A 212,943-nucleotide genomic window follows, 5' to 3' on the forward strand; every position below is an offset into this window, starting at 1 on the left:
CTATTTTCCCACAGTTTCCATGCACAAGGCCTCCAGCAGCCTGATGGGCTGGACTCAGTGGCCCCACCTCACCTCACCGTATGTCCAGCACTGCAGCCCATGCTGCTCCCAGGAGCATCCCCTGTGGATGCTCCCTCTGCAATGGTGCTCTCAAGCAAATTGCCATGGAAACAGAGCCAAGGCACACAAAACATGTCTGTGAGCAGGGACCGAGGTGACCCTGGCAGGGGAGGGCTTCATTCATCCCTGCTGCCTTCATCCGTAGTCCCTGAGGCTTTCAGATCCAGAAACAGCAGGCACAGGGCAAGGAAACTTCATCCCTGAGCTCTCTGGGCATGTTGCAACCTTCCCTTGAGCACTAAAGGTTAATAATTCCCTATTTCTGTAACCTGGCAGGAGTTTGCAGTGATTTTTGATAAAAATATGCATGTCCAACTGATGATGGTGGGGACCAGCTGCAGGTCAGAGCTGAGGAGTGGAAACTCATTAAACTGCAGGGTCCTGACTGCTTGTGAATCCTCAGAAAAAAATTAGTCCCTGCTAATTCACTCAAACTGTTGCACGGGCACAGACATGACTGTATTTAGAGCTGAAATCTGGTCTCAGTTTCCTTTCCCAGTGGCACTGGCTGAGGTCCCTTGTCCCTGTATCCCCACACTCTGCCCTACCCCACCTTGCTGTTGGATGCTTTAAGCGTGTGGACAGGCCAGCCTTTGCTTTGTTTACTCCAGGCTTCTGGAAAGGAGACAAGGAAAAGTGGCTACTGGATGGGGAACAGAGCCTCTAAATTGTTCTTTAACAAATCTCAAACCCAAAATAAAACCCAAAACCTCATCAGGGTCAATGGACCCATCCTACACCACAGCCTCTGCCCTGAAGAGGAGCTGCAGTGGCAGCAGAGGAAAGGCAGAGCAGGACCAGCTATATCTCTCTTTTCCTCCACTATAAGGTGCCCAGAAGAGGAGGTTTTCCTAAACATCAGTTCCTGTTCCATCAGGAATTTCTCTGCCTCTCCCTGTCCCTGCTGGGTCTCCAGCCTCCGGCCACGTTCGAGTGCAGTCATTCAGCTGGATCTCAGCACCAAAGCAGAGCCAACTTTGCCTTCTACTCACTTAGGTACAAATAATCTTTTACTATATTAATTACTTTGCACAGAAGGACGAGACATAAATTATTACCCAGTGGTTATAATTGCATGTTCCTAGCACGTGTGCCTCATTACTAATTATCCCCATTCTCCCAGGCAGATTAAAAAGCAGAAGTTTGGATTGCGGCTGCCAGGGAATAAGACTGCTGAGGGAGGAGAATGAGTACCTTCTTGCCATCAGAGGGGAGTGAAATACAGCTTTAAATACAAAACTAGCCCTTCTTCTCTCCAAATTACATTTGTTGGAGGCTGGTGCACGGAGCTTTCCTGGGGGACAGAAATGCCTGTGGCAGCCCCAAGACCTTCCTCCCATACTGTGCCTCCCATCCTGTTTCCTTCTACTGGCAGTGCAGTTTCTCTTGGGTTTATACCAATAGAACCTGTATTGAAAGCTTTTTTACTTAGTCTTGTTAGGCTTGTGGTTTTCCAGCAAGTACCCTTTGGGGCAGGGTGGGTGGTCATTGGCTCTGCAGAGCCTGCAGTAAAGAAAGAGTTAAAAATGTCATTGTCTTGGCTATGAGTGACCCATAGGATGGCCTGCCATCTACACTTGGGTCACTCTAGGAATAAAATAATAACATGCTGTGCTTCACATCCTCAGCCTGGCCAACAGCACTGGACATCACCACAGGGTTTGTGGTCACCATTGCCCTGGTCACAGCAGAAATGCCCTCGGGATGCCAAAGGTCTATTCAGTTCCAGACTGTTGTTTCTGCTTACAGAAAGTATCTGACATGTCAGACGAAGCAGAGGTGGACATGTCACAAGAGGACACATCTGCACCTGCAGTGGGCAGCATGTCCTGGGCTGAAGGACCCAGAGTAATGCTGTAGCTGCATTGGGTTGACTCTGCTACAAAATAAATCAGGATCTCATTCTTAGGGCAGTTTCTCATAGCCTCCCTCAGCTATCCTGCACACAGCCTCCTGCTGCTCTCAAAAACATTTAGTCTCTGCTAGGGGAGCTTATAACTGCACAGCCCAAAGCCTTTCCCCTACCCCCAGCTCATGGCAGAGCCCTTGGGCTCCAGCCCCTTCTTTCTAGGCTGGCTCCCTTGCAGCCCAAAGAACACCTTTTTGACAAATTTCCAGCCTCAAGGCTCTGGAGGTCCCAGACTGCTCTGTTCTGGTGATGACATCCAGAGAGCAGCAGCGCTTGGCCGTGCTCACAGCAGGGTGCGAGGACCACGCTGAGCCCCGGCTTTGGGGTGGCCAGTGTTAGGGTGCCTAAGAGTTAGGCTGAGATCAAAGATTTTCAGGGTTCCTCCGGGGTTCCATGAGCGTCACGGGGATGGAAGGGAGGGAGAAGCCTGCGGGCTCAGGGCAGTGGGCTCCCCAAAGCTGTGCTCACTGCAGTGCTCGTCTGAACATCTATCTGGGGACTCAGCACTCAGCCCAGATCCTGCTATAAAGAGTTGTGAGTGTTAATTGCAAGCACCGACAGTTCAACAGGTTCCTGCTGAAACCTCAGCTGAACCTGGGAAGGAGCAGATAAAACACAATCCTTTTGCAGCTTGTGGAAGTCCTCAGATTTTCTGGATAGGGATGAATAGGCAGAACAGGGAGCGTGTCAGTTCTGTTCTTTCTGTGGCAGGAACACAGAGTATTTGCAAGGTTATCTTTCTCTCAATGGCAAATTTCCTCTCCTAACTCCTTTATTGCTATCAGCCTTCCTTGACAGCACTTATTTTAAAGGATGTATTCTATCATTTATCTGACATATCACAGAGATACTTGGGCTTTCTATATGCAGTGCAAGAGTTCCTTGCTGAGGAACTGCTCCTATCAGGGCAGATGCTCATCCTTCCCTCCTTCCTGCAGTCCCTGCTCTTAAAACAGCCCAGAAAAATTAGCTTTTATTCTTAGCCAATCCAAGAAAACATTTCAGCCGCTCACAGGATCAGGCCTCTCATGTTAATGGCACATCCCTGATTTGCCTGAGCCTGGTTGTAGGAAGCTGCAGGATTTCTTTTCCCCCTTTTACCTGAATTTCTGCAGGTAGGAAAAACAGGGGAGCAGCCCCAGCCCCAGCTCTCTGCCCTGCATGCGAGAAACGTTGCTACAAGTGGGCTTACAAATTATTATATTTTACATTGCAGAGTATGAGACATAAGACACCTAAGGTCACAAAGACTTTTTTATGGTGCTGCTGTGATTTCACAGGCAAAGTGCTGCAGATGAAGCTGAGGAGATGAAGGGGGTTCCTCCATCCTGGGGACAGATTCCCAGGGGCAAACACTGGTTGTATCCCTTGGGATGAAGGTGTGCAGAGCCAGGAATAGGGATGTTCATCCTCCTCCTTTGGTCACAAAGGGAACAGCACTCCTGTGGCCATCAGGGTGGTCACAAATGTCATGGGTGACAACCTGCGATGCTCAGTGTTCCCCTCAGACAGGACTTTGGAGACGTTTCTGAGTCTCACCGAGCACATAATTGCTGTTTCAAATAATTATGGCTTGAATTTAAACAGCCCCTGAGCAGCCTACAAAGCATTTCATCTTTAGTGCCTTGGTGTCTCAGTGGGAGAAGCCACACTGGTCGGGGCTGGGAGGCAAATATCCCATGGGTGGGGGCCCTGCACATCTCCCAGCCCTGTGAGCTTTTGGTGCCATCGTTATCGCAGATATGAACTGGTTCTGGCCAGTTTGGGGAATTTCTGGGGTTTCTGGAGATTTCTGATATTCTTGCCGTATTTTGATTCTGGTGACCCTGTCCACCCCTCCCTCCTGTGCCACTGCCAGAGGTCGTATCCAGCATCCTGTCCCCTTTGCATCATAAACGGAAGAACATCAGAAAATGCCTAATTTGCTGCTTTGAATGTGCATTTAAAAATGGCATTATTTGTCATGGCTGACAAAATTGTCTTTCCATTTTTTTTAAAATTTACTGATATTTGAGGAGAAAACAAGATAAACAGCAAGTGTACTGATGGCAAACAGCCCCCAGGCAGTAACGGCACTGTGCTGCTTTGGCTCTATAATAATAAAAAAAAAAGACATTAGTATACCTGGATTCATTACAAGTTCAGTAAAAGCCTTTAGGATGAGGGGAAGCTTTGTCATTTAACTGGCAGAATTGCTGGAGAAGACAGTTAACTAACCTACAAATGATTTACACTAACTCAAGCTATCTTGTCAAAATGAGCCTAAATTTAATGTACCTCTCTCCTCTTGAGAGGAACATGATATACCTTTTCCACAAACTGGTAATTCAATAAAGCAACTTTTTCCATCAAAAGTGCAGATGAAGTAATTTTTGCTGGCCTTCAGGCTGTCATTGTATTACCCTGATGTACACCCCAAGCAGGTGTGGGGGCTGCTCCCTGAGCCCTTGGGCTGTCCCTGTGCAGAGACTGGTGCTGGGGAGAGCTCCCTGCCCGGGATGGCTCAGGGGCTCTGTGTGCACCAGTTTGGAATATTCCAGCTCCTTTCCCTATCTCTACCCATGCTGTGCCTCCATGTCCTTTCCTTCCTTCTGCACGTGGCTCTGGCTCTCGTGGTTGAAACAAATCCCCTGGTTCTGGTGGCCGCTTCCCCTTCCTGGCTGCCTGTGCTTGGTCCTGTACTGGTGCCATAGATGGGGAACATGTCCTGCAACCTCGGGATCAGCCCCAACACTGGGCAGGCAGGGAGCTGAGCTGGCATCCCCTGCTCCTACCCACAGTAAGCTTCCCCTCCACTCTTGTTTGCTGCTGAGTGTTGAAGGACAGCAAATAATTATTCCCCACTGCTTCAGCTTAACACGTGTCTTCATTTGATGTAATTACATGGCCATTCTGATTAATTTTTTTTAAATTGCCACGGCAGAAAGCAAGGGGACAGGGCAAAGACGGCTGCCCAAGCTGCAGCAGGAAGGTCTGGGCATTTAATAGCCCCTTTGGTAATGAGGATCTGATAAGTAAGTGACAATAAATGCCCTTTAAGCCTCATGGTGTGTAGCTGCTCTGTCAGGTTTCCCCTTGATGGGAGTGCAGTGCCCTGGGGATGAGCCAACCCCTCCTCTAGATCTGAGTCCTTTACCTGCCAGCACATGGGGCCATCCAAGAGCCTACCCACTCCATGGAAAAACCCTTTAACAGTGGTGATGATTGGGAGTGAATTCATTTTTTTTAATTTGAAAGAGGCTTTCCACTTGCAGAGCATCCCTTTAACACCAGCAAAGCACCTGAGACAGCAGGATCTCTGCACCACAGCAATGGGCTACGAGCATCCACAGTTTGGGGGTGTGCAGCTCCACACATGCCCAGGATTTTCCTGGCCTGAGATATGGCTTATTTTCTCAACCACTCTTCACAGACCTGGGAAGCAGTACAAGGGATGGCAGAGTGCAGTCAGTGGGGTCACATGCTAAAGGTATTTTAAAATCACTATTTATGAAACAAGTACATGGAAATAGCTCAAACAGCACTTGAGGGAGTGGTATGTGCCGAGCTGGGGAAAAGGGATAAAACCCACCAAAGAAAACATTTCCTGAGGGTCATTCATTGTTTAAAGCTTTGCAAAGGCCAGGGGAGTGGTTCTGCTCTCTCCCCCTGCTCCTCTGCAGTAAATGATCTATGTCTCCTTGTCCATGTTTGTATATGGGACAAACTGCCCAATGATCCTCAACTTAACCCTTGTCCTTGCAGTGTCCCCACAGAAAATGCTGCAGTTATTTTATTTGACCTCAGTTCCACTGAGTTGATCTGATTGGGTTCAGTATTTTCTTGGTTGCCCACCTCTGCCTGCCCCATGTCCCTCAGCACTGAGGGGGCTCCCCGAGAGCCCTCCTGTAGGTCTGCAGTTGTTCCCCCAGAAACAAAGTCCCAGAGTGGGTGACAGTGGCACTTCTAGGTCCCAGGCCATTGGCTCTGCTTTGACAGGACTTGTCAGCCTTTGTGTTGCTGCTGTCACCCTGCTTCCCAGGGAACAGACACATGGAACAGCTCATCTGAGCAGTGAAAAAGGCACATTTTCTTGCAGGAAAAAGATTTCTGTTTATTGACTTAGTTTCCCTGTGCCCATCTCACTGCTCATGCCCACAGTTCTCACATCCCATCCATTCAGTGCATGTTGACTGACAATTCCATCCCTTCAGTGGGGATTTATCTTTTACTCTTCTCACACATTGACACCTACCAGGCTGCCAAGGCCATCCCTGTGTTCTTCACAGCCTGGCTTTGTCCAGGTCTGTCTGTTTGAAGACACAGCAGGAGCATCACCTGAGCTGACACTGTGCTGGGGGATCTTGTCCAGATGAAATCCAGGTTCAAAAATTCATTGCTGAGAAAGAAATGTACAGAAAGTGGACCCAGGGAAAGCTGAGAAGGGCCTGTCCCTCCAGCTCCTGCCCACAGACATGCTGGCATGTGGCATGTGGTCCTGGGCACCTCCTTTCCTGGTTGTCCCCAACTCTGGTTGCTGGCCCAGCAGGTCCCAAGCTGCTCCCTCCAGGGTGGAAGGTCAGTAGGGGTCCTGTGGGATGCTGGTGGTGTGTGGTGGTCCAGAACCTCCCCTGCTTGGGCTTGCTCAGGATGGTCCTTGCAGCAAGAAAACATCTGTTCTTCGTTTCTTCCAAGGAAAAAATGATTTATTAGGCTTTGCCGAAGTGTGCTCTGGTTACATTATGGCTATTGATTCCTAAAAATACACAGGTAGGACAAAGCAACTAATCATATCTGCCCTCAGCTGACACAGGGCTGTTGTTCATGTGGAGACTGGTAATTCCAGCACAGCTACTGGTTTCCTGGCTGGCCTCACTTCATTCCCCAGCTCCGTGCGTGGGATGATGACACCCTGGGATGGGATGGAACTGGCAGTGGTGTTCCCCCAGGGTTTCTCATCACTCCACCTGACTTCCAAAAACCCCATCAGCTTATATTTCCTCGTGTACTGGGTGAAATCACGTCATGCCTGGGAGCAGGTGGCTTTGCTGTGATCTCAGGGAATTGGAAGACTTGATTTGGGAGCAAATGACCCCAGGTACATGGTGTACAATGAGGAGGGAGTGGACACCCAGTGCTGGCTGATAAGGCTCTGCTGCTTCACCCATTTATTTATTCTCCTGGTAAGATGTGAAATATTTGCATTTAATAACTGATTTTTGCAGCCTTGGGAGAGCGGTGATGAGAACTCTTGCTTTTCTGCCTCTCCATCACAGGGAGCTTTGGAGAAGGGTTCTGGAGGTGCAACCACAGCCTTCCCCCTCCAGGCTTCCACCCTCCAAAGTATTATCATAGAATCCTAGAACTGTTTGTGTTGGAAGGGACCTTAAATACCATCTCATTCCATGTCCTTTTCATGGGCAGGGACACCTTCCACTAGACCAGGTTGCTCAAAACCCCGTCCAACCTCCCCTATCCTCTATCGGACATGTCAACCTCAGTTCAGCCCTTGTGTACCTTTCTGGCATGACTCTGGTGTTAGCTGGGGATAAGGGCAGCACTGGGCCGTGCTTTTCATGAGTGATGAGGTGATGGTGCAGACAAGGAGCAGCCTCCCCTCATTCACAACCTCCCCAGTCCTTGCCAGCCTTCAGTCCCTGATTCCCTCCTTCCTCTACGCTGGGAGTCTTTTGTCCCCCCACCCCGTTCAGAATAACTCTCTGAAGCACCACCAGGTCTTTGAACCCCTTTAGCAGCTCTTTGGTTACATCTTGTGCTCCAAGAGGGTCCGTCATTATTCCAGCAGTTGCTGCAGCAGCAGCTCAGGGTGTAAAGCCAGTGGCTTTCTGAGGGCTCTATTACTCACCCCGCCCACAGAGCCCCTTATAATTCATCTATTGTGCAGGCAGGATTTCTCAGGAGTGAGTTCCATTAAGCTGCGTGTGAGGGTTAATGAATTTTTAATGTTAACAACCTTTCCTTTGTATCACATGACGGTTCATCAAGTCGTGGAGGGGAGGAGGTCCCACCTCCCGGCGGCAGCGCTCGGCTCTGCGCTGGGCACGGCTTTCAGCAATTACACATGTGAACACAATTTTCTCTGCTTTGTAGCTCTACCCTGTAATCTAGGGAAAGTGACATTTTCCATGGCACAATATGGGTTAGGCTTTCATTCTGATGATGTTGCCTTTGCCAATAGATTTTCTCCCAGTGGCATATGGCATGCACTGTTATATCTGCTCCCATTTCCAAGTGATTCTTTACCCTTTGTTGAATTTTTACAAATGCTATCAGTCTAAATAATCCAGAAGGCTGCTATGGCAACAAAATGAGAATGCAGTTTCTCTCTCTTGCTTCCCCCTCCCTTTTTTAACCCTGTAATACAAGGGGGAAGGATGCTGGCTGTGTCTTTCAGCAGTGTGGATGCCTTGGGATGGGGTTTGAGTCCTGATCAAACCTTTCCACATCTGCTGGCATTGTCCTATCTGCAGGAAAGAGCAGAGCAAAACACATAGATGACATCTTTGTACGGGCTGTGCCATGCTGGTTTGGATGTGACGTTTTTTACACTGAATATGTGTGAGGGGGTAAATGAAAAGCTGCTTATCACTGGCTGGATGAAAATCCCTTTATGCCACCCAAGCATCCTGCACTGTCCCACTGCAAGGGGCACAGGCACCACCCAGGGCCTTGAAAGAGCAGCTTCCACCTATTTGGGGAAAATATGAATTTCTGCAGACAGAAAAACTTCTCTAAGAGAGTCCACCAGGAATCTCCAAGACTGACACCCCTCTGGACATCTTTCCCTCTCCTGAACCCCTAGATGCTTTAGTTGCCTTGTTAACCCAACCATGCTCCATTCACAGCAGTGCTCTCACAGCCTTGTTGTCTGTTCTGATCATTTCTATCCTCATTTTTGTGCTACTTCCATAGGAAGCCAACTAAGCATCAAGGAGCATGGTCCTTCACCTAATCTTTCAGGACTGAAGGCATGTATGTCATGTAGAAACTTCTTCCAGTAGTTTGAATGTTAACTGTTCTGTGTCATCTGGGGATAAAAATTAGAGAATGAAATAAAGCCCTAAATCTGGCTGGAATTAGCCAACAGCTCGTGTAGGACACAAAACCCAGTGAGACACAGAGATAAGGTCTGTGAGGGGCTCTTCAAGGCTGTCTCCACTCATGACAAGCTACTTCTAGGATGTGGCCTCCTAAGATCTTGGACACACAAATTCTCTTATTTTCTGAGAGGAAGACCAGCCAGAGTTACCTCCTTACTCAGGCCAGGTTTTTAAGGAGAGTTCTACTGCTGTGTCCCAAACACAGCCTTGGAGAGTTTACCCTTACCTGTGAGGTGCTGAACCTTCTAAAACCCTGCTGTAAAATAAGAACCCAGCACACATCCCTGGCAAGGGCCAGGGAAGCAGCTGAAGCAGGGCATAAATAGATCAGACATAAATCTACTTTAATAAAGTGACTAAAATGATCTATCAAGACCTGTGTTAGTCTGCCCCTTTACTGTGTGTGCACCCTGGGAGGCAGAGGGAGGAGAAAGCACAAGGTTTAGGGGTTACAGATTTGCTACCAATGCAGTTAATAACTATTTTTAAATCCATACTTCTATTTCTTGTGAATGCAGGAAAATGAGCCAGGGATGAAGGGTTGGGGATAAGAGTTGCCTTTGCTGGGAGCTGTTTGTAGCAGCCCTGCTTCATGCCTTGTTCTGGTTTTTTTGTTAGTGAATCTCCAGAACATGCTAAACCTCATCCTCCCCCAGCAGATCTATGCTTCTTGGATGAAGGCTATCCAAGGAAAACAATAGCTGTTCCTGGTGGGAAAACTCCCCAAGGCCATTTCCCCCCATTCCATGGTTATGGCCAGGGTGGAGGGTGCAAGTTCTTATACACAAGTGTCAGAATCAGCACTGCAGAAATTCACCTACCAGAGCAACTGATTTATCAAGTGAGGCAAAAATGGGTAGCAGATCACTCATAAAGGGGACTTGGGCTGAGTCTTAGAGAAGATGCAAATAGTTTGGATAACTAGTAGGAGATAAACACATCCATGCACCAAGTGGGAGGAGGAAAGGCACTGCATGGCGACGTGCTGCTCTCACCTGACTTCATCCCTTGGAGGGATGGGCAGCACAGGTATGGCTGTTTCTGGGGTGTCCTGGAGAGGTTCCCACCCACAGCATGGCCAGGGGACTGCCATGATCTCATCCCACACCTGTGTGTCTCCATGAGTACTCCAGCAGGGATATCCTTCTCTGTCACAGCCACGTGGCCAGGACTTATCCCCACAATTTTGGGTAATATTCTTTGATGTGAATTGGAGGCTGGGATATAGGGATGCTGTGGTTGGACACTTCAGTACTGCTGACTATGGCTTGGACTGAAGTTTGTTAACAAATTGTCTCTAATTACTGGTGCTTTCAGGCACCCGCTGTCCCCTGTGCAGTGCCAGGTGTGGGCAGCAGCTGGCTGGCAGCCAGGGGCAGGGAGTGACCACCAGCTTGCCCAGAGAAGCTGTGGCTGCCTCACCCCTGCACGTGTTCAAGGCCAGGCTGGAGAGGGCTTTGAGCAACTCGTTTTAGTGGAAGGTGCCCCTGCCCATGGCAGGCAGTTGGAACTGGAGTGTCTTTAAGGTGCCTCCCAACCCAAACCATTCCATGGTTCTGTGATTCCCCAGCATGGCCCCCTCCCTGCAGATCCATCAGAGCCCTGACCCATCAGAGGAGGATGGGTTTCCAAGGGCTTTGTGATCTCCTGCTATTGGGCACTACATGTTTCAGATCTTCAAAAGACACATGCCTGCTCAGGAGAGCTCTCAGCCATAAGAAACCTGTCAGACCTTTCTGGAACAAAGGCACTAAGTTAATAAAAATTGTCTATAAAATCAGACAAAAGGCATTGCAGTTTTATTAAGATCTAAACTGTGCAGTCTGTTTTATTACTGTCCTTTATAAATTATCCACCCAAACCTCTTGGCTGGGTCGATAAAGACAACCTGTATGTAGATTTACTGCATTCCAAAGACACGGAATTTCCTGGTCTAGTGAAGTAAACAGCTCAAAAACCTTGGTCAAACCGAGGGGTGCAATGACACCACCCAGAAACCGGTTCAAGGGACATGATGCAAAATAGGGTTCAGGGGTATCCAGCACAGAGTGGCACCTCCACTATATAGAATCACAGAACAAATTGGGTTGGAAGGGATCTTAAATATTACCTCATTCCAAACGCCCTGCTACAGGCAAGGACAACTTCCACTATCCCAGGTTGCTCCGAGGCCCGTCCAACCTGGCCTTGAACACTTCCAGGGATGGGGCAGCCACAGTTTCTCTGGGCAACCTGGGCCAGGACCTCCCCATCCTCACAGGGGAGAATTTCTTCCCAATATCTAATCAAAACCTGCTCTCTGTCAGTTTGAAGCCATTGTCCTTGTCCCCCTGTCCCTGTTTACAGGGAGAAAAATGCATCAGATGACAGAGAGGGGCATGATGATAGTGCTCTGGGGGTGACATCAGAGGGACCACAGGGGACACCTGGAGGCCAATGCCACGCTGGTGACACCAGTGTGATGGAGCTGCTGGGGCCTCGTGTCCCAGTATCTCCATCCCCACCAGTGACATGGGGCTGCAACCAAGGTGGCTCTGGGGTCCAGTATCACCCAAAGCAAAGCTAATCCACTCCTTGGGCACCCAGGGCTATCCCATCCTGATGGAAACAGGCTTTTGTGCATAAGCAGACCAAGATTTCCTGCCTCAGTAATCTGGGAGTTTAAGACACTCAGTATTGACTGAATCCTTAGGATTTATTGCTTACAGGCCCAGTGTGTTCAAGGTAGTGAAGGGAATTGAGTCTTCATCCACATGTGGGAGAAAAGGTGGTGGAGATGGTGTAGGAGCTTCTGGGTCAGGCTGGCACCTGCCCTTGCACCGGCTGTGGGGCACATCTGTGGCAGTGCCTGGAGACATGGGACTGCTTCCTGCTGTGTCAGTAGCACACAGGATCAGCAAGGATGCTTCTGAAGTATCACCAGAGAGTTGTAACCTCTGGTCTATTTGTATGTATGTACCCACAGCCCCCCCAGGTATATGCCCAGGTGTACGTGGGGCCTGGGTAAGAGCAAGGCTGCCATGAGTGACTCTTGGTGAACCCAGGGCACCTCCTGGCCCACAGAGGCAGGTGCAGCAAGGGGTGACAAGGGTCCAGGGAGGTCTCATGCAGGGCAGGACAGATGCCAGAGTGGGACGTGGGATGTGTGGCCAGGCCATTGTTGGAAGCACTAAAGAAACCACTGTGAACATCTCACACGTGAAAACCCCTTCATTGTGTGTTTCTGAATGTGATGGCAAATCAATTATTCAGCACAGAACCATCAGAGTGAGAACAGCATTTATCAGTTTCACACAAATAATAGTTATATTAGCTAGGAGAAAATGATTACTATTAATAGTTTTGTGGTTGTGGCTGGCATTTGCATAGTGTGTGCAAGTGGGGTTGGTATATTGTGGGAAACCAGAGACTGTGTTGATGCTGCAAGTGGCACCTTCAGCCTGAGGGGCTCAGCTTTGCTTCTCTTCATCACCTGAGGCCACCTTTGCCCTTTCTAGTGGGCTCTGTGGCTTCCCAAAGGACTTGACAGGCTTCAGTGAGATCATTCCCATCCATATGGGATTATTCCCACCGAGAGGTGGTGGATGGCCCATCCCTGGAAGTGTTCAAGGTCAGGTTGAATGGGCTTAGATCAGCCTGGTCTAGTGGAATTTGTCCCTGCCCATGGCAGAGGGATTGGAACAAGATGATCTTTAAGGCCCCCTCCAACACAAGAATTGTATTAAGATACCGACGTCCTTCCACGAGTGTGGGCTGAGGTGCCCCTGGGAGATGCTCCTGGCCACTTCTGTCCAAGAGATCAATGACATGGCTTAAAAACAGACCACCACCTCCAGGCATTATTTAAGGCCATTAAAAAGATGTGAAGAAACCTGACATTTGACCCTGACAGCGGGTTGGTTTCTTCCTCTATTTGGGAAACAGAAATACCAGTGTCGTGTCAGATCCTGGTCTTGCATGGTTTGCTGGTGCCATAAATATTTCACAAGCTGTTGTAGTGATGCTGGAGGACATTTTGCGTATCCTGACCCCTTCTCACATGGCAACCTGCCCAGACAGCAAACAGACTATGCAGCCAGAGCTGCTCCTGTAGCCACCAGCCAAACACCACCCTGGATGAGGAGCAGCACTAAGATCTGCCGAGGCTCTAGCAGATGCCAATGCAGCACCTTCCCTTTCCTGGCCAAACCTCTCCACAGGGAAGCAGCTGCACAGGGCTGAGGCAGAGGAGGAATGATCTCCCCTGTTTCCTCCCCCCCCACCTTCAAGCAGTTTTCAGCTGGTGGCTGAAATAAATTGGGAATAAAAGAGTGACCTTGGAAATAGCAGCGTGAGCTGGGTTTATCTTTAAAGGCAGATGTCTTTTAATAAATTGGCTCTTTCTTCTCCGTTAATATATCAACCACAGTGCTGGCCAGGGAAGGGGCTGTGTGTTTTATACCTGCTTCCATAAAATCATAGAATTATAGAATCACAGAAACATAAGGAACTTCAAAGCCCATGTGGTTCCAGCCCCTTGCCATGGGCAGGGACACCTTCCACTAGAACAAGTTGCTCAAAGCCCCACCCAATCTAGACCAGTTACAGTTTGAGAGAAATCTGTCACTGAGCTGCCACAGTTTGTTAATGAAACCTCATTATCTGGGCCATTATTAATTGCCTACATCATCCTGTATCACAGCATACTGTCCTGCACCCCCCAAATAGAAACAAAGCCATGAGCAGGTGTATGTGACACCTTGGGTTATTTTGCAAAGGGTTGCTGAATGGAAAAAGCAGGTGTTTTTTGGGCAGCAGAAAGTGGGTTTCAAACTCAAGATACCTATGTGTGGAGGTATGTGTATGCATATATATATATATATATATACACATATATATGTGTGCATATATACATAAAATAGCAATTTTTCCTTCCTCAGATGAATATCAGCTTCCACTCCACTGAGTCATCGCCCTCAGCCACAGGTACTGAACAGCTCTGGCTGCTGGCTGCTGCTGCACATGGATAGGATCTTCCCAGGATGGATAGCAATTCATCATTTTTGTCATCAAAAAGCAGTTTTTCTTGGAGATTGTAGTGCAATCTAATCTCGTGCCTTTCTCCCTCCAACAAGGTGCATCTGATGGATGTAGAGGTGACAGCAGAGCTCCTGGTTGGATGGAGGTTTTGCAATCATCTCCCAGCAGGGATGTTTGGTTGGTAGGATTTGGGGTGACCTCACACTTGGTGTGAGCTGGAAGGGATGGGGGGGGGTCCTCCCTCCCCAGTGACATCCACGGGGCTGTTAGAGGGGGCTGGGGAAGAAACATGACTCTCCCAAAGGCCTCCTAAGTGTTGGTTTTATGGATGCCTACTGTGGGGCTTCAGTCCCAAAGCTCCACTACTGCAATGAAAAAAAGGCATCATTGCTCAAATCCAAAATTGCCCAAGCTGGAGAAACATGGGGTGGAGCCCTGTCTGATTTCCTCCATCCAAATTCTGCCTCCCTCTGCCAGATTTTGTGAGATACAAAAATAAAACTGTCCTACTGTGAACTTTTGCATAAAATGATTGAAAAACTGCTTGTCATGAGCAAAAGCCAGGCTGATAACACTGGTTCCCTACAAGGACAAAAGCAATTGAGCTCTCACAGCCCGATGCAAACACTGAGTCATCCTCCAGCCTCTGGAGCTGCTGGGAATCCCAGTTAACCACTTGCTTTTTCCCCCAGCAGCAGCAAGGAGGGAAATTCCTGCGTAGCACCGCTGGGTGCTCATGTAAATAGGGCTGTGAGATGCCACACCACCTCAGCCATGGCACTGCCAACAACCAGCAGGGGAGCAGGGGATGGAACAGGAGGAAGGACCGTGCTGAGCAAGTGAGAACTCTCCTCGTGTTGAGCACCAGCCTCATCTCGCACCACAACACCCAAATCATCATGTTGCAACCAGACGATCTCTCTCCAGCCTGCCTGTGCCCAGCTCTCCACACTCCTCGTCCTTCCCATGGGTTTTCCTTGCAAGGACGTGGCAGCAGAGCTCCCAGCTGGACTGAGATTTTGCAATCATTTCCCCACATCTTTTTTTTACTCACTTTAGCTTTTTTTTCCCCTTAAATACTGGTTTTTTTCTTTTTGTATCTGTTTTCTGATGCCAAATCCTACCAACATGTTCCCCTCTGTAAACAGGGCTGGAAAATACGGGTGCCATTCCCACGTGTAGCAGTGCCAGCATGAGAAAAACTGTAAACACCATCCCAGAGAGGTATCACAGGCTCAGGAGACACAGGTGTAAAACAGAAACAAATTAGGAAAATAGTGATAATTATAAATAATATTTGTTCTTTGGAACCATCATATTTCTGTCAACAAGGCTCAGAGGTTTGTAATTTTTTGTCTCTGATTTTCCCGTTTCTTAAAAAGCAGAACGGGCAGGATTTCTGTCACAGATATTCAGAGGAGGAAATTTACCAAAGAATTTTCCAAAGAGGAAAATACAAAAGGATAGATTTTCTTAAAAAAAAAAAGTCCAGCAGTAAAAAATTCCCATAAATCGAACAACTTTGTAAAAAGATTATTTTAGCAACATTTGACATCAGAAACAGTGAGTTGTTATGTTAAAGTGCATCTGTGTTGTCACGATGGCACAAGGAGTGGAGGATGGGGCTGAGGGGAGCCTGCTTGTTGGCTTGGGTATTTTTGGGGAAATAAGGACACTTTGCCCAACAGTGAGGGTGAAACATGTCTTGGTAAAATGCTAATGGGAACAAAGAGGTTTATTGAGATTATATTCTCTGTGTCTTGAGGACCTTCCCATATTTCAGCCAAATTTCTGAGCCTGTGCAAAACCCAACTAATGGACTGGAGCAGAAATAAAACCTCTGTGGATTTATGTTGGGAAAACTATGGCAATGGGCTCCTGGTCCAGCAGGACAGGACGGAGGAAGCTTTGCCAGCTCTTGTGCCAAGTGATTTCTGACCTCAGAAACGTGAGCCATGGCCACCTTCAATGCAAATTTCCGTCTTGTCCAATTGCTTTGTGATGTGTAAAGAATGTCTAAACAGTCACAGGGAAAGACAAGGCTTTGCCCTGCCCCTGGGTCAGATGGGGCTCTCCTGAGCTGGGCTGGGGCGGGCAGAGAAGCTTCCCCATCCAGGACAGATGCCCACACCACAGCCAAGCAATGATCTCTCCCTGCAGACATCTCATCTCTGGGAGCTGAATGACTTCAGGGCATTTTTAAAGTGCCATTTATTTAAATTTTGCAGTTTCATCTAATGCCCCTGCTGCAGGGCTGATGTGTTTGCAGAGTGAAAATGCAATTCTGGCTTAAAAATAGCATCCTGGTGAAGAATTTCATTTTAGGTCCATTTTTCACACATACTTATGGAAGAGGTCTCGTTTAATCCATTTCTAGGTGGAAGCAGGGTTGTATTTCTGTAAACAGTGATGTGGTACAATTAATAATACCTTGTGACTCACTGTGCCTGTGTGCAAAGGCTTCTCATCAGAGTCAAGATCTGCTTGTAGATAAGATGGAGAGTTTATAAAGCAGAACAATTAATAACCTGCTACATTATTGCCTACCCATCCTTGCTGCTGACCCACCACAGGCCCAAAGAAGTGACAATGACTAGAGAAGATGACAGAGAAGTGCAGCTCCAGCACTGCTCCAGAAAGCATTAATGTCTTTTTAAAAGTTATTTGGCTATTAGGAGTGATTGGGAGGGTTTCTACTCTCGATGCAGCAACGATGCTTGTCCTCCAGACCTGCCTTGCTGGGATGTGCAGTCACCTGTTGTGTTCCATGTGTCAGAAGTGACACTACAGATGAGTTATCCCTGATTTTAAGCTCAGTTTAGCGGGTTGTTTCGGTCAATTCCCCTCCAGTTTCTAGCAGGAAACCAAAATGGTTTTGCCTTGAGTTTTCCTTAAGTAATACCTTAATTTTGGGCTACTGATAAAAAATAGAAATGAGACTAGATTTCCAGGTAATTAGGCCCCTAATTAAGCACCTGAACATGTTTGCAGTCCCTCCAGGATGTGCAGGGGGGCTTCTAAAGCCCACATGTACAGTGGGCAGAGCTTGGGCGAAAAAGCCATGACACGGAATAACAGCAGTCTCCCATGAAGAAAAACAAACACCTATAACTTTTGTTTTCCAGCTGTATTAATTATGCAAGAACTGAGGAAGAAGCTAAGAAACATTAACCCGGTCGGGCGAGAGGAAGAATTGCAGGTTTAAGAGGAAGGTGAAGAGGTGCAGTGTCACACCCCAGAGTCCCTGAGCTGCGTCCCCTGGGGGAGGTGAGCACCTGGAGGAGCCAGCAGCGTGATGCCAACAGAGAGGTTGGCATCTCCCACTCTTAGGGCGGAGGGGGATCGTTTTCTCCTAGAGGACTGTGATTTTCTCTACTTGGTAAGCAGACATGGTAATTTCATACATCTATTGATAATATTTAGGCTTTTAAACACTACAAAACTTGTTTTCAGAGAAAACAGTCCACGAAGCTCAAAATCAATTTTCCCAGTCCTTGGAGTTCCACGTGCACAGTAACTCACCCAAGGTGAGAGCCAGGTTTAATGTCGTCAGCAGCAGTTTCCCCATCACCTATTAACAGTTGTGTGAGGCTGGGCTCACAATTTCCCCCTCATTTCCCCCTGCTCCCGCTGAGGATGTCAAAAATCTTTCCCAGGGTTGTAATTTGGAAATAATGTTTGTCAAGAGACTAAAGAGCAGTGGGATCAAATAGGTGCCATTCTCCCAGCAGGCTGTGAGAGGGCCGAGAGCAGAGGTCGGTGGGGGCTGCTGCAAAGGATTGATGAGGGATGAGGTTTGCCAGCCACTCCTGTGAGAGCTGGAGCTAAAATATTGTGGGTTGCAATTCTTTTCTCTGGGGTGGTTTGTAATACATCCATCACAGGGCACCCTGCAGCCCCTCCATACACGATGGAGAGGCTGGAGACTCTTGCCTGCTCCATCACACCTTTACCTGACCAAAATACATGTCTGAGAGTATTTTGACAACGCAGAGCTGAGCTGCCTCTGTTGTGTTGATTTCCAGGCAACTTAACCCCAGCTTATCTCAAATAGCCTAATATCGCAAGTAGAAAATTCCTGCAGGAGTAGGTTTGTGCTGCATTTCTGTTGCAAATGCTAGAAAAACAGATCAAAGAACTTTTCTCCTCAGCAGACCGAGGTGAGAGGCCAAAGGTTTTTTCCCTTATCACACCATTTTCATGGTTCAGATTTCAGTAGAAGCACTAAACTTTGGAGTTGGACTTGATGATCGTTGTGGATCCCTTCCAACACAGGGCATTCTGTGATTCTTTGAACTTTTTGCATCTCCCACCCAAGGCATGGCCAAATGCCCAACCCCGTGGCATCACACCACCCCTGGTGTGTCAGAGGCACTGGAGGATACAAACTCCACAGTCCAATGCTGATTTGCACGTGGTGCATGAAGAGCAAAACACCCAGGAAGGAGGACACCAGTTCCTGGAATGGATGGGGACCTCAGAATTTATACAGGGAGAAGAAAGGCTGTTTGAACTCAGAGGACTGGGATATCCCATAAGATGTAAATGCCCCATTTCTGGGCTAACCATCCCCAGGGCTGGTGGGGTGGCAACGAGGCTCACCTCAGAGCAACCAAATCCCAGCACTAGGTCACAGAATACTTTAATCTGGCAGAAACCTATTTGGGAAGAGAGGCTGGGTGTCTGTTTCCTTTGACAGGGTTAGACAGGAGTCACAGCTCTGCTTCTCAGTGCAGAGAAACAGCAAGTGAGAAGTGCTGGTCCTCTCTGAACAGTTTAATCTTGCCAGCTGTAGTGTAATACAAGCCATGCCATAGGCAACTTAGAGTTACCTGAGCTCTTCTGCTTTCCTTCTGACCTCTCATTTTTGATAGCTCTCCTTAGAGATCCCTCTTGTTTATGTAGTCCTATTACTAGAGGAAGCACATCCTTTGGAGGGAAAGTATGTGCCAGACATTAATACCAAAGTACTGTTCATTCCAGAAAAAAAATACATCTCTTCCATCATCACAAAGAATCCACTGCAGAGCTGCGAGCTGGGATGCACAAGGGTGGATGGGCTGGAAACCTGAATCAAAGCCTGATCTGGTTTAACAATTTCACAGGTGAGTTTCAGCTTTGTTCCCTTCAGAGCAGAGGGGAGGAGGAATTTCTTCCCAGTCAGATACTGGGAAGAGATTCTTCGCTGTGAGGGTGGGGAGGCCCTGGCACAGGTTGCCCAGAGAAGCTGTGGCTGCCCCATCCCTGGAAGTGCCCAAGGCCAGGTTGGACAGGGCTTGGAGCAACCTGGGCTAGTAGAAGTTGTCCCTGCCCATGGCAGGAGGTTGGGATAAAGTGGTCTTTAAGGTCCCTTCCAACCCAAACCAGTCTGGGATTCTATAAGTAAAGGAGAAAAAAATCTAGTTACGGGGTAAGCTGTGGGCACAGTGTGGCTCAGGGATCAAGTTAGCACATCCAAATGCCAACAAGAATTTGATCTTTATTTTTGATATATTGAAACCTGAGGCCATTACAAAGCATTTTCACCACAAGATTAGGTTCTGAATTCACCCTGGCATTCCCCTTTAAGGGGATGTTTCCAGCATATGGTAGGCTAAGAGAAACAAGTCTCGCAATGATTGATAGAAATATAGAAATATTTGGAAACATTAACTGCAGGGGCAGACAGGAATGGAACCTTGGCAGAGCATAGGTCCAGCTCAGTCATTTAAATGGCACCAGCTTATCTGGAGGTTCTAAAATAGAGTTGGATTGGTAACACTACCCTAAGCCTCCACTTTTCAATATAAAAGCAGGGGGTTCTGCTAGGATTTCTTGCATAGTTTCTGTCTGTGAGTCAAGCAAACCCTTACAGACATCTCTGGACTGGCAGTGCCTGGACTTGGCTTGGAGCTGAAGAACTCAGGCTTGGCCCTGAACCCCTCTCAGTGTCACCCTAAAGAGGTCCTTGAGGAATGAAGATCAGCCAGTGGTTTTTCTAACTTTCCATTCTGCCATTCAAGGAACGAAACTCATCCTTCAGTTTAGGAACAGGATCCTGCCTTTCCCTTGGAAGAGAGGATAATGCTGAGGCACTATAGCCTGTAACAGATTATGGACAGGGCAAAATCTCTCAAGTGACTGAGGAAGATAGTCCCTCGTTAATTCCCTTCAGGAGCCAGTTTATTGTGTGCCAACAGGCAGGAAACAAAATCCAGTCTAGAAAGATGGAGCAGTTATGAAGACTGAAGGAAGGGCAAGAGCTGAGCTCTACCCTGCTGACCTGCTGCTCTGGTCCAGTCTGGTTTGCATCTGGGAAGCAGGGAACAAGAAGCCTAAAAATTAGACCCAGTATTTATATTACCATTAATAATTTGAAAGGCAGAGGAAAAAGAGGTTCAGCTTAAACCTGGTGCACGAGGCCAGTTGCAGTTTGGTGCGTTGTCTCCTGCAGGCTGTGCCTGAGGGAGCAGCTGGGACAGACAATCCATCACCTCTGGGATCCGAGCTGGAGGAAGGCACAGGTGATGGCTGTGAGCAGCATCCCATCACTGCTTTCCAAGGATGTGAGGCTGTCCCCACACAGGGACACATCCAGGCTGCCAAGGAGGAGGGCACATGTGGGGAACACAGCACCCAAACACCAGCAGTTATTACCTGGCTTTTAGTTGCAGAAATTATCAAAACATTAAGAACAGTTTATTTAACTTAAAAAAAAAAATAAATTAGGTGTCTGATTTTATTTTAAAAAGGCTGAGGTTCTTAAGTTTTTCCCAGTAGTTCAATAGCACCAGTAGTTCAATAGGAGCTGTTTTGGGCTGGCTTTTCTTTTTTATTTATTTCAATTAATTAATGAAGATGCCTTTGAGATGAGAGCTGGGGCCACTAGGGTGGAAAGAAGATGCAGATGGGATGGAAGTTCATTTTATACACAAGGTGGACTCTAAAAGGGGCTGAGCGCAAAGATGGGGCAGGGAATATATTGATATTTTATACTAAATGTGCTACAAATTAAAATGTCACCCTTGCAGAGAAACAGACTCCTCAGCATCACCAGGTCTGTTCCAGGGAGGGCACGATGCTGGCAAGGATGTGTGTGACCTCCTGTATCACAGTCACAGGCACTAAATAATTCTGCTAATTTAGTGGCTGAAATGTTAATAAATATTCTCCTCCTGACGAAATCAATCTAACTGGCTCAAGTCCATCAGGAATTACAGTGTGCTCCATCTCTTCTCTGGGTGTTTTTCAGTCTCTGTACAGTAGCTGTAAAATCAGGTTTTATGATCTTCCCTCAATGAAATAATGAAATTAAAGCACTGTCAGATGATACACCAGGCACTACAATTCATGGGTGAAAGAAGAACGTGTTTGGGGGACAGCTCAGGATAGGAGGCAGGGTTTATTTTCTGGGTTGGGGGTTTTTTTTGCTACTGTATTTTATTTAATTCTGTAACCTTCACACTATATTCAAGATTAAATCTTGGATTATCATTTGAAGCTTAGAATGTAAAACCAGGGAAGTGTGCACTGGGTGAGTGTTTTATGTGTGTGCACAATTGCTTTGCTGAATGTTTTATGCACTTTCCAGTGCCTCTTTTTCATATATCCCAATGCTTTAAATAGCATTTTTATTAGACTGTTTAGGATTTAAGTACATATTCTCCTCTGAAGGATGCTTTCTGGAGAGCTTTGGCATTTGAAAAATTAAAGCAGTATAGCTGAGCCTGGCTTAACTCTCCAAGCTCTTTTACATTATTACATGATGTAGATATCAAATTTGAGGCTCTCTATGCCCTCTTTGGTCCTATGATCAAAGTAGCTGGAAGAATTTGGATGAATTGAAGGAGCAATAGATCAAAGATCATGGGATCTCTCAAACTGACATCACCTCACCACAGAGCAGCGTGGCTGGGGCAGGCAGAGCACAACAGAGGCAGTATAAGTGCAGTTGGCACCAAGATAACATTTCAAGCAATAAAAATAAAGTTGTTTCAGTTCTAGAGGCAGCAAATTACCTGGCTATGTCTTTGCATGTGACAGCCAGGATCCAAAACGCTATCACACAGCAGGATTTTTGGTTAGTGCCTCTACTTTTCCAAAGCACTTGTTGTTTACTCAACCATTTGTACATTATTCTCTGTTTTTAGCGAGACTTTTTCACTATTTGCTCATCACAGTGTTCATGTTTATTAATACTCTTATAAACTTGCTCTGATCAGAGAGGAGACTTACAAAAGCCATAAACACTCTGATCCCTCCTGTGGGGGCAGAGATGAGACCTGCAGACCTGCACCACGAGCTCCGTGCTCCCTGGTCCCTTTGGGCAGTGGGTGCCATGTCTGGCTCCTGATCCCCTTTTTCCCAGATTTTACCTCATTTGTGCCATGGACCTCACAATAGGCTGCCATCACTCCAGGGCTTCGTGCATCCCTTCCAGGGTTGTCATTTCTCTGGGATTCTGTATATCCCACTGGAGGCTGTCATTGTTCTGGGACTCTGCCCATCCCACCCAGGGCTGTCATCTCCCTGGGACTCTGCACATCCCACCCGGGGCTGCCGTGGCTCCAGGGCTCTGCCTGTCCCACCTGGGGCTGCCATCATTCCAAGGCTCTGCACGTTTCACAGGGGGTTGCCATCTCTCTGGGGTGCATCCCATCCAGGGTTTTCATGGATTCAGGGCTTTGCACGTCCCACCCGGGTGTGCCATCCCTCCGGGGCTCTGGGCATCCCACCCGGGGTGCTGTGGCTCTGGCTTCACGGTAAATAAACAGTTCTGTCTTGCTGACGGGCTCTTTAAATTAATGCTTAAAGCCCCTCAGCCCATAATGAGCCTCTCCCCCTCCCGCCCAGCGAGCTGCAGCCGGGGGACAAGCGCAGCGAAGAGCCCTTTTCACTCCATTAAACGCTAAACTGCTGTAATGAAGTGTGATGGCAGTGATAAATGCTGCCATTAGGTCCTGCCTTCGGGACAGAGTGTTGGCTGGGACGTGGAGGAGGGTTGAGACCCTCTCACAGTTCCCCTGCCAGAGAGAGGGACACGCAGAGCAGAGCGTCCCCTTCCCCAGTAATTGATTTGTGATGGAGCTGTGTGAGGGGTACACTCAGCATTTCTGTACAGCATTTCCATGTGCCCGCTCACTTGTCCTTGGCTTGGAGCCCAAGTGTTGTGGAGAATGTGGGTTTTCCATGACAAACACACACAGTTTGTCAGCTAAGCCCCATTAATCCTTATTTAACCTGCTAGTCATATTGTCAAATCTTGTTCCAATACTAATAACTGTTATTATTTTACTTTAAGTCGTGCCTTTCCTGTGCCATGTTTATCATGGGGAAGCTGTGTTCTGGCAGTGCTGAGGATGCTCCTTGTTTGAGGGCTCACCACTTTGCATGCCCTGGACACTGACAGGATCAGCTGGATGCCAGAGGAAGGCCGAGGCGATGGCCAAGGCCATGAACATTAGTTAAGGTCCTTATTTTCTTGCAGATTTTGGCAGGTCATGCACACCTCTGAAACAGGAATCAGATCCACAGATCCCGTTGCCTTCTTCCCAAAGCCATGAGCTGCTGACAAAAGGGCTCAGTCATATTCTTCCAGCAGCATCCTTTGATCTTCCTGCATTTGGAGAAGAAAAATTTCTTCACTGAACAGGCTGCCCAGGGAAGTGGTCGAGTCCTAGTCCCTGGGAGTGCTCAGAAGTGTGGTGATTAGGGACATGGTTTAGTGGTGGACCTGGCAGTGTCAGATTAATGATTGGACTTGATGATCTTAGAGAGTTTTTTCAATTGTAACAATTCTATGATTCTGTACCAGCAATACTTTTAAAACATGCACTGTCAAAGATACCACCCCAAGCCAAATGGAGCACTGAACCCACTCCAAATCTGTAGTGTCTTAGTGGAAACACAATGATACATTTATCCTCCCCGTGTTTATTATTTATATTCAACCATATATTTGTTCAGGGCACACCAAGTCACAGCTAGATTAGATTACAGCAAGGAAATAGGATTATTTTAAGTAGATAATATAAAACATGCCTATGGAAACTCCATGCTAATTGCATTATATTTGGTACATTGTGAGAGAATTATCTGTATGATACGAGGGGGTGGAAACATGCCAAAATGTTGTTTAAAGTGTGAGCAGGTTGTAACAACAAGTCAGTCACTGGTGGCAAATAAATTGAAAGGCAGGAGACATTGGTGCTGATCACTTCTGACTTTCATTTTGTCTCCCTGCTCCCAAGGCCTTGGCTGTGGAGAACAACCACCTGCTAGTGGTGGAATCATAGAATCATTAAATGCTTTAAGGGACCTTAAAGCTCATCTCATTCCACCCCCTGCAACGGGCAGGGACACCTCCCACTATCCCAGGTTGCTCCAAGCCCCATCCAGCCTGGCCTTGGACACTTCCAGGGATGGGGCAGCCACAGCTTCCCTGGGCAACCTGTGCCAGGGCCTCCCCATCCTCCCAGGGAAGAATTTCTTCCCAATATCTAATCTAAGTCTCTCTTTTAGTTTAAATCCATTCTCCCACAGGAACCTCCACGTGAAGGTAAAGCTCCTGTGATCATGTTTGTGATCAGACAGCCCTTTCAAATACTTGCTGCTTGGAAATGACTCAGAGATGGCTCTAAAGAGCAGAGAGACGAAGCACCAACAAACACCACTTATATTCAGTCGGTCTATTTTCATGAAACATTAAGGTTTCCATCATAATTTGTCCAATCTGGACTAAATGACAGTGACAAAATTTGTAATGATTTTTTTTCTCCTGCTGACAAGTGGCTGGGAATAACACAGGCAGCCACCAGCAGCATCATGGTGTGCTTGGAGCTGGAGCCCAGCCAAGTGTCGTCAGCAGGATCAGACATAATTTATTTGACAGGCTACTAATGAACCTAAATATGACAACAAAAATTGCTTTCTAATCTACCCAAGAATTTAGGAACTGAAAAACCTGATTAGACTCTGGGTCCGGGGGTCACACTGCCCTTAGCCTCTCAGCTCACAGTTGCTGAAGATTCAGAAGAAAATGGAAAAAAAATACTGAGTCACCAGCAATTTGGCTGAGAGAGACAAGATTCCAGCTGGGGACCTGGCAACCCACGTCCCTCATCTGTTGCTGTCTTTGCCAAGTCTCACCATGTAGCCCTGGACAACTGACCTCCATTTTCTCCTGAAGGTGGCAAGTAGCTGTTTCCTCCTTTAAAAAGTTCTGTTTGAACACAAAATCATATTATTGTTACAACAGGAGACTGTGCATTATAGTGAGAGTGGTGGGGGAGGGAAAGTCCCACCCAGGTCTTGCAGGTGACATTGTCTTGCTCAAAAAGTGCATTTTTCTCTCCCCCCTGTCATTTCTTTCACTGTTGTAATTCCCCAGTTCTTCAGAAAAGGAGCATCAAATAGTCAGCCTTGGTCTGGGTTTTGATGCCCATCTGAAGCAGGGCACACTTCACAAAGTGGCTGGAGGACGTTGGGAAAAACTGATGCCATATTTGTTACCATCAGTTATTGAGTTCAGGCAGCACAGGGGAATTTGGGATGGTGTCCCCAGACTAACCACTTCATTGCTGAATGTTATTTCCTCCCTGGATGACACACCTGCCTCCAGGGTGCCAGCACAGTTGGTGTCCCCTGTCCTGGTCTTCCCCTCCCAGCCTGAGTTTTACTCTGGCCCTGCTTGGCTTGGAGCCTGACCAAGCATCAGCATGCTGCCAACACAAGGGATGGGAGTGCCTTGACTGGGAAGTCCAATGTGCCAATTCTTAAAATGTTTTAGGAATAGGTAGCAAGCAGTGGTGGGACCTGTGCAGCTGGGAGGATCCAACACTGGGACGACCTAGCACTGGGAGATGAATGTTAGCTCTGCCCTGTGCTACTGGAGGGTTTGCACAACGAGATTTCTCATTATCCAGGCGTTAATTAAAGACCTGGGGGGAGTTTCCTCTGGGATCAGAGAAAAATGCTGCTCCTGCAGTGCCTCCTGGCAGCGCTGACACAGCCGTGGAGCCGCTGCCACACTCACTCATGCCCAGCCCCGAGTAAAGCTGAAACCCAGCACTATGGGCTTGGAAGCTCTTCTGTTATGGGTAATGGCTTCCTGCTGGGAATGTATTTGGGACCTTTTACTCTTAAAATGTCTTTTGGGGCATGATTTTTGTTCCAGCATAGCTGCAGAAATTTTATGAGACACACGAATTGAAGGGTGAGCAAAGGGCCTTCCCCGGGGTCTGAAGAAAATCGTGCAAAGAAACACAACATTCTCTGTGCAGCACAACATGCTCCCAGCCTTCTTCCTCTCTTTCATGATTTAAGTGCTCTGGAGGCTTACAGTATTTGCAGGTCAAACACAGCAGGGCAATGGGAGATCCCTTCCCAAGGTCTCTGAGAACAGGGCCCAGAAGGAGCTGCCATGGCAGATGGAGGGCAATCTAGTTTTCACAGGTCATTATTTTATTATAATAGCACGTCAACGATGGTGTAACGATCAGAAGGCAATAATTTCTGCTCATTTGATTTCTTCCTACAGGCTCACCTAGACCCAGGAGATTTTGAAGATAGTTTGTTCATCATAAAAACAGATCAGAGGGCTGATGTTGGTGAATCTCATTGGAGTGCATCTAGTAACTCTGGCATGCAGTAACGGAGATGGAGAATTTTATAGTTTTTGAAGGAGTTCAAAACATTCAAGATTTTCATCAACTTAAACACAATATTCTACAGAAAAGTGATTGTTTAGTTTTCAAAAAGACTGGAGGAACATCAGCTTTTTTCTTTAAGCCTATGGTCATTATCTTCATGCTTTAAAGCTTTGTGCTGCTCTGGGTTTATGTCCCCTGTCTCACTCCTTTCCAGTTCAGACACCGAGGTAGAGAAGCTGGATCCATATGCGGCTGCCCAGCAGAGAGAAATCCACCAATTAGATTAGATATTGGAAAGAAATTCTTCCCTGTGAGGGTGGGGAGGCCCTGGCACAGGGTGCCCAGAGAAGCTGTGGCTGCCCCAGCCCTGGAAGTGTCCAAGGCCAGGTTGGATGGGGCTTGGAGCAACCTGGGCTAGTGGAAGGTGTCCCTGCCCATTGCAGGAGGGTGGAATGAGATGAGCTTTAAGATGCCTTAAACCCAAACCAGTGATTCTATGAAATGTTCTCTGGGGCAGCCTGAAAAAGCCCAGATCATCAAAGTAGTTCAGCAAACGGTCCCCTTTTTCCTCCAAAGTGCTTGGTGTGGCAGTGATTAGCTGGAAGATTGCTGGCAGGCACAGTTAAACCTGGCTTTCAATGAAATTTTTGTAATTGCTACCCAGGCTGCTCTCGGGCCTCATGTATTAATTATTCCTCTTCCCAGGCTGTTCAGTGGGCCTGTTACAAGGAGAAAAAAGGCAAATTAAAAGCACGTTGTCCTGATTAAATCTCTGTTCTGTTCCTTCTGGCTGCAATCACCTCTGTGTGGCTGAAAGTCCTCATTTAACTGAATTCTGCAGCTGAGTCTGCCTCCTGCAGCAGGGAGGAAAAGGATGGGCTGTCAGGATTTGGGCTTGCATCCACCCTGTGACGAAGCTGCTCAAGGAGCATCTCCAGCACCCAGCAAGCCAGGATGGTCCAGCAAGAGAAAATTTGAGAGAGAGCCATTTTAACAGACCAATATTGCCTGGTGTGTTTTAGCCTGGAAATGTATTTTAAGCAAAAAAAAAAAAAAAAAGGACTTCTTTACTATTTTCTATCATTTTCCTGTTCCACTCATATGGCACTTCACCTGTCTCTGTGTAACTGAACGGAACACATGCTAGGGTGACTTGACTGAGACCTTACATGGGTTTTCTTGCATTTCCAGGCACGTTCCTCCGGGGCACAGAAGCCAGCAGGGATGCACAGGAGCTGTGTGGGGGTTGCTCCAGGGACTGTGCCAATAAAACGTTCACAGCACACGAGGTGTTGGCTGGGAGGATACGGGAAATCTGCTGCAGAGAAGAGATTTGAGAAAGGCTTGTGCCAGTTTGCAAACTTTCTTGGCAAAGTGAGGGTTTTGGATTCCACCACCTTTAAAAAGAGGTGTCTTGAGGAATGGTGAATTGGTGGTGATGGGCTCTGTGGGAGATATAAGTCACAGCTAAGCTGGTTTTGTTCTCAGATCCTGTATTGTTATTTGTGTAGTCAATTATAGAGCCATGTGCTCGACTGTATGCCTGATGCACCTCTGACCACCAGAGCAGTGTGCAGCTCACCAGCCCAGCACTCCCAGCTGCTTCTCCAGCTTCCTCTCCTCTGGCTATTTAAAAGGACACTTTTCACAGAAACATGCCCATCTTCCCACCTAAAAGTAACATTTTCTGTCAAAATTCCATGTTGAAATCCAGCTTGGGCCGTGTTATGCCCAGAGCCACCAGCAGGTTTCAAGCTCATTTTGTGGTTCATTGGATATGGGAGTAGGAACCTCCCATTTGATATAAGAATGTTGTCATAGAGGGCCATAGAAGTTTCATCTGGTTTTGGATGATAATGAAATATAAGATTTGATAATAAGGACATGCTGTGACAGCTGCTTGTAGAAGTTTTCTGGGTTGTAATGTCAATCCACATCTCTTGTCAGTGCTTTCTTCAGCAGAATTTGCTGCCATGCCCTTGCCTCCGAGGAGAAATGATGAAGGAAACAGCCCCTAGCTCAGCAAAACCTTTCTGAGCAACAGGTTTTTAGCAGAATAACTTGCTGCAAATTAACCAATTCTTCTTCTTGTATGAAACGCCTGTTTTTTTGAAGATAAAATTTCAAGTGAAATTTTCTATTAAAAACCTGCATGAAAGACTGCCCCCATATTCCCTGTCGCTATTAACAACACTGCTCTGTGAATAGTGGAACTAAGATATTAATCAAAAACCTTAATATCTATGTATCAAATATCCAGCTTCACATCTGATGTGGAAATTAATTTTTTAAAAGATTGGTTTCCAATAAGATATAATTCTTAGTAAATGAGGATAAATTCCATTATTTTACTTAAGCTGTACATGTGACATAAAACATTAAAGCAGTTTCAAAATGTTATCGATTTTCCCATAAATGTGACAATTCCAAGAAATGATACCTTCAGGATATACAGTGTATCATTACAGCTGTTCCAGGTAGCGACCCTATTAAAATATCTGTTGCCAGCGTGCATAGAAAGCATTATCAAGGCAACATTCCCCCCCAGACATTTCATGAGCCAGTGATATGCATCCGCTGAGCCAGAAAGCCTCTGGCTTTCTTCCACGGAATTCAGTGGAGTTGGATAATGAAGATCTTGCCTTACCAAGCTGCAGAAGCTGCCACCTGGATAAATGGCTGTTTGCAGGCACGCGAGCAGTGCCCTGGGCTCTGCCCACAGCTCCATTCCCGCCAAAGCATCCACCCCCCGACCTTGCCAGGCTTTTCCTGTGCCTCTCCCACCCCTTAGATAATCCCTCTCTTTCCGGTCCCCTGCCCTGGCTGTCGGTATCCTCACAGGGAATCGCCCCTGTGTGCACGGAGCCATGGCCCTGTGCCTGGCTGCCCGGCGTGCAGAGTTGGCTTCCTCCTCCCTGAGCTTTATCCACAGGGCCTGTGAGGGCTCACAGGGTGTCTGCAAACTTCTGAAAATATCAGCATTGAAGGTAAAGCAGAGGCAAGTCTGACTATTGTGAGAGAAAGAATTTGTCTTTATCAAGACCTTCTGGTTTTTAGAGAGGAGGAGAGCTCCTGACCTGTGGTACCCCTGTCCCTTCTGGACCCTATCAACTGCTGCTCTGAAAATAGGCTCTGGAATACAAACTTCAGAGTCTTCACTTGGCTGTACTAGATGAAGGGAGGAGGGCAGGGTGGGGAACGTTTCCTATGGGGACATCACTTCCTGTCACTGCTGCTTCACTGAGATACCTGCTCACTGCACCCACCAGCTGCTGGGCAGGGATAGACAAAATGACAGAGACAATTTCCAGAGCATCACCTATTTTTTTATGCAGACACCCTCAAACTCAGTTCTTCCCATGAGACCAGGGACAGATGCGACCATGTAACCATGCCTCTAATACATGACCCAAGTGCAAAGCTGTAGGAATAGGCAAGACATCATCTGCTGCTTCAGATGCTGGTCTGAAGCACTCAACCCCAGGGCATGCTGAGTTGGAAGGGACCCACAAGGATCATCAAGTCCAACCCTCAGCCCTGCACAGGCCCAGCCCCAAGAGTCACCCCCTGTGCCCCAGAGGATCATCCAAACCCTCCTGAAGCTCTGGCAGCCTTGAGGCTGTGCCCACTGCCCTGGGGAGCCTGGGCAGTGCCCAACCAGCCTCTGGGGGAAGAACCTTTGTCTCATATCCAACCTAAACCTCCCCTGACACAACTTCAGTCCCTTGGGTCCTGTCACTGGTCACCACAGAGAAGTGCTAGGCACCTACCAACACCAATCCCAGTATCACCCACTACTCTCTGAGACAAACTGGTGTACAAACCATGCAGTAAGTTTAGACTGGATATTAGGAAGGGTTTTTTTCACTGTGCAGGCAGTGAGGCCCTGGCACAGGTTGCCCAGAGAAGCTGTGGCTGCTCCAGCCCTGGAAGTGTCCAAGGCCAGGTTGGATGGGGCTTGGAGCAAGCCGGAAGGTGTCCCTGCCTGTGGCAAGGGGGTTGGAACAGGATGAGCTTTAAGGTCCCTATCAACTCAAAGCATTCTGTGATTCTATGATCTGAAATCACAAACACATTAAAAATTGCAGCATGGATGCAAACAAACCGTGTTGCAGAAACCTTCCAGTTGTCCGCTCCAGCTCTTTCCCTTTGCCTCCCTCAGGAGGAGAGAACTCTTCCAGTCCTCCTCAGGGTTTCTGTAGGTGATTAATGCAGAGCAGGAGCATCTGCAAAGCCTCAGATGAAGCAGACTGTGTTAAACAGATCGCTTTTGTAAGTGACAGTGAAAACACCACTTTTTCTGTTGTGAACACCCCCGATGGCTCTGGATGCACCCCGGCACAGCTAAAAGTGGGACCACTTTATTTGAGGGCCACTTTCACTAGAAATATTTGGGGCTTTTAGAGGACACAGCTGCACCCACGGTGTCTCATGAGTGACACCTTATATTGTGCCAGGAGATCCTTGGACATGTGACATGGAGTCATTCTCTTTTTCTTACTCCACTTGCAGTGCTTTATTGAAATTCCTTGGACTGCAGCTGGACTCATCTACAGACAGCAGGTGGCTGGGAGAGTAAAGATAAAGGATGTGCTTTACAGTCAGCTTTAAAGCAAGAGTGATAATTCTGTGTATTTCAAAGGAGTCTACCAAGAAGGTGGGCTGCTATATGTGTTTAATTAACTTGAAAAACGGGTTTTTGCTTTTCTGTTCTTATTATTTTTTAAATATCATTCTGCCTTTTCCCAGTTAAATATACGTCAAGAGCTGCAGCTATTTCGCTTGGAGCAAAAAAACCCATTTCCTGCCCTGTTTCTGTTGTTCTCTGTATTATATTGAGAACATAAGACATCACAAAAATATCGTTTTGTAACAGCATTTAGTTTCTACATTTTAACAGGCCCAAGTATATATAAATGTACATATACATGTGTGTGTATACATACACGTATATGCCACCCACACCCAATCTCTTTAGAGTGATGCTTCCTCATTCCTGTCCATGGGAGACACCAATCTCGAGGCACAGAGAGCTAGTGAGTGAGAAACAACTAACAATGTCATTAATCTCCTCCAGAGCCTACTTTTTATTACTTCAACCTGAGCACAGGAGGTAGGATTCACACCAGACTGGAAAGCATGGCAGTCCTGAGCAGGTTTCCAGCTGTTATAACCCTCACTCCCCATCTCCTGACAACCTTTCGGCTCAAGAGCACACACCCTCCCTCTCCTGTGCTCTCAGAACACCCCATGCCTCAGGTACACTGACATCACTTGCCATCCTTTGCACTTTCTTTTCTTGTAGCAAATCACGGCAATTTTCAGGCAGGGAACTGCTCTCCTCTGAAAGGGTGAGAAACTCTGATTTAGGGGAAGTTTCTGGTCTTCCTGGTGCCATTTCCACCTTGTCTTCATTGATACTATCCGTGATTAAATATGTATGAAATCAGAAATTAATCCTTCTTTCTTTTTACCAGAAAACCAACATTTTCCTTCCTTCACTTTACAGGTCCACAGCCTTGATGCTTTTAATTCTATTGAGTATTTTACATTAACTTGCATTCTGTGTACTGTACAAACAAGAGCCTAGTTGTAACAGAAGGTTCCTAAAGGTGTAAATCCTTCTTCATTGGATATTGCCAGGATGACACGAACACTTGAACACTTCCCCACTCCTGGAAGTGTTCAAGGCTGGCTTGGATGGGGCTCTGGGCAAGGTGTCCTTGCCCCTGGCAGGGTGCTGGAGCAAGATGATCTTTAAGTTCCTTTCCAGCCTGAACCATTCAATGATTCTACGAAATCCCTGCTGTTTTGCCCTTTATCTAAATTTGGGCTACAGGCACATCATGCTCCAGATTCACAGTAGGGCTGAGCAATACTTACAGGATGAGTGTATATACATATGTATATTCATGTATATATACACATGCATGTGTACAGAACCACTGAGAATTTTTTTATCACAGTGTATGTCTGAAATTTAAGACAGAGTGCAGAGATCCTGCACTTAGGAAATGCAGGTAATATCAGCACCCTGTGCTCTGCCAAGTCTTGGGGATATATCAGATCCAGTGAAATTCAGCAAGTGCCATTCAGAGACGGGATCTAAATTCAGAATTTGTCCTGCTTCTTTCTGCTCAAAGTTTACTACATGGGAAAAAGTTTTCCAGGTTGCAGTACAAATCATTGATCTGACTTCCAATACCTTCCAACACCTTCCACCTGGTGTAGTGGAAGGTGTCCCTGCCTGTGGCAGAGGGATTAGAATGAGATGATCTTTAAGGTCCCTTCCAACCCAAACCATTCTAGGATTCTCTGGCGTCATCACAATGTCTGTCACCACCTTCTCCCTGCAGTCCAGGGGTGACACTGGTGTGATAACGGTGCCTTTGCACCCCGGCTGATTCAGTGAAAACACTGACTGATGACTCCTGTATCATTAGGGATTTCCTTTCCCTCCCCTCTCCCCATTTGGGAACATCAGAAGAAATGTTTGCTGAACTAGAAGTAGCACCCTGCCTTTTCCCCCCAAAAAAACTTACCCCGAAAAAGGAGGATCTAAATTTGTGATTTAGATATAAAGAGCTGGTGCCACATGAGTGGTACCGTAACTCTCCACCCCCCAAGGCAAGGAGCCTGCCAGGGGAACGTGCCAGAACCACACACCCACCACTTGTCACTCTCCCTCTGTTCACAAAGCTCTGCAACCGAGACACCCCTTTCCCATTTCCTCTGGGGGTTACATTGACATATTTTATGTCCTTTAATAGCACCTACTGTTAAATACAAAGTGACAGAGATATATTGTAGAGTTTATAAAAAATCATGGAGGGCTTTTAGTTCAGGAGGCAGCTCTGGAGCAGGCTGTGTGTTTTACACATGCATTGGAAGTGCATATGAAGACAAACTTCTCTTTGTTGTTAACTGAACTTAGCTATTAAGAGACACTCAAAAAAGAGGAAAAGGGAATGCTTTCTGTTTCAGCAACTAGTGTAGAATCAAAGATGCAATGAACAATTGCATCACTATATGTCAAAGGTGAAGCTGATTTCAAAGGGGTGAAACTTCTCATTAAAAGCTAAAAAAATATTATAGAGATGACATTCATATAAAGTACACTCTTATGAAAAAAACTGGGCTGTGTGTATCTGCTTATCTTCTGACTTGACACTGTCACATCCAGAACCAAAATATTTACTCAGGTGGTTCTCTGTGACTTTTTTGACAATCTCTGTTCATTATGATTGCTCTGCAATGTGTTGTAAAGTTAATGAACATAAGACTCTCTTGAGAGTTTGGGGACTTTCATGTGCCACTCTGGAAGAGGAGGTGAACCTTGGAAATTCAAAGAGCGCTTGATTTGTGGGTAAGAGACAACATTTCTTTGCAGGCAGTATCCAAGTTACAGACATCTTTTCTCTCTCCTTCTCCCCCACTGCACCTCCTGAGTGGTGCAGAAACCTCTGGACTAGTCCAAGACAGCCTGTGCTGAGTAAAAGAGCTGATAAGCAGACAGCATGCATAGCAGAAACACTTCCAAAAGTAAGAGTAGGCAGGATTAGTGAGGAATAATACTGATAAATGCCTTTTGGTACTGTCCTTTTTTTCATGTCCAGTTTTACAGAGTGCTCCTCAGCACATCCAATGACAAGAGACACTGCAGTCTCTCTCCAGCATGAGGGACACTGAAGACTCACCACGCACCAGAGATGTTCTCACTTGTTTCATGGCCACAAACCAGGTGCAGAGAGTACTGTGTGTGAATCCAAATGGTGCTCCAAGAGGAGAAACAGCCTGCCACAGCTGCCCAGGGCACCAGCTCCACACACATTACTGTGTCTAACAAAGAGGACTAATTTCCCCAGGTGGTGGCAAGCAACTTACACTTGGGAAGGATGATATTTAGTGGGAGAGTGCAGCTGTCACAGCACTATTTGGATGCTAAATTGCAGCCACCAGCTTTCACTGCTGTGGTATGCTGAAATAGGAAGGGGTTACCAGAGGCCAGGTTAACCAGATCACTGCTGGCAACCCTGGTCAACCAGTCAGGGTGACCTCCAGTCTTTAAAGGGACTTGGAAAGCTGAAGCATGACTGAAAGCTGACATAATGAAGCTGAAAAGCTAGATTTTATGTGGCACTCCTTCACCTGTGCCTTCCTGGCTAAATTTGAAGTTGTTCTACAGCAGGGAAGGTGTTGGGAAAGCAAATGCTCTGGCAGAGCTCAGCAGGCCCTGCAGTGTGCCCAGGCTCATCCCAGGATAGGGACGACTTTGGCATCAGCAAACATTTCACGTGTTCACAAGATGCTGGAGACTGAAATAAACATTAAAATAAAATATTCAATTCTTCCCTGGCTGCAGGGAGCAGAACCTTGCCATGATGGAGCAGCAGCTGCTCTTCCCACAGCTCCAAAGGATCAGGTAACGTAAGCATTGCAATTAGTGAACGCAGCTAACTCATTCTTAATTCAGAGGAATCTTTCTGAGACTTAAGACTTGAAAGGGAAGCACAATGCAAGCAAACAAGAACATGTTCAATATAACTAACGATGCAGACATCTTCCTCCCACAGAAATTATATTATATGTGGGAACTTATTCCATCTTTTTCTCTAGGGTGACGTATTATACATTTTGTTTACTAAAGCAGCCTGAGACAAAATGCTTGTGTTTTCTAACATGGAGGAACCTGGCAGATTCCCTGATATTGTTCACAGTTCTTGTCTCTGGCAGCTCACCTTCCTGCTGTCCTGTGTGTTTCTAATAGTACCACAGCGAGAATAAGAAGAGTAAGAAGTGCTGGACTCTAAGAGGTCCCAATATAAACTTGCCTTAGTGGGAAGAAAATTATCACTTTCCTCATTTTATTTCATATACAGAACTAAATGAATCATATAATAGAAATTACAGGTTGAAGGAGGCAGTGATTTGCAGGAAGATTTGTTTCCACTGCTTTTGAGCAGCATGGAAAAAACGGGTCAGATCAGAGACATGAGCCCAAAAAGAACCAAGATACATTTAACTCTTTAGGATTAATTTTCTTTTAAGCTGCCTGTTGTAAGAAATGTGGTTGTGTAGAGGATGACAGATGGGGAACGATGGGCTGAGGAAAAAGCAGACGAGAAAAAAGAATAAAAGAAAAAGCTGGAATGGATCAATTCATTATCTTTAAAAACTATTTTTGGAGGATATCGTGTCTTTCCAAAAGACATGATTTCTGAAAGACTTTTGATCACAACTCCCTGGTTGTACTGGAAGTATCATCTAATGCATGCTAAGGAAATCAGGGGTGGGAGTGTGTCTGTGTGTGTGTCTCTTACACCTCTCCCCAAATTCAGCTCCCATGGCTGAATGGGCTTAGCTGCTTTCATGTAGAGAAGATGAGTGAGAAAAATTGTCCAAGTTAATCTTGACTTGAGCTGGGGGAAGTCTTGAAAAGATAGAAGACTTTTGCTTTTACCTGCTGTTCAGGGATTGATGGTGGACTGACAACACGGGATCAAGTTTTGTGTTCAGAGGCTGACCTGAAGCTGAGGGTTGCTCTGGGATTAAGACAAGAGCACCTCCCCTGAAGGTCTCCCCTGTGGCTCCCACCATTACTGGAAATGCTTCCCAGGTCCTGGTTCACTGCAGGAGGCCTAGGGCCATCAAGCACTTTTGCTATTCTAGGACAGAGAAGGTTTGATCTGCAGAAGATACAGATGGTTAAAAACTGGCTTTTCCTTCTCTTTTCCTTCTTCATCAATAATTGCCTCTAGGAAACAAAAAAACCAGCAAACTCCTCCCAGTCAGAGTAATTACTTTGTTTGCCACAGGGAAACTGCCTCAAGCTGAGGGTGTCTGAGATGTGGTGGGAGCCACGAGTGTGTTCCCTACCTTTGACAGGAATAACTATCCAAAATTTCCCTAAGATGGTCCTGGAGAGCATATTCCCACTCACCCTACAGGGACCATCCAGTTGGATGATACACTGAGTTTCTCCCTGGGTATGGGGGAAGGTATTTAAAACACTGGCATTACACTCTTACTGCTTCTCATTGTATTTTTAACTCAAATTGGTTTTATATCACAGGAGGTATGAGAGTCTGTGCTGGCAGGGAGAGCTGGTGCTGATTTGTAGGAAGAGTCTCATCTCCATGTATTCCTCATGCTCATCTTTCAGACAAGTGACTATGGAGTAAGACCCCACAGAGAACAGAGCTACAGAGAAAATGGTTACAGCAATATCTTTCTGAAAGCACTCTTCATGGATTGAAGCAAATGGAGGGAAATGGCAGAAGGAGAAGGGAGATGTGGGAGGGCACTCTCTCCAGGGCTCACAAGCAGCAGGATTTCAACTTGTTTTTATAACTTTAATTTCACTTGGGTTGACAGAACTGGTTGCACTGTACACACGAGATGTTTTGCTGTGGCAAAAGTCTCTGCTAGTTGTGTTTTTTGCCTATGTGTTTTTTGCCTGTGAGTACATGGGACACTCTCCATCCTGAGCCCAGAACCACAGCCCCACTGGGGCTGCAGGAAACAGACCTTAGCTGCTCTGTACATATAAACAAAACGTGATTTCTAAACTCATGCTGATGCAGAGAGTCATATCTGATCCATTAGAAAGGCTGAGTCAGGCAAAACATGGTGTCTTTACATGGCTTGCTTGGGTCTCATCCTGTCTGTGCACTCCCAAAGTCCTTTAAATATGGGAAGGAACTGTGAAAATAGGAAAAAGTTGATAATGTCTCTTACAGCCAGTATATATACATATATTAGAAGATTCAAGTATCTGTACTCCTCAGGAGCTCTCCTGTTGACACCCAGGGTCTCACCATCTTCTGGGTTATCAGAGCAACTCTGTCAATATTGGCCAAACCAGGCTAAACAGTCTCCTTGTTTCCATAGTGACATTTCTGCCTGCATGAGTAATGTTGGGCTCTTCCTTAAAAACACAATGCAAAGGGAAGGTGTAACAGGCAATGTAACTATTGTGCATCAAGTGGATGTCCAAGCTGGGACCAATGGAGCTGCATCCACAGGGACAGCACTGTACAAACCTGCCTTCCTGGGGCAGGGCAGCCCCACAGATTTCTGTCCCCCCTTTTCTGTTGTATAAATACTCGAGAAAGCAAACTGTGTTCAGCTTTGTTTCCCAGCTTGATAATGGTATCTGCCCAAAGGACAGACAGTGCCCTATTTTGAGAGCATCAAATAACCAAAATAACCTCAGAGTACAGTGACTAGGAGCTTTGATGTGGACCAGCACAAGAGCATTGGTGATTCTCTGGTGTCCATCCAGATGTCACTGAACGTCAGTGCTTCCCAGTCTTTCAAATGGGAAAAATCTACTTTTCAGAGAAAACCACCGTGACTCTTCTGATCTCTCTGCTCTTAATGTTAGGTCCTTGCTGCTAAATCTAAGTTTGGGTTTGCCAGTAGAAGTGGTTCAGTCTAAGTTCAGGGGTTCAGACATCACTGGTCTTCACGGTGTCCTGTACCAGCAGTGTGGTCAGTGCTGTGCTCTGCTGCTCTTCCCAGTTCCCTGAGAGCTGTAACCACACCATGGCTTTAACCTCAGGCAAGTTAGTGAAAAAATAACCACTTGTGGTTCCATGTGTTTTACCAAATTCATATTCTCTGACTGCAAAAGAGATGCCACCGTTGAAGAACAAATGGCCAGGGTCTGGTAATCAACATGATGAATTTGGCCATGTGTGCTGTGTTTGTTCAGTGGAGTACAGTTGTCAAATAATGTGCTTCCAGGCTTTGTGAAGCAAATTAATTTTGTATCCTTTAATCAGAAAACCCTTATATTTTTCAAAACAATACCGTCTTTTCCTCCCCTGAGGGCCCTGCAGAGCATAAAGCAATGCACAGAAAGGAGAGAAATAGATGGAGAAAATAAATGTAGTGACAACATGACAAATCTGTATAATCTGGGAGAAATTTCTGTCGTTTTTTATTGCCACATGAATCTGAGCCTGGAGTTCTGTTATCTGCTGTGGTAAATAAGGATGAATTAATGCCAAAAAAAAGTGTATTTATAGCATGAATATACTGCTGAGTAATACAGTGGGGTTTGCTGCTTGGGAATACAGAGACCAAGTCTTATTCCAATGGAACACTTTTGCAACCCTGCCAAGTGCATCCTGCTGACACATCCTAAATCCATGAACAACCAGGGCCATCAGATTGCCTATGTGGGAGTCAATCAAGACTCCAGGAATGGAAGATAACAAGTAGACAATCAGTTAAAAAACAATTTTATTTTTTTTTTTAGCAAATGTGAATTAGCTGTGTAACTGCTAATAGAATGCTGCGGGTTCTAGAAGACTACAGAATTTGAAAGCAAGCAGGGAAAGTTAGAGAAAGAAAACATCATTGCTGGATCTAAACCACAAAGACTACATCTCTGGACTGGGGAGTGCCAGGGCTGAAAGCTGTAGAAGTCTGGGAGCATTTCCTAGGCAGGTGTTTCTGTCTGCTTGCCACATTTTCAGTCTCTCCAGTCTGCTAATCTGATGTCCAGTAGGGTCCAGCATGGACATTGCTGACTTCAGTAGCCTCTGTCACTTGTGCTGCACACAACCAGCACGGACCTAAAACAGCGAGAAATGATGGGATTTATCACCGCTGAGAATTCAGGCCTTTCTGATTCAGGGACAAAGAGAACAAGGAGTTTGGGTTAAATTGGTAAGACCCCTGATGCAGATAAGGCAATAATATCTTTAGTATCATGCCATGGAGACCAGATGCAAGCACGATTTGAATACATGGTGCCTAAAGCAGTGATGCCTTGGAGGCCCTCTCTTATGGAGCTACTTGAGAGTGACCTTAGAGAAAGCACAGACCCAGCATCTTGCTGTGCCTTAACACAGATGAGCTCAGTTTTTAACAAGCTCACCTCCCCCCAGACCAGTTTTCCACACAAGCTGTAAGTGTCTCTATATTTATTTTCTGTGATGAAGCTTTCCTAGGGCTCAGCCAGACACAGTTTTTGGGTTTTGTAGTCCTGCTGTCTCAACAATCTCATCTGGATGAATAAGAAAACTGAACACATCTCTCATTTTCTCTCATCTTATTCTCACATATCAGAAGAGAATGAAAATGAGCTAAATAGCCTCTCTATCTATTCCAAACAAATTCCTGTTTTCTCATGGAGTGGTTGAAAGCAGATATTGTTTAGGGTAGTGTCTACCCCAAAGAACAAGCTAACAGGTAGGATAAGAGAAAGGAAAATGAATACATTTTCCAAGTACTAGTTTTGTGTATCACAAATTCATAAATCTCCCCTTGCCCCTGGGGGGACCAGACTCATCACTGGTTACATTCCTGTCCTTATCACTAGCCTTCCCAACCACCTTTATCTCATGGCTACATAAATAGAGTTCATGTCCTCAAGGGAGAGTCACAGTGGTATTTTGGCTTCCCTGTTCCCTCAGACCCGATCCTGATCCAGATTAGGGGATGCACTTCAGTAAACACCTGATTTTCAGCAAGTGCAATAACTCCAGTGGGACTCTTCCTGTGCCAAGGATCAGGCATGTACCTGAGTATCTCAGAGATTCAAGATCTGCAGTTTTTTCTTTGTGCAGAAATGAAACATGTGCAGGCAACAACAGTTCAGCATTTCCTGTACACCTGAACTGGCCATGGGCACTTTGCCAGGAATGATGGCTATCCCTGCATGCTACCTGAAAAGGAGAGATTTATCCACAGAATTTTTAAGCCTGGATTTCAAGCATTGTGTGAAGGTACAAAGTCCTTCAAGGCTGTCGAGCAGCTCTTTGTTGCCACCAAGGAACTCTCAATAAAAAGCAGCTACAATAATCCTTGTGGAAACACCAGCACTGGCTGTGAATGTTTGAAGATGCGTCTTTGGGTCTTTGCCAGTGGCAAAGTCAGAGGCTGCTGGATGAGATCCCTCTGCCCCAGGGCATTGGGTCAGGTCTGCCATCAATAAATGGGATGGGGAGAAAGTCTGGGAGCACCAGCTCATTTCCTGCTGGCAAAATCACCTCAGCATAGGAAGAGTCTCATTTTCATAACAGTGAGAGAGGGTCTCACTACTAGGGAGCAAAGATGTTAAAGCACCAAGTTATCACTCATTACAGTTACATTTATATTTAAAATTATGGATCCAAACCTATCCACGAGGTCTACAAAGAATAACAGATAAATTCAGGCTATGCTCTGCTTTCATTTTTCAGATGAATGTTTCTTTTTATACCAAGCATATGGTGCACTAGATTTCAAGTCCCATTGATAAAGACTCTAATCTCTGTCATGTCTTTATTATATTTTTCCATTTTCTGCTGAGTTGGAAAATGGCATTGCATGCCATCTGTCAGCATGATCATAGTGCAATTTGCAGAAGTTTCAGACCAGCACAGCGCTAGTGGCAGTTCCCTGTTCTCCTCCAGACTTAGGTTCTTATGGAATCAATATAGCCCCATTAAACAGTTACTTCACAAACATAAACTCATTTGTACAGCATGCTAATGACAATGATGCAAATGAATCTGTCATGTTGGTAACTACTATCTCTAACCACTCTATTCATGAATATATGGTAATTAAGCTATTGCTGCAAATGTAACTGTGTCAGCACTACTAAATTAAGGGCTGTACTGTAAATAAAAATGGGGTCATAAAAAGGAAAGAAGGCAGTAAAAGATAATGGATAGAAACACTAAGGTAAAGTAGTGGAGGCTTTGCACAAGCAAAGGGAAATAATTTTAAAGGTTTCTACTGAAGGATCTATTTTGATACCATGGCTTGAAATTGCAGATAGATGCTGATTCCTTACAAAAACATTTTTTGTCCTCAAATGCAATATTAAATCCCATGATGCTAGCAGGTTTTCAATAAAACTGAAAAGTGATCATCAACATATTACCTCTCTGCTATGACTCCATCTCTGAGCTCATTAATAACCGTGTGAAGTGTGAAAATATGACTTAATGAACTCCTTTTGTAAAAGTTTGCCACAGGAAAAATAAGAGGTTCCTATTCTCAATTAATAACTTGCAGTCTGAACTATGCAAAGTCAGGGGGTTTCTTATTTGGTCAACTCAATCCCCAGTGCAGCCAGTTTTAGAAGCCAAACAAAATTATTCCCACATGAAGAACCACATTTCCTTTAAGTAGAAGAGAAATTGGAAGTTGGTAACAGAAACAACTTTGTTATACAAATGTAAATCACGAGAAGTACCACTGAAATCAATATTTTGTTTAGGTTCAACCTGGGTATAAATGATATCAGAGTCTGGTTGCAGGTCATCAACTCCAGAGTACACCAGCAGTCTTACTGGTGGGACCTGGGCAACCTCCAGTATGAAAGACTTGAGGGTTGAAGAAAAAAAACAACAAAATCCTGAACTAAAATACATATATTTGCTGAGGGGGAGAGAGAAAAGGTGGAAATGATTCCAGATGAGGAGGTGATACTCAGATGCACAGAAGGAAGGATGGACATGAACAATTTATTGCATATTCCGCATTTGCAGATTTTTCCTGAGTCCATGATTTTCAGGGTGTGTAAAACCAAAGAGCACAAGGATCAAAACAGCAGGACACTGCACTCAAAGAAAGCCACTGCCTGTAAATTAGTCTGGGAGATGCATAGAGGATAAACAGCCCTGAAGATGGAGCTTTATCTGTACTGTGAGAGTTTTCTCCACTGTGTCAGATAGAGGACGTTTATCTTTCTCTAAGGGCTTTAATCCCTCCTGCTCCAGCACAGCAGCTGATTGCCAGCAGAGATGGGAGGATGCCTTTTTTCCAGGCTGTTTATTCCCCTTACATCCAGAATATGTTTTTCTGCCTTTTTTTTTCTCTAACTCAGCTAGAATAGAGCTCTGACATGGATGGGGGACTAAATTTGAGATCCCCAATACGCAAATCCTAACTGAATAGAGATGAGGCTATGCTGCATCCAATTGCAGCATAAATGTATATATAAGTTATATTGGGACAGGTGCAGTATAGAGCTATGTGGTTCCACAGCATTTTGAGATATTGTCTGGGAAGTTCTGACTGAACTCTCCAATCCAGGTCACTGGGCAGCCATCACCCACAGCAGATCTCCTCCTTTTTTTTCCCCTTACCTTTGCTTTGACAGTGCTGAGTGTCTGAACCAGAGCCAACCGTGGATTCTGCAATGACCCCTCTATTTCTGAAGTGCTGGGCACAAACCACCCAGTACAGAAGGGATCACCTTCCTACTTGGCATTTCAAGCAGTTTGCACTCCAAATTCCCACACCTCTCTTGCCTCTGGGGTCTCCCTTGGGCTCATCCTGAAGTTGTGGATGGGGAATACCATGCCAGGGGAAACACGCTGCAGCTGCTGCAGGTAAAGATGACAGCAAACCCTTCCTACTGCCCTCTCAGACCCGTATTTGAGAGCATTTGCTTTTGCCCAGCTGACATGGCATGAAAGCAGTGACTTTGCCAGTAAGTTTCCAGTTCTATCTACAGATTTCAGTGGTTTTATTGAAATGCAGGGTGGCTCAGAGATGCTGGGGAAAGGAAGTCTGTGAACCAAGGACCAAACATAGCAAAAATAATGTGAGGCAGTGATGGAATGTAAAATAGTTCCAGTCACGTAATGCAAAGTAAACTGTGACCAGCTTCAGGGTATTTATATACAGAATCATAGAATCACAGAATGGTTTGAGTTGGAAGGGACCTTAAAGCTCGTCTTGTTCCACCCCCTGCCATAGGGAGGGACACTTTCCACTAGACCAGGTTGCTCCAACCTCTGTCCAACCTGGTCCTGAACACTTCCAGGGATCGGGCAGTCACAGCTTTGTGGTCCAGTGCCCCACTACCCTCACAGGAAAGAATTTCTTCCTAATATCTGAAACTATCTTTCTTAAAGAATTAAAAATTGCGTACGAAGCAGAAGACCAGGTTTGAAGACAGATATCCAGGACAAGAGAGCATAAGAGCTTGAAAGGTATTCATCCTAAAGGCTAAAATTAGAGGTGAATTGTGGGAAGATGAAATTAAACCCCTTTGGTCTCATACAAACAGTCGCACATGCCTGAGTGCCCGAGTGCCCCTGACTCCACAGTCCTGTGTGCTGTAACACTGTGTGCTGTTACAGCACACTCTGCCCAGGATACTTATTGCCAGTTTGAGGCCTTTGCTTCCTTTCTGACAATTCAAACCTGTACTAAACCCATAACTGTGCCTGTGGGGGGAATTGATGGGGCATTTCTGAGAACAGACATCAGGTGCCCCAGCATGAGCTCTGCCGGCGGGTGCAGGGAAGCCGTGCTGGGACCAACAGGTCCTGAGGGCTCCGAGCACGGGCCACACGCACAGGGAGTGCTGGGAGGGCTCAGCAAACACATCACGCCCTCTGTTTGCAGGGGGAGAGAGGCGCACACACAGAAGGAGCAAATGACATCAAGTTAAGGATCGATGTGACCGCTGCTCGAGGTTATCTATCTCCTGCCGGCTCCTGCAGGTACCAGCACTTGTGAAATGATGTGGCTCAATGTCAGCCTTGCCAGAAAATACCCGTCACGATTTGGGCAGCCAAACAGCCCGAGGGTGTGTCTGTCTGCAGGCAGGAATCAAACGTGTGAATTCTGTGTTAGCAAAGCGGAAAAAGGACCACGAGCCTAACGAGTAAATGGAAACAAATTGCTCTTGGGCAACGGAGCCGAGGAAGGGGCTGGAGCACAGGTCTCATGAGGAGTGGCTGAGGGAGCTGGGGTGCTCAGCCTGGAGAAAAGGACAGTCAGGGGGAACCTCATTTCTCTCTACAACTCCCTGACAGGAGTTTGGAGCTAGGTGAGGTTGGTCTCTTCTCACAGGTAACAAGTGACATGACATGAGGAAACAGCCTCAAATTGCAACAGGGGAGGTTGGACATCAGGAAAAATTTCTTCACTGAAAGGATGTGAAGCCCTGGCACAGGCTGGCCAGGGAAGTGGTGTGATCACTATATCTGAAAGTGTTCAAAAGGTGTGTGGAGGTAGCACCTGGGGACTTGGTTTAGTGGTGAACATGGTGGTATTGGCTTAGTGGTTGGACTCTATGACCTTAATGATTCTGTGACCCTGTAGTCCATTGCAGAATGGAAGGAATATTGTGACAATAGGCATTACACTAATTTTCCTGTATAGTTTTGTGGGAGCAGCAGGTGTAAGCCCCGAGGCCTGATCTTCCCCTGAGGTGAATTGGTGCTCTGCCACTAACGTGGACCGAGCTGTCCTGGCCATGCACCAGCAGAGCAGCTGGCCTGGGGTGTTTGCTCAGTGTGTGTTCACTGAAGCAAAAAAAATAAAAAAATAAGATAGAATCCAAAATAAGGCTAATAAAGGTAATCCAGACAAAAATTAAAACTACTGAAGAGGAGGTGTAGAAATCTGCTCAAGTCTACATCACCAGCTGTAGCTCCAAACATCTTGTCAAGTTATATTTCATCAAGCTGCATCACTTCTTGCAAACCCAAGTGGAATGGCAGCCCTGCAGGGATTACCCACTGCCCAGTTAGCAAAGAAGAGGTTCTGAAGTGCAGAAAGTTGAAAAGAAAAAGATTTCCAGTTTCCTACTTTAATTTCCATGTTCTGATGACCTGAAGTCATCTAAGGCAGAGATTAAAAAAAAAAAACAAACCAAAACTATGGCATTTTCTTAAGGGACAAATTATTTTTAGCCATGGAAATTTAAAGCTCTCTCCAAGTTCCCGAACTTTCAGAACTTTTTCTCCACTAAGGAGCTTCACAGCAAAGCAGGTTCTCTTTTTTCCCAAGTTTTCAACTGATCTAATTAAAACATGCAAAATTTCCCTTTCTGCATGAAGGGAGGAATTCATATGGGGAATACAGTGAGATAAAAGGCATTTTCCAGAGGCTTTATTTCTAAGGATAATTGCTTCACTTTCCATTTTTAGGGCTCAGCAACTGTCCTGTTTCAGTTTGTGGCAAAGAAATGGGGAATAAACAGTTGTGTCCATTTTAATTGATATTGTTCTTGAGATTGCTGGCACCAGACAGCTTTTGTGAGACAAAATGGGTCATCAGTGCCCTGCTGGGCATGATTCTAACTGACACTGATATCACTGCCAGAGCTTGGTGTATGTGGAAATCCAGCCCTTGATGTTTAATTTAGTTCAGGTGGCTCCAGAGTGGCGAATTCCCAAAGGGAACTTACAGATACATAGAATTATAGAATCACTCAGGTGGCTCCAAAGGAATGACTTCCCAAATGGGATATACATACATATTCTTTTTTAATGGAGCTTGGATTAGTATGGCTTTTTGAACATGACCCTGCTTTTTAATCACGTGCATTTCTGGGATTTTGGGGGTGTTTTACACTGCTTTTTGAATGAAGCTCCCTTCTGCCCAGCACCCTGTCCCAGCCCGAGGACAGAGGCAGTGCTGCCGCAGCTCACAGGGTGGCTGTGCCACCAGCATCAGCTTTTCCTCTTATCCCCCGGGATGGCAGAACACCCTTTAACATGTGCACCGTTTGCTCTTCCACACTGTGGTCAGCCTGTAAGAGGCAGAACCCAGGGCCAGGATTTGCACTAAAATGCAGGAGAATAAACATCCTATAGAAAGTATAGGAGAGGACATTAAAAACACCACTCAGAAGGGATGGCTAGAGGAGCCCTGACCTATATTGTCACTATAAAATGACTTTCTTTCTCACTAAAACTATTTTCTGTCCACAATCTGAACCTAATCTTTTCTGCTAAAGGGACTCTTTCCTTGGGTGCAAGGCCACCCCCTGACAGTAAATTCAGCTCATCCCACTGGAACAGGGACAAATGGATGTCATTTACAAAGCCAACTGCACCCACTCAGTACATAGAGTGCAGTGCAACCCCTGCAGCAGCTCCTTACGTGTCCCAGCCTTTGGATTTCAAATCCAAACTCTAAGCACGGGTCGACTGAATCTGAGCAAGAAGAACATGGTTTTGTGTTCTTGGACTGACACAAAACACGGGTAGAAGTTCTGAATAAATTATTTGCTGTGAATTATTTACTCGCCGCTACTCAGAGAACCCCAGAGGACAAAGAGGGCATTTCAACATCTGCACGATAAAATACGGAGTTGACTCTGTGTTTGCCCCAGTGCTCTGACCCATTTAGCTGGTGTGTTCCTGCCATGGCTGCCAGTGGGCTCTGGCACTTTGAGACATGAAGCCCGTTGTCTGCACAATGTTTCTGTGCCCTATTAAAGCCATTGTTGCATTTCACCTTATAGGTGGGTGCATCTCTGGGTCAGAAGAAGTGCTTCCTGTACACAGGTTGTAGCAAGTAAACTGTTTCCTTATGAGAAGTGCGAGTGAGGTGCAGCAGGTTCAGACTGTATGTATTACTCATCTTTTAATAATATCTCAGCAAATTTTAGGGGAGTTTGGATCATTAAAAGAGCAAGACGTGGCTTTGACTTGTCTATAAGGCCAATTACAAATCTTCTTCTGCGTAAAGTCTCAGTTGCGAGCATGAAGCGGCTAAGAAAGGCTCGTTGTAGCAATAATGGTGCTTAAAAAGGAAAAAAAATTTAATGCCACAATGTTGTGCCCATGACAGAACCACAGGGGATTGGCAGGGGGCAACAGAGTAAGAAACTGAACATGCTCCCCCATGGATGCTGTCACGGGTGTGACCCCCCATGGATGCTGTCACGGGTGTGACCCTCTCTGTAATGGATCTGGCTGTGGGCACGTCACAGTGCGGAGGCTGGATTGGTGCTGCACTTGGATTTCCTCTCTCCTAGTGCAAGGAAAACACTGCGTTCAGCTTGAGGTGCTGAAAGGGATGAAGTGAACCCCAGCATAACCAGTGGTGCCTGGAGGGAGACGGCAGGAAAAGGAAGGAGAAAAAGGCCCTGCTGGCCATAGGGAAGCTATCCTGGCCAGGGAAAAGATAAAAGCTGGATTTCGGTGGATTTAAAAAAGTTAGGAGACTTGCTCGGTTGTCTCACTTGATATTTGTGTGTCAAAGTGCCTGGGAAACAAGAGGAAGATACAGACTCAGAGCCCCAGGATGCCTGGAGGGTTCTGGTCAGGAGCTGGTCCCTGGCCTGGCTGTCACTCGGTGCTGTGCCCACAGGTGCTCACGGCCCTGGACACACACTCCTCAGCCTCCCACGGGCCAGGCTGGTGTGGGACCAACCCCACACCCAGGCTGTGAGGGAACGCATGGGTGAGAGGTGTGGGGGTTTGGATGGGGGTGTGTGTGTGTGTGTGTGTGTGTGTGTTAGAATTTAAGCCCAGCCAGCAACGAAGTACCATGCAGCCACTCACCTTCACACACTCCCCCAGTGGGATGGGAAGGACGATTAGAAAGAAGGTAAAATGTGTGGGCTGAGATAAACCCAGCTTAATAATTGAAATAAAATAAAATATTGTAATAATAATCATCGTCATACAACTGTAATGAAAAGAAAGGTAACAAAACAGACACAGGAAACACAAGTGATGGATATACAATACGGTCACTCACCACTTGCTGACCCATGCCCAGCCTGTCCCCTGGCAGTGACCGATGACCCCAGCCAGCTCTCCCAGTTTCTATACTGGGTAGAACGCTCTATGGAATCAAATATCCCTTTGGCCAGTTTGAGTCAGCTGTCCATGCTCCCTCCCAGCTCCCTGCACACCTGCTTGCTGGCAGAGCATGGGACACTGAACTGCCCTTGGCTTTGGGTGAGCCCTGAGCAGCAACAACTCAACATCAGGGTGTGATCAACACAATCCTCACACTGATTCCAACACAAATCCCTACACCAGCTACTGGGGAGGGAATTAACTCCATCCCAGCCCAAACTAGGGAAGTGGGTGTGGGTGTGGATGGATGTGAGTGTGGATGTGTGTGAGTCTGTAGATGTGTGTGTGTGTGGATGTGCAGAGGGTGTGTAGGGGGGTGTGGGTGGGTGGATGTGGGTGTGTGTGTGAGGGTGTGGATGTGCAAGGGTGTGTTTCTGGGTGGGGGGGGTGGAAGTGTGAGGGTGCATGTGCATGTGTGAGTGTGTGAGACAGGAGGATACTTGTGTGCGTGTGATGGGAAGATGTATATGTGTTTGTGTATGCACATGTGTGAGGGGTGACTGCATCCATGTGAGTGTGTGACAGGAGGATGTGTGTAGGTGACTGTGTGAGGCACAGCTGTATTGGGGGATGTGTGAAGCAGGTGTATCTGTGTGTGCAGGGCGGGTGTATTGGGGGTGTGCGGTGTGAGTGTATCTGGGGGGGGCAGGTGTACCTGTGTGTGTGCGGGGCGGGTGTATCTGTGTGTGTGCAGGGCGGGTGTACCCGTGTGTGTGCAGGGCGGGTGTATCGGGAGGTCTGTGTGGCGGGTGTACCCGTGTGTGTGCAGGGCGGGTGTATCTGTGTGTGTGCAGGGCGGGTGTATCTGTGTGTGTGCAGGGCGGGTGTATTGGGGTGTGTGCAGGGTGGATGTATCAGTGTGTGTGTGGGGCGGGTGTACCCGTGTGTGTGCAGGGCGGGTGTATCAGTGTGTGTGCGGGGTGGGTGTATCGGGGTGTGTGCAGGGCGGGTGTATCGGTGTGTGTGCGGGGTGGGTGTATCGGTGTGTGTGCGGGGCGGGTGTATCGGTGTGTGTGCGGGGCGGGTGTATCAGTGTGTGTGCGGGGTGGGTGTATCGGGGTGTGCGTGCAGGGCGGGTGTATCGGGAGGTCTGTGTGGCGGGTGTATCAGTGTGTGTGCGGGGCGGGTGTATCGGTGTGTATGCGGGGCGGGTGTATTGGTGTGTGTGTGCAGGGCGGGTGTATCGGTGTGTGTGTGCGGGGCGGGTGTATCGGGGTGTGTGCGGGGCGGGTGTATCAGTGTGTGTGCGGGGCGGGTGTATCGGTGTGTGTGTGCGGGGCGGGTGTATCAGTGTGTGTGCGGGGCGGGTGTATCGGTGTGTGTGTGCGGGGCGGGTGTATCGGTGTGTGTGTGCAGAGCGGGTGTATCGGTGTGTGTGTGCAGAGCGGGTGTATCGGGGTGTGTGTGCGGGGCGGGTGTATCCGCGCGTGAGGGGCGGTGTGTGCCCGTGAGCTCCGCTCAGCTCCGCTCAGCTCCGCTCGGCCCGGCTCGGCTCGGCTGGGGCCCGGCTGCCGCCGAGGAGCGGCGGAGGCGGCGGGAGCACTGCGGGGCCCCGGCGTTTTCCCGGGAGGCGGGTCGCAGCCCTGCCCGGTGCCGCCCGCCGGGGCGCGGGGCGCGATGCGGCGGCCGCGCTGCGGGGCCCGCGGGCGGTGCGGAGCCGCGGGGCCGCGGGCAGCGGCGTAGCGGGGCCGGCGGGGCGGCGGGCGGGGCGGAATGGGGGCGGCCGCCCCCCGCGGGCGCCCGGCGGATCGCGGACGAGCGGCGCGGCCCGGCGGTGCCGCCTGACGGAGCGGCGCGGAGGTGAGCGGGGACGGGGCGGCGGGCGGGCGGCTCCGGGAGGGAGGAGGGGGCCGAAAGCCCCCCGGTCACCCTCGGAAATTGGAGCCCCGAGCCCTCGGGTACCAGGCGGGGGTGGCCGGGACCGCTCCGTGCCCGCATCCCCCGCATCCCCCGGCACCCGCCTGCCCCGGCGTGAAGCGGTGCTCCCGCTGAAGTTGGCAGCACCGGGGCCGGGCGGGATGCGGAGCCGAGCTGGATGCGGAGCCGAGCTGGATGCGGGGCTGTACGGGATGCGCGGCCGCGCTCCCCCACGGGAGTTGCCGGCAGCGCCGGGACCGGCATCCCCAGGGCCGGTGATGGATTTGGGCAGCCCCGGCCATAAATGACAGCACGTACCGGCCTCACAGCGTGGGTTAAATACCGATGTAAGTTGCTATTAATTCGGGTATCTCTTGACCTGTCATATGGGTGACCCACGAGCCTTCAGAATGGGAACGGTGACAGTGATACCAGAAGGGTGTTCTCTTCTGTGATGCTTGAAGAAAAAATGCCTCTTTTATCGACCCCTCTTTGAACTACTGAGCATCTTGCAGTTTATAGTTTAGCAAATTCCCGAGCCTGAAAAAAAAAAAAAAAAAGACAGGGATGATTTTCAAGACTCTTCATGAGTTCATTTGCTTACTATGGAGCTGTGACTTCAGTGGTCTCTTTGGTATAAAAACATTCTGCTTGTGTGATATTTTTGGTGACATTGACAACAGATTTGTAAGTCATGGTTATGAATATGGTAATGTGCAAGTCTCCCGTTAAATTTTCTGTGCCCTAGGTAGCATGGTTGAACAGTCACATATGAAGTCGTGCGTTGTCAGGCAATGTTTCTTTGAGCTCCCAGTCTGTTTGATCACTTCTTCTTAACTTTTCCACTGCATAGTAAAAAATATTTGGTCTTTCTGGTGGTCAGATGTAAACCCTAAGTTTTGTGTCTGGTGCATCTCCTTGCCAGCAAGCTTATGTAATGCGGCGACCTGTGCAGAATGCAAGAGGAAATCACAGGATCACAGAATATCCTGATTATGAAGGGATCCACGAGGATCAAAGATGGAAGGGAACATTTTTGGAAAGAGGATTATCTTTATGGTTACGGTGCCTCTGTGTGTGTTCATGTGCCCAGGTTGTTCTGTTCTGTGGTCATTCTACCTGATCCTGGGCAAGTCTCTCAGCCTTCTTTAGTGTTGGTGCCTTCTCTTTAAATACAGTATATCCTGTGTCACTGCTTCCCAGGGCTGCGTGAAGCTACTCAGAAGCCTGTGAAAGCGCTTTTCAGCCAGGGGGGTACTGTGTAAATGCAAATTAGTATATTGCTGTTTTAAAAATGCTTTTCAGAAGTTAAAACAGTATCTTTAAGCAGTTTATTCAAACTGCAGCCAAATGTCTGTTCAGTGAGCTCCAAAGCAAACTAAAGGAACTGTTTTCTTAAGTAATACTCCCTTGTAAGGAAATCTGGTGTCGTTTCTCAAGAAAAGAAAAAAAAAATCACATTTGGGTGTTATCGTATGTGTCACTTTTTATTTGGTCCATGAATATTTACTCCAAGTTTCTCTGCATGTAACTTGGCAGTAATTATTAGCTGAAGAAACACTTCAGTCCCAGACTCTTTAAGCTGTAAGTAGTGGATGAAGACATGAAAACACTTCCCCTGACCACGACATCCAACTGGCTCACTGTGAATCCACTGGTCTCTGTGGTGGGGCTCTGCTGTTCCATCTGCTTGTACTTTCATTCTGAGATGCAGCAATGATCAATACACTTTCAGTTAGGAGCAAGACTGTCTAGGCAAGAAGTATGTCTCAGATACTTCTACAGCATTCATTTCTAGCATTAAAAGTAAAGAAAAAGGTCAAGGTGCTGGCTTTTTTTAAACTGTGAAAAGAAACTAGGTGGAAAAGGACTTGAGCTTGAGACTAACCTCTGATCAGCTTTATCTTGCAAGTACATAGAACAGTAACAGAATTCCTTATTTTTATTACTGGGCTTCTGAGAGAATGATTTCTATTTTGATGTGCATTACTTTTCATTCTAGCATATTGAAATCTCATTGGTTTTGTAATATGCGTTTTTAAGGCACTGTTACTTTTTCTTAACCTCTTTCTGCTTTGGTAGAACCTCTGAATAGCTTCTACTCAGAATTGCATTTAAGGCAATACAAGGCTCAAAATTCTTTGATTAGATTGCTTTTTGCAAAGATTTATTTCTGGCAACCTTAAAAATACTTATAATGTCAATTCTGAGGTCTTTTCATGTTGTGGATTTAATAGACAAGATACTGTCAGCTGAGCTGTGAGTCTTGCTAATAATATTATTATGTTGTTTTTTGAAAGATACAATTCTTGAAAACATACCTCGGAGGAGAAAATTCACAATAGCTATGTGCAAAATTTTTTTCTACAACAGATGGAAGAGCGTTCAAGGGTAGCTAAAATTAGTTTGAAACAGAAGATTATTCCTACAAGTACAGTAGTATAATTTGTACAAAATGAGCCAAATCCTACTAATTGTTACACTGGTGTAAATATAAGTAATTTCTTTGCCTGGAGTTTCTCCATCTTTAGCCCCCCATTCTCATCTTGACAACAGCATAATATTCACTCACTGAGACTCCAGTTCCAAATCTGCTGTAATATGGTTGTGGGTAGAGAGTTGCTGAATGACTCAGATGAATGTAGCTCAGAGTAAACAAACATGTAAATCATTTCTGGCTAGAGAGGGAGAGAAAGGAAAACATGAGAAGAGCAGGGAAAAGCCAACCTCCAGTACGAGACATTTATGAAGGCACGATCAGCAAGGATCACCAAGTTCAGCAGATTGCAGCCATCAAAAACTCAGGCCTAGATTTGCCACAGTCTGTTACCTTTGGAAAGGAGAGAAACCGTATGAAGTGAGTGCCTAAAAGGCAGGTATTACACACAAGCAGAGTTTCCCAGTTGTTGGGCTGACAGCCTGGTACAAAGGTGAGCAGGCTCATGTCAACACCTGCATTTGGCACATTTCAGTGACCCACTGTGAGAGCTGGGAACCAGGTGTGCTGCCTGTCCCAGAGGGAGCGTGCTGCCAGTGATGGAGGGTAGTCTCTCCAGTGTCCAATTTGGGGAAAAAATGCAAGCTAGCTAGTGATTCCTGAATGTTTCTGAACCTGAAATCCTGGAGAACAATGTGGAGTTGGTATGAGTAATTGCAGAGACCCAGCTTGTGGTTCAGATTAAGAAGTACCAGAGAGCTGAGTGGCTTTTAAACAACTGCGGGTTTCTTTTCTAGACAAGTCTCTAGCACCAAGCCAGGGCAAGGCAAAGGCTGCTCTCATTTGTTTTTCCTGCCAAGTGAGATGGCCAGTAAGCTCAAATCACTGCTACAGAGCATCTTTCTGACCAGGTTCTCTTGAATGCCCAAGCCCAGTGCAGTTAAAAGTCGTGGGAGACTGGAGCTGTCCCTGTGTGAGGAAGGCTGCAATCACTGTAAAGCTGGGGCAGGATTTTTATTCCTGTCAGCTGTCTGAGTGATTCTGCTTCAGTGTGTTTTCAGGATAAGTTAGGTTAAGTTCCCTCTTGGGGAAGCAAGGAATGTGCTCACATCCAGGGTTGAAATGAGGAGAACTGGGGCTGGTTTCCTCCTGCTGCATGTTCCCCAGAGCTCTGCCTCCCTGCTACATAACCTGCCTCATGTTTTGGCCGCTTTTACCATCATGGTAAAGAGGATGCTCTGTTGTTGTGTGGAGTTGTTCAACATAAAATTTGTGCTCTTCCTGACATTTCCTGCCTTGGAAAGCAACAAGGGGCCCTTAGAGGGAAGGGTGGCTGTAGGTATGGCATCCTTGTGGTGTTTTCTGTGAGATGATGGCTAGGAAGGGGAGGAACTGGAATAAAAAGGAATATTTCTGTATGAGTAGCAGGTAGACTCAGGTCCTCATTTCTCCCTTTTTTACGTTCTTTAGGGCACATCAGGTTCTATATCGTATTGGTCACCGTGGCCATGAAAGGAGACTTGACTTTGGCAGCAGGATGGTTTTTGCTAATAGGAATTACGGGTGTTTCTGTTAGATCGTTAGACACCTATTATTTATTCTCAGCTCAGTTTCTGAATTCAAGCCAGGAGGCTGCTTTGTCCTTATTCCCTCTCTCTCTCTCTCTCTCCCCTCCTCACATGCATTGAACATATTCTACTGAGAACTGAAGCAATTTCCTGGCCCCTCTCACATGTCCTGCTTCCCTTTTGCATCCTTAGAGAGCAATCTGATTCACTGTTTGGGAAAGACTGGCTTAAGCACCTGAATAGTCAGATATGTTTCCTATCATGTCTGCTAATTAAATTGTAATGCTCGTTACCACGGGATCCTGTGGAAGGCAAAAGCATAAGCAGGTTGAAACAGATGAGATGAGTTCACAATTGTAGTGGTTTGGACTTTGTTTTCCCCCGGAGGATAAGAAAAGTAGTAGACCCCAAGGGGTGGAAACCCCTGGAAGTTTTGAAATTCTGTCCAATGAGCGCTCCTGCGAAAGTGTAAACATACCACAACCAAATGGAAGAGAAGAGTTGTAGTTTCAGGTTAGAAGAAGTGGCCATGTTGTGAGCCACGAGAGGAAGGGGCTCTGAGCCCCTCGGGGCCTCTACCCCCCCCCCCCAGCCCCAGCTGGGGGCTACAGAGACTTGGAACAGTGTTAAGCTGGACTATGTGTCTGTAGCTGTGAGCTGGGGGATGTTTTCCATCGTGAGTGAGCAGAGACAGAGCAGAAGCGGTGGCAGCGTCCAGAGGTTGTGGCTAAAAGCCAACTGATAAGACCTGAACCAGAGAAGCAGCAGAAACAGCATGCAGCCAAGGAAGACTCAGAGCTGCTCAAGCCGAGGTAGAGAACCGGCAGCAGAGAACAGAACTAAGTTCTACAGAGGGAAAGCTTGGGGGTAAGAACTGTAAAACTCCCCTAAAACTTCCTTGGAGATCCCTCCAAAAATGGAGGGAGATGGACTCTTACTGATTAGAAGTCCTAAATGGGTAAAGGAGCTAAGAAGCTCGGTCGTCCTGAGAGCTCAGCCAGGACGGAGTGTGGGAGGTTGGCCTTGGGGGCCCTCCCTTGCTGCAAGCTACAAAGAAGCTCGCAGCCTGAGACAGGGCACAGAGGCCCTGCAAGGAGCTTGAATCTCCTGGAGATACCAGATCGTCACGAAGACCCCCTGTGCTTCGTGATATGACGTGGTGAAACGACCTTTGTCTGGGGTTACCAAGACCACGAAAGACCCCTCGGTTGGTTGACGACGGGGCTGCGAGGGGCTTGGATTCCCCCTCGTGTGTGCTGGCAGAGATCCAGCTATCAGCTGCTGCAAGAGACAGAAGAGAGAGAGAACCTGCTGCCTTAGAAGATGCTGCTGCTTAGTGACTGCTGCTCTGAAGAAGCTGCTGCCCTGAGAGACTTGAAAGGATCTCTTCCTTCTTCCCTCCTGGACTTTTATTTGGAGGGGAGAAGAGATCTGATCCATTGTAAATACTTATGTCATAGTAGAGATAGCTAAGTTTGTATATAATGTATTGTAGTATTTATTTGTACAGTCATTGTAATATATTCCCTTTCCCCCATTCTGAGTCTGGTTGTGTTTTGTCTGGAAAAACCCATCTCACATTGGGTTGAGATGTGGGAGGGGGATGGAGCTAGGGAATTGGATTTTGGGCTATCTCAAACCATGACAACAATGAACAGAGAGTGGGTAGAAAACATGAAGGTCTGGATGTAACCTGTGGGTCCCTGCACTATGAATTGCCAGATGCAGGGAGAGTGCAGAAGGGAACACAGACCGCTGCCCATCACCAGAGATAACATCTTGGGATAGAAAGATCATGGATTTAATCCATTCCTGTGTTCTCCTAGCACTGACACATACAGCTTGCTAAAACAAAAAAATCACTTTCTTCTCAGTAAAATAAAGAGGGAAGAGCAGAGCCTATGGAAATAGTGCTTATTGGGCATTCTGGTTCCAGAATGATAACCAGGGTAGAGATTTCAGCCTGCTCTCTCACAGGTATTAATGGATTAACATTAATGCAAGAATTTCATTGTGTGAAGCCTTACTGACAAAGCCAGTGAGAGGATGAAGATATTTGGGGCTCAGGGTTCTGGCTGGGACCAGATGAAATAATTCCACTCTCACATTTGGTGTTTTGTCCCGTTCATTCTGATTTGTGCTGAATTATGAAATGGAGTTGCTGATCTCTTACTTAGCCTCGAGCTGCAGTTAATGGAAATCTCTGTATTATGTGTATTTGAGGTATTTGAAAGTTTCCAGATGGAAAGACCTCCAGGTTTATAAAATTGCCCTAATGCCTTAAAATTGTTCATAATAGTAACAAGAGGAATAAGGATTCCTAGGACATCAGTGCCTCATCACTGAGTCTTCTCTTGTGAGGTCAAGTTAGAGGCAGGGATGTGGTCAGTGGGCAGGGGCTCTGAGGTGGGTGCCCAGGGAACAGCTGGGAAGGCTATTTCAAATAGAAGCATCTGCTGCAAGAGAAGGATTTTTTAACTGTAGAGGAGAGGTTTTGTGGACAAAGGAAGTAAAACCTGATCTATGGAAGAGGGCAGGAGAGCACAGAGAATGTTTGAACAAAAAGATATGAAGTGCCTGCAGTATATTTAAGGCTATAGTGAAAATCTTTTGCCCAGATTTTTCTGTTCTGTATAATACCATCAGGGGATCTTCATCTGGGAAGCACAGACTGAGCCTCTGAAGAGTCTTAAAAGTCTTCCTAAGTTTGCTTCTTCTGCAGTATCCCATTTATTCAGCAAGAAAACACAGACTAACTTCCCTCTTGAGAGAGTCTGTGGGAGCCATACCTGGAGCTAACTGTGCCCAGTGGCTCTGCATGGGCTGGTGGAGGGAACAAGGCTGCCCAGACACAACCCTGTGCTCCACCAGCCTCTTGGTTCCTTGGCAGGGAGAGCAGCTCCTGTGGGCCCTGGCTGACACCCCATGGCCAGCTTGGTGCACAAAAGGAGAGAGGTACCACCTGTCTCACTGTTCCAGACAGACCCTCAGGCCCCTCTCTGTGCTGTGGTCATAAGGGGCACAAGCTGCACCCAGACCAGGGGGTGCTCTGTAGCTGGGAAAAGGGCTTCAGGCTTCTCAGATTCAAGGTCTAAACCAAGTGTCTGCCTTAAAATGCACATCTTTGTTTAAGCATGGAGCTCTGTGTTTTTGGAGTGTTAGGGCAAATGTTCTGACATTTGTCTGTGGGTTTCTATGCATCTTGACACCACGCCAAGCTTGGAGTGATATCTTCCCAGCTCTCCTTCTTCACCACACACAGGGATTGGTGCTGCTGTGCACACATGCACGTTACTAAGATTACACCAAGAACTGGTGATGAGGGGACGTTATGGTCCTGTGAGCACGGAATGTCTTTGCTTCCACGTTATCTCCTGCAGTTTTCCCTGCACCTTGTCTGTAACCTCATCAAACAGGCTGAGCAGCTGATGAGTGGGCGCCCTGCCTGTCAAAGACATGGGTAGGAAAATCAGCAGTCAACAAGCCATCTCATTAGCTATTGGCATGAAATGGAATCAGGGAGGGTAGACACCCCTCCCAAAAATAAACCCATTGCTGTCCACAGAAGCCACATGAACCCCTGCTTGACTGAAATAGTTTGGGAAAAGAAAGGAGTTGATGAGTGTCTTGGCTGAACGTAATAGATGCAGGATGCTGCAGTGGATGAGAGGTGTTCTAGTTCTAGCTCTTCATACAGGGGTTTCTGGACAATCTCCAGTCAAAACCAGTTCATCTGCACTGGCCATGCAGCTATGGAGTGGGTCAGGTAGCACAAATAACTAGCAAATCTTTCTGGGTTGTCTTCTGATTTTGCCAAAGATTGGAATGTACTCATGAATGGAACAAAGCAGAAAATGGAGTGGGGGTGTGCGTGGTGGTCTTCCTACAAAAATCTTACATATTCCTAACGCGTCACTCCAGTCTTCAAACGTAACAGTCACCAAGTACCCAAAGTTTGTAATTATTTGTGCAAGGAGAGCCCAAGAGCCTTATTAGTTAAATCGCTCAGCAGAGAGCTGCAGAAAGACAAGGAAGGTCTGGGATTCAAGCTGCCAACACAAGGGTGAGCCTGGCCCACAGTCTGTATGGTCTTTTTGTATGGAAGAAAGATCAGATTTATCAGTTATTAGCTCTGCCTGATCCCTGCTCAGGGACATTTCCAGTTTAAGGCTAAGTTCAATTCTCAGAATTCCCAATTCTTGCCTCGCTGAAGGGAAATGTGGCTCTAAATCAGCCTCTTCTCTTTCACCAGTCCTGGGACTGGCCATAAGTTGCATTGATGGTGAAAACTGAAGAGCTCCTCTGGACCTGTGAGGTGAGCAGATAAGCAACAGCGGGAAATGGAAGAATTCCCACTGACTTTATTGAGTTTTGGATCTGGACATGAAGAGCAACTTTTTATTTCAGATAACTGTCCTCTGAACAGTTTATTTTCGTTCTTTTTTAAGGCACACTAGCTGATGGTACCAAAATTCAGGGTGAAGTATTTGGGGTGTAATGAAGGAGTGGGGTTGCTGCCATGACCTTCCCATGTGCATTGGGATTAATCTTTGTCTCTTGCAAAAATCAACTGGAAACAAAGCTCCTTCACCTGCAGCACTGACCTGTGCAGAGCAGGCAAGTTCAGGGCTGGGTTTTGTGTTTGCTTTTTTAAGATCAGAGCCTTTTTTTCCTGCTTCTGCATACAGAGCTTCCCCTCGGTGACCAGAGGTGTGTATGTGGAGCAGGACACCTGCCTGCACCTGCGCAGCAGGCGGCTTGTGAAGGTACCTCTTCAGAAGTATCCTTCTGTCCCTCCCAGAATGGAGGCTAACTGAGCCCAGAAGTTCAGGCCCAGCCCTCAGAAAACACAGAGTTACAAATGGGTCAGTAAAAGCCGAGAAGTTTCTTTGCAGTGTGACAGGCCAAGGTGAAGGGAACTAAGGAGTTGCTCCAAAGACGTGTGATTCCTGCAGCCCTGCTACAGAGCCCCTTTCATGGCAGTTCTCTCTCAGAGTCCTTTAATCTGGTTGTTCTGCTTGGCTGAAGTCCTTTGACTGCCACACCTGGAGCAGTGAGGCTGCAGTGCTGTGAGAGGATGCTGTGCCTCATTGTTCCTACGTTTGAACCAGGATAAGAGCTCAAACAACTGCCACATCTCTGCTGCTGTCAGATTTTTCACAGAAACTACGTTGCTAGATGGATTTTTTTTTTCTGGTTTATGGACATTTCAGACCCTGATCTAGGTTCTACAAATGGCTCTGGTGCTCTTGGATGTTTGGCCAAACACATTTTTGCCAGCAACGGCTTATAGACTGGTCTCTCAATTTCTGTGATGCCTGCAGGGGAATTTGGGCAGCCTCAAGTTGTTCTTCTGCTTCATCCAGACACTGAGAGCCTGCTCTGTTCAAAAGCTTTCCAGTAGCACTGGCAAACTGAGTGCTGTTGCACACATTACAGCATGGGCTTTCCTCCCTTTTCAAGGGATGACCAGGCTTGAGTGGGTCACACAGCAGTGTGCAGACACAGAGCAGTGAGTCCTGGGCTGTAGCATGTTCCTGTGCTTAAATGTTGAGACATTATGAAGAGAAAGCAAGATTCAAAAAAAAAAAAAAATCAAATTAGGCTTTTATTTCTTGTTCATTGCTGGAAAATCTGAAGTATGTTAAATGGCATTATTACTGTGCCCATATTGCAGTTGCTGTTTAAATCAGCTTTATGGATTGAGCCTCTTAGCGTGGAGTTAGGGTAGATTAGCAGCATTTTCAGTCATTTTATGAACAAGGAAAGAGAAACACAGCAGTGTACCCATGATCATGCAAGACTGAGAAGTCAAAGCCAGGTCTTTTCTTTCCTTGATGCCGTGCCACACAGAGCTGTCACTGAGTTCAGTTTATTAGTTCAGAAGCAATCGAACAGTGTTCTGCTAATAACATGGATACAGGAGGGGTACAAACATGCTGTGTAGATTTTTTGATGGATGGATTCCCATTGTGATTATCTTTTATAGTCTCGACATACAGAATCTGCCTTTGTGAGCACTAGGTGGGGAACTGAGTAGTAAAAAACTGAGACCTCAGACACGAGAAATGAAGAATATCGGCAGTTCTTCAGTGGAAGTGTGAAATCTTTTATAGGAAAGATAAATATGATGGATAACTGATGCTGTTCAAAAGTACTGGTTTGTTTCTAAATTAACCAACACATAAGTAGACCTACTTCTATCTCTTTTAAATTTATTCTTTTATTATCTTGGTTTGGAACCAGAAACCTAATCTAATGTTTTTCATCTAACATTCCTGTTGAATCCATATGGATCAATTATCATTATCAAGAGCATTACGTTGGTGCTAAAGAGACTGTCTTGCACCTGAAAAATGAACTCTGGAAACCGCCTCCTCAGACTGTAGAATTTGTCTAGCCCAGCTGGACCAGCTCTGTGCAGCAGGGATGCTGAAGACACAGGGGGGTGTTTGAATACCAGAAAGTTTTTTAGTTGGACCATCTCCATTTTCATAGATGTTGGGAGAATGACTGCATGAGGGCTTGAATCCATGGGAACTGATTAATACTACAAAGTAATGAACTATTGCTGGTGGAAACGCAGTGATCCATTGGCATTAGACCAGCCAGTATGTGTTTGTAGCACTGCTGTCAGTGCCTTTCATGTCTGGGCTGCTGGGGAGACATTATGGGGCAGAAAACCATAGATTTCACCCATAGGAAACACTAAAACCCAGCAGCATGTGATTGTTGCAAGAAAGAATCCTGTTTCTATTTATTATAGCCCAGGAACTTTCCATGACCTGAACATCTTTACTCTCCAGGATAATGTCAATACAGTCTTTGGGGAGTCCCCTCCAATGTTTCCTGCTACCTGAAACCCTATTTCTGCATGTTGATACAGAAGGTACCAGGAGATGGTCCCGCAAACTTGTGCTTTATTTGATTCTAAAGCTCCCCCTAAAGCTGCACACATTCACGCTCAGCAAAGCACTGGTGACATATGGACAGAGACATACTCCTACACTGGCACTTGTTCTCTTCTCTTGCTTTTTTTGAGGGTGCTGAGGAGGGAAGATAAAGCCCAAAAGTGAGTGACAATGGACTAAGTCAAAACGTAGCAGGCTTTGGGGCTGAGAACTGAAGAAGTTTGCTAACAGCATGTGATAGACTACGTCGGTGGAACATAACAGCATGTCACAGACCACAGTGCTGGGATGTGAAACGGGAAGCAAAGCACAGAGATGCTTTGATGTGCTACCAAAGCTTTGCAATACCTTCCCTGCTGAGCTAGAGAAGAGTTTTAATTTGGTGAGTCTAGTCAATGGCATCGTAAGTGCAGTGAAGCAGGAAGGAATCCAGGATAACTTCTCTTTTCAGTTTTACCTGTGCAATTAGGAGTTATGTCACTAAAGTCAGCAAGACAAGTGAATCTGCATAAGCAGAATGAAATCCAGAGTGCATAACATGCATTTGAACAATTAGGCTCTGCTTTGGCTGAAGCAATGTGAAGGAAGAGCATAGTAAATTATTAGCTAACACTAGAAAAGGAAATAGAAAAGGAAGTTAAAAGAAAGGAGAGCTCTAAGTATTTTCTTCACTAAGATGACATATAAATATATACAGACTTAATTAGGGGGTTATTTGAAATCTCAAAGCCAACTATCAGCTTCTCACTTTTTCACAATATTTTGTTACAGCCTACTATAAAAAAGTCAGTTAATTAAAACAGATTTATTCATCCAATCATGCAGGTGTTACAAAGAGACACTGTTTCCGGAACCTGGGTATTTCTGTTCAATTTAATGAAAAGTAATAATATCATGTAGGAGGTACCTCTAACAGGCAACATTCATCCCTGTACCTTCGCGTTGGTTTGTTTGGTGTCTTCTCCCTGAGCAGACTGCAAACACTCCCTGAGACGTCCTGCATCTTAGGCAGGAGGAGGGAGCATTTTCCCCGTGATGTTTTCGGTTGCAACGTTGTAGTTGCTTGCATTGCTTAGTTAGACTTCGCTGCGTGCCCTCAGGATTTGCAGTCCTGTGCTAATGTAATACATAAAGTAGAGTCACCTTGACTTCGCGTTTATCAGCTTATGCAAGTGCTGACCTTTTGCTGCACCGCAACAGAAATGTCATTCCTGCTCAGCCTGGCGGTGCAAACAAACAGCCTCCTTGCCAATAACAGATATGGGAGCTGGCTGGCTCTGTGCTGGTGCCGTGGCTTTGGGAGCGTTGTTGTTGAACAAACCAGAGTGGGCAATCTTCTTTTTTCCCCCCAGGGAGGGATGCGGGGGGGTGTTTGTTTGTTTAAGTGGTTTCACCTTTTTCGGGCTTTAAGGAAGACATACTGGAGGAATGCTGAACACTTCATGCCAGCTTTCCACTCACTCTCTGTGGCATTATCTGGTGCACTGTTTGCATGTGTTTTGGGGCAGCTCAAGCTGTGGGATCGTTGGCAGGAGCGAAGCATCTCTGGAGCTATCGCTGCCCCTCCTTTTCTTTCATAGAATGTTGAAGTCCAGAAAGAAATTTGGGAAACGTATGGATAGCATTTGATTTTTTTCCACTTGAAAAGTGGAACGAGTCAATCACTGTCTAACAGTCTGGACTGTCCTGCTAAGGGTTTACAAGGAGCCTCAGTAGCTTTCCTGAAATAATACAAGGGAATTCTTGGAGGAGTCCAGCTTCTTTCACCCAGACCCCTCACTCCTGTAGTTCCCCTTGAAGGTGATGTGTGGTTTCTTGGCTAAGTCAGCAGAGGTTTGGGACTGGCAGTATGATTTGTTGAGCAGGTTTTTTGGCTTCAGAGAGCATCTCACTTATGAGTGGGACACTGTTTGCTTTACCTGACCCAGCACATTCAGAGTGAGTTTGAGTGCTGCTGTCATTAAAAGCACAACAGAAAACTCGAAACACAAATACTCAAAACACAAAATCTCAAAACACAAATAAAGGGAAACTGGGTAATAATCTTCATATTAAAAAAAAAAATCCCCCCAAAACCTATTTCAAGACCTGAAATATACCCTTAGCAAAACATTTTGATTTTGCTAAGGAAAATAAGTCATCCATGACTGAGCGAGGGTGGATTGCTCTATGTCACCTCAGGGATGAAATAAAATCCAGAGTACCAGGAGGAAAAACGAAGACTTGAGGCAGAAAAGCATCTGCAACTTGGAATCCCTCCAAAGTGCATACTGTGAATAAATGGCACTTGGAGGCTCCAGGCCTGGCCTTGAGGAGAGGCACAAGGATTGCTGTGCCATCTTCCCATTGCAGGAGCGTGTGGATAGGAGACAAGCAGGCAATGTGAGGGCAAATACAACAACAGTGGCATGGCTAGTGCAGGGTGTGATGCACAGCAGTGTGCCAGAGTCAGCTGAAAGTGGCACCTTTAAATAATTAAGGTAGAGCTTGGAGAAAAAGCAGGGCAGAGGGAAGAGCTGTAGTCACCATGATAAATATATGGTGGAGCCCATATGGCTTATAGTCCTCATCTTCATCATTCATCCTCCCCTTGGAAATCCAGAGGCAACCAGTGGGGAAAAAAACCAAATTTGTGTGTTCAAGTACCTAATTTCTAACAAACACATGCAGAGGGGACACTCACTAAACTGACATGGAATGAGTTAATTGCAGAAGACTCTCAGTATGTCTTTTAGGAGGCAGGAGAAATTTCTGAGTTCACAGGATTGAACTGAGACATTTAAGAGCTGCACTGATTCTCTCTCCAGCTGAAACAGCCTCTTGTAAGGAGAAAGGCTGCCAAAGGAGTGGATGAGTTCCTTGCCTTGGGATCTGTAGGATGAGCAGTGGCAGCAGCATCCCTTGCTCACTGTGGGGAGGAACTTGTGCTCGTGTAGATAGAGCCAAATAGGTGAATAGCTAACTTTGTCACTACCTAAAAGCAGGGCGTGGCTGATGCCCCTTCGTGGGCATGGCTGATGCCTTGTAGTTTTCCATGGAGGCTGGAGAATATGTGGCTGTTTGGCTCAGCTTCTGCAGGCTGCTGGTCTGGCACAAGAGAACAGTATTCGTGGTTGTCAGAGGTAGTAAGGTCTACTCCACTGTGTCTTGATCAGAAATCAGTACAGATGGACCTGAACTGCAGCTCTGAAAATCGCTCTGAGAGGAAGGAGCCAGACCTGGGCCAAAGGTATGTGAAGAAAGCACATAGCAAGCAATTGGCCTAGTGGATTTTAGGCAGAATTGAAAAGATATCTTTACTGGCAGCTAAAAAACAGAATGCAAAGGCTCCTGGAAGTGGGGAGGGGGACAGGAAAGTGTGTGCTGAATCTGTCCCCCCCCTGGAGAGCTGTGCTGGCAAAGGTAATTGGTGGGCAGGGGGTGGAAATCTCAGAGAAGGAGGGGCTGAAGAAGTTGAGGAAAGATAGGCTACAAGCACTGTAATGCTGAACAAAAAGGTATTTCTGGTCCATTATGGCACTTCAGAACACAAGGTGTAGGGAAGCCTCAGTATGTTGAGAAGAATTTGGCCTTAGTTCATCACAGTAAAAAATCGTTTTGTTTTGTTTCATTTTGTTTTTTCATACATACACTGGCTGTAATTAGCTACTAAGTACAAAACCATTCCTTCAGTGTAGTTACAGAAAGGGACCTGAAAAATGAAGTCTTGAGAAAACAGTGAACCTGAACACTTTTGGTGAATCCAAATTAAGTCCTGTGTGTAATTAAGCGTGTAGGGATGAAGGGTAATCCTAAAGAGTCAAAGAACTAATTTTAGATTTGTGACAGAAGCAAAATCAGACTCACTATTTTAATGAGCCACACAGTCTGTCTAGAAAAATCTCAGAATTTGAGGGAAGTCCCAATTTTCTCTTGTGATGATGCATGTAACATGTCCTCCATTGATACTGCTTTTGCTGTCATTTTTGCTGTTCTGCTATGAAAACTTGATTGTGGGTAATAAAATTTAATGGACAATGTTCAAGAATTGAACAACTAATTAGATGAACAAGGAAATGTGTAAAACTAACCACAGAGCTTGAAATTATGGAACTGTACATGGTCATTATGCCCATTGAAAGAGTAAGTGAAAAAAATTCCCAGGTCTTCATTTAATATCTGTGCCAGTTGTTTGTTATACAGCCTGGGTTTAGCCTTTTGTATCTGTTTTTTAATCAGACACTTTGTCTGCTTTTGTATATCTGGAAAGAAGAGTGCTGACAGTATTTTGAAAAAGAGAGCTGTGCAGTGAAATGTATTGAAGCTGGGAAGAAGGCAAAAGATGAATTCTAGAAACAGAATATGTTCCTGTTACAGTAACCAAGACCAGGGCCTCTTGGTGTCCTTACTTGTAGCCACCAGTGATACCCCTAAAACCAAAGGAGAGAAGCAAACAGAAGTGTAGATCTGAAAAACTGCTTCTCCCAAGCTGCACCAGAAAGGCAGTGGAAAAATCCCCAGTTTGCCATGTCCCTGGGACGTGGCTGTCAGATGGTCAAATGCTGCTGCTAAACTCCCAGTTAGAGTCCTGATTACTTTTCAACCCCAGAGAATTTCTCAGGCACCTTGAGGGTTTAACCTACACTTTATTTTGCCATGTGTGATGGAGTGTACTTTATAACAGACCCCATTCTGCTGGGAACCACCAGACCCTTCCCATAACTGGCACAAGAAGCCAAAGTCAGGGCAGAGCTGGGGACTAATCTCATTTCCCACACATTAATTGTGCTTGTTATGCCACAGAGCTAATGATGTGTGAGAAACTCAGCTGACGTGGTTGTGCTGCTTCTCTGGTCGTCCCTGACAGCTTTGTAGGTGTGCAGAAAGCTGAGCCTCAGGAAGCTGTGCAGTGGGGATCTGAGCCTGACACTCCTTCCTCCAGTCAGTGTCAAAAGTCCCCCTTCTCTGGAAACAGCTCCCCGAAGAGAGAATTACATTTTGAACACTGTGTTCACAGCAGGAGGGAGTTCAAGAGTCCAGGACTGGGGTCAGCCTGAGCAAGCAAAAGCTGGGAGTGCCACTCCAGTCTTTGCTCTATAAAGGAACCTATGCCAGGTGAAACAGTGTCCAAGTCATGTCTGGCATGTGCAGTGGTCCCTCCAGAAGTTTGCATTGCTACTCAAACTTTGTGTGTTTCCTGTGTTTCAGTGAACACCTTAAACATAGCTCACTTGTACAAATTTTATTCAGTAGTTGGGGCAAAATAGGTGAGGGTGTCTTCAAACATCACCCAAGCATGGAGGTATAAAGGATGAATAATGCAAACTGCTAACTTTCCATCTCCTTCGTGTGTAAGGACTGGAATTGCGACCAGCAGCGATTGTGCCCCAGAATTAACACCTCACTGAGATGGATGGGACTGTTCAGACCTCTCTGAGCCTTTTGTTCTTTTCTGGGGTGTCTGCTAACTCCAGTAGCTGTCTAAGCAGCAGATATCTGAATTTTCAGATTCTTCACAGTCATTGAGGATGGAAGATTTCAGATGAAAAAGCAAGAGGAAACCAAAAGGAAATGAGGATCTGAATGAACAGTGCCTGTCAGAGGAGACTAGCAGTGCATCATCACTGTACATCTGCTGCTCCAGTGCCTTGTATGAGTGAAAACATCAGTAGGGAAAACATCAGTAGGGAAGCCTTACTCTCCTCTACAGTTTTCTGCATGTAGTTCAATCAGTGGTTAAGGTGTGGAGTGGAATGAGGTTTACTGGCCCTAGATATTATTTCCAAAGTTGGTAGTGTCTCCTGCTTTGCTTCACCTAGAAAATGAGGGTGATGATACTTTCTATTTCTCAGGGATCCCTAACCAGATGTGCTAGTAGGCAGGGATTTGCAGGTGGAGGGCCCTTTGAAAATAGTGCCTGTCTGGTAATATCTGTGCTGTTTGCATTTCTATCTGTAGCCACAGTTATGACTACACTTAAATAAAATTGTCTAGTGTGTGACATATTTCCTTAGCTGATATTAAGCTCTGTGTGGCACTAATAGAAATGGTCTTGCAGGAAAGAAGCTTCAGCAGGCCTTGGCTGTAAGTAGGCCTGTACAGAAATGCACTTCTCCTCTGCCAAAAGCAGTATTAAATTGGTGGCTGCTTTATCAGATTGACTCAAAGGGATCCTCTGTCACTACATGTGAACAAGGGTGTATGATATCGAGCTGGCATGGTTTAATGGACTGACAAAACTGTCTTCATGGAGAATGCCAGTGATGCTTCTGCACTGAGTTATCTGAGTGATAACAACCTTTTAGCTTTATAAATAGCAGAGCAGGCAGTCCTTGAAGTGTGTGGGCTTTAGCCAGTGTACAAAATGCCACTGTTGCCCTGACCTGCCTGGTTCTGGAGCAGAGCACAAAGACATCCCTTGCAGTGTAGATCATGCTGTCTTTTTCCTATCCAGGAAAAGGCTTACAGGGAAGGAGGTGCAGTGGCCAGCAGAGAAGATCTGGCACCCCCAAAGCAAGCAGCCGTAGTACTGGAACAGGCCTCCAAGGGCAGTGGTCACAGCCCTGAACCTGACAGAGTCCAAGAAACATTTGGACAATGCTCTCAGGCACAGGGTGGGATTTTTGGGGTGTTCCTGTGCAGGGACAGGAGTTGGACTACGATGATCTCTGTGAGTCCCTTCCAATTCAGGATGTTCTATGATTCTAATATTGCCAAGTCCCTGTGCTCCAAGGCCCATTTCTCCTCTCTCTGCCCCATACCTCAAATCTGCAAACTTTGGCTTAAAGCTAAGAGATTTTTAAACCTAGAGAATTTGAGACACTTTCTGTCTGGTTTCTGCATCAATGAAGTTCACTCAGTGACTCACACTCTTTACTTCACACCCTAGAGGCTAGAAACTTTTTTTTTCCCCCTCAGAAGAACACATTCTCATGTAATTACTGAACTCCCAAAGCTCAGGGCTGAAAATAAACCCTAGCCAATGTGGCTAGGCTCCCAAGGAAGTGACAAGCGTGGCATGACTGTAATCTAGTCTAGTCGTGCAGACTGTGAGCAGTTACAAACAGCACAGAACCCTGGGGAAAACTGCTCTCCTGGGGTGACACCCTGCTGAGAGTGATGCTGCTTGTGGCCTTCTCCTTGGTGTGGTTTATCCTCATTCTCAATCTTAATGCCAAAAGAGTTGCTTCCAGAGTCACTTTACAGACAGTGCATTGCTGCTCTGTTGGCAGAGATCAGGGTCTTGTGAGCCATCTGTCCCGTAAGAAACAATACTGCCTCGTCAGGGAGATGGTGAGGACGATATCCTGCAAGTATATCTGTGATTTAGCAGCTCTGTGCAGACATCCAGGGAAGACAGGCACATAAAAAGCACAGCTTTTATCAGGAATGCACAGGTTGGAAGAAACACCAAGCAGCCAAGAACATTTTGCAGGTAGATGCTGTTTGGGTAAATTAAGGAATTAGTCACCTTTCTTCTTCGCAGGTTCAGTGCTCTCTCTTCCTTTTGTGTGCAATAAATCCCAATTTTGATGTATTTCTACAGTGATCTAACCTATGTTTTGTGGAGGAGCCAGGAAAACACAAACCAAGTGATGTTCAGGGAGAGCAGAAGAGCAGTTGATAAAACTGTGGGTGCATGGAAAGGAGAGGCCACAGCTACTGCCTTGTAGGGCCCACACATTGTCTCATGGCTCATTCCTTTGCCAGAATTACAACTGACAGAATCCTGAGAGATGTACAAAGGACAGGAGGGGGACAGAGGTCTGTGGCACCCCAGGAACTTTCAGCAGGTTCCAGACACCAGTTGTGAGGGCTAGCTGGAAGGGAGCAGCAACAAGGAGCCCTTACAGAGCCTTGGAGGGGAGAGGAAATGAATGTCAAGAGAGAAAAAGAAAACTGGTAGAGACAGCTGTGATATTTACCGCCTTGGGGGTGATTTTCATTAACCTGCAAGATCTTCTTCTCAACAGAGATCAGACTGAAAAGGAGAAAGCGAGGCTGTGTCAGAAGAAACCTGAGAGGGAGAGGGAGGAGGGAGAAAGGGAAGACACAATGTCCTCTCAAGAGAATCCAGTAGAGAAAAAGTAATGCCCTGTACTGGTCTGTGGGTCCAACAGTGAAGACAGACCCAGGGGCAAGGTATTTGTTAACTGTTTTCTTTTTAACCTGTTTTCTTTTTAAGGTTTGAAAAACATTAATAATTTAAGTAGTTTATTATTCATTAGCGTAATTAGGAATACATAAGTCTAAACTCACTGAAAACAGAATTAACAAATTAACAGGTGCAGGAATTTGGAAGCAAGAGGTTTGGGAAAACAGAGCTTGAAAATTTCGGCATTAAATAGAGCAGTGAAATTGTGCCAAGCCTTATTTATGGATTTGTGCATTTCCTTTGCATAGGTCTACTCCTGTAGCCAGAGGAATAGAGCTCAATTTAAACATGAACCCCCTGCAGTTATACTGTAGCTGAGCCTAAAACCCAAAGCATACAAAATAAAATTCCTCTGAAGAAAAATTGATGTCTGAGGTGTCTTGAATGAACGCTTAACTGAACAGGGAAGCAAACTGCAAAATTAAAACCCAAAGAAAATGAGAGAAAATTTTAGAATAGTATTTTGATGGAAGAATATAAATAAAGAAAAAGCAGCAACATTAAGGTGTACCATAGACAAGAGCTTGGGGAGGAAAAAAAAAGCATCCTATGCCCATCTAAGATGTTCCCCTTAGAAAGACCAAGAACTGATTTCCAAGATTATGTCCTGCAGGTTTTTCAATATGTGACAGAGTAACTCTGTGGGATATTTAAAATAAGGTTTTCCCTAGTAAGATAGGACATTTCTAGTTTTTATCATCACTTCTTGTACAACCTTTTGTGGGACAGAACTGCTGCCCTCCATCAGGGCATGGGTCCCAGGAGAGGGGGGGCACTGCTGTGAGTTTGGAAAAGGGCACCAGAAGGCTTCTGCTGTCAGTTTATGGGGCAGAAGGATGTCTGCAAACGTGAGCCCAGGGAAGAGAGACCACAGTACTGCTGTTAACCACTGTGGCTGCCTGGATGGTGAGGGGCAGGTGTGGGCAAAACTCCTGCTTGGCTCTCTTTTTACAGGAGGCAGGAGGAGGGCAGGGGAAGAGCATTTCCCATCCCTGCAAAGGGGCTCAGTGACACAGCTTCCCTGGAGCACTCTGACTCCAGACCACTCTGGCATTGAGGTGCCTCAATGGGCACCAAAGATCTGTTACACCTATTAAGCTGTATGTATATAATATATATGTGTATCTGTATTTCTGGGTGTTTCTGGCTGGTTGTCACTTGCTGTCACAAAAGGATGAAACCAGTAAGTTCTGTTTGCTGCATATTTCCAGTCCACACAACTAGAGGATGAGTGCTGTTCATCCTTTTAAAAGTCCTTTTAGATCTGTGGCTGAACAGCCACGTAAGAGCTGGGTGTTATTGGGAGCCAAAGGGCACAAAGCAAGAATGCAACGATTAAGAAATAACATGGTTGCTCCTACAAATCTCTGACCCAAATCTCTGATTTTATAGGAATGATCTGGAGGTTGAACAGACAAGTTTTATGCTGGAGATATTATTCAGGAACCTTTTTAGGGCATTAATAGAAGCAAATATCTGATTCTCTGTGTTTCTTCACTTACAAGCAATATAACAGTGTTACTCCTCTTCCAGGTCTTATGTCTGTGCAGCATTTTTTGATGTCTTTTGAATTTGCCTGCTTAACACCCTTGAGAACAACGTTTTTCCACTTTAAATGAATGTGTTTTTATTGCCTGCAACCCTTCTGCAGGCCTTCAAAAACTGTCCAGTCTGCAGTTCTAGGCTCTTTCCTGAGCTATCTTAATGAATTAAGGTTTGTTTTTGCTTCTTTATTTTATCTTCAGACTATTCTGTTTATTATCATTGTCAGAAGAAGCTCCCTCCCACATCCTTTCTATGAAGATTTCTTTTTACTGTATGGCATTTCCACCTCTCCATAAAATATCTTGCTTTACTGCACAGCCAAGGCAGTTGTTTTGTCGAGGGACCATCTCTGCAGAGATAGCAGTGAAGAATGGTAGGACCAGGGCTGACCTGTGCAAAACCATGACTGAGACAAACTGTGATTGCCCTGCCACTGCAATCTGTAATGCTTAGTCTCCATCATTTTAAAATACATGCGGCAAAACCTTTTGCTTGCAGACATGTTTCTCCTTCTCATCTCTACAACCCTCCAGGTGGCTCAGACTACAGGATTTGCTGGTGGTGTGCTGGAACTAGACAGGGTTCAACCTCGTGGGGAAACTGCATAGAGAGGGGACTGTGTCCTACATCAGCTGGAGCTGCTGCAAGAGAGACAATCCCCCCATGCCAGGTTGGAGGTGGTGAAGGAGAGGATAATCTCCCCACAAGAAGCTGTGCTGTATTCAGATCAGCTATCTGCTCTAGCTACTTCAAATATTTGGATTTTTCAGATTTTTCTTCCTCTGCCTGGAAGCCCCTAAAAAAATCTTTCCTTCTCCTGTGAAGGTTTTAGAAAGGAGAGATGTCTGAAAGCTTGTTCCCTTTCCACAGAGTGCAGGCATACAAGTGTCACTGCCAGGCACCAGCACCCCCATGGGAGCAGAGCAGCTGGTACTCTCCTTTTGGTCCCATTTATGAAAACGACTGCAAAATGCACGTGGTGTGGCACAGGTTCCTTGTCTTCCTGTCCCCAGTATTCTTCATATGCAATGAATTTGGTTTTTAATTCCTCCATATTTACCGTGGTTTGGAATTTAACTCAGGGAAACAGAATTCATGGTCTTGCACGTTTTCATCTCTGCTTCAACAGCTACAGCAGCCAGAGATTACAAGCACAGGCACGGAAGCAGTGGACACAGAGCCCGGAGATGATAATGATGCCATGCTACATTAGTGCTGCATTAGCAGATAAGACAACAGGATGGCACGCTTGACAGTATTTCTCAGTTCAGTTGACATCTCTTTTTTGTTATTAGATGGTGGAAAATGAATAGATAGCCCATCTCAAAAAAGTAGGGGACAGAGCAATGACGTCAGACAGACAAAATGAGCTTTCTGTTCTGCCTGCATTTGTAAAGATACGTACTATGAATATATTCCGGGGTTGTTTGGTTTTTTAAGCTCCTCACAATGGTACGTTTTTATTTATTGTCAGCTGCATGATGGCTGTGTGGAAAGAAGTGGGACAATTGCAAGCTGTATATACTTCACTGTAATAGTAGCTAAAAGCACATTCTGCAGCCATTCCATCACCATTTTAATAACTTCAACAGTTTTAGTAGCCGAGACTGATTTTTGTTGAAGGAATGCTGAAGTATTCCAGGGATGGGTCAATACTCCCCCCTCCTTTCGTCTCACAAATAGGAACTTTGCAATTGGCTCAACACCAGAGGTTTTTGCTGTTATCCTTCCTGTTAAGGCATACTGGAAGCTGTGTCTTGCTTTCAGGACAGATGGAATCAAATCTGAGATACCTACACTCTGCAAAGAGCCCTCTGGCAGAGCTGGAGATAGACAAGGATGTTGCATGCCCTGATCCCAAGGATGACTCTTGGCCCATGTTCTGCATGGTTGTTTGGGCTGTGTGTGAGACACAACGACAAGGAGTGGATGTCCTGTGTATTATTATGGTCAGGTGAGAATACTGAGACCAAAAGTGTTGTTTTTCCCCACTTTCACGTTTCAGATCTTGGTAGAAGCACTGAATTTAGTGCATCTCCTGTCCTAGGCAGTGTTGAAAATGAAAACGAGCGTTACCAACTAACGTGTGTCTGTGTGAAGCCACACAACATCTTAAATCACAGTCTCTCTCAATCCATCCCAAAATCCAGGTGCTTAGTGCAGAGCACTGCTTGCAGACTCAGTTCTCAGCCTCTCTCAGTCCTGGCAGGACACGGAACAGAAAGGATCTCTTGTAATTTTGGCCGTCCTAGGAATGGATCAGGTCCACACTGCTCTAGCCCTAGAGTGCATCGTCTGCTTCCAGAAGCTGCAACTGCCCATCCCAGCACTGTTCCTAGAGGAAACATCAGCTAAAGAAGATGGTCTTTCTAACCCTTACATCCAAAACAATGTGATTACTCACTGATTTCTGGGTGTTACGCAGGACAAACATCATGAGGCAGGGCTGTGGTGGCTTTCAGAGATTTAAATCTGTTTTGTGACTTACATACTTTGATCTCATAGAGGTTTGGAATGTACTCTAGGTGGAGGGATAGTCCAAACTATCCCTTTTTTGGCTTCTCAGAAGTGCCAGTGGATTGGTGCCTCTCACCCAAATGGTTTTTCCAGCCCTACATTCCCTACTTTGGGCCAGAGCCCTTCACAGTTGGCCCTGAACTGCCTTACAAGCTACATTGCATCTTAGTAATTTGAATCCATGCCCTTGTCTCATTTACAGCTTACTGCAGGTTGTCTGTGTGTCAGCATCACGATGCTGTGAGATCCTGCCTCACACGGCCTGAACTCTGCTGCCTCTGCAGTTTGGAACTAGCCTGGCATTTTTCAGGCAGGAGAAAGGCAGTGCTGCTACTCCAGTGCTTTCATAAAGCATCAGCATTTGCCTTATAGCAGCACCAAGGAGTCTGTACCAATGATCTGGAACTTTGCTCCTGAACAAATGCAGGATCCTGATGAAATGATAAAGTGTTTGAACAAGTGAAAAATTGCTGTGGATATTTCAAAGAGGCAAAACTCACTGTGCTGGGCCCTGTCCAGTACCTACCAAACACTTCTCAGAATTATGCATCACCCTCAAGGAGAAGAGAGGGAAAACACAACAACAGACACTGTGGCTAAACCAGAGACATGTCAGTCATCCTTGAAAAAAACAGTGGAAGTGGAAGTCAACTCATTTAATAGGGTATGAAGAATATGCCCCTGTTCCCACCAGGAGTGAGTGAGTGGGAGTTGTGTGGGGCTGAATTACTGGCTGGGGTTAAACAGGACAACAGAGCAGGATGCCTGAGTAGAGGGGATGAGGCTCACCAAGGCCCTGCCCTCCTGAGTTGCATTTCTGGCCTAACCTGAAATAGAGCCAAGACCAGTCAGTCCCCTGCACTAGGCTGTCCCAGCCAAAAATTACCACAGGAGAAGTGCTGGTTGTGTCTGAGTCCAGTGGCTCAGCTCCATTCTGCTTGCAGTGTGTCCTCACCCACCAGGGAACAGGCCCTCAGAGAGGTGAAAGGGGGCTCTGGCACCCCTTCCCATGCAGGACTGACCTGCAGAGCTGTGCATCCCAAAGCACCATGGCCCTGCTGGAGGAGCTGGAGGGAGGGATGCAGCCAGACACCCCTCTGTGGGGATCTGTCTGCATCCCTCCCCTCTGCCCTGGACCACTTTGCAGCTCCTGATGGCACATCCCCTCTGGAACCTGCAAGAACAAGCTGCTCTTCACACACTGGCACTCTGTTGCCAAAAAGGGCTTAATCCTGGGCCTTGACTGAAGCTGAAGTCTAGGGAGATGCAGGATGCACTGTTGCTTCAACAGTTTGGTAACAGGCAGGTCCTGCGCCTTTGGTTCTTTCTTTTGGGTACACTGATAACTCCTCTGACTGCACTGCAGGGCAGGGTGCCTGCTTTGTGTCTGTTTTTTATTACAGAGCTGCTCTCCCCGTGTCCAGCCCAGCGTGGCTGAGGAGTCTGCCTGACATTTCAGCGTCGTTAACACCCCATCAGTGCAGTGTGAAACGTGCCTGTAGGCCAGCACTGGGGAAGTGTCCATCTGGAATCTGTCCCTGATGTGGATCTAAATAACATGAGAGCCTATCCCTGGACATTTGGGAAGCTCTGCTGTGGGAAGAGGAGGCTTGTAGGAGTCCTAAGTATTTGAGGCTTCTGATGTGGTCTAGCTGTCGGTATCCCAAACTCTCTGTCCATGAATTATGCTCTGGCTGGTGGAGGAGATGTAGGGGAGGATCCCCTATTGCAAAGGGAGCTTGCTCATCTTTGACCAGAAGGAGCCTCACTGCTTTGCAAGATGAAACAAAGCTGAAGCTTAGAGCAAGGAGCATATATATATGTATATATAAGCACATATACATAAATATACACATACAGAAATATGCACACACATATATGTATCCCATGTATGGTTGGTCTAGACTCATCAATTGATTAGGCAGTGGAAGAGATGTACCCCAAAGAGCTGGCCTTTCCAAATCAGACATATATATCTTTAATTATTGTCACCCTCCTCGGGAAGTTAAGAGTTGCAGAGCTGGGACTTGAGTCAAATTGTGACATTTTGAGTTACTGGCAAAGAATTTTCTTTTGGCTTCTGTAAATTTTATGATCTGAAGTTCGAGGTTGTCTTCTTTTGCAAACACTGCTTGGATTAGAGGGTTATGTGCCACACCACAAGGCCTATATGGATTCTTACCTATGCCTGAGGTGATGAGGAGTGCAAATTTTTCTCTGCATATTTTAAGGACATATCCTCCAATGTGAATCATGAATGACTGCAGCCTTGCATTTGTACCACACATGCTATTAGTCTCTCCCATTTGCTCATCTTGGGCAGTGAAACTAGATTACTCATCCCTGATGTTATTAGCTGTTGGTTTCTCATTTTTTGTGTTGTACTACAGCCCTACAAGCTTTGGAAAGCACTTATTCCAGGGAATGATATATCTTATATAACTTATAAGCTGAATATGAACTTCCTGAGATCATCAGGCCTTTGCTAAATGGAATTTGCACAGCCATAGGCACCAGAAGGTCATTACAATTTTATGATTTTCAAATACTTCTGAGGTTGTGTGTTTATTCAGTCATGGGTCTTTTTGCATTTAAAAGCATCAGAAAAAATTTCTGCTTCTGGTGGTGTGATGCAGAGACATCATGAGAAGCAATGAGACTTAGGGTTGTAATCTGGTTCCCACCGAACCAGAAAAATCAATTTTCTGGAAGAAGAGGGTATCTTTGGAGAAGAAAAGGAATAGTAAAAGGTTACAAAGTTGGTTTTATTTCCTCATACTGGGCTTAGCCAGGCATTATTAGTAAATAAGATCTAGAGCACTTAAAAGAAGGATCCAATCACAAATTCAGTTGGTCCATTAGCTACATGTAATATTATTTACCTAAGTGGCCCTTCTGGACCATTTCATAACTCAGGTTTATAACCTTTTCTTAAAAAGATCAACAGTACTGAGCACGCAGTGTGTGAACACGATGAAAGAGGCCATTTTCACAGTTATGGGCCATGATTTCCAGACCTGGAGTCCAGATTAGAATTGCAAAATGAGGAAAATACTGTGTCTGAAATACAAAAAGGGAGAAATAGCCACAGAAAGAAGGAAGGAAGGAAGGAAGCAGTTAAGCAAGATGTGTTGCAAAGGATCAGTTCTTTTATTGAGCTGATACAACTAGAAAGTGCAGGTGGGTTTTACAGCACATAAACCCTTCTGCAGATCCGACAGAGAAGATGTAGTGACATTTAAAGCCACACAAAGAGTTTTGCCAACATGTGTCAGAGTGAATCTCCAGTGGGAGGGAACAACCAGCCACTCTGTGCAGCTTGGCAGATGGGGGGGTTTGTTGTCTGCTCCGATGTGTGATGTGAGTTGGCTGCTCGTAGAGAGTCCCATCAAGTGGGAAAGGTAACTCTTTTCTATTGATCTTGTGTTCAAGATCCATGTTTGATTAGTTCCTCAGGTTGTCAGATGCTCATACCAGCTCGGAGCAGTGAGTTCTGATAGCTGAACTCTATACCAGTACAAGTCTCTGCTGCTCTCATTACAGAGGGAACTCAGCCATCAGGAGCAATGGTACTTTTCCACCTCTGAGTCAGCAGCAGAAAAAGTCAGATGATGATAAAAGCAAATAAAATCCAGGAAGGTCCTATTTTATAATGAGCCTAGAGGTACATGGATATAAACTGGCACTGGCTCATTCCTTTACAGTTATCCCTTTTAATACAGGTCCTTCTGATTCCCGTGAGACAGTGGCGCGTGGGAGCATGTTGTGCATGTAAGGTGGAGTGGCTCAGCTGCTAACAGATCCTAAAAGAATTTGTAGTGACAACTCATGGCATTTTTAGTGGCAAAAGGCAGTGCTGTTGAGTGACCTTTGCCTGCCTGTCTTCATTAACCATCTCTCTAACTAATGGTTGCTACTCACTGCTTCTCCCCTGCTCTTCTTTTTCCTTGCCCCCTCCTCACTGCTGCTTGCCCATTGCTCAGGCTGCCCCCCCAGCCTTTGCCTGTGTCACCACATAACTCTCCAGATTCTGCAATTTTCATCATGTTCTCTCTCTAACAAGAAAATGAGAAAAGAAAGCTCATTTTTTCCCTTTCCCCCTTGGTGTTGAAGCGATCACTGGTTCAGCTGGGCATGATACATGAGTGTGATGAGCTGATCATTTGGTACTGAGTTGTGCTGGAGAGTGGGAGACTCACAGGGGTGTTGAGGACAGTGCAGTGTCTTGGAGAGTGCTGATTGCAGATGTCATACAGATGGTGGCAGGTATAAAGCCACTTCTTTATTTTCAGCCAAAGCCATTGTTTCCAACCCTTGACTTGAGTAATACCATTCCCTTGTGGTTGTAACATCTCCATTCCCCAAGTCCAGTCCAAAAGCAGGCAGCAGGAGATTCCAACAGACCTGCCTGTGGCAGCTGTGACTCTTCAGAGTGAAAGCCCTGTTGGTGTAGGGGATAGATAGGTCTGAAGTGAGTGGTGAAAGATGCAGAGAAATTTTTGCAGTGATAGAAAAACCATTTTAAGTTATTAGACAAAGTAATGTGGCCAGAAACCTTCCTTTTCCAAGCCAGACAAGCTGTTTCTGCCAGTTATGGCTGCTTTTTAGGGGCTAAAACTCTGATTTCTGTGTCAGGCAACACAGAAGTGGTGTTAGGCTGAAATGGCTTGGAGATTTAGACTTATAGTTCAGGGAGAAGGACATCCCAGCTGGAGAGTGGTGATAGAGTCCAAACTGAGTGTGAAGTCCTCTTCCTGTATCTTTTGTAGTTTATTATGTTTATATAGTTCTCTTGTTTCTCTATACCTGTTTGTGCTACAGGTATCACCACTGCATTAGCCAGTCATTGAATATTGTCTGAGGCATCTTTAATCAGGCATAGACTGGAAATACTTTCTTTGCCCCAAATATTAACTCAAGTAGCAGAAAATGCCTCTCTGTGAAGATAATTCATATGGAAAACATGCATTTTCAGGCTGTCTGCACAGATTCCAAAATTTTAACGTTTCTATTTTTGTAACCTTTTAAGAACATCATTGCTGCTTCTCTCTGGGCAGCACCTATGTATTGCCTACCCCTTCTCTTCCCTGGATTTCATCAATATTTTTGTCATTTTTTAACTGTTAAGCCAGACACATGACCAGTCTGGGACAAACAAGTGGTCTAGGGTCTACCAGCATTGTCTGCTTCACCAAGAGATGTTGCCTCCGGGAGACTGGTGGTATTGAGAAGCAAGAGCTAGAGCAGGGATCCTTGTTCATTCCATCCACAGGTTTGACTCATGCTCTAATAGACAATCCTGAAGGAGAACGACATCAGGTTTGGAAGATTCATCTGTAATTGTGCTGGATCTCTGGCTGAGGGACAGCTCAACAGCAAAAGGTTTTGCTGAAATCTTCCATGTAATCCAGGCAGGGTGTTTTGGTTTTTGGGGTTTTTTTGATACTGCATGCTCTCATTTACAAACCCAGTCAGCAGCATGTGTTTGCTAGGCTATGCAGTGTTGGCATGTGAAGAATTCAGGAAAATCATTCAGGAAAATCAATCATCAGTCTAGTTTCATTGCAGCTTCTTATGTGCTTGAAGTATTTACAAAATGCTTTCTTGGACTGGGGTTGTACTGGGAGATGAGATTCCACTGAGGAGTTAAGATATCTGAAGCTTTCTTTTCTTTCTACAAAACTGTTGGAAAGGAAAGGGATTCAGTTCTGGCATGATGTTTCATAAGGTGACATTTGTTATAACTCACTGCAAATGTTACTCAGCATCTACAAAGTGTTCAATTAAACTGAAGAGCAGTGAAAAATTCCACTTTAGTAGCTGCACTTATTACCAGAATCCCTCAGGTTTTTTGGAGCCAACATATTCCCCCTGGAGACTTCTACGCAGTGACTACTGTCCCCTGTGACCAGTCCTGCTGATTGGTGTTCCCTGCTCCCATCAGCCAGATTGTCACACTTGGACAAAATTTCCCTTCCCCTTTGGGTTTATCCTTACTTTCCCAAAGATCTCTTTGGTCATTAGTTGTTAGCAGACCTGTGCTTCATCCTTTTGTGTCCTGTTAATATCTCAGTGGGAATTAGCTGGACCCCTCATAAATAACATTTTCAAAAACAAAATTTGAAAATGACCTGTGATCCTCGATCCTTTTGAAAATCAGAGTCCTTGGTTATTGAAACTTGAGGCTTCTGAGTCACTGCGACTGTTCCTTAGTTCTAAAAGCTTTAGTGGCATAATATTTCCGTAGAAAATAAGCCAATATATTTATAGTTTCTATTCAGATTATAGTCCTTCTGCCTCAAATGCCTTTGTGTGTGCCTTGAGATTGAAACGTTGGATTCTATGATTCTGTATGTGCAGAGATGTGTGAGCAGTATGGGAGTAACTCTGGATATGTAACAAACAAACTTTTCTTGCACTTGTAGGAAACTGGGATACTGAGTGAGCACATTTTCTGAGGTGCCAAACTGGCTGTTACAGATCTCTGGCTCCCCAGGAAGTTTGCAGATGCAGCTTTGCTGTGTGCTACAGCCACCCACTGTTTTGCAGTGTCAGCTGGGCTGGAGCTCAGATCCACCCACTCCCACCGTACCAGGCCCATTACTCTGGAGCTGAAGGCAAAATGCAAATGTGTGAGCTCTGTGGAACACGGCTTCCCTACGGCAGGAGGAGATGGAAACGAGAACCCATGGCCTTGCGCTCCCAATTCCCCATCAGAACCACAGGAACCTCCCTTTTTCCCTGGATAGGGCACTAAAATGGAACAAAACTCTGGCTAATTTGCTGCAGGAAGCCATTGAGCTTTGTGCAAGGAGATAGAACAAGCAGTCCAATTAGTTATAGCTGCTGGTGTCCCCTGGTCCTGACTTGGTGTGGTTTATCAATGCCCAACAGAGGTAGACAACACTAGTTCCTTTTTTCCTTACCTGTGAATACCTGTCGAGCCCATGTTTCCTATTACTCCAGTCACCTGTTAGGCTCTTAAGGAACCATAATTCATTCAGTTTGCTGCACTTGTTCCAGGGCACAATTTACTTCTTGTTTTCCTAGACCTAAAAACAACATCACAGCCTTTGGAGAGCAAGGGTGGGGGCTTTCTACATCAGCCTGTCTTTAGGTCCTATTTATAAATGAGGAGAGTGAGAAAATATGTTTAAAAACATTCAAGCTTTAAAAATAAAACTGCGACCTAGTCAAAGAGTAAACATTAAGGAAAAATAAAGACCTATTTTAAGAGATGGAAGCAGAGAAGAAGCAGCAAAAATATTCAAAATGAATCTATTACTGTAAATAGGAGGGCGTAAATCAGCAGCTTCTATCACTGGCAGTTCAGAGATGCTGAGGACCTGCACCATCAGTGAAAAAGGAGGAATTGAAAAAAATATTGAGTGGGAAATAAAGCAAAGATGAGAAATCCACCTATTTGCACATGTGATAGGTTATCCATAAACAAGATCGTGCTTCCAACCAGATAAAAGAAATCAATGGCATAGTGTTTAAGCGAGATTAAAAAATACACTGAGCGTCTGTCATTCTACATTCCTCTCCTGAGCAGTGGTGTCACCTTTATGCTTTCAGAAAGCCCTTTAATGTGGGGTTGCTCAGGGGGTGTTATGGTCACCATGTTGAGAATAAAACATCTTAAAAAGGGATCGGAAGCTTTTACTGTGATGGACCTTTGGAAGTTTGTCCCCTCCATGTCTGTTTTGTCACTTATATGCAGTTCTTCTCCCGCACAGGTTGCCCAGTCACTATGAACAATGGCCCAGCTATACTACAAAAAGGTAAATTACTCACCATACAGAGACCGGATCCCGCTACAGATCGTGCGGGCAGAGGCAGAGCTGTCGGCGGAGGAGAAAGCCTACCTCAGTGCTGTGGAGAAGGGGGACTATGCCAGTGTGAAACATGCCCTGCAAGAGGCAGAGATCTACTACAACATCAACATCAACTGTATGGATCCTCTCGGTCGCAGTGCCCTTTTAATAGCCATAGAGAATGAAAACCTGGAGATCATGGAGCTGCTGCTGAGCCACAGCGTGTACGTGGGCGACGCGCTGCTCTACGCGATACGCAAAGAGGTGGTGGGAGCTGTGGAGCTGCTGCTGAACTACAGGAAGCCGAGCGGTGAAAAACAGGTCAGTTTAGTGTTCCTGTTCAACTTTAAGCTATTATCCTGTGTTAGGAGAGTGGTACTGCACAGAGAGGTGCAGTGCAGCACTCGTAAAGCACAGTCCTTGGTGCAGGTCCATTGCTTTAAATGCCCGGAGCAGATGTGGGCAGTCACGTTTGGATGCATATTTTCCAGTCTGAACAAACATTTTCTGTGTGACTTAAACACTCAGCGTTTTCTGTTTCACTCAGTGTTCTTTCCAGCCCTACGGTGTTTGTGGACATACTGATTTACAGGTTGATTTATAGATGAGTACTTTCTAAAGGAATTTGTGGCTTTCTGAAATTACATTACAACCCGTAAATGTGAACTATTGCCATGCTGTTGTACTGATATTAAGTGGAATTGCTTTTCATAAGTAAATTCTGAAAGCACACGTGCTTGTAAATAACTAAAAGCAAGCAAAAGTCTCCTAGGTTTCAGTCCTTTGCTGTAGTGCAGACATACCATCTTGGTCTCCCTCTCCAGGGAGCTCTAGGGAAGAAATTCTGAGGCAGAACATAACGTTACAGCAAGAGCTAAGCTGCTGTATAGCTGAGCAATGAACAACTGTGACTTGTAGGAAGGATCCTTAGCTACAAAGCCATTCCTAAGTTACATAAGGATCTTTGTGAAAACCCTGTCACTTCAAGTGTGACATATCACACTACCCCAGCTGTGTTTTCTGGTTTTCTTCTTGTCATTTGTAAATATTCCTGCCAATAATTGGAATAAGTTAAGTACATTACTGACCACTGACAATTTTTTGCATATTCATTGCTTTAGAGAGGAACATCCAAAACTTGGGTAATCCTTATATAGCGAGTCTCCTTTTGTAGGCAACACATCCCCCTGTGTGTGAAGGAAGAAAATGATTAATACCAGTCAATCATAGAGGAAAACATTTTCAGTGGATAGGCCCCTTAGTACATAGTTTTTCAACAGTCATTTTGTGTAGCCAAAGCAAACAATAAGGATCAACCCTGACAGCATTCAAGAGTCCTCAGCTTAATATTTAGAAAAGCAGCATTCTGCATGCTGTAGCAATGTGATTCTAATGTGTGATTTAAAAACTAATCTCTTCTATCAGACCGAGAAATTGAAATGATAGTACTGGGTTTTAGTCCGACAAAATATAAGTAGCAAAATATGGACCACACATGGAGAATGAGCCATTTTTAACTTAGTCTTCTAGCAATTCGAGCATCCTACAGCTCAACAGAAAGCAGAACAGAAGTTTTTTTCAGTGGCAATGAGGAACTGCCAGTAATTATTGCAGGTTAATGACAAGTTTCTCCTGAAATATCATGGAAAGCAAGCGATAGGATTCCTGTGGATTTCTGTGACATCTCTTGCATAGCAAAACTTGTGTTCACTCTAATTCATAGCCTTGCTGGGTTAACTGGGCAGAGATAAAGGTCCATGAAATAAAGTTGATTTATTGCAGCTGAAATTCAGCTCCAGTGTCTCTAGTTCAGTGATCCATTTCATGGTAGGTCTGTTTAATTTTTTGTTATCTCTGTGCCAGCGTGCAGCTCTCCTTCTGTAGCTAGGATTGTATCTGCTGCAGGGTTTACAACTTGGAGGAGAACACGTGTGGGGGAGAAGGAGATGCGGTGCCAGTTTCAGCTTTATTTACAAGGTTCGTTACAAGACCAGACTTCATTGGTATATTTTAAGCTAGTACTGGCTTGATGCAAGATTCTATGTACAAACTAGGATTAACTTCCCTGGCTGGGTTTCAGGCTCTTCTGTAGACTGCGGGAAGTGTTTGGTGGCAGGGGGCTGCAGGACTGGACTTCCGTTTCAGCAGTTTCACTGATCGTTCATGCAATGATGGTAATTAACATTTATTTCATGTATAGTGATATAACATTAGATGGAGAGAAGTGTTTAGTTAAGCGAAGTTGGGAAAAAGCTTGTCAAATCACAAAGCTAGTATAGGAACACAAGTTCCTGATGCTAATTCCACAGCAGTATCAATGTGCATTCATTAATTATCTTTGCTGGACCCTTTCTCATAAAGTCCTTTAGGAATCCCATGCCTAATTACTTTCACAAAAAGCACCTGATAAATCAGAGCAGCACAGCTTTGTTCTCATCAGCTACTTACATGTTCTAAAACATATAGAAAACACGGGGATTTTGTTGAGTAGTAACACAAATTCACACTTCGTGGAAGGGTTTCTGTCTGGCTGAGAAATTTGTAAGATGGTGTCACAGCACTTCTTATATATCAGGTTTAGTATAATCTATTCATTAAATGTACACAGGGTTCAGTTTCACCAAACAAACCTGAGTGAAAGCAGCTTCTCGGACCACATGTGACAGCTTGTTTCCCATCAGGGGCTGGTTGTCTTTGCTGTACTCCAGGCAAAGGTGCAGAAGCAGCATCTTCTAATTACTCTGTCTTAAATGTTCATTCATCTGAGTCTGGTGTCTGCAAAAACCTGTTCATTCCATTCTCCTGCTGTCTGCTTCTGAGCTGTTATTATTTGCCTCTCTCCCAAAGTCTGGTTTCTCTGACTGCCAGGCACAAAGAGCTATTTGAGTCTGTTCACATCAGCTCAGTTCATTGTTGTCTTTGCATCTCGAAAGCAGCTGAGTAGCATCATTCAGCATAATCCATTTCATGGGCATGTATCTTCTCTCACTCCCACAGCCTTATCCTCGTGCCACAGTCCTGATGGGAAAGTGTTACAGGTTGTGTTATTCCAGCCTCTTATGGGGTCACCGTGACTGTATCTAGTTTGCAAAAGATATGCCCAAAATGAGGTCGAAAACCATGGCCCTTTGACCTGCAAAGCTGCAGGTTCTCTCACCAGCCAGAGTCTCTGCAAGCTGATATGTCCTGGATGCTCCATACCTGTCTCTTGAGAGCTGCCTGAGGGGAATAGTTCTGCTTTTCCCCATGTGATGACCTTTTCAGGGAGCAGAAGTAAAAAAACCCTTTCAAATATAAGAAGTGACCTTTGTTGTGCTCCTTATGTACGAGAATCAGGGTCTCATTGGTGATGTGAGGGACAGGGAGAAAGGGATGAAGAGGCTGGATGGCAGAGGTGCCTGGATCCTGTTATTAAGAGAACTTTTATGAATCATTACTCCGCAAACCTTTGCTAGACTGCTGTTTAAGCACCATTTACTGAAAATGCCATGAGAATGGCAGGGGTAAGTCATAGCCAGTAACTATAACAACACAGCTCCCTCACTGCAGTGTGAGGGGTGTCTCAGGAGAGGAGGAGATTACTCTGTTTACATGTGGAGCATGTGAGAGCCAGGAGCATGAACCTCCTCCCTCCAAAGGCTGCTGCAGAGCACATGATAGATTAGTGTGCTGAGAAGTGATGTGGTAGAGTAGCTGTATTTCCTTTCAGGTTTAGCTCCAAGCAAGACTCATAGGCTATTTTAAGAACTTAAAATTTCTTCTCAAATCCATTCTGTCCACTCTGGACCACTTATGGCCACGGTTTTGTGTACTGCACTGAGTCTCCTGATAAAGATGAGGAGAAGACTTTACCAGTTACAGCCAGAATAATGGCTAATACATTTACTGCTGAAAGACACTGTTGGCTATGGGTGATTTTGGGGTCAATGAGAGAGTTGTCATGGTGCAAACACCTTAGTTTTGCTACCATGGGAAGCAAATGTGCTGATGTGCTTCACTCCCAGCAAAGAGTAAAGCCCAGGCTTTAAATGACCCATCCTTTTTTTCAAATTGGAACTGTTGGAACTCTTCAAACATACCACACCACACTCTGGGGTGGACTCTCACATTTTTCTTTGTGTCTGTGTGCAAGTGTGGTCCTGAGTGGCTGGAAGGTGCCTGTGAGCAGAAGTTGGGGTGCTGAGGCTGCCACAGCCCTGCCCATCCACCACAGCACAGATGGGAGCTTTCGTGGCCTTGGCAGGATGTGGTCTGGACGTGGCATAATGCTAAGACAAGTTCTCAGGGAAATAAAGGAAATTCGATTATCTCCTCAACATAGATTAAGTAACAAAAGAGCTTTTCTAGTTCTGTGATTTTTACAAGTTCACTTGTTATTCCCAAATGTTACATAATTTACTCCAATTAATCCTCCAAGCTTTTTAGACCATAGTTCACTTTGACCAGTCACTTTGTGTTGCTAATTGGTCACTTAAGTCATAGGGTAGTTTGTTTTTCCCCAAATAGATGATAGACATTGGGAAATCAAGCAAAATATTCATCAATATTAAGAGGAACAACAGAATAAACTAGTTTTCATGGAACCTAGAGGGTATGCAAGTGTTGCTCTTCCTGCAGGGATCTGTAGTATTTCCTAGGAAATAAAAGTGAGCCTAATCTGGTGCAATAGTTATTGTTTGATTTTCTGGACAGTTAAGAGGCTGACGTTGTACTGCATAGCAGCAGAGCAGTAATATATGTGTACTTGGCATGGCAATCCACACTCAGTGGTGAGTGGCATGTTATTTTTAAATAAGACAACAAATCACTGAAAGAGTGGTAGACAGAAATAGCAAAATTCAGCATGTGCAGATGCAGTACTGACTTTGGCCCAGGCTTAGTGAGTCAGGTGGCTCGTGTGTTTGGGGGTTGGAAGTTAAATACAAGTAGCCTCTGCATGGGACAGGTCCAACACATACAATGGCAAAACAAGACCTTAATGCTATTCTGTAGGTACACGTGGAAATCAGATATCTGGCTGGGGTCCTATGGGGTTGGAATTAACAGGGAACTTAAAATTACTTCTTTTTTTTTTTTATTCAGTACTACCATGCGAGCAAGGGAATGTATATATGAAGCCTGTTGAACGAATTTGCCTTTCCAGTAAAATCTTGTGTCTCTCAAACTATTTGACCTTTGAGTTTTGTTGCATTTCTTTTTCTAAAAGTCCTCTTAGATATTCTTTTTACTACACAAACATCAATAGAGTGGGTTATGTTTTCAGCCAGGCTGGATTCTGCACCTAAGCTGCACTTAAACGGCGTCTAATTTCCAGCAAAGAGCAGGAAATGCATGTCCAGAGATTCACATTCTCCTACATATTTGATTCACTTTCAATTTATCATTAGTAATAGTTGTATTTCCTGACATTTTAAAGCCGCTGAAATTAGCACAAATTTTCCCTGTGACTCCAGCTGAGGTCTTCAGGGGCATTTTCTTTACAGCTGCTTCTGTGAATTCTTTGAAGCAGCCCCAGTTCTCCACTGTTTATCACAGCTCTCAGTTTGCACAGATCTTGCCTCATTTTTTGCCTTGCTACACAGCACATCAGGCACAGGCTGTGCTGACTGCTGAGCCCTCCTTCCATTCTTTAAGGAGCTCTAATCAGTCATCTGAATTACTGCACATTCATGGTGTAGCCTTAAGCACCTTTCCAGGGTAAAGGTTTTCTTCACATCAGAGCTGACATCGACTGTTCACATAAGGAGGGTACGAGCATCTCTCTGGTATCTGTCGAACTTAGCAATTTGCTCATGGCAGATGGCTCCAAATTAATCTGGCTCACAGATTGGACTACAAATGCAATTCCTCAGTAAAAAGAATAAATAGAAAAGGGATCACAGTATTTATGGCTGTGACTCAGTTTGTTTCGATAGGCCAAAGGCCTTCTGAATCAATGAGACCTCAACAGATCCATATGTATTCCAAAAGAAGGAGCTTTACCGAAACAAACTCTGGAAGAATATGGTTGTGAAGAGGAAATTATAGAGAATAAAAGGCAAGTTTTCAGTCTTAGTTGCTAATCATCAGATACCTGCTGGTGAAAAGTTGATGCCACTTGATAGTGTTAGAGAACTTAAAATTTAACCTCAAAAATCCTCTTTCAGGTGAGCTGATGAGTGAAAATCCACCTTAATCATCATGAAGATATCATAGATCAATAGCCTAGAGACAGTCTTTTGTAAAACAGAAAACAGTGGTTTCATTAAGCCATTTTTTTCTTGCCCAAATCCAGTAACCTTCTTGATACAACGTGGTTTAGCTTAATTTTCCTATTCACACCAGATTCTTGTCCTGCAGTCAGAATCCATTGCAAAGTTTAACTCTTATCACCAACAGCCCTTGATTTCACAGACTTGCTGGTGCTTACTAGATGTGCAAACTCACTGTCAGCCCTGTGCTACCACTGATGGGACTGTTTAAGTCAAAGGAAACAGTTCAGTTCAGTTCTCAGATATCTCATGATATAAAATCTAGATTCTGCAGGCAACTGGGAAGAGAAGAGTTTTAGAAGCAGCTGGTGTTCCTCATACTCTGGCTGAAGGGAATCTGTCTCATCTTCAAGTGAAGTGCAGGCGAGACAGAACAGGTCCTGCCCTGTGGGACCTGGGGTTAGTAGCTGTGGGAAATATTATCCTATCTCCTTCAGTAAAAGGTTTGTGTTTCTTTTAGAGGTGAAGGACAGACCTGGGGACTTCCCAACTAAAATTCCTGATCCCTGCAGTACTGGCTCCTAATCTATAAACTGAGGATAGATATGGGGATATCACTCACATAGAGAATGAACAAAGTCTTGCTTATGTGCTGGTAGCAGATATTCTGGGTGCATGCACCGTCTTTTTCTGGAACCTCGCATGAAGTACAGAGTTATCCCAAAGTGAAGAGTGTAGCCCTTCTGTGACGTTAACCATCACATACCAGCAGTGTTTGTGTTCTTCCTTACTTTATGAAGATCAGCTAATTCAGGGAGTTGTTGCTGAAAACTAGGCATCTGTATCAGGGGTGTCCACAGGCAGGGCCTGTTCTGCTTGAGCTCTGGCTGTCCAGCACTGTAACACAGAGTATGACAGGCTGGTGGGTGTGACAGTACAGGTGCTGTGTCCTTTGCTATGACTCAAGACAGTAATTTCCATGTTAATAGGAGAGCTCCAAAGTGAAAAGGGAAGGCTGAACCTGGTGAGATACACTGATTGACAGCAGTTTCTCAAGAAAAGCAGCAGTTGAGAAGAAAAGGGCCACAAGTTCTCAGTATGGAAATATTTGAAAGGCACAATAAAGAATAAAGGTTGTGTCTGAAAACAGAGGACTAGCTGTTACTGCTCCAAAGCCTAATGGCTCTGTTAGCATCCAAGCTTTTCATTATTTTTATTGATGCAGTAATAATTCACAGCTATAGTTAACATGCCTTTGACATTGGCGGCTGCCTTCAAAATGAATTCCATCTAATTAAACTAAACAATAGAGAAGTCAAAGACCACTCCAGTTAATGACTGCATTTAACCAGAAATTTCTTTCTTCCTTCCCCACTGCCTTGTTCTCTAAATAGTCTTAAGTGTAGGTGAACAAGGTGTGAGGCAAAACAGAGAACTGGGGTGATACATCTCATGGACCTAAGGGGTAGCATCAAGGTTAAGGCTTGCAGGCTACAGTGGCAGCTACCAGGCATCCAGCAGTGGCAATAAGTCACTGGCTCCTTCTCCTGGGTCAGCCTAAAGTCTGTTATTAGTTCCTAGGAGTGCTGAGGGGGTCAGGCCAAGAACTGCCTTACAGCATGTTCAAACGGGTCGTGCTTGTGATTGAATATACAGCCACGTGGAGAAGCTGGGAATGTGCCATTATACAAGATGCTTCCCAGAGAATTATCTTTACTCCGGAGGAGTGATCTCAGCACTTGCCTGCATTGGGCAAACTGTACAGCGTGTTTTCAGTCAGATGCAACATGTTCATGGGATTCAGCTGGATGGATGAACTATTGTAGGGGAACTATTCGTAGGGGAAAAAAATCCTTTTTGTGTTCCTACACAAGTAAACTTGTGGGTTCTCTATAGACCTGTTGATTAAGGGGTTCAGTTTCAAACAAACATATTTTGTTACCTACCCAGCATCCATGAATATGCCTGCTGGACTCACCTGCCTTTGCTCATAAGCCCCAGTTACAGCATCACCTGTTCCCTGACATCACACGACACGTGTTTGCCTCTGGTCTGTATGACTCCCCCAGCCCAGAAGTTTGACCCAGCGGTCTAGATTTACAGATACAGATGTTTGGGAGAGTCTTCCTGGGGCAGTAGTTACAACACATTTTCCAAGGGAAGCTTCTCTCTATGGGGAAATTGAACGTAACAAATTACAGGTTCCTCCAAAACAAAGTCTGGGATCCATAAAAATCTATACAGAACTGCAGGGCAGTTTGGCAGGAGTCTCCCAGCCCTTTCCTGGCTGTTGAATAGGGCTGTGCTTGGGTGGCAAAGCAGAATGTCACCCTTATGGCTTGTTTCTCCCTGTGATGGGCAGTATTTTGGTGGCAACAGTGGGCAGGGATATCAAAAAGGCATTGGCTGAGAACAACATTCTCACTGCTTATCTCTGCATTGCTGCAGCAAGGGAATGCTGTAATCCAAGGTCTTTGCTCTGTCATTGCCTTGGGAGAACATGTTGGAAAACCGCTCCAGCCTGCAGGAGGCTCAGGGCCACGTGCACCGTTGGTATTTAGTTCATGGCAGCGAGAGAGGGCTCGTGTGCTCCACACACACTCCTCAGGCAGACAGATGATGAGGTAGCACCAGGCTCTGCAGCATGAAGGGCATATCATTAGCTAGATTCTTTCAACTTTTAGCACTAGGAATAACGGAGGATGTCACTGTCTTAGTGGGAATAAACAAAGATCACAACCATGCAGATTTTATTCATATGCAAGACCATGCCACCTGTCTAGATTGTAATTTTGTTTCTGTTGCAAACTCTGGGGTCTTTTCATAAGCCACAGTGTCTTCTTGGTTAGTAAAACAATGCCAAAAGCACAACTTAATAGTTAAAATATGTAGTGACTGGACAGCCTCGCTGGTCAGCAAGAGAATAATTTATTATTTATTTCAAGCCTCTTTTTATAGAGGAACTAGTTTTGTTTCTGGTCTGTGAGCTAAGCATCTTCAACCTATCAACAAGCAACACTTGGCCCTATAAAATTACAGTATGCACATTTCTACCTATTAACAACTAATGGCCATCTTTACACCTATCAGCTTTCAACACCCTTTCTTTTCTTCAGTCATTTTCTTGTTCTGGGTCACAAGACCTTTGACTCCACACACCTTGTAGACACTTCCTCCCACCTTCTGCCACATTCTCTTCCTTTCTGGCAATGTCCTCTGCTCAGTTAACCCTTTGTGTGCCTGCTCTGGTCACGATCCTCCACAGAAATGGGAACAGTGACCCCCCTGGTTCGTGAGTACCCCGATGTTTCCTGTGCACCGTCCGACAGCGCTGGGCTGGCAGAAGGTGCAGTCACTCGATCCTCTCTGTGATGGTGTTTTATGAGTAAATCTGATTTTCTTTATCTTTTTTTTTTTTTTAAATAATATGGTCAAATAGGAACACAACTCAAAAAAAAAACCCTCCTTTTTCAAGCCCTGTTAGCAACATATTACCTCATCTAAACTTAATGAAACATCTCTCACCTGCATAAGGTAATAAATTGCAGGAAGAAGGGTGTTTTATGTACAAAGATGACATAAAAGGCTATAGATAACATGTTGATTAACTTATATTAGCACATCTTGTCCTTGTTACCACTAGGAATAGATAATACAGAGACTAGGTAAAATAAATTAAAAAGCTGGACAACTTTCCCTCACAGAATAAAACCTGAAAAATATTAGAAAAATAGTAACCATAATAAAACAAAGATTACCTTGAAGATGGAGGCTGCAGATTTCCAGATAACCATGGACTGTCTTTCACCATGCTTGGGATCAGAGGAAAGCTTATCCATAAAATGAAAAAATATCTAAGGTGAAGCAACATTCCAAGGCCTTTAGAGTAGTTAAGAAATTTATAGGTCTGGATTAAGGAAGCTCTTTAACAAAATTAATTTCCAAACTTAAAAACCACATTAAAAATTAAGACCTAGCCCTAAAAATTTTTACTCAAAACAGCTGCTCCTTTCACAGAATAACTCTTAAAATGGGAATGAAGAAAGGTGGTGGTGGGGGAGAAATGAACAAACAGCATTTTATGATTCCAAATGGGGGGGGAAATCAGCTTCAGGCATATATGAACCTAGGCTGCCTATCCGATATTCAGGAAATAATTCAGTTTACTCCCATGTCAGCAATACTGGACTTACAGGAGTGTTGGTATCAGAGAGTCTCAGGAAACAGCTCCAGCAAGCAGTCACGGAATCTCTGCGTTTTGGAAAGGCTGTGGTAGATCCATAACGTGCTGTGAGCCAAGTCCTCATGTCACTTATGCCACTTCAGGAACTTCATTACTGTCTGGATTTGTAACAGTCCTGAACTTTTGTCCTGTGTTTGTTTTAACTGGAGAAGTGTCATCATTCAGCAAGCCCCAGGCCATGCAAGTGTATGACAGAACCAAGATTCACTGGGTAGTTGGTCACATCACAGAGATAATGTGACAGAACATGTAAGCTGTGACTGCAATGAGCTTCTCAAACATTCTCACACAGATGAGAAGGCAGAACCAGGAGAGGGGGCGGCTGCTTGTGGCACAACACTGGTCTGATTCCTCAAAACACGAGTAGGAGCCCATTAGCCCATCTTCCTGCTGGATTCAGTAGTTCTTAACTGAAGCAAGACAGATGAATTCAGGGCAAAGCAGACTTCAGGCTGCATTTCAGTTCAATTCAAGAGGGTCAAACTCGAGGTAACTCTTTACAGCGTCCAACTGTGACTTGAAGAGTAAGCCCCACTGACTGCACTCTTCCTTCACTCATCAAGTGCCTCATCTCATCTCCTCCACCTGTGTCTGAGGGTGGCTCAGAGGAGAGTGCTCTGTCTGCAATAACTTGCCACAGGCCATTTCAATGTGTATTTGCAAAATCCTTTCCTTGTGAAGGCTTCTCTCCTTATTCCTCTTTTTTAATCCCCAGCAAAGGAGAAGTTATTATGTAGCATCAGCCACAAATGGTGACATCTTTTGAAAATCTTTCTGGCTGTGTTGCATTCCCTAAACACATGACTGAACACAAGCTCTGATGCAGTTCTGCCACTGTCAAGTGCACTAGATTTCAGTTTAGCTCTGAAGACTAATCCCTTGAGTCTACCTCCATTTTTAAACACATGGATAAGAAGCCAAATTAAAACTGGAAGAATCTAGAGCAGATATATCTGTATTGTGCTTTTGTTTACTGGTTATGGAGAAAGCTGTTCAGTTATACAGGTATCACAAATTTAATTTTTCATGTTCTTTCACTAGCAATGCATTATATTATTTAATGACTATTAAAAATTCCGTGATTCTATATCATGCTGGTTTTTATTCAAAGGTGCCTATTTTAGTGTTAATGTGTACCACTCAGTAACCTTGTATCAGCATTTGGCTTGCTACAAGGCACTAAAAAGTACTAATTTTCTCTGTTTTGCAATATTAATCTGAGGGGCAGAAACTTTATTCGGCTTTACAGGCATGGAAGTCACTGAGGAGATTTTAGACCAGAAAGAGCCTTTTCTTCAGATGGATATTTTGTGACAGCTGTGAAGTCAGTGGAATACTTCAATAATAGAGCTTGCTCATAATTACATCTACAACGTGTGCCTTATGCCAAAGTTGCAAAGCTTGTTCATAACCAGCACAAAAGCCCTTAAGTACAGTACTTTTGTAAATATCTGTTTGTGTTGTTCATTATATTTCATTTACCAAATTACATCATTCCATGAATTGTGCTAGAGAAAAAGCCAACCTCCCTACACTTATATAGACACTGTCATCTTTCTGATACAAGGCATCTCTCAAGGCATTTTTGATTAAGATACTCAGTTACTGAAACATGCACCACTGTATCACCTAAAATGAATGCTTAAATTTATACAGGCATGTAACATTTTCCCAGAGACCCATTATAAGGTTCCTTCCAGTACCTAAAGGGAGCTTAAGAGAAAGCTAGAGAGGGACTTTTCATAAGGGCAATGGGGAAAGGCCTTAAACTGAAGGAGAGAAGGTTCAGATTAGATATTAGGAAGAAATTCTTTGCTACAAGGGAGGTGAGGCCCTGGCACAGGTTGCCCAGAGAAGCTGTGGCTGCCCCATCCCTGGGAGTTTCCAAGGCCAGGTTGGAGCAACCTGGGCTAGTGGAAGGTGTCCCTGCCCATGGCAGGGGGTGGAATGAGATGGGCTTTAGGGTCCCTCCCAACTCAAACCATTCTGATAAGGAAAGTAATGCCTTTAGGATTCCGTCAATGAAAGAATTTGTTCATGGGTTCAGGCAAGGAGCAGGATTCAACTGCCCATGCCAGTCAAAAGACATATTTTTCAAGACCCTTTTGCTGGCAACACTGCCTCTGTCTGTCTTGCTCTACAGAGCTGCAGCCAGTGGTACCACAGGACTATGACTGAACAAAACCACTGTCACTGCTAAAGCCCTTTCTGACCATCAAGCCTAAATTGATGTACAAAATCTTTTTAGAATGACAAAAACTGGTTGTGCCTATCACTACACTTGTGGATGGCACATGCACTTCCCCCATACAGCTGCACACAGAAAAGAAACTAGAAATAGGAAATCCTTGATCAATAAGTTGCCCAAGCTTCCATTTCTATAAGTGTTATATTTGTAGTTTTCCAGCTAAGCTTGCATGAGTTTGTTTTGGCAATTAAGAAATCTTCTGTAACACACAGTTGAATTAAAAGGTATCCAAGCAGAAAATAAAGAAAATTAATATATCTACATTTTATCATGGGTATTTATTACACTGGTCCAGGTGAGCTGATAGTTTATGAAATGAAGATGGCTTGAAAATGGGGCAATTCCACCTGTAATAGGCAACAGTATTATTAGATCAGTTATTTCCAGACAAAAGTGGTGGCATTCTCAATGCCAGAACAGGATGCATGTTTATCTGACCCAAGAAGTGACATGTTTATCTGTTTAATCTGACCCAAGAAGTTTACAATTAGTGATTAACAAAACTAAGTAAAGGATTTTGTGGTTAGGCTTTGCTTTTTTTTTTTTTTAGATATTCTCTATTGCCTCAGATCTACAGTTGAGGTCCTGAAGCCTTGAGTAACTGGGAACTCAGCTGTGATGTTCACATTTTGTTTCACTTTGTTCACTGGTAGAGCCAGCAATGACATCAGTCATTGCTGAAGGGTTATGTGGGGAGACTGCAGCTGAAGAGCACCTGTAATTGCTGAGCAGAGACCTGAACATGAAGGAAGACCAGTGTCTGTCAGGGTCACCAGACCACAGTCAGGGGCACAGTCAATATAGGGGGGAAGAAAAGTGTAAGATGCAGACACAGAAAAATGACCCCAAATAGTCATTAAAAAGAGCCAGACTCCCCTCAGAGTTCAAGATTCTGCACTTGACTGCCGAGTTCCCTTGCTGCAGAACAGCTTTTTTCATCTAGTTGTCCCTTTATATATGCATCAATAGATGACAGATGCTATGGAAACACTGTAGAGTGCTTTGAAGTCTTCTGGTGTTTGAACCAGTATTTTAGCTTCCATGGTCTATAAAAGGCAAAAGGTGTATTCACATTAGTCTATCAGTTTGGTTAAGGACAACGTTTTTGAGGTGAATCTCCTTAGCTTTCACATTTATTGCACCTTTGTTCACATTGCTGAGCAGTCTTGGAACACTTGAGCTGTGTTGCTTTTACACACACTAAACCAGAGGACCTGCTCCAGGGAAGATACCAGACTAGATTAAGTTCAAAGTAAAACTCCTGAAAGTCCTACAGCAAGGCCTGAAGTACCTTCAGAGCCAGCTTTTGTCCTTTTTCTCTCTGTAGTTTTGTTCCTCTTACCCTTTACTCATGACTAACATCAGCAGAGATTCCTGCTCTTCCTATCCAGACCTCCCTTCCAGCATTGCGCTATTTGCTGGAAAACTTGTTTTTCTGTTCAGAGGAAAGCTTAGCTATACTGAACAGTGCCTTTCTGTGAGCTAATCCTTCATTTTCTTCTCTTTTAATGAATTAAACTTGTTTCTTCACCCTCCTTTTTTAAATAAAGGGGATTTCTCACTCGCTGCAGCATCATTCAGAGAAGCAGTGGTGGAGTTGTAAACAGCCTACTTTTATGAGGATTAAATCTAGGAAGTATTCAGTCACTTGTTGTTAATGGTAGTGTTAATTTCTCAAGTGAACATTACCAAGATGAAATACAGACAAGACTCTTCTCCTATGCCAGCAGTGGCAATAAGATTCTGAAGGACTCAGCTTAACAGCTTATGTCAAGTGATGAGGTTAATGGAAAAGAATTTTGTTATTCAGGTCACTTAATGAAAATAACCTTGGAAGAGCTTAGCAGAGCCCTTGGGGTAGAATAAATTATTCCTCTTCTTGCTTCCATCACTGTAAGTTAACCCAAGACATAGAAGAAGCTGATCTAAACATGATCTCAACCGGGCAGAGAAGCACTGGAGGAACATCAGTGATGACAGTGTGTTGTTGTAATCTCTGCTGTCACTCCAGTGGTAGCATAGAGCCTTTGAGCACAGGCTAGCTTTGCACAGCCAGAGCTTTAAAACAAGACAGTTTATGATGCACGTTATCAAAATGCTGCAAGAAGACAGCAAAAATACTTCCCACAATTTTTTGGCCAAGGCACAGCCTTTGGGTCAGCCAGACACAGCAAAGAGGCCACAGCAGCCATCAGTCACACTGCTCCTGTTTTGTGTGTCGCTGGTTTGCTTTGCTGCTCAGAAATAAGCTTCAGCTCTGGTGATCTGAGACCTTACACTGATCTGCTCCCAGATCCCAGGGAGCCTCTGTGTCTCTGCACCACCATTTCCCTCCTTATCCCTCAATTAAAAGTGCTGGAAGCTGCCCAGGAGCACATGCCTTTATCACAGAGGCTGCTAGAGCCTCATGAAGCACTGCACCATTTTGAGGGTGAGGGCCGGTATGTGCCAGAATAAAGGAGGAGGGGTCACTTGGTTTGATCCCAAACATTGCATCAATAACTTTGAGTGCCCTAGATCCAGATTTAGAAAACCTCTGGAACAGACAGGAGTAGCACTATCCCCACCTGTAACATTACTACCTTCTCCTCAAGTGCCCATTTCATATTCCAAGCAACATGAATAACTCATCTGTGGAAAGCTGAAAATCCTTTTCACAGCCCTAGGTACAATAACTTCGATATAGAAAAACAAGATTAAATTTGACAGTAATAGGAGTGATAGAGGGGAAAAGTGTTCTTCCTTTGAGGCAGAGGCTCTGAATACAGCAACTGGCTGAAAAAGGAGGGGAAGAAAGATAAATGCAGTTATAGTCAAGCATCAGGACTTAAAAAAAAAAAGCTTCTAAGAAAGAGAAAAAAACCCTGCACCTTTCTCTTGACATTTAACAAACTACCTAAAGGAGCTAAACAAAGGAAAAGGAAGAGAGTCAAAGACCTTACAAAAAGAGTTGCTTTCAGCCATTTGTTACTAGATATCTTCAAATACATTTATCCAACCTTGCTAAGAGACACCAAGCCCTCTGTGACCCACAGCAAATCCTCACTACTGTTTTCTCTACTTCCCCATGAGCCCTGTTTATCCTCTCCCTCCTGCCTCTGTAGGGACCAGCCTGGGTAGCAAAGCCTCTCTATGCCTGTGTGTCTGTAGGCTGCCAGGAATTTAACTCCTCACATGCCACATTTAGGGGAGCAAATTTATTCCCCAAAATCCCTCTAGCCCCCCAGTGAGCCCTGCTTCAGTCACTAGCCCTACATCTTGATGTGTTGATCACATTTGGGATCATGTTGTGTGTTGTGAACAGGCTCTGTCCCACTGTTGCATCTGTAGAGGTTTATTGATGAACTTTAGCTCTTTTGTGCTATAGAGGCCCTTCACTCCCAGGGAACTGACATTCTGTGGCTGGAGCTTCACTGTCTCATAATCAGCCTTGGGGGGATCCTATGGAAGGATTTTTAATCACTTACCTCATGATACTTCATCACATCTATACTTTAGGATTTATACAGACTAATATTTCCTGTCATTACGACTCTTTGACAACAGTTGTCTCAAGCACCTTTGACATTTGCAAGGTGAACCAGACCTACTGTTCACCAAAAGCAGCATTCCTCCCTCCAGCAGCAGGATGCCAAGTGCCAGGGCAGGAGTGGTGGGCACACAGAGGACGGTGTGTTTGAGTGGTGATTAACACACAACAAAGAGAGCTGCCTGTGCTGCGAATGGAAACACTGTGTGCTTGGGATGTAAGAGCATTTCCATCTAATTTAGCTCTCTGCATACAGTAATAAGACACAACAGGGTGTGCATTAAGCTCATCTGTTGGGAAGTGCAATAGTAGCTGGAACGCACAGCCTGGAGTGGCTTATTTCTAGTGGACTGTGGCTCATTAATTTTACATTTAACTTTTTTCAAGTCCATTTAAAAAAAAACCCAATGAATCTAATCTGAGGGCAGTTATGCGATGTATCCTTACGCTGAAAAGTATTTTCAAATAAAAACAGTAGGGAAAAGAGAAGAAGAACTTTGCCCACCTGCAGACCAGTGTTTGGTTTTTGCAGGACCTGCTACAAGAAGGTTCTTGGCCTGCCAATGCAGAATATATCGTGCAAATAGTGATAGCTATGGAAGGCTATTCAGTGCTTACTCTTTTCTAGATTTTCTTTTTGTGTAATTACCTGTGCCTTTTGTCTTCCTTTCTTTCATCCCTTCATTTTTTTTTCTCTTTTGGTATATGAACCAATACCCATTTCAGATGAGGTTTACATATCAAGCATTTGGATGGGGATAGGACTGACTTTTCAGACTGGAAGCTGAATGGTCACAGGTTCCTGATTAGGAGGCAGACTGGCATGATTTGGGGGAAGATGGTTTTGCCAGAATAGGAGTGTGTGTGTGTGTCCATGGCTATAGCAGGATTTAAAGAACAGAGGGTGTTATAAAAACTCTGTTTTGTTATGACATCACTTCAGAAGTATGAAAGAGGGACATCTGATTTCTGCTGTTCCACGTGAGATATGACTTCATCCCTTTATGATTTATCCCTTCATACAGGTTCCAACCTTGATGATGGACACCCAGTTTTCAGAGTTCACTCCAGACATCACACCAATCATGCTGGCGGCTCACACCAACAACTATGAAATCATCAAACTGCTTGTCCAAAGACGGGTAACGATTCCACGCCCACACCAGATCAGATGCAACTGTGTGGAATGTGTCTCCAGTTCGGAGGTGGACAGCCTGAGGCATTCCAGGTCAAGGCTGAACATCTACAAAGCCTTAGCCAGCCCTTCATTGATTGCCTTATCAAGTGAGGATCCCATTTTGACAGCCTTCCGACTGGGCTGGGAGCTGAAGGAGTTGAGCAAAGTGGAAAATGAATTCAAGGCTGAATATGAAGAACTTTCACAGCAATGTAAGCGTTTTGCCAAGGACCTTTTGGATCAAGCACGGAGCTCCCGAGAACTGGAGATCATTCTCAATCACAGAGATGATCAAAGTGAAGAGCTGGACCCCCAAAAATGTCATGATTTGGCAAAGCTAAAGGTAGCAATAAAGTACCACCAGAAAGAGGTAAGAGCCGTCTAAATGTGAAGGTATTTGGTAAAACAATTCATTACTCACTATGGGTTTATTCAGTGGTTCTGGCTCTCAGGTGTGATATTGCATGGAGCAGAGAACCCTGTGCACCTTGGTGACAAGGTGGATTTGATGACAGTTGAGGGCAACAGGACTCGGATTTGCTGCAGTGGGCTACAGCTTCTACAGTACCAACAATTTCTGTTTCAAAGCTACTTGAGTCCCATTTCATTGCAACCCATCCCCCTGCAAAGAACAGCCTTCAGACATTTCCAGGCCTATCTCTGAAAGCTTTTCCCAGTTGCTGCTTTTGTGCAGGAACCCAAACCTAGAAGGGGTTGCCTAGCTCATAAAGGTTGACTCCTTGGATTCCTCATTGACTGCAGGGAATAGTATAATACACATTTCACTTCCTGCAGCCACCAAACACTTCTAAGCACCCATTCAACACTAATTCATAAGGGTCAGAGAAAGGAGAGCAGCTAAAGAGAGCAGGAGAGATCTGGAGCACTGCTACTGTCTCAGGTCTCCATGTTACCAGCACTTTTATTGGGTGAAAATGCTTGTGTGGTGCTCAGAAGAGGATCACATCATGCAAATACTTCTTCACACTTGTGACACCTCAGGTTGATTCTTGGCCCTTGATCCATCTGTGTTTTAGGAACTGAGAAGCAATTCCCAGCAATTCAAACTCCTTCCCGTAGTTCCAGAGAGGAAAGCCATACTTCAGCTAAAGGACACAGAGCCTTTCAGAAGCCCTGCAAATCCAGAGATTTATGAGTTGAGTCAATAAAGGCCATGAACTCCAGAAGAATGCTGACCACAGTTTCATTAGTTGGCTCTGGATTTTCTTTCTCTTTCCAAACCCAGACAGAATTTAGTAGATGATATATGACTGTTGGCAGTGATATTCCAGTTATCTGAAGGAGGAATTGAGCTGCTTGGTTGAGGAACTGAATTGCAATGTCCCTCACATTCCTCTGTGTCTTGGGGGGTGATGTGGGTGGCAGAAGAACCTGCTACATTCCTCTTTTCACTGCCTTCCCCAAATTCAACGCTTCGTTTTATGCACTGACCCAACATGATATGATAACATTCCACCTCCCTGAATGGCTGCTCGTGTCATCCAAAGCACAATAGTCAAGAAGTGAAAGATGCAGATTTTCTTTCATCCCTTTGGTCTGTTGTGCTTCCTGAGTGCCAGTCCCTTTGATGCAATGAGCTGGAGCCAGAACCTCAAGCTTCTGGGGTTCAGTACTTGGCCACTTACTGCCCTTACTGGGCTAATCCAGGTTGTGCTTTTCACTCGGGCTGTGACAGTGTTAGGTAACACCATAAGTTCTTTAGGGACACGAAAAAGTAGTGAAACATTAATCTGGAAGAGGGTAATACAGGTAATAGGGTCAGCGTTCATTGAGTCTAAAAAGGGCCAGAAAGACCACTTCTGCTTTTTCATTGACCTGACAGACACAGATGCTACTCTCACGTGCACCCCTCAGCAGCCAGGCTACCCCTGGCACTGCTGTGTGTAGATCACTGCTGCTCCTGATGTCAGGTCACTGCTGGCATCCAAGTGAAAGTCTGTGGCCACCCTTATCTCATATTCACATTCAGCAAGTGCAAGTCTGAAGGACTTCACTGTATTTGAAATGTGGTGCTGAACAGTCCTGAAGATTTTTTATTTTAGAGTAACAAATTTTTAATCTTGCTTGACAGCTTTTATCCTTTTTTTTTTAGGCATATTTGATTTAATTCCAAGCATATGGACAAATTCCATGTTTTGTGACACACTCATGACAGTTCCAGCCTATAAATTATAGCAAATATGCTCTGTGTTGCCAGATAAAGTCTGTGCTGTTTCCAGGTAGAATACTGGTGGGCTGGGGCAGAATGAATGAGGTTGAGAAACCAAATACTGAACCCCATCATCCTACCTAGTTGTTCACAAAAACCTGATGCATCCTGCAGGATGGTTGTGGTTTTCTTATCATGTTAATTAGGCCATCTTATCATGATAATTAGTGCAATACAAAACCTCAAGCAAGATACAAACATCCTGCCAGATTCTGAAAAAATGAGTAGGAACATTTGCCAGGGAGATGCTGAGAAATGTTTTTTAATCATGATTGAAGAGCATCAGACTGAGAGAATTTTTGTGGGGACAGGAAGGAAAATAGAAGCGAATTTGGTTTCATGAAAGAGAGTTCTGCAGAGAGAAACAGCAGACTTTTAAAAGCAGATCATCTTGTTCCGCTGAAGCTTTTTGTCTTAACATTAAATGGGATTGGATTGGATGGAGAAGCTTTTTATATCTTAATGTTGACAAAAATAAAAGTCAAATCTCTAGTTGTCTAAGACAAGAATCCAAAATTGACTTTGGTTATTTTCTGGGGTGTCAATTGTTATTGCAGGTGTTCGTTCTTTCTATTCAGCATAATTTCACATTGTTTTTAGAATAACTGGTAGACAAATTTCCTGCAGCGTTTTACTTTTTGAGTGAAGTAAACCTCAAATTTCCCCCCAAAATATAAAATTATTCCATTTCAGCCTGCTTGGGTAGACAAGTTCAAGTTCAAGACTATTTTCAAAGAAGTCATTAAGAGGAAATGGGTAAAGAGATCATTGCCTTTTGATGGAGGAGCAGGACTGTGTGTAAATCACTTTGCACCAGCGTAAGTGATCTGGGAATTCAAGAATCTCCACCAGACACATTATTCAGTGTTCTTTCAAGTGAACCCACCATGCCTTTCCCCCCAGCCCCCATTGCACTCCCATACTGAAGAGAAGGTGCTGGTTTGTTCCAGGTACAGAAAAGTAACAGCGTTCAAATTTCTAGTGCAGGTTGGTGACCCCAGCAGTGAACATACAGGACTGAAAAAAATCCCAATGGGAAAAGCTAGATGTCTGTGGTCAGACGTTGGAACAGGCTGGCTGGGGAAGTGGTGGAGTCTCCATCCCTGGAAGTGTTCAAAAGGCCTGTGGGTGTGGCACTTGGGGACATGGTTTAGTGGTGAACATGACGGTTCTGGGTTAATTTTTGGTCTCAATGATCTCAGAGGTCTTCTCCGACCTTAACGAGTCTGTGGTTCTATGAATTATTCTGTGTGCTCTTGCTCCAAACTGTGCCCTTGGAGGAAGGCTTTTAAAGCTAAATAAGTGCTAACTGTGCAAATGAATAGACAGTAAATTTTTTAACAGAGTATAATCTGGTTAAGTACCTAAATCCCGTTGGAGATTAGACATTTATCTTGCTGAGGCATTTGCTGAATTAGCTTCACCTTTTGGTGCTTAGCTACTAGAGAAAAACCTGATCTTGCCCTTTAAGTGTTAGCAAACAATTAGCAATCAGCCCCGCCACAGACACACCCCCCTGTTCTCTGCACCCAGTCCTGTAAACACGCTCATGGGGCACACGATTTATCTTTTAACCTGGCCTGAGTGCCTCAGTCTTCACAGGGAGCAATGTGAGTAAGGATTAGCAAAGGGAACCACTTCAGTTGAGTTCTTCCTTCAGAAAGAGAACAGCCTCATCCCAAGGGCTCCAGCTCAGCCTGTACCCCCAGGTACATCCCACTGCCAGTGCATTTCTGCCTCATGACACACATACAGGTTTGTCTTTACAGTGATAGAAAAATCTCTTATTCTATTTTTTTTTTTCACCAAAAAACCCTGGGAGGTAGAAGTTTTGATTATTCCCAACTATTAAACCTGTTTAATATTCTACAAACTGACAAATGCGTCACTTATTACGAAGAAGACCTTTTTCCTTTGCAGGAGGGTCAAAACAATGGAGAATAAATTTCTTGCTTTTCGTGTTTGTTTTTAATATGCCCGTAAATCCTAAAGGGTAAATTACTGTTTAGGCAGATGGAGAAAACTCAGTTATATGGGAAAGATTAAAATGTGCCCTAAGGTAACTTTGTAGTATATTTTGTGGCAGTAAATGTTCAGAAGCTCCTTCTCACTTCTCATTTCAGGTGTAGAATGGTTGTGTCCTCAGGTTCAACTTGCAAAAGAGCCCTGATCGTTTCTCCAGAAGATAGGAAGGACTTAATAGTTGTGATCCCTGTTTGTGTGATAGTCACAAAATATTAGAAAAAATGATGACAGCACTAGTACACTGGGAAACATGACTAATTACAGCCAGCACAGACATGTCAGTTTTCTCAGTCCACTGTTAAAGAAATCATTTTGGAAGGATCGCAGTAATTCTGGTCTAAGAGACCAGCAGGTTTGTCATAAATGCTGTGTAGTATATAGCGTTTGACTGTGTATTATGACTTCTCAAGTTCTTTTATTCATGACTAATTTTGGAAGGAGAAAGATGCTGAGAATTTAATACAAAAAGACACAGTTCAGCTGTTGAGGATCAGTCTTCGCTATGCTCTTCTGGCACCAAATTAGCTCTGCATTTGTTAATTTGTTTGCATTTCTAAGAAAAGATGGGGAAAAGTCATCTCTTAGGATCTTGCCAGTCACGTAAAGCACAGTTGCCTATACAGTGTGTATTGTTGTATTAGAGAATCAGAGCATAGGCAGCATGCAAACAGAATTTTTATGTCCTTTAAGTTTTTTTTTTACATTGCCAATAATGTAGAAAACCATAGTGTAGCAGTGAATGAGGTCTAGAAGGGCAGATTTCTCTTTGTATTTAACATTCTGCTGTGCCACAAGAATAGCAATATACATCCAGCTTATTCCTGTTCTCTGTCACAGGTCGTTCACATCTTCAAAACCAAGTGAAACATCACAGTAGTGGTTTTTTAATGGATTTTTCTGCTGCTGGTACTGGCAAATAGCTCGGGGTTTAGTTTATGTGTCTGTAAAAAACGCACACAATACAAGACACTCAGAAAAGAAATTCTTTTGCCTGTGACTATATTGCTTAGCACTTTCATGGAATTAGATCAAAGGAGTGCACAAATTTCCTCTCAGAAATCTTAACTGTAGTCTCTCCTCATCACTGTGCTCTAATCGATGGCAGGAAAGGAGAGGAAGAGATTTGTTTGCTTTCCCAATTCAGAAGCATTGCTCTTTGCTGTTTTCTCTTCAGGATGAATCTTCAACAGTTTTAGTCCTGTTTTTTTTTTCCCCAGGACATTTACATAGACAAGTACCTCTTGAGATACAGTACTGGAGTAAATGAATAATCATTCCTGCCGTGCCGCATATTTTTCCACTGTGTCTTGACTCTTGTCAACTGTGTGGCTGCAGTCAGAAGCACAGCATCACTCTCCAGGGAGCATGCATAAACCTGGAAAATTTCTGAGGGCCCTTCAGTTAGTGTATAAAAAGAGCTTATAAAAATATCAGAGATGCATGAAAAATGAAACGCGAGATCTGTGAAAATCAAAGCTCATGTCCTGCACCTTTTTACCCATTTTGAAAGCCATTCAGGTATCCTGATGGATACAGATCTTTCTATCCTGATGGCCACAGATCTTTCCTTGCTTGTAGGCATAGCTAAGTTCTTCTCCTGTGGGTTTGTCTATTTTCTTGCTATACTGCCTGGGGGAATAACGATACAGGGCTGAATATTTGCATTGTGCTCTTTAAAGGCATAATGAAAAGCCTTCCTTGAGCATGCACAGCATAAGTAGGCTTTTACTTTCGGATTTCTGGAAGGAAATCATACCAGGTTGGGAAAAGATCTTCGTTAGGACTAAACAGGGGAAGCAGAGCTGCTCCTTGTGGAAGCTTGTTTTCATTTCCAGTGAATCTGGAACATCCACATCCCTTGGGGTGTTCGATGGTGAGGATGATGTGGTTACACCATGTCCAGGTCTGTTCTACACGCAAACCTGAGTGTAAGTTTAGGGATTTCAGAAGCTCTGAATGTGCAAATGTGACCTTTCGTTTTCCCACACCACCCATTCCATACAACAATCCCCCGTTGTTGTATGCAGCAAAGTTCCCACCTGGTGTGTGGACAATGGCCTGTGCTAAATGAAGCTGTTTTTTCTCAAACTCAATCCCAGCAGGCTTTCATGCACGTGGTGCTAACAGAGCTGTTGTCAGCAGTCTCAGAGGCAGGACTTTGGCGTGGCAGGTGGGGAGATTTGTCTATATTTGCACCCTTAAAAGAGTCATTCCTGCTGACTGCTGGTGGGGCATATCTCAGAGCCCCTACTCTATGGGCTCGTGCAGTTGCCAGATCTGTTCGTTCAGTTTTGGAAATTATCATGGAAATTTTAACCTCTGCAGCTGTTACAAAAATTAGGACAAGAGTCATTGAAGTATAACTTCTCTCCAAGTATAACTTGGAAGAATAAATAATATTCAGAGAACCGGTGGTTCACCAGTTTGACAAAGTGGACTTGAATGTTTATTTGAGGAAACAGTATTATTTGGTATATTATTCATGTAACACCAAAATGTTCTAACTTGATGAAGGTTAGCCACATATCGCAGCTGTCACAGAGCAGAACTGCAGAACACTCTCTTTTGACAGCAAAATCATCTCTGACTAATCTTACCATGTGCAAATTTGAAGAAAAAACCTTGGTCAAGGACAAGGACTCTGCTTGTGTTAGTGTGATGTATAGCAGGCAGTAAATGCCAGGATCATTCTTTCAGTCATTTTTGGTGCCTTGTGCCTCTGACTTAATGATCTCCTGGACAAAGACAGGAAATATGTTGAAAGCTAAACAGGTTGCACTGTTTTAAAAACACTCAAGGATGAGTGAGTTTGTCAGTTCCCTTAACTGCAAGTTCCCCATCAGTCTTCTTGCCAGCAAGAGAAGAGGCTTGGGAAGCCAAAGCCAAAGTACAGGACATGAGTGATGGGCTTTCTACAGACAACAAAAACTGGAGAGAAGTGACACCTTCTGTATGGTGTCAGCCAAGTGTTCAGTATGCCCACATCTGAAGGTCTGGAGTGTATTTGGAGTCAGCTTTATATCACTGGGGAAGAGTATATCATGTTATTTCATACTTCACTTTGAATGACACCCTGAAATAATACACTCTGTAGAAAAACCATTGCTATGGATTCTTTCACTTAGGTACAGAAGTGATCACTGGTATTTACCCGATTTCTGTGAATTTCAACTTCACTTCTGTGGCTTAGAGAAATGAGTTATGAAACCCTCTACAGAAAAGAACTGAGATTCCACAGCCTTGCACCTCCCACGTATACATCAGATCCATCGTTGTCCAGACGAGGTGACTGAGAACAGTTACCTCATAAGTCTTTGCTGCAGGAGAAGTGAGATGAATAGATGGGTTAATCATAACACCCTCCCAAACTGAGATCTTGTGCAGACTGACATTTAAAAGTTGTGACTGCAATTTTTGTTCTTGTTCCTTACAAACCCCAGCTGGCTGAGTAAACATCCTCACCCCTCAGCAGCGATACTACTCAGGAGCAGAGGTGGCCTTTAGAGGTTCCCAAGAATGTGAGAAGTGTTTATACTGTGCTAACTTGTTCATTCATGGATATTGGAGTAAATTTACTCATTCAAGAAAAGATAAAAAGAAGAAAGAAAAAAACCCCGAAAATTAGTTTCAGCGTAGATGTGTGTCAGGTCAGAGAGGAAGCAAAGGAAAAATAATTTTAGAACTTTTTATTAACAGTAATTGGGTAAAGTAGGTATGTGTTTAAATATACTTGTGAATGACTTTTAAAGTTTTCATGTTTGCTTTACTTATCACTTACTTAATGTAAATGTTAGAAATCCACTAGGGAGAATAAACCCAGCCTTTTATTTAAAAGTCAATACCTTCCCCACTTCACCTAAAGCCCCTGAGAGCTCCCAGTATTCATTTCCAGGATCTGTGACTGCTGAAGTGCTGCCTGCAAGAGGACTTAGGAAACGCTAAAAGATTTGTCTCCAAATGGTTTTTAGCCTGAGTGTTTTTCCAGTGCTTCTGAGGATGTGTCCAGTATGTCCTGTTCAGCTCTTGGAACCCAGGTGTGTGTTGGGGATTCACTGACTCTCTCTGAGGTATATTGCTTGTATTCAGTGCTTGCTTGTACTGCAGCACTCTGCCTTTGGAAACCCAGCCTCGATCTATTGAATCTTTGTAACAGAACCATATCCTGGGATGCTTGCTGGAATACATCCCTCAGGAATTTATTTATCGATGGTGGGCTCTTGCTCAAGGTCTGACCCAGAGGAACCCTGCTCTGGTGGGGTGTTTGCTGCAGGAGCACTGTTCAGCACCTCCACTTTATTCACTGCTGAACTTAATGCACTTAAATCCTGCTGACACCGGCCGTAAATACAAACCTACAGCTAAACACACCTTTAAGCACTCTGAGTAGACATGAATTTAATTACAAGCTTAAAGATTTTATAATTGCTTCTTCCATGGGTAGGCATCCAGGATTTGCAAGCATCTGCCTTTGTCCTATGTGGGACTTTTATTTAAATAATTTAAGCAAATCCAACATGAATGTGTTAAAACTGTGAATTTTGATGAAACTGTGGCAGGCTTTGAGAGGTTATTCAGTCTTTCCTTTTGCCAGCATTCACATCACTGCTGAATTTGCAATTGCTACTGCTTAAGCTGAGTTCATGTGTGCTATCATCAGAGAGATGTGGTATGAAGACCTTTAGTTAAGATTCATATGGCATCATAATTTAAAATATTTTAAGAACAGATTAGACAAATTCTCTCTGATTTGAGGCCATATGTTCATCTGTGGAGGATCATGTTCATCTGGAGTTTGTTTTATTCGCCAGCTGAGGGTTGGAGCAATTTGGGCAGCACCAGATTTGCTTGAAGGACTCAGTCCAGCTCAGCTGTGTGATCTCCTTAGTGGCAGGAATGCTGCCATTTGGATTTGCATCAGTGCTTCAATGCTGGTACTAACAGGTGTGTGAGTAGCAGCTGTGTTTTTGATACGATATTCATTCTGAGAAAAAAAAGATTATCCCTTGGAAGTATGTGATAAGGAATGTTGAGTTGTAGTCCCAAGTTATACAGCCTCCCCTCCAACTACTTTGTCTTATTTCTTCCTTTTTTTTTTCCTGTTGCAGAAAGTACTTAATTAACATGATGAACAACCATTAGGTGTTTACCCTCTGCAGCTCACACTTCAGCAGCAGAATGTAAATAACTTTTCAGTCATTAACAAGGTTGAACTTTAAAAAGAAATATGCTACAAAAGAGGATTTTCTTATTCATCTCACCATTTGCAACACTGCAAACTTGAGGAGGCTGGTATTTCTTATCTAGAATATCTGGTCTCACAGGGCTCACTGGCTCTCTGCAGTAGGCATCAAAATAGGCCACACACAGATTCTCTCTCCTGTCTTGAGATAATTTAGAAATGGGGCTCTGAGTATTGCCCACTGGAATTTCCTTTAAGAGCAATCAAACCACTGCATTTCCATTCTTCCTCAGAAGATCTTTTCCTTGGTACAAATGGAGGCAGAAAGGTTTCTCTGGCCCTGGAAGTGTTTTGTGCTACTTGGTTCTTAGTGGGAGCATCCACAGGATTTGGGAGTTCAGGAAGAAGCTGGATTTTGAAAGTCCAGTTCTTTGCATAACATTTCACCTTGCTGAAGTCAGAGTAAAGATGATCACTTCACTGAGTGGTGTGATCCATTGTACCAAGTGTTACAGACTGCTTGGGCTCTTGGACAGTGTGTATTAAGCTTTTGGGTTAAGACATTAAGATGTGGCATTGATTGATAAACCCAAGTCTGTGATAGGACTGACAGTGCAGGACTTTTCTACATGGGAGGAAAGAAATTCTAGGCAATTAATTCTGAAAATTCAAGTGCAAAGGCTCCCCAGCTGTGTTGGGGTGTGTGGGGTGGACACCCCGGCTGCGGTGTCTGAGTGGGTCACCCCTGCCACTGATGTGGGATGGAGATGAGGGGCACAGGCTTGCTGCTCCCACCCTGCCTGGCCACACTGTGCTCCCCAGCACAGGGGGAGATGTGTGTCTTTGGAGACATCTCCCTTCCATCTGCCAGAGGGGAAGGTGCAAGGCAGCACCTCTGTGGGATGGGACAGGACTTCCAATTGAGTGGAGAATGGCAATGGCATTTGTCCTCTTCATGAGAGTTTGGGGTCATGGGAAATCTACCTTCATTGCAGATCTAACTAAAATACATACCTATGCTACTACATCAGACATTGCAGTTGCCTGACTGTCACACAGGCTGCAAAATCTACCTCAGTTCGTGTGAAAATCTACCTTTCCAAAGCCAAAATAGCTTTAATTGTAGAAGGCAATAGCATATAATAATACCCCCAGACCCAGTAACCTTGCAGGCATCCAGCTGCTGTGTTTGAGATGCTCTGGGGTACAGTGAATCTGACCTACTCAAATGAGTGTGAGACGGGAACTGAACTTAATTCCATGGCTCCCATGCCATGTTTGGGTCTCAGTGGGAACCTCCCTGGGAGCTGGTGTAGCTGACTGATAGAAAAACTCTGTCCTGCTTATTAGCACAGGGCTCAGCAGTTACAAATTAGTGATTATTCATCTGTGAACAGCGTTCACTCTCACCATCCACAGCAAGAGTACAGACAAGAACTCCAACAAACTCCAAACAGAAAAGGCTGTTGGCAGCCGTCAGGATAATCAGAATAAAGGCAGAGAGATACTGTGCTCAGCCCCTGTGATGTCTATCAGGGAGCTATTTCAGTTGCTCCCAGAGGCATTCATATCTCAGCCCATCTGTGTCTGATCCTAAATTACTTATGACTGTGAGAGATCAGGGATTTCCCCATAGATAAGGGGAGGGGGGTGGAACATAATTTCTGTGTTTGATATTTATATTAATGGTAGAGCACACAGAAAGCATTTAATTCCCAATAAGAATTTAGGTGACTTAAAAATATCAGTAAAGATTAGTTAATAAGAAAAAGACACTCCATCCAGCAGCTGCTTTTTTCCTTTACGAATTTTCTCCTTGGTATAGGATTAGGTGGCAATGAGTATGATGAACATTGAAGATTAAGTTCTCTAATAGCATGATCCAGCTGCAAGCCAAATGTTACACAAAGACCCTGGCAAGACAGGAAGAAAGAGAGAACATAAAAGACTTTGTACTACAACAGTCTCTACCCTCAGAGTGCTTCACAGCTATGACTGGAGTTGCTGATCTCACTTCTTGGAAAGGCAAAGATAGTCATCCCCATTTTCAGAGGCCAGGAGACAGAACATCTTGCTCCCAGGTGATGCAGGGGTGGTGGACTCACAAGAAGGACTCGGAGTTGCATCTCAGCGAAGTATATCTTCAGCTAGGGACAGGTTCTGCTCGACAGGTCATGGAGAAGGAGATGCTTTTGGGATTACCTCCTCTAGAAATGCATCTGCAGGCTTGTCTACAAGTGAGGATCACCCTGGACAATGTTGTGCCAGCAATACCATGGGCTTCAGAGCATCCATCATGATTCCACCCCAGCTGGCAACTCAGCCCCACGCAGCCGCTCTCTGCCCCACAGTGGGGTGAGGGAGAGAATCAGGAAAGTGATAAAACCCATTGGTTCAGATAAAGACAGGTTAATAGATGAAGCAAAAGCCAAGCATGCAAGCAAAGCAAAACAAGGAATTCATTCACCACTTCCTATGGCAGACAGGTGCTCAGCCATCCCCAGGGCTCTGTAACACAGAACGGTGATTTGGGAAGACAAATGCCATCACTCCAAATATCTCCCCCTCTTCCTCCTTCTCCCCCAGTTTTAAATGCTCAGCATGAAGCCATATAGTCTGGGCTATCCCTGGGTTCAGCTGGAGTCAGCTGCCTTGGCTGTGTCCCCCCTCCTTGGGCAGCCCCAAGACAACTCACTGGTGGGGCTGTAGGAGAGGCAGAAAAGGCCTTGGCTCCATGCAGGTGCTGCTCAGCAGCACCAAAAACATCCCCACCCTGTTTCCAGCACAAATCCAAAATACAGCTCCACACCAGCTACTGTGAAGAAAATTAACTCTTACCACAAACAAGGACAGCATCAAATGTTTAGTTCCTGCGTTAGCTGAATTGAGCATAAATGCCACCTTTTGGAGGCATCTCTTTTCATTAATTCAGCTGTCAGCACATTCTCTGTCATGTTCGTGGGATGGTGTCTTGTGCTGCCGTTTTAACAGAGATTGGAGGCTCCTATAATGCAGCAATCCTTGGAAAAAATGCTTCATACTGTGCTTGTTAAGCATTGGAGAAATAGTGATTTGTAGTCACATATTCTCTTAAACAAACAGAGCTCCTGGTGCAGTACATTTGCCTCTCATTCTGGACCATCTACAAAACTGGACAATAAGCAGATTTTTAAATTATCAGCATCTCTGCTTTTCATTGTGCAGAAGCTTCAACTGATACCAAATCCTGTCACACACAATACATTCATGTGAAGTGATAAAAGGCTGTGATATGCACGTGCACTATTTCTATCTATGGCACATGAAAGGCTTTGCAAAAAGGTGCGAAAACATATTTGGGCCCGTACTTATAGGCTCATACTAAACTTTGACTTAGGAAAGGCCTTGGTCTAGTGTTGAAGACATCACCTTGCTTTTCCAAACCTCAGTTCTGCTATTGGCACTGAAGAAATTTCCTTAACTTTATGAAGGAATTTGAAATGATGGATGATAACAGAAGTTCCACAATATTATTAGGATTTCAGGCTACTTCAAGCCTAGAAGGGCTGTAACTAAGCTTTTTCATGTTCTTGTATTTTATGTGCATTGATTTAGTGCTATGAATCCTAGACAACATTTAATGAGTTGAACATTCAGTGGTTTAGTTTAGTAAATGAATTTGATGGTTTAGTCTAAGTAACAAGGAAAGGAAAGTTACCAAAAAGCAATCAATTCTTTAGCCAGCACACCAATGGCTTAGTTGACTTCTTCATGATAATTCATAATTCCAGTGTTTCTGCAAACTGGAAATTTTTGTTTTTTCCATCCAGCTGCACTGCTGGAGATTTAAGCAGCAATATTTACTGATTTTAAATCTGTAGTTAGTAAGTTGGACTAATACAAATTAGTAAAACTTATAGTTTTAAGTGCTTGGCCTTGTCTTTAATAAAGACAGCATCTGATGGTTTGTGACATTAGGGAGAGCCTCTTTCTGTGTATGTTTAAATTTCCCATGGGCCATTTTCAGTGAGGTTGGGACTGGCTTGATCGGAAAACTTAATGGCTTTTTCCATTTCCATTCCCTTTTGCCAATCTGCTCTTTAAAGCTGCTCTTTCATGATGTGTGAATTTCTCTCCATTTGAAGAACTAACATCAGATACAACTGAGAAAGCAGATTTTAGAAATGAGCCATTAGGCAGAGAAGAGGCACTTTTAAGATGCTTGCAAGTTGCACAGCAACCAGAGGAACATATAGTCATTTGATTTCTCAAATGACTTTGACTTTGACTCAAGGGAAAAACAGTTTTGTTCTCCCCTTAGAGCTTTCTATCATATGTGATAAAGAGAAAATGTGTTTATAACATTTTCTTCCTGGAAAAAAAAAAAGAAAAAGAAAAAGAAAAAAGAGTTGTGCGTCATGTCAGAGAAGCAGGAGTTGTAAATCAGTGCAGAGCATATCCAGTAACAGCTCCTGTTTGGGATCTTAAATGAGAAGATAGAGCAGTGTAACCTTCTGTTTCTTCTAGATTTTAAGCATAAAGCACTGACCCTTATGAAATCAGAGATTAAAACCCAACCAAACAGCCATCGAGGCTTGATGTTTTTTGGTTTCTGTAGAACTGTTTCTTTAACCTGCCCAGAGAAGCTGTGGCTGCCCCATCCCTGGAAGTGCCCAAGGCAAGGTTGGACGGGACTTGGAGCAACCTGGGCTGGTGGAAGGTGTCACTGCCCATGGCAGGGGGTGGAACAAGGTGAACTTTAGGATCCCTTCCAACCCAAACCATTCTGTGATTCCGTGATTTTATAATCACTGTCCCCAAGTGTGGAAATGCTACAATGACATTTTTCTGATCATTACAAGGTCTTGGCTTTTTCTGAAGACCCTGTCAGCTATTGCCCACTTTCTGCTGCATGCATGTGCAGATTGATTCCAAATCACATCCTCTTCTGATATTCTTTCCCAAAGCCCTCTGGGACAGAGTGTCATACTTGTATGCTAGATGCAGAAGTCATCAGAAGTTTATTGTTGTAATAACACATAAAAATCCAGCTTCATAAATGCCAGATAGTCCTCTTGGAGATCTTATTTTCAATGCTGATTTGGGTCATTCTATATATTTGAACTGCCCAATCCAAAAGTGGTCTGTTTCTAATACAAACATCTTGTTACAATATATAAAATATATTAACAGAATCTAAAAATACTTATAAAAGTGAATAACTTCATCACACTGAGCAACTAATTTTTCCTTTCGCTTGACCTTGGTTTAATCACTTTGAACACGGTGGTGACAGTGTTCTGCTGATATAGACTGCTCTGAGAACTGCACTTCAAAGTCCTCCCAATATTGGGCAGCTTTTGTGGTGAATGAATATTTAAAAAAATATCAGTGTGTGCTAAAGCTTTTATTAAATTAATGCCTCTTTCACACTGAATCTGTTCTCCTGGTGACTAAGAGCTACAGGAATGTCTAGGTACCTTTGGACATGACAAGAAGAGCCTGGTACCTGTCTCATAAATGCACATGGGATGGCTGACTCAGGATGAGTCACTGAGGGCAGTAGTAATATATATGTGCTTCTTCTGGAGGCAAAAAATCATACCAGTGTGGGGTGGCAAAACAGAAGGACTCTTGTATTCAGTAGCCCTTTTGGTACTACAACATATTCCTTCACAGAGCTGGTTTAAATTGCAGTGGTGAAAGAGTGTTTTGCCTGATAAAATATTCCCTGAGGGCAGTGAAGAGTGTGGTGGCACCACATCCCTCCAGAGATCCCTTTTGAATACAGGTGAGCCAAGTTCACACAGAATCACAGAGTCCAGCTCTTAGGTGAGTGGCCCATATGGGGATCAGACCCACCCCCTTGGTGTTAACAGCACTGTGCTCTAACCAACTGAGCTGATCTCAAATGTAGTGAACAGTAATGTCATCTTCAGGTTACTCCCTGCTTTGAACCTCCTTCATAAGAGGTCTCTTCTCCTTCATCAATGCTGCTACAACTGTTGTTGTGTCCATTGCAAATGTGATTCTTTCTGATATAGATATGTCCAATCATACATATATTGCTACAGGAGCATGTTTATCCAAAACTCTATCCATGCTAAGCTAATTTTTCTGGTTTAATTACAGCACAGTGAGTATAACAGGCATCCTCAGAACAATGGCTGAGATTTTCTTTGAATTTCTAGTGCAGATTAGAAATCAAATACGTAAAGAAAAACACAGTTGTCTTGGTCTTGCAGACATCTCTAGTTATCTCTGGGTCTGAAAAGCTTTGAAAACCATGGGGCTGTCTGGGTATAATCAGGAACATAAAGTCTTCTGGCATAGAGCAGAAATATCGTGGCTTGAGTTTGAAATCCCAGAGGCTGGTTGGTATCAGAACAGTCTGAAGTCAGTGCAACCTAAGCATGTCTGGTGTGGACTCACTGAGATGCAGTAAATCACCATCACAATGCTATTTTTTACAGAGTGAAAGTAAACTCCCGGGTGTCACTTCTGGTGCTGTGATCAAAGATTTCTTTTGGCCTCCATTTAATCTCCTGCATTTTACAGCTGCTCTCTTCCTGAATGGCGAGGCTTGATTACAAATGTGCTGTCCTGCTTCCCAACAGATGTCACCTGGCTACACCTCACATTGCTGCCTCATGCCCAGCCCACCCACACATATTGTGGCCTCCTTGCACAGAGCCACGTGCAGCACCCCCCACAATTCTGGAGACATTCTCTCTCTCACACACACACACACTCAGAGGTTTACACCTTTTCCCTCCTGTCTCATCTTCTAGTCACTTCTTGAAGATGCTGACAGTGCTTTGTTTGAGGCAGTCGAAACCTGAAACATTCTGAAAAGAAACGTGCTCAAACACATGGGAAGAGAAACAGCTTGTAGTAAATTTTCATTGTGTAACTTTTGCACGAGGTTTTTATGTGGTGAGTGGCTGATCTACATGAGGATGCTTCAAATAGAAAAATAATACTTCTTCTGTGAGAAGAAATCTTAAATCTTACATAGAAAAATAAGAGCGAAAGCTGCCTCCTTTCTCCCTTCTGTCTCCAAAATACACTTTTCCACCCCATAGCTGGCCCTGAACGTATTATGAGGGTTTGTGTGGGCTCTAACACATATGTGAGGGGGAGTGCACATGAAGCACCAATCAGTAATAGTCTTTCTCTCTTTTTTCCTCCTCAGTTTGTTGCTCAGCCAAACTGCCAGCAGCTACTAGCAACACTTTGGTACGATGGTTTTCCAGGATGGAGGCGGAAACACTGGGCAGTAAAACTGTTGACCTGTGTCACCATTGGACTGCTGTTTCCCGTGCTGTCCGTGGCGTATCTGATTGCACCGAAGAGCAGGCTGGGACTGTTCATTAAAAAGCCATTTATAAAGTTTATCTGCCACACTGGCTCTTACCTGACCTTCCTCTTCATGCTCCTGCTGGCGTCGCAGCACATCGTCAGGACTGACCTTCACATGCAGGGGCCACCTCCCACCATCGTGGAGTGGATGATCCTGCCCTGGGTTCTAGGTAAATCCCAAACACGACAAAGCTGAGCCACAGTTGCCTGACTGGCACCCTTGGCAACTGTGTGGGGACTCATTCCTGATCTCAGCATCATCAGCATGTGAAGAGATTTGGCAGCCAGCTCCAGAAACTGTGCAGAACAGCTGAGCTCCTTCTGGAACAACAGATCCTGCTGGCCTAGGGCTCTTCTGCTGTTCTGTTGCCATCTGACTTTCCTTTAGACGTGACCCTGAATAAACCGTGGCAGATGCAGCTCTCTCCCTGCTTCCCCCGTGCTCTGTGCAAGGAGAGGGTTAGGAATTAGCTTCTGGGTCACACACAGTGTCACCTCTCCTGCTGGTTCAGTTCTGCTGGCTGGTACACAGCAGCAGGCAGTGCCCAGAGCCTGTCTCTGCTCCTACCTGCTCCCTGCCTGGCTGCCCCAGGCAGTGTGCAGGTACCAGCCCAGTTTATTCCTGGGCTGCCAGACTCCTAAATAACCTACAGGAAGGCGAAAAAGGGAAGATAAATCTCACTCTGTGCTGATAATCACTGACCAAATCAACATCAAATACTCTAATATAAGCAGGAGAAGGAGAGAGCCCTGATTATAAGAAGGTTAAACATGAGGCTCTTATTCCAGTCTGGCTTGGGCAACCACAACTGGGATGTACAGGTGAGGTAGGGTGAGATGAGGTGAGTGAGATGAGATGAGATTGAGATGAGATGAGATGGGAGAAGAGCAGACAAGCATAGTTTGATATATTTTTGATGAGACTATTTAGCCTTCCAAACTGAGGTCTAACACAACAGCAAGTGGAAACCTGTGGGCTCCATCAGGAGCACAAGGTCTCCTCTGATTCAGTGCCCATCCCCCTTGCTGTGCCATGAGCATGTGGCACCACTGTGAGCTGGGGTGTTACTGCCAGACCTGCTCAGTGCTGGAGTTCCCACTGCAGGACCTACCATGGCTCCTGGGAGCTGCCAGAGCCCCAAGTCTCCAGGCACATTCAGTGACACGGACAACCACTGGGCAATGGTTTCCACACCTTTATAGCTCTCCTCCAGCCTCTCCTTTCCCATACCTGCTGGCTCCTCTCTCCTGGTAGCACTAGGACACAGCTCCTTGTTTCTGTGTTCCTCCTGGTTCTGTGCTGAACAGCCTCAGCTGTTCCCTGTGCCAGACCTGATGCAAAACAAGGAAGGAAAGTGGGATGTTCCCAAATCACTTTGGGTGGTGACCCAGGGCACTGTACTCCTTGCACAGCTCTACCCACAGCCTCATTGTCTGATCAAACTGATTTATGGCATTTGAATGCAGATGTTGGTAGAAACTTCAGAGTAAGCTGAGGAAGTTAAATGTCTTCCCTGAGCTTAGGTGATCACTTTAAATTTGTGGTTAAAATTGAGGGAAATGGCAGGCTTGTCAACAAAATTGATTTGCAGATGAAAGAAGGATAATCCATTAAAAAAAACACGTCTTACACCTGCCTCCTCTTCTTGAGTTCCTTTGTTTCTGATAAATACAGATATTGTAGGACTGTTTATTAAATGGAGAAATTAGAACAGTTTCACCTGATTAAAAGTTATTATTTATGAAATATTTTCCACTATAAAAGGAGAGAGAACAGACACACACAGCATTGCTGTAACTATAGTAACCAGCAATGATAACTCACTATAAATACAGTGTATGAGTTCTTCAACAGGATTCTTTTCACTGATTTATTTTATTTTATTGTTTTGTGTTCATACAAAGACATGGAGGCAGCTGTAATAAGATTACCTTACTGGCCTTGACATTATGCTTGTCTGACTGCTGACCTGCTGGCTGGCAGCTGAACAGGTCAGATTGATATTTGGGTGTGTGCAGCAGCTCATTTCAATTTTACTTGCTCTTAAATTGAACTTTCAGCTCCTTAAAGTTGAGTTGCAAGTAGCATATCAGTGACCACTGCAGTATCTTGTGGTTAGGTAGGGGCAGCAATTTGAGAAACTATGTTAGTAACAACCTGGAGGTGTATTGGGGGGGGGGGAGGGGTGGATTTTATGTTTGGTTGGTTGTTGGTTGTTTTTTGTTTTGCTTTTGGTTTTTTGTCTTTTCACACATGTTTCAGGTCTTCATTCAAGGATAATATTGGAAACTGGGTAATTCAAAAATACCTGGGGCTCTAAAGACATTCTCAGAAGCATGTAGGGGTTGAAGGAGCCTAGCTGCCATTTACTTTTTAATGGGACTTAGGCTTTCAAAAATACTTAAACAGATCTACAGTAAAGGACATACAAGTTACTTAAAATCATAACTGTATGCCAGGTGAGTTTAGCAGAACTTCAGAAACTGCTCCTCACTCCTCCAGCTGCAAGGAGGTACAGTGAGCACTAGCAAGCGCCAAAAATTATTACCAGAAGGGATTTCAGAGTTGAGATGATGGGTTCTGGCTGTATCCTTGGGAACAAATACTCACCTCACAGGACCCCTGGCCACATCTGACATGAGATGAGTCACTGCCAAGGGAGGCAGTGCCAGGCTGCAGTGCCCTTTTTCATGCTGAGTCTTACCTTTTCTCACAAATAATCCCTGTGGGCTTTTTGTTCAGCAAGATGCATAAATACAGTGACTGAGCAGAGAGAATGAATTCACATCCTCCTTCTTTGGTGTGATATTTCCAGGTCAGGGAGGAACTGTACTGGCACGTAGAAGCTGGTACTAGTGTTGCTAGAGCAAGTCAGGAAAAAGTGTCTAAGAGGGGAATGAATTGCTTAGAGTGTCTATGAGAGCAGAAAATCTATTAGAAACAACACCTGATACAGTTGCTAAAATAGTTTATTCACATTGAACAAATTTCAGCTGAGCCAATCCACTCATACTGGTTATAATAAACATATTTCAAGCAGTCTCCTCGTGTGTGTATCTGGAGCTCTGGGTAGGAAACCAATGTCTTTTCATCTTTCTTTAGACTACATTCCCCACAGACTTGTAAAATGTCTCATAATCAGCAGCACTACACTTTGTAGAAGGCAGAAGGGATGAGACATTTTTTCCAAGCTGTTAATTTCCAGTTGTCTGGCAGTACATCAGATATGCACAGTGCTTTAATGGGAAATAATGCCTCGTCATGACAATGAATTCTCTGCCTTTCTTTCTACAGGTTTTATCTGGGGAGAAATCAAGGAAATGTGGGATGGTGGATTCAATGAGTATGTACATGACTGGTGGAATCTGATGGATTTTGCAATGAACTCCCTCTATCTTGCAACTATCTCCCTTAAAATTGTTGCCTATGTCAAGGTACAGTAACTTGGAACAGAGAATTTGTAATGTGCTTGTGGGAACTGTAGTATGCAGGGTAAAAACTGTACAAATCAAAATTACAGATCAAAGAAAATAGCTGCTTTTCAAGCAGTCCAGTTTTGAAAATTCACCTGGAAAGCTTATTAATTTGTTTGGAGAATGAATGTCCTGCTCATCCTCTTTGATTAAGGAGATTGTTTGGGCATTGGGTAGAAATTTCCCCACTTTCTGACCCTTTTGTAGCTGCTCAGTTGCCAAAGCTGTTCGTGTTCCATACTGACACTAGACCTCCTTCAACCATGTTAGACATAGTGAAAACATGATTTTTAAATAAAATGGAAAACCAAGAATAGGGTTATCTTAAAAAATCTACAGGCAAGATTTATAATCTCTAATCCTCCAGATCTGTAGATTGCTAATCAGAAGTTTGTGAAAGGTCTACTGAGAAAAGCAAGATGGTTAGTAGGAGGCTCCTATCTGATAAAAAGGAGTCAACTTACTCTTCAATACATAAATTATTGTCAGGGAAATGACAAAGGAGCAAGCTGGGGCTTTAACATCCTGTAGATTCTTCTCTGTCGTGTTCCATTTGTGCTAGGAGTGCACATCAGAACTCATCCTCAAAAGCACCTTCCACATTTATAAACTTCTGATGCTCCAAATTAGCATATGCATGTGGTTTGAAGCCAGAGGGTGGCCTGAAGCACTTTCCTTCTGTCTCCCTTTCTCAAACATGAGACACAAATGGCATCCTGTAAAATTCCTTATGCAATAGCTCTCTTTGGCTTCAGCTGAGCTTCGTGCTTGGCCTGATTCTTTCCTCGGTGTGAATCAGCAGTAGGTTCACTGCAGTCAGTGTAATTACTCAGGTGTAAATCAAGCAACTGGATTCTGCTCCTGGGCCACTCACACCCTTTCTGGTTTTGCTGTGCTACTGTGTTGGTTTTGCCCTGGTAGAAGGGCACTACTTCTTGTAGCCAAGCTCCCAGTAATCAGGACAAGCCCTTCTCCAAAGCAACCTTGTTTAGTCCTGCCCAGCATGTATGCAGGCAGAGAGGGAAAGAGGAGAAAATTTCATAAAGCCCATTGACTCCAAAATGCAAACAGCCCTGCTATGGGGCCTTTGTAAAATGCTGAAGGTTGTGTCTTGGTGAGTCATGTTTTCAAAGGGAAAAGCTTTAAGCTGATGGTGCTCCCTGAAGAGGCAGCTCTGTAACAGCATCAAAGCAGGAACAGATTATGTCTTTTATTCTCCCAACTTAATTCTTTTATTCAGAACCGGTGAGGAAATTACAGACTTGAAAGGTTGGTCTTTAAACCGCAAACAGAACAAAAAAATGATGGAAATTGTAAGATTTGGGAACAAATCTTAAAATGTTAACAGTCCTGTTCTTTCTCACACACAAATTACTAGAGGAGCTGTGTATCCTTGGATTTATACAGTCACATAATGAGATTTAAACTCACAGCCAAACCACAGGCACAAATGATATACAGCTTTGTTTGTGTACTCTGTAAGAACTACAGAAACTTGCAGGTTAAATACAAAGACCTATATGCCAGCACACAAAAGAAGCTTAGCAGGAATGTATCTATTTGAGTAGAGATCAGACCCTCTTGGATTAAACCTGGCTGATCTAAGGTCAGCACCCAATGAGGATCAATGTCAGACAATTCTGAGAGGTCCATAAAATCTGCTACAGGATCAGTTCTGAAACAGATGGCCACAGAAGTTCCCTTCTGACCTGTGTCACTTAGGGGTTGCAGTATGCTCTGAAACATGAGGATTTATAACTTTGATAATGGCTTCAAACCATTTTGCGACACAACTTGTTATTTATAGAACAGCCCTGAGCTGGAAAAGGTTGGGATATATGCCAATATACCATATTCTAACGCTTCTGAGATCTTCAAAGGATTACATGGACATTTAACTTCCTGCCAAATATCAGAAAAACTAAATTGCATACTGACATTTATGTTTTCCATCCTTGTTTTTACGTGAAGATTTTTTTTTCTTGATTTATCTGGTTCCGAGACCTGGCTCTAATATTGTCCGATACCAATTAAATCTTCAGGTTAATTATAGGGTAGAAATACCTTCTTAATCAGTTTTCATTTGCTGCATTGATTTATCATGTAATGAGGAATGGTAAATGTAACAGCCTGATGTAATTTATTTGTACTATTCTGTGTACATCTCTGCTGTGTTTAATCTTCTGAACAGACACTAAGCTAGGTAACTGCAGCCTTCCCAGATACCCAGCTTCATTAGATAACCCTAATGAAACAGCAGATTTCACTGTTACCTATGAGGCCAGGCTGCTCTGAAGAGACTATTTTCCAAGGAAGGATATACCATCGGTTTATAAAGGGGCAAAATATGACCCTAACAAGTTGTTTTAAAATAGGTATGAGGCACAGAAGACCTTTTCACATACCTTTATGTGCAGCCTTTGCTAAACCCTAGCAGAGAGCCCCTGGGCTGCTGTGTCCAGCCAGGCTGCAGAAGAGAATTGGGAATAACTCTGCAAATCTACTGTCTAGGCTTCCTGATCCCAACCACCCACCTCTGCTGCTGGATAGCCACAAGAAGTTAACATGCCTGCCTGTTTGTAAACATTTTAAGACCCATCTTAAATCAAGCTAACGGGCTCAGGCCATGATGTTCATGTAATAAAGAACAGTTTGGAAATGTCAGAAGCAATCTGAGGTCATGCTGAAATGCCTTTGTATCATGTCTCGTCTCCTTCATACAGAGGATTAGTTTGAAATATCAACTTGCTTTTAGCTACGTCCTTGAAAAAATCGGGAGCATATATTGAACCTTGAGATTTAAATAGAAAGTCCCTGAAATCTTGACTGTCAGTGTGATATTGGCAGTATTTCCTTTTAAAAGGTACAAAAATTATTTTAGGGGTCCTAAACACACTGGCTCTATTATTCTAAGTACATTTTGTTATACATGTTAAATGAGCAGAAAAAAATATTAAAGGGACAATTGTTCCTTGATATTAAATGTCTTTGACTCCAGTATCTGGTGCCAGTGTAGTTAAACCAGAGCAGTTACATTTACAGAACCAGCTCTTTTGTGTTACCTACTTGCATCTGGATGCACTTTGCTCAGAAAATGGTCCTGCTTTTACAGTTCCATTACAAACCCAGTTAATGTTATGGTTGATGCACTCAGTGTTTCAGCTGTAATTAAGACCTCTGGTTTAGCACTCTCCTAAAATTGCCATGACAAATTAACTAATAAGAAAATTAATACGAAGAAAGCATTTTGGTTCTGGGCTGTTGGCACTTTTTTTTTTTTTTGAGGTTACTGGGGAAGGAAAGCATCTGATAGCTCATTGCTTTCCTTCTTCCCTCCCTTCTCCCTCCCTCGCATTGTTCCTAGAATGTGCAGTGTTTTGAATGTGCAGTCATATTTAGGAGGAAAAAGAAAAAAAAGTAATTGTGAATTTCTCTCTGGATCCTGCTAAAATCTGAACCCCTTTAAATGCTGAAAGAGAAGGAGATTATTTATGATCTCATGGATCTAACAAACCCACATACAGTGAACCCAAAATTCAAAATTCAGAAAATTTTAAAAAATCTCGAATTTCTAAATTTAGGCTAAGAACGGCCAACATATCTGAAGCCCACATCTCACTCTGTCAGGGGGTCACAATCTAGAAGGCAGTTCATAAGAAGGCATCATTAAACCAAAGTCTCTGCCCTGATCAAATCAGCTTCAATCCTGAATCCCGAATGTTAGTCTGGCAGTAGCTGAGACATAAAAGTTTAGAAGTACTTCTTGTGTCACCAGTGCTGGTTAGGATTTACCCATGAAGGGTTTGTTATTAGCAGGTGTGGCTTTTTGAGTTATCTCTGAGTAATTACGACATAATTCACTTTTCTTTCTTGTTCTTTCTTTCAGTATAATGGTTCCCGTCCAAGGGAGGAATGGGAAATGTGGCACCCGACCCTCATTGCAGAAGCCCTCTTTGCAATATCCAACATTTTAAGTTCCTTGCGTCTCATATCCCTTTTTACAGCCAATTCCCACCTGGGACCCTTGCAGATCTCTCTGGGACGCATGCTGCTGGACATCCTTAAATTCCTTTTTATCTACTGTCTGGTGCTTCTGGCTTTTGCAAATGGACTGAACCAGCTTTATTTTTATTATGAGACCAGTGCCTCGGAGGAGCCCAACAACTGCAAGGGGATCCGATGTGAGAAACAGAACAATGCCTTCTCCACGTAAGATATTCTTTCCTTTCTGTTTTTAAGAGTGACTTCCACTGTCCCCTACATTACCTGCCTTTGCCTGTTGTCTGTCACTGCACTGAAAGTGCCTTTATTTATTCATCTGCAAATACCAGGAGAGGGGTTTGACCCTGCAGGAAAGGTGTGAGTTAACTGGGGCAGACATTCTGCTGAGCTCTGCTGTCAGAAAGACTCTTGCTTAGGTCTAGAAGTGGGAGACAGTTGTTTTAATTCTGGACCAAGGAGTCTCCCTACATGATCCTGCAACTTAAACCTTATTATGACTATGTACAGTTTCAGTATATTTGAGAAAGCAAGTATCCTTTTGCCACAGTAATTTTTTTGTCTAATTCTGGAGGAAAGGAGGCAAAGCTGAACAAAATGTAGAAAACAAGGGATAAACCTAATAAAGAAAGGTATTAATAAATAATGTCATACAGCAAAAACAACAATCTCACCTAGACCATTTTTACATGTCCATGACGTTGCAGGCTTGTCTGATTTCCTTGCAGTGGGCTGAGACTAAAATCCCAGCAAAACCCTTTTTGCTGGGAATGCTGGTACTTTACTGAGATGTTGGCATGGAAATTGCTGTGAGGACAGCTGGCAGAGCTGAAAGAGATAGCACATGCTGAAAAATAACATGAATTGTCTTTCTGATGTATTTGTTTTAATTACTAATAGTAGAAATAATTATAATAATCAGCCCCCACCCAATTGTTCTTGCTGCTTGCACAGTACTTAACTCACAATGGGAAGAGAAATAAATAAAGCACAGTCTAGAAAAAGGCCCATGCCCTACAAACAAGCAAAACAAAACTGTTGTCCACCATTTTATGCTAAATTAAATGAAACTTGTCATGATGCCCGATAATTCTCCACCCTCTGTCAGCTGAAGGCTTGGGGTTAAGAAAGGATTTGGGACATATTTGCACTGTTATCAAAAACAGATGATGGCTGAGGCCACATGACTCTGTTGGGAGAGGAAAGGGTCCAGCATTGTCCTGTGGGCTCCCTCCTTAAAGAAGTGTGGGATTTTCATGCCTTCAGGAGCATCATGACCTTAGAACAGGTAGATCAGGCACATTTTCCACTGCAGAGCAGGACCACCAAAGGCCTGATTAATTTTCTCATGAAACCCTTGTCTGTCTGGAGGAAGTGAACGAAACTGCACGGTGCTAATGAGAAACAGAATTAAAGATTTCAGTCTGTTTTTCTGTTTAATTGCTTTGCATGCCCCAGAAATATGTTGTGCTGCCCAGGCAAAGGAATTAAATAACAAGTAATGTTCCTTGATCTATGTCCATATGGATGCAGCAGAGGGAAGAAGGTTTGACCAGCACAGTGTGTGTTAAGGGGCAACTTCTACCTCAGAAAGGGTCAAACCCACAAAGTTCAGGACCAAATCCTGCCTTTCCTGCCTTCATCTGTACAGTGAACAGATGCATTCAGTTGAGCATTCTGGTTTGGACTTGTCACCACTGCAAGCCAGTTGTTTTACAGATTTCATTGTATCAGGTTAGTGGAAAACAACAGCAGGATTTGACTCAGAAAAACAACCATCCTCAAGTCTGTAAGGTGTAATGTCTTGGGAGCTAGAAATGATACAGAATTAGCAGAAAGTGTACAGATCAGCTTAAATACAGACCACAATTTCTCCTACCCTAGCATTCATTTAACCCCCCTGCCAAGGGGAATGTAGCACAGAAAGGAAATTGAGGGGGCTCAGCCTTTGTGGCAAAGGTTTGTGTGAAACAAAATCTCAGTGGGAGAGGATCCATTAGAGTGAGGTCTCCTGGCAGGGGACAGAACACTCTGCAGGTACTTTTTGTTTGAGACTCGCTTAAGAAATTTATTCAACGTGTTCTTGAAAGTTTAAATAGTCGTTATTAACACCCCTAGTAGAAGGTAACATTTGACTGTGAGCAAAAGCACAGCATGGGTTGAGTGGCTGGGAAGGAGCAGCTTGCAGATCCAAACACTGTTGAGCTGGGGCAAAGCAAACATGGCTGGAGCCAGTTCAGCCAGAGCTGGTGGTACCCCAAGTTTGCTCACAGTTCATTCCTAACGAAGGAATAAATGTAAAAAGCTTTCAGTGAGTGCCCTGTGATTCCCACCAGCATTCCTAGGCAGTCACACAATAAGCTCTAATTTTACCAGGGAAGGAAAGAGGATGCCCCTTGTGTGTGCCCAGCTTGTGTCAAGTGTGACACCTATTTACTGGCTCATTATTTTCTGTTACTCTCAAAGGGGTGGGCTTAATATTTTCTTGTGAGGAAGTTTTCTGCGTTTCAAACACAGATCATGGAAAAGTAATAATCCTTTGTGACAGCAACAAGAGGAAGTCATGAATAATTTAAGGTTTTCTGCTTTGGCCCTGCCATCCTTCAGCAGAGTGCCTGCTGCTTAGGCACAGGATTGGAAAATATGTTCATAGCTGTGATGCTGGCAACTGAAGGAGGAAGAAGAGAGTGAGGAAGAGGAAGAAGGGGTGCAGGAAGTCACACCTTGCTGCCTGCTGTGTCCTCACTGGGGCCATTTCCCCTGGAGTGCAGGTTCCTGTGGCAGAGGGGGGCACTTGCTTTCTCTCAGCTGCCATGGAGAGTGATGGAGCTTTGAGAATTCTCCTATTTGGTTAAGGTACAAAATACACTCAGCAGGACGGGACAGTCTCTCAATCACTATTTCCAAAATTCCATTTTTTTTTAAAGCTGCTTCCCAGAGTAGTGTGAGTGCTACCTGAAACACATACTGTAAAAAGAGATTGTGGATCTGTCCTGTCATTAAACACTAAGGAAAGAGTAACCAAGCCTTACTGCTGTGCAGAGCTGCAGGAACCAGCATATGTCTTTTTCAAGGGGGACCACATGTCCACATGTAAATATGTTGGCCCTAGTCTGGACCTGAATTATACATTATACATATATACATTATATATATGATAGTTAATATTATGCCTCCAGAGCAATTCTCTGCCTCCCATGAACCTACAGCCCAAACAGTACTTCTAATGCTAATAGTAAAAATATTATAAATATTTTGAAAGATAGCCAGCACTCCATCATTTTTAGTAGAGAAAAGTTTAGCATTCTTTGGTTAATCCTTATTTTACCACCTCAGTTATTTTTATCTAATAAATGTACCAAACAGCCTGACGACTTTTGGAAGAAAGAATTTTTGCTTTAAAGAGTCTTTATGATTTTGGCCAGTGAAAAACATAAGATACATCCACAAAGTACAGAGAAACTAAATCCTCATATAAGGCATGGGGGTACATGTGAACAGGTGCCTGGAAATGCTGGAAGAACAGATTCCTGGTATGTCAAGTAAAGTATCTGAGTTATTTGTATTGATTTGTCTAGTTGTTGCATTTGAAAATATCTGCTGACCTCAGGCCAAAATGGAAACGCTTAAACTGGCATATAAATGTCATTTTTGGATGATATAAACATCATATTTTGGAAAGCCAAAAGAAAGATGCTCAAATAGAGCAATTATTTAGATTGCTGCTTACGTATCTGATGTGACTGCAAAAGGTCACTTGTCTGTGGCTGAAGCAAAGAGAGACCTGGTATGATCTCATCAGCACAGTGAGGTTGGGTCTGGTTCATCTGTGGAGAGAAAGACTTCGAAAGAAGAAAAAACTGTTGAGCTGAATGACTGTGATGTCGTGGCTGATCAGGGGTTGCAGGTGCTGCCCAGGGCTCTGCCCTGGATGGGTGGGAGCTGCTGCACCAACCTGCCAGAGTGAGCAGTGTTTTTGGGCAGGTGCACTGCAAACAGACTGGGTCATAACAGCTGAAGCAATTGCAAGCTCTCAGCCTATATTAGAGCAAGAGGTGCAAGTGGATGTGATTTCTCATCTCTCTTACCTCATGGTGCCTCATTGTTATGCACTGTTTAACTGCCATGCTCGTACTGTACGTGGGGATGGGTTCCCTGAACATGCATCCTGCAGACACGTTAATGATGCAGGCAGTGATTAAACAGGAGAGTTTATAGATAACAGCAGTATCTCAGCATGGCAGTTTTAATTAGAGGGAAAGGGAGCCTTGGGTTTCCTTGGGGCAGTTGGGCTGGTTGCATCTCACAAGGACACGGACAGGGCTCTTGAACGGGTCACAAATGTTGTTGATGTGACACAATTCCCAGATGCATTGGCCAGTGGGTCGCTGTGGCTGGAGCACAGACTGTGCCCAGGGAGGATAAATGGTTGTACTGAGAGGCTGCTCTGTGATGTCTCCCAATATCTGTGTTCCCTACCCAAAGACTGCCTGAACCAGGAGTTGTTTTCCATCCCCCAGCATCAGGTAGCCAAGTAAAGATCTTTTTCTTTGCAGACTTTTCGAGACCCTCCAGTCACTCTTCTGGTCTGTGTTCGGTCTGCTGAACCTCTATGTCACCAACGTGAAAGCCAGGCATGAGTTCACAGAATTTGTTGGGGCCACTATGTTTGGGACCTACAATGTCATCTCCCTTGTTGTGCTGCTGAACATGCTCATAGCCATGATGAACAACTCCTACCAGCTCATTGCTGTGAGTTATCTCCTTCTTTTTGCTTTTATTTTTCTCTGTGTGCCTCGTTTGTTTGACTTACAGCAAGTGTGTACCTTCTGGGATGCTGGAGAGTGCTGCCCCCAGTTTTTGACAGCAGGTAGTTGGGATTTCTGCTCACTAGCCTGAATCATGCTTGCGGAGGAGGTTTTGCTCTGTTTGTGGTGCTTCTGAGCTGGAAAAGGCTTATGGGCTGTGATATGCCCCTGTCTCCTCCTGTAGAGTAACTTCACTGACCACCTTGTCCTTAGTAGCTGATTTACTCTGTGGTAGAGAGAATATAAAGGGAAACCTTCCCACTGCTTCCTGATGCTTCATTTTGACTTGAGAGGTGGGTGTTATATTACATTTTTTTATCCTCTTACTATTTTCTCATGTGAAACTGTGTGTGTAAGGAGCCCAGTCCTGCAATTTCTTTTTCCACAGTGTTCCCACCTGAAATCAGATCATGTCCATCTGTAATACCAGCCAGCCTCTGGGCAGCTGACTCTGCAAACCCATATTCTGGGATTTCTGAGCAATCTCAGTGCAGGATGGATCTGAGCTGAGGCAGCTCAGGGCTGCCAGTTGGCTGTAGAGCCAGTTTGAAACTTAAAATTTCATTTGAATGTTGAAAACTGGTTTCTCTACTGTAATCTCATTCTGTGTACTCAAAAGCCAATCTGTACCTTGATGATTAAATTTGTCAGCAGATTGAAAGCCAAAGCAGCATGGCTCTACATTTTAAGGCTCTTCAGGTCAGGAGCAGCATGGAAGGAATCTTATGTGCACGGTACTTCAGGTAAACCACTTGACACTTGCTTTCCAGTTCTGACCCCTAACAGGGTAGGTTTGGACATAGTGAGGTGGTGAGCTCTTACATCAGCTGTGAACAGGAACAGGAGTTGGGGAAGTCAGGTTTGTCCTCAGCAGAGTAGAGGCTTGCTCCTCTGCTTTAGGTGACCCTTTTTTTTACTCTAGAGAATGGAGGATAAACCAGAAAAAAAACCAGAAGCAGCACCAGCTGTCCTGCTATTTCCATTCCCAAATTCCTGGACAAGTCTCTGGGGAAATGTGTGGGTGAGCTCCTATCCTGGCTAAAACACACAGAGTATTGAGTTGTGCTTGAACAGGTTCCACAACTGTTGTTGATCATCTCCTGATTCAAGTGGCTCCTAAATTCACTTAATCAAACTGAGCACAGACCCATCAAATCGGTGATACTTGTGGACATCTGATCTTTATCATATTAGTAAGTATGAGGAAAAACTGGACTTTCCAGATGAGCAGAAAAGCGGTTTATCACAAAGACATTGCTGCTTTATCAGTCTGTTTCAATGCTCTAAGTGCTTTCTCTTTGTTAAGTGCTACTCCTCACATTCCAGGGAGACTGGAATGAGGGACAGAAAACAAAGATTCTCTCCTGGGCCATTTCCTTCCATTCCCCTTCCTTTATTGTCATCAAATAGGCTTGTCACTAAGACAAAGCCCAAACCTAAGACTGACATAAGAATAGCAGTATTTGCTATTCACTGGGATACAAACCACACATCATTCTTTTCCCTGAATAATTCGAGTGATGCAATGACACATTACAAACAACCCCACATGAATTAGAGAGACCCATCATAACAATTAACTGAAGTGATTGGTCCAGAGAGGGCTATTGTATTAATGGGTTTGTATATGGAGCAGCTGGGAGCAGTGACTTGCTCCATCAAAGTCTGCACCTGAGAGACCTGGGGATAGAAGACTGAACTTACCAGATAACTGAGGTGTCACAGTTCAGCGTGCAGCATGAGCCCCTGCTCAGGAGAATGGTAGTGAAAATGCTGCAGGATGCTTCTTCATCACTTCAGCTGTCACATTGCAGTTGCTACCAAGAGCAGTGACATTTCTTGGGAAGGCAAGAGGCAGTCACTTCCTATCTCTTCTCGTGCAGTGCATGCAGCTGGGTTTTTGAAGCTAAATTTCTGCGTGCATTCTCCCGGGGACAAATTTTCTTCATGTGTCTTCTAAGGGCAAACATCAATTAATCTCTTCCCCAAAGAAAACAAGTCATTAATAAATGTTGAGCTGTACAAATGTGGGTCATTTTTTAACCTCCTGTAATGATGTTCACCTCTTTCTGAATCACAGCAGACTGGTTCCTAGACTGGGCATTTCTTCCTCCTGGTATTGATATTACACTGAATATGCACAGAATGTCAGCATTCCAGGGAGGGAGGAGGGGAAGAAGCCCTTGGGGTGGGGTGGAGACCTTCTTCTTCAGTGCATCAGTAGGAAATCTTGTGCCATGTGCAGCACTCTGCAGAGAAATAAAACAAGCTAGATGTGGAGGATGAGCTGGGAGTGCCTCTCTGCTTGCTGATTTCCCTGCAGTGGAGTGGTGAGGACACCTTCATTAATTCTGCTTGCTAATGAGCCAGTGGCACTGCTGCAGTGCAAACTTTCTCCCCTCCTTTCTTCCAGGGACAAATACACTAATGCATTTGTAGCAGTTATTCTTCAGGTTAGCTTTTCTCCTTTGGCTCATATATACATGAATTTCTGCCGTGAGGTTTGAGACAGGAGAATCTGAGTTGCTCCTCCTTGGCCCTTTGTTGTGTTTCCCCAGTATGGGGATTTGGGCTTGGTACTTAATTATGCACTGCAGACACAGAGCACGAAATCACAGGTATCTGTGGAAGACAGAGCAAGGCAGGCAAAGAATAAAACCTCTGCACAGCTTTGAATGATTCTTGACTCAGAGATGGAAGAATTTTTCTGCCATAATTTTGTTGGTTTTTTTCCTAAGCTACTTCAGACTTCAATAAATACGTATTTCTAGGGGTACCCTGAAGCAGTTTCAATATTGATTATTTTCATACAGCCAGTTTTTCTCTTTGGCCAAACGTTGTCAAGAGCTGGTTGTGGCAGACACTATCATTCATCAACAAAGTAAAAAAATCCAAATACACCCCAAAATTTCCGTACACTTTGAGCTGTTTCAGTGTGGGAAGATCTAAATGTTTTATACAAACTGCACAGAATGGAATGGGATGTTATGCTGCCAGGTCCCTCATCTCAATACCTTCCCAGATGTGACAGAAATACCTGAGGAGGAGGAGGAGGAGTATCCTCTTGTCACGGTGACCAGAGGACAGTGGAATGATGTGAGAGTAGCCAGGTGGCTCCATCATTTGTAAGTGGCAGAAAGTAACTGAGTGGGTGATGAGGGGATGAGGACACTTTATGTGATGGGCTGTTTCTCATCAGAGTGCCACTTGGCTGCATCTGAAGCTTGCCAGTTTGTAATTTTTTCAAAACAATGCAATATGGGTGTTACTGGGGGTGCAGGTGCATTTTGGCCATTCTGGTGCCCTCAGGTGCAGGTACATTTTGCAAGGAACTAGCAATCTATGCATGTTTTCTGAAAGCATGCTCCTTATGGACACATCCATGATATTCTGGGAAGTCATGAGAGAATTAGTCACTGGAACTGTACCAGCAGTTCTGACTCGGCAGCCACAGGAGCAATCTCGATGGAAGAACAGCAACAAAGACCCAGGTACAGGAGGAAAACCACAGGACTGTGAGCTGGTGATCAGAGTTCAGGTGAGTTGGAGTGATCAGTGGTGCACAGCAGCACTGGCACTGGGCATCCCACCCACATACTAGAGAGATGTAAGCACTTGCAGCTTTCAGATGTTTTAGGAAAGTACAATGATACTTAACACCTCAGGGTACTCACCAACTCACCAAAGTGGGTCTGAGAAAAATTACATCTAACTCCTGTTTGTGAAGGTGTTACAGCCTCTGGCTGTGATACAGTGAGCACGTGTGATGCTGGTAATGACTTCACCCTAGCAGTGAGTATTAAGTTATGAAACCATTTTGTATGTGGTGTTTCGAATCCTCCTCTTGGTTTGTGTGTCTGTTATTTCAAGCTAGTTCATGTCAGACAGCTGTTACTGCAAAAGACTTTTAAAGAAAATATGACTTGGTGGTTTTGCTAAGGAGAAATTTTATGAACCAATAAACTTAGTTTGAGATACACAGCTGGCCAGTCCTTACATGTTTTGGGGTGGTAGGTTGTCCCCATACAGAGGTAAGGCCAGTTCCTCAGTCTGGGCTCAAATCTAAGCTATTTTAAAGCATTAGGAAGTGTTCATCTCAGCCCCACTTCAGGACCATTAATTTGAATTTCTTAGAAATTGAAATGTTGATTTTTAACTGTCATACAGCAGGAAATTAAATTATCCTCATGTTATGTTGCCAATACAAGCTGGGATTAATATCTCTTTTCATGGTACTGCAAAAAACTAGATTCTAGAAGGAGGATTAAATGGCTCTTCCTTGGTTTGTCAGCTGAGTGAAATATCCCTCTTTGGCCCTGAGAGCCTCCTGCTGACCAACATGTACATGTGCTGGTCACTACCCACGTGCAGACCCTGTATTCAGTGTGCAGGTAACACACTCAAACCTTTTCTTCATTCTGTAATTGCCCAGGTCTCAATTACTGTGCTAAAACTCATCTGTGTCATCAACAATAACTAATTGAAATGGCAAATTCTCTTGCACCGACTTGGTGCCTTTGGTGACACTTGGACAGGCTGACAGGACAAAGGGGAATGACCTTAAACTGCAGGAGGGGTGGACTGAGGTTACATATTAGGAAACACCTCCCTGTGAGGGTGGGGAGGCCCTGGCACAGGTTGCCCAGAGAAGCTGTGGCTGCCCCATCCCTGGAAGTGTCCCAGGCCAGGTTGGATGGGGCTTGGAGCAACCTGGGCTAGTGGAAGGTGTCCCTGCCCATGATCCAGATGATCCCTAGGGTCCCTTCCAACCCAAACCATTCCACACTTCTATGATTTCTGTTACATTTCCCCATGGAATACGATCCATGTGAAAAAATGCTGGACCCCCTCCTTTCCAGTTCCCTCTTGGGTAGCTGTAGCACACCTTTAGAGGAGTGGGATTGATTGCCAGCACTACCTGCTCTCTCTGGTGCTTGTGACTGGATGGGGGGAAATAGGTTGCAGCAGTGGTGTGTTGGGATGCTACCATACAGCAAGAGGCCTTGTGTGTGAAATTAGCCCTGGAGCCTTGCTCAGACTGGCAGGCAACTTAATTGCTTTTTGTTAGCAAGCTGAAGTATTCATTTGAAGGTGTAGAACTGTTTGTCTTTTTGCTGGCTTTGGCCTAATTACGTGTAACCCATGGACTGGAATCAAGTTGTTAATATTCATTTGGTGTTTGCAGAGCCTCTAAATAGAGGCACTCGATGTGCTCTGGCTTCACATGCTGCATCTTTCTTCTGTTGTTAGACCAGACAAAGCTAATTCTCCATCCCTGGGCCCAATCCTGCAACCCCTGCTCAAACAAGTATTGTCAGCAGGATCAGAAGGTTAATCCTTTCTGTTGCTTTTAATCTTTGAAACCCCAGATGTTTCTGCAACCCCATGTACCACCATGGCCAAACCACTCTGGGTCTTATTCAGAGCAGAATCATTACATTTAAGTAAAAAACAAGACAAGCTTGCCATCTGTAGATGACCTCTGGCTGTTTTAAGATATCACAGGGAATTTGCTGATGGGTTTGGGAGTTTTTTGGTGTAGTTAACACACCAGTGCCCCACTTGACAGGTCAGTAAGTCCCTGCCCATTATGTGCAAAGCAGTGCAGCAAGGTTTGTTCTTGCTACATGATAGAAGTTGAAGTATCCAGATGGAACCACATAGGTTGCACCCCCCTGCATTATCCCATTTTTTATTTAGGCCTGACAAGCTCAATTAGCATTATCTTGTGCTTCTGCATCGAGGGGACTCTTGTTAGAAAGGTAGAAGAAAAGAAGAAAAGTGAAAGATGAAGGAAGAATGTTACTGAGGAAAAAGCAGTGAAAAACTAAAAGAGATTTATCTGGGAAGAGCCTTCCCCTGACATGGAGCAATGGGAACAGCTATATTATTAAGAATTCTCTGAAAAGAGACTTCTTGGATGCCAGTGCCTCACAGATTTCCTTTTCAACACTCTAGCAGTTAAGTTGATGCTGGTGATGCAGGGAAACAGTATATGCACAACCCCATCCAATTAAATGGGGAGTTATCTGCTAACCTGGATGCTGTGTTTCTGTTTGTGGTCCTGTCCCCCGCAGCCCTTCAGCTGCAACCCCTGCTTTTTCTGGGCAGAAAGTGGAAGCTTCTCTCCTCAGGCAGTGCTATCTGCACAGCTCAGGGTTCACTTAGAGACTTGAGTGATCTCATACATTTATAATTCATCCTTTTCTTTTGGCTCAAGGACATATTTAAACGATCAGGACATAGGATTTTTTTTATTTTGGAGCAGTTTTTCAATTTTTGGCAGCTAAGCTCAGCCACTGCATTTACTGTGCAAGCAGGCTGACTTCCAGAGGTGTCAGGCACCTGCTTCTCCCTCTGGTGCTATGACCTTTATGGGCTCAGTAAAACACATAATCCACACCACTCCTTCGCTGAGGAAAGGCAATTTATGACCAGTGATAAAAGAGCAAACCACTAAAGCATTTGGTGCCTGAATACATGTACAGAGTTATGTACAGTCGTGCAGGGAGCAGGGAGTGGGACTCCAACACCACCAGTCTTGGCTCCCAGCTGACTCTGATTCTGAGGAGACACCATGAGGTGAAGCCTTGCACCTCCCAGTCCCCCTGCAAAACCCACAGGCTGTTTCAGCCCAGTTTTTGCTGCATTTTCCTCTAGTCTTCACTAAGATAACATGACTCACATGCTTGCTTTTAGGCTCTCCCCCTGAGCTTAAGCAAACATGGTGGAGTGCCATGATTTTTTGCTTTGAAACATATCTGCAGCTCCTCAGCTTGAGAAGGCAAAATCAAATTAAGTGCTTTGCACACGGAGTGCAAGGTGGTAAATTTTGTAATGCTCCTTCTTTCCAGGGCAAGTTTGTGCCAGAGTATCACACTGGCTCTCAATAAAGCTGTGTCCAGCAGAGAGAGCTTATTCATCTAGGAGAGAATCTAGCTGTGCCAAGAATCCCATCCTCCAGCACTGTGTGGACTGATATGATTGAGCACCCTGAAGCCATAAGGCTGAGAATTGAGCTCAATTTCTAAGCTTTACTTAGGACCACTGATTGCTCAGAGAGGAACATGTACTTTCTTAAGCCCAGCAGTGTCTCCAGTGTAATACGTACACAATAACTTCTGCAATTTTAAGTTTATAGACTCATAGAATTGTTTGGGTTGAAAAGGACCTTAAAGAGCACCTGAAACAGAGCAAAGACCAGTCAGTCCCCTGCACTAGGCTGCCCCAGCCAAAAGTGACCCCAGCAGAAGTGCTGATGATGCCACCCAGCCACCAGGAGCACAGTCCAGTGGCTCAGCTCCACTCTGCTTGCAGCCCGTCCTCACACACCAGGGAACAAACCTTCGGGGAGGGGAAGGGGGACTCTGGCAGGGATAGGGAAGTGCCTCACGATCCTTTGTATCTGGCTCCCACCAGTCCAGCAGCAGATTGCAAGACATTTCTTCTTCCTGGGAAGTTGAATGCTGGGCTGACTGGCTATGCAGGAAGAAAATCAAAGATAATATTCTGGAAATAGTCCAAGGAGAAATGAGGCTAAATTCTTTTTCATGGTACTGTCATCAGCACTCACTTAGGGTTAGCTGTGCCTTCTCAGCCCACCATTTCTCTAGGGACATGTGTGAATTACTTGATTTTGACCCGGCTGGAGGTAGTTACCATTATCAGCACAGCTGTCCCTTATCTTTCTGACCTTCAGCATGAAGAGAGGCTCTTATCAGGCAGCGTTAAAGGAGAGAGAATGGGTGGCAGGAAGAGCAAAGCCTGGGTGATATCTTTCTCATTGTTTCTTCCTCCTGGGGCTTTTTAGAGAACTTATTTGCATGACCTTCCTACTGCTCCAATTTATTTGGCTATGAAAATAAAAACAGGACTTTACTGGAATATGACTGCAGAAACAAAAAGGTGTCAGTTCATATCGCTTAACTGCACTAAAAGCAGCACAATCCCCACTTCCCTGTGTTTTCTTCAGTATTCCTTGGCTTTCTCATTAGTTATTCTTTCCATCCAAGATACTGGTGGGAGGTGAAATGTAATTGATTTATATATATATATATATATATATATATATATATATATATATAAAACACACACACACACACACATATATATATATATATAACACCTAAGTACCTTGTGGAATGCAGTGCACTGCTATAATAAAAACTTCAAATATGAATATATTCTGCACTTGGAAGATATAAATAGCAGAGATACTAAAGCATGCATTTTCCATATACAAACAAACTGATTCCCCAGGGCTGGGGGAATTAGCCAACTCCCTCAACTCCCTCACAGTTTGGAGGCTTGTTCTGGGAAGGGATGGTCAGTACCACAGCTCAGCTGGCAGGTCACTCAGCTGTGCTGTGCTGTGCTGTCACTCAGAGGAGGGAATGCCCCTGCTCTATTTAGAAGCCACTGGTGGTTTTCTTTTCCATTTCAACCAGAGACTGTAATTTCCATTTCCATAATTTCCATAATTTCTGAGCCTCTTTGGCTGTGCTCCAAGGATGGAGTCCTTTATTCATCTTATAATAAAATGCAATTGCTGTGCTATATGTCTTGTTGACACTCCCAAGTGGTGGACCTCAGACTCCGCCAAATAAAGGAAACTTTTCCTAACTTCCTGCACTACTGCATGTTCTTTCATGGGCTCTGCCATGAGTGGGATCTTTCCCCAGCTTTCAAGTTCTTAAGGCTCACAGTCCCAACAATGGCTTCTCTGCTATGTAAAAATTTAGATTTGTGTTTTTTTCTCCCTTGTGCTCTGTTTGCTTTCCTCACCTAAGAGCCTTGCTGCTCTTGTCTGAATTCAGGTCTTTACCTCTGTCATGGTCTAAGAATTCACTTTATCCCACTGCCAGTATTTATTTGTGAGTATTTCTTCAGGACTTGCCATAGACATCCTTTTCTCTTTCTGTGCTGCAGCTAAAAGCCCCCTGCATCCCTCTGGAGCTGCTGTCCAGGGAGCTGCTCTCCCTTTCCACCCCCTGCCTTGCCTGCTGGTGCACATTCCAGCTACTCCTTTGGTTTTTATGTGCTGGTTTGCCTCTGCCATGGGTTTCTCATCCCCAGAGCATTGCCACAGCTCCTCTTCAGAGGGGGAGTGTGGGCCCACTCAGCTGCCCTTGTTGCTGCTGCTCAGGACTTTGCTTCGTCAGTGCAGCCTGTGGTTTTGTGCTGGTTGGTACTTTCATCACTTCTCTGGCTGTCTCAGTCTCTAACTGTTCTAATTGCTTTTTCTAATGCTAAATTGTCCTCCTTTAGAATTTTTCTTTTGTAATTTTTGAGATTGATCCTATTAAGTTCTTACCCTTCAGTGTGTCATCTCCAGCATTGAAAGCAAAGTAATTTGTTGCCAGCTACAGCTGAATTACCTATGCATTAATTGCCTTTGTAACTCCCTGATTTCTTCATAGACTATTTCTTTCTATGACATATTTTTCTTTGAGAAATGTGAAGCATTATTTACATCAAATAGCCTGCTTGGATTTTTGCTGCTTGCTTCTCTGAGTTCGTCACCAAACACCCAAGCTCTGCTGATGTTATTACCAGTTTGCCCAACATACATTGCAAAATTAACAGCTTTGAAACTGCACAAGAGTTGTCTGTGTCAGGTTCTGTAAAGATTAACTTTCTCCTGGCCCTCATTCTGCAATGCTTTCTGTTCAAGGGCATCTTTCTTGTGCTAGCCTGCTTAACAGCCAGCACTGATATATTTTCTGTGCTGCTTCCTGCTCTGGGTTTAGCAAAGAGCAATAAAGGGGCACGTGACAGAGAAATACATTAAGTAGTCTAATGACTTATCCTGCGTTTTACAGCACAGCTAATTACACAACAGAAAAAGCACCTTTGAAGTTCCTGTGCCTCTCAGGCAACCACCCTCCCTTATTCAGGTAGACGTTACATTTCTCCCTCCTTCCCAGAGGAAAGCACGACAGCTTGGGCCCATCCCAGTCTTGTGGGGCTGCCAGTGGCTCTTCCTGAGGCGGGACAGCAGCGGTCCTGCTGCAGAAATCACACCAGCTTCTGCCAGCATTCCCAGCAGAACTGGAAAGCTTCCCATCCCTGCTTTGAAGGCAGTCAGCCACAGCCAGCCAGCCTGGTCCTGAGGGCCTTGTCACAGCCTTCTATATCTGCATCTGACAGGCAGCAGCCCACTGACTGCTGTGTAATAAAACACAGGAATGGCACGTGCAGCCCTTTTTGTACCAGCCAGAACAACACTAGAGATCTCTAAACTTTATCCTTCCAAGTGGGCAGAAGCCCTTGCGTGTAGCTGAAGCAGCTGATTCTCTTGTGATTGTTGTACAGTGGAAAAGGTTGAGGGCCTCAGCATGCCTTGCTGCCAAGTGTTACCATCATCTCAGCATTAGGTCTCATAGAATCATTGAGTCACAGAATGGTTTGGGATGGAAGGGACCTTAAACATTATCTAGGGACCTTAAACATCATCTAGTCCAACAGCCCTGCCATGGGCAAGGACATCTTCCACTAGCCAAGGTTGCTCCAACCTGGCCTTGGACACTTCCAGGGATGGGGCAGCCACAGCTTTTCTGAGTAACCTGTGCCAGGGCCTCCCCACCCTCACAGGGAAGGACTTCTTCCTAATATCTTATGATTAATATCTTATCTTTCCTGCCCTTCTGAACTGAGGCTCTGCACCAGCCTGATCTGGAGCAAACCACAGCGTGCCAGAGTTCAGGGAGCTGCCAGAGGCCATTTCAGCCTGGCAGCCTGGAGCTAACTGAAATTCAGGGCTATCCCAGTGCTTCCAGGGATGCCAACTCAAGAGTCAGGACACTGGGCTCCCATGTCCCGATTTGCTAGAGCCTTCCCACAGGCCAGCCCTCTGCTTCAGCTTCTGTGTGCTGAGATAAAAGCCACAGTGATTTCCTCCACCAGCTCCCTCACCACGAGGGAACTGAGATACTAAAGTGGTGAAGAGGTTGAGGAGCACCGTGGCAGTGGTGAACCACCTCAGACAGAGGGCTGACACCATCTGCCATCGTTGGGTCTCAGGACCCGCTGGGAATCTGGCTGTTATTTGGCAAAGATGATCTAACTTGTATTGCCCAACAAGCAGAGGGTGATCGAAATCTTTATAGAAAACATCTCACAAACTGTAAACAACATGTTTTCTACACAGAGATAAAGATGGAGATTAATGCTTGAATTATCCTGGGTAATTAGCGTAGCAGGTAATCACTTAAAATCTGGCACATCTGTGAATACCTCACTTTGACTGAATTAGAAGGTGTTTGCAACTGCTACAGTAAGATGGCTTCAGTGATCCCACGGGAAATCTTTGTGGGAGATTAATCCTCACTTCAAAAGGCAGAGATTTGCAAGAGGATTATGTGTCCAGGATGACACATTCACATTGTTGTAGGAAGCAAGGCCTTTTTTTTCCTCACAGCCAAGCCAAGTGCTGCTTTCTTTGAATTCATGTATTCTTTGAGCTTGAGGGCTCGGCCCTCTTCAGTAGAGTGTTTGATAGCTGAAATGCTGAACAGTGCTTGAAAGTGATGACAAGAACAAGGGCAAAAGAGAGGACAGTGAAATCCAAACTTGGTGTTAAAAATCCTAGAGCAACAAGGTCACACTTGCAAAGCTACTGGATGCATTTCTTTAGCTTATTATAAATGTTACAGAAAAGATGTCCTCTAAGAACACTTTGAGACAGGTCTGTGAGGATTCTGTCCTCGCTGCTCAGATTCAGGCACCTCCCAAGAATGTACATCTTGCTTGTGGTCCTGCAGTCATTGAGGAGACACCTCAAACCTGGAGCACATCTGGTGGAGCCACATTCCCAGCCAGTGCAGTGACTGTTGTACTGGCTCAAGCTCATGAGTGCTTCAGGTTTGAATTAGGTACGGGATGGATGTGGAATTATGGTTCTCTTGCTACTCAGCACAGAGAGGAGAGTTAGGAGAACTATAGTTTTGTGTGCAGATTTTACTACTTACTGCACTAAAGAGAGCTCTAACCAAGAAAATGGTGGTTTCCAAGCACACAAAGACATTCTTAGTAAAACTGAAGTGTTTCTTTGCTATACATTTCCAACGCAAAACTGCTGCCAGGAGCTCTCATCTGATCTGCTCAAGTTCACAAAACATCAAGGTGAATAATTGAGACAGGCACATCAACAGAACCAAGAAGGAAAGAAGAGATACTTAGAGCTTCATGCAGAGGGTCTGGTCTGTCTTTTAAGAGAGGTTATAGTGCACTTGTTTACTGAGATAGCTCAAGAAGAAATGCAGGTGGGGTCGAAGCCAGCATCCATCAACCTCATTATGGACAGATCAACAGGGGCTTGTTCAGACCAACCACAAAATGTCCCCAAGGAGAAACTCTGCTAAGTTTCAAAACACTCAGCCCCTAATAAAGCCCATGTAGTCATATAATCACAAAATGCTTTGAGTTGGAAGGGATCTTAGAGGTCTTCTTGTTCTAACCTGCCATGGCAGGGACATTTTCCACTAGATCAGGTTGCTCCAAGCCCCGTCCAACCTGGCCTTGGACACTTCCAGGGGTGAAGTGTCCCCTGCAATTATTTTAAAATGAAAGAATAAAAAGAAAACACCCTGTGCAGAAACGCTTTTTAGCCTTTTTTTCCTTCCTTTCCCAGAAACAAGTTTGCAATCCCCAAGCTTGGGGTTTGCCTTACTCTTCAAACAGTATCAACTACCAAATTACATCTTCACCAGGACATTCCCTTTTATAACATGCTGGAGGAAATTGCTGCCCCACCAACCCCACCACTGACACTGGACCTTTGGTGGACCTTTGTAGAAGGGAAGAGTGGATTTATGACCTTCTCCAAACTACCTTCTCCCTTCTGAATCCTCAACAGGACATTCACACCTACTTCTGTATTGCCAAAGAAGTCAAAATATATGTTTCTATCCATCATAACAGTCTTTGCATCCTCCTTGCCCTGAACTCCCTGGCTGTCAGCACTGCCAGGTGTTTGTAGGTCCTGCTCACTCACTTCAGGGCTGTGTAACTCAACACTGATCCCATGCACTTGTTCCCCCCCACAAAATATTTTTAGATGCTTGAACCAGCAACACACCTCTGGTTGGCAGTGTTTCAACATGCAGTCACCACTGGGTTTTTCCTGGTAATGAGCAGGGGAGGCTTAGGTTTGATATCAGGAAAAATTTCTTCACCAAAATAGTTGCCCAGCTCTGGCAGGAGGTGCTGTCCAGGGCAATGGTGGAGTCCCCATCCCTGGGGGTATTTAAAAGATGTGTGAATGTGTCACTTGAAGACATGAGTTAGTGGTGGGCTTGGCTGCGCTGGGGGCATGGTTGGACTTGATGATGCCAGAGGGCTTTTCCATCCTAAATGATTCTGTGACCCTGTATCCAAGTGGAGCACATGAAGCTGCAGCTCGGGCCCCTTCTCTAAGAGAGATTTGATCTCCCACCTCCCAGGTGCCCCTGAGCTCACCTGGCCTGTGATGCTGGTTGTTCCTGTTCTGAAGACTGTTTCAGCTCAAGTTGCCCAGACCAGGAAATGTTCAGGCAGAAAGATGGCCTTTAGGTCTGAGCAGGGAGCAGCCAGCCCTGCTCCTGGAAGAGCCTTTAACTCTGAGCAGTTATTAAGCAGAGTTGTCCTGTGGGCTGGTTCTCCCTAACCCAAATTCTGGGAAGGAGGAAGAGCAGCTGCATGGCAGCAGCATGTCCTGCTCTCCCTGAGCTCTGCAGACCTGGTTGCAGCCTGCAGGTAGAGACAAATAAAGAAAACGTGAGCAAGAGTTATTCTTTTTTTTAAGGGTAGCACTTATTTCTGCTGCTACAAATCGCATTTTTTACTACCCAGAACTCATTTCCACCAGCATCAACTTCTAACACTTCACTGTGATGCTGCAGTTTCACTGTTTGTGGGTCTGACTGTGTAAGAGGAAAAAGGGGCATGTCAGGCTGCATCTCTGAGGCTACGTGTGGCCTGCAAACAGCCCTTTTGGTGAGCTGGCATGGCACTGTGGTGTTCTGGGCTGATTCACACTGTCTGCAGAGACAATACACTCCTTGGCCACTGAGACAGTCCTTTTAAATTGAGAGCTGTGCATAATTTGAATGCACTACTAAAATGGAGTTCAGCTGCACCTCACTGTCAAAATGTGAGCATATTTTACCCGTGTCAGAGCACTGGAGTGTAGCCAGAAAGCCAGTGTAGTAATTTTTTGGGCATGATGTTCAGCCATATTTTATTAAACTCCCTGTTCTACACTTCACTGCTTGGCTCTGTGAGCTGCAGCCGAGCATCCCTCACTCAATAAGCTGCTTGTTCCATCCTTGTTGAAATCTCCTTGTAAAATTAAAAACCCGTATTGTCCTTTTCTCCCACCTTGCACTGTTACTTAGCCTGAATCATCATGGCTTTGGTTTAATCTCATGTCAGATACTGTTCATGCAAATGCCGAACAGCTAAAATGTCACAACCATCAGCATGAGATCTGCTTGGAATTGCTGCAGCTTCTCTCTGAGTCCCAGCTGTAGGTAGCTGCCTCTGCCCTGATGTTCAGGGAATGTGCAGTTTGTTCCTGGGCAGAACAGCCCATTGGCTCCATGGACTAGATTGCAGACAGATGATTTGGGGAGCCCAGTTTTGAAGTCTGTAAGATCAGTGTCTTCTGTATTCCTTTCCTGGGGACTGTATAGACCCTGTGCCTCTCCATGCAGCTGTAAAATGATGCTATGAACTTCCCACCTTCACTTTATTGGGATGAAAAGCACTAGAGCAAGCAAGCTATCACAGTGATAATATAATGTAAAAAACCCACCAACCTAAGAGTAAAATGTCTCCCAGCTTCTGGAAGGATAATGTAGAGGCAAGATGTAAAATATGGCACACATAAAACGTGTCACTTCCCTATAAGAGCAGAATTAATGGATGCTACAAAAAACAAATCAAAAAACATTATTAAAGATCTTTTTCCAGGAAAGAATATGAGAATTCATTGGATTTAGGCATGAGAAACGATGGGTTTTGATAATGAAAGTGCTAGCAAAAAGTAAACTAAGAAATGTGTTTTCGTGCTTCTTGGGGAACTTTTGTATTGGTGAACTTGTATTGTGTGAATAAGCACAACCTCTTAAGGACAAAGATGGGCTTTAGCACTTGAAATTCTCTTTGCTGCATGTTGCTGTCCTCTCATTTCTCAGTGCTTGGTATTTTTACACTCCAGCTACATTTCGCACCAGTTCTTTAAGCACATCCCCAGCAAGGGAGATGGAAGAAGCATTACTGCTTTGCCTGCAGCTGGAGAAATCCTTTATTGCTCACATCAGCTCCTCAGCTGTGGGTATTCACTGCAGGAAAACCTGCCTGAAGCTGTTGATGGTCTCTGTCCTTCCCTCACAGGACCATGCAGACATTGAATGGAAGTTCGCACGGACGAAGCTCTGGATGAGTTACTTCGACGAAGGTGCCACTCTGCCCCCTCCCTTTAACATTGTCCCCAGTCCTAAGTCAGTCTGGTACCTTTGCAAGTGGATCCACAACCAGCTGTGCCCAGGTGATGACTCTGACAATGAACAGAAGAGGCATGAAAACCTCAAAACATTCACAGTAAGGAGCTCGTGGGTTTGTACTTCATTTTTTGAGGGTGTTGTGCATGTTCAGGATCATGAGGGCCACTGCTCTGCTGGGGCAGCAGGCAGCTGCTGGATCATGACTTGCTAAGAGCCATTAGGAGCTCTAAAGACTGGAGCAGACAGGTAACACACCCGTGTCTCTCTCCTTCCAGGAACGACACGCTGACAACCTGATTCAGAATCAGCATTACCAGGTAAACTCTTGAGCATGTACAGTTTTTACTCGCTGTTTCTTTCTTCCTGCTCATTTTCTAACACTTCAGTTCTTGCTTGCTTCTAGAATATATTTTGATAAGTGTAGGTCCTCTAAGAGGATTTTGCTTATCACAGATTAAAACATTTCCTCACTGGAGGTAGATGGTTCAGTAAATCTCTGCTTACCTTTCAGCCCCCTTGAGCAGTGGAAAACTTGCCAGGTATCAGTCTGGCTGCTGAAGCAAAGGTGACATCCCTGTTGCCCTCTCAATTAAAACTGTTTCTGTGCATTTTTACACTCTTGAATTGTTCCTCTCCTGCTCTTTTTTGTAAAGCATCCCTCACTCAAACAGTGTTTGGGATTTTCTTTTGGTTTGGATGGCTCAGAAAGAAGGAATGGTTTCTTTGTTGAATCTTGCTGGTTTTGTTTATTCTCAGCCTGCCTGTCATCAAGGACTCATTAAAGCCATCCTACAAATGGATGAAACTTTATTAAAAACACCAGCTTCAGACCTTGAATTCAGTGGGATGTATTATGCCAGCATGCTGGAAGGAAAAAAAATTCTGCAGAATGTTAGGTGGTACATTAGGCTCTACTGCCAAAAGACTGGTAATTTGTCTTACTTAAGACATCTCCTACCTTTTGAAGAGTACTTTTATCTGAAGTTGATTGTTAACATAATTAGTCACCTCTGACAACAGATGCTTTCTGACTTCAGAGCACAGCTTATGGGTAGCAACAGTGGGATTTCTTAAAAACCTCCCAGCAAAACCATCTTCATGCTTGGTGTCGCTCAGACTTGTTATCCCTGTTTATGAAGTGGGGGAAATGAAGGGCAGGTTTGTCCATGGAACATACACAGAGAGCCTTGGTGTATGTTGGCTGGCCCAGGTAAATGTTCAAGCTCAAAGTACCACTTTGCCTCAGTAAAGCCATCAGGGAGGTACATGAAGAGAGCAAAAGGGAGCTCATCCAACCAAAAACATGGAGTGTAGCCAACATCCCAGGTAACATAGGGGAGGGAGAGCCCCTGGAGAAGTCACTGAGGGTGTGATTCAGTCCTTCCAGTGCCGCCCACTGACACTGCAGCCACCTTGAAGGGAGTTTCTGACCTGCCTTTGGGGAAAACAGAGGCAGCTGGCAGATGTGCTTTGAGGTGAATGCCCATTGCACTATGGGGTCCTGGCTGCTTTTCACATCATTTGCTGCCAACATGCCCTCCATGGCTTTCAAATACTTTATAAACATCTTCAAATGCCAAATTTAGCCTGTCAGGATACACAAAATATACACACGAGATCGGTGATTGTAAAAACTTCCAGCAGCTGAGATCAAATGGCTTGAGCACATCGAAGAACAACAAGAATTTTTTTTCTCCAAATTTTTACATATACAAACCCCAGGACAAAACACCTCCTTAACCTGTAGCCAGCAACTGAGCATCCAAGATGGAAGGTATATCAACCTTTCCCAAGGTTTGCTCTGTTGAAAAGGAAGCATTCTGTTTCTAATGGTGAGTGATTTTGGGTTTAGCCAGCAGAGCCAGGACAGCTGCTGTTTGTAAGAGCTCAGGGAAATACAGTAAGAACAGTTTGGGCTGAGCCAGCAGTTGAATCACTTGGATTGTTTCCTATTCCAGGAAGTAATAAGAAATCTTGTGAAAAGATATGTTGCAGCAATGATAAGGACTTCCAAAACCAACGAAGGCTTAACTGAAGAAAATTTCAAGGTAATTTATTATCCCTCAGTAATAATTTATTATATTAATTCAAATAGCCACTTACAGAGTTTGCACTAAATTATTAAGATGATTTGTAATGTGTGGAAATAGGACTATGACTGGAGCTGGGAATATATCTAATAGGCGTGTGGGGGATTTTGAGCAGAGAATATTATTGAGTGTCTTCTCATATGATCACCTCCCAGATTTTAATATACAATATGTTATTTCAACAAAAGCATTAGAAAAGGGTAGGAATGAAGTATATGTGATTTGTGTCAACATCGTGTTCCTAATCCTAATGCAGACAGAGCCAAAGAATGAGTTGGGCTTAATGAATATTAACACTCATTAACAAAATTCAAGTTGGGCCTATCAGCTAAACAGGATTCCTGCCATATTTCTGCATTTCAGCAGCCTTCCCTCTTCTCTAACTGTCTTATTTGACATTTTGGGGGATCGGGGTGGGCAGAGGAGGTTGACCAATGAGACCAAGTCCCCCCAGCCTTTGGTGACAAAGACCTTGTGAGGTGTCCAATTCCCTGGCTTACCAAGACATTATTGTTTGTGTATGTGGTGTTCCTGTAAGTGTGATTTGATATCAGCCACTGACACAACTGACCAGCTCTCCCGAGGGAACGTGGCCATTCACGTCAGATAAAGCTGCTGAGAGTAACTTGTTTCTCCTCATGCCTTAGGAATTAAAACAGGACATCTCAAGTTTTCGCTATGAGGTTCTTGACCTCTTAGGAAACAGAAAGCCCCAGAGGAGGAGTTATTCAACCAGCAGCACAGAGGTGTCCCAGAAGGATGAAACAAATGAGGACGGTGCTGGAGAAAAATCCAGAGCCAAGAGCGTGTCTTTCAATGTAGCCAACAAAAAAAAGGACTTCAATGTATCTGCTCTGATTAAAACCATGTCTGGGATCGATATTGTGGAAGAGAAGCCAAAAAGCAATGGGATCAGTAAGCGCTCCTTTGTCCGAAACGGAAACAGAGTTCAGAGACTCTCCAGCTCCAAGAAGGAATCCTTCAAGAGACTGGGCCTGCTCTTCTCCAAGATGAATGGACACGTACCTGAACCTAGTTCAGAACCCATGTACACTATTTCAGATGGAATTATTCAGCCACACTACATGTGGAAAGACATTAAATATTCTCAGATTGACAGAGAGAGAGAAGAGAATTGTTCCAGAAGTGAAATTAACCTCAATGAGGTGGCCTACAGTGGGAACACAAGACTCACAGGACAGAGCAAGGAATGTCCTGTGGTTTGTGCCAGCTCCCTTCACTGTGCTTCCAGTATTTGTTCCTCTAATTCCAAACTTATAGACTCATCAGAGGACGTGTTTGATTCCTGGGGAGAGGCCTGTGACTTGTTCATAAACCAGTGGAAAGATGGACAGGAGGATCACGTTACCACTCGGCTCTAAGTAAAACTATCTTAACACTCACTGGAAAACCTACCCAAGAATTGGTAATTGTTTGCTCTCATCTGATTCAGCATTACTGTTCCCTTTCTGTCCACAGGTGAAAAAAAAGTGTAAACACACTTATGTTAGCCCATTTTATAACCATCTGCACATTTTTTAATTTATTTTTTTACACTCGCTAATACTAAACTAAAGGTTTCACCATTTATAAGGTCACTATAAACCACAGGAATCCCTTCAGATGTAGTCTTAGTCTTCAAACCCCACAGACTTCAGATGCACTGGTGGCTGAGGAAAGGATTTCTCCAGTGGTCCCACCATCATTCCACCACAGGTGGGTTTCCCTGCTGTCCATCACCGTTGGCTCTGCGTCCTGCTCAGTTTTCCTCATCAACGTGACCAGCTGGTGAGCAGGAGGATGAGAACCACATTTAAAATCTTTTTAAAAAGGGTTTCAACTTATAGCCTGTTCTTTGTTTCCTTTAAGCAATATGACTTCTGGTTCTTTTGGCTGTGCATGTTTTTTCAGGTCATTACATTAATATTGTAAATTGTTATTGAATATGAGACCCCTTTGATCATCCAGCTGGAACATGTTATTATTTGCTTATTTGCCTAATTTGCCTTTTAGGGAGCAGAAAGACCTTCCAGTTAGGCTGACAGTGGGAACCAGCACCTGGCTTTGCTACCAGCTTCTGTGTAGATGAACTGACCCCAAACCAGCCGTAGCTGCTTGAAATACAAACCTCAGTGTAGTTTGGCTGAACCAAAACCCAGCTCTAAGCCTTGCCCTTGTTTTGCAATTCCTAATCTTATTTCCACCACTGCATTCACTTTTTGCTGTATCTCTGATGGATGTCAGGCTTCAGGGAGAAAACCATTCTCCCCATGTATGGCAAGTGCTAAGAGGGATCATCTTCCCTGGGCCCCTGAGCTGCATTTCTCAAAAGCAGCCTAAGTAGTAGAGGCTCAAACTGCATCAGCAGCACGGAATGGCTCTGCAGCTCCTTTTCTGAGGTGCAGCAAAAAGGAGTGTGGCAGTAGGTAGCATCTTTTATCTCCCCAGCTGTGGTAGTGGTAGTGTCTGTGGCTTACCACTGTCACTACTTTAGTTCCAAGGAGCATCAGAGCGGGGAGAAGACAACCTCATCAAGGGCAAAATGGTTGAATTCTTAACAGTGATTTTTAGTTTTTGGGTTTTTTAATTTTATTTTTAACAATGTGATACTTGAACTTTCTTCTGCAGTGTTGCTAAGAAACACTTACCACCACTTCAGAGCTGTTATTAGTCAGCTGCTTTCTTGGAGGAACCAAGTCCTGAGGAGGAGCTCAGGAATGGCTTTGTTCTTGCCCTCATGCAGGGCTGTGTTCCCAGGAGAGGGTATGTGAGCTGCAGCATTTCCCAAGGGCAGCTGCCAAAAATCACCTCATCTGTGAACTGAGCTGTGAATTGCCCTTGGAAAAGCATAATGCTGGAAAATCTACTCCTGCCACTGCAGTGGGTCAGATTTTATCAGCAAGGGGCACTAGCAGCTCTTGTGGCAGCATGGAGGATGGGGAGGAGAGGGATAAGGGTTGCTGGGACACCTGCAGCTGGATACTCTGCCCAGGTTTTAAACCTGGCTCCCTTCTTTTGTGAAGGAAAACCACCTTGTTGGGTTTTTCCTTTGGGCACCTGTGCAGCTTCATGTAACGGGCCCAACGGAGCACAGAAATCAGGCAGGAATGTGAATGATGCAGCCAGTTCCTGAAGCAGAGCTGCAGGTGCCAACACACTGGACTCATGGAAGTTTCCAATACAGACCTCAAAATACAATACAGCCCTGCTGTCAAGAAAAATCAGCAACTAGGAGCAGAGACTCAAAAATGTTTCTGTATTCCTAGAGTAAAATGACCCCAGTCTTGTTAACAGCAGGCAGCGTAAAACCCAAAATATTTAAGCCTCTAGATGTGTTAGCTAAAGGCAGAGCGAAAGGCATTTTGTATCAACAGATTTCAGGCTTTCATGCTAATTGCAGGGTTAGAGTTGTCTTTGAAAACTGCATCTCCTCTTCCTTCATGGAAGGCTGAGCAAAGTGACATTTGTGCTACACAAGGAGACTTGCAAAATTCAAGGGTCAGGAACAGCTTGGTGATCATTCTGTGAGGAAATCCAGCACTCCTGTCTCTTAGAAGCAAATCCATCAGTGCAGGAAGGCTGCAGTGAGAACCCACCAAAAGTAATAGAGCAGCTCACACTTAAAGCCCCACAGTTCAATAAACCAAACCAAGGACATTTCTATAAAGATGAACATTAGCAGGAGCTGCTGCAGGGGCATGAAGGAAAGGCTTTGAATCCTTTGATGCCTCACCTAACCACCCTGCAGATCTGTGAAGTCTACTTGACATGGGGCCAGCAAATATATTTGGTATTTCCTGTGTAAGGAGTAAGAATGAAAACAATTCAAGTACAGTTATGCAGATTACACCAAATGGGCTTGAGGCTGTGCCAGAAACAGAGTTTGTGTCCTTGGACAGTGGAAAGTCTTAAGAACAAGCACACTGCTACTGGTGATGATGATATTGTGTCATTTAAACACAGCATTGCATTAACAGGTACAGACAACAAAACGAAACGTAATTAACTCTGCAGTGCTGCCCCCAAAAACGTAAAAATCCCTTCCATGCAAACTGTGTGAGTCATGTTCTCCTGCTGTGGCCTGAAAGGGCAGGTGTCAGGAGGGATAAAACTGTCTGCAAAACCCCTTGTAATGCTGTGCTAAAGGGGGAAGGTACATCACATGGCTGCTCAGCTGGGGCTCCCCCGGGGTTTGTTTCATGACTCAGATCCTTCCTTGCTCCCAGCTATGAGGGAGTCTGAGCTGACTTTAATTTAACACAAATATTTGATTTGGCTGTGATTAATGCATGTGTCCAGGAGTTTGCAAACTGTCAAATTGGTCCCCCAAAAGGCAAAATTCTCTGTGATTGCATCTATGCATCCCCAGCGGTAGCAATAGACTTCATAGCAGCTGATGAATTATTATTTTGCTAAAACAGGAGCTTCAGGGGAGGGAAATTGAAGTATCTTCTGCAAAACACATTTGATTGAAAAAACCAACCCCGGTTTTGGTTAATTCACTTGCAGTTACAGTATTTGAGATTTCACCAGCATTCTTCCATTTTCAATTGCTGAAAAAGAAAACACGTTTTAGTGAAAGTTATTCTCAGTGAACAACCACTGTGCTGTCCCTGCAAGAAGCAGGGTAGGAGCCAAGGGGACATCGAGTTTCTCCTGTGAGGAGTTAAACTTTTCCTTGGCTTGGGTTCAAGACCTTACACAGCTGAGCTCCAACTGTACACACTTGGCCTTTATTCTCTGGGCTTCAAGACTAATCCATAAATACATGCAAAGAATTTGGAATTAGGAATAATAGAGATCTCAACCACTTGCCCTTCCTTAGGTTTCTTGCTCTTGAAGTTGCATTTTTTCTCATCTCCCAGCCCAGTGTCATTTTCACTGGCTTTTTAAAGCAGCACACCTGCAAACGGTCATAGAATCACGGAGCTGTTTGGGTTGGAAGGGACCTTAAAGTTCTTCTTGTTCCAACTCCCCTGCCATGGGCATGGACACCTTTCACTAGACCAGGTTGCTCTGAGCCCCATCCAACCTGGCCTTGAGCATTTCCAGGGATGGGGATCATCAGCAATTAAAAAGTCAACAAATACCATCCAGGGTTAAGAATATCAAGTAGAATTGTGAGATGTTTGTACTCAGGTGAGAGATCATATAAATTGCTTCAGGAACAAGACATTCACTGGCACATCTGTGCAGATTATTTGGGTACCTGCATTGGTACATCCCTCACTCACTGGTATATATGTAAATACTCTGTACCTGTACCTGTGACCCCGCAGAGGGCAGTGGGCAGAGCTGGGGGGAGCAGGGTGAGCTGAGCTCTGCTCCCCGCTCTGCCACCGCCTCACCCGTGACCTTGGGCAAGTCACTCGGCCTCTCCAATGCCTCAGTTTCCCCATCTGTAAAATAGGGATAATAACACTTACCTACCTCGCAGGGGGGGTTAGTTCATTATTTATAAGCACTTTCAGATCTTCAAATTAAAGGCGCTATATACAGCAAGTAGTTAATATTCGTAGTGCTAGTATGTACTTTTATTTTCTTACAACGAATTCAGGTTAGGAGTTAACTGTATGTCCGTTAGGATAGTTTTCCATGTAGGGAACTAGCATGGTTTCCCATGAAGGGAATTTAGGGGACTTCTGCAGTAGACAGAGAGCAGGAACAGCATACCCTGGAAGCCTAAATTCTGACACCCTTGCTTTTGTTATTTATGTCTCACCCTTAATGTCACCTTCATGTATTTGTGTTTCATCCTTTTTCCAACAGTCCATGTAACATGATTTTTAGCAGAAACAGCCACTGTAAATATTAAAAATATTTAAATAAATATAATAATGTACAAATATAAACATAAACCCTTACCTTCTAAGGAGGTTAAAATTGGTTGGTGCAACAGACTTCTAAGCATGGGAAGGTTCCACAGGTCCAGCACTGATGCACATGCACACCAGGATACTGGAACAGGGCTTTAGGAAAATTTCACCACATCACCATCTCCATAGTAGTCACTTTTCAACCTATCACTGGCAAGGGCAGCAAGTCACATGGGTGTGACTGGTGTCACTGGAGCAGGGTGGCTCTGCTGCATGTTCTGCCCCAAGAGAGGGTAAAGGCAGCTCCTGGACCCCGACCTCAGGTAGCAGAGTGTGGCCAACACAGTGCTGCTGGAGGAACCATCCTGGACAGCAGGAGAATGTCTCCTGCATCCCTACAAAGGGGCTTTCCCCCCAGATTTCTCTGTACAATTTATTTTCTTCAGTGCTTACTCAGGATAAAGGTGTGAGGTTTGAGCAGCAGGAGCTCCAAGATTTGACTGGCAGAGTAAGGGCACTGTGAGCATTCTAAGCTCCATTCCAGGAATATGAGGAGTTGCAGGTAATGTGCACTGGCTATCTGGACATTACTAATGGTGTAAGATATCTTACAAAGCAAAGATATCTGGACAGTTACTAATGGTATTAGCAAGGATCTGACTGCTGGGTTTTCAGGCACCTGCTGCTCTTACACCATTGAGCGTATGTTCTGCTTCCCTGGGGACTTCTCAGCTTTGCTTTGGTATTGCTACTTTTCTTTCCAAAAGGCCAAAATCCCAAAGAATAGCATATTCCAGTTAATCAGGAAGAGGTTCAGTTTTGGTTTAACTCCTGGTTGAGTTCTCCTTCAACAAGTTAACTCGTCCTGTCCCTCAGACATGTCTGTGAGAAAGCTCTGCAGAGGCTCAAAGGCTGATCTCCAAAGAAACAGGAACCTCCTCCCACCTCTGTTGCAATTCCACACACAGAATGGCTAAAAATAAGCAAAAATATCTGAACCACCAGGGATGCCTAGAATTAATGAAAGTTGTTACTTAACTAAGAACTCCCTGGAGTTGGTTTTGGGGTGGATGGACTGCAAGGACCTCTCCTTCCCAAGAGGGACTCTCTGGGCCCTCCAGCACTGTATCCCCAGCTGAGGCAGGTGAGATGGCTGGTCACACCTTCCCAGGTGTGCTGGAAGCATCAGACATTCTAATTCATGTCATGGTAAAATTAATTGGAATCAGTGAGACTACAGTGGATAATAAATCCATTCACTGGAGAAGCATCTAAAATAAACTGTTCCCAGTTTGCAGTGAATGTGTAACTTGAAAGAGCTATAAAGTCCCTCCCTTACTGGATTTTTCTGGAGGAGGTGGGGACCACGCTGGGCTAGCCACATCAGCATATTTCCTAAATATCTGTAATTTGATTAAATTTCATTTTCACACTCTTTCCCCATTTCAGGCCATTTTTACGAACAAGTAATTTCTGTACTATTCACGTAACTGCCTCCACCCAGACCAACTACTTTTTGTTTGATCCTTATCTTCCAAATGTTTGACAGTATTTTGTGCTCCATGGAAATACTTTTACCTGCTCTTTTTTTTTTAAGGTGTGCAAAGCAAAACCAACCCCCAGCCATAAGAGCAATAGAACCTCCTAATAGAGCTCAAACCACTTGCAATTTTAACAGCCAGACTGATCCTGCAGTTCCTTCCTCACAAACAGAATCACAGAATGGTTTGGGTTGGAAGGGACCTCTGGAGATGATCCAGTCCAACCCTCCTGCCCAGGCAGGGCCATCTGACAGACCCTTAATCAATACTCACCAACTCCAGGCCCCAGTGCAGCCCGTTCCCCCTGCCTACCCTGTCCTCTGCCAGCATGGCTTTTTTGAGTTATTTGGGGGACTTTTTAATTTTCCTTTCCCATTTAAAGCACTTCCATCTCAGCAGTAGCTCCTAAGCCAGAAGAGATGCTGTGCTTAGGACTAAGATGTGATCTGTCAAGGAGCTGGCCTTTCAGCACGTTAGCCAACAGAACACTGTGATACCTTCAGCCAACAGAGAGAGATGCCTTTGGACTATAAAGTTGTTTTGCAGCAAGGGGGCACTTTTTGGTCTAGCTATTTTTTGGGTATTGTACAGTTATTTAAAAAAACTACTGAATGTGTTAATGAGGTGGGTCTGGGAACTAGAGGGCTAAGGATCTTTGAGAAGCAAAAGACAGTAGCAGATGCTTAAGTACTCTATTTTCTATCTGGTGAGCCCCAGAGACCGGGCTGACTCTAAAAACGGTTTTTTAAGAAATCAAATTTTAATATCAAATGTTCATTTCAAAAAAAGCTACCACAGAAACGGCTTCACAGCGGAGCAGATTTTAAAATGCCATTTTACTTCACGGGATAAAAAAGGTGAGGCTTTTTTTTTCCTCCTCTCCTTCTTCTTTAGTTTTGGTCAAAAACTAAAGCTTTTTCCAGGCAAAAGAGCTATTAGATGTAAAAATCTGTGTATGTAAAGACAGAGTGGCGACCTCAGCATTTGCCAGTTAAGTGGTAATAGCCACCTCTGGAGAAAAGGGGGAGAAAAGGGCAAGAGCAAAAAGCAAAAACAAATGCTTAGTTTTATGTACTTTTCTACTTGCATCTCTTCCATCTGTAGTGCAGAATCCATGTCATACCCTCGTATAACCTGTACAAAATGAAACAATGTACATAATAGATAAAATTATTTATTTTATGTGTATTTTTAGCTTAACTGTAAACTGGAAAAAAAAAAAAGGCATTTAATTTTTTCCCAAAAATGTAAGCCTATTGAAAATCAAGGTGTTTCTACCTTTTCAAGATGTAACATTTCCAGCTGCCTATTGATAATAAACATTTATGAACAGCAACAGATCTGACATTTTATAGTTTTTTAAAAATGTGTGCAGAGCAGACTTCTCAAGGGCTCTCAGTGGTCAGAGGAGCACTTAAGGGCTCTCTATAAAGACTTTATTGGTATTTTCATTAAAAAAGGCATGACACAGTCCTGCTTACCTCCTGTGCAGTTGGTCATCCAAATCTGAGCAAGTGCTTATGGGCAAGAATTAGACAACACCTAGCTGGGGAAAAAACCCCCAAACAAGCCCAAAATATTAATTATATCCTGGCTACAAAAGAAAAGAGCAAACCACTACAAGTGTTGGTAAATAAAGTGCGTTGCCTGAATGCAATTACTCCTGTACAAAGAAGTCTAAGTAAGTGTAATTTCATTTTAATTTCCTCCCCGAAGATATCCTTAGACCAGCACAACTACATGGGCCACACTGGAATATACAGCAATATAGCTAATAGCATAAGAGAGTCATTAAGCAACAACTTCTAACTGTATTAACATAATTTGCTTATGGAAAGCTGTCCTCCAAGCAGATCTCATTGAAGCACTGGAGATACGTTTCAAAAGGTTTCCATCAACCACCAGAGTCTTTTGGTCAAGCCTCCAGTGAAACAAGAGTTTCCCCAAGTTAAACAATGGCAATATCCCTTTCCTTGGAATGCAGAAGATTCCTGCACAAGGGAGACAATGTTAACACACAGAGAAACAAACACTGTCCACGGCAAAAGCTGCAGCAGAACCCAGCAGCACAGTGATCTATGGCTACAGAGTTTTAAACACCCACACAAAGACTAAAGGCTACTACCCTTTTTTTTTTTTTAACAGACAGGGACTTTCTGAAGTTAGGTGGGCACATTCCCACTCGCATCAGAAAGGCCAGAAGTTCAAAGTTAAGGCACTGTGAATTCACAATTGTGCTTCCTACAGCAGAAGCAGGTACTGAACTTCACATGTCAATGGCTTCCCCCTGCTCTGTGCCCGTGCAGAGCAGACAGATGTGCTGCAGCAGAGAACACCAGAGCTCACCAGGGATGTGGGAGACAGGGGGACTGAGCACTGGAACAGATTGCCCAGAGAGGTTGTGGAGTCTCTCTCACTGGAGATATTCCAGAACCCTCTGGATGCAATCCTGTGCAATGTGCTCTGGGATGACCCTGCCTGAGCAGGGAGGTGGGACCAGATAACCCACTGTGGTCCCTTCCATCCTGACCCATTCTATGAAGAAGCTTTGCAGTGTATTTCATCTCCTCTTACTTGCACTTCCTGAAAAGTTATACAAATCACACATTCACATAACGATCACAAACATCAAAATAAACATTTTTTTTGCTTTCAGCTACGACAAATATTAACAAAGTACTGGTTTTAAAAGAGTCAAACCCCACAGGTTTACGTTTGATTGGAAAATGCAAATAGGGAGGGTAGGGAACAGGAAAAATACATAGAGGGAGTTAGATGGTCCATTAGAGGATATTCCACTTTCTCTGAAAAGACTCTTTTTTTCTCTAGCACAACCAAGTCAAGCAGCTATCACAGCCACACTTATCTGGGGTAAACCCCAGCACTGCAAAGCTAGTGGCAAAAAGTTCACCTGCCCCAGGGAGGGCAAGATTTACCATCTGTAATAAAAGTATTGCCATAAACTGAGCCTAACACATAAAGCCACCCTGTCACACCTCGGGCATCTGTTCCTTGTGCAGCAGATCACCCCACTTGCAGAGAGGAGCAGGCTGCAAGCAGTGCTCTGAGCCTGTGGCTCGTACTGGCTGAGCCATTCCCTGTGTGCTGCAACTCACACTCAGCTGCCTGGGAAATCTGGTGAGCAGCAGGGACTTGATCTTGAGTAGCAGCTGCTAGAGACAGGCCTGCCCTCCAAAAATTAATCTCTGATCTTACTTCGAAGCTATAAAGTCCTGGTTAAACAGTTTTATTTTCCTCATGAAAAAATGCAGTTACTTGGAAGTCTGGCTCTGGAGGAATATCTTCTATACATAATGTAGCCTTTGATGGTGTAATTTTATAAAATAAAAAGGTAGCCAGCAGCACTGCAGAGAGAAATGGAAGCTGGGAGTGTAAAAAAGCCCAACTGAGCTAGAAAAACAACTTGCTGTAGAAATTGGTTTGGTTATATGAGCAAGGGGAAAACAGCACACGAGCTCTAGCAAGCGATAACCCAGTGGGCAAACGCTGCTGGCAGGCAGAGTCAGCGTGGTCTGTCTCTACAGTATTTATAATCATTATCTTCAATAACAGATGGATTTTGCAATTCAAAAGACATCAGAAAGGCTGCCCAAGAGCAGTGATGCAGTGGCTGTTAAGGTAGGACTGGTGCTGCTCTGGCTGCAGAGTGCAGGGCAGCACTCACAGCCTGACTGCGACGGGCACAGGTTGGGCATGGCCTTTGCTGCAAGATCAGCACCTCTGCCAAAACATCAGGCTTTTACCTAACTGTGTGGTGAGTGGTGTTCAGACAACACTGGCACTCTGGTGTCTGGCATCACAGAGGCAAATGCAGTCACACTGGAGTCTGCTCCTTCTGAGGGCAGTAAGACTTGCAGCACTTCAGAGATACTGAAATACTTAAAACCACAAGAAACTCACATCCCAAAACATAAGTACTGCTTTTCTTATCCTGCAGATTCAGAAGAATCCCAGCATCACTGAAGTTGGAAAAACCTCCAAGACCATCGAGTCCAACCTGTGCCTGACCCCCACCTTGTCCCCCACCCAGAGCACTGAGTGCCAGGGCCAGGCCTTCCTTGGACACCTCCAGGGATGGGGACTCCACCACCTCCCTGGGCAGCCCCTTCCAGTGTCTAACAACCCCTTCTGTGAAGAAACTGCTCCTGCTGTCCAACCTGAGCCTTCCCTGGCCCAGCTCGAGGCCATGTTCCTCATCCCCTTGCTAAGGAAAAGGCTTGGATCTAAGGCTGGTTTTAACAGCCACGAAACCAGAAGTGCTCACATCTAAGGACAGCAGTCCATGGCACTGCCAGTTCATGAAGCCTTACTGCACAGCCTTCAGGTGTTAATTTAATTTGAGCCCCTGTCTTTCATCTATAAAAACCTCAGTGAAATAAAGGAGGTGACAAGTACGACTAATGCAAATTTAGCTGCATGATTCTTCTGTTTCCCTTTTCAAGGCTGAAAAGTCATCTACAAAAAATAAAGAAAAATGAAAAAAAAAAAAAAAAAACAAACCCAAACACATTCCAGGATCAAATTCTTGCTTTAAACATTTATTATTAGGTAACATGCTTCAAGAATCCCAATAAAGAATGAAAACAAAAATATAAACACATTGATGTGAAAGAAAAAGATCATTCCAAGTAGAAATCAATACTCATGGATTTTTTCATCCTTCTAATTAAAAGGTAAAATATGGTTATGGCTTTAAGTTATATGCCAATACTCTGATTCACAGCAATTCTGCTGGAAATGAAAAACCCAGAACATTGGTCTGGTACCAAACTGTAACAGCAACTATCAAATGTATGCCAAACTAAACAGGTTTGGAAGATGACCAGGCTGACACTGGATTCCCCACAAAAAAACCCAAAAAACCCCACAAAAAACCACACACACACACAAAAAAAAAAAGACCCTGATACTGCATCTTGGGACCCACAGACAAACACAACCCCCCCCTCCCCAAAAAAATCACCTCTCAAAGCAACCCCCCCGAACTTGGTGTCATTTTGATGTGAATTATCTTACAGACTCTGAAAGGGCTGATTAGCCACTGGAACACTCAACCCTAAAACTAGGAGTACTGTTAGTAGAGGGTAGATGCTGAAGAAATGACTGAAGTACAAAGCAGGTGAGCTGTGTTTTAGGTAGAACTGTAGCTGTTTTGGAAGCTGTTTCAGTCAAGTGATGCAGAGCTACTGTATTGCAACCCAACTCTGGAAAACAGTATTGAAATAAAACACTCTGGCATTCACCTTGATTTCTGTACCATTCTAAGCTCTTTTGTGGTTAATAAAGAGGTGCCATTTCCTGATTCAGGGAGAGCAGTCATCAACCAGCTCCAGGACACACTGCTAACTGTTCCCCACAGCCCACACTTGCTAGTTAAAAAAGCTGATTTTAAGGTTTAACAGCCCTGGCAAAAACATATATCAAATCCATAAATAAGACATATTACATCAATGATATCCATAAAAATTACATTAAAGTGGCCAACAAGGCCATGATAGCCCTGGCTAATGCTGAATAATCCAGGTCTTAGATGGGTAAGCAAAACCATACCAAAATCAGGACTCTGTACCCAAATTATCAGTCAGTTTTCCTAATTTAAAAAAGTTGACTCTCAGACATAAACTAGTACCAGAAGATAAAACACCAGTACTTTAATGTGATAACCATTTGTGTAGAAAAAAGCAAGGCTGTCTCAGTGACAGTGGAAGAAAGGAGGCATTATTCATAGCTAAAGCCTGAAAGTGGAAGATATTCCCTTCAATGCTTGACAGCAGTTGTTTGAGATATGACAGATGGCACAGCTGTGGTTGAGGTGGAAACACACTTCATGACTCCAGCATGGACACTGTACTTAAGTCTGTGCTGCTTTAATGTTCATAAAATGCATACTGTGATATCTTCTCAAAAAATGTCCCATGCAAGTCAAGTGCTCCTCTAGAGGCAGAAGCAGAAATACAAAGGCCACCAATTACTCTATACATAATTTTGTGTGCAAGTTTTGTTTTAAATAAAATAGCAGCTCATACTCAAATTAGCTATTCAGGGGTAATTTTCATCATGCTTTGGCTTTTTACCTGGTTGCTCCATCTTGAAAAGCCATCATTAAGTTGCCAAGTTAAATGTACAGCAATCAGAAATCAGAGGAGACAAACCAAAAGCTGAGCTTGCAACCCTCCCACTAAAGGGTTACATTATCTTAGGGAAGGGCAGGGAGGAGGGGAAAGTCTCAGGAGTTATATGGAAACAGTGTCAACTCCAAAAGTGCTTCATGAATTCAAGACAAAACTGTAAGGAAGTGACTTTTCTCCCTGTTTTTTTACTTAAAAGGGATGCTGAAGGAAATATAATTCTTTCCCCTCCTAGTTCTGCAGTTAATCCCCTTTTCACCACCACTTAGCTATGCACAAGGGAAAATTTATTTTAAAAAGTCAGGATGGGCCCAGACAGTTGAATTAAATTTTGTGAAATGGCAATTGTGCCACTGTCTGAAGCTCCTGAATTCATCTCCTTACCCAGGGCAGGCTGTGTTTGGATTTGGAAGACTCAAATCCCCTACAAGATCTGGCAGCCGTAGCTTTCAGAGTCGGGCTCAGAGATGGAAATGCTGAGCTCATGTGCAAGTTAAGGTTGTTCTTCAGGGCCTCTGGCACTGAGCCAACACAACCTGCACTTGTGCCCCTGTTTGTTAGGCCAGGACAGGGCTACACATTTTTATATCCTTTGGTCACAACTTACTGGCAAGGTAGGAAAAGCAGCATCATTCTCTCCTTCAATCTCATAGAAAGTCAGAGTTTCTTCTGGCCCTTGAGGCTCCTCTCCATGCCCTGCCATAAACCCATCCTGACACTCCTTATTCTCACACTGCAGCTGACGGCGGCTACGGCTGTACGAGCTTCAGGAACAAGAAAGGAGGTTAAGAATCGCCACCACCTACAGTTTCTGCTGGTTTCAGACAGTTTCTCATACTCACTTTATAGTCACTTACCAGGACATGCTGGACAAGTTGTCATAGCTCTGATAACATCTCTTTCCTGGACAGGACTAGAATGCTATTTGAGGGCCAACTACATTGTGCCTGTTTATAAATCAGGCAGATTCCACAAGTTTAAAGGGGAAAAAATTGCAATTACCAGGAATTACTCCACTCTCATACTGAAAGCTTTTGCTACCATTTCATAGAGGGCTGGAGCAGCCTTATCCCACATAACCACATTTCTTCGGTCCAGGCTGTGGGATAACTAATTGCCAGGAACATTATCTGCCAGTGATAAATGACCACTCATTTTCACATGTTCAATGCTTTTATTTTGTGCTGTCAGTGCAAATTAACCACCAAAGACTATCACCATATGTGCAACAGCTTTCACAAAACAAATCTTACAAATATACAACAGATCAAAACGTTATTCTTGTATTTCCAATCATGAAATCTATGCACTGTGAAGGCAGACAGAAGAAATACAGCTGTTATAAATATGTGACCACCAGGGGCAAAGCAGCTTTGTTTTGCAAAATCTGAGAAAGCCAACTTATTTTAAACATCTTCACCCTCTAATGACTCTATGCCCAATTTTTATCTATAGTTGTAGTGGCAGCCTATTTCAGTGCTTCAACAAGAACCAGGTGTTCAAGTGTTCAGTGCAACCTCTCAGAGATACATGCCTTTAGTGACAGCTCTTTTCTCCACATACTTTATGCAGCCACATTCAAGTTGTGTTCCCTGCATTATAGATTGCGTGTACCTTTTTCCTATGCTTCCCTAATCAACTAAAACAACATCTTGTCAACTAGGAGCATAAACCTAAACATGAAATATGAATGCAGCTTCATCAACTGACTCAGCCCCCTAAGACAGGATAACATTTACAAAAATATATTAGCAATAGTTGACAAACAAGAAACGAGAAACCAAGAATGAGTTTCCAGCTCCCAGATTTACATTCCTTGAGGCATGTCATGGGGTACAGGGTTAGGTGAGGCAATATAGCTGATTTGGTGTGGTGGTCCTGAACTTACAGCGTTGGCCATTTGTGGTGAACTTCCATGTGCAGGATTTACTGGGTGCCAGGTACTAATATAGTGGTAGGCAGGTACCACAGTGTCAAACCCAGGCAGAGCCTGCTGGCTGAAGGGGTCTGACACAACTGGGTAATACACTGGTCCATAGCATAGGGGTGGAGGCTCTGCATTTGGAAAGTTACCTTAAAAAACAGAACAAAATGCACATACACAGGCTTTAACCACATTCATGGTCTTTTTATGCTGTCTTTCATTACTATGGACACAGCAGGACTCAAATACCAACCATTTGCTGGTGCTTCCAAGGGAACCTGGACTTCAGTCTGCCGAGCATCAGTGAAGATCTGAGGTACTGACTGATCTAAGGCAGGAGCTGGCTCAGTGTATGCTGGATAAACTTCTACTGAAGATGGAGGCAGCACTGGCTGTACATACACCATGGAAGGCCAATAGCTCTGATGGCAATACTTAGAGGAAAAGAAAAAACCCCACAAGGTCAGGCATATAAGCACATACTCCCCTCCTCCAAATCGCTACTAGTTCAGATCTGAAGTTAGGAAAAAGTGCATTTTTTACCTTCCTAGCCCCTTGAAACACCAAACAAATAAATAATAATAAAAAATACTGCCTACCAGAAACGATATTGCAATACACAGCAACGGCCAGCTCAGTTCCACACTGTTGTTATGCCAGAAGTATTTACAGAGGAAGAACATTCCCACCTACTGGCTTGGTCATATTCAAAAAGATTTTTAATATTTCTTCATTTGAAAAAGTTCACATTACTTCTTTTACTTCCCTGAGCAGCAGACTGTCACTGCATATGACTACCAGAAGAGAAACAACTCTTCAACAGAGCAAGAGTTTCCAGAACACAAAGAGATGGTGCTAACCAGTCTGAACACAGCTGTACAAATCCTAGAGGACTCAAACCACACATCTCTAAGTGGTCTTTGATGTCTTGTCTAAGTACACAAAGTTTCTTAAGAATGGCTCAGGTTCTCTGCCTTATCTTCACTGAAAGAACAATATTTATTCACCATCCCCTGCAAAAACAAAAGCAAATCCAAAACCCACCGCCACAACTCAGAGTAAAATAACTTAATATACATACTTCATATACATGCTTCATATTTTGAGTTAGAACTTCACTTCCTGAGCCACACTTTGATCTCCACCAAGTAAGCCAATATGTATTAGCAATCAGGAGCACGGGATGCACACTGAGCACACTCAGAAGTGTTCAATACGTGACTATATTTGTCAAGAAAACCAGCAGTTTTTACAGGCAATTTACTATACTCATTTTAAAAGTGCTTACCTGCAATCCCAGATTAAAGTAGTACCGCAAGACCTTTGTATCTGAAATGAAAGGATATGACGTTAAAGAGCAGAGGAATAAAAACCAAGAAGCAAAAGCAATTTGCACACATTAAGAACATTTTACTTTAAGCTACTCTTAGTTAATGAATAAGAGTATCTTAGCACTACTTTTTTTTTTTAAAGTTTCAAGGGTAAACAATGTATCTTGAATAGAAGTAGCTGTTAATGCTACCTTATCTTTTTAACTTAATCCAGTTAGATGTTTGTGCAATAGTAGAGCATTTGTCTGACCAACTTATTATTTAACTTCAGTGACTACATTAGCTTTAATTTTGGTTTACTCATCTGGATTACTCAGGTGGTAACTGTCAATGTTGTTACAAGTCTCCACTGTCTAAGCAACTAGGATTTAAGCAAATCTGGCTTCCTGTTAATCTTGAGGTTTTAAAGGAAAAAGTATTTTCTCAAATAGAAATCAGATGAGTCCCAAAATGAAGTTGACCACTAAAGGCCCTCCCTCCCTCACTACAGAAATGAGAAAGGGTTTGGAAGCATGCAGACAGGCAGAAGCAGCCTTCTCATACACCTCTCAGTGACAATTCACCAAAGCTGTTACATACACAGTTTGCACACTGCCCATGTACTGCAAATACCCTCACTGGGCTGGCACACAACAGGCCAGCTCCACAGAGACTCCAGCTTCACACTGCTGCTGCCCAGGGCTAGTCTGTCTCTGCCACCACCTCCACCTTTAGGGCTTTGCTGAGCCATGGCCACAGAGACATGTCAATGGGGACCACACACACAACGACCCTAAGACCTTCCCACCCAGTTTTGGGGGTCTCCCCAGTTGTTATATCAAGTGAGAAAACAGAGGCAGGGAAGGAAGAATAAGAACATATTCCTTCCTTCCCCTTCCTCACAAGGGTACTCAGTTCCCTGCTTTCTTGCAAATAGTCTTTTACTTCTGTCTTCCATGTACTGAATCATTTGTCTCCAGGCAAGTACATGAAATGCTGAGAAATGATATCAGATGTGTGGAGGAACTTTGAAAGCACTTTCCAAGCACAACAGGGTTTTGAACTTGGAAATATATTTCTGACTGTCCAAAAACAGCGAAGGAGTTTTAAACCTTTAGAGTTGACCACTGAAAGGAAAAAAAAAAGAGAGCAGGTGTTTAATCCCATGATGCAGTTCTGGAACTATGCATGAGAAAAGTTGATTTCTTAGATTGCAATACAGCTTTGTGTTAAAGGCTCAGGAAGAGCAAGTCACCTATTGCACAGCACAGACTTTGCTTTAGCACAGCTGGGAGCTGACAGGGAGAGCAGGGAGACAACTCAAAAGGGGCAAGCCACTAAGGGCTTCAATTCAGCAACACCTCAGAGTTACCATATATTCTCTACCAGGGCCTTAGGGATGCTTCCCTATCCACCCATGTCCCACACATTCCCAGCCCTGCTCCTCTATGGTACTGCATGTGGTATTTTGCTGCAGGAAGGCACAATGTCAGCAGTACGAACTCCAGTCTTAAAATGTATGAGGATTTGTTCCTCTATCATTGCTGCCAATTTTCAGTTCTTTTAATGTTCAGCATATCTGACCAGGCCAACAATCCCCACAGCTATTCTAGGAAGTGCACACAGATCCATCCTTATGTCAGCTTACTTAGTCCTGGAAGTGTTGGTGATCTGGCTATAACATTGACCACAGTCCCTAAAACATTAAAAATAACCCAAAGGCCTACATGAATGCCAACTTTTTAGTATCTAGCTGAAACTGCATCTACATTTGGAACAAGTTGATTGGGGTTTTTTTATCCAATTTTATTCTTTGTTTATGCAAATCTATGCAAAGCAAGCATCAGAGCAGAATGCTGCTTCATAGCAGTGATAACAGCACAAAGGAAGAGCTGAGAGACTGAAGTGACACACTGATACTGGAAATACTGCTGTCTGTGGAATGCTGGAACAGAAGCATGTACAGTAGGAGACCAGTCTTCGTTTATATTCCTATTTTAGATGTCCAGAAATCAAGCAAGTCTTCAGTAAAACACTACAACTTTTATGAAGCAATAGCTATGCCAAAGAAAGTTACCCACCCCTGATGAAAATACAAAGACCACGCTGACTGCTGATTAAAAGCTCATCTCATGACAAAGTTTTTACTCTGCTGATGGGAAGCTCTGGCCAACCCTGAACACTGCTGTGGTCTCTGGAACACACTTATATCAAGCAGTCTTTTATCAACACCTCCTTCAAATACAGGGACCAAGTAAGGGTAGGACACCTAAGGTGACCATTTGTAAGTCTGAACTGCCATTAAAACAAGATCCAAGAGACTATGAAAACTGGAACAAATGCAGATACAAGTAATGCTAAGGCACACAGCAGGTTTTCTTCCCAGGTCCAGGTCTACTGACAAGTCATGGTCCCCCATCTATAGCAGGCCTGCAGGTATCTTTAGCAAAGCACACAGAACTCCAGATCAAGTACACCCACATACTTTACCCTACGCTACCCCAAAGCTGCTGGATTTCTTAATCTAAAGGCCATTCAGATTATCATGTAGTCTAACAACATAAATGCTACATGCAATTAATTAGCAACCTTAAGATTCTTATTCTAGAGTCTATGCCAAAAAGCACGTGGCCAATAATATGCAGAGTGACTCAGCTGAAGAGCTACAGGTGGGGTCTGAAGAGGTTATTAATCCACATCCACTCCAGTTCCTTGTCAGCACACTTAACACCCAATTCTCCCAAGTGCTGAAAGCATCTGCTAAGGGCATTCACCTAGAGCTGAAAAGCATGAACTCTGATGTTATAGGATCAGCCAGAGTGATGGTACCACAGCAGGGAAGTGGAAAACAGAATATTCAAGATTAACAAATCTGGGAATTGAGAGCACAGGCAAGACAGCAGAGTAACTGAAGAGCACAACAGCAGGACCTGTGAAAACAGCAGGCCTGGTCTCTGCACACTCATTGCTCAGTGGCTGAAATGTACCTTAAACACTGTCCTAACTGATGACAGTATGTGACAAGGCTACACATACAAAGGAACAAGATGACCCTACACTTAAGCCCTGGTTCATAATACCACAGAATGACATCTTGGAGCACAACAAAAACAGCCCACTGAACTGTGCAACAGCATGACTTTATAAATACAATTATTTTAATCAGTTATGAGAAAAATGATTACTGTGCCACAAACCAGTATGTTATAGGCCAAGCACCCTCTCCCCTGACATTCATTTATTTAGGGTGCCATCTAGAGCTGCAGTAATCACACATCTGAGTCAGATACAAACTTTCTATTCAAAACTGGGAATTAAAATGTTTTAGCATAAGCATCTATATTATTATTTCTCACTCCCTGTGAGCTGCAAAGAGCTATTTCTTCTCACTACTGGTATTCTGTCAAGCTTCCAAGGAGAACACGAGTCAGAAGTGCTGAAGAGCAGCAGGAGTAAAAGCACAAAATACCATCATTACCTCGAGGCAGATCACTGCCACTGGGATCACAAGAGTAAGCTGGAAGAACAGCACCAGCTTCTCCCACCTCACTCACTGGAGGCAGAGGAGCTGAGTAAGTTGGGAATGGCACCGAAGAAACTGCTACAATTGGAAGGAAACAAATGTCACGCAAAAGTCAACTTTGCCATGGTATGTCAAATGAACAAGGTGCTCAGTTACACAATTAAGCATGCACTTTGTCACCACAGTGCCCCTAAATTCAGGCTCTAACAAAATTCTCTTTAGTAATCACTTTAAAACAAGTCCAGAAGAAATTCTGAAACCAGATGGGAAGGTTCCGATCTCTGAAGCCTTAATTGTATGTCTATCTGCAAGCTTCATATCCCAGTTAACAAAAACTGTCTTTTTCAATCATTTCTCCATATTAGAAGGCAGGCCAGACTTCTCTTACATAATTGTCTGCCCTAGAACAACAGAGAACAGATTAATCACTTCAAGTCATCGGAAGTGTGACAATAAGCCCACAAAAACAAGACAAGGTTCAAGACACATCAGGCCAAAAATATTTTGGACAGCCTACTGTTAAACATTCATTAGGTATGAAGGAATAACACATAAGCAGGTTGGCACTGGTGAGCAGAGAGCTTTGAGAGCTCTGCTGACTAAACTCTCAAGCAGACTAGGAAAAAAAAAAAAAGGTTAAGAAAAGTGAGACAGAACTGAGCAGAATAGAAGGTGGAGGTTTTTTGGATGCTAAACGAAGAGTTACGGAAGACATGAAAATTCCTCCTTGCAAGAAGAGAAAAAGAATTTTTTAAACAGACACTTCCAGGATGTTAAAGCAAATACATCTAAGGGGGCAAGTGCACTATGTGACCAACCACAAATCTGATCTCCTTGCACAGAAATAAGTAAGCACAGAAGTAACTGAGGGTCACAAAAATGAACCGGACACTTGTGTGAATCCTGAAACATCACAGCCAGTGACTCTTCTGGAAGAGACAGTAAAGCCTCTGGAACAGTATCTCAACTCCAGGGTGCTTCCATGAACTTCTGTCTTCTAAAAAGAACTTTCTAGCAAAACTCTTGGCTAAAGGTGGCAAGGGGAGAAAATCCAAAGCAGAGACCTCCAATTCCTATGCAAATTTGGGGGCAACTGCCCCTTCAAAATAGAAAGTCAGCAATCAAGTTACAACAACAACTAAGTCATTTTAAACCAAAGCAAGTGACATTTCTGTTTTTAAACCTTTTAGCATTTGTTTTGGATGGGGGAGGGGAGGGAGGGCAAAATAACTGAAAACTTAGAAATCCAAGTCCAGGGCTGCAGTCTGTACACTCTACCTGGCCTCCCCACAGAAAAGGGAGATACTATGACAGGTTGAACTGCTGTTTGGGGGGGAGTTGCTGTGGTGACACTGGCTGGAGTGGAGGTAGCAGAATTTGAAGAGAGGCCTGTAGCTGGAGCAGTATAAACATCTGTGGAGGCTGAAACTCCTGCAGAGTTCACCAACACCTGGAAAAGAGTCAGAGTATTCAGCAGACTGCCTCTGCAACTGGCTTTGACAAAGACTACAGAAATACCACATACTTCAAAAATTCTCACTTTATATAAATCATTTTGGAAATCCTAGCTGTAAAGGCAGCTAACTACCCAAATTCTCTAAAAATTGGCTCAAAAAATACCAGTTTAGAGTTACAGACACCTGCAAGGCATCTTCTGGCTCTTCTGTTTTGCTTGGTTCTGTTGCAGCGAATTGTAATCTTTGGTGCAAGATGCTGTAGGGGACCCCCACAAACTGACACAATGCAGAGTGGTTTCCTCTCCACAGGGCTACCATGATAAAAGTAGGAGATAAAGTACCAGATACTACCTTCTGGGGATAGCTGTAGGAAGCCCCTTCCTCGTGAGGTGACACTGAGACAGGCCCTTCTTCCTGAAGGGATTCCAAAACCAAGCACGGTCCATTTAAGTGGCAAAGAAGCCACAAGGCACACACCCCACACTCCTGGTTTGTTTGTTTGTTTTTTTTTTTATTTATGGACTATACACCCACACAGATCATCTTTCATAGCTCAAGTAAAAGCAGTTTTATTCTGACATGCACAGGACTGCTTTCACACCCACTGTAGAGCAGCAGGTGAATAAGACTTAGTTTCAAATTGAAAAAATAAAGCTCTAAGGTCAGTTCTATCACAGATGTGATCTCTTCAGTCCCACAGTGGAGGACTAAGATTAGCTGGAATACAACTTGAAAGGCAGCGTGATAAAAGCAAGTGCTGTCTGGAGTAGAAAAAGAAAAGTAAACAGCACTCAAATAGACATTTTCTCTTCCACAGAGCAAAAGATGAAAAATCATTCATGTATCCAGTGCAATTCAAACTTCTCACTATTTAGGGAGAAAAGGAGGGGGAATGTATAAATGAAACCACCATGCCTTTCTAAGAAGTCTCTGACCTGCTGTGTTAAGCCTGCATCCAAGGACATTTCCTGTGAAGAATACTACACACCTCAAGGATCCCACATCTGAAGAGACTGTGACTAAAGCTTACCAAGTTTGCTGTAGGTTCTGCTGAACTAAATACTGTTGCAGTTTCACAGTCAGGATCTGGAGGGCATAGGCAAAATTAATTGAAAAGAGCTGCATTAAATCTAATCCTTCAGAAACGTATAAAAATGTCTTAATACTACATTCACCAAATATTCTATCAGTAAAGACTAAATTTTTACTTACCTGGGGGTGCATAGATATATTCTTCATGAAATTTTCCTACAAGGGAGATAGAACAGGAAGCTTTGATTCAGGAAAAGGGGAAAAAAAAAAAGCTTGGAGTTACAATTACAATTGTACAATTACAATTGTACAATTTTAGTGCATCCATTACTAACATGTTTTGAGTATCATCTTGCTTTGTGCAGAAAAAGTAAATAAACACTGAAGCTACTTGGTGGAAGAACAAATGGTGTTATCAAGGCTGACATTACCAAATTTACACCATGCATTTTTAAGCAGCAACTTAACTTGCTACAAACCTCCACAAAGGTGCTGGTGTAGCAGCTTAAACAGAAGAGACACATTTGTATCAGACAACAAAGAAATATAATGTGTTCACACACATATTCAGAGCTCACAACAAAGAGATCTCTAGGAGGTGTAAGGACCCCCCTTGGACAATCAAAAGCACATCGAAAAATTTATAAATCTGGTTTTTTGCCTACTAATCCCTTAAGAACTCACCATTTTCACTTATTGCTTCCTCTTCCTCTGAGGAATTCAGGGTCTGCTTGTTAGGTGAAACAGAGTTCTGGTTTCTCCTTGCTACCCAAAATCCTGCTGGACTATGGACAGTGGGAGCAGGACTACTCTGGCTCTGAAAAGCAAACTCAGAAGCATGCATTTAGAAATAATTTAAAGCCTTTCCATGCTCCACACAGATGCACACACACAGTAGCAACAGGCTGGTAGATGAAGCTTTCTGCAACCAAAGCTTACTAGAAGTATCATCTGTGTGTCCATTCCTATGCACTTGATTGCCACAAAACAGTTGCAGCCACATTTTCTTCCTTTATCTTTTGTTCTGCCTAGAATACTTAAGGCAATTTTTTATTTCAAGACCTACCAGTGTTCTATGCTATGCAGTCAAGTTGCTTCCTCCCAGAACTCAGTCAGCTCTAACAAAGTTGAAAAGGAGGAAGGAGACCCCAAGATAACAGCCAAGACTGCTACCTCCAACATGTATTACTGCATTCCTCACTCTGGAGCATCTGATCTACTAACAGCAGATCAGTTCATCCAAATACTCCAATTATCATGGACAAAGGTTATCTTTAGTCACCACCAGTGAAACCCAGGGGTTACTGCTTGCACAGACACCACTGTCTGCACTAACTTGACCCACACATGCAAGCCTGTTTCAGACAGCAGCACACATCAAGTTTTCCCAAAGGACTCCAACATTTTACATGCCCTTTGTGTTTGCACTGAAGTCAGTACCTAGCTACACCACAATTTAAAAGATAGTCCTGCTTCAGAGAACTCTATAGGACTGAGATGCTCGAGTAAAAGAACTCGATTCACTCTTTTGTGATGGCTGAGGTGACACTCAAAATTCTCCTCAGAAGACATAAAAGACTGATAAAGTGTTTAGAGAGGCCTGAAAGATTTCCAGAGTTGAAGCAGAGGTTGTAAGTCAGAAGATTATCCCATCAGGCCTCTAGTAGGATGGCAGAGTTCTCTGTGAGATGCATCTTTCCCCAGAAAACATCATATTCTTTTACTGAACAAGACAGAGAAAAAGCTTTGGCATCAACAATACCAAAGTCAATGAATGAACATGAAAACCTATTTATTGGGAGTTGGAGGTACATGGTCTAGCAATGCGGAGGAAAAGCCAGTAAGCAATACTGATTTCATATGGAGAGAAGAAATGGCAGAATAATCTGTCCTTATTCCTTGACACTCTTGGAGAAAAACCAGAGCAAAGATTAAAGATCTAGTGCATGAGGGCAAAGAAAAAATGACTGCTCCTGAAGCAACCCTGAGCACCTTCCCTCTCCCTCATTTAAAGACATTTGTTAAATTCTCTGCTTTAATACAGTTCAAAAAATTCAAACCTACCAAGCTTTTTTTTGTTTGTTTCTAAAAGATCTGCTTTCCTATTCAGATACCTCTTTATCAGTTGTTTTTTGGTGGGTTTTTTTTTGATAGAACACCCAGCTTTGGACTAGGTTTGGACTACAAATAAAAGAGAAAGATGCATTTTAAAGTTTAAGAATACACTCTGCCACTTTATCCACAAATCAACAGAAAGACTGTTTTATGAGAAGTCTAGATTCGTATTTTTTCCTGTTTCTATAGCAGAACACACTGTTGCAGGAACAAGATGCTAATTCAAAACTACCCAACTACAAATTCACAGAAACAATCCAGGCTATCACCATACAGCTTCTGAATCCCATTACTCAAACAATAAATTACAGAGTGGCAAATAAGTGAAAAGTTTTCTCCCACAACATTTAGAGTGAGACAGACATCCACAGGGGGAAGAGATTTTGTTTTGTTTTCAAACTGCAATAAAAAGGAGAAACACTTATGTTTATGAAAATATACTAATAAGAAAACAAGTGCTGCTGGTGAGGATACAGAGAAAGAAGGGGAATATTTCGAAAAACTGAGGTTTTAAGCAGATTTTACAGGATCTCAACTAATTTTAGTCTTCCATGCTCAAAGACATTCACTGCTAAGCCTTATTCCAAGAAAAAAAACCCCAAAGCTGCTGCATATTTAGGTAAAGAAGTGCCATGCATTTGTACGGTTTTTCTCTCCTCCTCTCTCTTTGAGAGGTTTCAGCTTACCCTTTGTTCATAACTTACTGGCAAGGTAGGAAAAGCAGCATCATTCTCTCCTTCAATCTCATAGAAAGTCAGAGTTTCTTCTGGCCCTTGAGGCTCCTCTCCATGCCCTGCCATAAACCCATCCTGACACTCCTTATTCTCACACTGCAGCTGACGGCGGCTACGGCTGTACGAGCTTCAGGAACGAGAAAGGAGGTTAAGAATCGCCACCACCTACAGTTTCACCACTGTTTTGGTGCTCATTTTTAACTCCTTTTAAGAACCCCTCTGTGCCACTAACAGCCAGTTCAGCCCTTCATGTCCCACCATCCTCCCCAGTGCTTGGTTGAGCAATGTTTGGTAAAAGAGGTTTACGGTCACTTACCGGGACCTGCAGGAGAAATTGTCATAGCTCTGGTAACATCTCTTTCCTGGACTGGGGTTGAATGCTATTTGAGGGCCAACCATGCTGTGCCTGTTTATAAATTGGGCAGATCCCCTGAGTTTAAAGGGGGAAAGGTGCAATTACCAGGAAGTGCCTCTCAGGTGGAACTCAGCTGTGGTTTTACCTATTAACAGCACAAACTCTCTCCTAACTAGTCTGCAGCAAGAATGAATAGAAAACAAGTGGTCACCTCAAGACAGCTTTTCAAGACTTCATACCTCAGCATGCCAAATCCACGGTGATGTCTCTGAGGGTTCTGCTGATGATAGGGTTTGTAAGGTGCCATGTTTGCACCACCCTGTGAGCAGTGAACTGGAGGAGAGCGCCCCGAAGGAACATTGTGCTGTAGGCGGGGTGGAAGAAGTGGCTGCCCCCTGCTATAAGCCACAGTCATAAAGACTTCCTTTCCACGAACTTTCTTAAGCATTCTCTTTCGTGTTTTCATACCCATTTCTGCAGTTTTCATTGAGGACAGAAGAGACAGATTTACACCTTAAACCTGAGCTATATTCTCTTTATCATTTGAGAAGATCTAGTATTTGGACACATGGCAAAGAAAGAGCCAGTAGCCTATGACAGAAAAAGTGCAGCATAGCTATGCAAAGTTCAGGCCCTTCTTTTGAAGGCTCAAGCAGGTATTCTACATTATGAGAATACAAGCATCTCACATGTTAAGTACCTTCCCACCTTCAGCTAATCAAACCAATATTTAAAATCTCTTTATGAAGGCTGAACTTATTTAATAAAAATAAGAAAACCACAACTCTTCCAAATTAAACAATTTCAATCCATATTTAATTGGCTGGGGAAGCCCTAGTCCATCCATGCATCTCTGCTAATGCCAAATCAGACAAGCTTTCTGGTTCACTGATGCAGTCTTTATATAAGGTTCTCAAGAGTCAAATTTGTTTTCAGTAATTTTGAGCAATAACCAATTTGCTCTGTATTTCAATGGATTTGCTCTTTTGCAAAGGCAAATTCATCTCTGTCTGAAAGATAACTTTACATCAAACCCCTGCAGCGACCAAGTTTTGTATCACAATCTGAATTAAGTCACTTCCAATATCCAAAGATTGCTACAGTTACAACTGTCACGAGCATCTCCCCTACTCCCCCCAGCTCCAATGCTTCTCAAAACCCTGTACAAACCTATTCCTGAGAAGTGTCCACCCGTTATTTTCTGATAGGCTCCTCCTCTTCGGTTGTGAGCCACGTTCCAAGCAAGGACAGGAGCCACTTGAGTCACTGGCTTCAAGTTTGCCAAAGGAACTGTATGTCTGTACAAAGAACACAGGGATGGTAGCAGTGCCCCAAGGATACACTGGGCATAACTGCACAGCAACGTAAGCTGAAGCAACACCAAGGCAGCAGAAAATATAATAGCTTGTGAAAATAAATAATCTGTTTCTCTGACACCAAGCACACATTATTGCTACTTGTTTAATAAAAAGGGGCAACCTAGGCTTTAGTCTCAACCCTATTTACTTCCTGGTAAAGGGTGAATGATTAAACAGCAAGGGGGAGAAAGGGATTCGATTCACTCAAGTGCCAATTATTTAGTTGTTTGGGTACAACATAAAAACTCCAACAGCAGAGGGTAATTTGGTATCTGTGAATTAAGCCCAAACTGAAAAGATCACTTTCACTTTCCAGTGAATAAAGAGCAGCAAGATTCCACAGAAAGCATTAGAATAATGATTTTGGTCATTAGAAATTCAAGAGAAAAAATGTCCTGCAATATTCTCTTTGAAGAGTGACAGCCAGTAAGGAAGTAATGCCTCACTTTTATTTAAAAGCCGAAGTTCTCTTTTCTAAGTACCTTAACAATCCCATTTCAAGCATCTGTGAACCCAGAAACTCAACTAGAAAGAGTTCAAACTTGAAGTAATCAGCAGATTGCTTACTTTTCTGCCAGCTCCTCAACAAATACAGTCAATGTGTTGCCCTCCTGTCCAACTTCCTGGATATGAGCATTGTAATACCTCTCTCCCGGCTCCAGACGCACCTGGAGAGAGAACAAGGGGAGTTCTAAAAAAACCCAAACTGCATCAGAATATTGTCTACAAACCACTAATAGCAAAGGCTGCTCCCAGCCAATCCTGTGTTACTGAGTTGGCCCAGGAGTCTCAAATACTTCTTGAAATTACAGGCAAAATAAAGAGCACTGTACTACCTTCAGGAAGGAAGGGAAAAGGAAATAAAATCAGTCTGGTGAGTGACAGAGAGGCAAGATACCTGCTTCCTAACTTATTTTTATACACTGTGCCAAGCAGATAAGTACCAAGGAAGACTACTACTGAAGAACTTGAGAACAGCAGATAAAACAGGAAATTGGAAAGGAAAGCTCTGCTCAGCAAGAAACAAGTCACTAAGTGAATCATCAGCACTACTTTAAACAGTGATTAAAAAAAATAAGCCCTGACTACATACAACATCAGAATACAAAGAAAACTGACCTTCCTTTCAGCATCTCCTGGCCACATCATGCTACTCTTCCCTTTCTATTTTATATAAGTATTTTGCTACATCACTGTTGGGAAAGACAAGACTATCCAGAATTTTTGCTGATACCCAAGTGAAAAACTCTAAAGACAACTACCTTCAAAAGCACACCCTGTGCATTTTGAGCTCTCTGCCTGCACACACAGAATGTGTATGACTGGTTCACAATGAATTTCCAAACTGCTTTTCCTTCACACTACCCAAAGTTTAAAGGGAGATTTTAGAAAAAAATTACATTAAAAAGAAAGTCAAATTAATTGCTACATGGAAGAGAACGAGAGAAGCCTTGGAAAATTCTATGAAATAAAATGGTTTACCATATTCTATTTTAAGCAGTTTTAATAGTTTATCATAACTGAATCTCCTTTGAGTACTAACCTGACACTTGTCTCCTAAATAGTACTGTCTCCCAGCAAACACCATGTAGTCAGTTTTTTGAAGCTCTAAAAATAAATGAATAAATAAATAAAAATAAAAAAAGCCTTTAAACTACTGTTCTTTCTTCTTGTATCCCAAAAGTACTTCATGACAGCATCCAATATAATTAATAGGCCAATTGTCATTTCCTATGTATACCTGAAAACATTCCCCATAGTAACAGTGAAGTAACTGCAGATGTTCTAAAACAGACCATAACCAGGCTAAGTCACAGACCAATAATAACCAGATAATGCAGTAAGTAACACCACTACTTCAATGCTACAATGTCTTTGTGGTGATACAGAGTTAATCCCACATTTAGTGCAAATGCTGGTATTAAGAATTTTGGGCGTATCTTGTCTTGACAGAGTCCTGGTGGCACGTGGCAAAAGTGAAATGTTATCCCAGAAAAGCTGCCATTGCCTAAAGTCTCCTTGGTCCCAGATTTCAGTGGGGTTCTCTCAATTCCTTGCCTGGATTCTCTACACATCAGTGTTCCACACAGATAATTGGTTACTATACTCTGTTCCAAGAATTTTAATGACCCACATTACTGCTTACACAGTTTTAAAATGCTGGAGTTCTTCAGTATGCAAAGCAAATCAGGTCAGACATCAAACATCACTTAAAAACTTATCCTTCTTGGTAACTTCTTGCTTTACAGATCAGTCACAGTGTATGCCAAAAAGCAGCCAACCTATCCCAAGCCACAAAGACCATGTAATCTCTCCAGAACGTAGAAGTCCACGATGGCTGGGAAGCAGGAGAAAAACTCATCTGACAGATCTCAACGTTAAATTTGAGATCTTTGTTATTACACAATTCTGAGGCCAAAATCGTGCTATAAAAAGAAGTCCTTACACACATGCTGTAACTAAAAATTCTCAAATTTGGCTGGTTTCCAATACAACAGAATGGCAACACAGAGTTGTGTACTCTGCTTTGAGTCCTCTTACTTCCTGTATACAGTCAGTAAGTAGCAGAGAGCAGATTTTTAGCAACCTTGCACCATTACACAGTATCAAAAGCAGCATATTTTGTACTCTGAATTGCAGACAAGAAACCAGCTACTGGTAAGAACATGTCCTACCTACAGGAGGAGTTTTTTGGCTTTCCCCTTTTCAAAGATACCTTTTCTGCTGTCCAGCCAAACATCAAACTCCACGTTTCGATAGATCGCAGAGTCCAGTGCCTTTAGCACTTTATAAGGAACAGGCATCTTTGGAGGATTTTCTGAAGGCTAAAACAGAGTTGAAAGGCCACATTAACAAGAGCATTTCATGTGTTCAGCACAGCCTTTAACCTGTCAGCACCTCGGGATCATTTTAAAGTGCACAGATGCTACTTTCCAAAATTTTCACTTCCACTGTATCCCCTAAAAACTAAAACTCAAGAATATGAAAACACACTTAGGTATTCAGGTGCTGAGCAAACAGATTTTGGAAAGCAGAAACAGGTTTGAGAGTAATGTTTGGCATGTTTTTTACTCAAAAAGAATCAAAGGACTCTAACCAGACCAACGAAGCCATGACCTCAGAAATAGGTGGGAATTCCAGGTATTATATCTGAAAACAGGTTTTTGTAGAGTTTCTAAAACTCTACAAATGGAGTCCACACTACAGACAAGAGAAAAGTGAACCAATTTAAACCTTTTCTGGGGAAAAACAAACAACAGACCAGGAAACATCTGCTAAGTTCCATCTTCCAATGGAAATGAAAATTAGCTAGGGGAAGAACTAGAGAATTTCAGAAAGGAAAAAGGCTTATCCAATTTAATAGAAACTCAAGGAGGACAAAACCAAAAGACAAAAGTAGATGGAAAAAATAAACCACATATTTTCAAAAATCCGTTTTTAGAAAGTCAGAAGAGGGTTTAGCCCTGACAAGGGTAACAACATACAACAGAAAAGAAAAAAACAAAAACAAACTGTAAAGTTTTCTTCTCTAACTGACAAACCTTTTCTTCTTCAATGCCTTGTTTGAACTTAGCTTCCTCTGGATTGCCAGCATCATTGCCTTCCCAGTCATCCACCCTAAGTAATTGAAAATAAGATTACAACAGATACAACACATGATTTCTAGCCAGCATTAAAATCAACCAACTGCTCACACAACCTGAAAAAGCACCATGGTGCCATCAAGTGGTAGATTTTGCCTTAAACACTAGTGATGTGCAATGCAGTACAGGATAATCCTTTTCCAAGTTTTAAGAGCAAAACCTTTCCTTGTTTCAACATCCACTCCTAATGAGGGTACTGCTTGAGTTAGAAAAGGATGAGGGTGATCCCACTGAGTGACTGAATTCTTGCACTGGCAAGTACAAGACACCCTGTTCTAGGTCCCATCAAACCAATGTTGTCTGCAAGCATTTAGCATTGGCCAGAGGCAGCTCTCAAGCCTTTCAGAGCTGTAGAGTCTCAGAAGAGTAATAAGTGTCTCACTAGAAAAAAAAAACAAACAATAAAAAAGCTTTGATGAAATAAGGAACAATTTCCCTTACAAATAAGCTGTCATTTTACAGAGTAAGGCACAACTATAACATAGCCCAGAGCAGAAGATATTCAGTCACAAGACACTTCCCAGCTCCAAGGAAAGCACAGGATTTACTCTTCCACGACATACTTGAGGTGTGTGCTTGTGTCATGACACAGCAAAAAGGGAGTTAACATTCCATAAAAATTCAAAGAAATTTGGAAAAGTTGTCCTCTGCAAGGTTTTTAATTTTTTTTTTGCTTCCCTTTTCCAGATCCCCTTCCCAAAATACTACCTCTTTTCTGATGGATTTCTGGACACTTTTTCATGAAGACAACCGAAGTTTGCATCCTCACTTCCTACACGACCACTGTTTCTGTTCTTCTTGGATCCACTTCGAAACACCTCAACTGCAGACCTTAATTCTTCCTCATCCATGCCAAACACACCTTTGTACAGGACCTCATATAATAGAGCTGATCAACAAAAACCTCGATAATGTGAGATTCATAAGAACCCCTGCAATTTTCAAGGTAAGCATATCTTCAGATATATCTACTGTTACAAAGCAATAGTTATATGAAAATTAATTAAGAAGAGAATCATAAAGTAATTCAGGTGGGAAGAAGGGATCTCTGCAAGTCATTTGGTCCAATATCCCACTTTAACAGACAAAAAAAATGAGTGTATGTTATATTAACATACAATAAATGAGCTTCCATCTCTCTCCTCCCCAGCCCTGAAAGCTGAAACAAACCCTGCCTATAAACGTATGAAAACACGTAATTCTCTTTCATAGAAAAATGATTTCAAGTTTACCCTGGCAAACAGCAGCATTCTCCTGAAATTGTTTTGTATACACAGAGTCATAATGGCCGTTGCCGGAACAACACAGTAAAATCTGGGAAAGAAAAATAAAGGGGGGAAAAAAAAAAAAAAGCTTTAAGGCTGGAATTATGTAAATCCAAGTTCTTTCTACCTGATATCCTAGCTCCAGACTATATTATTCTTTTATTCTATAGTTGACACCAACTCACCAAGAAAACAATAAATATTCTCAACACAAATATGAAAAAGTTGTAGAATCAGCTTAAAACTGAATCCTAGGTAAAGTCTCTAAATTTTGTCTATCATACAAAAACCATCAATCTGTACATCCTGCTGTATTAAACATGAAATATGAGTTTGTTTCCACCTTACTTCCAAGACCACCAATTGCTCAAGAGGTAAAATAAGTACAAGCCATTTAATGCAGTGCCCCTGAGACACACTGTCCAAGTGTCAAAGGCACAGTTCATCCTTCTTTATGCGACGGACAAGAAGAGCATTTATTTCTCTAGCCCTCAAAGCCTAACTTTTTATTAAAAGTATTGTGCTGCTTTTTGAAGGGGTGCATGCAGATTTCTGCAGCAGATGCACTGGCACACCGTGTAAATGTGTGCCATCAAACCCCACTCTGGCACACAGCCAGAGCCAACTGCAACCAGCAGAAGCTGTCAGGCAGCTACCAGCACACTGCCAGCAAGGATGCTTCCCAGAGAGCCAGCAGGGGCTGGGATGCCAGGGCTCTTAATTCTCTGAGCACTGGGTATTCTGCCAACACAAGCTCTCCTCTCACGGTGAGGATGAGCAACACCAGGAGCTGCTGCCTGTACGTACAATCTAATGACAGACAGCTGCCAACACTTAATGAGAGCTCTGGTTTGTAAAGCCCTGGAGGACAAACACACATTTAAACCATACTGCTTGATTTTTAAACTCAGCTCATTTTGGAATTAAATTAAGCTACACAGAAAACTACAAAGAAAAAGAAAGAAGTGTGTGTAAACCAAATAAGCAATACTAATCAGCAGAAATCAACAGCTGCTGGCTGCAGCACAGATTCAGAGCAGACTGGCCACTTTGGCAAATATAACAGCCCACACTGAAATCACACCACAGCAACTTAACTGGCATCGTGCCTGAACTAGTCACATAACTGTGCAGCCACATCTGCGTGGCTGCAGAAAACAAGAGGGCTCAGAGGGAAGGTAATACATAGCATTTCTCCTCTGTATTCCTTCCTTTTGCCCCCAGCAGTAATTCTGCTGTAGACAAGCTGTTTCAATAGTTCCCATCCTTAACTCACATCAGTTTGTACGTCACAGAAATCAGCTTTAAGAGATCAGTCCAATCCCATTAACCTCTCCTCTTCAAGAAAAAAACCTGCACGCCTCATCTGACTTCAGGAAGTGGCACTAGGGGTGGGGAGAGCACCTCCTATTTGCCAGTATGAGAAATGTATCTTGGTGTAACTCAACACATTTCATTCTATGCTGTCAGGTTATTCAAATTTGCCCTGGGAAGTGTTTTTACACAAAGATTTCAGAAACATGAAAGAATATTCCGGAGTTGTGATATTATCTCTTCCTATCAAAATCAAAGTTTTAAGCAGGAGTAACAGAACAGAATGGCAGGGACCAGCATCCAAATCCATCACTCAGATAGGAAGCCAAGCTGCTATAACTGAGTTAACTGTTGTGCAAATCCTGTGCTTTTTCTGTGAGCTGAAGTCAACTCTGCGGTTTTGTTCAAATATGCAAGGGCACTGGAGTTTCAAGAGCTCAATTCCAGTGGCAAGATTTTACAACTAAGCAGGACTGAACGCAAGTAGATACCAGGGGTAGGAGGAAATTGCCCTCACTTCTGCTCACCTTGTCTTCAAAGTCATTGTCTGTGGCATATGTGGGTGGCTTTCCAGGGTACCGATACAGAATGAAGTCTCGCCTGGGTAAGCAGAGGAAAAACAAGACTTACAAGAGCAAACTTTTAAAAGAACCATGTTATGGAGAAGTTTGCAGGCAACTGTTTAGAGAATCCACTGCTGGTTTACAAAAAAATCGTGTGAAGTACTTTTCCTGAAAAGTGAATGCTCCCAATAAAGCAATGGCCAGATGAGTAAACACCACCCATCTTGAGAGGAAAAAAGAAAACTATCCAGGAAAGTCCATGGCATTTACTCACAGATGAAATCAAGGACTTATGCTGGTAGAAGGGTGCTCAGACATTGAGACAATTTATTTTTTTAGAATTTACAATTTACAAAACAATCACTAAGGGAACCAGTCCCCCTGCAAAAGGACTAGAACCCCAGTACAGAGAACTAGTAACTCGTGCCAAACTTCAGTTTGTTCCTTTAGTATTGGGGCACAACGAGCCTGCAAAGGGAGGGTTCTTATTTCTATCACTGGAGAGCCAGGCTGATACAGGATAGCAGCATTTTTAGCAAGGCAGCAGCCCCTCTGCAGGCTTTAATTTACCTCCAAAATAAGTATCAGGGTTTATGCACCAAGTAGGGCAAGTACTCCTCACTACTGTTACTTTCAAGAAGACTCACAAGAGTTTTAGTCATGCTTTTAACTACCACAGTGTTTCCACTACAGACAGCCCCTTGTTTTTCCCCATTTTCCATCCTTCAGCCACCAGAAAGTTTAATAGTAACAAACAGATAACAGAGGAGCATCCCTGGAAAGCGACCCTCCCCTTAACCCACAGGAGCTGGGATGGCACCATTTACATGTTAGGTAAGTGTTAAGGAAGCATTTCTCACCATGTTTCACACATCCACATCTCAGTGACAAAGAGTTAGAAGGTTCTGGGGCCACAACCCCCACACCATCAACCCAAAACAAGAAAACATAAGAAACAGATACTTACTTGTACATCATTGATAAAGCACTTATTTCCAGCTGGCCAGCACTTTCCTATGCAAGATTATAAGATTACATAAAAGAGTAGAGGCATCTTCAACAACTTTATTCCAGCTCTCTGTAGTATTAAAACCCCCATCCAAACTCATCAGTTTGTTAATCAATGCACTGGAAGTTGAGATATTGGGATTTGGGGGAGAGTGTGGTGTGGTGAAAGGGGTCTGCAGGATGGGATAGCCACAATTACCAAAATGAGTAAAAAAAAAACGGTTCTGGCAGTAGCTCTTAAAACACATCACTCAAGATAGATCTGCTTTGAAATGAAAATCACACTTTTTTCAGAGACTGCAGCATTGATCAAGCTTACTGGTTAAAGACTAAAGAAATAAAACTTTGAACTCTGGTATTTGAACCTGGGGGTAAAGGAAGAAGCAGGGGATTGCAAACCCTGATAAACATTTAATGTGAAATATACTCCATGTTATTTGTTTTTTTCTTAGAGAAGAATTGCAATTTTGAATAAGCTTTTATTGTCCAGCCTACAGAGATTGCTTCTTTGCACCCATACAAATTCCCCACTAAAAGTGGTACTGTACAAACAATTTTTTCATGGTCATTTAGTACAAACCCTTACTATTACTTATGCAAATGAGACCCCAGGATTGGGGTCCATCTAAAAAAATCGCAAACTCAAGCACATTTTAAACTGTCACCTAATTAGGTTCCTTTTCTAGTCTCCTCAAATTTTAGTCTCTTGAGAAGTATTAGATCAGTTCTTACCTTCGGATCTCTTAGTCGTTCTAGGTATTTTTCAAATGAGCCTTCCACATACTTTCAACAATGAACAAAACAAATACAAAAACTTAGGCAGCTGAAAAACAAAGTTAAACCTAAACACTACATAACAGCTACTAGCTGTTGTATGGAAGGGGGCAGGGCAGGGGCCGGGGACATAAACATCAAATTTAGGACTAGTCTGCCAATTCGTATCAGTTTTGGGTTCTGAAGGGCTCTGGCCTGACCAGGGGCAGGAATTTAGCTCTTCCCTGCCTTAAATCATGGGAATGATTTGGGGTACCAACGTGGAAATACCAATAGATTCTAAAAAAAATTAGGAGCACAAGTCAGCGACCCATACTCTGTGGCTCATCTCCCTCCTAGTTTAGATTATGCACTTACATATGATTACTGGGGGAAAAAACCCAACCAAATAAAAGCCCAAAACACAACCCCCAAAACCCACACCAACACCATATACGCAGCTGCACCCACACAAACTGCCACAGACAAAACCAACCAGAAAACCCACCCCAAAACCCCACGATTTCATGCAATGATTTCACACATACTGGAATTTTCCACTATCTTTTGATATTTGTTTCTTGCTCTGAAGTCCTACATATTTCCTACCTATCCATTTCTGCAATGGCTGCTCCGTAGAGATTATACACAAATAACTCTCACCCTGTTACTTGGGTTTTAGTAACTTGTTGTGTGGTTGCAACTCAAATAAGGTAAGGAAGCAGTCATCCTGCCACTTCTCTCCTCTCACACGCAGCAAGCCAGGCAAGGCACAGCACGTTCATGTGGGCGTGTTTAGTGCAAAACCACACACCCCCTCCCACCGTTCCGCCTAACTACACGTGCACAGCTGCCCGACGCAGTTACTTACAGATTCAAACTTGGACTGGTGCTGCCTCATAAAGGAGACACAAGCTTTCCTAACTTCCAAATGATGAATTTGAGATGAAAACAGCTGGAAGAAAATAAAAAGTTACGAAGGAACGAAGGAGAAAATTTCAGAGCTTATTTCACGCTTCGCAGTATTTCTTATTTTACGCGCAGTTTGCAAAGACTGGTAGCAGCACAGAGCCGAGGGTCACGGACACGTGAGGGCTGGCGGCAGCCGGAGCGCCCGGTGCCCGGGGGCTGATCGCTGCCATCCTCACACACCTTCTCACCCACCCACACCCACACCCCCCTCCATCCCCACCCGCGCCACCTCACTCCGGGCACCCGGGGGGGCTCCGGGAGCACCCCGAACCCTGCCCCGGTGGCGCTCGGCCTGAGGCGCCCCGGGCTCCCCCCAGCCCGGCCGGCTGCGCACTTGCTCCGAGACGGCTCTGAAGAGGCAAGAGGCGTCCTTGGCCGTCATCTTGCGGTAGAGTCCCAGACTCCCCAGGTACTCGTCCATGGCCACCTCGCTGAAGGACTTCTGCCCGAAGTACTTTTTCCAGCCCTTCTGCATCTTCCCGGCTGAGGCGGACGCGAGCTCGGCGCGCGGCGGCTCCGCGCGAGGCCGCCGCTAATGAGGGGCCGCTAATGAGGGGCCGCGCCCACCTGCGGGATCGCCCGGTGGGACCCCCCCGGCACCGGCCCCCGGTGCCTTCTCTGTTCCCGGGGATCCCGCAGGAGCTTCCCCGCCCGGGCCATTTTAAGCTGTCCCGTTCTCCCGCCCCGCTCCAGCCCCCGGCGTGAGTGCGCAGCCCTCTCCTCCCCGACGTGCCCGGGGAAGAGCCCTTGCTGCGCCAACCCCTTCACCTCCATCGCTCGACATCCCTGGCTACGTAACCAGGGGGAACATCGGGCCAGTTGGTTACGCAGAATTCCCTGTGACATCCCTGCACGCTCCCGGGCCGGAGACAAGTTGCTGGCAGTAAATTTGAAAAAACAGCTCTATAAAAATCGTTAAGGACATGAAAATCTTAGTTGTTCCTAAGAAAGTACTTGGGGTAAACTTCGGGGATCGGCAAAAATGACACCTGTGCAGCCTGATTATTCCACTTGATTAGGAGAATGCCTCTATGTACATTCAGCTTCCTAATAAAAATTCCACTTTGTTGTTTTAAACAACATCAGCGAAAAATCCCAAACAAATAACGTACTTGCAATTAGCACTAGTTAGCACTGCAATTCCAGACCTTCACAAACCTAAGAGCCTGCATGAACATTTGTAAACCCTTTGGTTTTCTAAACATTTACCTGAACAAATCAACATAATTGACCATTTCAATGGTTTAAATGGGGAGCTCGAATCGGCCTCAGACTCATAGAACGGTATGGGTTGGAAGAGACCTTAAAGATCACCTTATTTCACCCCCTGCCATGGGCAGGGGCACCTTCCACTAGCCCAGGTTGCTCCAAGCCCCGTCCAACCTGCCTTTGAACACTTCTAGGGATGGGGCAGCCACAGCTTCTCTGGACAACCTGTGCCAGGGCCTCCCCACCCTCACAGGGAACAATTTCTTCCCAATATTTAATCTAAATAGGAAATATTGGGCTTTACAGAAGCCCAAACTAAGTCACTATGTGGATAACACCGTGTAAATGGAGTGATTGTATTGCTAAGCCCATTCCTCTCCCGTGTTTTACTTTGGCAGTGAATCACCCAAACGCAGGTCACCTGCTGGGCAGTTTGGCAGCAGCTTTGCAGTTCTTGACTTTTCTCACCCAGATTCACCACATGCCCCTTTCTCTTTTAAGAGGCTTAAATCTCTCCCTTTTGACTTCTCTTTACAGTATTACTGTAAGCACATGAAGAAGGCATCTGCTTATTTGCAGAACAGCACAGGAAGATCAACAGCACAGGAAGATCAACAAAACCAACTTAATTCCACTTGTCCTTGGCATATATGCCCCTTAAGAAGTAGTCTAGCTTGTCCTCATCACTGGAATTACCATCCCAGTGGAGATCTTGTGATGTAAAATGTCAGTCCATGAAACCAGACAGTTCATACTCTTCCTCTCCTGGTTGGCTCTGTGCTCTTTTAAGCATAAAGCTGGATGACTCTGGCACTAAATTAGAAACCCTCTCATGCCAGTTAATATTAACAGATATCTTCTTTGAGGGTTTGCTCAAGCTGGTGGATCTTAAGTATGGAAGACCTCACTATGAGAGCAGAAAAGTGTTTTTTTCTCACATTTTTATTCTTCTGTATTGTTTATTGAAACCCAACAACTTTATCCAAGAACAAAGCAAACTTTTCTGGCTGTCCAGGCGGAAAAGGTTTCAAAGTTGACAAGTCCATCAACTGCAGTGTCTCCACAAGAGTGCTGTAAAAACAGATCAAACCCAGAGATTAAAAAAAAAGAAATCCATCCCAAAGGGAATTTTTTTATACACATAATTTTCTTTCTAGTTTTACGTACGTAATCCTTTAGCATGGAAACCAAAATAAGGACATGAAAGGAAGAGACCTCACAGAGCAGCAGGCCCCAACCAGAACTGGCTCTTAAGGCAGCACTGCTGAGAACATACTTCAGCTTTCACAGACCACCTCAGCTCCTTAACTTTTTAAACTTCTGTGGTTGCAATGCTGGGAGACTGAACAACATCCAAGGATCTTCTCCATGAACCATACCAGGAAATTCATCCTGTTTGAACACATGGCACAGTCCTCCACCAATCCCAGAGCCACAAAGAACTGCTACATCAATCTGTTACTTGCTATTATCAAGCTGCAGATAAGGCTCAAATGCTTGACACTGCCCAACAAAAAGAAAGAAAAATTCCTTCCTGTCTCCATAGCTGACAGAAGCACCAAGATAACAAGTTTCTTAAAACTTGCTCGATATAAATGAATGCCACACCTAGTCTGTTAAGAAAGCTCTTCTGAAACACATGAAATCCTATTTGCAGGGCAAAGGAACAAGATGCAGACTAAAAATTGGGAGTTGTATTTCCTCTGCCTTCAATGTACAGGTCATCTGCTATTTCTAGAGTGCAGTCTATCATAAGAGAAAACAGTAAGATACAGCCCAAAAGGAGAGGAAATGGAACAAACAGGAGTCAGGATGAATACGAACTATCAAAAGGAGCTGGGGTTTTTTGGTGGGAGAGGGGATTTTTTTTTTCTGTGTTGTTTGCTCAGTGGTTTGTTTTGGGAATTTTTTTTGTGTGTGTTTTTTGTTTGGTTGTTTTACTTTTTCCCCTGAAATGACCGGCAGTAGATCTGTGAAACTCCTTGTCAGAGAATACATCGGATTCTGAAGGTTTGGCTAAAAGGGCAGCCTGAATAAGTAATTGAAAGACAGAAGTATTGAAGGTACTAACCAGACAGCATCTGATTTAGGAATCCCCCTGAATCCAAGTGTATAAGAGCATTACAAAGAAAGTAATACAACCACATGTTCTTGCCCTGTTTCTGCTTTTGGATGGGCATCTATATATGGCCACTGCCAAGAGGAGACTGAGCTATGTAGACTCCTGATCTGCATCAGTAAAGCCATTCTTATGTTTTGTTCTAAATACTCCAGATACTTCTAATCTTGTTATGTTAGTGCAGCTGCACAGTCAACTTCAGCTCCTGCCCTTTACAAGGAAAGTGCATGTAGCAAAATGATGGAGTGCTGAGTCTGCAGGGAGGAACTGATTCCATATGGTTTATGGCTGCAAACTGATGGTCTAGGCTGTATTATTTCTAGACTTCAAAAAAAGAATCCCACAAATAGTGAGAAAGAGCAGAGAAAGAGAGTAGCTGTTGGGTGCCTCTAGGATCCTACCTGACTGTTCCAAATTCAACCACTTCTATTTAGTTTAAATTTTTCCTCTTTTAATCTGAATACATGTGCCCTCAAAGGAAAAAAAATAATTAAAGGGGCCACAGTCAAAAGGCTTGGTAAGTCTGGTCAATTAGCACATAATGTTAATCTGTCCACTCTGGAAAATCTAACGTGCAAACAAATGGAGGTTACAAAGAAGGATGTACATTTTTTGGTACATTCTGAATTCTGCAGTAACACAGTCAATGTGCTGAGCACTTGCCCAGCCAGGACAGCCACAGCAGCTGCATACCTGCAGTTACAGCAGAGGACGTACCCATCTCTGTGGAGCTGTTTGGCCAGTTCAAGCTGATGGTTGTTCATCAGCCTGTCGTTTATTACTACTATTAGTGGTTTTCCTTTTTCTAGAGTCTCCAGACAGCTACCTGCACCTACAACAGAAACAGAAAACACGGTGAGAGATGAAATATCCTACTTGCTCCTGAATCAGGGGAGATTCTTGGAGGTGGACATTTAAACACCCACCTCTAACTGCAGACCTCAACATTACCAATCAGCCCACCCCCGAGCTAGAAAGTCACAGACTTCATTGCACGGACCCCACTCTTGATCCAGGAGCACAGGCCCGGCAAGCAAAGGGGGCTGTACCTGCGTGGCTGATGACCAGGTCGGCGCTCCGCAGGTCCTCTGCCAGCGAGTCCTTGAAGCGGAACGATTCCACCTCCAGGGCCGCGCTGCCGCTGGGCAGCGGCGGCTGCAGCGCTCCCCGACCCACCTGCAGCACCACCTTCTGGTACCCGCGGCTCTGCAGCGCCTGCGGCGGGACGGGAGCGATGAGGGGACCAATGACGGGGGGCAAGGGGGGGACAGGGAGATGACAGGGGGAAAGGGATGAGGGGACGGATGACGTGAGGGGAGGGAGGAGAGGGAGATGACGGGGGAGAGGAGGGGGCGGGGAGGGATGACGGGGAGCGATAATGGAGACAGATGAGGGGCGGGATGGATGGAGGAGGTGTGCCCAACTCGGGCACCGGGGCGCCGGGCTCTGATCGGCGGCCCGGGTACCGCTGCCCCCTCCCCTTCCCCCAACTCTTCACGCCTCTCCCCGCGGACACCCCGGAACGGCTCCCCCCCTCTGACACGCCCGGAACGGCGCCCGCCCTCAGACACCCCCGGAACGGCGCCCGCCCTCAGACACCCCCGGAACGGCGCTCGCCCTCAGACACCCCCGGAACGCCGCTCGCCCTCAGACACCCCCAGCAGCCCGTGCCGGCACTGGGGCGGGCGGGGCAGCTCCCACCGCGCAGGCGCCAGGCGGGGGAGGCGCGGGCCGGGGCCGCTCTTTCGGCCGCCTCACCTGCAGCGCCGGCGGGGAGCGGGCGGTCGCGATCAGCTCGTCGAAGCTGGTGGTGCCCACGGTGACGAACACGGACTTCATGGCCACCGACCGGCGGCTCCGGGCTGGCCGCGAGGCCACCAGAGGGCGCCGCGCGCCCGGCTCGGCGCTCCCCGAAATGGCGGCCGCGCTGAGGGGCAGGCTCGGCCCTGAGGGGGCGGGGGCAGCTGCTCCTCACGGTCCTTTCTCCCTTCCCTTCGTCCCGCCCCCGCCGCCCGGGCGAGCGGAGAGCGGGCAGGTGTCACGGGGCCGTGGGATTTACCCCCACGGTGCCAGAGCGGCAGGGACGGCGCCCGCTCTAGCGAGCCCACACTCCGACAGCGTTTAGCGGGGTAGCCACAAGCGTCTCAGGTTTTCAGACTTTCAAGGAGGAGAGGTTAGTAACTCTAGACTTGGAAAAGGGATTCAGAAAGTTTTGCGCTCCAGGTGTTACTTCAGCACTCAGGGTCGCTAATGGACAGCCTGGCTGGGTGTGTTCAGAAGTGCCATTCCCAGGGCAGGGCCACATCCACCTTCCCTGGACAGACTGACCCGGGGTAGGTGTGGGGTTACCCAGGCTGGCCCACGCCTCCCACGACACTTCTGAGAGTAACACGTCAGTTTCCCTTAAAAAACTGAACATTAAATGTGTTAACACCGTCTTGCCCACCGAAGGCTAAGACGTGGCCCCTTAGCAGTTGCGCAAACTAGCAGTTTTGTCTCTTTAATTTCAAGTGTAACACGATGGACAACACTGTCACCGAAAATCGTCGGGAAGAATTTAAACCCTCCAACACTACCTTTTAAGTGTTAATGAACCAGACGTTACTTTATTCTGGTCAGAGACAGGTAACGAATCATTCCAGCTAGCTGTACCCTTTCAAGACTTTTCATGTATTTATATGGTTTAGCAAACAAATTTGCATTAATTGGTTCTAAGTTACACAGTTCTCTTCATTTAATTAGTACTTAAAGTACTAATTTGGTCCACATTATTTGATCCTCTTGCCATTCTTCTGGTTACTCCAACATGTCTTTGAAGGACCATAAATTTAAGATCCCAGATGTTCAATCCTCAGCTCTCTCAAGCTTTGTTTATTGAAACTTATCAGAGCTAGTCCAGAGAAACTCAAAACTTCGGTGATTTAAAGATCAAATTGACAAGAGTTGGTAAGTAAAAAGAATCTAATTAACTGCTACGGTTAATTAAAATTTTAGGAAAGTTAAATATTTCCAACAATACTACCAAAAAAAAAAGAGAAAGTTAGACATTTAAATCTATTCCCTGAATGAACTGTAACAGATGAGGTCATGAGTGTTCTAAGAAGATGCAGAAAAGACTCAGCTGTCTTAAGGATATCTCTGATTGCCATGTAATTGGCATATTCACATTGCACATTAGCCTCCTCTTGCTTTCATTTAGCATAATGAGCCACACTGAAATGTAGTTATTTTTTGATTAAAGCAAATAGTGCTGACAGCAGAAACAGTCAGGGGAGGGTGGCACTTTGTCTTGGGAAAAAGTGCTGTAGACCAATACAATATTGACAGTCCTGAGTGCACAGGGCCTTGGCAGCCCTGCCCACCCTCACCCAACTCTTACTGCTGCCCCTCAGGACAAGGAATCCGGGAGCTGAGGGTGACCACAACACAAGACAAGCAAAGACCTCACCAATAGGGCACAGTCTGACTGCAGCAGAGAAGGGCAAGCAGAGCACTGGCAGCAAGGGGTCCAGTGACCATCAGGTAAAAACAAGGTTAACAAGCTCAATCCAGGAAACCCAAACAGCAATTCAGGAGCAGAATTAGCAGCAAAGTCACCCACAACTCATCTCTGTCATCCCAGCATGAGAAAGACACGGACCTGGTTAGGTGGGTCCAAAGGAAGGCAACAAAGGTGGTCAGGGGCTGGAGCACCTCTCCTGGGAAGACAGGGCAGGAGAGCTGGGGTTGTACAGCCTGGAGAAGAGAGGGCTCTAGGGAGATCTTAGAACTGCTTCCAGTGCCTAATCAGGCTCCAAGAGAGCTGGAGAGGGACTTTGGAGAAGGGCCTGGAGTGACAGGACAAGGGGGAATCACTTCAAACTGAAAAAGGGCAGATTTAGATTAGATATTGGGAAGAAATTCTTCCCTCTGAGGGTGGTGAAGCCCTGACACAGGTTGCCCAGAGAAGCTGTGGCTGCCCCATCCCTGGAAGTGTTCAAGGCCAGGTTGGATGGGGCTTGGAGCAACCTGAGATAGTGGAAGGTGTCTCTGTCTATGGCAAGGGGTTGGAACAAGATGATCTTTAAGGTCCCTTCCAACCAAAACCATTCTGTGTTTCTACTTGGAGCCCAAGCTTAAATGAAGTCACTGTCAGAGTGAGTGGAAGCCCAGCTGAGGCTGGTCTGGGCAATTAAGAGCTATTAGTGCAGTCAGGGTCCCAACAGCTGATGGACAAGAAGATAGACTTTGGGATGAAAGGAAGATGGCTAAATTTTTCAGGTGTGTTAGAGATGAGGTTCAGCACATGTGTAAATCTTTGTGAGAAAAGGGCAGAATAAATTAATGTTACGGGGTTTAATTTGGTTTTTTTCCATATGTCACTGAAAGTCAGTGCAGCATGCACTCCCAGCAGCATGCTGTATATGGGCTAGAAGTAAAAATATTCACAAGTAACACTGCAGTGACTTGGAGTTTTCACTGGAGGATACATTCCACTTGCACGTTGAATTAGGCTTGTTGGGATGATTTTAAGCTGAAGAGAAAAGGGAAAACTATCCATTATAGGACTCAATTTCATGCTAATACCCACTGTTGTGTAGGGAATAAGTAGAATTTTGCCCATGAGTGCTTATGCTCTGGTCCATGAGAATTACAGATCATTCTCAGGATGAGGTACTTGGAGCTGATCCCGTACAGTTCTAAGGCAGATAGAGATCATGTAATCCAGGCTTGATGCTGTGCCTCGTTTCATTGCTCCCCCTGCTCTGTGTTCCTCCAGGTACTCATACAACTGCACAGTGATCCCGTTCAGAGAACTGATCTGACAGTGGTTTGTTTGCAGTGGGATCAGTTCCCTGAGTTGCACAAGCAGCCCAGCTAACCCAAGGGAGGAAGCAGGGTTGGGGCCCCTTGGATTTAGGTTGGTTTAAATGCTTAAACCCCTTCATAGCCATTGGTAGCTGCAACCATTTTCTCTGAGCCGTGAGGCTCAGGCTGAGTCCCCGTTGCCTTTGGGACAAACGTCGTGGGAACTGGGCCCTGCTTGGGCTGGACAGTCTCTCTTTGCAGTGCCAGTTGTTTCTCTCCAAGCTATGGGTGTGGGATATTATCAGGGATGTTCCAGAAAGATGGGCTCAATCTGCCATCATTAGTCCAGGACCCTGGGGAGAGGCTAGGAAAGGGCTGAAAGAGAAAACACATTCTTGTGAGAGCTTGCTCCCATCTGTGCTTTATATGGCACAATTTATATTCTGTTATTTCCTTCCTGTGCCAACATCTTGGCAAGAAAGCGAAGGTGGCTTGAGTGCCAACCAGTTTTTGTTAAGAGAGAAATTATTTATCCCTCCCCTCTTCTCCTCAGCCATTATTTGAAATGTTTCTGGATGGCTCAGTTTTGAGCACTGTTGCTTTATATTCAGCTCAGCTTGCCACAGTTTGCCCTGAAAGCTCTATAATTACATTATTAAGGAGTAAGAAAATGTGTGAAAATAAACTAGTTGGTTCACATCTTGGTTTCTGAAAACTACATGCTGCCTTCACTTTGCTCTTGACATTTTAAAGACTAACAACTGTCACAATAAATCTCTGGCACCAGTGAAATGCATGGGCTGCAGACTGTATAAAAAAATTAATCTTAAAAATATATACCAACAGGAAGACAGGTAGATCTCTAAGCCTACAAAGTCTGATTTTCTTGGAAGGAAAAAAAAAGCCAGTGACTGGCTAGTTATTGTCTTTCCTTTGTATCCCTTATATTTTGTGCACAGATTGATTCTCCATTTGGCTTGTGATATAATGGTGCAGTGGATGACATGAGGCTCAGGAGAGCAACTAGATTTCTTGACACTAAATTTACATTATACTTTGGTACTCGTAATATGTTGATGAATGTGCAAAATGAAGTAAGTTAGTCTTTCTGATTGGCTTTATATAAATTTGAACTGAAAAAAATGTTTGCTTCCTTTTTCTCTCTCATTTAGATGTAGTGTGGCACCTCTGAGGGTTGATATTTCTGTTACTGTAGGGAGCTGTGAAAATCAGATGGAGGATATTTTTGGGAATTACTCCTTCATGTTACGGTGATTCAGAGATGCTTGATCTGGGTAAATAACAGAGAAGCATTCATCAGGCAAATGTAAATATCTTTGAAATATCTCATTGCAACATTTCTTCATTGCAGCATTCTCTTTGTGGGTTTGTTATTTGGCAGTTGGATTGTCAGGTAGCTGACAGTACAAAGGCTCAGACTGACAGGAGACAGCGAAGGGGATGTTGGTTCACCTCCTCCTCAGGACCGACTGGCAGAACACGGGTGCTGAAGCAGCATGGAGGAACTCTGCTGAATAAATATGACCTGTTTGAAGTGGAAGGGGAGGCTGTGGCTAGAATGAGTGTCCATGATCTTGTGGATTTTTCTGAATTTTGCTATAACTGATGGTGTGCCTTGAAGCCCCTGGTTCTGGAATTATTGTAATCATGACTTTTAAGGCCTTATGCTTCTGAAGAGGAGACAGAGAAGATAACTCACTGAATCTTAAGGCCCTGAAGACAAACACATAAATAATATCTGTTATATATCTATAACTATGTATCTGTTTGTTACTCCTGTTTTGCTCTGTGTTTAAACAACGTTAATGATTCATTGAGACCTGGCTTCCAGAAGCTCAGAGCTTACTCATTTATGAAAGTAAAGTGCTGCTGGTCTTTGTCCTGCCTGTGAAGCAGGAGGTCACCCCTACAGTGGGATACAGAACCTGTGCTGTTTCAATCCTTGTTACGAGGACTGTGACTCAGTCCTTGAGCTGGCTCCTTACTGATGCTTGATGCCTCTGCTGGGTTTCTGTCAAGGGTAAAATGCTTGCATAAAAAAATCAGAAAATGGGCTTCATATCATTTCTTAAAGCTGGTAATTTCCAGTAGTGTTTGGGATTTTTGGGAGATCGTAAAGGAAATATTTTGAAGGGTTGTGCAAACCAGGCCATATGCAGATGTAGGAGGGAATCTGAGGTCTGTCTCAAAGCGTGTTATCCTGGCTGTGAAGGCTCAATATGGTGATGTCTTGTGGCAACTGGTCCCCTCAGCTCCCCAGGGAGCCTCTGCCCATGACAGCCTGGCACTACTCCTTGCTTTTGGTGGAAAATGCACTCCACGATTCCTGCCTCCTAGCCACCAGAAAACATCTTCACAGCAGTCCACTGTGTGAACACCCTGCCATTTCATATTCCTGCATAATCCCTCTAACAAGCTAATCTATTAAACATTCATTTCCATCCAAGCAAACCAGCCTTGCCGAAATCAATTGAGCTTTGTTCTCTGAAGGAAGCTTGTGCTGGTGCACATCATCAAATCCTGTGGTGCCTTGTGTGCATTTTTACAGGCACTGAGATGGGATTTATGTTTCAGTTATTCTTTTTGATGTGCATTTTTGAAGGAAATTACAATATTGTGCTCAGGTAAACCAACAGTTGTAGGTCTTTAGGAAGGAGCTCCGAGTGAGCCGAGTTCCTTTTCCCAGCCAGTCCCAATTATACAAGTATATGCAAATATCTCTCTTTGCCATGCAGCATAAAAATAGGTAGGGAGGTGAACTCAGTCTAAATTTCACCTCTGTCCATTTGCCTGGAGTTCTCCAGTAGCTGGCTCTCAGCAGCAGTTTATGTAGGCAGTTTGAATTGCTCTTGAGAAGTATTCAGGGACTCCTAAGTCCGTCCTCTGATTAACTTTGGAATTTAATGGATTTTGGAAGTATGTGGACTACTGGCACGTGCCCTGCAATTAATGAACAGCTGCTCTAATTCTGCTGGCAAAGCAAAGATGTGAGCAGTGGCATTCGTACCAGGACAGGGCTGCCCGCGTACGTGGCAGCGACGGGTTCAAAAGGCATCCAGCCTGCAGGCTACATTGTGCTCCATCCTTTCTGTGTAGCATTAGCATCTTCCCATTTGCAATGCTGGTTTTTTCTGCTCAAGCTGTGTCAAAAAACCAAAGTGAGACAGTGAAAGCAAATGAGATTCACCTCCCAGCCAGTCAACAGGCGATGTCCAACACAGATCTGCACGAGGTCTGAAAGATCGAGTGATATCACAGGCACTGAACCTGCCTGTTCCCAGCAAGTCTTGTTCAGAGGAACTGTGCCCTCTGCATCATTCCCAAGATTTTGGAATAGCAGTGACAGAGATGTGATTCATTTCCCTCTCCTTTTTGTTTGTGCTAGTAAGATAACAGCCAGCATATTATTTACAAGCAGTCTAGTTTCCATTGCACATTAGGGATCAAAGCCACTAGATACCTACCAAAACCACTGAGCTCAACTTTGAGGTTCCTTAACAGATCTAGGCCACCAGTTTTTTTGTTTGCATGATATATAGCATATACTGAGAAGAATCAATACCAGAAACATCTTTGTGTGCATTTCCTGTTTATGGCCTTCTTTTTATCACCAGAAATGCTAGAATCATTTCATGCAGAGGCAAATTAGAAGGTTAATATTATGTGATGAATTTCACAAAGATAAAAAATTGTGGCTTTTATTTTTTAATGTTCTAAGGCTGTATGCAGAGGGATGTCTAAGAGAGATATATAGACATGTTTACAACTGAAAAACTGTCTTGAGTGTGTGTACCTGTGCATTTCACAAATGTATGCTGTTACTTAGGTATCGACATATAATGGTGAATCTTCTCTCAGGATTTCTTTTGTCATAATTCCAGGGTAACGTTCAGCTGTTTAAAATAAATAATTGCTCTAGAATTTGCTTGGAAATATTGGACTAGATTCATTCCAGGTGTAACTGAACTGACTTAAATCTAAAGGAGAGCTCAGTTTTATGTTTGTGAGAGTCATTACTGATGCATGCACTAATGCCAAAACAAGAGTGTTGCACATTATCTTGTCCCTAGAAAACACTTTTCTGAACTCAGGATAGTCCTGTTTCCTTCACCCTGTAGCATCCTTATGCATGGCCACCTTTACTTCCATCCACAGTAACTTCACCTTTCCCTTTCTCTGATGAAACTAAGAGCTGTTCAGGTACTAAATGTGGGCATTCATTTAAATAAGGCTTTGTGTACCAATGTTTCCTGTTAGCAGCACACTAAAAAGCACTGTTCTTGTCGCTGTGCCACCTTAAAATGGTGATTCATGGTTAAATCAGTCCTTGGTTTGTCTGATTTTTAAGTGTATCACAGATTGGGCTGGTGGTCAAGGGTAGCCTGAGGCCTTTAATCAGTCCATAAGTGAGGTGAAGCACAGCAGGTGTATGGACAGCTGAGCTTTCCTTGTCTTGCTGGGGAGGGAGGACGATGAAGACTGAGAAATTCTTCACACTTCACAGCATGGTCTGTCTCTAGTCCCTTTGGTAATGGCTCCAAGCATTCAGGGGGGTATGGGCAGTTGGCCACCAGAAATTGGACTGAGGACACTTGCAGGCTGCTGGGCCACCACCATCTAGAACAGCATCAGGTTACTATCAAAGTGTTGAACTTGACCCAATGTCTTTGCCATGAAGCACTTAATATTCCTTTTCTGTCCCTTATCAAAGGGATATAATTGCCAGGCAGCACCCACAGTTACATGTTGACACTTTTGGCATAACTAGTAAAATAAATTAATTTTTCCGAATGTAATGAGCTTTGATATTGAAGAAATGATTCATGTCTAAGATCAAAAGGAAATGTCTTCTGAAGCAGAGTGTCCCATTTCCCCCCAGGGCCTTAGATTTCTGTCATCACAGGCAAGACCTTTGGTTTCTCTGAACCTGACATTTTATTTTTTATTTTGTGAGGCAGTGACTTGGTGAGGATTCAGGTAAAATCTTCACTGATTCTGAGATTGGTATTACACAAGGTACTGCTGGGATATATTGGTCCCTTACTGTTTTCTGTTTATGAACCACCTACCCCAAGGTGCTAATTAGCTAGAAGAGTTGCATATACACAGAGTACTGTTTTGTTCCTCAATAAAAGTACATTTGTGGTTGATATGACCTGGCTCAATTGTGAACATCCTGTATTTTGAAATCAGCAAGGTAATAGCAAAAATTTGTGAGACTGGTATTTTTCATCTAAAAACAAATTACAAATATTTGGTTAATTCTTAATAACCCTTGTCTTCATTAATTATTTTTTGGCTACAACAAACCCATTTAAACATTTTTATTTATTTTCCACAAAATCAGGTCACATATTGCTTGTACTCAATAGGATCTGTACTTGGGGGTTGGTACCTCTGTTCTGTGATTGTAATTATCTGTTTCCTTGCCCTAGGTACTGTGCAGGCTGGAAAAAATTCTTTCATGTGCCTTACTTTGACATATGAAATAGGATTTGTCTCGTGCCAAGTGTCTCTTCCCTGCATTCAAGGATGCCTGAACAAGGAACATGAGGCAAGCATGGCTGGCTGTAATCTCTTGCTTCTGAGACTGGGCAATGCAGATGCCACTGATCTTAAATGTTCTGTGGGGCGTTTTATTTTTCTCAGAAAAAGGAGTTTCATGTCAGAGTCAGATGGATAAAGTCTTGAGGGTACTTGTGGGTGCTAGATAATAATGATATACCAGCTTTACATCGAACCCTAGGCCTCAGAAGTGGCTGCAATGGGAGGAATCAGCGTGATCTCCATGGGTTTATGTAATAAAAATGAACACCAGTTACAGTGCATTTTTTCCACTGGGACTTAGTCCATCATTTTGTCTAATTATGGTATGAATCCCACAATGGAGAAAACTCTTCTTCTCTAAAGAACTAATTCCCTCTAGAAATGCTAAAAATCTGAAAGAACTCTAATGATAATGCATTTCACAATAGATAAAGAGAGCCTGTGCCAGCCACTTACCACAGAAAAATAGAAACAAAACAAAACCACAGAAAAATATGAAGGACTACCCTGGGAGACAAAGAAGGAATATGAGGTAGTTTGTATAAATTCTTCTCATACCTTTATCTAGGCTTGTACTAAATATAATGACTGATCTATGCCTAAACATCACCAGCCATTGATTGCTGATGGATTTCTTGACATAGCATTCAAGGAATAACGTTGGACTAGAAAGACTTGGGAAGAAAATGGCTGAAAACATGTTCTACTATGCTCCTAAGAAATTCTGAGACAATGAGACAAGTAGTTTCTGTCCCCAGGTGTGTTACATCACAAAATGGTTTGCCTGTGATCAAAAAGGGACAAACCTCTGGTTTCCTCACTCCCCGTTCTTTTCCTCAGATCAAGCTCCAGCCTTGATTTGATTGGATTTCTGCAAAACTGAGAGAGCTCGTTAAGCTGCAGAGCTCTGCTGGGGGTTGTTCCAAAGACTGCTGAGTGACAAAATAAGTCAAGAGAGAGAAGAGCTGCAAGGCTTCTTCAGCACAACAGAGAATGGCTGTAAATGAGAATGGCAAAGAAGTAGGCTATGGTCACTCAGGGATGAAATAACCCCACCTACACATAGCACTAGGCTCGAGTTTATTTTGCCTGATGTTCTCTTATGAGTTTAAAACCAGCAACATTAAATAAAGAGGCCGTGTTTAACATTGAAATTGCCTAAAACATGCCTTCCCCAGCTGTCTGGTGAAATTGAGTCCAAACTCTTAATTTTCATTCAATGGAATGACATACACTTTTATACTTCATTACACTGAATGAAAGATCTTTCAGACTCCCTTACAAGAAAGAATAAACAGCCTTCCCTAGAGGAAGACTGTGTTTATTTGCAGACAGGTCTACTAAAAAAAAAAACAAACCCAAAACCAAATGAGGATTACTGCTGAAAGATGATACCTTGGGAAGTGAAAACCTGGTATAGCTGGATCTAATCACCTGAGAGACAGCAGCTCTCACGGCTTCCTGGCCGTGGAGAGGTTTGTTTGTCATGTTTGTCTTTCCTTGAAGGAAACAATTGACAATTTATACACACAGAAAGACAAAATCTCTGTTAAACAGACAAAACCTTGCAATTACCAGGTTTTCCTGCCTTGGTTAGCACTGAAGTCAAACCATGTACTAACAATCCAGAAAAAGCTGGTTTGTTCCTCCTTATATTACCTTTAAATTGAATGTAAAGATTTTTTTTAGATAATTCTTTGTATCAATTTCTTGTGCTCTTTTGTGAGTGGTTGACACTGATACACAAAGGGAAAGGAGCAGCACGTGGAACGTGCACAGAGGCAAACAGGGCACAGCCAAGCTGCCTTTGCTGTACCTCACATCAGTGGAAGGAACTGCTTGTTGAAAGAGGCTTTTCAAAGCAGATTCTGCCTGTGTGCATTCAGAAGTCTTTGGCTGGCAGTGCAGCATTGACTCTTGCCTTTGCTTGGGCTGTTGCTGGTTTCTCAGTCTGTTGCCTGCTGCGAGAGGCCACCTTGCTCTAGAGTAAGAAATGAGAAGTAACTGGCCTTGCAATCACACTGTTCATTCCCATCCAATGCAAGCCTGGTTTATCCCTGTAAAGGTGTGTGCAGCTAATTGTGGGGAACCTTATGGCAGGTGATGTTAAAATCTAAGCACTGTACCACAAAGGTCAGCTCTACTACAGTAAGAGAGCAAGTGATTCTGCCTTTGAGGCTGACACAGCACCACCCGATGTCTTTGAGAAGCTGATGGTTCTGTGAGTGATGCCAGTGTAGCAAAAGCTTCTCATACTGAAATGGGTTGCTGGCTTTGTGACTGCACGGGACAGTTCTAACACCCAGACAATACCTTCCATTCTAAGTCCCTTAGAAACCTCGACATCAATATTTTATTGCCATTTAGCCCTCATGAGTGTCCTCGGTTTGAAAAGAGATGTTGGAATTTTTTGCCCCCAGTGTCTCCCTCCCCATCTGTTTCTCCCGGGATGGGGGAGTCAGGAGAGGGGGGACGGAGCGAAGCCGCCCGCGCTGGGCAGTGCGGGAGCGGGGGGAGGGAGAGGTTCCCCAAACAGAGCGGGGGGAGGGAGAGGTTCCCCAAACAGAGCGGGGGGAGGGAGAGGGTCCCCAAACAGAGCGGGTCGGGGCCAGGCCTCGGGAGTCCTGTGTCCGGAGGGGTTGGTGTGTCCGCCGACCGGACAGAGCGGGAGCCCGGTTGCAGCCGCCTCCTTTGTTTTTTTTTCGGAGGGGGAGTTTTTTCCCCACCGGAAACCTCGTGGAGGACGACTGAGAGATAGAGACCGAGCTGAGATGGGTCAGAATACCTGAGCGAGGTATTCTGCCCTCGGGACTGTGCCTGTGGAAAAAGGACTCTCTCATTGCTGGCTGCTGAGCTGCCGGAACAGTTTGCCTTCAGCCTTTTCCCCTCTCCCCCCTCCCCAGGTTGCCGTGGGTTTCTCCTTCCACCCGGGGAACTGGAACTTTATTTCTTCTGAAAGTTTTGATTGCACCATTTGTTGTTTATTCGGATTTTGTTAATAAAGAGCTGTTCTTTTCCACGCTTCCACCTGAAATTTCTTAATTTCTAAGTTGTAATCATGTTAAACTGAGACAATGAGGTATTGAGATTTTAGCCTGGCATGAAGCTGAAGTGCTTATGGTATCTTCTGCTAATGGTGTTGCTAATTCCTTCTGAGTATTACTGTATTCCATATAAGATCAATCCCCTACTTCACTGACCTCTTTGAGTAGCCTGTTAGAACGGAAGCACCTTACAGCTTGTTATTCAGTAGCCTGAATTTCAACTTAGTGAGCCTTTTCTTGGAACTGTTCAAATTATGGTGAGCTGTTATTTGTTATTACAGAAAACAAAACTTTATTAATTCTTGTAAAGTGTTGAGTTTTGAGCTTTATTAATTGAATGTTCCTTCTTCATTTCCTCTTTCCCATAGGATACTGGCTGTTGTGAGCAAGTACCTGTCTGTTTTGGAATGCAGAGATAAGCATGCACTGAGAAAGCTCTGATACAGTTCTCATAGGGCTCCCACTTTTCTATAGGTTTCTGTCTGAGATGCAGCTGGTCTCCATGAACATCACTGGCACTCTGCTGTGATTCATTCCTGTCATTTACTGTGTGGCTCTTCTGCCTGTTTTCTGTTTCAGCTGGAGATACAGTAAGAGAAAGCTCATCACACATATCCACCACAGACCTTCTCTGGCCTCGCATGCCTGCTGTGTGCATTACAGTTCTCTGTCATGGATACTTGTGTGCTTGCATAAACTGGATACTCTGACCTAGAGTTTTCACTGTGAGTATCTCTGTCCCCTGCTCTTGAGGTGGGAGTAATTCCTGTGTTCTTAAGCTTCCTCAGTAGGAGGGAAAAAAAAAGAGGCAATGATGCTGAACTAATCAGTATTCATAAAATACAAAGGCTTTTAAGTGGCAGGACACCAAATTTAAAGATGTTATGTCCAAGCATTGTGTCTGAACTGTGACTTGCTCATGGATATGGAAGGCAGCTTTCCAGAGAAAGGCTCTCAAGACATCTCACTACCTCAAAACATAATAAACTTTTCCTAATCTCTTTGCTATTGCTGTTGTCCAGCGTGGGCCTTGAAGACACTGAAGCAGTATCTGTTTATGGATGTTTTAAGAATTCTAAGCCAGACAAAATTAATTGGAAAAGTAGAAAATAGAACAAAATCTCACCTAGGCTAAGTATATACTTATTCTATCAGCATATCTTTCCCAAATTGCTGTGCAGCAAATTATATATTCATCTGAGAATAGCAGATCAGCAGGCCAATGGTGTGTTTATAGTAAATTGGTGGATAGTTACAAGCAAAAGTCAAACAAAGGCAAAGCAGCCTCAGCATTCTGATCCCAGTGGTCTGTTTCTTCCTGAGTAGCTTGCAGGTGGGCATATGGGGAATGTTGCCGTGCTGTAGTTGCCTGTTAGCTGTCCCTTTCAGTGCTGGTTGTGCTCTGGAACAATAAACAGCTTTGAAATCCAGCACAGCATCAGTCAAAACCTGGTGCATTCAGAATGCTTCCCTCCTTCCTCTGTTTTGTTGGGTGTGTACAACACCAGCAAGTCACATTTCTTCCACACTAGATGCCAGCATAAAGTGCAAACTGGTATGGTGCTACCACCCAGACTGCACATCCTGACAGAGTCAGTACAGAGAGGGCTGTTTAGAGCTTTCTCGAGGTGTGAAAGCATGAAAAATTTGTGAACAACTGCAAACCCACATCAGTGTGATTCTGTTGTGACAAGCTGTACAATTTGCCAGTGAGTATATTGCAGCAACTTCCCACTGGCCCAGATCTGGGATTCCTGGGACAATATGATCTAATCATGCCACAGCTATTCAGACAAGTCCTAATAACCCAAAGATTGTGGAGTGCCATTATAAAAAGTGCTCACATTAACTGCTGTGAACATGAATTAGTTTGAATTAGGATTGCTAAAGCATAAGTAAACTGGAAACACCCACTTGTGAATTCTGGTCCAAAGACAGGATTCTGTATGGGAAGATGTTTAAGGGACGTGGCAACAATAGTGGGAAGGTGGAGGATGCCAAAGCCTGTGACACACCCAAATCCAACTTATGGGTTTGTGTTGTCCTGCAAAGGGCCTCAATGCAGCTCCTGCTTGCCCATGCAGTTCAAAGGGGAGCTCAAGGCTGGTTTGCTTCCCAGTGTCCCCTGCATTTTAGGGAAGAGCTTGTCTGCCTGTTGTTTGCTCACACGTGTGGGGTACATATAAATAGCTCAGACAGGTCCTACTTGATCCTTCAGTGTTGTTGGTAGCTATGTGGGTTTTTTTCATAAAGCTACATAAATAAACTTCATCCAGTAGCTATTGTGGTACAAGTGTTTCAGGACTTGAAGAGGAAGTAGCTTCCAGACAACAGCCCAGAAAAAATAAGATAAATTTCTTACTTGCAGAGAACAGATTTCAAGAGTCAAAGAGTGGCTGAGCTCTCATTTGGCTTTCAGGTGCCTTCTGTTGTCTCTTAATCCATTGCTATTAAATGGGACTGTAAGAGTAGGACTATGACCATGCAGACAGAATTGATGCTCAGAGAGTCAGTTCAGGAAGTCTGTGGCTATTAGCTTGGTCAAATTATACTTTAAAAATGGGTTAATAAATCAAGAGGAGAAGGAAGGAGGGAATAGTCTTCTGAATTATTCATCATTTGTTTCCCTGTTGACAGGTTTACATTGACATGAAGTGGAGGTGGGAGTATAAGGAGGGGGTGATTTATTAATTACATATGACTTGCAACAGACCTTACTTTCCCTCTTGCATTTAGATCTGCTTTTACAACTTAGCTTTTATCTACAGCTGGAAAGATTATTTTTGTCTTCAGCTGAAGAAATTCTGAAAAATCCAGTCCATCAAAATTCAAATTCAGTTTATTTTTCACACATAACATCAGTTGTCTTAGATGATACTTTAACTGTTCTCGATAATGAAAGGACTGAGGAGGAGATTTTCATATACCACATTCTAGAGAGCAAGTGTACAGGGAACCAACTTACCATTGTGTTTTTCTTTGATATTTGTGCCCCCAGAATGAACATTGGGAATCAAAGACTGCTCTTGTTCATGCTGGAACTTCACAACCTTCTGTAAAAGCTGGATGATGGTAAATATTTCAGAGGGCTTTATGGGGCTAGGCTTTTGGCAGATGGAATGTATAACATGGAGTTCCTTTTTGTGAACAAATGTGAAATCTGTGTCAGGAACACTAGCTAAAAATAATATCTTCCCCAATCCAGAAGTGTTTGGATCCTTTTTACTTAACATTCTGTGTAGTCTTTTTTTGACCCCACTGAGTCCAAGCAGACTTCACTATCTCTAGGTTTATTTTTCTATTAAAATGTCAGCAATTGAGTTGACAGCTCATGTACCAAGAAAATACCCCTTTTCAGATATATCTGCATCTGAATTTTTAGTCACACATGTCACTGTACAACTGCACATGTTTTCACAGGGCACATGAATAAACAGGACTGTCAACAAACTTCCTGTCCATACCAGAATTGTGTGGATACACCACAAAGATATATCTTCTTTGAAAAGAAGTACAGTCATTCCACAGTCTCACCCAATTTGCCACCTAATCTGTAGCAAATAATGTGACTTGTAGCATTACCTGTCAGCAGAGGAGTTGTCTGCATCTGTCCTGAGCTGCTCACCTGCTTAAATCTACAGCTGTGTCTGCACTGACATGGGATCTTACCTCATGAGCAATTACCACATTATGGACTGCAGGGTAAGGGCTTATTTCTGTTCCTAGTGGAGACAAGGCAGACAACTAAGTTGTCATTAATGCTGACAGTTAAATGAATGTGTGGCTTCACATAATTTTTGAGTTTCAAACATTTTTTGTTTCTTTTTCAAGTAATATCAAAAAAGGTCCTTTGGGAAGCTCAAGTTTGATCCTCTACTTAGTCGTGTTGTTTGCAAAATTGTGTTTTATTGTGCAGCCCTGTGAGGATATGAAAATAAATGTTTATGTTTATATATTCTGACACAGAGGAGAAACATATTCTACATATCAACCCTTTCTGCTTAATACTTAAAGGCTTGTTAATGCAGAAAATTCATGGATGTGGATGGAGATCATGTGGATGAGAATACCCTAGCATTAATCCTGTGGAATTTCTGTGGTGTGGGGAGTTACACCATACACCTGACACCTCCCAGACTGCATACCCTGGAAGATTTGGGGGCGATGGTGTTTGATGACTGCAGGCTCACTCTGGCCTCGCAGCCCCACCCCCAAGGCCCGCTGATGCACGGGCGTTTAGTGCTGCTCCTTCCGAACAGGCGGCTGCCCTCCCCCGCAGGCGGGGAGTGCAGGAGGTGAGGAATGCACTCCACAGTCCTGTCTGTGTCCAGTGCCTAAGATGAGAGTCAAGATGGGGGCAAACTGTTCCAGTTCAAGTGCTGCTTACACAGACTGACAGGGGGTCTTGCACAGACACCTCCTGTGGGCAACTAATTTGAAACAGTGGTACCACTGGAGCCTGTTTCTGCATGTGAGCTGGTCTTTCAGATCCACAGGTGGGAACAGTACAGAGCAATGACTCACCATTGATAGAGTATGCCTCTTTATTTTTGTAAACTCATTTTCTGTAGCAGAGGGACAAGTGGGAAGGAAACAGACTGCTGGAGGGGAAGGGTTTGGATGTGGGACCTGCAGTTGTCCAAGATCCAGTCTTTTCTCAGAGACATCCCTTGGATCTGGGACATTACAAATGAGAATGAAAAGGGGGAAAGGCATTCTTCTGTTTCTCAGTAGGAAAGGTTTTGACATTTTCTGGCATTGTACAGACAATTGAGGCACTCTTAAGTGCCACTTGGTGTGTAAAGTGTCAAGTGGGACAGATACTTTGTGTGAAATGAAGTTATAGAAAGGAAAACTTGTCATTTTTTCATTAGAAGATACGGTACCTTCCATAACAGTATCATATAGCAATACACAGTCTGCCCAAAGAGGGTATCTGGTATAATGTAATGATATATAAAGTGATTGCTCATTTACTTACAATATATTTACTGAATAAGTTTTAAAATGTAAGACTTTTCTGAAGTAACATTCTTTAGTATGAAGGAAAGAAGCTCAGTCTTGACACCTGTCTTGGGGGGCATTTTGGCTGAGATCAGAGCAATCAGAGTTTGGGTTCTGGCTCAGATTCTGATAATGTCATTTTTCATTAGGAGATCTGAGATTTTATGTCAATAAAAGTCTGTCAATTAAAGCTGTCTGTTCTGCAGCCTCTTGGATACAAGGCTTTTCTACAGATAGTTGTGCTGGAAGGCTAATGTGGTTTAGTTGCTGATTTAGTATATTAGAACATTTATGGTCTAGGTAAGTTGTAGCTTTTGAATGGCATATCAAGAAAATGGAAGAGTTTTAGATAGCAAGTCAGATGTTGAGGCTGGGCTAGGCTGCCTTATGATGGCTCAATGAATGACACATACCAAGCCAACTTGATCTGCATAGGTTTTTGTTAAATTTATATGTCACTGACTAACTTGGTATCCCTCTGTCTTCATTGGATTAATATCCAGATCATCACAAAAAACTTTGGCTCTTGTGCAGTTCTGAGAGTAGCACTCCTCGAGGAGCAGTCTTTAGATGGTGTGTGAAGGCACCATTCTGCCCAGTATTGTCCCCATGGCAGGAAAGTGGAGGGCAGCCTGTCTCCTGCCATTTCTGCAGGGAAACACAGTCAAGCATGGCATGGGGAGATACTGCTGTGAGTGTGGTTTGCTCAGTTCCCTTACACAGCCACTGTTCTAGTTCACTGTTCAAGGCCACGTTGGGTGGGGCTCAGAGCAACCTGGGCTAGTGGAAGGTGTCCCTGCTCATGGCAGGGGGTGGAACAAGATGAGCTTTAAGGTCCCTTCTAACCCAAACCATTCAGTGATTCTATGATTCACAGATTAAACCAATTTATGTGGGGATTAATGGAGTGTAAAGGGACTTAATCAATATAAGGAAGCAAATTTTAAATAGTTTCATACTACATACATCAGTGAGAAATAACACTAGTCCTGCCCAAGGACCAAGTGTGTCCAGTCTGGATGTTACTTGTCATTCTGCTCCCCCCCTCACACAGTCAGCTGTAAAAGCCATATTCCCAGTCCAAACAGCTCCCCATGTACAGACCTCTAAAGGTGAACAAAGAACCTGTTGTACACAAAGCATTTGAGAAACAGATTTGTGTTACTGTCACAAGTCCATGTGACAGTCAGTGTCTTCCTTAATTTTACACTGGTTTTGTGTCAGGTGTTTACACTTTCCAAGCCCTTGGAGAGACAAGAATTAGCAGATAAGTGTATATACATGTGGAAAGCATCCAGGGGGTTTTATTGCTGAACTAGAATTAGATTGTAATAAAGAGGATAAGCTGTGTAAAATTTCTACCCTTTAGAGATGTGGCTGAAACAATCTCACTCAAGTTTTTTCTGTAAGAAGAAGTGGTGCTCCCAGGACCACTGGGATATCTCATATACCATCAAATATCCTATATCTGATTCCATCTTTCCCATATACAGAAGCAAAGCCTACCTCTCTCAACATCATTCATAGGTAAGAAGACTGGGTCAGATTGTTGCTTCATAAATGCAAGTAAACATTTCTTTCCTCCAGGAAATTCCACCAGGATATTTGAATGCAATCCTATTTTTTAGTGCTCAGTGAGTTTACCTTCCATTTGCATACTCCCTCTTAGTCTTTGTCCAGGGTTGTTCACATTATTCATGATTGCAGTGCCAGGCCCTGGCATTTCCTCGGCGTTGTTTGGAGGAAAACAAATGAAAGAGCTTTGGCAGCACTGGTCTGTCTTTTGAGGAAGAAAACCCAATATGGATCTGAAACAACATGTTATTATGAACTTAAGTCTGTTAGGAGAGTGATGTCCATTTGACTCCAAAACATTACATTGCATTTTAATTACTGAGTGTTACTGGGGAAGCTGAAAGGCAGAAACATGTTTGTATTCAACTCAGTTAATGTGATGAAGAACAAAGGAAGAGGTAGAGTGTCTTAACATTTTTTCTCTCCTGCTGCTCATTTCCTGCTGATGCTTTCTTTTTAATTTAAACCTTGCTTAAATTTTGGCTTTATTTTCTTTCCTCTTTTAAAGTTCTGTCTCTTTTTGATATCTAGCATGTAACTATTCACTGTATGGCTTTTAGTGTCAAAAAGCAGTAGTTCCAGCAGGTGATGAAACATTTGTATACTTCCAAAACTCCATTGTGTAATTGCCATTTCAGTGGAAAAAAAGGCAATTTAAAGTTTTCCTTCTTGAATGGGAGAAATGCCTGAGAATATTTAAGCCACTGATAATTTCTGTGTGCGCCCTGTGGGTTCTTCCCACTTACACAACTCAACTTTGTTGATTCAACTCCTTTCACAAGCTAGATATTTAAGGGCAGAGAGAGGTGTCAGCAAATACAGGCTCCAAGACACATTCTGCTATATGTCTCTCTGGGTTTTTGGCTGTTATTATTGTGGTCTTCATGATTTCTGCAAGTTTTTTAGAGGGATATGAGTCTTTCCTGACAGCAGCAGGTTTCTGTAGTGTAAATTTGAGTGAGGGTGTTGCACACAGGTTAGCTGTAGTGTTAACAGCCAGCCAGCCCGAGAGTCAGGACACTTCCCAGCTGCTCTGTGCCGCTAGTGATGGTTGTGCAAGAAATTGTGGGGCTCAATAGGCAGCCACAGATTCTTTCCACCACGTTTTGCTGAACAAAACACGTTTCACAAGCACAGAACCCTCCTCCTTGCTTTGTGGTCTCTATGTGGTTGGAATCCTGCTGTGCATTTCCACATCTGTGAACTGCTGGGCGTTCTCAGTGCCCTCTGGAGACACAGAGACCGGGGAAACAACGTGCTTCAGGCGCAGGAGCATGGAGAACAGCAGTAGGAGAAGGATAGCCAGGAGTGTCAGGAACAACCCCACGTACACGTAGAGGCCGGAATATTTATCTGCTGTCGTGTCTACTTCGGTAGCCAGAGTTGGGAGGTGGACACGGCCAGTCAGGTTTCCACGGGATTTTAAATAGGTCTCAGTCATTGCTCTCTGGGGCCTGGGGGTTAGTCAGCTCTGGTCCATTTTCCCTACATACCTTCCATTTGCTGTCTTCCCTCACCAGGCTCACAGAGGATGTCAGGAGAGGCAACTTAGGACAGATGTCACGATGGCCTCAGCAAGAGGTGCTCCATCCTCTCGGTGCCAAGGCTGCTGGTTCACACTGCACGGGACAGGACTTTGCAAATCATTTTGCAAGTTGCTGTCACAATGATAACAAGCATTAGACTTGTGTTCTACACTTCCCCCTGGCTTTTATTTTGTGCTAAAAATATTTTGGTCCTTCTTTTGGTAGGTCAGCTTCTGTGGCAGGTGAAAAGCTTTGGTCCTTCTCTCAAACTGAGCTGCAAAGGTTTGCACAGCTTTGGTGTTGTTTTCCAAACAAATTGCACAATGAGCTTTCAGCCACCTTCTCCCACAGCAGGTGGTTTATCCTTGTGTGAGCTGGGGAGGGTTGTTTTCTGCTTTGCCAGATTGCTGAGGGATGTCTTCTCTCCTAATCCTGGGCTAATGATCTTTGCTTAAAGAGCAGGGAGTTTTGAGTTCCTCATTACAAACAGTCAAAAATTCAGCTTTCTAAAATGAAAAAAAATGAGAGAGAGAGAAATGAAGCCAGGTACCAAAATAGCTTAGTCTATATGTGGTATCTTTAGAACAAATAGATAAGAAACCCCTTATCATGCTCCTGTGAGACACTGAAATCAGGAGAAGCACTGAGTATTTAACTTTAGAACAAGATCATGCCAGTCTAATTGTTAAGGTCTCCTCTGGTAACACTCACATTACTTATGGGTAAGAGAAGGCCCCACAGTCTATGGAATTAGATGTCACAGAGAAAGGGAAGATACGAATCCAATCAGTGTTTTTCACTGTGTCTCATTTATTGTTTATCAGGAGCCTTTTTTCTGGGGCCAGATGCACCTGGCAGGTGTCCAGAGCCCTACCTGTCCCACTGCAGCAACACTGCTGCAGGATATGACACTTCACTCACCTCTTGGCAGCAGAACTCACTAGAAATGGGAGGAATCTTAACATTTTAGCAATTTCAATTCTTATAGCTGGAAACAGAAAATAAAAATGCTGAAATTTCACTGTAAATGGTGCATCCAAAAGAATCACGTTCTGCTCTGGTAAGAATCTTGGAAACAAAAATGAAACAAACTGATGCAGTAATTTAAAATGTTCACTCCCTATACACCTACATGAGATATAAGTAGAGCAATATTAACATAGTATTATACTATGCTAGTCAGATTAAAATGAAACATTAGGTCAAAATGATAAAAGTTCTGACATTTAAATTTTCACCTTGAAGACATATTGCAAAACATTTTGACTTTCATGAGCTTTCCATTTGTAAAATCGAGCTGATTTATTGACAGTGTTTGGTTATGTTCTCCCTATGCACCAATGGGAACAACACCTTGCTGTTCTTCAGAGAGAGTGGTTGAAATCTGGAGTCATCAAGGAGCTGATATGCAGGCTTTTATTACAAGCAAGACAGACCAGCTTTGGCTCATGTGATGGGGAAACATCTGATGAGCTGAGGTTTTGGAAAAGGGGCATGGAGGCTTGTCTACACCTTAACTTCCAGCTCCCACAGTACCTTCTTCAGTACCAAAGCAGCTGAGATAACAGTGATCCTGTTTAGGACATACTGGACCAGATCCTCCTTGGTAATAAGCTGGGCCAAATTGCTGATTGAAAAAATAGCTTGGGGATTTGACTTGTGCAGCCCCTGCATGCATAGTGGATCCTGAGCTGTGCTGTGTGTAGGAGGGTGTGGGCAAGCACAGTAGGAAAAGGTTGCTTAGTATTTCTCCAGGAGCTGACCCAAGCCCTGTGGAGCCAGTTATTGTGGCAGCAGGTTTTGTGCTGATGCAGAGCCATGGGACATGAAGGTGAAGGCTGGGGGGCAGCCAGGCACTTTTGCTCTCACTTACAGGGCAGTAACTGTGATTTTCACACTTCAAATCTACAAATGGAAATTCTTCCCCCATGAAGAATGTTCTCATGCTGTACCCCAGGTGGGAAACAGAGGGTGTGAAGGTAACTGGCTGACTCAAACCTCTGTCCTTACAATATGATTTCTCTGTTGATAATGAAATGCAGTCAGTCTGGAAACTTTAACTCTGTGTGAGTTAAAGTAAGAGCAATGCCTTTGCCCATCCCATCTGCTCTGTTACTGAAAGCAAAAGCCAGAGCTAGTTTCTCTCCTTAAGGAGCAGAGAGTCTAATGGCTTTACATGCTTCATAAAATTAGACTGCAGAATGCTAAGGACATTAGTCTGAAGTTCAGTAATTTACTACAAACCAAGATGTTGAATTAGCAAAGCTCAGCTGGGCATTTATTGATAAAAGGAGCAGATTAATAGTAAGAAGAATTAGCGATGGGGAGTTGGCACAGTTTGGGGTTTTTTTTAATTGCAACTATAGATTTGTCAGGAGCAATCAACTGTTCAGACTATTGAAAACTGTAACATGAACTGCATCTTTTCCAGAAATGAGCCAGAAATAATTCAGTAGCTCCAGACAACCCCAAAGATTTTTGCTTTTCAATCTACCAATTATCCCATTGGCACATTTCTTTGGATATCTGGAAGATTTAGTTTTGCACAACCCCTTTTAAGGAATAGAGTCTTGAAGACTGTAGAGACCAAAGTGATGTAAAAATAAGTGGTACACAGTAATTCTGAAAAACTGTGCATGAAGCAGGTCAGCACTATAACTGTATGACAGATTATGGGAGGCAACATCTCACTGGTTACCATGAGAAGCCCTCAAGTCCATGGGCAGAGGAACTAAATGGAAGTTTGTTATAGAGCAGAGCAGCATAACAAGAGCCCACATTCCCTCTGATCTCAGTTGTTCATCAAGATTTAATCAGTCTCTGGCTGGACAATACTCCAGTTCTGAGAGGGGCCAGGCACCATTAGTGATCACTGGTGCTCAGTGGGTACAGATTGATTCCAAGCAGACACTTCTTTTTATCAGTTTGCTGTTATTTTTAATTAGAGATTAAAAAAACCCAAACACAACATATTTCATTTAATAAAAATCTGCAATGAAAATAGAAGCCTCATATACAAGAACAGAAAGGTTTCTTCTCGGAGTGTGTCACTGAGACAGGAATTTCAGCAGCCAAAACTTAATGGATGCTGAATTTACCAGCCCCTCACTACAGCTATCAGGGTGTGGGGAGCTTCAGGTTTGCAGTTTTTATGAAGCTTGCATGGCTGTAGTCTGCACCCTTTGTAGGTCACAGGGGAGCAGAGAGAAAGAAAGCTTTTCCCCCAAAACAATGCAGACAGAGAGTACAAATTGATCCTGCAAGTGCAGTAAATGTCCTGTCTTCCCACTCGCTTCCTTCTGCTCCCATATTGGGTGTAAGTGCCACTTGCCAGCACGGCACCTCTGAAAGTGCAGGCAACTTTTGTGAGTTCTCCACTTGATACTCCGACTCTTACAAACAGGTAAGTGGGACAAAACAGAACAACAGCTCGAGTAGCTTCCCCTTTCCCTTAATTTAAAGTGAACTGAACTGGCTGGCAAATACAGAACAGTTTTGAACAGTCAGTACCAGGTGTGTTCTGTCTAGGTCACCTTTACAGAAAAATACCAGCATTGAAGAAATGCAAGCAAAACGTCAAAAGTACCAGTCCCATCCACGGTTTGCATTTTTTTCCGGGGAGGATCTGAGGGAGAGGAAAGTGGTGGGGGTATAGAGTGGTATCTCTTCTTTCAGTGAGTATTTTTTGTTCTCATGCTGAAGTGAAGGCTCTGAGAGTGTCTGAGCTGTGGTAGTGCATAGGGAGAGAAGGGAATAAAGCATAGTTACCTTTCAGAGCAGGCAGTGGTGTTGGGACAAGGCACGAGAGTCCATGATTCAGACCAGGAGCTTGCTGGTGATGTTATCTAGGAACATCCCACATTCCAGCTAGTGGGAACTGTGCAGCAAAGATCAGCTGTCTTATAGCTGGAGTCAGGATAGTGCACTTCCTTCTCCTCTGCTCTTGCACTCACATGGCTTGCTGGCAGCGATGGCTCTTGCTCCCTATGCTGGGATGTCACAGAGCAGCATCACTGCTGATGTCCTTCCTTCGCAGGCAATAGCAGAAGGGGCGAGGAGCCTTCGCTCCAGGGGCTTCAGTGCTTGGGTGGAAGCAGCCGGTCCCCTCCCTCGGCAGCGTTCGGCAGAGTGGAGCCGATGAATAAAGAGCTCCGGCGCTGCAGCAGCCGAGGAGGGAAGGGAGAGGGAGGCTGTGAGCTCAGCTCGCGGCAAAGTTTGTGCGAGGTTCGTCTTAACTCTTTCGTGCTTGCAAGTGGTAAACGAGGCAGGGCTCCCTGCTAACCGAGGAGCAGGACACGAGCCCGGAGGATAGGTTATGAGTTTCGCTCATTTTCTGGAAGGTGCAAAGGTTTTTCTGTTTTGTGCCTCTTGGCAAGGTTTGCCTGGTGAGGGCTCCCAGCTGGGTTCCTGTCTGGAGTGTGGACGAGTATCACTTTTCAGCTCAGGATAGTCCCCAAACATTGCTCTTTGGCATTGGAGCTTTTGAGGTATTCTTGTCCCTGTGCTTGCTCTTTGGTGGTTTGGGTGGTTTTGGTGGTTTGTGTTTAGTTCACAGGTCCTCTCTCCCCTGAGTAGTTTGAAACTTTTAATGAATAAGCATAAACCCAACTTTGCGGTGTCGTGGGCAAAAAGTATTTTTGCTAATTTATGAATGTGTGAAGCACTAATCTACCTACAAGGTACCACAGAAATGAGGCAGAATGAGGTTTGGGTTCTCATGGTTGGGTGAGAACCCAAACCACACTGTTCCCTCTGATTGCCACACCTTTTGACCTGTGTTTCTTCACTCCCTGCAGCTGACAAAGTGAGGATTTTTTGTGATCCTGTTCCTGTTATGACACAAATTAGGATAAACTGTATCAATGAATCAACATAATTTTAGTTGTGGGCATGTTTCAGAAGGGAGATGGGGAACAGGATTTCCTTTGCTTTCTGCAGGGTGGTTCATTGTGCCGGGGACAGACGTTAGTTTGGGATGGGTTGCAGCAGTCCCAAGGTGTCACCAGCAGAGGAGGGGACCAGCACAGGGATGGAGTAGCTGCAGTGTACAGTCTGAGCCCCGAGCTCTGTACAGTTGTGAGCAGCTGTATTTCATGTGTCCCTGTGCCCAAGAAGGCAGATTGCCTGAAGGCACCTCACGGGGTGAACCTGACCCACAGGCCCACACTGAACAGTTGGTTTGTGGCAGTTCCCACATTGTCTTTCATGGCCTGTTTTTGGAGCACTTGGAAACAAGCTTCCCCTCTGAAAAGTGGGTCCCACTGGGGTTTCAGAAAGATGAATTAATTTTCTCTCTGCAGCTTTCTCAGTGACAAAATTGAGACATTTAATCTCAAAACTGTCTCCTCAGAATAGCTTTCCCTCTCTGGTTCCTCATGACCACAGCCTGAGCAGAGGGGCCAAAGGGTAATGAAACCCAGAGCTGCACAGCTCTTTCATCCTCTTGGGATGGAGGCTGTAGTATAAATGCATCTCTCTAAGGGCTCATCATTCTCTGGAGTTCACAAACACAGTGTACACAATGGGACACTATTTAGATAAATAAAACATAGTCTCTGGAAAAACCCCAATTCCTTCGTGCTTCTGTGATGGGATGAACCCTCTGAAAACCAAGACTTGAAAGGCAGATTTGATTGCTGCTGTTATTTCACATTTCTTTTGTTGTGATGTCGTGTGCAGTAGTATCATGTGCAATATCATATTTTCCCAGTTTTGCAGTGTATGCCACCATTCCCTGCTAGGCACCTAGGAATGAAAGTACAATAATAAAGGAGTGCATTTCTCCCCCTGGAATTGGTACAATTACTGCTTTACCAACAAACTACCTGACAGCACCTCAAAACCTTTGGTACGTGTCCTTGTATTTAAAAAGAAACAAGTGAGAGCTCTATTTGTTGCTGGTTGAATTATGAGAACCAGAAGACACGTGTTGAAGATGAGAATGTTGAAAATGAGACCAGAAGAGATGCTGTTGAAATCCAGCATCTCTGCTTTCTGTATAATGCTAATGAGCAGTGCTGAAGTGAAAGGCTCTCTCTCCCTGTCCATGCAATTCAGCTTCTCTGTTCAGCTTTTTTCACCCTTTGTTCATTTTACAGTAAATTATCTCTCCCTTTTGTAGGACCAAGC

General features: G+C 44.2%; 3 protein-coding genes across 5 annotated transcripts; 1 reads left to right on the plus strand and 2 right to left on the minus strand.

The window, feature by feature from the left end:
- Nucleotides 1-50,112: 50,112 nt before the first annotated feature.
- On the plus strand, nt 50,113-153,843 carry TRPC5 (transient receptor potential cation channel subfamily C member 5). Of its 2 annotated transcripts, XM_032702099.1 has the most exons (12): nt 50,113-50,143; nt 81,052-81,450; nt 98,366-98,887; nt 115,126-115,462; nt 118,588-118,727; nt 122,653-122,975; nt 127,322-127,517; nt 142,949-143,155; nt 143,334-143,375; nt 145,017-145,106; nt 145,796-146,574; nt 152,562-153,843. In XM_032702099.1, exons 2-11 carry the CDS (start codon nt 81,073-81,075, stop codon nt 146,528-146,530), a joined length of 2,970 nt encoding a protein of 989 aa, XP_032557990.1. In that variant the 5' UTR covers nt 50,113-50,143; nt 81,052-81,072; the 3' UTR covers nt 146,531-146,574; nt 152,562-153,843. The 2 variants fall into 2 exon arrangements, with proteins under 2 accessions (XP_032557990.1, XP_032557989.1); XM_032702098.1 differs by having other exon boundaries at nt 145,796-153,843.
- A 5,965-nt stretch (nt 153,844-159,808) lies between these two features.
- Nucleotides 159,809-187,248, minus strand: ALG13 (ALG13 UDP-N-acetylglucosaminyltransferase subunit). The gene is made up of 29 exons (XM_032702337.1): nt 187,068-187,248; nt 186,359-186,524; nt 186,003-186,141; nt 184,157-184,261; nt 182,549-182,858; nt 182,316-182,513; nt 181,881-181,964; nt 180,989-181,039; nt 180,216-180,262; nt 179,213-179,285; nt 177,339-177,420; nt 176,815-176,995; nt 176,005-176,080; nt 175,179-175,287; nt 174,006-174,070; nt 173,030-173,130; nt 172,275-172,402; nt 171,344-171,578; nt 171,066-171,179; nt 170,720-170,876; nt 168,585-168,729; nt 168,081-168,140; nt 167,899-167,954; nt 167,220-167,282; nt 166,690-166,861; nt 165,367-165,489; nt 161,867-161,907; nt 160,832-161,012; nt 159,809-160,727 (listed from the first exon to the last, which is right to left on the minus strand). Exons 1-29 carry the CDS (start codon nt 187,146-187,148, stop codon nt 160,462-160,464), a joined length of 3,609 nt encoding a protein of 1,202 aa, XP_032558228.1. The 5' UTR covers nt 187,149-187,248; the 3' UTR covers nt 159,809-160,461.
- A 2,009-nt stretch (nt 187,249-189,257) lies between these two features.
- Nucleotides 189,258-210,927, minus strand: SERTM2 (serine rich and transmembrane domain containing 2). 2 transcript variants are annotated; one of them, XR_004359626.1, is made up of 3 exons: nt 210,583-210,927; nt 204,489-207,320; nt 189,258-189,317 (listed from the first exon to the last, which is right to left on the minus strand). XR_004359626.1 is itself a non-coding variant. In XM_032702101.1 (2 exons), the coding sequence occupies exon 2, from the start codon at nt 206,727-206,729 to the stop codon at nt 206,451-206,453; it is 279 nt and encodes a 92-aa protein (XP_032557992.1). In that variant the 5' UTR covers nt 206,730-206,946; nt 210,583-210,927; the 3' UTR covers nt 203,578-206,450. The 2 variants fall into 2 exon arrangements, 1 of the variants encoding a protein (XP_032557992.1); XM_032702101.1 differs by lacking the exon at nt 189,258-189,317 and having other exon boundaries at nt 203,578-206,946.
- Nucleotides 210,928-212,943: the final 2,016 nt, after the last annotated feature.

The sequence above is a fragment of the Chiroxiphia lanceolata genome, chromosome 14 (assembly GCF_009829145.1).
Source record: "Chiroxiphia lanceolata isolate bChiLan1 chromosome 14, bChiLan1.pri, whole genome shotgun sequence".
NCBI classification, from domain to species: Eukaryota; Metazoa; Chordata; class Aves; order Passeriformes; family Pipridae; genus Chiroxiphia; species Chiroxiphia lanceolata.

Excerpts from the sequence above, each read along its gene's own strand:
- TRPC5 (XM_032702098.1), top strand. The coding sequence starts at position 81,073 with ATGGCCCAGCTATACTACAAAAAGGTAAATTACTCACCATACAGAGAC. Across the intron at positions 118,728-122,652 it reads AAATTGTTGCCTATGTCAAG|TATAATGGTTCCCGTCCAAG; the intron begins GTACAGTAACTT and ends TCTTTCTTTCAG. Across the intron at positions 143,376-145,016 it reads TTCAGAATCAGCATTACCAG|GAAGTAATAAGAAATCTTGT; the intron begins GTAAACTCTTGA and ends TTCCTATTCCAG.
- ALG13 (XM_032702337.1), bottom strand. The coding sequence starts at position 187,148 with ATGAAGTCCGTGTTCGTCACCGTGGGCACCACCAGCTTCGACGAGCTG. Across the intron at positions 174,071-175,178 it reads TTGGCTGGACAGCAGAAAAG|AGCTTCAAAAAACTGACTAC; the intron begins GTATCTTTGAAA and ends ATTTATTTTTAG. Across the intron at positions 172,403-173,029 it reads GTTGAGGAGCTGGCAGAAAA|ACATACAGTTCCTTTGGCAA; the intron begins GTAAGCAATCTG and ends TTCTTTGTACAG.
- SERTM2 (XM_032702101.1), bottom strand. The coding sequence starts at position 206,729 with ATGACTGAGACCTATTTAAAATCCCGTGGAAACCTGACTGGCCGTGTC.